This window comes from Anarhichas minor, unplaced genomic scaffold (genome assembly GCF_050575085.1).
Source record: "Anarhichas minor isolate MPS153535 unplaced genomic scaffold, ASM5057508v1 ptg000010l, whole genome shotgun sequence".
In the NCBI taxonomy this organism is placed as follows: domain Eukaryota; kingdom Metazoa; phylum Chordata; class Actinopteri; order Perciformes; family Anarhichadidae; genus Anarhichas; species Anarhichas minor.
Window position 1 is genome coordinate 1,118,177 of NW_027466456.1, and position 241,171 is coordinate 1,359,347.

The window sequence follows — 241,171 nt, forward strand, 5'->3', positions numbered from 1 at the left end:
ACACGTGGTTCTCACAGGACAGCAACGCTACAAACATGACGATCATATGATGCATTGCTTCAGATTAAACTATAGCCAACAGTATATCAATTAGTTAAAGTGCAACATGCACATTAATGCAGCAGTGATGTAAATCCAGAAACATCAGATAAAATAATAAAACACTTATAGTTTAAGTACTGATTTTACTTAAAGTTACAGTGAGGAACTTTTAAATGGCTCTGAACCAGTCTCAGTGTAGTCCTGATCTTCTATCAGACCTCCATCACTAAAGAGACCATCAGAGAGAAGATGGTCTGTTTCTATAGAGTTATTCTTAATGCTCGTCATCGGAGCCACCGCGTCGGATTCTGGTGAACTCAGATGAACTCATGCAGGTTCACCATCCTTCAGCTCAGACTCCAGCAGAGACCGGTCCACCGTGGACAGACCCAGATCCTCCAGCAGAGACCGGTCCACCGTGGACAGACCCAGACCCTCCAGCAGAGACCGGTCCACCGTGGACAGACCCAGATCCTCCAGCAGAGACCGGTAGCAGCGTCTCCTCCTCCTCCTCCTCCAGGAGCAGAGCTTCTCCTCTCTGGGAGCCGACACCACGCTGCTGGAGACCCAGGACGTATTGCTGGACCGGCTAGAGGGAAGAGAGGCACGGGAGAACCAGAACCAGGACTGAGAGGAGCAGACTGTCGGACCCTGCTGCAGTAAAATGAGAGGTTTTCTAAAGGTTTCTTTCGGTGATCAGAAACACTTCCACTTTCGTCAACCGGGGCCACCAAAATAATATAATGAAAGGTCCTTGTAGTGGCTTTAAGTCAAGTTTTGAATGCAGGACTTTTACTCATAGTGAAGTATTTAGTACTTAGTACTCTGTTAGATCAATCTTATAAAAAATAGACTTGCTTACAGAATGCTGTTGACAAAACTCTGCATGACTCTGCTGCAAAAAAACACAAAAAGGAAACTTTGACTGTACTTGTTTTTGTTTTTCTTACTCCCTTTTATACTTGGTCCAAAAATAGACATCCAAAGGTTATGAAAGCATCTTTTTGTCATCTGACTTTGCTTTGACTATGATTACTATCATAATTAGAAGTATGTGTTTGCGGCTCTCAGATGTAAAGCACTAGTGAAACCGGTTCGACTGTAACGTGAGAGTCTCTCTGCCATTTGCTCTGTTGTGTCACTTCTTCAGTCCCGGCTGTGGCAGCGGCTGCAAAATATGCCTGAATTCCTGTTTCCTTAAAATATTTGGTCCTGAGGACAAACACTCGGTCCTCTTCAGTTGATTCTAACTCGGCTTTGAAAAGAGAAGACGAGTAAAAATGGAAAACAACCTCGGTGAGTTCATTTTGAAGATAAATGTGTAGTTGCATAGTTTTACCTGCTTCAACATGCAATAATATACGTACTTTATAAGAGACAAGGAATCGATATGTTGTACAAATAGATTTTTTCTAAAGTTATTCTATTATTTTGATTATGTTTTGATCAGTACAACGTGCAGATCTGTTTTGAGGTCAAACATACTTACTTCACCTCGATCGTGGAAATCGGTTAAGATCAAAACATTTATAACGACATGGGTTTGTGCTCCTTTAGGGATGCATTCAGGGAGCCTGGTTTTTCTTTTATTTACAGCTCAGATCTCAAAGCACATGGTGTCCTGAGGAAACAACCTTTTATTCATCTACTTTATAAACTGTTTACTATAAGGACAAAACAGCATTATGGTTTCCACACTGTATCAATTCCTTCTGGCTGACTCCCTCCTCGAACTGTGAGTCACTTTTACAGAAACAACACCAGCATCAAAGAAAGCAACCTGCACACTGGTGCCAACAAAAACCAGTTGGACCGGACTTGATTGCCAGTAAAGATGGACACCTCTTTTGATTCCCATCAGGATATCAAAACAATCCTCTTCCTTTAGAAGTTTGAAACTCCACCCCAAATAGTTTAATGCAAATACGGAGTCACAAGACAAATAGACACACCTCTAGGTTGTTGTGCAATCCAAGGCACAAAGGCTATTTATTCAAATGTAGCCTTTTTTAATTGTTGATGACGCTGCGTTTCAGCTCTATAATAAGTTACCAGTCTGTACTTTGTGGTGTAGATGAGTTAGTTCTAGTATTTACATATATCTACATAAATGAGGTGGACAAAATATTTTAAATGTATTTGATTATAATGTAGTTGAGATGAATGAGCTGGAACATGTTGCCGGTGAGAGGGAAGTCTGGGTCAGCCTGCTTGGCCTGTTGCCACCGCGACCCGACCCCGGATAAGCGGAGGAAAATGGATGGATGGTAGTTGAGATAACAGCCTCTGAACATGAACAAGTATTTGTGTTGCACTGCGTCCTACAAGTCTTTCGATTTTCTCTCGTCACTCCTTGTATTTTTATTTTTTTTGTGACAAAGGGAGGTGACGAGTCATTCTTTTTTATCCCCTTGTTGCTTCTTTTTCATTTTGCCTCAAAATGATTTGTTTTGGTTCAGGGTCATTCTAAAAATGTTTTTGTCTCAACGTACTGACAATCTTCAGACTGCGTCTCTCAAATGAAAAAGGATTTATAGAGTCAAAAATAACACAAACAATGACACAAAGTCCCAGAGGAGCCAGCAGGAGTTCACCAGAGCGTTCCTCTTCTGTCAGTCAGGCAAAGCAGCAGAGGCATCAGCTAATGCAGCACCTGTGATAACGCCGTCGTCCTAGTTTTGGTGTTTTTTCTTATGCTGCTCAGTATGAGATCTGCTGTAGTCCTTTTATGAAAAGCCAACTGATCACAACAAAATCCATTATCATCAAGCCAAGGAAGCTGTTTCACAAAGTTTTTGAAAAACATGACATTTTGGTGAAACTGTCGGTCACTATTTCTGGTCCCAAAAAAGTTTTTTCTCTTGTTTGGGGGCGACTGTGGCTCAATCAGAGGATCGGCGGTTCGATCCCCGGCTCCACTAGTCGTATATCGATGTGTCCTTGGGCAAGAGACTTCAGCCCAAACCTACTCCTGTAGCTGTGTGTGAATGTGTGTGAATGTTAGTTAGTCCTGATGGGCAGCATAGCAGCCCTTGCCATCATTGATGAATGGGGGTGAATGGAGGAGTGATGACGTGCAGTGTGAAAGCGCTTTGAGTGGTCGGAAAGGCTAAAAAAGCGCTATACAAGTTCATTTACTATTTGTCTTCCAGGAGAGAGAGAGAGCACCACCTTGTCGGAGGTCAGACTCATCCTGATTGGTGGGAGATGGGCTGGCAAGAGCTTCTCCGGCAACACCATACTGAGAAAGGAAAGGTTCGAGTGTGGCCGAACCAGAACGGCTCAGACCGAGGTGAGGCACGGGGCGGTGGAGGACCGCCATCTGACCGTGGTCGACGCTCCGGGATGGAGCAGCTCCCTCTCCCTGACCGAGATCCCAGAGGGGGACAAGCGACGATTTAAACTCAACGTGTCCAAGTGTCCGCCCGGCCCACACGTCTTTCTCCTCGTCGTTCCCATAGACTCGGCTTTCTCCGTGGACAACAGGAGGACCGTGGAGGAGCACATGAAGCTCCTCGGGGAGCGGGTTTGGCGATACACCATGGTGCTCTTCACCTGCGGGGACTTCCTCGGGGGGAAGACAATAGAGCAGCACATCGAGAGCGAGGGAGACTCACTCAAATGGTTGACAGTGAGATGCAGGAACAGGTATATGAAGGCAAATTCTGAAGGCAAATCACTGTGAATATCCAAGAGCGCAAATGAGATCCAAGCGTGCGCGTGTGTAGAGGTCCCGCACGTGCAAATCAAACAGCCGCGCACATAGATTACTTTTGCGAGCGCTTTCACATCGCACCGCGCAGAATATCTCTGCGAGTGCGAGCAAATTTGAAGCCTGCAAGAGAAAAACCATGCTTTGAGCGCGAGGAGCGTCCCCTAGCGCGCGACTTCTTCTAGTGTTCAGTAGTGGATTGAAAAAAACCACCTCTACACCGCCACCAAGAGTTTGTGTCAGAGTGATATCCAGTCAATCTATAGACGAGGATTGTAACCAATTAAATCTAGAGATACAATGGTAACTGGGTCCGCCCACTTAGTGTCAAAAAGAAAATCTACTCGGAGCAGAAAAGCAGTGACAGCAGTCGCACGCTTAGGGGACGCCCCTCGCTCAAAGCATGGTTTTCTCCTCGCAGGCCGCAATTTTGCTGGCGTGAGCAGAGATATTCTGCGCGGAGTGATGTGAAAACGCCCGCAAAAGTAATATACGTGCGCGGCTGTTTGATTAGCACGTGCGGGACCTCTACACACGCGCACGCGTGGATCTCATTTGCACTCTCGGATATTCACAGTGGTTTGCCTTCATGCAGGTACCACGTGTTCAATAACAAGGAGAAGAGAAACTCAGATCAGGTGACGCAGCTGCTGCAGAAGATAGACGAGATGATGCGGCACAACGACGGCAGTTGGTACCAGGTAGACGAGCAGACGTTAAACACCATCAACGAGAAGCAGCGAGAAGTGGTCGAAAGGGCGGAGATGAGAAGAAGGAGGTCCGAAGAGCAAAGACGACAAATGAAGACACTTATTCCAGGTGAATGTCTCAACAGATGCACTCAAACATGTCCTGTATCATACTAAAAGGGCCAGTGCGTAGCATTAGCAGAAATGCATAATCAGCTGACGATGAGAATCACGTTTCCGTTAGAATGAGCCGTTTATATTAAAGGTGTGAATCTTTACTGGCCTCACGATTCGATTACGATTCGAGTGCACCTCAATGTATCGCATCCTCAAATGTCTATGTTACTGCCAGGCGGCAACCTCCGGTTCATGCTAAGTGAAGCCGATGTGGAAGCGTCTTAAAACCTGCATTCTCTCTAGTGTCCACCAGGGGGCGACTCCTCTGGTTGTATAGAAGTCTATGAGAAAATGACTCTACTTCTCTCTTGATTTATTACCTCAGTAAACATTGTAAACATGAGTTTATGGTCTCAATCTCTAGTTTCAAGTCTTCTTCAATACAGCATGATGTTCATTTAGTACATTAGGAATAAGAGTATTTTTGAAAATGCTGTTAATGTATCAATAGATTATTTGTTAACCTGAAAAAGTGGATTTTGTTTTTATTAATTTGACCATGTGATTTTATACAGATGAGTACAGTGATACAGTTTATAGAACTGATGAAGTTGAGAAGGGAACTAATTGACTAATCAAGCTTTGTTTTATCTCACAGAAAAGATGAAACTCATCCCAAAACTCCGCCTGGTTCTCTTGGGAAGCCGGAGCGTTGGGAAAACCTCAGTGGGGAACTCCATCTTGGGATTCAAAGAGCAAGAAGATGGGCAAAGAACGGCCCGCTCGGTGGCCCGGCGGGGTTTTGTGGGTGAAACTGAAATAACTGTTGTTGACACACCGGGTTGGTGGAAAGGCTTCTCTGTGGTTGACACTCCTGAGGCGATGAGGGAGGAAGTGAAGCGCAGCCCGTTTCTGTGCCTCCCTGGGCCTCACGTCTTCCTGCTGGTGATCGACGTAGACGCGTCGTTCAACCTCAAACACTTAGACGCAGTGACGTCACACGTCGCGCTTCTCGGAGAAGAAGTGTGGCGACGCACGATTGTGGTTTTCACCAGAGGAGACTGGCTGGGGTCGCACACCGTGGAGGAGTACATCGAAGGGGAGGGAAAGGCGCTGCAGTCTCTCGTTGAACAATGTGGAAACAGATATCACGTCATTGACAACAAGAATGCAGATGATGGCACTCAAATCATGGAGCTGCTGGAGAAAATCACTGAGACCGTGGCTGGAAATGATTGGGACTACTTTGTCCCGGATCAAAAGATATTGGTGATGATCGAAAAGAGAAGATTGAGCGTGGAAGGCGCGGCGCAACAGAGGCAAAGTCAAGTCGTGGCCAAAAGAAAAGCCCTCAGAGGTATGGATGGGTCAGTCATCTAGCATCATAGAAGTCTATGAGAAAATGACTCTACTTCTCTCTTGATTTATTACCTCAGTAAACATTGTAAACATGAGTTTATGGTCTCAATCTCTAGTTTCAAGTCTTCTTCAATACAGCATGATGTTCATTTAGTACATTATGGTCCATTTAGAGTCAAACAGACCATAAAGCAGGGGATGCTTTAGGGCGGGGCTACACAGTGATTGACAGGTCTCTACCAGAGACGTATACGCCGTCTCTACGTCACTCCTCCTCAGTCCAGATATGGTCACTTCTGTTCAATGATTGCAAAAAACAGGATGGCGACGGCCAAAATGCTGAATTCTAGACTTCAAAACCGCCGTCCACAAACCAATGAGTGGCATAAGACCACTTCTTCTATACAGTCTATAGTCTGATATGAAGAGCTCATTCTAAGCTAATGAAAAACAAAGATTCTCGGTTTCAGAGGATTATACACGAATGAAAACTTAGTTATGAATATTATATTCCATTTCTGCTAATTAATACCCCCAAATGCTACGTACTGGCTCTTTAACTGTGACAAATTCTTATTTACTGTAATTTAGTTTTTCACCCTGCGTTTGTTTTTTCTTCTTCTCAGGTGACAGTAAAGAACTATCGGAGCTCAAGCTCTTGATGCTTGGCCAGAAGACATTTGGGAAGAGCGCAACAGGAAACAACCTCCTGCGTAAAGAAGTGTTCGCCACCTGTGAGAATGAGTCCTGTCAGATGGAGGAAGGGGAAGTTGCCGGCAGGTTGGTCACAGTGATCGACACCCCGGGGTGGCGGAGAGATTCCTCCTGCTGCACTGAAGAGAAGGACAAAGAAATAGTCCGAGGCCTGTCGCTGAGCCGTTCGGGGGTTCACGCCGTTCTGCTGGTCGTCCCCTTGGACCTGACGTTCAGAGAAGCTCAGCAGGCCGCCCTGGAGGAACACGTGAACCTCTTCGGCGCCGACGTCTGGAAACACGCCGTGGTCCTGTTCACGTACGGAGACAATCTGGCGGACAAATCCGTGGAGGAGCATATCGAGGGGGAGCACGGCGCTCTTCGTTGGCTGATAGACAAGTGTGAGAACAAATACCACGTCGTGAACAATATGAAGAAGACGGACACGGGTCAGGTCAACGAGCTGTTCGAGAAGATCGAGGAAATGGTGGCGGGGAACGGCGGCCGGCTCTTCTACCCCGAGATGAACGCCGTCCTCCTGAGGATTGACGAGAAGTTCGGGAGGAGGCAGCTGAAGCTCGTGCTGAAGCAGCGTCTGGAGGAGGAGTACAGGAGGAGAGAGCTGGAGCTGATGACGGGCTTCAAGAAGACGCTCCTCCACCTGCAGGCGGAGGTCAAGGGTCAAAGTGTGACGAGCACTAAGTGCAAGTTGCTGAGTGAGTATCACGCCGCGATGGGGTTTTATGATTGATTCGTGTTCTCCCATCGATGTTCTGTTGTTCTGATCTTTTGTTTTTTTAGTTGGTGATGTGACCAAAATCAAAGCCAAGGGTATTGTCCAGAGGAGGAAAGATGGAAAGGAGAAGGAGGAAAGTATGAACTTGAAAATCAGCCAAGAAATTGAAAAGCTGGAGAAAAATATAGAAACAAAATCCTCGGAGCTTCAGCAAGGCAGCATGGACGTCTTTCTCCCGAACTGTAAGTGAAAATAGGATCCGAATTTCTAGCACAGTCCCGCCCCTTTCCGATGTCCCCCATGAGATGTAGTTTTGTTGCGTAAACCTAATTTAGTAATTCACGATCTTTTCCTAAAATCTAACTAAGTAATTCACGATCTTTTCCGAAACTTTATTTAGTAATTTACGATATTTTCCCAAAATCTAACCCATGAAATTGTCAGATGTTGCTGGACTTTTTAAGAAAAACGCACGAAAAATGAGGAGTAACTTTTCGTTAGATATCATATAATCCGTTGGTGAGAGGATACGTTGAGCTAAGTGTTTTTTGTAAACCTAAACCTAACTTCCTGTGAGGACTGAAGTTTATTTTGAAAAGACGCCATGTATAACGACCATTTGTTGACACGCCGTCGAGAGAAGTTCAAAGAGCGTGTGAGAATTTGTTGCTCTCGGCGTTGACTACCTTCATATTTATTCTGAAATAATTTCCCATGATGCTTCACTTGAAGGGGCGGGACTTCTCTTTACTATCAGCGGGTTGACGTCACAGTGAATTGTTTGTTTGTTTCATTCACAGTTAAAAGAGAGGGACCAGCTCCTTCTACCGCTGGGTCTTTGTCTCAAATGGAAAACCCAACCCGCCACTACGATAAAGTTCTTGGTTGGCTGTCCACGCTTCAGATCGGCAGAAACTACGATAATCAGATGACCCTGAACTTCTCTCAGGCGACGTCTGGATACAGATCCGTGCTGCCACACGGCGACCTGGACTTTGACGAAGACTATGAATGAATGAGTTGTCTCGTTGAGGACAAAAATGCATTTTAGCTTTGCAGAATTTACATTCAGGGGATTTTTGATGGTATAAGAAAAAGGAAGGCCTTCGTTAAAAATCATCATCATTTTTATAGTTTTTCTTATTCGCTTTGGCTCAATTCTTGAACGGGAATTGTTTGTTGCTCACAACGAATCTGAATTTGTCATGAATTCAAGCGAGTTGCTCGTATCTTAGCCGTGTGTGCAAACGAGTTAGTACAACAACGATTTTCATGACTGCTGGTGAAAACCAATTCATTTATCCTGTCACGGTCTTCACTTAACTTCTGAACTTTCTTTCATGGTTATCGTTTCTGCTGTAAAGACCTCGTGCTGATACATTATATATCAGAATATCAGAGCACGGAAATAAATCTAAACAACTTCAGATGTTTTCAAATAAATCTCAAATATAGGTTGATATAAATGTAACTGATTGTGTTAAATGATGTCGTATCATGTGACATCATATAAAACTGTTATAAGTGACAATATCTCAGGTACACCTTCTAATAAAACATTCTGATCATGAAACTGTACCAGACCTCCTGTTCTTTCTTTGGCGATTTAAATAAACAATAATTACACAATATATTGTCTTTATAATGTATCAAACTTGCTATTTGATGCGACTTATGAACGTGATGGAGAACAACCTCTGCTGGGTGGCTTAATATATAATAATAGTTTTAAATAAAAAAAAGAAAATGAATAATCATAATTTATTACTTGATTTATATATTTTTTATCAATAATCTGAAAAGTAACAAGCATTCAAATAGAGAAGAAGTATAAAGAAGCATACAATGGAGATACCATGTTACTTAGGTACAGTACTCGAGTAAATATACTTGGATCCATTTCACCACTACGTTGTAGTATTGCTAACTTTACTACTAAAAGAACTGAATACTTCTTCCACCACTGATAATACTGTATATGTACAGTGTGTTTCACTGCTGTTCGCCATTTTGTCCACTAGAGGGCGACAAAGCACCCTCGTCAGGAAATGACTCTCTCTCTCCGTGACGTAGAATTCACGAGCCGGAAGTGAATAATTGTAGTCGTTAGAAACCCTGATAGTGACATGACAAATCAAACTACACTCTGAAAAATATACAACAAGCCAAGTAAAAAACCAACCAGGTTCGTGTTTAATGATATGAACTGCTCGTCTGTTATGAAAATATACTTCCGGTCGCGCGCGCCTGTTGTTATTGTTATTCAGCTCAGTGTTGTTTACTGGGGACGGGGCTAATTAGCATGCTAACTGCAGACTCAGGGCTGTTTGTGTGCAGTGTTTTAACATTATTGAAGGATAGACATTTAAACACCGATGACCAGCTAGCGGCTGAGCTTTTAATATTAAGTTATTATTAACCTGACCCTGAATATAACTCCTCCTTTTCCATCTTTAACAGATCTTTTGAAGAAGACTCCTGCACAATCAGACAGGATGGTAAGAGATTTATCATTTGCTGAATGACATGTTGATGTATATATTCACTGCTTTGGTGCGGTGTTCATACATGGAGTGATTATTATGATATTATAGTATATGCTTTGTTTTTGTGGTTGCTTTCGACAGCACGGCCGAGTGAAGGTGAAATCTACAGCCCAGCAGGAGGAGGAGAAGAGAAAGGAGAGGGAGAAGAAGCTGAAGATATACGTGGCTGCACGAGACGCCTGTTTCTCTAAGGTTGTCACTTCTCCAAGACACACTTATAGCACACATGCAATATGTTTACATGATGAGGCTCTATATTCTTGCTATCGTTTTAAAAAACAAGATAAAAAACGCTATTATCCATCACATGATAGTAGAATATTGTCTTTGCGTATACTCATGAAAGAAACAATATGACATTAAAACACAAACAATTCCATAATTAAATAAGAGCAGGTGTGCAAAGCTGCATTGAAAAGCAGCGACGGTCTATTCGGCTTCGTTAAAAACGTGATTTTGCAGTGTGAACAAAAGCCTGCTGTAGCTGTCCCTCCCACTGTGAGACGTGGAGGACACGTTCCTTCATTACCAAGGACACACATTAGTTTATTATAGTCAAACACACGACATCCTGCTTTCTGTGAATACCTCATAGAGCACCAAAGATGCATTAAATCCGCAGCTAATAATAGTCCTCCAACAAATGCACAAATTCTCCTGCTGATTTAACTTCTGATAAAAACCACAGCGCCCTGCTGTTTCAGGAAATCACTGAGCCTTTTAATAAATGTAAACTATAAACATCTGACCTGTTTTCAAAGGTTTGTGTCTTTAGTCGGGATAAATGGACTCATGGCTGATGGCCACAGACAGGATAGGGAAGTCAAAACGTATTTAGAGACAAAGAATAAAGAATAACAGTAGCAGCATCCGTTATGTGGCAGTCTACATGTGACAGTTAAAGTAAAGTATTTAAACCAAATGTCATGCTCAGTGCTTATTGAATAGTTTCATTGACTAAACGGGGCCTATTTAGCAGTTTCAGGTTTGTTTTGTTCTTGTGTTCATTTCTCATATATCCTTTCCCTGCATCTGTCTGTCTGTCTGTCTGTCTGTGTGGTCGCCTTCCTCACTCGATCCTGTATGACAGAGAAAAGAGGGCATCTGGGACGAGGGGGCTCTCCAGATTACCCAGCAGCTGCTATCATCCAATCCTGACTTTGGAACCCTGTGGAACTACAGAAGAGAGATCCTCATGCACCTGGAGACTGTGAAGTTAGAGCACTACCAGTTATCTCATCACCTGTAGACAATATCAAAGGTAAATCATCAGAGACGTCGCAGGAGAGTTATGTTTTTCTGTCTTTTTTCCCGCTCTAGGGACGAGGATGAAGTGCAGAAGATTTACGAGGCCGAGCTGTCCTTTCTGGAGTCTTGCCTGAAAGTGAACCCAAAGTCGTACGGCAGCTGGCACCACCGAGATTGGGTCTCCACCCGTCTGCCTCGACCGGACTGGGCCAGAGAGCTGAGCTTGTGCGACCGCTGCTTGAGCCTGGACGACCGCAACTGTGAGTGATGGAGTAGAGAAAACAAGGAAACCGCAGATTTATTTCAGCAGTTTATCTTGACCTGATATCTATTCTCTCTTTCCATCCATCTCACTCCCGGTTGTCCCGCCTCCTCCAGTCCATTGCTGGGATTACCGCCGGATGGTTGTGAAGATGTCCGGCGTGCCCGTGGATCAGGAGCTGGCGTTTACCGATCGTCTCATCGGCTCCAACTTCTCCAACTACTCCAGCTGGCACTACCGCAGCACCCTGCTGCCGCTGCTCCACCCGGAGTCTCCCGAGCTCCCGTCGCCTCCCCGGTCCTCCCTCCCGCCTTCCCCGCAGACCCACTCCCACCGCGTCTGTGAGGAGCAGCTCCTCAAAGGTGAACGCCGACTCAGCAGATGAATGGCAACGGTTGTGTGGTCAGCAATACCTGACAACGACAGACAGGGGGCAGTGTGACGCTTTACAATCTCAATCTCCACACTCACAGACGAGTCCCTGAGGGTTTAGTTCTGTCCCACGGACGAGTGTTTAAGGGTTCCCTATCGGACATTTTGAGCCTTTTATCAACACTTTCTGTTAGTCCGCATTTCTGCAGACTTTGCTCAAGGGAATTACCCACAATTCATAGTAATGTGACACAGGGTTTCCAGGGGAAGTCTGAGACGTCGCAGCTGTTTGCAGCTACGTGATTTGTATTTTATTTCTACCCTCTGGTGAGTCCCTGAGGGTTCAGGGTGTAAGGCCTTAGGTAACAGCAGCTCTCTGCTGTGTAGTTCAACACACATTCATCAGGAATAATTACACCTTTTTATTTATTTCTTCAGAATATGAGCTTGTACAGAATGCTTTCTTCACCGACCCAAACGACCAGAGCGCTTGGTTCTACTATCGCTGGTTGCTAGGCAGAGGTGAGTCCATCTCAAATCTGTACGTGCAAATAAGTACGAGAGGTTGTTTTTTTTGTGTGCAGCTCATGTTTAACAGTTTTCTGTCTTCTTGCCAGCGGAACGTGAGGAGATGATCAGCTGTGTGTTCGTCAGCCGGGAGGAGGAGCGAGTGTCCGTCGCCTTCTCCAGACCCGTCAACGTGAGCGTCGTCACTCGTTCCTTTGTTTCGTGACGTAAATGTTCCTCGTTCTTACTTTGTTTTATTGCTCCATCACTGTTATGAAGGCGCAGTCCGTCGGCCTGCTGCTGGTCCTCGACGGTCTGCCTCAGAGGGTGGAGTGGAGCAGCGTCCACCCGCGCTTCAAACACAGCCCTGTCTGGGTATCCTCTTCCATCAGCTGATTACGCCTCAGATTTCATTATTGTTATTATTGACTGTCAAGATGCCGGTTTAACATTCTGTTCCTGTTGATAAGACGCTGTGTAATGAGGACGAGAAAGACAAAGTGTTCCTTCACAAATCTTTGATCAGTGTCCTGGAGAGGAATGTCCCCTTTACCTCAGACGTAGGACTTCCTGTCATGGCTTATTTCTATCTCTTCAGGTTACAGCTGATCCTCCACAGCTCCAGCAGGGCTGCCATGTGACGGGGATCAGTCTTTTCATGTGTGAAGCTGCGTTTGCCCTACATCTCTAAAAGGAAGCCGGTGACTTGACGCTATAGAACTCTACACTTCTTGTAGCTGAGCTCGTATTCACGTCACCTAATGATATAAATATTTATTTATATCTTAAAAAACGCTGTTAGCCAATTCTCTGTGCTATTTAACGTCATAAGTACACCAACGAGTGTTTGAACAGCACTTCAGCATCGATGAACGAGTCAGTATCGAACCGGTGCATCCATCCCTAAAATAAACGGGAGTTTTATACCAAAAAGATACTTGAAGTCAGTACACACCTGTGTACTAAAGACACCTTAACACCGGCTCAGATCTGTGACCTCCCTCCTGGAACGGTAAGCGACATCACCAACGAACACAACCTGACTGTTCACTGGATGGAGAAACACACCCACAGAGACTGTGCTCTGTACACAGGTGATGCATGTCGGCCATCTTTACACGCCGTCTTCATGTTGAAGCGTCAACGTCTGTTACATTTTAACCTCTAACCTCTAACCTCTAACCTCTACAGGTCGGACCGAGAGTTGGTGTCGGGACTCTGCTACGGATCAGGAGCTGTTCAGGTACGTCTGATGACTTTATGTTTTTATTACTCAGTGTTACTTTTTCCCCTTTTACTAATTATTATAATAGATAAATAGACAGAGGCGCCTCGAATAGGTAGTATGTATATATATATATATATACATATAAATACATAAATATACATAAATACATAAATAAATATATATATAAATAAATATACATATATATATACATAGATATATATATATATATATCTATTTATGTGTATATATACGTATATGTATATTTATATTTTTACTACATTTTGACTAATATTATTCAACAGGGTGTTGTACTATATTATATCACGTGTGCTTGTAGTATACATTTAGTATTTATGGCGTATATTTAGCCAGTACTTAACTACATGTTTATACATACGTATATACTATATTTTTATTTCTTTTTTTAACATTTTATATATAAATCTGTGATATATTATTGGTGTATAATGTACTTTCTTACTATTTGACTGATAGTTTGCGACAGCGGTGGTACTATACTATATCATGAGTATATCATGTGATATATACATTTAGTATTTATATATTTAGCCAGATGCCTTTATGGAGTATATGTTTTATATATACTGGTGTTTTCCTTTGTATACTATAATCTTCTGTAGCTGTGATATATCATTGCTGTATAATGTGTTTACTACTACTGTGTTTGATAGACGAGTTGAAACAGGTGTGATATGTCACATGTGCTCGTGATGCATTGTGGGTATACAAGACGTTCAAGTGCCCATATCGTGTTTTGGTTGTTTTTTTTAGCAGACCAGCGCTGGCACAGCGGCGATACCAGCGCCTCTCTGAGGAGTTCAGGGATTTCTTCTAGTTTAAATTGTTCGTAGCGGCCGCATGAGGACGTGTGAGCGCTTTGATAGAAGACGCTGGGTGCAGAGCTTTCTCTCAGGGTCCACATACGCTCTCACCTCAGTGGGAACAAAGACACGAGCATTTAGAGAGAAACTCAGCCTGGCAGCTCTGTGTCTATCAGAAGAACGGGAGCTACCCGGTGTGCAGATCTGTGTGCAGCACATTTGTTTAGTAGTTTTTAAAGAGCAAGAAGTGTGTTTTCTTCCTCTGTAGGAGCGAACTCTCCGTAGAGAAGACCTCGGTGCTACAGTCAGAGCTGCAGTCGTGCAACCAGCTACAGGAACTGGAGCCGCTCAATAAGTGTACGTGCATTTGAAGGCGTCACATCCTTCAGCTTCCTCGTTCTTAAATTAAACACAACTACACATACGTCTGCTGACGTCTGCTTTCCTTCGGCAGGGTGCTTGCTGACCATCATCCTCCTGATGAGGGCGCTGGACCCTCTGGGGTACGAAAAGGAGACGCTCGCTCATTTCCAAACGCTGAAAGTGAGTCCCGAAAACCCGCACACGGGGTCTAAGACACCGACCAGGAAATAAGATGGCTGACTCACTTCTCTCCCCCAGGAAGTGGATTCCACGCGCTCGGCTTACTACAGCGACCTGTGCAGCAAGTTCATGATCGAAAACACCATCCTGAAGATGGAGTACGCTGAAGTGCGCGTCTTCAGTATTTCTGACAAGGTTGGTTCAGAATTATACAAATTATATTTGATTATCTCATTATGATTTTTACAAGTTCTGAAAAGTCTTTTTTGTTATTTCTGCTAGAACCTGACCACTTTATGCCACCTGGACCAGCTGTTATTGGTCACCCACATCAACCTGTCCTCCAATCAGCTGCGTCGACTGCCTCCTCAGTTCGCCATGCTGCAGTGCCTGGAGGTGATAAGGATCCCATTAAATGTCCTACACGCTGCTTCTGTTCCTCCTTTGTGTCCCACAGCTGGTAGACGATCGTAGGAAAGATGACTTCTGCTTCTGTTTGATTAAAGCTTTTCTTCTTGCAGGTCTTGGAGGCCGATAACAACTCTATAGAAAATCTGGAAGGAGTTTATCACCTTCCCAAACTGGAGGAAGTCCTCTTGAAGAATAACAGTATCCTTACATTTTTGATTGTATTCATTGATTTGAATTCACAAAATAAAATGCAGCCGATGCCGTGTGTGTGTATAAAGGAGGTTTATAGCCGCAGCCACTTCAGACAGGCATTGAAATAACAACCAGGAAACAATCATGGAAATGATTTAAAACAAAACAAAGGAATGAAAGTCTGTACGATATTAACCCACGTATCTCCGACTTGCTCTACCGGCCTCCCGCTCCCGACTCCCTCAGAACTAAATGAAATAATGTTGGATTATTATTTAAGGGGCACGGCGATGAACACAAGTTATATCCACACATTGGAGAAGAAGACAGTTAAAACAACCAAAGAGACAGTATGTTCTGTAGTGTGTGTGTGTGTGTGTGAGGTTATATTCAGAATGTCTTCACCTCTTCACCTTGCTGTCAGACAGACCTTTCTAAGGGGAACTCAAGCTGTTATCTATGATCTCTACAAACACACCAGACTCCATTCACTCAAACACTGATTCTACCTCTCAGGACACAGGAGCTGCTGCTCTCCTGCTGCCTCCATCTGTTACTGTGTTTGTCTTATTGTGAGACTTTGGTGTTTCAAAGGGTTAATTCTGATTCACCAAAGTCACACAATAACACAAAGAAACCAACCGATCGAGGGAGTGGTAGACCAGCAACTCCCGTGTTCTGCGTGGTGAAATAACTGTATTTGTCAGAGAAGTTTGGCGGCTTTTGAAAAGAACATAGAAGGATATAACAGCTTGAGTTCCCCTCAGAAAGGTCTGTCTGACAGCAAGGTAGAGGTGAAGACATTCTGAATATAGCTTCACTTCAACTGAGAGACATTCTGTTAGAGTCTAACATACGTCCTCAGCAGAACATCACTTTGCTCCCGTGCTGGTTCTCCTGCGTGTTTCTATGAACTCATCTACTGTAGTAGAACCCTGACTGTGGAGGAGAACCTCATACACACACTTCTAAACATCACAACTATCCCTTTAAGTAAAAAGGTTTGGAACCACTGGTTTAAGCCATCGTCTGGTCACCTTAGTATTGGAATCTTTAAAATCCGTTCTAATGGCAGTTATCACAAATCTGTGGGCTGAATGTTGTGTCATCATTTGACTGAATAGATGTGAGGCAAGGCCGCTCACACACACACACAATTTAATAAAGAGAGATGACTCACTCGTCTCTTTGTTTGCTGGAGAACGTCCCATTCTGTATCTGTGTTAATGATCCTGAAGCATTGCTGTCATAGAGATCAGTTCATATTGTAACCGTACACTCGTTTACAAAGAAGTGAGTGAAGGCTTGTGAATCAGCCCAAAACAAAGAGCCAGCCCCGCTAAAGAGCGCGAGCAGCTGACGGCAGGCGACGTAAAAGACGCACAAGGACGTTGTTTACAGAGATCAGAAGATGAGCAGACTCTTCAGCTTCATGATTCTTTGTTCTCATCTCAAACTTTTCTTTAGCGACGGAGTGAATACAATCAGCGCTGAGATTTCACAAAGCAAACAGCGTTATTAAAAAGAAGAAGAAGAAGAGATGCTTCACTGCTTCTCTTCACCTTCACGCTTCACTTCCCCCGATACACTCGAGAGGAATTAATGTGCTTCACAGGTTATGACACCGAGGCTACGTTCAAGTTTTTTAAATTTATAATTTCAGCGCTAACCTTCTCATGCAGATCAAGTCCTCTGGGTTTTTATATTCAGAAGAATTCATTCACATCTCGGTGTCATATTTGACATGAGGATGTCACGTTTGCACCGGTGCCCCCTCTCTCCTTCTAAATGGAACGCACACCACACCACAGCACACACGGCTCCTTTTGTTTTTTGTCTCCTTTAACCCCAAAATGCACAGAAATCTCATCGTTGGCCGACCTTCAGCCGCTGGCCTCCTGCCTCAAGCTGAAGCGTCTCGATCTTCGCGGCAACCCCGTCACTCAGGTGACCAACGTGGAGTCGGAGCTGGCGGAGCTGCTGCCCTCGGTGTCAGACCTCCTGCTCTGATCGCCGCCGTCGTCGACGATTCGTCCCTCGAATTTGTTTGCGAAGGAAGCAAGTGGGTGTTTTTTCAGTTGGTTCCACTTGTTTGGGGAGACTGTCAATCACTCCGATCCCCCCCAGAGGGTCTGACGGCCCGACGCCTTCGGGGCACATGTCAGAAAAACCTCTTTGACTCCTTCAACAAAATGTCTAGATTTATGTGAGTGAGTGAGCGCTTGATTCTCAATGTTGCATTTCGTTCTACAGATGTCCTCAATACAACATGCATGCGTGAAACCCTGATAACTGGCTTATTGCTGCTATGAGCTTTAAAACGGTTGGATTTGAGAAATGAAGCTTCTGACTGACCTCCAGAGCATCGCATAGTTCACATGCATGTTTGTTTTTTTCTGTTTTATTTCCTGTTGTGTAAAGCATTTAATATATGACGCACTACTGTTGCACAGTAAGTCACAGATCCAGTAATAAAACCGCACACATTGTGTCACTGCCTTCCAAAACAGCCTCTTGTTTTTTGTGGTCATCTGATGTACAGGTTTTTACTGAATGCACCTTAATTCCTCACCCGTTCAGGTGTTTTAAAAGGTGTGTCAGTCGGCTGAATCAGCCTTCAGTTACTGTCAGTTACTGTGTTTGTTCGAGTTTTTTTAGTAGACTTGTTTTCTTACTCTTGAGTCAAAGCATTTCTCAGGAAGCCTTGAGGCGAGACCTACCTTGTAGGAGTGTCTAACCAAATACAAGTTCAAAAAGAAACATTCAAATCTCTTCATCTTGTGTTAAACACAGACATTATTTCAGGTTTCTATCCAAAAACACATTCAAACAACACACTGAGACGAGTGAACAGGAAGTGCAAAAATACTGACTCATTTCCAGGTTTTTAGGACTCATTCCTGCGGCGCTTTATTAGCACCAAACACAAACCACAGCTGAGGTTGATGGTGAATGTCATTCGTTTTGAAGATATTTAAATCACAAACCAAAGTCTTGGAGAAAAGAAAAACACTAAACTAGCTACAAAGGCCGGGTGAGAACAGCCAGTAGTTGTTGAAAGATTTCACTTAAAACCGCAAATGTTCTCATGTTGGTGCTGGAGGAAAAGTCAGAGGGTTCATCCTCTGGGCACCATGAACCAACCGACAGAAAGATGGGTCACTCGAGTCACTCTAGCGCAGTGGTTCCCAAACTTTTTCTGTCAAGACCCCCTTTGATGATATAGGAACATTGGACGACCCCCCCCCCCCCCCCCCGCAACCCGACCCCAAATTTTTCTTGGTTTTTAATGAATTGCATTATAATGCATGAACTGTATAAAATATTTGTATTTCTTTCTAAAATAAGTACATATCACTTCACAGTTTATTCTTCAGTTTGTTTAACAATTTAGCAAATCCTCCTTTATTTCTTCCGCATCAATATACCTGACATATGCTATTAACAAACTGTCTTTACTGCTGTCCGTTGCCTCATCCATCTGCAGAGCAAAACGACCATCTTTCATCTTTTCAATAAGCTGCTCTTCCATGTCTGCAGAGAGGTCACCGATACGCCTTGAAATAGTGTTGTTTGACAATGGAATAGTTTTCAGTTTATTGGCAGTTGCTTCATCAATAACTGTTGAAACCATGTCAATGGCTGCAGGTAGTATTAACTCCTCCGCTATTGTGTGAGCCTTTTTGCATTGGGCAACTCTGTAGGCTACTTTGTAGGAAGCGAGTTGTGCTTTAACGGGGACAGATGCAGCTTTTTCAAAGTGACTCTGCTGGGCATGACAGTTTTCCAATTGTTTTTGGAAAAACTCAAGGTGCTTGTTAATATGTTCGGGGTGGTGGGTTTTCAGGTGTCTTTTTAATTTAGTGGGCTTCATGCTCTCTGCCGCCAGTATTTTAAGACACAAAACACACTGGGGTCTCTCATCCTGACCGACAATAGTGCTTGTGAAGCCCAGAGACAGATATGCCTCGCTATATTTCCTTGCCTTTACCTTAGTTTGAGGCGTTGTCGAGGTGGTCGCGTCGCCTGTTGCGGCTGTAACAGAAGTTCCATCGGATTTGCGCTTTAGACCAGTCACAAATCTGTCCATCTTTGTACATACTTCCTTCTCTTATCTTTATCTTTCTCTGTCGCTCCGTATCTTTCTCGCTCTGTGTCGCTGTGTGTCTCTCTCTCGTTCGCGCTCCCTCACTCTCTCTCTCCCTCGCTCGTTCGCGCTCTCTCGCTCGGGCGCGCTCGCTCTCGCTCTCGCTGGTTTTGCCACAGTCGGTCTGTGACATGAGCCGCTCTGGTGGCGTGGTTGGAACACAGTGCATGTCACGTCGGTTATTTTATATTGTTTTACCGGTGTATGTGTGCGTCTGTGTGTGTGTGTTGGTGATGAAGCCGCGACCCCCCTGTAGTACCACCGCGCCCCCCCTAGGGGTCGCGACCCCCACTTTGGGAACCACTGCTCTAGCGCGTCTAAAACGTTTACTTTTCCAGTCCAATAATCTCTCTAAACTAATATTTCATAGGCGTGTACGGCGAGCTGTGAAGCCGATGTTGTTCCGCTCCTTCCTTTTGTTTATTTTTCTGTTTCCAATGGCATCACAGAAATATGTGTGTCATACTTGACACTTTGTTCAGTGTTTCTCTAAATGATGCAATGGATGCTTTTGTTCAGAGTTCCTCCATCGCAGTGAAAACCGACCCGACCGGTCGGTGTGGATAACTCACGCCTTATCGAATGGACTTTACGATAAAGTAGAAAGATCTTTCTGTGAACAAGGAGTGGACCCTCCCACACAGTCAGCCATTGAATCAGTCATGGCTGAATTCCATTCAGCTGCTTCAGTCTCCTGGTATTGTGAATGTTGCTGCACTGTCACTGAGATATTTGAATAAAGAGGACAGGAGTCATACTGTTTGTTCATTTTACACCTGTGCTTTTCTCACTGTGACGAGTCAAAATGTCTGCTGGTGGATTTATTTCATCTTGATAGATAGTTGAGGGCTGTTCTTTCTAACTGGGGTCTGATGAAACCTAAAGTTTAATAAATGAGTGAATGAGACTAATATTTAATCTGCTCAAAATAATAAAAATAATGAAGGCAAGACACTACGGCCATAAACTGTCTTCATGCACTTGTCAATTTAGAGATTTTGGTCTATTTATCTTTCAGACTAGAGGAAAGAAAACATTTATTTCACTACTTTGTCTGTTTAGACTAAATTCACTAAAAGTTACCATTACACAATGCCTCATTTGCATATTTAAACATCAGATTACAGAAAACTTGTAATACAATAAATACTCGTCTTAATGTGAGTGATGAAGTGGTTAAGTTTCATGGTGATATCTATGAGTTCATGTGTTCACCTGTAGAGTCTCTAAATGTCTGTAATGTAACTAAACGTCTCTTTAAAGGACGTTTCCTCTGAATGAGTTTGTTCTCAGACTCTGATGATAAATCTCCACTTCAGCAGCTCTTACATTCACCAAACTTCACTCGTTCATTCCTCTCTGTGTGCTGAAGGTTCACACAGAGGGGTTTGTTCACACATCACTCACACACTCATTTATACTACATTTAATAATAAAACATGGAGAACATAGATTTGATTATGACTGTTTTCTGTATTTTCTGATTTATGTCGTGACACCACGATATATCCAAAATGTAAAAACCTTTGACTCTAATATGTCAACAAAATCAAACAAGAATTTGGAACTTGGATTTATCCAATGTTCATATTTATTATCTGGAAATGTCTTAAAAATTACACATTCAATAAAATGCTTCCTTTGCATATTTAAACTTAACATTTCAGAAAACTTGTAATACAAACAATGTGTGTCTCAATCTCAGTCATCAACCGGTTAACTCATTCATTGTTTACAGGCCCTCGTTACTTTTCTATCACCTTACTGCACTAATGAAGGTGGATGTGAATTATTAAAAAATAAGAGTCCTGACTGCTGTCAGTGCAGCGGGAGGGCGTGTCCTCACCTCACCTCACAAGTATTTAAAGGAGGTCTGAACTCGTAGCACGTGAAACACAAAGACGAAGCTCCACAGAAGTTCTTCCTCCAGTCTGCACAGTCTCACTTCTTCTGCCGTTGGAACTGCGTGAGTTTGAACCAGCTGTTTTCACATGTGTCTGTGTCTGTATGCAGCCCGATAGCTCGGCTCTTTGGTTTGTGAGTTTACGTTGTTAAACTTACATCCTGAGCAGAGTGCTCTCAGATGCCCAAATGGTTGATTTATAAGAGAAGGAGAAAGAGTTTGTGTGCTTATGTCAGGATTATGCAAACAATAGTTGTCATTCCATGCATGATTAACAAGACTGTTCTGATCTGTTCCCTGAATGGATTTACATTCTTCTCTCATGTCATGACACATATTATCACTTGTGACTCCCAGCAGCATCTGTAGCAAACCAGGAGGATAAGGTGATATTTGTCAGACGTGAAAGGGACTAAAACATTTGCATTACTTTGCTCAGGGTCAGATTAAAAAAAGTCAGCATTTATGTGTTAAGTTTCCTGAGAAAGCTTTGATTCTGACGCCACGGGTGAAGCGCCCTTTGTTTCCCCCCGTTGTGTTTTCAAAATGAGAGGCCTCCGTGGTCTGGAGGCGACAGGTCATGAGTGTAGCCGAGAGATGCTCACTGCATCATCACCCTCCTCGAGGAAAATATCCAAACTTGGATCAATATCACATCGGAATGTTTTTTTTGTTTTTGTTTTTTTACATCTGCTGCTGACGTCATGGGAGTGAATTCAGGTTCAACTTGACCAGATTTTCTAGATATGTACCAGAGACTAGATACGTTACGTCACACATTGGTTTGTGGACTGACGTTTGGAAGCCTCGAGTTTGGCAATTTGGACGTCGCCATCTTGCCTTTTTGCAACCAAAGAACGGGAGAGACCTGTCAATCACCGTGTAGCCCCGCCCTAAAGCATCCCCTGCTTTATGGTCTGTGTGACTCTAAATGGACCATAATGTACTAAATGAACATCATGCTGTATTGAAGAAGACTTGAAACTAGAGATTGAGACCATAAACTCATGTTTACAATGTTTACTGAGGTAATAAATCAAGAGAGAAGTAGAGTCATTTTCTCATAGACTTCTATACAACCAGAGGAGTCGCCCCCTGATGGAAATTAGAGAGAATGCAGGTTTGCGACACTTCACCCTTGACTTCACTCTTCAGAACTGGAGGTTTACACCTGTTCTGTACATGTAATCAGTCGCACAAACATGGGATGATCCTGGCATGTAAACATGCAGACATGTGCCATCATGGCCCTGAGGGAGCCAGAGAAAAGTCTGCGCTGAGTAGTGAGGATGTCACATGGAGATCTCATAACACAGCAGGATCAGCTGTCAGGCGTCTTCTCATCCACAACTTGTCGCTCTTGGCCCGGTGAGGGTTGCACCTCCTCATCTTACTGCGATAGTTTATACGGCAGTGCAAACGTCTTATAATCTCTGTATTGTGCAGTGATTTTGTTGATCTGTGTGTATCTTTTTTGGGGGGAGGGGGTCTGAGATATCCTGCAAGGCAAGCAGACTGTAATCTCAAACATACGGAGCACAATTCCTCTTCTGCTGCCCTAATATTTTTGGCACTGAGGCAGGTGCTGTGGTGGCTTTTGTTTTCGCATATAAACATTTTTGTGAGGGCCCACCCTGCCGCAAACTTTCACGACATACTGAGGCTTCCCACTTGTAATCATTGTGGGGACGTGCAGATGAAAATGCATTAATGACAAGGTCATTACTTCAACTGCTTTATTGAATGCAACCAGGAGTAAATCTGATGTATTTCATTAACTAGCTGCTGTTACTTTTCCTGTGAGACGAGCTGAAGCTGTCTCCTAATGTGCAGACGGTAGAAGGCAGCATGTTTATCCGGTTGTAGTGGATTTATTTTAGGCTCATAATTTCACTAAGCTGTTATTTAGCCTCCTGTCAGCAATAAATATGACTCACAATCCTGAGCTGCACAAGGCGTTCTCTCACGTACTATTGTCTGTGATTGGTTGTACTCGCTGTCTCAAACTTCATTTGCAATATGAATGTGGAGCGAACTCATGTGAGTCCTGCTGTTGCTTCATCGGATCACATAACATACTAAGTCACTGTTGCCAAGGAATTTAAAGTGCATGTGGGAGATGGTTTTCAGTGGGTTTGTAGCATTTCTTGACAGCTGAAAATCGCAGCCAGAAAGACAATCGGAGTGAGGTGAGCAAAGGAGAGGCCAAATGAAATGTGGGGGGGTAATAGGATGGATTTGTAGCATCCACCCAGCTTAAGTTTTGCACATTACATGTGCTTTTCCTGCTCAGATTCTTCAATGCTCTGAGAAATGGGATTCTAATCTTTGGTGACAAAGCACGGCTTTTTGATCTTTACACAAAATGTGTTTCCCGGCACCGTTGAGAATCAGAGCGCCGTGCTCACCTCCCCAGAAAACCTGCTGGATGCTTTTCACTGACTTAATAAATCAGATTGTAATTCAGCATCAGTGCTCCAGATGAGTCCCGATGGTTTTGCAGAGTGAGAGCAGCCTTCCTGCTTGATGCCATGAGGGACGATTCTCTGAACGTAGAAGATCAACCATTCAAGATAGTTTATGTGATTCATTCTCAATATTAGTGGATGAAATAAATATTTATGAGCTAATATTCATTATTCAGTTCCTCTCTGTTATAAGTTACATCGTCAAAATATCTGCACTGTAGAGTTGGATCTGTGGAGAGGAGGGTTATTAATGTGACACTAAAGATGCCTTGGAGTCACGTGACTTCTGACGGTTATCTGTTGTTGCCGCCGCAATGTTGACTTCAAAATGACACGTGTAATACTAATGCTCTTCATCACCAATGTCACTCATTTCTCAGATAGCAAAGAACAGAAAAGGTATGCAGAGAAAATATCAGCAATCGGTTCTGATCCATCGATATCGTCAGACTGCCTGACTTTTAATTTAATTACATTTAATTTACTCCACTATTTGACCATCCCGTGCCTGTATTGAGGGCCAGTGCCTTTATGATGAGCGCAGTGCCAAGTTTCATCCACAAGATGGAGACAGAGTTCTCACATGGAAGGCTGTTTGCTGCTGGAGGAAAGCTGTGTGCAAATTCTAAGACTGTTGGCATCAGTGTGCTTATTATTTGCTTGATGTTGGAGTTGTGTTTCATTTAGGGAAGAATGTTCATCATGAGCTGTTAGCCGAGCTTCTTCCCGTTATGTGGGTATGCAGGATGACGTATATTGTTTAACACGTCCTTATCTGATGTTTGTTGTGCGAGTGAAGCATTACATGTAATGGGGATTATGTAATCCTATTTCAAAAAACAATTAACTATAATCAGCCTAGATTACATGAATAAAAATGTGCAATCAGATTATAGTTGCCTTGTCAAGGATTACTTACATTTGTCTTACTTACTATAATTATAATATAATAATGATAATTTTAACAATATGTGCTTGTTTTGTGATATTAATTACCAAAAGGATGAAGGACTCAAATCAAAAAATGTCTTCTTGATTCAGCTCAGCTGTACCACGTACGAAAAGCAACGAATTAACGTCAAGATTAGCTCACTGATGTAGTTTTAATCAGTCTTAAAGCGTGAAGACTTGAGTGTTAACTCCTATTTAAGAAGACGACCTTGTGAGCTGTTTTAAAAATGGTGTCCTTCCGGAAAATCAATACATAATCAATGACGAAGCATTTGAATTTCAGCTTTTCTCTCAGGATGCCTGTAGAGACGCGATCAATCAGAGACAGATCTGCAGTGGGTCGGTTTCCATCCGTCACTCTCGAATTAGGGGAAGACAAGGAAGCAGAAAATGAAGAGCCAAAGGAAGGCGATGCTGAGGAAGAAAATGCGTGTCGGCAGTGGCTTCGTAAGGTCTGCCCGTGCTGCTGTCCCAAACCTAACGACGACGACATTACCGACACTTTGGTCACAGGGATCGACGAGCCGGAAAAAGAGGACGGGATAAATGGCGAGGAGCCGGTGACGGACGGGAGCGAGCTTGATGGTAACTGACATCTCGGAGAGCTCACGATTGTGTTATCAAACTAAGTCAATGCCAGCCATGAGATTGGCTTCACCTTCGTATGTATTTGGTTTTGTGTTTTTTTGCCTCAGAAGTCCTCCTGGAAGTCCAATCTATAGACCTGATGAAGAGCAAATCGGGGGAGAATCGCACAGAGCACCACACAAACCTCTACCAAAGTGATGACTTCATTATCCGCAGAGGACAGACTTTCCTGATGTGGATTACCTTGTCTCGCCCCTTCAGCCGCGACACGGACAAACTTCACCTTGAGCTTAAAACAGGTTAGTCGTCCACGGAAACATCGTGGTGCTTGTTGATTGGGAATTTGAACAGTGAAGTTCACCGCTACAGGGCATCCTCATAAGTTTTTAGATTTTGAGCAAGACACTTGACCCCAAAATTGCTCCCATAGAAATGTGATAGAATCTGAATTGTTAGTGGCTTTGGATAAAAGCGTCTGCTAAATGACTAATGACATAGTGTGTGTGTGTGTGTGTGTGTGCGCGCACATGTACCTTGTACATTCTGGATTCCTTCAATTTGTTTTCTATTTTTTCAAACCTATCCCATCAAGATAGGAATGCAGGTGTGGCTCATATTAAGGGAGGGTGAAAAAAGAAACCAGGCGACTAAATTCATGAACTGTGTGGTGAAGAACAGCTTCAAAGTGTTATATTCCTTCACACGTGTGTCCTCTCACCTCCGCAGGGCCGCTGCCAACGGTGTCAAAGAGAACCCATGTGATCATCCCTCTGGTGGAGGAGGTGAAGGACGATCGTTGGGAGGCTGCCGTTGTGAGACAGGATGACAAGAAGATAATGCTGTCGGTGAATTCTCCCCCGACGGCCGTCATCGGCCGATATCAACTCACCGTGGAAACGACTTGTGCAAACGGCCAGGCTGTCTCCACACATGACCCGGCTAATGACATCTACATGTTGTTCAACCCCTGGTGTGAAGGTAAACACTGGATTTAAAAAATAGGACACATATAAGGTTGATATATCTGGTTCATATTCAGGGGGTGGTCAAAATAAAAGAAACACCAGACGATGCAGTCATTTAAGGATGGCCTTCTCATAAAAGCACTACTTCCTGAAGTAGTGCTTTTATGAGAAGGCCATCCTTATCATAATAACACTACTTTAGGAGCAGCGGAAGTCAGACAGTGGCTGGTGGTACCACAGTTTTGCATTCTGCTGCTCTGGTTACCACAGAAACAAGGCGGACTGTGTGAAGACCCGCTCCCTATTTAGATATGAAGGTCTCATTGTAACGAAAACGCAACAATTCTTAGTTTCAGGTGATTATACGCTAATGAAAACATAGTTATGAATATTGTATTCCTTTTCTGCAAATGGATCCCTGAAATGCTACATGCATAAATCATTTAAGAAAAATCCCACAAAAAGAACAATAAATGTTTTGCCATACCCTCTGAAAAACCTAAAAGCATCACTTTTAGGTCTCTTGATAATCTGACTAGCGTTTCATCTCGAAAAGGCCACAACAGTGTTCACCATCATTTCAGAGGAATTGTGAAGGAGGCAGAGGTGCGCTTCAACAAGACTTTTCTCTTTACTTTTGCTTAAACAAAAGTTGCAACAAAATCTTCCCAGAAAAAATGAGGAACAAAATAAAATTTTAACAAATGAGACACTCGATGCAGGAATTGTGTATTGTGAAGTGCAGACATAAAATCTGCACTTCAAAAAAAATTGAAATTTTAAAAGTTATTTCCCATTTTTCAGATGTTATGTTTCTTTCAACAGTGACGATGCACAATTAACCTTTTATATGAAAACAAGAGATGTAATGTACCGAGTTTTTAGCAAATTAATATTTTCCACCCGTAGTCATGGGCAGGTCGGTAAACAAATCATGAGAAAAATAGACATTACAAGAAGATCAGATATTAGAATAGTACAAAACTCAAGCTTTCCACCTCCAATACACACAAGATTAGACATTCAAAGCGTCTCAAATACAGTACTGAGGTTCTCAATAAAAGTATGCAAACACCCACCACAATAGTACAAATGTTTGCTGTGTCAGATGGGAGAAAATGTTCTCACTTGTTCTCCATCAGATGACACAGTGTTCCTGCATTCTGAAGACGAGAGGCGGGAATACGTCCTGAATGACATCGGACGGATCTACTACGGCACGTCCAATCAAATTGGAGTGCGGACGTGGAGCCACGGACAGGTGAGTGGGCTGTTTGATCGCTCAGTGTTTGGTGGACAGACGGAGCAGCAGAAACTGACCGTTTCCTCTGTTCTGGTTTCAGTTTGATGTCGGGATTCTTGCTGCCTGTGTCTTTGTCCTGGAGAAGAGTGGAACTCCTCGGTCTGGGTGGGGAGACCCCATTAATGTGGTGCGAGTCATCTCAGCCATGGTGAGACTATTGTTCCACACCTGATCAGCCGACCTTCGTATTTCTCGAATGTGCTGGTACGCAGTGGAAACTCTGCTCTGTGCCATGTCTAATCAAATCAACACATTCCACACATCGCAGGTGTGGTTCAGCAGGATACCTGTAGCATCCTACATTGAATGATGATTGATTCTTCCTCCTTTTGAGCACCACCGCAAACTGGACATTTAGACAAAAAGGTCTTGGAAATCCTTAAATATGGGCTACTGCCATAATGTCAACACCTATTCGCCATGACGTTTTGTACCGACATTCATTGTCCCCAGAGGAGGAATCCTATAGATCCTGGTGATCCCCTGACTCTTTAACATTTCTTCACGTTTTTTGGTGATTTTTTTTCTCAACAATTTGACTGCCATGATTTGTACCATGAATTTTGTACAAACATTCCCCTAATGATGAATTGTAGTAATCCACCATCATCACATCAACATTTTCTAATTTTTCCAATACATTGATTTGGGACCAAATGCCGGTGAAACTAACAAAATTGTGCACACTAAGATTGTGAACATTACCTGTTCAACATCAGCATGTTAGCATTGTCACTGTGAGCATGCTATAGTATCGTAGTCCAAAGCACACATTTTGTGTACTTATTTCTATATTTTAAACCGTAGCGTAAACCCAATTTCCTCCCCGGGGATCAATTAAGTATTTCTGACTCTGATGTTAGGCAGTTGTCAGCATTTAGCTGTTATTGTGTTCATCATGAGCTGTTAGCTGTTATTAAAGCTGTGCAGCAGGGTTTCTACTTTTCGGGGAACAGAGTTCATAACTCAAAATTTAGAAGTATAATAATCCACATTCTTGATTTATCTAGATCAACTCCCCTGGTGACAGTGGAGTCGTGGAGGGGAACTGGTCAGGAGACTATTCAGGTGGAACCAGCCCAACCGTCTGGAGTGGAAGTGTGGAAATCCTGAAAGAATACATTAAAAACAACGGCAACCCCGTGAAGTACGGCCAGTGCTGGGTCTTTGCTGGTGTATTCACGACAGGTCAGCTGATTGTCTGGCGTTTTGTAACACTATATAATAACCATAATCGATTAAAAGGTCAAATGATGGATCATTTAAGCTAATAGTTTGAAAATCATTCTGTATTTATTAACAAAATATTTAATATAGTATGTGTAATGTGTGAAGCAATAAACTGTTAAAATAACATGAATTCTAAAAATATTAATAATAAACTGCTAATAAATAGTGTACTAATGTTATTGCCTTTAATCTGCTATATTTAATTTATAAAATTATTATTTCATATTACACAAACTAATAATAAAATATAGCATAACTAATAATTCGATTTTAATAATTAAAAACATTATTTAATATCCTTTCATTATTTGTTAACAGTAAAATAACAACCTGTATTGACTAAAATAACATACAATATAGCCTTGTGGTCAAAATGTTAATATTAATTGAATTATTAACTGTAAAATAATATGTATAAGCTATATTGATTAACAGTCAATATACCATTTAACAAAGAGGGTTATAATAAGGTATTTCAGTTTTTCTTTCTTTGACTATTAAATGTCTCACTGACCTCTGACCCCTCATCGCTCTGTTTTCTCTCCAGTTTTACGGTGTTTAGGAGTTCCCTGTCGAACTGTGACCAACTTCAGCTCAGCTCACGACACGGACGTCTCTTTGACAACAGACGTATACCTGGACGAGAACCTGGACCCTATAGACCACCTCAACGCAGACTCCATCTGGTTCGTCCTGACGTCATCATTGTGATGCCGACCTTTTGTTTTTCGCTCTCTGGTTCATTAAGCCTGACCTTGCAGTCTCTCCCTCCCAAAAGGAACTTCCACGTGTGGAACGACTGCTGGATGGCTCGTCCAGACTTGCCTCCAGGCAACGGAGGCTGGCAAGCTGTCGACTCCACTCCTCAGGAGACCAGCCAGGGAAGCTACTGCTGCGGCCCTGCTTCTCTCGCCGCCGTCCGCAGCGGTCAGGTCTTCCTCAAACACGACTGTCCGTTTGTGTTCGCCGAGGTTTGTGGAATATTGAGTTTAACTTTAAATTGGGAGCACCAACACAAAACACACACACACGAACACCTCCCCACGGACATCCAGAGAGGGACACAGCCTCCTTGGTCTGGGGGTGTATCTTCAGCAGCACAATAAAAAATATAATAGGAGCGCTACAGGCAGCAGTTTGTCTCTATGGTCCACTCGCTCCTCCACGACTACACGTTGCTGCTTCTCACTTGGATTTATCAACACACAGCACAGTTAGACACACAGAGATGTCAGTATGTGTCCTTCGCATATCTCAAGAACCGCTGATCCGATCTACTTCACACTTTGGGTGTTTTTCTGGGATGCTTTAGCGAATTGTTGCAAATTGGACATGTGATACATTCAATATTAATTACATTTGCATAAACAACCGATCAGCGCTATGTGTAGCTTCAGGGCTCTGCGGACCTGAGCAGGTCGTTCATATGGATTTACCAACGTTACAACCAAAGTCTCCTTCACTTCCCTGCAGCACATCTGGAACCCCTCTGCTCCTGCACTCTCTCTGCTGAGGAATGGAGAGGGGATGAAGGGGGATCATTTTGATGTCAATGATTTTGGTCATCTGTCTAAAAAGGGGAAAGCCCCGTCCCCCATAAAAGTTGCAAAAAGAGTCCTAACAAGAGAAACTGTTTTTTTCCTCACATATTTTGACCTACGGGAGTGAACAGATGATCTTTCATTGGTTTTGTGTTGACAGATTCGGCGTGTGCTGTGTGCTAATCATGAGCCGTATGGCCTTCATCAAACGATGCGTGGCGTTTCCCATCTGTTCAGGGCTTTGTTTTCTAACTCCCTCTCTCTCTCTCTCTCCCTCTCAGGTAAACAGCGATAAAATCTACTGGCAGAGGAACTTAGATGGGACCTTCAGTCAGATCTACAGTGAGAAAAAATTGATGGGCCGCTTCATCAGCACGAAGGCCGTTGGCACCGATGAACGCAATGATATCACAGACCTTTACAAACACCCTGAAGGTATCGTCACACCAACGGAGATCACATGCACTCAAAAATTAAAAAATGGTGTTCGTACTTTATTGAATTAACTCAACAGTTCTGGTCCTTCTCAGGGTCTGTGCAGGAACGCATTGCAGTGGAGACAGCGTGTAGCTATGGCTCCAAAGCAGAGGCCTACTCCTCTCCCACGGCGGAGGATGTCTCCGTGGAAGTGACCATGGACGGTGAAGGGCCGAAAATGGGGAGAGACGCAGAGCTGACCATCACGTTGCGCAACGACAGCTCAGAGCAACGCAAGCTCCTCCTGCACAGCCAGGTGGATGTCGTATACTACACCGGCGTCCACAAGGCCACCATCAGGAAGGACAAGACGGAACTGGACCTGCAGCCCAACGAAGGTGAGTGGAGCGTCTTCGTCAGGGTGCAGGAAGAAAGTGTTACGCAGGCATCAACAGAGGTTGTTTTTTTTCACGATCACAGATAATTGAAAAAAAAAGAAGTGCAATTTGTGATTCTATTTCCTTTGTGGACACTACTGCAAAACAATAGTGACGAGGAACAATGAGTTTTTCTCACGCTTAAATGAAGAATTCGGAAAAATACGACTCTTTGCTTTCTTGCCAAGATGAGAAGATCGAGTTCACTCTCATTTCTGTCCGTTTAAAGGTAGAACTTGTAACTTTATACAATACTATAAGCTAAAAACAAAAAACCTGCAATGTCATAAAGATGGAAATACTATCTCTGGTCGACAGTAAATTCTTTGAAATGGAGCCTGGAGTACAAAGACTACAAGAACCAGCTGGTCGACCAAGCGGCCCTGATGCTGACGCTCTCAGGCCGGGTCAAAGAAACGCTGCAGGTCCTCGCCACTCAGTTCACTTTCCGCCTCAGGACCCCAGACCTCATCCTGAAGGTGGACCAAACAAATCCTCACAAAAATATTACTGGTAATGAAGATTAAGACATAAATTCTGATCTGATTTGGGTTATTCTTCTTCTTCTTCACAGCCAATCGGGAAGGCAGTGGTAGGAGAAAAAATGGCGGTCGAGATTTCTTTTACTAACCCACTAGCACAGGTGCTGAAAGCGGTGATATTCCACGTGGAAGGACTGGGCCTCCTAACTGCTAAAAAGATTCATTATGGGTGAGTGGCAGGAATATACTTTTCTTTGATATCTCTTTTTTAACTCTATCTGTCTCTTCTGTGATTCACTCTGTCATTTCCTGTCCTGTCCTCAGAGATATTGGAAGTCATGCATCCGTGTCTCTGACTGAGCACCTCGTCCCCTCCCTGCCTGGACCGAGGAAATTACTGGCCTCATTGGACTGCAAGCAGCTCACACAGGTTCACGGGGTGACCGACATCACGGTGGAGGAATAAAGCAACGGCGCTCTGTAGCAATTCATTTGTATGGAAAGTTGGTGCTTAAATAATGACCACAGAGAGAGAGACGGGTAATCATGAAGCATTGAAGAGAAAAGTTGGACAGAAGCTTTTATATGCTCTGAAAACTAGTATTACCTCAAACTCATCACATTTGTCCATCCAGAAGTGTACTTTTGTAAAAACAGGCTCTACATGAAGATCAGGTTTTTTAGGCCTATTTATATGTAGAATATTTATTTTGCTTACTTTGCTATGTGTTGACCATAATAATTGTTATTTAAATATCAAAATACTGCTGCAAATGCTCTTGTATTATTTAAACAGATTTTAAAATGTAGATTGTGACATTAGAGAGCAGTGTGTTTCTGGTGTCACGAATGTTTGGTTTCCGTAGATTCACGGGGGTTAGTTACGGTGTCGCGCCGCCGTCTTGGAGGACTAACGGCAAAACAAATAGAAGATACTCTAAAGATACCAGAAGTCATTTTACAGGATACAGAGCAAATACTGAGCCACCAAAATGTTAAGCTGCGTCTGCTTTGCAGGAAGAACTTGAAGCTGAAATACAAAAATGATCGTCTGTGCTCCGACCATTTCATCGAAGCTGAGTAAGTGTTAAATATCAAAGCTAGTTGGTGAACTCAAGCGTGTAGCTGGCGTTAGGCCTCCTAACTGGTAATGCTGTTGTTCAGCTTGTTTAACTGACAGCGAGTTAACTGAATGAATGTTAGGATACCAACAGAGCTAGCGTTAATATTTAGTCAGGATAACATCACAATATCAATATCAAATTTGAAGATGCTCTCAGTCAAATTCATCTTTTACTTTTCTGTGCGTTTTGTCCATAGAATGTATATAAAAAGTGGACTTGGTCACTTTAAAGTCAATGATGAAATATGTAGTTCGTCATTTTGGCCGTTACTAGCTTGTTTTTTGCACCCAGAAGTGATACAAGAGGGTGGAGCTAAGTGCAACCGAACGCTAAATAAGACATTTTTCAGGCGACCAAAAATGTTACAATGAACTTTGATGAAGTGAAAACGCACTGGGAAAGAGTTAAAGTTCGAAGACAAAAACACGGACAGTCGCCCCCTGATGGACATGAGAGAGAATGCAGGTTTAACATCTGCATTGGCCTCACTTTTAAAAACCTTTGTCTCTTTTTTGCTAGACATAATGCACCCAAAATATGGGGAAGTGGACACAGAGTGTGCCGCCATAACTGTACAGTGTGATTTAAGAAGTGCCCGAGTTTTTACATAATATTATCATGTGTATTAATAACGTATCAATATTTCCTTTTGTGATATCGTTGATACCCGTCTATTTCAACGCCCCTAACTTGAACTGAAGGACGTTCTGATATCGCAGAGACGGGAAGAAAAAAGATCAAAACTGTTGAAACATGAATTGAATGCATGTTTGTTACTTCCACTCCCAATATATCATTTCCTTGAGTCAATGTTTGTATGTTTACTGCGAGGAAGCTCCACTATTTAATATGTATATATTTTATATGAGATATGTAAACTTGTTTGAGAAACGCTTGTTTACTTGTGTTCAGTCTTTCTGCTCGCACAGGTCTTCTGTTTAATCTCTTTTCTTGTTTATCAACAATATGTATGTTTTGATTATGCCTCTTGAGAGGGTACATTTGATTAAAATATTTTGGCAAAGTAAGCTTGACTACTAATTGGCTCCGAATGAGGAGAGATTGATGCCACCTGGGTTAAAGTGGCACTAATTATAGAGATCGTCTGTGATTGGCTGCAGGCAGCAGGTGAGATGCTTGTAAAAGGTCATGGAAGGCATCAATCTGGTTGGTCTATGTTTTGTGTTGGAGGAAGGCCAGTGTGTTTTGTGTACCGGAGGGTTTTCTCTCATTAATAGTCTGCAGAGGACCCAAAGTGATGAACCTGTATGGTTTGTTTCTGCTTTGTGTGTCTGAAGATGTATATTCTTGTAGGAAATCAATGCCTGCATGCTGGTCCATGTTTCCCACTCGCACTACCCACCATGTTAAAGTTCAACATTGTGATAAGGATTAATCAATGAATACGCATGTGTAGTAAATGAGCTCATTTATAATTCAACACAGTTCCATCTTTTGTTTCCATCTCTGCCTCCCTCAAAATTACGCTCCCAAACAACTAAACTGAGTTTTCAATAACGTTTTATATAATGTAATTGTCTTCTGGATTACATTCACGGTTTTAAACGGGTTTAACCTAACTAACCCACTACCGCAGCACGCTGGTGCCGCTGCTCCACCCGGAGTCTCCCGAGCTCCCTCCCCGCAGACCCACTCCCATCGTCTGTGGAGCAGCTCCCCAAAGGTGAACGCCGACTCAGCAGATGAATGGCAAAGGTTTTGTGGTCAGCAATACCTGACACCGACAGACAGGGGGCAGTGTGGCGAAGTGTAACCAGAGGACGGCACACGTGTGTTCAGCCTGGAATAATACATTTATACAAACATTAAGGTGTAAAGATGAAACAAAATCAGAGGAATGCAAGCAGAGATTATATCAGACAGATTTAACCATTCAACTTTAATTTTGTTATAGAAGCTGTTTTGACAAAAACGAGTAAATGCATAATTTGGCAATTACCCCTCATCTCGTCAGGCAAGATCCTGGAAGACGTTCAAGTGAAGGAGTAAAAAATATATGAAAATATAATAATTGTTCACAACATGATATGACGTCACGGTAATGTGTCGCAGCTGTTCGCAGCTACGTGATTTGTATTTCTACCGTTTACCAGCTGACGTCAGGTGAGTCCCTGAGGGTTCAGGGTTGAAGGCCTTAGGTAACAGCCTGGCTGTTAATAGCAGCTCTCTGCTGTGTGCCTTTAAGCAACACTTTAACATTGACTCTTGGCATTATTGCCGGCCAAGCTTTTGTTGCTGTTGTAGCTTTTGTCGATGTAGACGTATAACTTGTTGGCGTAGCATGTGTGAAATACCTCCAAACAGCTGACATGTTTGTTCCCTCATGCGGTCTACCGATGTGCTCCACGTGTAATCAGACGTAAACGCAGAACTGGATTGATACCTGATCCAGATATTTAAATCAGTATCGGCCCGATATCAGTATCTAACCGGTGCATTCATTCCTAACATAAACAGAGTTTTATACCAAAAAGATATTTGAAGTCAGTACACACCATTTGGAAAAACATGAATGCTCAGCTGTCTTGGAAATGGAACTTCAGTCATACGAGCCAAATATAGCAATTATGATTTCATCCGTGTTCATTCATAATCCCATGTTAATGCTATTGTAAGTGCCATTTAGCTATTGTTTTGTTTTGTACAACCTCCCACCACTTGAGGGCGTAGTGACGCTGTCAATTAAGCAACAATATAATCAGGAGGGTCACTTGATGCAGGTGTTGCTAATTAGACAGCACCAAACAGTTTTTGAACGTGCAACATTTAATGAATGTAAATGTTGTGATTTGTTTCGTCTATATAGAGGAAATGGATTATGACAGAGAAAGTGGTGATCCTCTGTTTATGTGAGAAATAAAATGCCTATATTGGAAACTGGATGTCGTTATTTATGGCACGCGTCTAAACAAACAATCAGCAACCGTGGTGACTTTTTTGGCCAACGCCAAGGTATGTGTAGCGCTACGTCCAACAAAAGAATGGCCATTGTTGTAATTGTGTGCACACATGACTTTGCGCATCAAATCCAATGCATTGGTGGTGTCTGTATGAACGAACTGAATGCAACTAAATTTGCATAATTGACAATGGAAGAAGATCACACTGCTGATTAATCGACTGTTAAATTGACAGAAAAAGCACTTATGGAAAATATTGTCAACTTGCAAAAACAAAGAAAATTCTACTCCGAGTTGTGCATGTTATGCTCTAAGACAGCGGTTCCCAAACTTTTTAGGCCACGCACCCCCTTCTACATCCCGACCGGGTTCACGCACCCCCAATCCCCCACACCTTAAAAAAAAAAAGCAACAGAGCCTATTTATAGCCGCATAAAAATCTGACCAATGAGAGAACAGTTTGCTCGCACGTGGCGTTTGTTTACAAGATAAAAAACACAAAAAAACACAAAAAAACTTCCTGCACCGTGCCTTCGAAAAGGTAACGGACGTACACCAGAAGATTGGCCAGATTGGCCACATCTGTAGACTCGTCTACTTGCAGAGAGTAAAACTCACTCTTCTTCACGCGACCGACTAATGTAGCCAGGATGTCTTCGGACAAAGCATCGATGCGGTGACACAGTGTTGTTGGACACCGGGATCATGTCCAACTTGTTTGCTTCTCTCTCCAATCATACATTCCACCATCTCTTTGGCAGCTGGCAAGCACACGTCTTTGGTGATTGTGTGCGGTAGCCCCTTTCTTGCTATTCTGTAACTGACCAGATATGAAGCCCGCAGGACGTTTTTTGTAGACCCAACACATGAATGAGACTGCAGTTGTTTTGGGCTGTTTTGTTACTCCTCCAATTTCGATATAAAAAATGTAAGGGGCTTTTGATTTGCACTGGCATGCTTGGTGTTCAGGTGGCGACGTAAATAAGAGGGCTTCAGACAGCTGTTAGCCAGAACCTCACGACTACTGCACCATTAGACCACCATTACATTTTTCCTCTCGCTCACCCCCTAGAGGCAGCACCACACTTTGGGAATCCCTGCTCTAAGATAAATTGCTGATGACAATCAAAACAGATTTCCAGCAGAAGTAATTGACACGGTCTTTATGTGGATGATCTTTTGAAAAGTTTGCCTTCTAAAGAAGATGCTACTCTAAATGTCAAGAGCCTCACAGCTATCTGCAAGTTAGGAGGTTTCAATCTCACAAAGTGGATCAGCAACAGCCGTGAGGTGAGCCAATTCCAGAAGAACATAGATCCAAGAACTTCAAGGAGTTGGATCTTGACAGAGACAAATTGCCAGTTGAACGGGCTCTTGGACTACAATGGTGCTCACATTTAACATCCGAGAACAACCGCAGACAAGACGTGGGATGTTATCAGTTCTGTCTATGATCCTTTGGGTTTCTTAGCCCCTTTCACAATCCCAGCTCGGTTGTGTCGGTTGAAATGTGGTTGGGATGATCCAATACCTCAATTCTTTCAACAGAAATGGAGAAAATGCTTGGAAGATCTTGAAAGAGTGGAAATATTCAAGGTCAGCAGATGCTTCAAACTGAAAGACTTTGGACACACAGCATCTGCTCAATTGCATCACTTCTCTGATGCCAGTGACAATGCATATGAACTGTTGCATACATCAGGTTGCAAAACAACGAGAACAAAGTACATGTTACAATACAATTTTGTACTTTAAAAAATAAAAAATAAATCAGATATTTTGTTGGTGTATATTGTACTTCCGCACTACTACTGTGTTTGACTGATACTTTGGAAAAGCGGTGGTACAAGCATGTTTTGTGTGTATGTGTGTGTATATATGTATATATATATATATATACACTGGTATTTCCCTTCGTATACCATTATCTTCTGTAGCCGTGGTGTAAATTGTATTTATTTATTTTTTTTACTTCTGCTGTATTCCATACTAGTAGCAATGGGTGTAGTATGTCACATGTGCTTGTGATGCATTATGGGTATTTAAGGCGTTAAAGTGTCCATATAGTGTTTTTTTCCTGGCAGAAAAGCGGCGTCAGGGTTCTGACGCTTCATCCACAGCGACGATACCAGCGCCTCTCTGAGAAGTTCAGAGATGTTTTAACTAAAATTGTTCGTAGTCACGTGTTTGTTAAAATCCGTCTAACGATAGCTACCTGGCGTGCAGATCTGTTTCCACTTTGCACAATGGCAGCACATTTGTTTAGTAGTTTTTAAAGAGTAAGAAGTGTGTTTTCTTCCTCTGTAGGAGCGAACTCTCCGTAGAGAAGACCTCGGTGTTACAGTCAGAGCTGCAGTCGTGCAACCAGCTACAGGAACTGGAGCCGCTCAATAAGTGTACGTGCATTTGAAGGCGTCACATCCTTCAGCTTCCTCGTTCTTAAATTAAACACAACTACACATACGTCTGCTGACGTCTGCTTTCCTTCGGCAGGGTGCTTGCTGACCATCATCCTCCTGATGAGGGCGAAAACATTCTAAATATAGCTTCACTTAAACTGAGAGACATTATTTTCGGAGTCTAAAGTACGTCCACAGCAGAACATTACTTTGCTCCCGTGCTGGTTCTCCTGTCTGTTTCTATCAACCCATCTACTGTAGTAGAACCCTGACTGTGGAGGAGAACCTCATACAAACACTTCTAAACATCACAACTATCCCTTTAAGTAAAAAGGTTGGGAACCACTGGTTTAAGCCATTGTCTGGTCACCTTAGTATTGGAATCTTTAAAATCCGTTCTAATGGCAGTTATCACAAATCTGTGGGCTGAATGTTGTGTCATCATTTGACTGAATAGATGTGAGGCAAGGCCGCTCACACACACACACAATTTAATAAAGAGAGATGACTCACTCGTCTCTTTGTTTGCTGGAGAACGTCCCATTCTGTATCTGTGTTAATGATCCTGAAGCATTGCTGTCATAGAGATCAGTTCATATTGTAACCGTACACTCGTTTACAAAGAAGTGAAGGCTTGTGAATCAGCCCAAAACAAAGAGCCAGCCCCGCTAAAGAGCGCGAGCAGCTGACGGCAGGCGACGTAAAAGACGCACAAGGACGTTGTTTACAGAGATCAGAAGATGTGTCAAGTTTTGTTTTTTAAATAATTTCAGCGCTAACCTTCTCATGCAGATCAAGTCCTCTGGGTTTTTATATTCAGAATAATTCATTCACATCTCGGTGTCATATTTGACATGAGGATGTCACGTTTGCACCGGTGCCCCCTCTCTCCTTCTAAATGGAACGCACACCACACCACAGCACACACGGCTCCGTTGGTTGTTTTTGTCTCCCTTGGATTAGACAGGTTAGATTCCAAAAATGCACAGAAATCTCATCGTTGGCCGACCTTCAGCCGCTGGCCTCCTGCCTCAAGCTGAAGCGTCTCGATCTTCGTGGCACTCAGGTGACCAACGTGGAGTCGGAGCTGGCGGAGCTGCTGCCCTCGGTGTCAGACCTCCTGCTCTGATCGCCGCCGTCGTCGACGATTCGTCCCCCGAATTTGTTTGCGAAGGAAGCAAGTGGGTGTTTTTTCAGTTGGTTCCACTTGTTTGGGGAGACTGTCAATCACTCCGATCCCCCCCAGAGGGTCTGACGGCCCGACGCCTTCGGGGCACATGTCAGAAAAACCTCTTTGACTCCTTCAACAAAATGTCTAGATTTATGTGAGTGAGTGAGCGCTTGATTCTCAATGTTGCATTTCGTTCTACAGATGTCCTCAATACAACATGCATGCGTGAAACCCTGATAACTGGCTTATTGCTGCTATGAGCTTTAAAACGGTTGGATTTGAGAAATGAAGCTTCTGACTGACCTCCAGAGCATCGCATAGTTCACATGCATGTTTTTTTTAATGTTGTGCAAAGCATTTAATATATGACGCACTACTGTTGCACAGTACGTCACAGATCCAGTAATAACATTGCACACAGGAAACCCTTTAGGCGAGACCACCTTGTGGGAGTGTCTAACCATTTACAAGTTCCCTGGAAATTCGTTTGAAAAAATACCACCCCTTTTTGACTCATAGTTCAAAAACAACAAGAAAATTAATCCATCTTCAGCTTCTTCCAAATAATTCGGAAATCTGAAGAGAACCGACTGTCTTAATTATTTTATATTGTTATATTGTCTTTACTGTACAAATAAGGTGGATGTGAATTATATAATGATAAAGAGATATGATATATAATTACTATAATGAAGGAGAAATATCACAGCTCTGTTGCTTCATATTAATGACTAAATGTAACCTGCAGTGCTTGGCTGCCGGCCTAAATGATTTCAGCTGTTTGCTTTTTGGCAAAATAAGAGTCCTGACTGCTGTCAGTGCAGCGGGAGGGCGTGTCCTCACCTCACCTCACAAGTATTTTAAGGAGGTCTGAACTCGTAGCACGTGAAACACAAAGACGAAGCTCCACAGAAGTTCTTCATCCAGTCTGCACAGTCTCACTTCTTCTGCCGTTGGAACTGTGTGAGTATGAACCAGCTGTTTTCACATGTGTCTGTGTCTGTATGCAGCCCGATAGCTCGGCTCTTTGGTTACATGTGCATTTTCTGCTCAGGTTCTTCAATGCTCTGAGAAATGGGATTCTAATCTTTGGTGACAAAGCACGGCTTTTTGATCTTTACACAAAATGTGTTTCCCGGCACAGTTGACTTAATAAATCAGATTGTAATTCAGCATCAGTGCTCCAGATGAGTCCTGATGGTTTTGCAGAGTGAGAGCAGCCTTCCTGCTTGATGCCATGAGGGACGATTCTCTGAACGTAGAAGATCAACCATTCAAGATAGTTTATGTGATTCATTCTCAATATTAGTGGATGAAATAAATATTTATGAGCTAATATTCATTATTCAGTTCCTCTCTGTTATAAGTTACATCGTCAAAATATCTGCACTGTAGAGTTGGATCTGTGGAGAGGAGGGTTATTAATGTGACACTAAAGATGCCTTGGAGTCACGTGACTTCTGACGGTTATCTGTTGTTGCCGCCGCAATGTTGACTTCAAAATGACACGTGTAATACTAATGCTCTTCATCACCAATGTCACTCATTTCTCAGATAGCAAAGAACAGAAAAGGTATGCAGAGAAAATATCAGTAATCAAAGTCCTACATGTGGACTTTGATTAGACGACGATGGCAAAAAGAAAGTAGAGAAAAGAATCAGCATCACATGTTGTAGAACACACACAGTACACTTGTAGTTTCTCTTTTTGCCCGGGTCATTTGGTTTGATCAACTGTACATACAGAATATGCAATTTTTATATAATTCCCATTGAAAATGTTTTGAAATGTTTTAAGAGAAAAACAGTATTTGTGGAACTGCATCCTTTTTTTTGTATAAGGAGAACTATTTTCATTTGTTTGATTTTTAAGTAATCCAAAAGTATTAAGAATGTTAAAAAAAATCTTTCAGAATTGTAAACAGTTTAATAGTTACACAAATGATGAAACAATTGAAGTTAGCTAAAAGCAATGAAATAGTTAGAAATCGGTAAAATAGTTAGCTGAACTAATGTTTAGTCGTTTTTTTGATCTAGTTAGCTAAAAATAGCTAAAGATAAACAACCGAAATAGCTGAAAGTTATCAATAGTTTTAATAAAGCTACAAATAATGACTAAAAGAAATGGATAAATTGTTCCAATGTCAAGCTTCTCTCCTCGGGGTAGTACACAATGTGAACTTGACCAAACTGACAAACACTGATGGTTTCATTGTATTTAAACATTAACAACATCACTTTTACATAATAAATAGAGTTAAATATCATCCGGAATGGAATTAATTCAAATGGACACATTGGATCATGATGGCTGGTGTCAATGAAGGCTCATCACACAAGGCTGGGAACCACTTTAATAAATCAATAACTTTGGAGCATTCACAAGTTAATCATTTCTTATAGGGTGGAGTTTCATTTCAACATCATGTGCTTGTTTTGTGATATTAATTACCAAAAGATGGACTCAAATCAAAAAATGTCTTCTTGATTCAGCTCAGCTGTACCACGTGCGAAAAGCAACGAATTAACGTCAAGATTAGCTCACTGATGTAGTTTTAATCAGTCTTAAAGTGTGAAGACTTGAGTGTTAACTCCTATTTAAGAAGACGACCTTGTGAGCTGTTTTAAAAATGGTGTCCTTCCGGAAAATCAATACATAATCAATGACGAAGCATTTGAATTTCAGCTTTTATCTCAGGATGCCTCTAGAGACGCGATCAATCAGAGACAGATCTGCAGTGGGTCGGTTTCCATCCGTCACTCACAAATTTTGGGAAGACGAGGAGGAAGAAAATGAAGAGCCCGAGGAAGACGATGCTGAGGAAGAAAACGCGTGTCGGCGGTGGCTTCGTAAGGTCTGCCCGTGCTGCTGTCCCAAACCTAACGACGACGACACCGACAGTTTGGTCAAAAAACCCGAAAAAGAGGACGGGATGAATGACGAGAAGCCGGTGTCGGGCGGCAGCGAGCTTGATGGTAACTGACATCTCAGAGAGCTCACGATTGTGTTATCAAACTAAGTAAATGCCAGTCATGAGATTGGCTTCACCTTCGTATGTATTTGGTTTTGTGTTTTTTTGCCTCAGAACTTCTCCTGAAAGTCCAATCTATAGACCTGATGAAGAGCAAATCGGGGGAGAATCGCACAGAGCACCACACAAACCTCTACCAAAGTGATGACTTCATTATCCGCAGAGGACAGACTTTCCTGATGTGGATTACCTTGTCTCGCCCCTTCAGCCGCGACACGGACAAACTTCACCTTGAGCTTAAAACAGGTTAGTCGTCCACGGAAACATCGTGGTGCTTGTTGATTGGGAATTTGAACAGTGAAGTTCACCGCTACAGGGCGTCCTCATACTCTGTAAGATATCTTAAGAAAAGTTTTTAGACGCACTCTCCTACGAATGTCCGGCAGCATGAGCGATCTGTGCTTCTGAGAAAAGCCCCTGCAGTGAAGAACCTGTTTAAGCAAAAAAATACTTGGTTAACTTTAGGAAAAGATCATGTTTTTTAGTTTTAATAAGTTTGTTTGTTATGTTAAATAAATGCGTTTGTTAGGATACTTTCGCAGGTGGTGTTACGCACACAGATAGAATATAAGAAGTAGATGTAGTCATTGTAACGTGACCCATTGATTTGTTGACTGATGGTTTGAAGCCTCGAGTTCGGTGATTTCGCCATCTTGGTTTACGGCCATCACCATGTTTTTTTCGCAACCAGTGAACGGAAGTTACCATATGTGGAATGTGGAGGAGTGACATTGAGACGCTGTATATGGCTCTGGTAGCTGCAGTGACCTGACAATCACCGTGTAGCCCCGCCCTAAAGCATCCCCTGCTTTATGGTCTGTGTGACTCTAAATGGACCATAATGTACTAAATGAACATCATGCTGTATTGAAGAAGACTTGAAACTAGAGATTGAGACCATAAACTCATGTTTACAATGTTTACTGAGGTAATAAATCAAGAGAGAAGTAGAGTCATTTTCTCATAGACTTCTATACAACCAGAGGAGTCGCCCCCTGGTGGTCAGTAGAGAGAATGCAAGTTTAAAAGCCCGATATTCCGCTTCAGCTTCACTCTGCAGAACCGGAGGTTGCCGCCTGGGTGTTAGGCCTTGTTTCCACACAGTTTTGTTTTGTCTCAGTAATTCCGTATATTATACGGAGTACGCCCCCTAGCGTTCACTCGAGGAACTTCATCTGTTTACTGATAGAAATGCAACCGAAGGCATGGGAGAGAGGTTAATTTTGTCTGTCTACAATATGCAAGTATTAACGAAGGTTGAACATCCGGTAAACAATATGATTTGGCTGGCAAAATATATCTTCAAATGTAGATTTTGAAGACCTCCTGGTTCTTAAAAAGACAATGAATGGTCTTTGTGAAATCCCCACACATGTTAACAGGGCTTTTATCAGTAAACTCTTTGTGACAGTCGTGTCTGGAAAGCACAAAGTGGGCGCCCGCTTTACTGCAGCGAGTATAAACCACACTTAACTGTTTACCAGAGAGATTTCAAATTCACTCCGAGCATATTTCTAAAAGGAAACTCGATAAATATCTTGCAGTAGTTTAGGCTCTACAACAGTTTACCTCAGACAAGATGCAAGATGCTGCTATGTGGTCGATAGGATGCTTGGTCCTCTGTCTGCACAAATGTATTCAAACTTTTATTGAAAAAAGTGCTGCAACTATATGAATAGTGTGACTAGTTTTGATGTGAAATATTCGCATGAGAGTATTTAATTTTTTTGTCATTCATTCGTCACGGCCTTAAAGTGACTTTCTCGAAGATTTTCCTCCAAATAAACGTCCGTTAAGTCACTTCTCTATCGCTGAGGCTGAGGTATCACAAGGGTGATGAGTCAATGCTGATGAAAGCGTTGCAATATTTATATATTTGCAGTATTATGAATTGCGTGTCTGTGGCAACCTTCCCAGAAAAAAAGATGCTGAATTTGAGTTTTTCTCCATTGTTTACACACAAATAATGGAACTATGCACACAATTCTAAATCAACCAGGAATTAAACGTGAAGGATTGACACAGTAAATGAGAACAGACTGACCTCTGCTTCCCATAAAATATCATCATGTTTAATGGTTGTGAATAGACGTCAGAATAAATAAAGATGGAGACTTTCACAAATACACAAGAGCCATGTTCTTGAATACTTATTCAATTGGTGTGAGTTTACCACATGACCGACCTCTGATCTGAAGAGGCCAAGTGTGAAACTGGATGGACGAAATCCAGCTCGACCCTCTGTGAAACCCTGAGCAGAGCTGCACATGATACGACTTCTCTCTTCACCAGGCAGTCAGGGGAACAGAGAGGTGATGGGTTGACGGCTGTGGGAGGAAACAAATTCACCAGGAAGAAGTTTTGCACTTGTATGCTCACGCGTGTGCGTAGTATCTAGACGTTGTTGCATTTGTGTGTGAGATACATAGATTTACAGATAGAGAGAGGGGGGGGGGGGGGGGGGGTAGATTTGTGGTTACTATTGCTATGGTAACAGTTCTGGTTGCTATGCTCCAGGGAGAGAGTTTTTACGGATGCCGAGTCTTCAGTCCCGCTCTAACTAAAAATCCAGTCCGCTGACAATTTGCCATCGATGCTGCCTTTTGCTCTCTCTCTCTCTTTCTCTCTCTCTCTCTCTCTCTCTCTCTCTCTCTCTCTCTCTCTCTTTCTCTCTCTCTCTCTGTGTGTGTCGAAGGCAGAGACGAACACAGACCAATATAGATCCTGCAATTATAGCTGTGTGTGATAACCAGTGAAGCTTGAGGATAATAATTACGACGTCTCTTTTACAGAAAGACTTGTGCATTAAAATGTGACCTTATGTTCGCTGCGGAGGAAACGTGTGTGGATAAATGAACGGCTGCTAGTTTTGCAAATAGAGTAGCCAAAATAATGGAAGTCAATTTTCTTTTAGTTTTTTTTTATTTAGAAACAGTATATTGTCCACAATGTGGTGTGATAACAAAAAACAAAAGAGATCATGAATATTCATCCCACAAATTAAAGAATCCATACCAGCAATATAGAGCGCTGCAGGAGAGAGTCCTAAAACCAGGAACTCCGTCAGCTTTCTCGCTCTTCTTGTTCCCTCGTCTTGAAGTCAATGAGTTTATTGAATGTGTTTATGGTTAGATGTCTGTAATAATGTGTTTAACACAAGCTGAAGAGATTTTAACGTTTTGTCCTACGATATAAAATGCATCACTAAATACCCCTCTGGTGAGTTAAGAAGCTTTTTCGTGTCTTAAAAAAAAGGCGGTTGCTAACAAGTGTCTTAAAGAGACGGCAGAAGCTTATTTTGTACTCGCAGTAGTGAAGCGACATGATTTTGTGGGATGTATTTATTCATTACAGCGCGGTATTTTTCGTATGTATAAAACGCTACGAACGCTGTATGAGAACAGCCTCAGATACAATGAAAATGTGGGGCAGATTGCTAATCTTAGAGTCTTTCCTTTTGCAGGGCGGAAAATGTAAATTTGCTCCTGAGGAGTTAAAAGTAGGGGGAAAAAAGGGGTTTATCCCTCCTGGGAGCATGGATGTATTACCTCTTAGATCATGAGATATGATGTGTGCAAAGGTGACATTTTATGTGGGGTTTATGGACTATTTCATGGCCGGGGGCAGTAGCTTCATGGCTGTAGCCGTATATTTAACGGACAGATGTGACGGTGGCATCGAACTTGTCATCTAAAAGCAAAAATAAGTTTTCCCATAATATTGAAGTGTTGCTGTGAGCAGGGGTTCATACTGAGAACAGCCCAATGCTTTAAATCAACACTACATCAACGAGCTCCGGTCAGATAAAGGGTGACCGTGGCTAAGTGGAGAGCAGGGCTGTCCTGCAATCAAAGGATCTCCGGTTCGATCCCCGACTCCGGCTCCACCAGTCGCATCCTTGAGCAAGACACTTTGCAATTGCTCCCGTAGCTGTGCTTAGGGTGTATAGAGAGATACTGAATTGTAAGTCGCTTTGGATAAAAGCGTCTGCTACATCACTGTAATGTAATTATAAAATATTCCAAGTCTAAACGCAGCCTGAGGGTTCATCCTCTGGGGACCGTGAATGTGCTATTAAAGCCAGTGAAATCGGGCCAGTATTTTGATGTTGCTTGTGCACATTATGCTTGATTCTCACGCAACAGGAAAATAAAAGAAAGTCACAAACGAAAGCAGGCTTCGGCTTGTTGGTCGGTGTGATGCAGTGCATGACTTGTCGTTTTCTCAGCAATCGTTTCATCAATTTCTTTGGAGGCAGCTTGAGGATTCTGTCGTCACACACAGCCATTAGTCACTCCATCCAAATAAACATCTCACGGGGAGATTGCAGCATAGTGAGTCAGTTCTGTTAAGACATTTGAAAACGCAGCATAACAAGACAAGGTGAGGGTGAGGATAACAAACAGGGAGGGCTGTAGTCTTCCACACTCACTTTAGGGAGAATCTGTGGCCACCAATCAGCGGTACATCATGCAATGTTGGAAACTATGAGTTTCTTTATCATAGAAAACATTTGGCACATTAAAGATTTTGGTATTTATCTTTGCAGAAGCCCTACAGTTTCCACTGCACGGTACGTCTCCGCTCTGCTCGAGCCGCTATAGATGGAGCGCGAGCTACGCTCAAAGGTGCATTTTTCGTTTCAATATTCTCCAAAATATTCAGTTTAGAAGCGAGAAGTCAACGAGTGATACGAAACGCCGTGAACCAAACTCCTTCATGGAGCGCTGCAGAGGTGATGTATTTTTGTTGGCGATCCCCAGAAGTTATTCTTGTTCGCTCCACAGAAATCGAACGGGATTCTTCCACTGGACAAAGCTGTAAGTGTCATAAACGTTATGATACTTACACGTTTTGTTCATCGAGATAATCTCCAAAAATAAACACCACTTTTATGATTTTTGAAGCATGAAAACAATCTGCAGAAGGCTGTAAAGGAACTCCACTAAGCTGAAGGAGGACTAGTGTTCTAGTGAGGACGTTTAGTCGTCTCAGTTACACTCTTTTTAAGACACGTATAGCGTCTAAATCCACCAGAGGGGTGTTGTTAACTGACATATTTAATATCTTAGAACAAAACATTAAAATCTCTTCAGCTTGTGTTAAACACAGACATTATTTCAGACATCTAAACCAAAACATTAAAAAATAACTTGACTTCGAGAAGGGGGGGGAACAGGAAGTGCTAAAATTTAATTTACAGGGTTTAATAATTGTAATTGTTTTGTAATAAACTGTTAACTCATAACTCATATTGATGGACATACTTTATCGCATTTATACAATCTCTGAGTACAATACGTGATTATATCATCTTTGGCTTGTGCACCCTCACGCTGGGGAAACTACGGAGAGCATGAACCTTGAACCTTAAAAAAACTTCTAAGATATCCAAAAAGCGGCAACCAAACAATACGGAATGTCTGCGACAATTATACAATAGTTTTCCGGGGTGCCAATTTTGTGAAATCCCAGTCGAGTTGTGACGAACCCACCCTTCCACTAGGGGTTAGTGTCCTGTTTGCTGTCGATTGTGTCTTTCATGGTATTGATCGGCAGCTGACGAGTCCCACCTAAGCCTGGTCTGGTCCCAGCTATAAAGGCCGGCCTCTCTGCTTTGGCTGCTCCTCTCCTTGGCTGACACGGCTGCTGCTTTGTTTTGTTAGGTTGTTTAGTTTAGTTTGTGTTCTTTGAATACATGTATATGTACATGTTGAGTCGAGTAGCGGCATGCCGCTCCAGGCAGTGAAAATGTGGCTCTAGATCAGCATTGTTCATTGTTCAAACAGCAAACTGCTGCCAGATTTTCTACTCTGAGATGATGTCATGACATGCTGTGTGTGTGTGTGTGTGTGTGTGTGTGTGTGTGTGTGTGTGTGTGTGTGTGTGTGTGTGTGTGTGTGTGTGTGTGTGTGTGTGTGTGTGTGTGTGTGTGTGTGTGTGTGTGTGTGTGTGTGTGTGTGTGTGTGTGCCTTGTCAGGACATTACATTCTGGATTTGTTTTCTATTTTTTCAAACATATCCCAACAAGATGGGAATGCAAATGTAGGTCATATTAAGGGAGGATGAAAAAAGAAACCAGGCGATTGATTGAATTCATGAACTGTGTGGTGCTTCTTCTCCTGTTTGGGAATGAAGAACAGCTTCCAAGTGTTATATTCCTTCACACGTGTGTCCTCTCACCTCCGCAGGGCCGCTGCCAACGGTGTCAAAGAGAACCCATGTGATCATCCCTCTGGTGGAGGAGGTGAAGGACGATCGTTGGGAGGCTGCCGTTGTGAGACAGGATGACAAGAAGATAATGCTGTCGGTGAATTCTCCCCCGACGGCCGTCATCGGCCGATATCAACTCACCGTGGAAACGACTTGTGCAAACGGCCAGGCTGTCTCCACACATGACCCGGCTAATGACATCTACATGTTGTTCAACCCCTGGTGTGAAGGTAAACACTGGATTTAAAAAATAGGACACATATAAGGTTGATATATCTGGTTCATATTCAGGGGGTGGTCAAAATAAAAGAAACACCAGACGATGCAGTCATTTAAGGATGGCCTTCTCATAAAAGCACTACTTCCTGAAGTAGTGCTTTTATGAGAAGGCCATCCTTATCATAATAACACTACTTTAGGAGCAGCGGAAGTCAGACAGTGGCTGGTGGTACCACAGTTTTGCATTCTGCTGCTCTGGTTACCACAGAAACAAGGCGGACTGTGTGAAGACCCGCTCCCTATTTAGATATGAAGGTCTCATTGTAACGAAAACGCAACAATTCTTAGTTTCAGGTGATTATACGCTAATGAAAACATAGTTATGAATATTGTATTCCTTTTCTGCAAATGGATCCCTGAAATGCTACATGCATAAATCATTTAAGAAAAATCCCACAAAAAGAACAATAAATGTTTTGCCATACCCTCTGAAAAACCTAAAAGCATCACTTTTAGGTCTCTTGATAATCTGACTAGCGTTTCATCTCGAAAAGGCCACAACAGTGTTCACCATCATTTCAGAGGAATTGTGAAGGAGGCAGAGGTGCGCTTCAACAAGACTTTTCTCTTTACTTTTGCTTAAACAAAAGTTGCAACAAAATCTTCCCAGAAAAAATGAGGAACAAAATAAAATTTTAACAAATGAGACACTCGATGCAGGAATTGTGTATTGTGAAGTGCAGACATAAAATCTGCACTTCAAAAAAAATTGAAATTTTAAAAGTTATTTCCCATTTTTCAGATGTTATGTTTCTTTCAACAGTGACGATGCACAATTAACCTTTTATATGAAAACAAGAGATGTAATGTACCGAGTTTTTAGCAAATTAATATTTTCCACCCGTAGTCATGGGCAGGTCGGTAAACAAATCATGAGAAAAATAGACATTACAAGAAGATCAGATATTAGAATAGTACAAAACTCAAGCTTTCCACCTCCAATACACACAAGATTAGACATTCAAAGCGTCTCAAATACAGTACTGAGGTTCTCAATAAAAGTATGCAAACACCCACCACAATAGTACAAATGTTTGCTGTGTCAGATGGGAGAAAATGTTCTCACTTGTTCTCCATCAGATGACACAGTGTTCCTGCATTCTGAAGACGAGAGGCGGGAATACGTCCTGAATGACATCGGACGGATCTACTACGGCACGTCCAATCAAATTGGAGTGCGGACGTGGAGCCACGGACAGGTGAGTGGGCTGTTTGATCGCTCAGTGTTTGGTGGACAGACGGAGCAGCAGAAACTGACCGTTTCCTCTGTTCTGGTTTCAGTTTGATGTCGGGATTCTTGCTGCCTGTGTCTTTGTCCTGGAGAAGAGTGGAACTCCTCGGTCTGGGTGGGGAGACCCCATTAATGTGGTGCGAGTCATCTCAGCCATGGTGAGACTATTGTTCCACACCGTGGTATTTCTCCCTCATAATGATGATTTATTTTTCTCCCTTTTGAGCCGCAAACTAGTACATTTAGACGGAAAGGTCTTGGAAATGCTTAAATATGAGCTACTGTCACTTATTGGCAACTACTGGCTGGATCGCCATGACATTTTGTACAAACATTCATTGTCCCCAGAGGAGGAATCCTATTGATTTTGGTGATCGCCTGACTCTTTGACATTTCTGGTTTTTGATGACTGCCATGATTTGTAGCATGAATGTTGTCCAAACGTTCCCCTCCCTTTCATCTAGCGCCCTCATCAGGTCAAAAATGTGTCCAATACTTCAATTTGGGACCAAATATCTATAAAACTATCGACATTCCCATCAGCCTCAACTGTACTCTGTGTTTAGCAGTAATTAGCAAGTGTTAGCATGCTAACACGAACACTAAGCTGATGGATTTTTCTTCTTTTCGAGCACTATTGCAAACTGGTACATTTAGACAAAAAGCTAATTAGCTAATGTTAGCATTTTAGCATTGTCACTGTGCGCATGCTATAGTATTGTAGTACAAAGCACACCTTTTATATACTTATTTTTATTTTTACTATCAGGTCTCTGTTTATATACACTAAAACAAATGTAGTGTTACACAATTTCCTCCCCGGAGATCAATTAAGTATTTCTGATGTTAGTCAGTTGTCAGCATTTAGCTCAAAGCACCCACGTATCATACAACACATAATCAATTGTTTCATAGGCTTTATTGAATTGAGAGTGAAATATGTATGTTATTAATTAAAGGTAGATTGTTATTAAAGCTGTGCAGCAGGGTTTTTACGTTTTTGGGGAGCGAGTTCATAACTTAAATTTTAGAAGTGTAATAATCCACATTCTTGATTTATCTAGATCAACTCCCCTGGTGACAGTGGAGTCCTGGTGGGGAACTGGTCAGGAGAATATTCAGATGGAACCAGCCCAACCGTCTGGAGTGGAAGTGTGCAAATCCTGAAAGAATACATTAAAAGCAACGGCAACCCCGTGAAGTACGGCCAGTGCTGGGTCTTTGCTGGTGTATTCACGACAGGTCAGCTGATTGATGTATTAACTAAAATAACATGAAATATAGTCTTACTACTTAATAAGTACATTTTAATATTAATTTAATTATTAACAGTAATATAATGATATGTATAAGCTATAGTTTGATTAACAAAGAGGGTTATAATATAGTATTAGTTTTTCTTTGTCCTGTGTATTGATTTTACACTGAAGGTGTTTGACCATTAAATGTCTCACAGACACTGACCTCTGACCCCTCATCGCTCTGTTTTCTCTCCAGTTTTACGGTGTTTAGGAGTTCCCTGTCGAACTGTGACCAACTTCAGCTCAGCTCACGACACGGACGTGTCCTTGACAACAGACGTATACCTGGACGAGAACCTGGACCCTATAGACCACCTCAACGCAGACTCCATCTGGTTCGTCCTGACGCCATCATTGTGATGCCGACCTTTTGTTTTTCGCTCTCTGGTTCATTAAGCCTGACCTTGCAGTCTCTCCCTCCCAAAAGGAACTTCCACGTGTGGAACGACTGCTGGATGGCTCGTCCAGACTTGCCTCCAGGCAACGGAGGCTGGCAAGCTGTCGACGCCACTCCTCAGGAGACCAGCCAGGGAAGCTACTGCTGCGGCCCTGCTTCTCTCGCCGCCGTCCGCAACGGTCAGGTCTTCCTCAAACACGACTGTTCGTTTGTATTCGCCGAGGTTTGTGGAATATTGAGTTTAACTTTAAAGCAGCAGTCTGTGATTTGTTCATTTTTAATAATGGGAGCACCAACACACACACACACACTTGTACACCTCCCAACGGACATCCAGAAACGGACACAACCTCCTTCTCTTTACCAGCGACAGTCGCCTCTCACCTTAAGTCAGTAAGAGAAACAGATCAGTCAGATATACAGCTGTTGTGTCAGAGTAAAGAACAAGGATCTCGTTGAGTCCCAGGAAACTCGTACATTTAAACGATAAGCTGTCAAACTTTCCTCAAACCTGCAGTCATAATTTAATAAATATTGTAGTTTACTTTGCTATTATTGTCGAATGAAAGATGAGGACAAAACCATTGTTTTCCGATGATACGACCCGCCTCCTCTCTTGTGATAGTTTAATGTAGGCTGCTCTCTTTGAGAGAGAGAGACCACATTTTTCCGTTAATCTCTAAGCCCTTAAATTTAGTTTATATTCGCCGTAGTGAAGCCGGCGCGCCAGCAAATGATGTAATCACGGCCGGGGTGTGGGGAGAGTAGACTTCGCCAGTGGTTTCGGAGAATAATGCAGCGCATAGAGTATAAACGGCAAGCGTGAGTAGAAACAAAGCTTTACAGGACACCTTAACCATCGTCACTCCTCTATAGTGTATTATTCCAGAGGTGGCTTGGTCTGGGGGTGTATCTCCAGCAGCACAATAAAATATAATAGGAGCGCTACAGGCAGCAGTTTGTCTCTATGGTCCACTCGCTCCTCCACGACTACACGTTGCTGCTTCTCACTTGGATTTATCAACACACAGCACAGTTAGGCAACTGACATTTCAGAGCCATAATTGGGGACGTCTAACTATAAAGGACGGTAAGAACTGCAGATCCGCCTTCGTCCCCCCCGCCCTCAAAATCGCCTACTGCTTAAAAGAGCCCTCCAGAAACTCTGTACTGCGCCATAAAAGTTGCAGGACTTGCAAATAAGGGTCCCAACAGGAGAAAAACACTCAAAAAGTCAGTTTCTTCCTCACATATTTTGACCTATACGGGAGTGAACAGATGATCTTTCATTGGTTTTGTGTTGACAGATTCGGCGTGTGCTGTGTGCTAATCATGAGCCGTATGGCCTTCATCAAACGATGCGTGGCGTTTCCCATCTGTTCAGGGCTTTGTTTTCTAACTCCCTCTCTCTCTCTCTCTCTCCCTCTCTCTCTCAGGTGAACAGCGATAAAATCTACTGGCAGAGGAACTTAGATGGGACCTTCAGTCAGATCTACAGTGAGAAGAAATTGGTGGGCTGTTTCATCAGCACGAAGGCCGTTGGCACCGATGAACGCAATGATATCACAGACCTTTACAAACACACTGAAGGTATCGTCACACCAACGGAGATCACATGCACTCAAAAATGGTGTTCGTACTTTATTGAATTAACTCAACAGTTCTGGTCCTTCTCAGGGTCTGTGCAGGAACGCATTGCAGTGGAGACAGCGTGTAGCTATGGCTCCAAAGCAGAGGCCTACTCCTCTCCCACGGCAAAGGATGTCTCCTTGGAAGTGACCATGGACGGTGAAGGGCCGAAAATGGGGAGAGACGCAGAGCTGACCATCACGTTGCGCAACGACAGCTCAGAGCAATGTATGCTCATCCTCCACGGCCAGGTGGATGTCATATACTACACCGGCGTCCACAAGGCCACCATCAGGAAGGACAAGACGGAACTGGACCTGCAGCCCAACGAAGGTGAGTGGAAAATGGCAAAAATCTTGATGAACACTGAAGAAATCCTAACGGGAGAAGCTGACTGCAATGAAGACAACAACTCCCATGATCCCACGCTGCTTCACGATGTCACCAAACTCTGAAGTCTTCTGTCATTGTTTCGATTGAGAGCAGCAGAAAATTACACATTTTGCACTTAATATGATATATGATTGTATGTTAGCTTAGCTTTGCACAAAGATTGGAAACAGCCCTTACAGTACCAGCCCTCTAAAGCTAAGTCATTTACACAAGAAATGGTGCGGCAGATACATTTTCTTTGGAACAATTTTTTTTTATATGGATAAAACAAACAAGAAAATTACAATTAGTGAGCGTTGGAGGTGCAGGTTGGCTGATGTTGTTACATTTGGACAGGACCAGGCTAGCTGTTTCCCCCTGTTTTGCAGTTTTTATGCTAAGCTAACTACGTAGCTATTTACCAGGCAGAAATGAGAGTGGAATTGGTATTGTCATGTAACTCTCGGCAAGAAAGCAAAAATAATCGATACAATACTCTTAAGTTTTATTTTAAAAAGCAATGAGGTTAAGATGGGAATACACTTCTAACATCTTCGGTCTACAGTGAAGTATTTGCAGTCTTTCGGCTAAGCTAGGCTAACTGGCTGCTGGTATAGCTTTACATTTAAAAGACAAAAATGAGAGCAGGATTCTCATCTACCTCTCAGCAAGAAAGAAAAATATATAATTAAATCATTTTACTCTATACAATACTATAAATCTAAAAACCTGCAATGTTGTAAAGATGTAAATACTATCTTCGGTCTACAGTACGTTTTTTGAAATGGAGCCTGGAGTACAAAGACTACAAGGACCAGCTGGTCGACCAAGCGGCCCTGATGCTGACGCTCTCAGGCCGGGTCAAAGAAACGCAGCAGGTCCTCGCCACTCAGTTCACTTTCCGCCTCAGGACCCCAGACCTCATCATGAAGGTGGGCCAAACAAATCCTCACAAAAATATTACTGGTAATGAAGATTAAGACATAAATTCTGATCTGATTTGGGTTATTCTTCTTCTTCTTCACAGCCAATCGGGAAGGCAGTGGTAGGAGAAAAAATGGCGGTCGAGATTTCTTTTACTAACCCACTAGCACAGGTGCTGAAAGCGGTGATATTCCACGTGGAAGGACTGGGCCTCCTAACTGCTAAAAAGATTCATTATGGGTGAGTGGCAGGAATATACTTTTCTTTGATATCTCTTTTTTAACTCTATCTGTCTCTTCTGTGATTCACTCTGTCATTTCCTGTCCTGTCCTCAGAGATATTGGCAGTCATGCATCCGTGTCTCTGACTGAGCACCTCGTCCCCTCCCTGCCTGGACCGAGGATATTACTGGCCTCATTGGACTGCAAGCAGCTCACACAGGTTCACGGGGTGACCGACATCACGGTGGAGGAATAAAGCAACGGCGCTCTGTAGCAATTTGTTCATATGGAAAGTTAGATGTTTTATTTATTAGCTGTCTCTTGAACAGAAGCTTTAACATGCTATGAAACCAGTGTTGGCTCCAACTCATCACCTTTACTTTTGTAAATTGTGTATTGAGATCGTTTTTTTAAGGCCCGTTTATTTCAATATCAAAATACTGCTGCAAATGCTCTTGTATTATTCAAACAAAGAGAATTTAAAATGTAGTCTTGAGTCTGGTGATTGTGACATTAGAGAGCAATGTGTTTCTGGTGTCATGAATGTTTGGTTTCCGTAGATTCACGGGGTTAGTTACGGTTTCGCGCCGCCGTGTTGGAGGACTAACGGCAAAACAAAAAGAAGATCCTCTAAAAGTACAAAAATAATCGTATGTGCTCATCGAAGCTGAGTAAGTCTTGAATATCCAAGCTAGTTGGTGAACTCAAGCGTGGCGTTAGGCCTCCCGACTGGCAATGCTTTTGTTCAGCTTGTATAACTACTGACAGCGAGTCAACTGACAGGTAACCGACTTGACTGACTTGACTAAGTGTTAGGGGGGGGGGCGATAAAAAATGCCTTTTGGGACGGTTGTGGGATGGAAGGTAGACTTAACCTTAAAAAATAATAGACATACAACTGCAATCACACCGTAACATTAATCTCTGACAAGTATATTCAAACGCTCTGTTACACACACTGAACTGAATGCATGCTTGTTACCGAGTTTGTTACTTCTACTCCCAATATAACATTTCCTTGAGTCAATGTTTATATGTTTACTGAGAGGAAGCTCCACTGTTTAATATGTATATGTCTTATTTGAGATATGTAAACTTGTTTGAGAAACGCTTGTTGACTTGTGTTCAGTCTTTCTGGTCTTCTGTTTAATCTCTTTTTGGGTAATTGTTCCTGCTGTAATGTTTGTCACTTCCAAAGAAGGGAATGTTTACTTGTTTATCAACAATATGTATGTTTTGATTATGCCTCTTGAGAGGGTACATTTGATTAAAATATTTTGGCAAAGTAAGCTTGACTACTAATTGGCTCCAAATGAGGAGAGATTGATGCCACCTGGGTTAAAGTGGCACTAATTATAGAGATTGTCTGTGATTGGCTGCAGGCAGCAGGTGAGATGCTTATAAACGCTCATGGAAGGCGTCACTCTGGTTGGTCTATGTTTTGTGTTGGAGGAAGGCCAGTGTGTTTCGTCTGCCTATGTAGTTGGGGTTTGGCATGTTTCCTCCTCAATTCTGTCTGATCATGTCTGTGTGATCGTTAATGTGGAAATCATAACCGAGGCTTCACATGTACTTTCATTAGAAACGTATTTGTGAGTCGTCAAAAAGACATATTCAGCGACAAATTACGTTTCCCTTGAAACTTAATTCACGTATAATGTAGTTAAGAAACGGGGCTGTTTATTTATGCCACAGATCATTTTAATTATAGAATAATTTGATATGGCACGCATTTACTTTGGGACGGTATTCATTTTATTTTGGAATGGTTTGGGACGGTAGCCCGGCTTGCTTAGCTGTGCTAAGTAGCTAATATCAGCACATCCACATTACAATTTGATTACGTGACGGACATTTAAAGGTGACACGTCATAAAAAAAACCTGCTTTCTCAGAGTTTGTGCTCATACATTTGTGTGTCTGGAGTGTCTACCACACCACAACATGTGAACTAGGTCAACCCTGTCAGTGTTATTGTGAGCTGCCTTGATCAGAACATGTGATTCACCAAGGCTTGAAAGAGACCCCACGGCTTAAGGCGTCATATCATCGGTGTGCAACACAAATGTAAAATCTGGTCTGCACTTGCCCAAAGGCTCACTTACTGGCGCACGATCACAGAACACGGGGGATGATTGATTCGTTTCACTGAGGCGTCTACTTTATGGGTGAGAATTACAATTCTGTAATTGATGAGAAGATCTTTACTAAAACGCACCTTGAGCGGACACATCCCTTTATTTCTAGCGCCACCTGCTGTAACCCTCAACCATCGCAGCTCCAGCTCAAAACCGTGTCCCAGCCTTCTGTAATAGTTGTGCCACATGCAGACTAATCAGAATATACAGACTCTCACAGCTTGAGAACTACTTTTGCGCCATATTTTCCAAGCAAGCCAATCAGAGCAGACTTGGCTTTTTTGGGGAGGTGGTCTTAAAGAGGCAAGCGCTAAAACGAGGCCTTTCAGCCAGAGGGTGAACACAGATGGCATGAGAAAAATAAAGTGTTTTTTTGAGCTGTAAATGTCACAGCTCTGTCACTTCTATCCACCTTTCACTCACCTAATTAGTTCATTCAGGGCACCTGCCAGTCACACTCACCTCATCAGCTCATTACTCTCACCTGCTCACTCTGCCTCTTCACTATTTAAACCCCTGCCTCAGACACACTCACTGCCAGATCGTTCTTTGCATTCATGCTCAACTTTCCCGCACTCACCCTTGGACTGATTCCCTGTTGCCGACCCTGCCTGTCCTGGACTACCTCGCCTTGCCTCTGCCCTGGTAACTTACTCAGCCCTTCTGTCCTTGACCACGAGAAACCTGTCGGATTCTTCCAGAGAATCTTCTGCCTGTCGTGTGTTGCAAATAAAGAACTCAAATCATACCAGTCCTGGTGTTGTCGTACTGCTCCTGGGTCCTAACTACACCCGTTACAGTAAAGCACGTAAACATGTTCTTGTAGAAACCCAAAATACAAGTACCTTTAACAGTCACAGTTGCTGTATTTTCTGTCAAATTGACAGGTTTCATTTTGGCTCTTTGCTCCCTTGTGATGGTCAGAAAGCTGAGTGCAAAGCTGTAAAGTTGATGCTAATGGCATTTTAGATGAGATGACTTTTACAAATGAAAACACTTTGCAGGCAGTAAACTGCTTCCACACATATTCATGCTGCATTCATGAAGTGGAATCTGAGGAGAGCTCATCTCAGATTTATATTCTGCCCCCAACATCAGAAGTGGTTAAGATGGGAACGAAGTAAGCGCGGCCAAAAAAATTATTGCATTTGTTTTGCCGCTTTTGGTGATTACCTGATAGTGGCAGCGGCTTTCATCACACAGGTGCACACAGTGCCATGTTGTACAATTCCTCACTAACGAGGAGACAAAATACTCGAGACACAAACTGGTGCTCCTGAAAGGTCAACATATCTCCATGAAGCATCAAGCTTTAGTAAATGGTATCTGCCCACTTTCCTTACAAATACAGTGCACAGGCTTTTGCAAATTGGGACTGCAGAAGTGACAAAATATTTTGGAGTGCTGTGTGTTCAATTAGTTTTATTCTACTCTGCATCCTGTTCCTTCTTTCCACAACCACATTATAATGTCAACAGTTTTGTTTCTATGCTGGTGTGTTTATTGTTTACAATGAAATACAGAAGAATTCCAAAACTAAAATGTCAAACTCAATTTCATTTGTACGGCCTAACATCACAATTTCGCCTCAGCGGGCTTTTCAATCTGTACAACATCCACATCATCCTCTGGCCTTGGACCCCCGCATCTGAAAAGGGAAAGATGTTGTCAAATAGAGCTTGCAGTGTTTTCCGTCCACAAAATATTTGTACATAAAAGGTTTCTTTCATCCTTGTTTCTCTACCGTTTGCGGTGCTAAGATAAGTGAGCATCTACACGGGTAAACACGACTTTTGACAGCACACTTGTGTTGAAAAAGAGACGATGCTCACTGTGGAAATTCACCTGCAGACGGCAGGTGTAATCAATATCATTAATGATGACCGTTGCATTTAGGTGCCCCAGTAAACCCTTTCTGTTAGCCAGCGTGCATAGAACGGGAGTGTATTTATGTTCCCAGGGTCCTATGGTCACAGGGTTCTATGTTCTCAGTTCAGTGTTCTGTTAGCACACATTAATTAAATCATCTGTTCAGAAGGTTTATGTTGTTCGGGACTCGTTTTCACAGGACCCTCTGTTCAACTCCATGCTATCATCCCTTTGACGAGTTCCCACAATAGCTCATGTCATTTTAAGCAAATAGAACTGTCGAACATCTTTTTCAGGTTCCCATTATGTGTCATATAGAGCAGGGGAACCAACATGTTCTCATTCCCTGTTTGTCAAAAACATACTTATTTGAACCCAAACCGCAATCTTTTACTAAACCTCACCAAGTAGTTTTGTTGGTGATGTTTGTCCCAGGAATTTGGGATCATAGAACCATTGGATCATAGAACAATGGGTAAACAGAACCCTGGGAATATAGAACCTTTGGAACATAGAACCTTAAAAACATAGGATCTTGGGAACATAGAACCCTGGAAACATAGGACCCTTGAAACATAGGACCTTCGGAATATAGGTCTGTGGGAACATTGGACACTGGGAATAAAGCACCATGGGAACATAGGATCCTGGAAAAATAGGACCCTGGGAACATAGGACTCTGGGAAAATAGGACCTAGGGATATAGGACCTGGGAACATAGAACCAGGGGACTATAGAATCCTGAGAACATAGAACCTTGGGAATATAGAACCTTGGGAACATGGGACACTGGGAACATAGAAACTTGGGAATATAGAACCCTGGGAACATAGGACCTTGGGAATATAGAACCCTGGGAACATAGGACCTTGGGAACATAGGACCCTGGGAACATAGAAACTTGGGAATGTAGAACCCTGGGAAAATAGGACCTTGGGAACATAGGACGCTGGGAAAATAGGATGCTGGAAACATAGAAACTTGGGAATATAGAACCCTAGGAATATAGAACCTTGGGAACATCGGACACGGAACATATAACCTTGGGAACACAGGTTCTTTGTAACACAGGACCTTGGGATAATAGGAATGCAGAACAGAAATATCTGCACAATGTAACTCAATTCTGCAAACTAGCACTTCGGCAAATACTACTTCACATTAAATGTTCTGTTTTTGTCACATCGTGTACATATAGGTATTAGAGGAGCAGATGCACTATGACACCATGTAACGAAACAGAAAAAACAAAAACACCAAAACAATAAAGTAACACAAAACAACTGGAGGCTAAACTACTGTAAAGTCTGTGTGTCCTGCTCCTATAAAGAAGAGGTGGAGGGGCCTTTTGTATCCCAGGGGCCCATTGTCTCATAATCCGCCTTGGACATCATCCATTATTGTTTCTTTGTACACTGAACTAGATGTAGTTGCATTAAGGAATAAGGACGAATGGCTTTATAGACCAAGCCCACATGGATTTGGCAGTTACAGAAAAATCAAATATTATGTTCTAAATTTGAGGAAGTTTCGATAAATGTGTAATGAGTATATTTAAAAGAGGTGGTTTTAGACCAAGGAAGAAAGGTTTTTAGTTTCTACGCCTTGCAGTTAGAATCCAAAATGTGAATTGCTTTAAAACTACCACATGGTGGCGCTATCCACACCAAAAACCATTAAGATCTATTTTTGCTCATAGCCTCCTGATCTCCCAGGAAATGTTATTAAAATCTGTTGAGTAGCTTTCAAGGCAGACACTTCTCCTGAACAGAGGTAATTAAGCTCTCATGTCTGACACGCTAGTGCTGATTAATGTGAGTGGCTTCCCCTGGTTTGAGTTTGGTGTTTTACATAATGGATTTCTGAAACTTAAAGCAGCCTAGTTTTCCATTTTGTTACATCAGTATTTCCTTATTAAACTTTTTATCTGGGGACCCACTTTTTAAAAATGACAAAACCACTGTGACCCATTTCCCAACAGGCCTTATTTATAAGTTATGACAAGTGTGAATTAGTGCGTAAATGAACGCTCCCGACCATTTCTACTGTTGTTTCCACATCACCGTCATTTAGAATTTAACATTGAAGAAATTCAGCGAATTTATTGGGCAACCCTATTAAATCTCCAGCGACCCACCGGTGGGTCCCGACCCAGTGTTTGGGAACGACAAAAGCTGACAATGGTTTCCTTTTTTTATTAGAGTGAACCCAGTGAAGAGTCTGCTGGCCTGTTTGACTCTCTATAGATCAGTTTTATAGGTAAAAAAAGAAAATTTGTAATTTGTTTTTAAGAGCATGGAGTGAACTCAAACCATTTAATCTATCAAACACATATCTGCAGTAATAACTAATTATATTTTTATTTTAGATATTTACTCAGCAGTTATTCTGTGAATTATATTTTGATTAATCATTTTGTATGACATGTTTTGATTAACTATTAGTCTAAAACCCAGCGATACTGAATGTTCAGTATAACTGTTGATAGGCTTTAAATTAAAAATGTTTATACAAAGATAATTAATAAATGATTCATCATAATGAATTACTGAAATAATGAATTGAATAATAAGGCTCTGTCCATCGGCTTATGCATTCATTTACTTTCTACACCACAGATATCACTTTATCTTTCAAATGAAACGTGAACATGACCAGAGCTCAGCTGATGTCAGAACGCCATCATATCATTTCTGTGCAAAGCATCATTTACCAAGATAACATATTGTCATGCTTCCCCTTCATATAAACAAAAAAAATCTGAATAAATAACAAATAAACATATTGAATTCAAACAATAATAATTGTAATTTTGAATTAAATAATGAAAACGAAAGTTATAATAATAATAATAATGACACCAATAATAAAACTAATAATTTTATAACTTCACCTACAGAATGTTCTTGCCTAAGAAAAACACCATTATATCATTTCTATATTTCATAAACTAGAACTGTAAAATAACACTTGATGCTTAATCTGTTGAGACCTAAAGGCAGCACTTCGAAGTTTCACTTCATTAGGAGTATATGTGTGTATCTATATGTGTGTAGACGGCCATGGAAATGGTCAGTGAACCCACGTGGCTTTGTCAGTAAATTTGAACTCATACGGGCAAAAGAAGCGAGCCTTATGTTGTGGTAAATACATTAAAGGCATTTGTGTAAGGTCTGCTTCATAATTGTTCCCCTTATTCAAAGTCAGCCTGCTGGGCGCTCCTACAGGAAGGTGTTTCTCTGCTTTGTACCTTCGGTAATTCCCACAGAAGTCATTTGTTGTATTCGTCTTTTTTTGTCTTGTGTGTTCATGGGTCTTCTGTGACAGGACGACACAGACTGCAGCAGGATATGAAATGGCAGATTTCATACCAGCACTTTGATCAGATTTGATTTATATCATAACCAGCGAGGTAATCTTTATGTCTGATGTTTGTCCTGAGTAAGAAACCCATTTATTCATGACATGGTTATTTGTTCTGTGTGTAACAGTAGCACTTTGTTCAGAAAATTCACTTAAACCTCTATATTCTTGGTGTGCACACATGGACGGTAATGCATAACCTGTTTTATGGTCTATTTGACTGTAAATGCTGGCGACTGTGGCAAAGTGGATAGCAGGGCTGTCCTCCAATCGATCGGCGGTTCGATCCCCGGCTCAGGCTCCACTAGTCGCATGTCAATGTGTCCTTGAGCAAGACACTTAACCCCAAAATTGCTCCTGTAGCTGTGCCTACGGTGTAGAATTGTGATAGAATCTGAATTGTAAGTCTTTTTGGATAAAAGCGTCTGTTAAATGACTGAAATGTAAATGGACTATAATGTAGGTCAATTATGGTCCATTTAGAGTCAAATAGACTATAAAGCAGAGTATGCTTTAGGGGCGTGGCTACCTTGTGATTGACAGGTTGCTGTCGCTACCAGAGCCGTACACGGCGTCTACGTCACTCCTCCACAATTCAAATATGATCACTTCCGTTTACTGGTTGCAAAAAACAACAACATGGCGACGGCCGTAATCCAAGATGGTGACGACCAAAAAGGCGAACTCATTTGAATTCTGTTTTTTTCTTTTCTTTTTTTCCCTTTTTAACGCTCTGCTATCAGATGGGAGAATGTAGTATTTGAACACATCTAGTTTTTATACAACTCGTCTCTGCAGGCATCACACTTCCTCTACAACGGGTGAACAATTTGTCGTAAAGCAAGATGAAGAGAGGTTTGTGTTGGCTAAAGAAGCTGCAATGTCAGAATTGTGCTGAACCTCAGATTCCTGCTTAGACCTTTAAGACAATGATTTTTTAAGATGTATTTTAAGGTGGGTAAAATAAAAAAGTACATCTTTTTTTATTTTACGGTGGGTGAAAGCTAATTATAGAAGGATTTACCTCTGGAAGCTCACTTAACCATTTCACTATATTTTCCCTGGCCTATAATTTGTTCTTGAGCTGCGTATATGTTTTACAGCTCCCAGAGATGGATATCCCCAGTGATACAGTGCTTATCATATAATACTATGGACGCCCCAGGCTCATGGATGGAGGACTGAGATACAGACCTTTGAAATCAGACTGAAAAACCGGCTCCTCTGTGAGATGATGACATCACCACCACAGAGTAATCTGAGAATAGAGAGTTTACGCCAGTTTACCTCGCTTTGATGCACATTCCAGCCAACAAGTTGTTTCAAATCCTTGGCTTGGTGTTTGTGCCAGAATGTGGGGGGGATCAACAGCTATCGATATTGCAATATGCTTTTGACTGATAACAAATGTTTCACGCATAAACAGCAACGTTATTGAGCCACGACTGACTGGCTGTGGAATCAATACAGCCCCTCGAGGGATCCTGCTTCACTTCCTCACGCTATTCTAAATGGCTGCTGTTGTTTCTTTTAAAACACTTGTTCCTGCTTTGAAGACTACCTGCGTTGGGACTCCCACATTTCAGCCTGTGGCAGATGTTATATCAGCGAGCAGCATCCGCTCGCTCAGCTGGCAATCTTCATGTCAATTACAACACACTCTAAAGATGGTCACAGTGTGCGAGGAAAGGCAGGGAAACCAAGGCTGGAGGTGTGTTTGCTTAAGATGTTTTGTGTTTCACTCTCTCAGGCTGTGAGGAAGCACACAGTGTTTTCTTTGGAGGTGGGGGGGGGGGGGAGATGCTGTCAGTGCAGCCGCATGTGATACATCATTAAATTCTATCTGGTCTGAACTCCCAAGAGATAACATTGGAAGATGTGCTCTCTGTGGGCTGACGTAAAGTCTGCTGCAATGTTGCGTATGAACCATCTGACCATGTAGGCCTGTCAGTATTTCACCGAGCACGGAAGAAGGGTTGAAACCATATGTCTGTCAGGTTTGCCTGTTAAAAAAAAATCGTTCTGAATCACTGCGCCATGGATGCTCAGTTCATGTGAGAAAATCCAAATATTGACGATTCCTGACTGGCGTTTCGGTGCTAGACCTTTGATTTACTCGTCCCTCTCCTACTCAACTGTCTCATGAAGGATTTTATTTTATTTATTTATTAGTTCATTTGTCAGGAACAATACAAAAGAAACATTTTAAAAGGTAACAATAACATGATACATGATGTATTGCATATTTTTTTCTGGAGATTTAAAAGATGACAAACCACTTCAAACCAATTCACAATAGCCTTATCTATGAATGATGACTGGAGCAAATGTGTGCGTAACTGAACATTCCTCACCATTTACTGCCATTTCCTTATATTATCTTAAAATGGTGAACAAGCCAATTAGAAAAGAAATGTTTGAATCACAACTTTGTTGTATGCTTGTTATTGAAAACATATAAGACATGTCAAACACTTTATAAATGGAACCAAATAAATGCATTTAGGCGGAGGCTATCGCATTCTTTTCGTTTCCTCTCATCAAATGCTAGCCTGTCATATTGGATTCAATGCTACAACTGACCCTTGGTTAAGCCCCGCCCCCCGCTGCTACTACAATCAATGTCAATCTGTCAGAGACGTTACCATGGAGCCCACACTGTCACTAACTGCACTCCCTGCGTTGATATCATCTAATTGTTGGAAAAAGCTATTTCAGAGAGAAGCAGACAGAAAGATCTACAATATGTGTTGAGAGGATATATCCAGGATGTCAAACTGACTCAGCAGAGAAAACAGGTTCAAAAGATAAAGATGGAAGCTAAAGCTACAGATCACAGCGTTAAAATGAACCACCACATCACCTGCAGATCCAGACAGAAGACAATGAGATTAAGAAACACTGTTCCTGTAAAGCCGGGATGTTCTTTATTCACTGTTACAATCATTAAAAAGCAAAATCAACGTGTGTATACATTCAGTATACCTTCAGTAGCTAGCGTAGCATAGAGGCGCTCACGCTAGTTATTGATGTGCTAACATAGTGTGCTAATGTTAGCTCCACAGGTTTAACCATGACTATCGCCAAATCCGCTAAAACCAGCCTGAAAATGAGGAAAATGTGATCGATCGATGAGTTTATGGAGCAGAGACGGATAGTGGTCGGACCCTGTCAGAGCTGGCCCAAATTCTGCAAATGTATTTGCCGACCCACCTGTTGGTCGTGACCAAGTCTTTGGTATAGGATCTCTAGCCGAGGCTAATTCACGACCCCTGGACCTGGTTAGGCTTTTTAAAACGTATCATCATTTACAAGAGTACATTAGTTAAATTAAGCACAATGACACAATGAATAATGTTTATCCATGTGTGTCTGTGCTTCTATCTGCGTGCACGTGTCCGTGTGGTGTGTGGCTGCACCGAGTGCATGATCAGAGATCAGATGTGCAAAGTGTTCCTCTGGTCTGATGTACAGTAATGAAAAGAGACTGCAGCCTCGTCGTGCCTGAAGCAGTGTCACTGAAAGGGTTTTTGTTTGTTAGTGGCAGAGACTCGCACGGCAGTCAATAAGGTCTGAGCCCGGTGCTCAGGTTGTAATGATTCTGCAGAGCTTCACCTCAGGCTGAGAGCCTCTCAGCCGACTGAAAGACAACGAACATGAAGCGTGCTTTTGTTGTTTAAAGGCACTGTGTAAGGGAAAGTTAACCATGCTCCTAATTACTTAATTTACTAAATAATTACATAAAGTGGCGTTAGCCTCATCAACATTTTTATAGCTTGAAGACAGAAATTAGGATTAAATGAACCTAAAGAGAATTATCAGATGAATCTGCAGCTCCATGGAGCTTTACAGGGAGTTTCAGCTCCGTGTTGAGCCGTCGGGCTGCAGCTTTACTGTTCTGGTTCACTATCACCGCTCTCACGAACCCTTTTTCCACCAAAAGTAGAGCTCATGTGCAGGTTTTTCAAACATGCATGGCAAAAGATTTTGAAAATAGATGATAGACTCGTCTCCCATTGCTAGCAGACAAGAAGGCTTTTCTGTTTCTTTCTATGTCACCTTCGACGGCGCTGGAAGCAATGAAAAGGTTACGGTGGTTATATCTTCTTTTATATCTGTTACTTATTCAGTGTCACTTTTCAAACTCTCAAACCACAGTTGGTGATTGTTGGACCGGTGGAAAGACTTTGAGATTTATTTTGTTTCTGTGAGTTTGAATGAAGTCTTTTCTACAGTGATCAGCGACGTAAAATAAATCGATGAATAAAAGGTTAATTTCAACCAAACCACAGTTGGTGATTGTTGGAACAATGAAAAAACTAACCAGGACGGGTTTGATGAGTTTTATTTTGTGTGTTTTGATGATCAGCGATATTGTCTGACTGGAGTCTGGCGGCTTTGAGGAGAGCATATTAATTGTATGTTTTGTGCGTTTGAATTATAATAATTATCAAAATCCATGTTGATTTTATTTATATATATTCACTTCAACGTGTGTCACAGCATCGTGCCAGAAAAGAGGTGAAAATCAGCATGTCCACCTGGGAGTCATGTTTCCACCACTGCCGATCGAAGCTGGAGAGCTAATACAATATATTATAATATTATAACCTTTCCCTCTGAAGACTAAAGCCAGATGTTAGCAGGTTTGCTGTTAAGTGGGAAAACAGCGATAGGGTCGTTTTTCAACTTAACGGACTGTCAACTATACCTGCTCACAATAAATCAAAGTTATTAAAACAAAAATACACCTTTCAGTTTAAACCATAGCGCGTGTTCAGATGAGTGTGAAACCTGAATGTGAAACCTGACAATCAGAAGACCGCAGTGGTCCTGATGAGTGTGATCTCGTCCTCCACCTCATTGTTTGGCGTCTCAGGACAGATGCCAAATGGTGATGGTGGTGATGGTGGGGAGGGGGGGGGGCATCATCGCCCTAAATTGCATCTGTGTATTCATGCCAGGCAAATTACCTTTCTTCTCTCACTGCTCAATTCTCTGTGTGCTGAATTAACATGCAAAATGAGGTCAAAAGTAATCAGTCAACAAATGGAAAATAGTCTCATGACGGCATCACTGACTGACAAGTGACGGGTGAGTGACACAAGTGACAAGTTAATGTAGGGCATGAAAAGATCAGGGTGGTGTACAGTGCCCTGAATTCCTCTTTTCTGTGCAGGAAAAAAGGTCTTTTTTATGTAGATCCAGTCCCCGGCAGCACACTTTCTGCATCACTTTTCATATGAATTAATTTTAAGTTTGTGATTGATCATTCAAAGCCCTGTCTGACCCTCCTATCATCACTCCTTTAAAATTGATCAACTGACTGATCATAATCTACGGCTGGATCCATGGAAAGATTATGCACAAGAGTTTCACAACATACAGCTCACAGATGCATGGAAACACCGCCTGTGTTGAATGTAACTATGACGCTTGCCTTTTGGTGGCCTTTGACTGTAATATAATCATAATAATTCATAAAGCACTTTGCAAAACATTTACAGTCAAATTGCATCACAGAGTGACTAAAATGGAGGACAAAGGTTAGCAGATGGAAGATGAGCACACAAAATAATTACATAAGTAAGAATGAGAAACAACAATATAAGATAAGAGAAATCATTTTTGTGGCTGGCATTTTATAATCACTGACTTTGCACATGTCCCTGCTGGTCACTCTGAACCTGCCCACAGATCATCTGTCTTACAGAATAACCTCAAAATGGATAAATAAGAAAACCAGCATTGCTTGTGAATAAGCAGTCGGGTGCAGCAGACATATGGCTCAGACAGTAATCAAGTGGAACAAAGGTTCGGTCGATGAAACACTAGATCGGCACCATTACAAAAATAACAGGTTGTCAAATCAAGATGTCAAATGTTGTTGTTTTTGGTTCAATCAAAAAACCCACATACAGAAAATCAATAGCACAGAGAAGCATAGTTTGTTCTAGAGATGCACCGATCAGACACTGATATTGGGCCGATACTCACTGAAAGAGCTGGATCGGGTATCGTGACAATGGAGCATCGCACCAGTAGACCACAGAGCTGAGGGAACTAACAACTAGCGCTGGGTGTCATTTAAAAAAATGACCAGTACATATACCAGTACATTTAAAGTGATCCCAGTACTAGTAGAGCACTTCATTCAATCCCTCTGTGTGTGTGTGTGTGTGTGTGTGTGTGTGTGTGTGTGTGTGTGTGTGTGTGTGTGTGTGTGTGTGTGTGTGTGTGTGTGTGTGTGTGTGTGTGTGTGTGTGTGTGTCCCACTGGCTAGCTAATCGCCACCGCTCTACAAAGCGCTCGTACAGACTACAAAGCGCTGCAGACTTGAGGCTTGACTTGGACTTGGAATGAATGACTGTTTCTCTGGGTTTGAGAGGCTACAGGGATGTGTCACGTTACAGTAGATTATTAGCCATCATAAATTGGAGACTGGTGTAAAAATACACTTATCTCTATAGCTTATGTCTTCGGTCATCACAAATGTAAGGAGGATACATTTCTTTAGGTAACTCTTAACCCCTTTTTAACTATATTTAATCTTGAAGGCATAATTAAGCTCGTGGCCGCGTTGAGTGACAGGTGGCTGCCGTCTCAGGTCGCTAGCTACTAGCTGGTCGCTCTCCTGCGTCACACGGGCCGCCTTCGTCACTGCCAATAAGGCCATGGCCGTAGCCACTTTGAGCTTCACACGTCCGTATTTCACACAGTCTATGATCGATACCCAAAGCCCAGGTATCGTCGTTTGTACTCTCTCTACACCTCGTCGTGTTCAGTCTTGAACGGGTAACCTGGTGGAAAACGCAGCCGACATCTGCAGCGATATTGAGTGTCAGGGTTAGTTTGTCAAATCCACTGCCTGGCAACCTGATCATCCTCATTATTTTATTATTCATGTGTCGGTGGCCCTGGACAGTTCAGTCTAAATTTGGGAATGGGATCTCTGGGAGACAGAGAACAGATATGAATTAGGAGCAGTACATTCGAGGATCGGCTTACTTGAGCTCTCAAATCAAAATTACCCATTGAACCTTGTCCCCTGTTCCAAAGTGATGCAGAAGATAACGGGGGTGGAAAACTCATTTTATACCCACTAGGCTGGGGATGCTATTGTCTTGGTGAATTGAGGTACAGCCTAATAATGTGAAATTTAGTTTCATTGCCCTCCGACCCTTTAGATACCCTATTTGATACACAACGTAGTATGAAGTGGTTTGAATCGCTTGACGCTCTGTTGTGTTTCAGCCACCAAACTTCTGCAGGTGGGAAGATGCTGCTGAAAGGGAACATGACATTTTAGCGCACCAAAAAAAGCAATAGTTATTTCCACTCCACTTGCAATGTCTTTGTTATCCATATTTCGCTGTTCGTTTTCAGTAGCAGTAGCTGGCACAAAAAAACTAACAAATAACACTGATTCATTAGAAAGATTTAGTGCCAGGAACATCTAGTCCTGCTATATTGTGTGGAAAGGTTGTGTGCTGAACTGTCGATGTTTTAAAGCCAAAATCTGACTTTTCTAGTCAGATAGAAAGCTTTTTTTACTCCAGCATAAGCAGCATTTGTCCAGTGTAACAAATTGTATTCGATCAACAGGAAAGGTCATCTAACTGAAAATACATCTTAATAATATCTTAAGGGGCAACAATCAATCGGCATCAACTGCCATAACTGAAGGTCAGAAAATGTTCTGGCTCACAGATATGTTTTTCTATGTTTTTATTCTTTTAGGGATGACAATATAAGACTGAAACATCGCAGCAAATATTGGAGGGAGTGCTGTAGAATAGGTATTTGGACATTCATGGTGCCCAGAGGATGAATCATATACCAACATTCGTGATCCTTTTTTCTCCAGAACCACCCTGTAACAGTCCCTCATCTTGGGTATACTTGCTGTCATTTCCCTTTACCCAATTAATTTTTATTTTAATTCCCCCGAGTTGATTGGAGGGTTATTCTGATCACCTGTTGTACAGGATCTTTGGACCGACTCCCTAATTAAGAATTGAGATCAGCTTGGTGCATTCCCCACTCCGCTAATCAAGGTGTGACGACGCCCTTTCTTTAGGGCTTATGAGAGGTGGATAATTGAGCACTCAGGGAACTCTGATCTTTCCTCGACGTAATGCAGATATCATTTTAGCAGATTCAGCCAGATACTCTAGTCTTTTAACTCTTTGAGAGCTCTTTGCTGTCTTACCTGCATCAGGGCAGACCTTTTTTATTTTTATTGTTATTGAAACCTCTTTATTTCTAATGATCAAAGAGGCATTTCACATTGTAACATTATAATGGCATGTTAGCATACTGACGTTAAGCCTTGCTGGAGGCCTGAAGTAGTGTCTCAAAGATCTGCTAGCCTGGGTGCAAACTCTAAAAGGCTATGAACACCAAGTCCGTATTTTTCAGCCAAACTGGTCCCACGTACAAAAATGAATTCAACCTCCGGTTGTGTCAATCAGGTTCAGACACCACATTTTCCGGAACAGTTTAGATTTTTTTGCATTTTTTTTTGCATCTGACTCATCTGACTCATTTTGCATCTGAGTGGTTTTACCACTCAGAGCCACCGTACATGCTAACGTTAACATCCAAAATTTGATAAACTGATTGACTTTGTCTCCCGGCACAAAGAACTTTACGACAAAACTAAAATATAAGAATACAGAGAAGAGATGTGGAACACAAAGATAGATTGCTGCAGGTGATGGCAGAACAGTTTGGAATTGGGGGTAATGGATACCGATCGCAAAACAAATGATGTACGAAGGATTAGAGAGTAGTGATTGTGATCAAGGCAGCTAAATAATAGCTTCCTGCTCATATCATTCATACATTAGCCCTGCTTATGGCACTGCCCATTGCACCCATTGTTATTAATTTAGTTTTGTCGCGTATTGCACATTTTTGCAATGAATATAATTATAAAATGCTTTGTGTGCAAGGTTTCTGTACGCAATCATTTTTATTGAATAACAGATTTTTAAAAAGGCGTACGAAATGTATTACTTGGTGTGCAAAGTCCTCAAGTCTTCATAAATATTAACAAATGAAAACATGAACAGGCTGCATGAACTTGTCAGCGGTCATAAGAGGACAACTGAGCTTCATGACCTGTGACAAATGTTTTTAAGAAACTGCCCACCGGTGTCATGGGAAAGACAAGGGGCTGTTTCCTGTCTGTGTGTTTTCACTGGCTGTCAGTCACTCCGCTCTAACACCACTTCACGGATAACAGCAGAGAGTCATACACATTTAGCTGTAACGTTGAGATTGAGAGACACCATTCCATTTCCCAAGTCACAAGCAATTCTACTTCAAGTTCAAGGAGTTCTTGGCCCAAATCAGAAAAGTGGTTGGCAGCAATTAACAAGTAAACGCTGAAATTAATGATGTAGAAAGTCGTGGTTGATTGACCTCTTATGGTGGAGTATTCTGTGGTGTGTCGCTGCCGGTGATTAGCATGTTTCGGTCACTAGGGTTGATTTAGAACTCTGGCAGAGAAGTCTGATTTATTTTTTAATGAGGGTGAGCTACCTTTCCCTACATGCACTGTTTTATTTTTGAGGATGAAGTGCTATTCCACACACTGTGTGAATCCAGTTAAAGAGTTGATAACAGCATCTTCAGCAACTGGATGTGTCTTTGTTCATAACTCCCGCAGGCTCTGGTGTGGTAGAGTGTACAATACGAAAAATAAGTGGACAATCAACTCCTTGCATTGGTCATAATATGACTGAAATTATGTATTTCTATTTTTTTATGGACAAACCTTTTACAGGCTCAGCATTAATCTTGCTCTAAGCTGTGATACGCTGCCAGGTTTTTTTTTCTCATTGACTCTGACTGAATATATTGGATCATCAGGTATTGAAAATAAGTGTTGCAAAAGAGTTCTCCCTGAGGGGCTGAGGTTCTACACAGAACCATTGGCTTCCGAAAAACCCTTTTTTGAAGAAAATAATTTACAGGAGTTCTTTGTAAGACCAAAGGTTTCATTAAGAACCCTTTGAGTTCTTCTGGAATATGAAAGGGTTCTCGGTAGAACCCCCGAATGTGTTCTAGATGAAACCCTTGGAATATGCAAGAGTTCTCGGTGAAAACCCCTGGGTGGGTTCTAGATGACATCCTTGGAATATGAAAGGATTCTCAGTAGAACCACCCTGGGTGGGTTCTCGATGAAACCGTTGGAATTGTAAGGGTTCTTGTTAGCACCCTTATAAGATTGAAATGTTCTGGATAGATCCTCTAGAGAGGGTTCAGGATTGAACCATTACACCATAGAAGGGTTCTCTGTAGAACTTATCCTAGGAGGTTCTGGGTGGAACCTTTGATAGATGGTTCTAGGTGTAACCCTTAATTTAAGGCTCTGGGTAGAACGCTCTGAAAGGGTCCCAGGTGAAACCTTTATAAAAAGTTCTACCGGCAACCAAAAAGGGTTTACCTATGGAGACAAGCCGAAGAACCCTAGATGGTTCTAGTTAGCACCTTTTATTTCTAAGAGTGTGTGACGTCATGCTTTCAAAAGTATTTCCCATTGAATTATACTCAAGGGTTTTGTTTCTTTTGTTTTCTCCAAATGACGTGTGTGCATGTCTGCTTATCATCTGTGAAAGACATGCTGTTTAGTCCGGGGAGCAGCAGCTACCTTTTAAATAAAGAATAACAGCTAGAGGTCTGTGTATTCACTCTCCAGTCCTCGAGGAACTCATCTGTGTTTAGTGCCTCAATAACAATTATATTACTGTCACCATATTTGTATCCCATAGCAATTCAAACATGAATCAGGAGGATGTGAACCGCTTCCAATTTTCTTTCTGAAAGGCTGTGAATATTGGTTCTCGGGTCTCCCACTGCGCACAGAAACAATGTCAATACCGAGCAATTTGTTTTCTATTTGCAAGTCCACCTGCGTCTCTTCGGAGGTCGCCTTAAACGCAGTCTATTCGTCTCATCCTTCGCTGACCTTTTAAGAAATGCCTCTAAATTGACTTTGTCACCCGTTTTGAGGGGGAGTGTGTGGGGGAGCCACTTGTACTCCTTGAAGTCTATTTCCATTCTAACGGATTTTGAGAAGCAAGTATATGACAGTCGTGTCTAATGTGTATCAAAGCGTTTTCACAGGCACAGAATGTCTATGCAAGCCCACAGCAGCCGCTGCATTCTCACCACTATTATTAAATGGGGTCAGTAGGAGAACAACACCGCCATTTAAGAGATGAAAATATTTTCATCCTCAAGAGCCCTTTGGGGATAAAGTATTTTTTTTTCTGGATGGTGTTTCAAGAGGAAGGAGTTTCTTCAAACAAAAGCCACTTAATGTGGTGTGTTGTATTAACAGTCTGAAGTCGAGATGGAAAATCTGATTGAACTGAGATGTTGCTAACAAACATGAAAGTAATGTTTTGAAAGATCTTCTGCATCTGTTCCTGTTAAAAATAGCAAAATCCTGAACCTAAACAATTTACACAAACTGAATGCTTCACATTGCAGTTTCTGGAGGAGTATTGTCTTTATACTTTCAAGACATGATAATTCAGATTTTTTGAAAGTGCGTTTGTATGAGGTTCTCCTCCACAGTCAGGGTTCTACTACAGTAGATGAGTTCATAGAAACAGACAGGAGAACCAGCACGGGAGCAAAGTAATGTTCTGCTGTGGACGTATTCTAGACTCCTGAAAGAATGTCTATCAGTTTAATTGAACGCTATATTTAGAATGTTTTCACCTCTTTGCCTTGCTGTCAGACAGACCTTTCTGACTGATTGTGTTATTGTGTGACTTTGGTGTTTTAAAGGGTTTATTTTGGATAATAGAAGTTGAGGTAGTCATTGTGACGTCACCCATTGGTTTGTGGACTTCAGTTTTGAAGCCTCGAGTTCAGCATTTTGGCCGTCGCCATCTTGTTTTTCTGGAAACAGAAGAGACACTAGAGGGTGGAGCTAAGTACAACCGAACGATGAATAAGACATTATCAGACGACTAAAAGGTTACAATTAACTTTTATGAACTGAAAAGACAATTTGAAAGAGTTTGAGTTGTAGGACAAAAACACAGACAACTCACAGACCGTAGTAGAGACCTGTCAATCACAATGAAACCCCGCCCTAAAGCATCCCCTGCTTTATGGTCTGTTTGACTCTAAATGGACCATAATGTACTAAATGAACATCATGCTGTATTGAAGAAGACTTGAAACTAAAGATTGAGACCATAAACTCATGTTTACAATGTTTACTGAGGTAATAAATCAAGAGAGAAGTAGTCATTTTCTCATAGACTTCTATACAACCAGAGGAGTCGCCCCCTGGTGGACATCAGAGAGAATGCAGCTTTAAGCACTGCCTTCCTTTTTCAGAAAGATTGCCGCCTGATTCAGATTCACCAAAGTCACACAATAACACAAACAAACTAACCAATCCAGGCAGCGGTAGACCAGCAACTCCTGTGTTCTTAGATGTAGAATTTCTGTTTTTGTCAATGGAGTCTTGAGACTTTGAAGAGAGCATTACTATGGATAAGTCTCATACGACTTAAAAAAATCAGAATCATCCCTTTTTAAAGTTCGTTGACAGGAAGAAGGCAAAATAAAATAACAGCCATCATCATCCGGTCGGTATAACTTTTCTCTCAACACTGTGACTTGGTATGTGTCTCTTATGGTTCAACTATCTCCAGGGGTCTGTGTCTTCTCTCTCAAGTAAAACGTCCCACATAATTCCCAAAGGGCAGAGCAATACTGTTGTTTCCTGACAGTCTTAAATCCCTAAGGGTGCTTTTTGGACATATTTTGTTTCTCTTCCTCTGTGCAGGAAATATGTGACAAAGGTCAAAGCCCTGCACTTCTGTCACTTATCTCGTGCTTGTTATCAGTTCATTAAAGCTCGACAGCCTTCTTCACAACAACAACTTCTTATTTTCGCTGCAGTGTCATGAGCCTTACCGGGGAACTTTGTTTTATTTTTCCAAGCAACAGTATTTCTTTTCTTTTCTGTGTAGTAATTGAACAGCTGTGTGTCACAGACAAACAACAGCTATCATTTCTCACACAGCACAACAAGATTCCTGTCCACCCACTCATGCCTGGACCAGCCCATCTCCGAGTTATCTTATCTCGTCTTATCACAGGATCATTAAAAAGAATTACAAACCTTTCACCTCTCACAAAACACGTCAAGACAGCAGTTCTACATTTTGGGGAAATAAGCTAATCTCAGTACGCATACAGTGATATCAATACTGGAATGGAACATTTCATTTGATCCACCTTTTTTTCTTATTTATTTGATTCTCATCGTGTGAATGGAAGTTGGGTAAAATGCCACCACCACCGTATTTAATCAGACACCACATGTGCATCTCGGCACACTGAACTGCCAACTCCATCCATTACACTACGCTTGGCTTCCCCACAGAGTGACTGGCAGCAAGGAAAACCCAAGGAAATAGTCATTTATTCTAGATCTTTGGTACAAAAAGGATCAAATGCAGGTATTGTTTGACTGGAGGAATTTTGATACTAATTGGTACTGGGTTATTTGGGTCGATACATTAAAGGTGTTGAGTACCGACACCCAGCCTTACTAATCTGACTGCCGGGCTGTTCATGCAGTCCATATTTTGTTCGTTGTTATACCGACTGTTGACGTAAGCTTACTTTATAGCTAGAAGCGGACACAACTATGAGTTTATGTTCAGCTCAACCTCTGACTGAACTCGGTAAAGAACTCTTGTTCCTGCTGTTATTTCCCTCCAGTCTCTCTGCCTTTTCTTCGTGTCCATATGTTTAAAAACTCATGATGAGCAAGTTTAACCATTTTTATCTCGCACTTAGCATCTTCGCCTCTGTCCGCCATGGATTATGGGGTCCATAAAGCAAGGGCTCTGGCGTTTCCTTTAGTCCCGCCTCCCAGCCCTCGGTCCAGCCTTGTTCTCATTCACATGAAATAACTCTGGATTCGGCTATTAGTGCATTTTACAACTTTTAGGAACTAATGATTTAAATAAGGGAAGTTAACGTACCTCAAACAAAGTGATCCGCTGAGTTAGACATCTCTTTACAAATGTAGGTCTGATGCTGCCTTCACACCATCATCGCACCGCGTATTCGCGTCATTCGCATCATTCGCGTCATTCGCGCCGCCGGTCTCGCCGGGGACTATTTGTGTTCATTCGCGTGCGTGAATCGCGCGAATCGCGCTGGACGTGCCGGAGAGGGGGCGTGGTTTATCGCCCTGAAAGCCGTTCAACTGTCAGCCATTAACCATGGAAAAAATAACCTCTATTTCTGCTTAGTACGTGTTGTGGAAGTCACAGATATCCCGGGAAACTAAATGCCGTCATGTCTGGGTTCATAATATAGTATCGAGCTGTATTCACTGTGTCTAGCAAGCCACACGTCGCTGTTTACTACAGCTGTATGAACACAAAATAAACTGATTTGGCTGTGATTTAAAGGCAATAAACCGAAAAGAAGGGACTCCGAAATAACTACGTAATGATGCTGATTTGATCGTAGAGCTCTGGGTGAACACAGACGGCTACAGTATTTATTTCCTGATTCAACAACGGCAGGACATCAGTGATGACAGGGGGAGCATCTCAACGCTGATAGGCTATCGCGCTGGGGCGTAACGCGAATATTTCGCAGAAGTTGAAAAATTTCAACTCACGCATTTGGGCCGATTTGGCGTTTGACGCGAATTCGCGCCAATCACACCACGAATTTGCATCAATCGCGCCGCGCCATCGCCTCTGTGCATAGACTTTGTATGTAATCTACTCGCGCGAATAATTCGCGCCGCGTTTGGTGTGAACACGGCATAAGAGAAAAAGTACGTTGAGGGCCGATGGCATCATGTGATGCAGCTGGAAATTGTAATTTCACCGTTTTGGGACTACGTCAAATTTTCTTTGAATCTCGGCGCTCTTCCTGTGGATTTGCTGTCTGCACCACACCGGGATCATTTGTATCTAATCTCCTCTTTGCATTAATTTTCCTCGCCTCACCTGATTGAACACAACTTTAGAGCACCTTCTACAGTTGTAGATGATGAGATCGTTGACTTTCGTCTACACGTGGGACACGGACAGCAGTCTCCTGGGTGAGAGTCCTGTTTGTTTGTTTTTAACCACACAGTAGAGCGTCATAGTTTGAAGCTGCCGTATTAGACAACTTGAGAGTCATAGCATGCTGAACAGAGCCAATCTAGCCCTGTTTCTAGCGTTTATGCTAAGCTAAGCTAACCAGCTGCTGGTAGTGGCTACATATTTAAAGTACAGACATTGAATGTGGTATCAATCTTCTCGTCTAACTCGCGGCAACAAAGTGTAAAAGTGTATTGCCCCAAAATGTCAAAAGATTTCCTTCTGCACTACAAGATTTGACCAAGAACACGTAGAGTTAGAAAGCCTACAGGCAGTCTTCGTTTTATTCATTCTTTGGCTACTTACACCAACACATTCATAGCCAAAATACAAAGTAGTCAAGTAGTTTGGGTGGTAAAAACCAGTCAAGTCTTTAAATAAATACTGCACTTAAAGAACACAACCATCTAGCTTGGCATAGATATCAATGTACAAAAGGTTCAATGCCGCTAGTGCTGTATATTTTAAACATCAACAAGAACACCTTTTTTTAAATTAAGTGCAGATTCATTGTTGGCAGATAACAGCTGATTCCCCCCCCCCCCCCCCCCCGCTGCCTTTATAGCCCACTTTTCAGATAAAATGAACATCACTGTGATAAAATAAAAAGTTCACACAGTAAACAAATACAGGTTATTCTCTTCTTTTCAGGTGCTTTGAACTCTGTGGATTCACCATTTGTCATCCTATTGCTGCATGATGAAAAGATTGAACTTGCGAGAGACCCCCCTCTGGTTTACATTAACAGAGACACATTTGATAGTGAAAAGGTTTCATGTGCAGAGAGATTTTGAAACCGTATAAAAACCATGAAAAGAGCCTAAAATCCTCAGTTTGATCTGAATCGGAGTTGAAAGGTTTTCTCTCGTCACAGCGATGTTGGCTGACGCTGCTGTCTCCCTCCGCTGTGCTTTCAAGAAGACAGATCATAATTTAACAGCTTAGTGGTGCAGTAGTTATTACTCGTATAATGTCTTAGACTTCATGATAATCGTCACCTTCCATCTGACTGCACAAGTCATCATTTTGCAGCATTAACGACTCAAAGAAGCTTAAACCACATCCCTCCTTCATGTCCTTCTTACAGAGATTATCAGTGAAATTGCAGTTATTTTTCCCCATAAGTTTCATGACTAAAGCCCCATTCACACGGTACTACTATAACCCGGGGACCTCTAGTCATTTGAAATAATTGCGGAGGTCGTCTGTGATCTCTCGTGCGATTCTAACATGTCCGTAATTTGTCAAGGAAAAGTTCCACCGCAAATTACCTGCCATGTTTCTAAACATCACATGAGGTCTCCTGGTAACATGAGTCATGTGTGAATAGGGCTTATATTAAAATGTATTGCTGTCAGATATGCCGTGAACATCCTCACTTCAACGCAAACGTCTCTCTTATTTTTGAAAACCGGATTTTTCGATGGAAGAACAGAATATATGGATTTTTTGTTTTGAACAGTGTTTGACCGACGACAGTTACTGCATTCCTAGAGCATGGAAGTGCAATTGAGTTCATCTAACAGGACTGAGCCTCGATGTGAGGCTGGACTGATTGTCTTTTCGGACACAGTATTTTTGAGAAAGCCCTTCGGAAGCTGCTGTGGCACAGCGGGTAAAGGAACGGGTTGATGGCGGAGTTCAGCCACAGAAGCCAGAATGTGATCTCGTACCAGTAGTTCGCCACGCATTCGCCGCTACAGGCGGCGCGAATGATCATCAAAAGAGTGTAAGGAGCCCAGCAAATCCCAAAAATGCAAACAATAATGGCCAAAGACTTGGCAATCTTTTTGTCTCGAGAGAGACGAGACACCTGTGTCCTTCGGCCAGGCGCCATGCAGGAGGGCGTGTGCTGACACAGCCTGGGGTTTTCCCTGTTTGGAGAGAACTTCTCCCTCTGCATGAATATCTGACTGTTGTTGGCGCCAACGCAGGAGGACGGGGACAGGACGTCGTCGATGTCCTCGATAACCGCGCAGATAGCGGTGGGCTCGCTGGACGACACCTTACGAGTCTTCACAAAAAACATGGACCAGGCTGCTCCGTCTCTGAGCTTCTTGCGGACCCGCTGCGTCTTGACGTCATTCTCTGCGCAGGCGCCCATGTTCTTGGTCCTGTGGTGGATGTTCAGGTAGATGCTGAGGTTGAGGAATGCCACGGATACAAACGGGGTGAAGAACTCAAAGGTGGACGCGCTGAGCAGGAAGTACCAGGTGAAGTAGAACTCGGCATAGCACTCGTGAGCCGGGACGACGCTGTCGCCGACTATCGCCTCCCAGAAGATGATGGCGGGGCCGTAGAGGAGGAAGGCCAGCGCCCACACCGCCACCATCTTGAACACAGCCTGGCGGGTCATGTTTCGTTGTGCTCTGTATTTAACCTGCATGGAAAGAGAGGCACATGTGTGACTCACAGCCATAACCTCTGCTGCACAACAACACTTTGTGTTACATTTCAGCTGTTATATTAAAGACATTTGCACACATTGGGCATTTCTATTCTTGCGATTAAATTCGACCTAAATATATTTATTTTTTGAATTGTTGCTTTTGTCATGAATACTTTGACACAGAACGTGAACATTACGTGGTAAGAGTATTTTCTTCTTCTTCTTCTTCATAACACCAATAAACCATTACCAATAATGTACATTACATCGTACAACACCACAGACCAGAAAGACTGTATATAAGAAGTGGACGTAGTCGTGGTGATGTCACCCATTGGTTTGTCGACTGCGGTTTTGAAGCCTTGAGTTCGGCATTTTGGCTGCCGCCATCTTGGATTTGCAACCATTTTGCAACCAGTAAGCGAAAGTGACCATATCTGGACTGAGGAGGAGTGACGTAGAGACCTGTCAATCACTGTGTAGCCCCGCCCTAAAGCATACCCTGCTTTATGGTCTGTTTGACTCTAAATTAACCATCATTTACTAAATGAACATCATGCTGTATTGAAGAAGACTTGAAACTAGAGATTGAGACCATAAACTCATGTTTACAATGTTTACTGAGGTAATAAATCAAGAGAGAAGTAGAGTCATTTTCTCATAGACTTCTATACAACCAGAGGAGTCGCCCCCTGGTGGTCAGTAGAGAGAATGCAGCTTTAAGACACTTCAGCATTGACTTCACATACTTTATTAGACCAGATCCACTCCTTCTGTTCTTACCTTTCACAATAAAAGCCCTTGATATATATAAAGGGAACTCAAATTGACTTGGAGCATTTTGCTAAAAGTAAAACGAAGAAAAAATAAATTTCAGAGTAGCTCGAATACAACAGTGTACCTCAAACCTTTTATTTAAAAAAGTGCTCCAGTTGAGGCAAAATCTGCATCACTGCCGGTATGAATAGTTTTGATGCAAAATATTCACAGACGAGTATTTTGCATTTTGATTTTTTTATCGCGGCCTTAACAAACACACAAATGGAGCCCAGTTTGTATAACGAGATGCTGTAAATTAAACCCACTTGTGAGGCTCTTATTCTGCGGTGTGTCACTGAAGCCAAACAGAGAAGGGGGGGGGGGGGGGGGGCTGTGAGCCACATTCACGGATGCGACACAAGCGTGTGAAAGAGACATCTGGTTTCCCTCGCTCCGCTCCTCCCTCGCCCGTCACTCATTCTCTTCACAATCGCCTCATTTTCACTTCACCTCTCAGTCTAAACTCTATCATTAAGCGGGGCTCTTCCATTAACCGTTCTCACTCTTTTTTGTTAATGGTGTTGTTGTTTTTAATCTTCTCTTTGCCTCGAAACATCAGTATCTCTCTGCACCAGCTGTGTATGTCACCGACAATCTCATTTAAAAAAAAAAAAATCCACTTCTCTGAGTCAATGAATAATGAAATAAAGCAACTTCATGACATCATGTCGGTATTGAATGCTCATTATAAAAGCACAAGAGAAAAATCCAGCTTAATAGATGAATAAATCATATTTTCTACTAAGCTGCTGAGATCAAAAGTCTCTAACAGCAGCCACAAGCAAAACTCACTAAACTCTGCTCAGTGAGCAGATAAATACATTAATACGTTCTGACAAACGTCGTCAATCAAAAATAAAACAGGCAGCGAGATAAAAAATGATCCGCATGGAATTATTACAGCTTTATGCCAATAAGACACAAAGGAACATGTTGTCTGGGAGATTAATTCTTGGGAAGAAATTTGAAGATTTTATCAGGTTTTATCAGGTTTTTACGCAGATAAAGCCAACGGGAGCAAGAAATATATGTTAGTGTTTGTTCTGGTTGAAACTCCCTTAAAGGTGCACTCCAGATGTTTCTCAGCTGTAGTTGGTGGACTCACAAGAGACAGATTGTGACAAGCGGGAATTCGCAATAGCTGCGACCGCGTACGCACACGCATCCATACACACACAACCTCGCTCAACACTCGACCTCCATGCCAAGTTTCAGCCTCCTTTGGCGAAAAAGGTGGCGACATTTTTTATGGACCGGACAACCGACCGAAATGAGCTATAGAGCTGCTGGTCGCATTCAAAAAACAAAAAGAATGGACAAAATTGAAGCAGCGTAACTTTTGTTCTCAGCCGATAGTAGAATGCGCCCATTTGTGATCGGATCTCATTTCCTGGCTCGATGTGCAAATAAACACGTGCGTCATTTGAGACAAAATGCGTTTTTGTTTGAGCTTCCTGAGCCTCGTCCGCCAGAAATTTAAAAAAGATGACTTCCTTTGATTCCTTGCCGTGTTCAGGCAAACCGAATCGCCCGACATGTTTGAATATCTTGTATTGGCTTTTCACAATGTTCAGACGTCGTGGAGAAAAGGAGGAACAAAAGGGGGGTCGCAGCTTTGATGATGTATTTCTCTGTTACATCCTTGCCAGGGAACACATCAGGACGCATTAGCGTTTACAATACGAAAGATATCTGGTCCAGCTCGTCCCATTCCGCCTCGACGAGTGCTTTGAGTGATCACAATGTGGCTGTCGTTTAGGGCTGTCCACTTGTGATCCGACCGCCCAATGCTCAAGGTCTTGAGGCCTTTTACACACCAGGGGCCTTTTTATTTTTCTTTGTGCAATTCATTTGCAGGTAAATACATTTTTTTTTCCGGCTGTTGTTTTTTTCATGAGTACTTTAAAACAGCGCGGCAAAAAAGCGAGCTTTAGCACCTCGAATAAAAGCATCAACCAATCACGTTGCGGAACGAGTTGAGTTGCACCAATATTTATGAAACGATACGAAGGATTTATTACTTTTTGCAGCCAGAACTGATCCACTCCTTCCATTATTGCCTTTCACAATACAAATGTACCAGGCGAGTATTTATCTCATGTTCGTGCTGTTTATTCATTGTGCACCCTGGTGTGTGTGTGTGTGTGTAAGGCCTTTAGTCTCAAATGCGAGTCAAGCTCCAAAAACATTGGATCCTACTTTTTCCACAATGCGACTCATTAGCATTTTTCATTTGACCGTCACTGCTGCTTCTTTTCATAAAAAAATCTTTTTATTAAAAAGTCTCAAACCCCAGCCTGAGACGGCCCTGGTGATGATGACACTATGTCATTATTTTTTTCAACCGTTGAAAACTTCCTCCAGATGAACATTCTAAACGTGTTTTCGCTGACGGACTTGAGCAGTGCTTCCTGTGGCGCTTGTGAAATCGAGTGCCCTTTTTTTAACTGCATTAAATTGGGCCTCGAGGACGACTGAGCGGACTCCTAACGTCTGCATCCAAAACAGTCCAATTTAACCAGGCGGCTCCGGCTCTGTGTTCAAAGGTGACACATTCTTTTTTACAATTGACTGTGGTGGTATGTCTACGTGTGTGTGTGTGTGTGTGTGTGTGTGTGTGTGTGTGTGTATGTGTGTGTGTGTGTGTGTGTGTGTGTGTGTTAATGAGCGCCTCTGACACTTGTACTTACTGCTCTTGTGACTGACAGGAAGCGGTCATAACTAATGAGGACGATGTTGAAGACTGAGGCGGTGCAGAGCAGGTAGTCCATAATCAGCCACACCTTGCAGAGCCCTTTACCCAGCATCCAGCGGCCTGTCAGGTTGTACGGGATGTACACCGGGATGCAGAAGGCACCTGGAACAACCACACACAGACACACAAACACTGCATAATGAGTCAACCACCCTCTCCCAGCTAATACTATATTAACGTTTACACCGATCCAGACCACCTTGATGTGACTAGAAATGGACTGGCTGCATACATGTTACCATGGCAAACCCCTGCAGAGAAATTTTAGAAACAAAGGGCATCATTTCTCTTCGGCTGCAGATAAGAGCAGCACAAAAAAGATTGGTGTGACTGTAGAATAATGTAGAAGGATGCTACAAATAAGCAATATTCAAATGGTAATGTAACACATGAATGATGCAAAAAAAGGATGGCAAGGTCACCAATGAATAGTGACTCACTGTAGTAACACTGTGGGGACATAGCAATGTGTTTGTTCATTCATAGAGAGGGACTTGTAAATTGGAGGAGACACAAAGAAGAAGAAGAGGAGGCACCAAACTCACCCACGAGGAAATCAGATATGGCAAGGTTCAGAAAGAAGTAGTTGCTTTGATTCCTCAGGGTTTTATCCACAATAAAAGCCATGATGACCAGTGCGTTTCCGGCCACCACAACGACAACCAGAGTCACCATGAGGACCGATGAGATCACCGCCAGGTAGCCCGGGAGGACGGTCCCAGCCTCGGATACAGCGGGAGTCAAGTTGCCGCTGGAGTTGGACTCCAGGATGTGCGCGCCCATAGTTACCAGAGAGCCAAAACCATTGCAGACCTTTTTTCATTTCACGCACGGAGACGACGAACAAGTCAGATTACGCGCAAAAACGTTCCGCTCCACTCTGCCCTGGAGTCAAGCATGACAGGAGACCTGAGGTTAAATGGAAATACTTTCCCCAAATCTTCCATTCCCCCCCTCAGAAATCTTCTGTTATTTGAAGAGACACAAGTTGAAATGAAAGCTTTTATTTTTATTTTTTATAAATATATAGATATTGTAGGTCCTCTAGGTGCGCTCTCTCTTCTCTCCGGGCAGCCGGGTTATTACTCCATTAATAGTGCTGGTTGGCTCCTGGATGTGTGGGCACAGCGGAGCGCACAGTTGCTTTTGTTACCAATGTCAAGACTGTCAGACTAGAAAATAACTACTATATCCGGTCATATTTACAAAATAAAGGTCTCACAGCGACCTTGTTTTATTTGAAGAGGGAAGGCTTTCTAACTATTTAAGATATGCATTTGGAAGAAATTTGAATGCGTTGAATTCATGTTTTCTCTAAACATTACCTAAAAGAAAATTGTATGGAAATTCAACATGTAGCCGAAATAAAAAAAGACAATTGGAATGACCACAAGTCCTTGCAAGTCCGCCTTAAATCACAATAATGTGTCAGTTGTCCACCAGATGGAAAAAACACCCCAAACCATGTAGGATCATTTGAAATTCCCTGCATAGCTATGGGTGTTGTCAGTAAAGACAAAGAGGTGTGAAATGAGTTCGCTTTTATTTTGTAGGCTAGACCACATCCTGTTTTTGCTCTGGGTGATTTCTGCGCACTTGACGTTGCGCTTCTTTGTCCGCGCAGCAGCTGATCAAAGGCTGAAGAAGTCTGCAATCTGTAGCTGAAGTGGTCCAGACGCCCGAAGCGGACTGAGGAGAACCGATGCGAGCTGCGGCCTGCAGGAGGTCTGCAAGGAGCCACTCCTCATCAGCTGACTGATATTTACACCAGACCATCAAGTTCAGGGACTCAGGAGTCGATGTCCATTTGGCAAAGAATCACCCTCTTCTTCCTTTGTTGTCTCCTCCACGGTTTTACATCACTGTTCATCAACACATATCCGAACACCCCCGCTTCTGTCTGAAACTTTTACAGCTCTTGTATTTTCACAATTTTCACACATCAATGTAGACATTCAGATTCATTTTAGAAAAAGAAGCTACTCTAATAATCACAGTTTAGTCAGATCCTTCAAATGCAGTGTCCTTAATGTTTTAATTAAGACAAAACAAATCAAGAGGGCTTTTGTTTGGAGCCCCAACATGTTCAATGTTTATAAAATAATAAAATACATTATGAAATATAGTAAATAAGTCATTCGAGACTGGCTGACAGGTGAGAGGCACGTTGACACCATCACTGCTATGAAAAATGGCATTATTAGTTATGAAAACAGAATAAACCTTGAATATAATGTATTATTATTATCAATCTATTTTTTCAATGTTATATTTATTATATTATTTGATATTTACACATGTACTTTTTTTAAATAAATAAATTTATACTGAGCATCGGTGATAGTGAGAGCAGCCAGTGAAGAGCTCAACCCACCACAGCCACAACCGGTTCACTCTGCTGCCGTCTGGAAAGAGAAACTAAAGTATCTGCTGCCAAACCACCGACTTCCAAACAGCTTCTTTCCTCTGGCTGTGAGACGCCTAAACCCCCCCCCCTCCCTCCATGTATAATATAGTTAGTAATATAGTATATAGTAATATAGTTTGTTTTCTTTCCTATGTAGCAAATTGGGACTACAATCTAAATGTCTTTGTGCAACTCTGTCGTACAATGACAAAGATGACGGTACAGTAATTATTATCATCAAAAGCACTTTAACTATAATTATATTACTGTATTTACATGCGTAACATTTATGTTCAGAAGCAGAAACAGTTCTTCCATTTTAAAATAAATGTAGTTATAAGTTACAAGACAAATTGGAGTAAGACATATGTAAAAATGTGTGCATTGTAGAAAAATAGAAACACATGTATACTGCAATATAGAACAATAGTGTAAATAATAGGGTCCATGATTAAGCGTTTAAAATGCAACAGTATGAAGTTGGATGTACACTGTCTTCTGCCATATCGGTGTTGATTAAACAAGATGATCAAACCACAAGAGAAACCGCGGGAACGCTACCAACCAAGAAAGTGTGGTTTCACTCGCATGCTTTGACAGAATATTGACGTTCTTGAATTTTCGCTGTTAACAATGGATGTCTTACACCAACGCTCTCCCAGGATCTCCTGTTATGGATTCAATTTTATATTGAAGAAAGGTTAATTATTCTCCTCATGCATTTTCAGAAAAATGAGTTCTTCAAAAGCCTCTAAAAGAACATAATTACGGGCTGAGATTATGGGTTCAGTGTGATGACAGCGTCAGGAAAGAAGCAGCTCTGTTAAGCGAATGAGCCGTAATTATTCTCTCAGTGGTTGAAATGAGCAGGCGGCTTGGTACGCAGATAGTGGAGGACGTTTCTCAGCCTTCTGTGTTTCATTGTTCTCATTCAAATGTAATGTCCTCTTTGGATAAAGGGTTCACTTTTCATTCCCTTGAGATAACCAGATAGGTCTATTTTTATTTATTTCTTACGTCACAATTGCGGTGTTGTGCTGGTGACAATCAAACTACCGAGTGATGCCCTGGATGTTCTTTAGAAAGCAGTCCTCTGCAGCCCTGGAGTGGTTCACATGCAGACCGCGTCTCTCTCTCTGTGCATAGAGTGACAGCAGAACGGAGAGGTGAGGCACAATCCCACTGGAGCCAACGATGGGGGTAAAGGCAACTTGTGAGAAGTTGAATATTTCGGAGGAATTCAAGCGCTTGTCAAATTCATTGGAGAACATGTGAAATATGTGAGTGGGTTTGAGAGCGTTTGTGACCACGACATCCAGTGAAGTTCATTCGGTTGAGCAGTGATGTCTGATCATATTTTCCTGGAAAAACGCTGAATGAATTGTGAATAAATCTCTTCCGCATTCGGGTTCGGCTGAATGGACACTTGCAAGGACGAGTATTCACACGTTAACATTGAGACAGAATGGGGCATTAACATTTCAAATTAAAGGCTGACAAGAGCTGCCTTCTGAACAAAATCCTTCATTCAAGCATAATGGTTATGTGGCTTTCTAACACAATCCTTGTGTGAATATAAAGACGTCATCGTCATATTTTTGGAACAAATCTCATGGTTTGGTTGTTTATTGAAAACATGTTGTACTCTCAACATCTCATTTCAAGGCTTCTCCGTCAAAATGGTGCAATGTAGAGTCTGAGTTAAAGCGATCAGCTGACAGAACAATTGTTCAACATTTGAATAGAGTCCTGCAGGGATGAAGTTAGCATCACACTGGTTCCTTCGATAAAAAGCCATTTGGATTCTTCCACAAGATTTTGGATTAAACCAGAAAATAAGCTCTGTGGCAAACAAACATTTATAAAACGTACAAGTTTTGTTTTGCAGGATCATGTTCGCAAGTGAACACCACTTTTATGATTTTTGAAACGTGAATATAATCAGCAGAAGTAACAAGCTAACGTTAAGCAATAAATTAACTACATCACGGTTTACAGTCATGGATGGATTGAACATGCCTATGAGACACAGGACCAGGGGCCCAAAGTGTCAGGGCCCCCCCCCCCCCCCCCCCCCTGGCCTTCAACTATACAAAATGTCACTCAAATGGACCTGTACCGACCAAGAAGAGAACCCCAAAATAACCCCAAGTTATAATAAAACGACTACAAAACTAACAGATTCCCAACGACTGAAAAAGGGGCAAATCAACCACAAAGAGACTCAAAATAACTACAGAGACTCAAAATAACCACAAAGAGACTCAAAATAACTACAAAGAGACTCAAAATAACTACAAAGAGACTTAAAATAACTACAAAGAGACTCAAAATAACTACAAAGAGACTCAAAATAACCACAAAGAGACTCAAAATAACTACAAAGAGACTCAAAATAACTACAAAGAGACTTAAAATAACTACAAAGAGACTCAAAATAACTACAAAGAGACTCAAAATAACTACAAAGAGACTCAAAATAACTACAAAGAGACTTAAAATAACTACAAAGAGACTCAAATCAACCACAAAGAGACTCAAATCAACCACAAAGAGACTCAAAATAACTATAAAGAGACACAAAACGACTACAAAAAGGGGAAAAACAATTACAAAGCGATACAAAACCACAGAGAGATCTGTAACGGCTACAAAGAGTCAGAAAACAACTACAAAAAGAGGCTAAACAGCTGTCAAGTCTGTGTGTCTTGCTTCTATGTCGGAGAGGTGGTGGGACCTTTTGGACTTGGATCTAATAATTCACCACGGTCACATGACTTCACGTGACCACCACTAAGCTAAAGTGGGACTAGTGTTTGCCGTGATAACGTCTAGTCGTCTCATTTAACTACCGTATTTTCCGCACTATAAGGCGCACTTAAAAGCCTTTAATTTTCTCAAAAAACGACAGTGCGCCTTGTAATCCGGAGCGCCTTATATATGGATCAATTGGTTAATTGGTTGATCCATACTGGTTGTACACGGCGCTCTGTCAAAATGTTTCAGTACAACTGGTAAACTACAAAGCCGCACCGCGGTAAACACCGGTACTGTGCTTACTCCTAGTCCAACACCACTTGTGTGTATAAAGACCCCAAAATGGCACCTTTCAAGAGACACGCTTACGACGCTATTCTATTCTATGCGCCTTATAATCCGGTGCGCCCTATATATAAAAACAGTTCTAAAATAGGCCATTCATTGAAGGTGCGCCTTATAATCCGGTGCGCTTTATAGTGCGGAAAATACGGTACTTGTTAGCAGCTGCCTTTTTTAAGACACGTAAAAGCTTAAATTCACGAGAGAGGTATTCACTGACTAATTTTATGTCGTAGTTAAAATCTCTTAAGCAGGTGTTAACCACAGACCTTATTTCAGGCATGTAACCAAAACCACATTCATAAAACCACATGACTTGAGACGAGGGAACCAGAACTGCAAAAATGCAATGTCGGGGTTTTAGGACTCATTCCTGCAGCACTGAATGCTGTCGTAGTCTTGAATAAATGATTTGCAATTGCAAGAAACCCCTGTTTGTCTCTATTAAGACACATCAGAATCCACTAAAAACAACCTCTGGAGCCAAAAGTCTTTTATTTCCTCTTCTGAAATTCACTTTGTCTTCTTGCTTTTTGGCCTTTTGGTCTTCGCTCCAGATTTGGCGGCTTCATCCTGTGAAACGAGAGCAAAGGGTTAAAGAATGAACAGACTCATAATTATCTTACATTAGCGCTCCACTTAATGGTGCCAAAGCTTTTTACATGTTTAGTATTTAAGAGCTGTTTTAAAGCTCATTGCTCAATGTTCCCCCGAACTCCTGCTGAGTGTCCCTGGCTTACATGTGCAAATTACAATGTACTGATTGGCATTCCCTCAATGTATTCAAACAATTGCATCTATCCAAACATTGCATTCTTAAGTACTCTTATAAATCATCCTCCACTAATTATTGCTCTAACAATCTTGTAGACCGCCCCACATTTTAACAGCCTTGTCTTTACAAAAAGCAAGTCTAATTGATAATTCTGTTTCATACAGCAGAGTGGAAACTTCTCATATGCTCGCTGCTCCTTCATATCTCATATGGTGTCTGCAATGGGGCGGTAAACCAGTCATTCTCCAGCACTTGTCCTCCCAATTACCAGCTAACGGGAAGTAGCGTTGTTACTGTTTTTAATGAGTGACTCACATGCTACAAAAATAACTGGCAGAGACCTTTGAGAAGGTGTGAAACTGGTTCGGTTCTCTATTTTCCTCTTAAATCCAATCAAAGTATTCAGAGATTTGATCTCATTTTGCATTCAACCAAAATAGTTGTCACTCTCTCCTCCCAGGAGTAATTGTCCCGTTTCCAATTTACACTTTACCTCAAAAATACAAATGAGGCACCTGGACAGAATTTCAGGAACTGACTCAAATAGTTTTGCTTCTTTCTCAGACAATAGGAAGTTTCTGATTTCCATCAACAACATATCTTACAGATTAAATCGGTGTACCTAAAGGATCAAAGTCTGGGTCCCATTTAGTTTTCCAATCTATGCTTCTTGTTGCCAAGAGTCTCGGCAACTTCATTCAAAATCAAAGAGGCATTATTGCCATAAAAGTATCAAGAACAATGTTGCCAAAGCAGCAAAATACAATTTGTCCAAATATTTGGACAGTACAAGATAAGAGTGATATGATTAACATTGATATGTATAAATTGTATACATATAGTATTTGTGAGTGTGTGAATGTTTAGGCAGCGAGAGTTCATTAATCTAAGTTCATTCAGCTCCCTCTGTAGATATGAACGGCTTATTTTAAGCTAACGAAAGCAAAACGATCGTTTCAGGGGATTATTATACACGATTGAAAACATACGTATGAATATTATATTCCATTTCTGCAAACAGATCCCTCTTAATTCTACACACTGGTCGTTTAAAGCAGTGTTTCCCAGAGGCCGGGTCGGGACCCACCGGTGAGTCGCAGTAGATTCTATTAAGGTCGGCAAATCATTTAGCTGAATTTCTTCCATTGAAACCGCGCTCTCTCTGTACATAACGAAACTGCCCAGACTGAGCTTTATTCCACAATTATCAAACCTGTAACAACAAAAAAATCCCAGTATAACATTTGACCCCAGCTTAACCTCTTAACGTCATGTCACTACGTTGTTTATTGACGTTTTAAACATCTTAGGAGCATCGTGGAGCAATTTTCAGGGTGTTTAAAATCCCATCTCCTGGAGATTTTTATCAGGACTCAATGATTGCTTTGCTTTTTTGACCTGTCAATCAAAGCTTTAGACAAGCTTCAGGCAACTAACACCAAGCAGTTTGTTCTAAAAATCAATTCTAAACTGTTATTGGTTGTTTTTTAAAACCACTCGATGAACTATAATCAGGCTATTCTGCAGAGAAGTCCTTCCGTTCACGGGCAGAGGCCCGTAATTAGCTGTCCACAGGGGGAACCCAGCCTTTGCTGTCGGGGTGGAAATAAAATCATGTTCTGAGAGCTGATGGGGTTTTGAAGTTGGATATTTTTTAAGAGTGGGTTTTCGGTACCTTTAATCTATCCGAGGCAGCACCTCAAAGGTCAATCACGTTACCAATGGAATAACTTCGAAATACACAAAGACGACTTCAAAGCGGACTAGACCCAACTTCAGGCTGGTGAGAGCGAGGAGAGAGTGTTTGATCTCCAGAACATGTGGCCAGCAGACACTTCAAATGAAGCCGTATCCCTAATGTGACAGCTGCTGAAGAGTTACTGTGGAAACAGACCCTCTGTGGTTTAATAATGCATCTATGTGTCACTATAACCTGTAGCTATATACTGTCTGAGACTGTCTTCTTTTTTGAACTTCAGACTATGGATTGGTTGTCGAAAGGGGAAAAAAGAAAATCTCTAGGGAACACTAGGGTAAAGGCCGATTAAACTTCAAGATACCGGGGCGACTTGATAGCCAAGTGATTAGGGCGCATACCACATGGGCGCATATAAAGACAAAACGCAACCATAGACTGTATATAAAGAAGTGGACGTAGTGACGCCGTATACGTCTCAGGTAGACCTGTCAATCACCGTGTAGCCCCGCCCTAAAGCATCCCCTGCTTTATGGTCTGTTTGACTCTAAATGGACCATAATGTACTAAATGAACATCATGCTGTATTGAAGAAGACTTGAAACTAGAGATTGAGACCATAAACTCATGTTTACAATGTTTACTGAGGTAATAAATCAAGAGAGAAGTAGAGTCATTTTCTCATAGACTTCCATACAACCAGAGGAGTCGCCCCCTGGTGGTCAGTAGAGAGAATGCAAGTTTTACCGGAAGTTGCCGCCTGCACAGAACGCAACGTGTCAAACTGTGAAAACCACACCCACTGGAGAGGAAAAGAATCAGCGCCGCAATATGCAACCAAGCGCTGAAACGCGAACAAAACGTCTGTAGCTAGCTAAAAACATCAGATGTCAGCTTATCAAAGTGTTATTTTACCAACCTATGTCTAACAGGGGTGCAGTTTATAACTAACATGACAATGGTACAAGTTAGCTGTCAGCGAGCTAATGTTAGCAAGCTGCTGTTGTTAGCTAAGGCGCTTGCAAACCTAACTAAGTTAAGTTTGTAAGACATCATACGAACCATTGTATGAGGAAACGTCAATGCCCTGAGCAGCGAGTCCCCGTTTTGATTCCCGGCTGGACCGACTGTCTGCTGCATGTCATTCCCCGACTCTTTTTAACACATTTTTCCTGTCTCACTCCATTATCACTATCAAATAAAAGGTATAAAATGCTACAAAAACTACAAGATACAGACGATTCCCAACATCAGAAAAGTGACAGCAAAGTCAAATTTGACCGATGATGTGTCAGCGTAAGATGATAGCGATGTTTGAGAGGCCCAGAGAGTGTCTCACCGTGGAGGCAGTGTATCCCTCCTCAACCAGGATGTTTCTAGCACAGTTGTTGATGTGTTTGAAGCGGTCCGGACCCAAAAGGATACCTCCGTACCATCGAGACACGACCACCGCGACATTACGCACGTCCAGAATCTGTGGTGAGACACGAAATGAGTGGGAATTTGAGAAAGGCGGTGACAAATACAATAAATATGTGACACAACACCCTTCACTGACAACCATTTTCAAGAGGCCAGATATTTCACACTAGATTTGATCCAGTGGTTGATAAATCTTCGTTAAGTGTATCTGACTCAGGCCATCAGCTGTCACTCTAAAGCTGAATATGCGCGGGTATTCTTCTATTTGGCTATCCTCCACAGAGTTACACGAGAAAATGTAATTTCCCTTTCATCTTTGAGTGTCAGTGTCTAGCTCCAGGAAATGTTTAGCTGAGGTTAGCAGCACAAAGACGGGAAGGTTCAAGGTTTGATGTATCATCCATGAAATCATGGAGATTACACCACTCCCATCGTAATCAACCAACGCTGTTTATGAAAGATATAAATACCCACAAAACAACCATAAATGTCAACTAAAACAACATCAAACTAGAATCCACGAAGCAAAAAAAGACCAGTTAATTAAAGGGGCAGTCATAAAAACACCATCAAAATAATAGTGAAAAAAAACTCTAATTAAAGCTGCTCTATTCAATATTTTCATATTAAAGGGATAGTTCACATGTTCTGTAGTGTGTGTGTATGTATGAGGTTCTCCTCCACAGTCAGGGTTCTACTACAGTAGATGAGTTCATAGAAACAGACAGGAGAACCAGCACGGGAGCAAAGTGATGTTCTGCTGAGGACGTATGTTAGACTCTAACAGAATGTCTCTCAGTTGAAGTGAAGCTATATTCAGAATGTCTTCACCTCTTCACCTTGCTGTCAGACAGACCTTTCTGAGGGGAACTCAAGCTGTTATCTATGTTGTCGTCAGAGCCACCAGACTCCAGTCAGAAAAACAGTATTTTTACCTTGCAGACCACAGGAGTTGCTGGTCCACCGCTGCCTTGATCGGTTAGTTTGTTTGTGTTGTTGTTTGACTTTGGATGAATCCGAACAAACCTTTTAAAACACTAAAGTGACACAGTAACACAAACGCACATTTGTTTGTACTCGCGCTTGGCATCGTAGTGTGATCCTCCCTGGATGGCGTGCAAGCTCTGAGCATGAACGGAGGCGTTTATACTCTCTGCGCTGTTTGTTGCATTATTCTCTGGAACGCCAGAGGGCGTTCAAACAAAATGAAGTGTGAAGAATCAAAAAGACAGCGAGTGTAACTCATAGATATGCTCATAGACTGAAGGTGTAACCAGCAAAAAGCCATAAACCAACCTCCACGATGACGAGGAGGGATCGTGATCATCTGTAAACTCATATCTCATATTCATGGACTACTTTATTGCCATAGTACAAACACTGCCCAGAAACAAGTCGAGTGTGAAATGCATTATAAAGAAACAAAGGTTGAATATCCTGTAAACCATTTGATTTGGCAGCAAATGACTTACTCAGATGAAGATTTTTAAGACCTTAAGAAATTGAAATAGTGCTTTTATCAGTGAACTATTTGTCACGTGACACACACGTGTCCCTGTGTGCGCCAAGTTACAAAAATTCAGAGGTGCACAAACAAGCGCTCTTGCGTCCGTTCTTGCGTCCCTTTTTGCGCGATCACCTCATTTTCTGGCGCTCACGCCGGCTTCGCTGAGGCGAGTATTAACTAAGCTTAACCGACGGAGGCAGCGGTAGACCAGCAACTCGCGTGTTCTGTGAGGTCAAATGTTTTAGTCAATGGATTCTTGTGGCTTCGAAGGGAGCATAGATGACTACAACGGCTTCAGTTACCCGTCCTAAGGGGCTGTCTGACGGCAAGGTACAGCTGTGAAAATATTCTAAATATACCGTACACTTAACCTTTAACCTTTCACTACCTTCCTTGGGCTAAGCTTATAACATGGCCTGCCTCCTTCTACCGAACACGCAGAGGATAAATTGACATGAATACTCTCCTAATAAATATCAAATAAACAAAGTTACGCCCCAAATTGTCACATAAAGACGAGAATTTGACCCGGCACAGCAACACCCACACAGAAAGTGCAATGTCATTGGAGGAGACCACATCTGGCTGCTGACACTATTAATCAGATCCTTTTTTTCTTTTTATTCATTACGACACACTTCCACATTCAGAGGCAGAAATCTAAATGAGGAAACGGGAAGAAAGGCTTGTGGAGAGGAATGAGATTAGAGAAGAATAGATGAAGGAGAAAGCGCTTCATGTAAATTGCTCAGTATGCTGAGAGTGTGACAAGTGGAAGATGAATCAGTGTGTTGCTCTGAAGGATGGAGCAGGAACTCCAGATACAGTAGGTCAGTCAGCTGCAGGAAGTCTTTTCATCTGCTCGAATCTATACTGTACGTCCACATTAGGTTAAGAGAAGCAGATATGTGCTGCAGTCAAAGAGTAATATATATATATATATTAATATATATATATATATATATATATATTACTCTTTGACTGCAGCACATATATATATATATATATATATATTAAATCCCATGTCTTTTCCAAACCACTTTTCCTAGACCTTGATTGAAAACATTATGACGTCAAGGAAATATGTGAAGGAGGTTTGTCAAGGAAAAGAAAATGGCTGTGCTGAGAGAATCCGACTGCATTGGCGGATGTTACTGACGTGGGTCTGTCGAGGTGCAGTCGAAAGGAGTTGTGTGACGGCGTCATCTCCTTTCCTTTGGTAAAGAATGGTCCAGTGACCTTTGCCGAAGGAGACAAGATAGGAAGTATTTAAGCACCTTTCCTTCGCATTTTGGAGAATCCGACCAGCTCCTACCATGGCTGCCACGTAATTTCACTCAGTTATGAATGTTCCAAAGCAAAAAAAAAAAGGAGTATTTGATCACAGACATGGCGTTTTTGGTGACTTGATCGCTCTGGTGCCTCTGGTTCGTTGCTATGGTCTCTCCCATAATTACTCCCTCTGCAAGCCACAACCTCCTGCAGGGGGAGTAATTATGGGAAACAAGCTAATGCTGAAGTGCCTTCATCCATCAGGGGGCAATTCCCCTGTTTGCAAAAAGAAGTCTGATTGTATAGAAGTCTGAGGAAATGACTCTACTTCTCTCTTGATTTATTACCTCAGTAAACATTGTAAACATGAGTTTATGGTCTCAATCTCTAGTTTCACGTCTTCTTCAATACAGCATGATGTTCATTTAGTACATTATGGTCCATTTAGAGTCAAACAGACATAAAGCAGGGTATGATTTAGGGCGGGGCTTACTGTGATTGACAGGTCTCTAACAGAGCCGTATAAGGCATCTCTATGTCATTCCTTCTCATTTCAAATATAGTCACTTCCATTCACTGGTTGCAAAATACCAAGATGGCGCCAGCCAAAATCCAAGATGGCGAAGGCCGAAAAGTGGAACTCGAGGCTCCAAAACGGCAGTCCACAAACCACTTCCTGTTGTCTATGGTGTGAAGACATGCCAAACATGTTGGGGCTGAGGTCTCACCTGGAAGCATGAAAGACATCTTTAAAAGACGCACACTGCTGGACAAGCATCCATCATTTAATAGAGAGTGCGTCCTTCTAAGTAATTAAGGCAAATTCGGGCCAAAGAGTGCAGAGTGATGCGTTTTTTTAAGTGCTGTTTTGGAAGGAAACACTGAATTAGTCAAAGACAGCTTGATTCATCTGAATTCTGTGCAGCGGATCACACATTCACCGAGAATCCAAAGCACTAATTCCCAATAATTTATCCCTCCAACAGGGTCACACTGGCACGGACGACTGCAGTCATCTCACAAATGAGTATGAACTTTGACACGAGTCATGGATCGCATCTGGAGGCGCTGTGATGCGACTCAGCACCTTCTGGTAATGAGAATGACAGAACTACTTCAAGTCAACGCCGAGCTCAACAAACCTTTCACTGGCCTTCATTCAATATTACAGCGAGACAAAAAGCGTGTGGACAATCGCACCTTCCAGTGTGATGTGGGTGTGCGTGTGTGTGTGCGTGTGTGTGTGCGTGTGAATCATCACGCCATCTGACAGCACAAGTGCCTCTTTGAGATGCGGAATGAAAAGATTTAGTGAAATTGCTATCGTTGACTCTGGAGAGACACAGAGGGGAACATTTACACATTATGTAAATACGAGTGGTGTTATACGAGAGCCAATCACTGATGTGGAGATATTTCTTTCTCAAGAAGATAAGTTATTGTTTGGCTCTGCAATTTTCACATCATGGTTTTAACTTCATGAGAGATCATGAAGGTGATGTACGACAATGAAATCAACCCTAACAAGCTAAGAGCAATTCAAGAAATAACCTAAAAATGATGATGTAATCGCTAATTAGTCAACATCAAATGTTACAAACTCCTCATTTCTGGTTGCGTTTTCAAGGGGCTCGATCAATTAGTCAGGTTTGTTTGTCATTTTTCAAACACATTTGCTGAATACAGTTCTCAAATGTGTCAAATCTGCTGCTTTTCTCATTTTTCTAAAAGCATTCCTGTTTTCTTCCAGAAGAGATTTCATTTGCATAACTTGCTTACACACAATATATGCACCTCGTGTTTAGAGAACATGGAGAAAAAACAATCATGAATTTCTCACTTGCATCTCAGGGCTTCCGTAGTTTGAGGTGTTAGTTTACAAGAAATCAATAAACTAATCCATTGTATACTAACAGGAAGTGATGCAATACTTGCACAATCAACCTGTGACTTCTATTAGAGTAGACTTCTTCTATGTTGTGTACCTGTGTCGCTGCAGCTGTTTTCAACACTGTCAGCTGATTGTCATTCACAGATGCTGCGTCTGAAATTTAAAACTGCACGACAAACTCAATATGTGCATCGTTCAGCATACTCTCGTGTGAATAAAAATACAATTTGTTTCAGGTTTCAGACTTTTTTGCATACTAAATAGCACATTAGCGTTGGATGCAACCATTAACTGCAACAGGAAATGAACTGGGACACAGCACCGTCTTTAATAAAAAGGACTCGGTCCAGGCTGCTTTTCCTCAGGAAGCTTTTGATGTTATATCAGGTGACTCCGGCACCTAGTTTTATCAAAGCGTGTTAGCAAGCCTCCCACTTTATTTATTTCTATTTTATATTAAAATGATAAGGAAGGCAGAATCCATTACTGGCTTGGCCCCTGACTCGTTAGAGATGATCATGGAGCACAGATAAGGGAGGGAAGCTCAAGAGTAATATGCTAATTGTTCAGTATTTTTAGCGACAGGCTTGTTAAGCTCAGGTGCTCTTCAGAGAGACTCAGGAAGTCATCTGTGCCTGCTGCGGTGAAGCTTTTTTTAATGAACATTGTCGCCGACTGTCACCGTTCTCTCACATTTGCCATCATCTTACAGATAAAGCAAATTGAACATTAATTTAAAAATCAATACTCATTGCAGCCCTGCAACCAACATGTGTTGTTTTATCCATTTTGGTTTTTTACCCAACATGTTTCCTGGACCACATCTCCCCTCACATCTTATATTTAGGCCACGATAGCACAAAATGTTCCCATGTGAACTGACAAAGAGGCCTCTCAGCCTTACAGGTGGTGAAATAGTAATCATCAACATTGATGGAGAAGTAACCTGCCGTCACATCACCTGGAATGAGTAACAGTAAATATCTTTTTTAAATATCTGTAAAAATATCACTTTTATGGTGTAAAATGTACAATTAGCATGAGCATAGTATACCGTCTGTGTTTTCCGTACACAATATATAGTTTAATATCACATACATATACTGTGTTGGCTTTAAAGCTCACGTCAGACTAGTAGAGAACTACCACAGAACAGAGAAGTGATTTCTCAGAATGTGTGGAACACCTGCTTACTCGTAACAATTTAAGAGCCACAGTAGAGGCCAAATAGTGCTGGTGGTGAAAATGAACAAGGCGGCTGAGAACAGATGCCAACTCAGCCGGCAGAAGGCAAAAGACAGTTGGATGAAGCTGGCAAATTTAACAATGTGTTTGGAACATTAATTTTGGGCAAAAGCTTTATGTGTGCTGCACTGACTCACTCATCAGATCTTTTTCCCTTTTAGACAAATGCAACATGCATTTAAAGTTACTGTGAGGAGCTTTTAACTGGTCCTGAACCAGTGTCAGTGTAGTCCTGATCCTCTATCAGACTTTAATCGCATGCCTTCCCTGATTTCAAATGATTTTAGTTTTTATTCAGTTTCAGAGGTTTTACTATTTCATTACGTATGTTGCTCTTTTATTACTTTTATTTTGATATTGCTGTTTTTTTTTGTATTTGTTTTTATGTGAAGCACTTTGTAACTGTTTTTGAAAGGTGTTATATGAACAAAGATATTATTATTATATCATTTTTACATCTCTTCTCCACAGGGACCGCCAAAGTCAACACTGGAGTTCCTCGCAGTAGCTTTAAGTACGCAGCTGAAAAGAATGATCTGTTGTGTGGCGTCAATATTTAGTTAATGAAATGAGAACCTGCAGTAAGTGGAGCAGCCTCCCCCCCGCCGCTGTCTCTCCGTCGTCCTCACAGTCCTGCAGGAAGCTGTTCTTGTCCTCGCAGTAAATCCTACAAACAGACAGAATCGTAACAGCTTGAGACGTTTTGGTAAGAGAGTGATACCGTGACACACCGGCAGCAACTTTAAATGTCAGCGGTAATGACCGCCCAGTCGGTGCATGAGCGGCTCCACATCGACCTCATTAGATCATACTGACGAAAAAATACAGGCAGACACGGGACATATACACACACGTCTATTCATATAACCCACTATGCCATCAGCCTTCTCTTTTTGTTGAACTTTGAGCAGTGATGTGCCCTTTAGAGAAGACGTACAGGCCTCCACTCGTCACGTGTTCTGTACCGACACACTGGAGCAGTGACCTGAGAGTGTTAGCACGGTGTGCATAGTGAGATAATGACAGACCTCGGGTCGTATACAGTATCAGTGACATTACTGACCTGTATGCATAAATATTATGAGTGGCACTGGCAATCTTCTTGTTCTCATACAGCTTCCCCAGGACCATTTTAACCTGCAACACACGACGGGAGGAACACCGTGACGTCATTCCTCGCTTCACATGCCTTTTACATCCACTTGAGGATTCTTTATTTTTTCATCTCTACCTCAGCACAGTGTTAAATATAAACTGCTTTCATGCTGAACCCCGAGTGGACGTGTGGTGTGAGCAAGGAGTCAATTTAAAAACCAAGTCACTTTGAAAAGTGATGCAGACGACAACTTGTGACGTCAACATGCCGTCTGGCGCTGCTGATTTAGTTGTATTCTGTACAATAACAACAAAACCTTTCTATTCTATTTAATACTGAATGTAACTTTGCGCCGAAGAATGTGGACGTGTGTTTCCAACTTCAGGAAAAGTATAGCGGGCCGTGTGAACCGTTCTGGGACGAGACTTCTTACTTGTATTTACTTTAGCTAGCAGTAGCTACAGAAAAGTAAGACACAACACTGGAAATTTAAAAAAGAAGGAATTAGCGGGCCACACAAGGTCTATTTCCTAGACACCGCCCCCCTCACCTTCCAGCCAATCGTATGGCTCCTTTCTTAAGATCGTGAGATGAGATCCTCTGTAGCTTTAGAGCAACAACAAAACCAGAGTAATCTAATTCAATTAAAGTCAGCATCATCATGACATCACAAAATCAAGTGTAACATAAAAATAGGTGTCATTGATTAAGTTTATTAAAAAATAAAGACTGTATTATTTTATTACCAATAATGTAAATTATTGCAAAAGTTACTGTAAACTGCATAACTAGTTAACTCTTTGCAGTTGTGAGTTTCAATGTCAATTTTTTTGTTTTACTTGTGTATGCACAAAGGTAAAAAAAAATGAATAAATTCTTTCAATAATTTAAATTTTTTGGTATATCTATTTTACACAATTTATGAATGTGTTTATTTATTTTACAATGCCTGATTTAATTATTGAATATTGAACTCTCTGGGCCTCCATACAGTAACAAATAAATAAAGCTGCTCGGGATAAAAAGCCTCAAAAGTGAGCAAGTCTCCACTTTTCTCGGTCTTTTTCTCAGTTATATCTTTGGTTGAACAGAACGCTTCGTGTATGTAAATGCTGTGCAGGTCACAGTCTATTCAGTGCATCTGTTCTCTGGAGGACGGCTGCGTCAGTAAATATTTTTGTCTAAATAGCACTCCAGAGCAGGTGGAAGCTTTCAGGACGAGCCGGTACGTTCCCACAGAGCCACAGAGGGAGATGAGCGTGCAGCAACGATCCAGATGATGTTTGACTTTGTGAAATCGCTGCGTGAATAAGCACATTTATCTCAAAGATCTCCATGAAGTCATTGCTACTGGAACTCGGACGAGCTGCCGTTAGCCATTTGTCTTCATGGTTTGTCATTTATGTATTTTGTACCTGTCTGGGAGTCACCACAGGTGCCAAGTGAGGCTGGAAGGTGCTGCGTCGGTCTGTGATGGTGTTTCCATGTTTTATGGGAGGAGCCTCTTCATCTACGGGACAAGATGTTACAAACCAGAGAGATGCATTTTACAATAAGCTGTGTTTCATGTTTAACGCAACTAAAGTGTGTCAAACTGTAGTGGACGGTACCGTTTGCATGATCCATGAAAAGATGTACATTTTCTGTGTTGAGCTTGAGAGTCCTGAAGTCTGGTACGTCTTCATCGTCTTCATCATCCACTTCCTCTTCAGCCGTCATGTTCACCTTCTCTGAAGGATCCACTGCAGCCGGTCATGTAAGAAACATGAACTCTTGTTGAGGTGAGACACTTTACTTTGTTAGTCTTCTTTCAGACTAGAGGAGAGAAAACATCCTAAATACACATTCAGCTGTTTATTTCACTACGTTGTCTATTGTCTGTTCTGGTGATGTATGTAAATGAGCACATATTTAATTACAAAAACAATGAACCTTGTTTGCATATTTAAAGGAACATTTCTTCACCTGTAGTGTGTGTCCTTTAGAGAAAGGTTTGTTTCCTTCGTCCTAAACCTCAGGCCTGAAGGTCTTCACTGAGTCGTCTACAAACAAGGACGCTTGTCATTAAAATGACACCTACTGAGCAATTTATTACCAAATTAAATTACCATTACGTGACCTTAACATTGACACCAAACTGGCTTCATGACCTATGATACCACGACAAACTATTCATAATGGATGACACCAATTACTAGAAGCAGAAGAAAGGATTAGAGCCCGAGCAAGGATTACGCAAATTTGAACACTGCGCTCCGAGTCCAAAATCCCACGAAATATGTTTGTCCGTCCCTCAATACCTTCCAACTTCCACTGCCTTTCACCCCAAAGCCCAATGGTTCCTACTGAAGATAAGAAGAGAATATATAGTTTCATTGAAAAAGGGGAAAGTGTGATTACTGAATTAGTTTGGGATCATTTTCAGCCATGGCTTGTTTCACATTTGGTGCTCTGCAGTAGAGTCACTTTCATTGTTTTATTTTCTCACTAAAATCTCTCTGAATGTTCCTCAGAGCAGATCTGAGTTGACAAAATGTTGATACAATCACATTTGCTGTCTTAAAAGTATTTTGATGTGGATTTGATGATAAAAAAGTATAGAACATCACCAGACTAATTCCTTAATGTTCTACATTAGAAGGTTGATACATGATCAAAGTTGAACTGGTTTAAAAGCGACAATGTAAAGTTGAGTAACACCTGTAGTGTTTATTCTACGCGTGCATATACACACATAGAAACTATCATAACCATCTATCTACACATAATAATCTATGAAAGGTAAGGCGTGACTTCATATTTAGGTGAACAAACCTTTGGTCTCTCTGATGTTTTTCATCCCTTTCTGGTCTCCTTCAAACCAAACTTCATTATCATCATTATATGTCCTCTGTTATGTTTGCTCCCTTTTCATTTCCTTTTCTATGTAATGTGCATTTCTAGCTTCATCAACCCCCCCACACACTCTCTCTCAACCACGTCCGTCTCAGCTGAATGGCAATAAGGTGTCAGTCTGGCTCCTCTGAGTGCTGTGGCCGGTTATACTTATTACCACATCAATCGCAGAGAGAGGACAATTCAAACCAGCCAATAACAGTGAGGGCAGTTAATACTTTTCAGGCTTGTTGCTCAAAAGAGAGCAGAGTCGGCCTGGATAATGGATACCGCCGGGACTCGGCCGCAGATAACCGAGACGGATCAGACTCCCCGAGAAAACACTGATGCACGGTGACACTTGTAGAGAAATGTAATTTGGGTATCTTTTACTCTTTTTACACTTGAAAGGATTCTGCCGAGGTAAGCCATTACGTAGATATTGATCGTAATTCAATGCAGTCACTCAAAGTCAGACCCAGCAGGTTTTCTTTCTTTAATGCACCCGACCGGCCTTTGTGCTCATCTTATCACATCTTTAGACCACATCAGATAGCGGTGGTACTAATGGAGGAACATCTCAGCAGAGGTAAGATGGAAGACACATTTAGAGACACGGGTAGGGAAGTAGATTATTCCTGATACGACTATTTCTTTATAACAAACGATCTAATAATTTAGCTGCTGATAAACAGTGGGCTTTATCAGAGCCAAGCTGTTAACATGTGTGGATGTTATCATTTACTTCCACTCGGGTCTCAATCCCACGGCGTCAAATACAGACGCTTTGTCCCGCCCCTTTATCGCCTGAGAGACGTAAACAATGTAAACCCATTCCACGTCTTTAGTAGACGCTCAGAGAAAATGCTCCTGGAATGTGATGACGTAGTATATTGACGGGTGAAATTGGGTGGATGGGTCATACAAACACAGGACTTTAAAATAAGTCAACACAAAGGGTCCTGTGTGTCCTGCGGGAATGAGAACAGGTTGATACCAGGCAGCAACCTCCGGTTCTGCTGAGTAAAGCTGATGCGATGAATGTCAGCCAAGTGTGATTTCAAGTCATCACAAACTGCCTGAGTAAGTGTGTCCCTCAAGCGATGAATTTCATTTGTCACACCTCACCTGTTCCTGAGCTCCGGGATTTCTCCACGAGGAATTCTCGAATTCTTTCCACCCACAGGTACAGGATGCTCTCCCCTACATGCTCCCTGTCGAAAAATGAAATGAATGATGTGGGCGGATTATTTCCGAGAGACACAGACCAGACAAATTAATTGTACGGTAGAAACAATCACGTGAAGCGTTTTGTTGTTGTGGTTAATATCACCCCTGCGGTTCCTGGTGGTTAAGTCAGAGAGCACTCACACGTAGAGGTCTTCCAGGCTGCTGGCCAATTTGGCCCTCTCAGGGCCTCGCAACCACGCTGCACTAGAAAAGACGAGAGCAAACAGAGGGTTATCAAGTAGGACGAGTGGGATGTTCTATCAATTCAGCAGATCTGTGCGGAGATTACATTTGAAAGGCAAATACACTCACTTCATCTGGTAGACGGGCGGAGCGGCGCTCGGATAATCAGGTGGGAGAATTATCTGATCAATAAGAGAGAATATTTTTTTAAAAGTAATAAACTGGATTTCAAACAAACACCAATGCCAGAAACTTTTGATTAATAAATATATATGATTATTTTTCTCTCTACCTGCAAACATGCTGTCAGTTTTGACTCCTCCAAGTCATCGGATATTTTGATGCAAAATATTCTGGACGCTTCATCTATGACGCACCACTCGTCTCCATAGATGGAAGACAGAGCCTCGACCTCTTCCATCTAAACCAGAGGAAGCAATAACAAAGCAAAAACATCCATCATAGGCGTCGACGTGAAGTGATCCATGAAGACTTTTTGATTAGTGATGTGCGGAAGGCGAAAATGTATCATTTAAATCCAACTGCAACCTGACACATCAAAAGCACACAATTGTCCGCTGGAGGGAAGGGAGGCACGGGGGAACCAGAACTGAGCGGGGACAGACTGTCAGACCCCGCTGCAGTAAAGTGAGAGGTTTCCTAAAGGGACTCTGATGCTCAGAAACACTACCACTTCCATCCACAGGGACCGCCAGAACCAACACACAATTAAAGTTCCTCTAGTAGCTTTAAACTAGAACTAACCTCAGTTTAGTCACAGACAGAAACATTTGACTTTGCGGAAAGAATAAATATCTGGTGATGTTTGCAAAACCCAGACGGTCATTTAAAGCAATATTTCAACTTTTTGGGGAAATATGCTGAGACGCTATGTTGCTCTCATGTCTGTACAGTACATATGTAGTTGCAGCATTGCTTTAAGTAAGATATTTTTTTAAGTTAAGTGAAAAATGAACATTGAATCTATGCAAGAACACACAAAAAGTTGTATAATCATTTTTACTATATTTAAAGCAAACAATGACCACTTAGAGTAACTTACATCACATTCAAATGCATTATAACAGTGACTATTATGCATTATAAAAATACTATAATGTATTACAACTATGGGAACTATACTACGATCCTTACAGTGAGTGACCGGCACTTATGATACTTGACCTCATAAGTCACAATAAAATGCTTAATAATGTGTTATGGTTATTGTTATAAAGCATTATGAATGTTCATTACTATAATTAAACAGTTATATAAGCAGATTATAACACATTGTAAGTATGTGTATAATGCAGTATAGACACAAAATGTCCCAAGTTGCACCGTCAAACAACCCTCCTTGTTTCTCAAATATCACCAAAACACACACACACACACACACACACACACACACACACACACAACGCACTGTGCTGATGTGTGGAGTCTGTGTGAACCGTGCAGCACCTGCTGGGCTTCAGACGTCACCTGTATATTGTGTTAATGAAGCCAGACACCTTGGGGCCAACCTGCAGACTGTGTGTGTGCGTGCGTGTGTGTGTTGTTTCAGATGTGTAAGCGTGAACGGATTTATTCTCAGTGCTATTTGATCTAATTTAAAACCGCCTGCTGCTGGACCTCTGGTTCACCTGCCACACAGGTACTGTTTGGCGCATGCGCTCTCTGCAGGCTTCTTTCAAGTACTACACACAAAACAAGACTTTGAACGCAACTTGCCAAGTTGTCCTAACTCCAACAGCGAGGCTGTAAAAGCAAACCCATCTTACTTGATCCTGAAGATCTCCTTCATTCTCCTCATTTATGAAGTCGGCCATTAGTTCAGCTAAATGTCAGCTATCAGAAATATGAAACTAAGTCAGTCAATAAACAGTTTACTTTAAATCTAAGGCACATGAAGTACATGTTGACGTCCAGCCTGCATGCATGATGTGTGGAAGGCGAAAGAGCTTCCAGGGCGAAGGGTCCCTCTCAACAAAGTAATAGCATTACGACAAAGACAAAGCAAAGGACAAAGCCTTTCTAACAACGCATTTGGTCTATAGATCCATAACTGTTAATTACTCATAATGTGTAAAAGAACGCGCGACTTGTACGTCGCTGGAAGTTTCGTTCTGCGTTTGAAATAGCGGGCAGAGCTTTTATTTTGAAAGGCGCGAACTACTTTCCCAGGTCAGTTCCGCTTTGCGCAGATCAGCTGATGTCCGTGTAAACAGAGAAACAGACGCGCGTGTGTGCGTGTGTCAGAGACAGACGGCTGTATTTCGCCATCGGTCAACTCAGCGTGATTTTCAAAGACGTTAATCGGGGGGTGATTGAGTGACAGCGTGATGTTTGACGTGACAGCGTGATGCGGAACGTGACAGCGTGATGTGTCTGCGGCTCGTGCTGCAGTAGGGCAGCAGGAAGCGGCTCAAGAGGGGCTTAAAACATCACATGCAGCTCCACAGAGGGGCCTGTGTGAGAGCGTGAACTGCTCTGGATTGTGACTTCTCAGGACTGGAACAGTGGAAGCAGTAAGTGTCCTGTTTGCTGATTAGCTGCTGATGTGTTAGCTTTCTTTCAAACAATATATTTATTGATTTTAAGAATAAAACTAAATTAATAAAACAAACTGTAGTAAGAGAAACCTTACAACTCCAATCAACAAACATGTAGCTTACTGGAGGTAACAGCTGGTGCAAAGTAACTACCTCTAAGTAGCATATATGTACTCCAGTACTCTGGCTGTGGCAATTTATTGACATCAATATTGTGAGATGAGACTAGATATCGTCTTAGATTCAGGATATGTGTGTTGTCTTGGCTTTGGTATCTGATGCCAGTGTTTGATCAATAAGCTGTCTGTGTGTGTGAATGACTGTGATCATTATATTATGTGTGAGGCAACATCAGGCTTGACATTGGTTCATTAACTTTGTAAAACAAAATGCAATAAATATATCCATCGATACAAATTTAGTGAATTTTGATTTATTATTAAAATAATAAATCGTACACCAGCAACTTGGTAAAAGGAATTATAATTAAAGTGTGAACCTTTTTAAATGCTGCAACAAATTGGTCAAAACTTAAACAGGAATGTTCGAGTATATAATGTGTATAGTATACAAACATAGAAGCTGTTAGAGGCCCGATATCCGATCCGGTGCATCCCTATTTCAAAGGCTGCGTTTCAGTGAAGTTTTACAATTTTCTGAACTTACCAGACTGTTCTAGCGGTTCTATTATTTACTTTTACCCACTAAGTGATCATATCCACATTACTGATTATTACTTATCATAAATAAATATGTAAATATTTTTGTAAAAGCACCAAAAGTTAACCCAACAATATCGTCTCAATATCAATATCGAGATAATCTGCAAAGATATTGTGATATTTTCCATATCGCCCAGCCCTATCAAGTACTTTGGTATGATTTTGAGGTACTTGTACTTCACTTGAGTATTTCCATTTCCTGCTGCTTTATGCTTCTACTCCACTAAATCTCAGTTTATGTGATTCCTTTAATTACTGGTTACATCGTAGATTCAGATTCATAATTCTAAATATATTTACCAAACCGACGACTCTACATTATGAAGTATTGTTATGTAACATACATTTGTCTGAAACGGGGCATTCTTCAAAATGATAACTTGGTTTTGGTGCTAATACCTTTGTGCGTAAACTTTAGTGAGGTTTTGAGTGCAGGATCTAACGGAGTATATCTACACTGTGGTATGGCTATATTTACAGATCTGAGTACTTCTTCCACCACTCGGAGTTCACAGGAAACGGTCCATGTTGCAGGTTCAATCACAGATTACATGAGTTCAGGTTGTAAAATAATCAGAATCAGGTCCGATATTCCGAAGGAACCAGTGCAACTATAACTGTACACCAACCCTTAAGAGAAGAAAGGCAGTAGACACATTCCTGTTTGGGAGGCCCAACACCAAAGACATTGGATCTAATTCTTTGTCAGATTTTAGTTTTTTTCAACTTCGTATGGTTGTACAGACCAATCCTTTTATACGTTACCACATGACCAGAGGCAGACCTGTTTCAGAGACACACAGGGGAAAGTGAGGGGTTAAAGTAATGCCTGTTATTAGGGGATAATATATGTGCATGTATAATTCAGAATTGGATCGCTTTTGTTCGACTACAGATGGATACTTTTTTTTGGCATAAGTCCAAATGTCCTCCCATGTCTCCTCGTGTCCTCGTCTCCTCTCGTACGTTTCCTTCCCCCGTGTGTTATTCTAATGACACCATCAGCTCGTTTCATGTCACAGCTGCCATCACTTCAGAATCATTTACATCACAAATTTAGCCCACAAGTGGGCTACAAGTTCATGTTCCCAGTACACAAGTTCATGTTCCCAGTACATTTATTCTCATGCTCACTCTGTGGAATCTGGAAAAGCAAATGTAAAAGTTTAAAGATTATGTAAATGTGAAAATAGTCCATTGCAAGTAGAAGCTAAGAGTTGTTAGTGGTGCTGGTTCTCCAGCATATTAAAAACAACATCCCAGCCAGGGCAACCAGATCTGTAGAGGATTCCCCCCCCCCCCAAGCTCTTTTTAAAGTGACTCTTCAAATCTCCAGCGTTCGGCCTGGAGGAGTCGTCTCGGAAAAGTCACAAGAGTGTGTTTTGTCAGACTGTTGGGGCGGAAAAGCAACTGTCAGAATGATGACAGAAGGTGGCAGTCACCGGACCAGCTTTACAGGAAGGAAACAAGTCATCCCTTTCCCCTTTACACAGTCCAAGTGCACATGACGTTATGTATTTGCAGTAAAACTCTGGTATGCAGAGAGGAGGGAAAGAAACAGAACGTTTGCTTTATGTAACGTTATGGAATGTCACATGGCTATGCCGAAGAATTAATGAAGCACGTCAACAGCAGGTGACAAAATCAAACGAAGAAAGCCCCGACTGGCACTCAAACAGGTTTACCTGGGATTGAAAAGCATGTGACTAACTGTTACTCAGCCCGTCTGTCTGCTTAACACGAAGATCATTGGGAAACACCTGTAAACTGTGATTACACCACATTATGATCAGGATACATTTAGAGCTTTCTTTGGCATTGTCATTCTTAATATTCAAAATCCTGATTTAATTTGTATTTTCACTCATTTATTGTGATTTTTAATATAATCTCTCAATTTACTCTGTCTTTGGAATTAAACAAGTGGGGCCAACTAAGCTAAATAAGTGTTGTAATTTGTCCCAAATTGACCTTCACAAATCTAGAAAGTTTATAGCAATTAATTCAACATCCATTGATGCTAACAATGTAACGACGCTGGCAGCGAAACGTTTTGCGGAGCTTTGACAGCCACAACCAGCTGTGCATTGAGAAAGGAGAGAAGAAGAAAAAGTGGGCGTTCTTGTGTCCCACGAGCCAATCAGAGCAGTGGGCGTTTCCCAGTGCTTGTCACCGCTGCGATCAGTCTTGACTCATTTATTTCTTGAATTTTCTTCACATTTGGCACAAACATCCACTTGGACTCGAGGATGAAGTGATCCTGAAAGCGCCCTGTGACCTCACAAAACATCTTTCGGCCATAACTCAAGAATTCATGGGATAATTATGACAATTTCACACAAATGTATATCTGATAATGATATTAAAATGATGGCATTTGGAACAGACATGCGTGTAAACTGCAACTTGACTGGTTGACTGAGGCGAACAACAGCGAGGTGGTTGTTCTAGTTTTAATCTATCTCTTGTGAGTTCCTTAACTTTATGAAAGTGGCACATTTAAACACTTAAACTAGGATTCAAAGTTTTCTTACCCAGAACTCAAATGTTCCCGAGAAAAACCTTCAGGCTCATAATCTGCTTTCTTGCCATTTAGCTCTAAGTGATTCGTAATAAGCATGAACTTCCTATAGCTTCTAGGTTTTCTTTTCAGGGACTCTGTGCACGTGTCCTTCTGAAAGCCTCTTTTTGATTACAGTCGAGTCACAGAAATGAAAAGCATCTTTTTTTTTTTTTTTTTTTTTTTTCCTCCTTCTCTCTGCGTTTCCTCCGCAGGGGTCCATGGAGGCGCTGGAGCCGGAGGAGCAGTTCCTGCAATTCGCCCGGAACGGAGATCTGCGGGGGATTCAGAGGCTCCTCATGTCTACGATCAGAGAGGAGACGCACATCAACATCAACTGCAGAGGTACACGAGTAACACTTTTCAGTAAACACTATCATAGTGTGTGTGTGTGTGTGGTGTAACACAGTGTGTACTGTTGTCTAAGGTAAGAGGAAGTCTAATCTTGGATGGACGCCTCTTCACTTGGCCTGTTACTTTGGACACAAAGATGTGGTGGAGGAATTACTGAAGGTAGGGTTTCTTTACACACAAACAACAACAAAACATTTGAACTAAAAGGCTAACGTGTGTGTTGTAACCCCGCATACAGGCAGGTGCAGATGTTAACTTGCCCAATAATGTCGGCGATTCTCCGCTGCACAAAGCTGCCTTCACAGGACGAAAGGTACCTCAACGCCACTCAGATTCTAAGTCTCTTTCTACTCTTCTTGTCTCTTTGTTGATAGTGTGGTTGTGTGCATGCATTTATTCATCCAGTCAATCAATCAATCAATCAATGAAACAATCAATCACGTATTGATCAGGAGGTTGTCATGCTGCTGCTGCACTATGATGCATGTGCTACTGTCATCAATGGGACAGCACAGATTCCCAAAGATGTCACTCAAAATGCAGAGATCAGAGGCATGTTGGAAGGTGAGAGAGAGAGACGCCGTCCTCTAAATTCATGGAAACATAAATGTATCAATCTCCACGTTTGATGTTTTGATATTCAGCCATACAAGTTGTTTATATGATGTATGGATTCTAAAATCGTCCCACTCGTTCTCTTCCACATCCCATCATTTTACTGACACAAGCGGCAGAGAGAACGGAGGAGAGGAAACTGGAGGAGGAGCTCCTGGAAGCTGCACGAGAAGGAGACCTTTCGACTTTAACTCAGCTGGTTAGTGCAACTCAGGTTCTGAAAAGTGAATCCGATGCTGAAGTGTGTTAAAGCTGCATTCTCTCTAGTGTCCACCAGGGGGCGGCTCCTCTGGTTGTATAGAAGTCTATGAGAAAATGACTCTACTTCTCTCTTGATTTATTACCTCAGTAAACATTGTAAACATGAGTTTATGGTCTCAATCTCTAGTTTCAAGTCTTCTTCAGTACAGCATGATGTTCATTTAGTACATTATGGTCCATTTAGAGTCAAACAGACCATAAAGCAGGGGATGCTTTAGGGGCGGGGCTACACGGTGATTGACAGGTGTCTACATGGCGTTGTCCATGTTTTCGTCCTAGAATTTTAACCCTTTCATAGTGTGTTTTCACTTCATGGAAGTTAATTGTAACATTTTGGTTGCATAATAATGTCTCATTCATACCGCCCTCTTGTGTCACTTCTGGTTGCAAAAAAACAATATGGCGACGACCAGAAACCAAGATGGCTACAGCCAAAATGACAAACTCTAATCCTTCTTATATACAGTCTATATACAGGTTTTTATTATTATTATTATTATTATTATTATTATGCCACTGTCACTGTGAGCATGTTAGCATGCTCACAGTCTAGTATAAAGACTAGCACACAGTCGACTACGCCCTTTAAATCTCAGTGACTGCAGCACATTGTCCACGAAAACCTCATTAGGAAACTGCTCTAAAGAAAAAATAAATATATGTATTTACAATATTTGCCAAAAGAAATGCACACAAAAATGGATACTGGCAGAAAAGTTTTGAGCAGCCTTAACTCTTTCCAGCTCTTGGAGACGGAGTAAGAAATCCCAGTCGTGCTTCAGCTCTGAGCGGCTCAATAACGACCTGCGGGACATTTGGCATCAGGCGATCCATCTGTTTTTTTTGTCCTGTGTGTTCGCTGCAGCTCAGCAGGAAGAAGACCCCAGATATCAACTGCACAGATCTGCTGGGAAACACTCCGCTGCACTCTGCGGCCTATCGAGGCCAGAAGCAGTGCGCCCTGAAGCTGCTCAAGAGTGGAGCCAGCCCCAACGTCGAGAACAAGAAAGGTACGAGTCATTAGCTGGAGATGATCATGAGTCACTCCTGTGTTTCAAGGAAACGCTGTCTTTATTCTGCCCACGGAAAGACCAAAATCAACAATGGATAGATCCTGCTAACAATGATTCCCTGTGTAGTTTATTCCTCTGTGCCACCGAGCCACAAACGCATCAATTAACCTCACTGTTGGCTGCAATGTGCTGGAGGATCAGAGCAGCAGGGTGCACATTGATGATTTTAATCTTTTAAAGGGTTTTTGGTGATAAGAACATTGTCAATTGTCAGAAAAATATATTTAAAAGAAATTTGCTATTAAGATATCGTCCAAGAAACTTACCTGGATGATCACTTACATTGAGACAATTGTTTGTTTTTTAATACACGTTTTCTGAAATGTTATGTTAAAATATACAAATTAGGCATTTGCTTATTAAATATGTGCTAATTTTCATACATTTCCAAAACAGAAATCTAAACATTCTTGTTTCACTTTGTTGACATATTGGAGTCAAAGGTTTTTACATTCATGATATCTCTTTATATCACTCCATGAAATACTGTCAACAGACATAAAATAATCTATGTTCTCCATGTTTTATTAATAAATGATGTATAAATGAGTGTGTGAGTGATGTGTGAACAAACCCCTCTGTGTGAACCTTCAGCACACAGAGAGGAATGAAAGAGTGAAGTTTGGTGAATGTAAGAGCTGCTGAAGTGGAGATTTATCATCAGAGTCTGAGAACAAACTCATTCAGAGGAAACGTCCTTTAAAGAGACGTTTAGTTCCATTACAGACATTTAGAGACTCTACAGGTGAATTACCTAGATTTGTCTTTAAATAACCCATAAATATCAATGTGTTTGTGTGTTATTTTGTACTAAAGCCCCACTTGTCTTGTTCGTCCACAACTCACAGGCCAGACAGCGTTCGACCTCGCTAGTGATTCAGCAATGAAGCTGGTCCTTGAAGGCAACGCTCATCGGGTGAGTGCTCCGTCGATTGTCGGGCTTTCTGAAGTTGCTTTGATTTGTTGTCTGATTTGTTGTACATCCCTCGTGTTTCTCATCTGTGCTCCTTGCAGGGTATGACCCGGCATGTCAAGAAGTGCGAGGGACTCCTCTGGAAGGTGCGATATGCTGCTGTGCTCTCTCTCTCAGCCGCCATAGAAATCAGTAAAGACTGAACAATGATAGAAAATCACCGATATTCAGACTGCTGATTCTTCTCTTGTGCGTCCCGCAGAGCTCCAGATTTTTTGGCTGGCGCTCCTACTGGGTCGTCCTCCAAGACGGGGTTTTATCCTGGTACTCAAAGCAGTAGGTGGCAACTCTCACCTTGCCTGTGCTCCTTGAATCACATGAAAAGATGTCAGCAACAGATAAATGGAAGTACTGCACACTTTTGATTAGAGAGGCGCTGGAAGTGACAGAATCCTTTCTATTTTTTAACTGGTCTATCTGTCTTCTGTACCACCATTAGAAATGTGTCAGGACCTCACCTCACCTCACCTCTCTCTCTCCTCTCTCCTCTCTCCTCTCTCCTCTCTCCTCTCTCCTCTCTCTCTTTCTCAGGTCGGATGCAGCAGCCAATGTGAGAAGGCAAGGCTGCAAGTCGCTGACACGTGCTCAGTGTTTGGTAAGACAGCATTAAGAGTACAGTACATTGCTGTGTTTCATTTGTGTAAGCGTAACTTTTGCACATGGGGATGTTTCTGATGTTCTCGTTTCCAGCTCCGAGCCAAAGACAGCTGCTTTTTTACCCTCAAGTGCTTCGATGGCAGCATGCATCACTTCAAAGTATCACCTAAAAACGACCCAGAGGCAACGGCAAAAGTATGTTTCATTTCTCCTCAGACATTCTGTCGTGGTCTCCTAAGTCATTCTCTAACTTGGTTCTAGAAGGTTTCACATATAAAGCACCAATCTTTTGTATATTTTTCGCGTGTTTTATTATATATTTTTCACATGTATTACTAATATTTTAAGGACATTTTTCAGATATTTTTTCAACTTTTGTTCACACATTTTTCATTGATTCTTTTCATATCTTTTACGAATAATATTTGAAAATTTTCAGATATTTAACTAACATTTTTTTAACTAATGGTTAACACATTATTAACAATATTTATGCACATTTTTCACAATTTTTTTTCACAACTTTTACAAATATTTTTTGCGTATATTTCTGATACTTTTGGGATATTTACTGTAGTTTTGCCTGATGAAGCTGCCAAACTGTCATGAATAGTTAATAGTGTAACTAGGATGTGTGCTCTATAAACTAATTCACACTTTCAGTTGCAGCTGCTGGCACCAGAATGAAATGTAAAGATCTCTAGATTCAGATGAGGGAAAGTAGCCTTTCAGCATGAACTGAATTCATCTATTCACCAGCAGCTCTCTCTGTCCCCTCTTCATATCCAGCACATCGCCTACTTTCCGCCCAATTTGCCTTTCAGAGCTTTGGATTTTTTTTCCCCAGCATGACACAAGCCTGTGTGCCCGTCCATCTAAACTAATCTCTGTAATGTTAATAACAAATTACCAAAGTTAGAGGCTTATGTTTGACTTGGGTTTGGTCCAAAGAACTTAAAAACAGCTCTGCCTTTTGTTCTGTCTGAGCAGATGGAGCCCTCAGATTCCAAACAGAAGATGAGTTCTCAATAATACATTTGATTTGCAAACACCTGATCTAGAAACTCCCATTTAGAAATGTGGTATGATTTTTGATATTTTATATTTCGAATACTTTTTGTCATTTTGACCAATAAAAGAGGACTTCTGTAAGTTTTGCTGTGTAGGATTTAAGAACGTTGAGCATCAATATCTCAAATCACAGATAGAAGCTTGAGTCTGTTGTTGTCTTCCAGGGCTGGCTGGACGCAGTGGAGGAGCACTCCGCCTACAGCACACACTACTGCTCCCAGGAGCAAGGCAGCGAGGGGGAGGAGGACGAGGAGGAAGTGAAGTCACTCGGGGAGCTGACAGACTCACTACAGGTGGCTGTAAACCAAAGAAAATCCATAATCGGCATGTCAGAATAGTGATCCACAGGGTTCTGGCAGAGCTAGAAAGCCCCCCCCCCCCCCTGGTCCTCCCACCCTGCGCTGCTTTTGTTCATCTGCAGTTTCCTCTCATCTCTCTGAAACCAGGCGGCGGACGCCAACCAGAAGAAACTGGAGAAGGAGGTGGAAGCTTTCCTGTCCATGCTGAGAGATGACGGGCTGGCAGAAAGTAAAACCTGCTGCTTCATTGTCGATTACATTCTTTTATATATTCATGTTATAATAGACGCAACAGAGGAGAAAGGATTGAAGAATGGAAATGAAAATGTCCACTCATTAAGCAGGTTCAAATGCACAGTTTTGATAGAATAACTTCTGAAGTCCTTATAATTAAGAGTCTGTCATTAGAGGATTGTTGTGCTTGTAGCTTTTCTGAGAACATAAAGAAACTTAATGTTTAATGAAGCTTCGAGTCAGTGGCGGTCCCGGGCTTTGTTTATGAACTCAACTGCAGTGAGGTCTTGGTCCTGATGGACCGCAGCCTCCTGCCAGAGGGCTTTTGTTTTTGTTTTGACTTTTTAATTTCACTCATTTACTTTGTGGTCCCTCATTGGTGCGTTTGTCCCCTCAGGGTTTCCGTCCACCATCACCCAGAAATTACAAGAGATCAGCGAGTTGTCCAGCGAGACCAGCTCCGGTCTGGGAGTCTGTCTCGGCCTCCTCTCCAGACAGGAAGGGGTGAGTGTCGGCTTCACCCTCGACAGATTTGTGTCTTTGTTTGAATTCCTCTCAGAAGCTTTGTTTTTGTCAACTGTACCGTCGATTATCAGGATTTAATTCTCCACAACCCATAATAGCAGAACATCGGTTGTTATATGACGTGGATATTTGGAATTATTCAGCTCTGAAACTTTTGCTGTCGCCTCAATAAAACGGAGGTAAAGAAACACAAGTGTTAGATTTTTCAAGTGTAAATGAGGGCTGAGTATATTTATATATTATCTCATATATTCTTTGTGATTTGAGTGACCTGACCTTTTAAAAAAAATGCAGACTACAAATACTGTCATCAAGAGGATCCTTCCAGCCCGTGACCCTCCTGTGTAGTGACAGAACAAGAAAGAAGACGTTTCTTAAGAAAGCGGCGGCACTATTCACACCTCTTTATGAAAGCAGCTCAGTGGAGTGCTGTGATTATAAGCTGTCAGATGGGTTCTTCTTTGTGTGATTCAATGGATTTGATGATAATGGAAGGATTCAGAGGATAGATTACATCCCTCCAGGGAGGAGAAATAGATGGCACCGCTTACAGCTCACAACAAGCACCAGCCCTGTACATCAGCTCTGTAATGATGTAAAAATGTTATTTATATATCACTTCTCTAAACACAGTGGTTACATGGTGATTCACATAATGAGATCCTTTTCTGGCTTCTTGTGCAGGAGGCTCCTGCGGTTCCTGTGTGTAAACCAGCAGCTCACTGTACATCTGTTGGATACTGAACTTGGAATTATTTCAGGCATTAAAGTAGTGAAAGTGCATTAGTGCTACTACTATATATGTAAGCGCAAAAGGCAAACAACGATGAGCCAGCAGGACTTTACAACGCTGGCCGAATGCCCAGTAGCATTCTGGCTCAGCTGCAGTTAACAGCAGCAGCACACAAACAGTGCTCTATAGGGGAGGGCGTTATGCAAAATAGTCCTCTATTGTGGTAGGAGACATCTTACATTGTGATATTGCGTCAATATTTTGTTTATTGTTAAAACATCTGGAAAGGAATGTCTGTTTTTTTACTAATCCAGCAAATTACACATCTAAGAAATGAAGCTATTTCATCAAATGGGTGGAAAAAAAATCACAAGACTGTTGCGACGCGTCTCGGTGTGATCGGCCGCGTCAACAACGCCCCTTTGCAAAGTGAGCGGGGGGTGCGGGGGTGCGTGTGCAACCAGGCGATCAAACGTAAAGAACGGAGGAAATAAATAGGATTCAATGCAGACGTTGAGCTCTTGCTGTTGTAAACGGAGGAGCGGGGAAATGATGTTTGTTTGAAGGGCTGATTCACTCAGACGACGTCTGTGCTGAAGCTAAATATAAAGACATTTTTGCAATATCAAAGAAAGCATGTCTGATCTTTACTACAATCATAATCTTCCATCTCAGTTCTGTGGGCTGTAACACAAAACCTAGTTGTCTGAAAGTGTTCATTCTGCCGATCCCAGTTTTTGGTTCATGTGCGTCTCTCTCTGAACCAGATCTCTCTCTGAACATCACATCAGAATGAGAATGAGTGCCTTTTGATCTGCAGAGGCAGAGCTCACGATAAAAGGCTCACGGGGTCTCAGAGCTCGCACCATGCATAGACCTTGTTCTCTAGAGGAAGAACTCCGACATGCACACTGCATATCTCACACGATGGTATTGCAGCGTGAATGAAGCAGTGGGGTCTGCGGGGGGGAAAGGATCCCGAATCACTTCCAGCTCCTGCGGCGATGGGTTTTGCACTTCGCACCACCTGCGTAGTTGTCAAGCAGCAGGAATCTCCTCTTTAAAGTTCAGTGTATTGTAATGTTGGAGGGTGATCTGCAGTCTGCCATTATACAGCACTTAACCTCGCCTGCTCTCGTCCTGGTTACCATCATGTGCTCGATGATTTACGATCAGACGACCTCCTGCAGGAAACGAAATACTAACGAAATGCCTCTAATTTATGTTTGCATCTACCATTTGTTATTGTTTTCGTTAGAAACCATTGATTTCTGGGATTTACCAATGTTTCCTTATTTTACCAGATGATAAAGATAAAAGATGAGAAAAATACATCTCATTTTCACAGTCACCAAATTGTTTGTCTAACACAAGGAAACATACGTTTTAGATAATTCTATGTTTTAGATTATAATGATTGGATTATTACATTTGTGGACTACTATTGTCCCATTGATCCCAGTTCAGACTATAAAAACACTTGAATTATATTGGGTAACGTAAATGTCTTCACTCACGCATGGCTGGTTTGCCAAGAAGAAGAAGACGAAGAAGATAACAAGGTTGTTGTTTTTTGGAGGAAAAAACTTCCGCAGTAGCAACACAATATTGAGAAAGTCTGAGTTCCTGTTTTCAACACAGACACCATTATTCAACCGTCTTCACTGACGAGATTGACAAACTCAGTCCTCTTGAGAAGACAGTAGAGTGGACGCTTGTTTTGAAGAGCGGTTACGCGAGGACGTCCGCCAACTGGCAAAGTCCTGGCGAACAGCGTCACGGCGCTTTACCGCAACCAACTGGAACGGAGTGGACTGATGCTGACCCTCAATGGTAGTCATTTACATACTAGTCTTTGATGCTTTTTGATTTTCCTATAATGCCAGTAGTGACAAAAAGATGTAAATTATTTAACAGCACCCTCAGCTTCACTGCTGATGAGGTTCTTCTTCTGTTTTTTTTTTTTGTCTTACATCCTTTTAGTTTGTTTTTGGCGGCATCTCTTACATATTGTTGGCATGTGGCAGAGTTTTTGTACACATCAACACCTGCCCTTATATAGTGTTTAGAACCCCATGTTGGGCTTGCTAAGAACGTTTGGTTGCATCTGGAGTTGACTTATTATTATTTTCTCTTTTTATTCTTGTTTTTTCTCCGAACAGAAGATTAAGAGCAGTTGCACGAGGCCCAGACGTTCCCTCTTTTGTTTCTTTGAAAGCGACTCTTTTGTTGGTCTCTGCACTTTGTGTTATTTACACAAGAAGCAATAGCGTCTTGTATAAAAGCGAGGTTTCAGGCTAATGGATTATATCCGAGTCCATTACCCGTCATCTGAGCCCCTCTCCTCAGACGGGAGTCATGTTCTCCGGGCCGGCCATTTAAGACGAGCGGCGTCAAGGCAGCCGTCCTCCATTACAGAGAAACCACGGCCTCGTCCCGCTCGGCTCCGTCTCTGCACTCTCTGTGGGTCTGATAATGATGGGACGGTGCAGAGGGGACGGTCGGTCAGCCAACATGCTGTTTATGTAGCATCACAGCTGGTCTGAGACTCACACACACACACACATGTGTCCTCTGTTTGTAATGAGAGTCAGAATAAAGTGTTTGCCACATCCTTAGTTATCAAATGTGGAAGATGGAAAGTTTCTATGACTGATTAGTCTCTGTCTGCGTGTGCGTGCGTGTGTGTGTGTGTGTGTGTGTGCGCGTGTGGCGAGCTCAGGTGCGCAGTCTGAAATTGGAGCAGGAGGTAGAGAAGAACAAGATCCTCTCCGAGGCGCTGCAGACTCTCGCCACAGAGCACCACGAACTTGAGCAATCCGTCGTCAAGGGATCGTCCCCGCGGAGCGCCCTGAGCGAGGATGAGTTCCACGACGCCGTGTCTGGTGAGTTGACAAGTTATCAAACCCCGCTTCGGGGTCAGGAGATGCGGGAGATTCTCACACTCGCCCTGCTCTGTCATTCCCCTGTAGGACACTGGAATACTTGCCCTTTGGTTTTTTTGGTTGTTGCCGCTCCTGAAGAGTGACGTAAGAGCAAGTGTTGCCTGGTTGTGTTGAAGTAACCTGAAGCCTGATTTAACACGAATGAGGTGTAGTGACAATTTAAAACTACTACATGGCTACTAAACAGGAGTTTGTTCTTGTTTTTATTTCTTTTATATTTAAAGTTCATCTGTAACAAGGACACCTTTTATCTAATGTGATGTTAATGCGTTGACACTTTTATTTAACCAGTTCTATATATGAGAGTAGGTTAACATGGAGGTGTCAAGGCTGATCTGCACGGGAGATATGCAGTCATTGTGAAGTGTGAATAATATGTTAAAGATGTGTTTGCTTATTTATTTTCATAGACGTCCACAATGAATCATATTACAACCATAAAATAACTAAAAATTAGAAAAAAATATCTATACTTAAATAAATAAATATGATTAATTGCATTAAAGCAGAAATGAGAAAAATTACACTTTTTATGTTTTCTTTTTCTCACGTCCTGTTTTTACAGCATCTTTTTGGAGATGCTGGATGTTTAAGGCCGATATCGATATTAGCACAACATGACTCGATTTGGAGGTTTAAAAAACTAATAATACAAATAAGAATATATCGGCCGATAGTGACTTTGTTTTTTAACGTGAGAAACTTGATACGTCTCTCATGGATTTGTTTGTTGTTGTTTTTCAAAGGCGACCGACCGCCGTCTGTCACTGCTCAACGGTGGACAAACCGTGTCATGGCGACACTGTTTTGTTTGGCATCTTTTAACTGTAACGGTTGATTTGTTATTTGCTATCGTGCACATGTGGACATCGGCTTTATTAACAGACTAGACAATATTTCCACAGGTACTGGATGATTCATTTTACTATCTCCATCTTTTAATAAGCACGGTTTGATTGCATGTCCTTTTAAAGGTCCAGTGTGTGGGATTTAGGGAGAAGTGGAATATATTCATAACTTTGTTTTTAAGTGTTTAATCACCGGAAACCAAGAATTGTTGTGTTTTGAATACAGCTTTATTAAAACACACACACAACAAGTTTACACCTTGAGTCTATTTGCCGCTGTTAGCTCGCCAACGCTCCCTCGGATGCTTTTTTTAGATGATAGTTAAGTGATGCGGTGTGTGGTGAAGAAATATAACCCTGAATACATTAAGTTAGGATTAATAAGGACAGGCAGTGACGGGTGAGGCTTCACTGTTCTACCGCCGGTTGGTTACGATGTAAAACCTCACAGCTTAGATGCCACTAAATCCTTCACACTGCTGCTCTAACAGTCCATTTCACCCTTGACTTCCACGACATCCCGTCTGAACAATAAATAAATTGTCCCCCTCACAGAATCAGACTCGGAGATCTCGCTGAGCGACTTTGAGACGGTGGCCAGCCATTCCTGCGAGGAGGAGGAGGAGGAGGACGAGGAGGAGGAGGACGAAGGCTCGGTCATGTTGATGAGCGGCCCCACCGGCATGCTGCGGAAGGATCACCATGGAGACAAGGACGAGACTCAACCCAACGGGATCAGGAAGCACAGGTCAGCGGTGCTTTGTGTCCTAAATGGACCACCGGCCCCCTGAGCTGTTATCCACCTCTCAACAAAGGGCCTGTCTCCTCAGAGCAGACTATTATTGCTGTATCAGCAGTGTCAGGACGTTGTAGATCCGTTTCCTCGAGTCGTCCCTCGGGTCTTTCCACTTCACGGTGTGAATAATTTAGAGTCAGCCCGGTGAAGGGAAAAAAAGAGAGTGGTATTGAAAGAAGTGAGCTCTGTGTTGGAGCTGTTAAATATTGATACGGTCACAGTGTAACGCAATAATCGGGCTGCAGTCCCACGTTGGCTAATCTCTCCCGGCAGCTCTGGAGCGCAGTTCAGACGAGTTGGATGGATTTCAGATTCCATCATTATATTAACTCTTCCTCTTGTTCTTCACAGGGCTTATATTCTTGTGTCAAAGAAACTGTCAAAGAATTATATATTTATACTATTTTCCACTTTTACCGACTTAAACCTTTCAACCAACTTCAGTCCTGATCATAACTACCAAATGTTCATTCACTTTGTTTACATAACGGCAACATTGTATTATTTACAACGTTGTAAACGGTGGAGGGATTTAGTGTTAAGTCTGTGAAATACTAACATGTCGAAGATTGTCAACATTGATTTTGCAGCGTCAGCTTTCTAAGAACTCCTTCTTGTTGCCTTAGAGGACAAAGATGCCGTTCTCCTAATACTGCTATAAAAATACTTTAAGAAGAAACTATTTTTATTGTCATATACACATACACAAAATTTGACCCATCCCTGTATATAGGGAGCAGTGGGCTGCCAATGACAGGCGCCCGGGGAGCCGGGGGTTCAGTGTCTTGCTCAGGGACACTACGACACGTGACACGTCCCAGTCGAGGATCGAACCGTTGACCCTGCGGTTACCAGACAACCCTCTTAACCCAGTGAGCCACGGTTGCCCACTTTATGTTGAGTCTCTATGTGAGAGTTAAACCTTTTAACCAAATATTATTACGCTTTAAATGATTTGATTGAATACCTCTTTGATATTGTTTTTGCATTTAATGAATGTCTTTCCAAAGCATGGGACAGGAGGAGAGCCGTAAATACGATGGATAAATTACCCAGACACTGTTTTTATGATGATCTTATGCTGCAATGGCCTTGACAACAATGTTGTTCATGGTTGTTTTGTCCTTAAGGGTCTGAGTGTCTGTATTTTGGTTACACAGTTTATTATAGACTCATTATAGGAGCTGAGGTTCAACTTTCCAAAGAAAAACTCAGGCCAATGCCAAAATGATCAAAATATTTAAAATCCCAAAATGACCCTAGTGATGCTTAAGCGTTAAGTTTATTATCTCCGACCTATAAAACCTTTAAGATAGTTTGACTTGTTGGTCCGTTGTATCTGTTGATGTTTACCAGCGTTGATGCCGGTGTTGATTGTCTCTCTGGGCTTTGTTCCAGTGTGTCACACAATACACTGCAGGCTGTCGTCGGCCATATTCACTTGAATAAGATATGACGCCTGCAGCTATTATGTGTCTGTTGGTGCATTTCCTCTAACAAAAAGTGTACATTTTTAGAGCACAAAGTCAGTGTGTGTGTGTGTGTGTGTGTGTGTGTGTGTGATTCTAGGACCAGCTTACCTGCACCAATGTTTTCAAGAAACGACTTCAGTATTTGGAGTATCCTGAGGAACTGCATTGGAATGGTGAGAATGATTGTTTTTATTAGTAATGCTAGATGTACGGTGCCGTACCGTATAAACCCACTCTACTCTACTCTATACCTGCACAACACCAAACTGCAGACAGACTCAGTCAGAGACTCGCTGTTGAACTTAGTGGAACATTTAGCGGCTAAAGAGACAGAAACTTCCCTCAGGAGTCGGTGGAGACCAAAAGCGGAGCTAGAAGGAGAGTGAATTTTGCCATTACGTTCATCATGTAGACAGAAACACGACTCCAAAGTAATAATAATTTTCCTCCGTATCTGCTGGATGTTAGAATAAGCAACTGTCAAATATCAACATCAGAGTGATGACGTGTCATCGTTGTGTTCACAGCACGGCTGTAGACTCTTGTTCAACAGCATCGTCTCAGCAGCGTGAGATTATTCATGTATTACTCTGTACCTTTCTGTACTTCTAGATCAGACCATGAAAGAGTCCAGGCACCATAATCCTTCATGTTAAAAACTCTATTTTTCTTACTTATCTCACATTTGAACATTACATTTCTAAATCGTCATTTCTTTCTGCACTGGAGAAGGATAGAGTAAACACGACACTACATTTACATGATTGAATTTGACAGACACTTTTGTCCTATTGTCATATTGTGCAAATGACGTTTTTATCGCATGTTTGAAGACCATTATCCCCTTTGGCCTTTTCAATAGTCCGCATTGATATTACACTTTCAAAGGAGTGCTGTGTGCAGGCGCTTTATTTCCTTTCTGTAATGAAAACTGGTCCTTCAATTGCATTTCTAAAACCACTAAGAAACCTGTTGTTGCTATTATTCATAACCGAGAGGAGCTGCATTCAATTTAATACCAAGGCTGGTCTAAATGTCACAATCATGGGCAGGGGAAATATGGCAAAAGACAAAATAGAAGAAAGAAAATTATATAAAGTATAATTTGCCTAAATGTCAGACATCATTCTGTGCACAGTTAAGAGAAGATATAGAAGATACAGAAGTGTGATTGAAGATAAAATAATCTGTGAATATAATGAGAAATGAAGTGGAGAAGGAAATGAATTTGATTTCATATTGTCCTTTACATTTTAATTTACAATACATTTTTAAAACGTTCATGTTCTTGATTTAGATTTGATAGGTATATTAAGAATGGTCCTTTGATTCAAAACCTTTTTTGTAATTGTTTTTGCATCTTCTGAATATGTTTCTCATGCACGGGACGGGAGGAAGAGCGTCTCAGACCCTGTTAACACCGATCGGTATTGGTTCATAATCTGGTGTAAATATGCAGCGTTGAGCATGAACGGATGCACACATTGTCTTTGGATTTCTCTTCATCCTGGAGAATTGTGTGTGAGAGGCGTATGCTGACTGTGGAATTTGTTTAAATCCAAAATGCTACACAACTAAGAAGAACTCCCTTTTAAACAAACGTGGTCCGTTTTGCATTACACGCCCTCAAAGAGGCGAACCCCTCTGCACCATGGGTTTCTTTTCCTTTTTTTATAATAACTAAATGATGTGCTTATTCTACAAACACTACAAACAACTATGAATAAACTTTAAAAAAAGAAAATTAAATTAAATGAATAGATTCTTATCTTTTGTATTTTTTGTTATAAACAGATGCACTGATGGTAAAATGTGTGTTGATGTCATGTCTCTATTAGATCGTATGGCGAGACTATACAATGGTGGTAATCAGTGTGCACTAGGGCCCATCATTAATATTTGGTAATTATTTATGTATTGTGCCGTTAGATGACGGCAGGTTAACGTGCCGAAGCGCTTGGTTTGTTGTTTGTTCTTGTGTCTGAATGATCCCGTGACTGAGGGCTCATGTGAATGACCAGACATTCATTCATTATTATTATTATGATTCCTCTTCATGTCTGTCTTAGGAACTCTCCAAGATTACAATGCCGGTGATTTTCAACGAGCCGCTGAGCTTCTTGCAGCGTCTGACGGAGTACATGGAGCACACGTACCTCATCCAGCAGGCCAACGCCTGCTCAGACTCTGTCGAGAGGATGAAGGTAGTGACGTCCTTTACATGCGACGTGCAAATTACTAAAGTTGTCTCAAAAACAGCCATATTTGATGTGGATGATACCTTTTTTAGAGTTTAGAGTGTGTGACGCGGAGTGTTCTTCGTGTTGTTGGCAGTGTGTGGCTGCGTTCGCGGTGTCCGCTGTGGCCTCGCAGTGGGAGCGGACCGGTAAACCGTTCAACCCGCTGCTGGGAGAAACCTACGAACTGGTCCGGTAAGTGTGGATTATACAGCACGTGTTCAACACTGATGATATACTAAATGCTTGCCCGTCCTCTTAATGTTTCCAACGGGCTGTCGTTCCCAGAGAGGACCTGGGCTTCAGGCTGCTGTCGGAGCAGGTGAGCCACCATCCGCCGGTCAGCGCCTTCCACGCTGAGGGCCTGAAGCAGGACTTTGTGTTCCATGGATCCATCTACCCCAAACTCAAGTTCTGGGGCAAGAGTGTGGAAGCGGAGCCGAAAGGCATCATCACGCTGGAGCTGCCCAAGTAAGAAGCTCCAGTTGATTCATTGAAAGACGGCATGATTTTGATCATATTTTCTTACTATTTAAATATCATCTCTTCCTATTCTTAAAAAGACTAAAAAAATATATCGATAAGCGCTGTTACACTATTTACACAAAAATAGTTTGTAACTCTTCCAATGTTCTCCTCTATTTATTTATTTATTTATTGGTTTATTTGGTATGGACAGTGCACATCAATAAAACATTCCTGTAAATGCGCCACAGTTAGCCAAGAGGCTGTAGTCCCGGGACAGATGTTACAAAGTCAACCTAGAAACAGAATATACGATGAAATTTACAAAGCTTTGCATTACTCACCCTTTACAAAGCGTGCAGAAGCAATGAAAGAAGAGACAGTAAACACTAAAAACATACATGTCAGAAGCACAAAACATAAAAGCATGCAGAGTATGTAAGATATATACGTCAGTGTGACACAACAATGAAAGACGTGCAGGTAGATGAGGGTCGAGGTGACCGCAGACAGGGAGTTAGGTTCTAGCGCTGACGGAGCTGCGTGCTGACCAACCATTTCTTTAAACGAGCTTTAAATGAGCTGCAAGTGTTTAGCTCTCTAATGGTCACTGGGATGGAGTTCCATCTTAGTGCAGCTTTGACAGATAATGCCGACTGACTGAAAGCACTTTTCCTGAGTGGGTGAGTGGGTGAGTGGGTGAGTGGGTGAGTGGGTGAGTGGGTGAGGATGAGTGTCCTGTAGACTTTTCTCCCACATGCACATTGGGACCTTTTACATTCTCCTTCAAAGTACTCTACTGGTTTATCAAATCAGCACTTCTGGACTCAAACCAGACATTTAAGAAGGAGATACAAATCAAAGCAGCACAACCAGATATATCGTCTTTATTATTCCACACATTCTTCTTCTTTCTTGTGATAATCTTGCACCTGCAATACCTACAATGCAACTCGACCGCAGGCAGTTTGCTTTTAGATGTGGTTGTGTAATGCTAATGTAATGTAGCCTCGTGACTCAAGCAGAGATGAGAAGCAGAGGGCTGGTACGCTCTCTTATTTCTAACTCTACACCTCCAGATTTCTTTTATTTTCAAACTTGTAGTCTTCAGTCAACGCTGACTGAAGTGACATCACCTGAGGACATTTATCAGACTTCATACAGCTTCATCTGGAGATGCAAAAAGGAAAGAAGGAAGAAGCCAATTACTAACGAACAGCAGGGCAAGAATATGAAAAAGTCCCCATATGGAGCAGCACTTCCCAACACCTGTAAAACCGACTTGAATGAGTAAAAGTGGCTCCCCTGTAAGTCTTTCTTTATCTGCAGGTACAATGAAGCCTACACCTGGACAAATCCTACATGTTGTGTTCACAACATCATCGTGGGCCAGCTGTGGATCGAGCAGTATGGAAATGTGGAGTTGGTCAACCACAGGTGAGTGGACAAAAGCAATCTTAAGTCAATACAAACGTTTGCTTGTATGTATTGGCCCACTATACCTTTTTAAAGACTATAGAGCAATGCGATAGAGTAATCTGATAAACTTGATACAAACATGTTGAGGAAGTTTGACTAACAAGGAGGAAACGGAGCAGATGTGGAGGTTTTGTGTGACTCAGCCAGCAGAGAGCGAGAGGATGATGTGGCGTTTCTTCTCCTCTTTCTTTAACCTAGAACCGGTGAAAGGTGCTGCCTGAATTTCAAACCATGTGGTCTTTTTGGCAAAGAGCTGCACAAGGTTGAAGGGTATATTCTGGATAAAAGGTACGGCCTACACCGACACATGCAAGTTCAGACAAGTCATTTAAATAAGGAGTAGTCTTATTCTTCTTGTCTAGAATACTGAGGGAATTATTACTGAATCATCTGTCTCTGTGCATGTACAGCATCAGTACGCAGTTTATCGTGCTGATGCCTTCCAAAACATATCTCTATGCCCCATATTGTAGAAGTATGACTCAATAAGCTGTTTGAATTAGCTTTATTTGTAACTCGGGACCCGCAAAGGTTAGCTGAGGTCACTCCCTTGAGCTCATTTCTAACTTTAAAGGAATCATTTTCCACATTAAAATGTCTTAAAATGACAAGACTTCCAAACCCAGAGAAATCTGCTATTTTAATCAAGGTATGTTTCATTTGGTCGCCTGTCACCGGCGTCCTATCCTCTTTGTGCAGCATCAGCGTTGTGGTTGTCTGCCAGAAGCTGTCATGAATTTACTTTTTTTTCCAGGTTTTAATCTAAATGTATCTTAACATGGTGAAGGTTTTTAGTCATCAGACGTCTTAAGTTATCAGAGAAACAAGCTGAGAAAATGTTCCCCTTTGCTGAGTATCCTGAGGTAGAAGGTTTGCATGAAGTTAGAGTTAGAAACCACATCATGGTTTGGCCTTAAATACGTACTCTACGGGACTTAAGCTACGTGTGTAACGTTACCTGATGAGAAGGTTCAATTAAAGGAGGAGGACAAACCAATGACTCAGCATGTATGAGTGGACACAACGACATGGGTTTGACCACGACAACGACACTAAATATGCATCCATTGAGACGTGCTGAGCTCGTGAGTTTGTGCCTGGTGATATTTACGTGTGTGTTTTTCCACAGCAAAAAGAAGCTGTGCGCTCTCTACGGGAAGTGGACAGAGTGCCTGTACGTTGTTGACCCGGCCGCCTTCGAAGCGCACAAGAAGAGCGACAAGAAAGGAGCCGCGGAGAAAAGAAGCAGCAAAGCGGTATGAGCTGCTTCCCACTGAACAGAAGGGAATCACAAAATCAGCTTGTTATTGTGATTCAGCGTGTGAATAATGCAGTTTGACGACGGATTAGATGGAAAATATCAGTGTTTTTCAAGTCACATAATATGATGATATCTTGAGATCTTTGCCGACACCCGTAATTAACGTTATTCTCCCGATAAACACTATAATGATGCATCTCTCAGAGAGCATGATTAATATGTGCAGCATTACTGTACGTCTGTGTGACACTGTGTGCAGGGCTGCAGTGAGGATCACGAGGAGGTTCCCTCTCCAGCTGCAGACACCGTGGAGATGATTCCTGGCAGCCAGCTGCTGTGGAGAATCGCACCCAGACCGGCCAACTCTACCGAGGTCTGACTGATTAACGGACACGATGAGCTTTCATTAGCATATATTACAAAGCACCCGCTCCACTCTGAGTTTGAAACTTTCAGACAGACATTCAGAGTACTCTGGTTCAAGAGCATTAGGAGTAAAAACGTCTTCGTTCTGTGCATTATCTTCTTAATTTACACAATTTCAGAGATGGTTGTGTGTTCTTGTGTTCTGTACTTTGCATGTACAGGAAACATGTTTGTACCTTTCCTATTGCTTTTGTTGTGTACTTGTGTTTTTTTTTTTAAATCTTGTGCACCTGACTGCGAATTAAGTTTCCCATCCGGTATGTTAATGTGACTGAACAGAACTAGAGTACAGCCCCAAAATCAGCATGTGTTTTTGATGTTTCTGATTTACAAATAATTGCAGATGTACAGCTTCACGTCCTTTGCCATGCAACTAAACGAGCTGCATAAAGAGATGGAGGGAGCCATCCCTCAGACGGACTGCAGGCTGAGGCCAGACATACGAGCCATGGAGAACGGCGACATCGGTAATATTATTTGGCAACGTACTTTGAACTGAAAGTTAAAACAAAACTAAAATTTGCAATCTACAACTCTACGATGTTTGTATTCCAATAGACCTCGCCAGTGAGGAGAAGAAAAGGCTCGAGGAAAAACAGAGAGCTGCTCGCAAGAACCGCTCCAAATCCGATTCCACTGAAGAGTGGAAGACCAGGTGAGGCTGTTGATGAAACTGGAGAACTCAAAGTGTTCTCCTCTCTTAAAGGGATAGTTCAGATACAACCTTACTTTAAAACACCAAAGGCACACAGTAACAGAAACAAACTAACCGATGGAGGCAGCAGGAGAGCAGCAGCTCCCGTGTCCTGAGAGGTAGAATCAGTGTTTGAGTGAATGGAGTCTGGTGTGTTTGTAGAGATCATAGATAACAGCTTGAGTTCCCCTCAGAAAGGTCTGTCTGACAGCAAGGTGAAGAGGTGAAGACATTCTGAATATAGCTTCACTTCTGTTAGAGTCTAACATACGTCCACAGCAGAACATTACTTTGCTCCCGTGCTGGTTCTCCTGTCTGTTTCTATGAACTCATCTACTGTAGTAGAACCCTGACTGTGGAGGAGAACCTCATACAAACACACTGCAGAACATCACAACTGTCCCTTTAGCTCCAAAGGCTTTGATATAATCAGTTCATGTGTGCAGTAAGTTTTCAAAGGACCAACCAATTCAAGGCCACATTAAGACATTGGCCTTTCTTTGTGTGCATTAAATGACAATCGTTGATATTTAATATGAATAAAGTGTGAACATTGTCAACTCTGATTACTCCATGTTCAATGAAGTGGCCTTCATATAGTTTTTCGATAAACTTTATATGATTTCTTTCTTTAAAGGAAATGCACTTATTCGCTTTCTTGCCATAAATTAAATGAGATTCTCGACAAGAAAACAAATAAGTGTTTTCCAAAATGTCAAACTGTATTTTTTTTAATAAAGTGTGAACATTGACCGCTCTGTGTATTTTGCTAAATTGAAGCATTGTAAATATACTTTTACTTCCCATGCAGTTTTCATTGTGGCCGAATATACAGTTTCTGTCTCTAATGCAGCGGTTTTATTGTCTCTTTCATACTGCGTGTCTTTGAAATGCTGAAGCTAAATCTCCATCTTCTCTTCATCTGACTTGTCTTTCTGTTGCATCCTGCCTTTGATGTTTAGGAGTCCTGCCCTGGGCCCAAGGTCAGAGCTGCTCGCTGTTTGATTGATGTGCCTGAAATGTGTGATGTGATCACGTGACCTCGCAGTCTCACAGTGTTTCCGAACACTTTGTATTCTCGAAATTGAAATCTTATCTCCATCCCCGCGGCCTGCTGTCTGTTAACATATGATAGAGAATCAGCGATGATTGAATCACAGTTTGCAGACGATGTCGTTAATCTGCTCTCCCTTCCACCGGCATGGCAGCTTCCTGGATGCTCAAAGACTACAGGAGTCCTCTAACCCGAATCAGTTCCTCCACTCGCTTTCATGCAGCAAAGCTAAAAAAAACAATACATGTTTGAGGAATACTTCACCCTCAGAATGACCATTTGTATACCGATCACTCAATTTGAATTCTAGAAGAAAACTTTTTCTCGATCGCCTCCGGAGCGAACAAAAACATCAAAAAACAGAGCAAGATCTTGATGAATTGAAGTAAATAGGGGCGGCGTTTAGCAACAGCTAAACTATATCGAATCATCTCACACAACTCGACCTCATGGGTGGATTATAAAACAATGGGCCCCTGGACAAAAACGAGCAAAAAGACCCACCTCCTCTGCTAGACACAGACTTTAGAGTTGTTTAGCCTATTTGTTTTGTGTCTCTTTGTAGTTGTTTTGTGTCTCTTTGTAGTTGTTTTGTGTCTCTTTGTAGCTTTACTCCAGAGGCCCGTCATCGTCTGACTGATAGCTGAGGGGTTCTGAGATTAACGACTGGATAAATTAGACTTTGATTATAAATGAGACTTTGATTATAAATGAGACTTTGATTATAAATGAGACTTGGATTATAAATGAGACTTGGATTATACTGCACGAGTTGTAACCAGATGTTTTAAAATGATTATGCTGTTTTAAACGCGACCCCCATTTACGCCAATTCATCAAGACTCTTCTCCGTTTTTGGATTCTTCGTTTGCCGTGGAGGCATGCGAGAGAAAAACAAAGTTTTCTTTCAGAAGTCAAGGTAACACGGGCCGAGGCATTGATGTAAAAACGGTAATTTTTTGTGCAAAGTATTCCTTTCATTTTAGTCCAAAGCAAAGAACCCTAACCCTAGCCCATTCAATGCACATTACCCATAACCTTGTGATGAAGCATGCCTGACCTTCCTTCCCCGCTTTCCCCGATTTTGAGTTGTGATTTTCTGGCTGGTGTCGTGTTCAAACTGAATGCTGATGCGTCTCCGCTGTGTTTTCAGGTGGTTTCAGCAGGGTCAAAACCCCCACACCAGCTCCCAGGACTGGCTCTTCTCTACTCGATACTGGGACAGGAACTACAGCCAGCTACCAAACATTTACTAATGGACCTTTTCTGCAGACAGAAATTAGCACCATTCAGTGTCCTTTCTACGGAGCAGCATTAACTGTGTTTTTTTTTTAATGTAATAGCAACAGTAACTACAAGCAACAATACATAACTGCGTGGCCTTAATCTCCTTTATGATTGTAAAACTGTGCATAAAAAATAATCAATATTTAAAAGTTATGAAATGTGAAGTTCTTTGACAATGCTTTGAAATGTAGCATTTGTCTTTCCATTCAGACCGTTTTGTTTCTGTTCATAAGGGAACTGAGGTGCTGATGCACAGCGGTTCATGCTTTTAGTTTCCTTCTGTCTTCTTTTAAATGTTAATAATAATAACTAAATGTATTCCTGTATATAAACTACACAGATTCAACCAGTGACCTCATCATGCCGTTTAAACATTCCCTCTGGACTCCAAACTCACAAGCAGTCAGTAAACATGAGGTTGATGTGTGGGCGTTATTTCTCCGGATGTAGTTTGTCTTGTTAAAAAGAAAACGATTATGAAACATACGTACAAAAATCCCAGTTTATTTTCTACATCAATATTAACCTTGACTGTTGTTCATTGTTTTTCCTCCCAGAATTGTGTGATTTCATAAAGCACACATTTCGTTATGTGAAGAGGTTTATTATTATGTGTGTCGTTGATTGGGGGTCATGTTTTTGCCTCCATATAGAGCATTGAAAGTATTTTATTGGAAACTGAAATAAAACACTTCAATGTATTCATGTATCTTTTATCATTTATGTGAAGTATGCTTGAGATGCAAGACAACGTACAGAGGAGTCTGAGAATAATGTGTAATCTGGTCTCTGCAACAAAGGTCTGTGTTTAAGTCCCAACCTGGAGGGAGACGAGATGGACCGGACGATCCAATGGAACCCTTTCCTTAGAAGATAATGGACTTGGCAGTTTAGTTGGCACAGCTTCCATAAACTATGTATGAAAAGAAAAGGATGCAACATGGGGCATTTGCGTTCAAAAAAATGTTCTTAAGATCTAGCACGTAAGCAACATGAAGGAGCCTGTGCTGTCTGATCCTTGCTGTGTGTTTTTACTGGCTTCATGATTCATGGTTACCAGACTCGATGTCTGATCTGCTGAAGCCAGTCATTAAGGACTGAGCTGGTGAAGGAGGCAGCCTATTGAGAAGGATTCTGCTGGATGGATATAATTAGTTTATTTACATCAAAAGCCATAGATCCCTTAAAACGACATCAGGAATAGCTGCTCAACCGTGTGACTTAAATGCATATTTCTGGTCTCCTTTGGAAGCTGAGAAGCAGAGGAACATGAATCCATTATAAGTAAACCTATGTCTATTACCATTCTAGAGTAAATGGAGATGCTATGAAGAGAAATAGATTTGTATCCTTGCTTTCAAAGGCAATGTTGATTATATCCAAGATCTCCTGAATGTTTCCTCCACTCTGTGCTACAACTGTGACTGTAATTTGATTGCAAAAAATACACCATTTATGATACGATTTATGAAGATATACTTATAAGATAAACACTATTTCCAAAACTTATTTTGTTGAGCGCTAGCTGTGAAGCCACATAATCCAAATCACACTCCCTCATTGTTGTGACATCACGCAGGTGGGAGGGGCCAACATCAAGCAGGAAGTTAACCCTGCAGAGCATGAGGTGAGGAAAGTGAGAAATGCTTCAGCTAGTTTTCATCACGAGGTCATAACTTGTCATCGCTAACATATTGCACAAACCTTTGATGGAAACAAAATCAACAGAAAGTGTGTTAATGTAATGTTTCTACTCTAGGAATTAGCTTTGTTTTATTGTGTTCCTGTTTGGGTGAACGGGACAGAGAAGCAGAGTGTATGTGTGAATTTGAGGTGTGATTCGCTTGTAAATGAGGGGAACTGAAATGTAATTGTTCACATAACTATAGGAGGGGGAAAGAGAGAAGAAAGGCTGATGTAAAAAGCAAAATAAGGAGGTGAAATAATAATAATAATTCATTTATTTATCGATCTGTTTTTCAGGTCTGAGTGAACCTTCAGACTGTTCTTCACACGTTTGGTGAGTGAAAATCTGATTTATTTTAAGCTGACACGCGATGCTTTTTGGGGAAGTTAATAGAGGTCACCCACGTGTTTCAATCAGGCCCGGTACATTAGGATAAGCGCTCCATCTCCTGATCAAAGGAAGAACAGCAGTTTGAATCGTATGCCAGTTAGAAGAGCTTTGAGTTCGTCACGTTGTAACGCTGCATAGATACCAGTGTGTGTGTGTGTGTGAGCGGTGAAGCGGATCCTCAGCTGTCTCTCTGATCTGGGGTACATCCCAAGTCTCTTAATTCTCATTTCCTCGCTCCTCGATCCTCGCTTGAACCGGAAGTTGTTCTGCGCCGCCATATTGACGGCCATCCCAAAGCTCTTATTTAGCTCTGAGGAGCGAGGATCAAGGAGAGAGGAGGGATCTCTGAGGAGCCATGAGCGAGGACCCACGTGAACAGACTTACAGGAAGTCTTTTAACGGCCGACACGCCCCCTCACTGTTCATCTGTCATGTGATTGGACGCTGCAGCCGATCGGACTGATGAGATTTTTTTCAACATGTAAACAGTGAAGAAGGATCACAGATTAAACTCAAGCTTTATATTTGATTCGTTTTCTGATTCAACATCTGGTTTAAATAAATGTTCATTGTAGTCTGAACAACAAAAGGACCACAAACAACTTTCTACATTTATTAGAAAGATTTGTCTTTTCATGATCTGAACTTTTATTATGGAAACAACTAAAGTCAGAGGGAACTGGAGAGACGAAACACTTATATATATATATATAGATATATATATATATATATATATATATATATATAGATATATATATATATATCTATATAGATATAGATATATATATAGATATATATATAGATATAGATATAGCGAGAGAGAGAGAGCTGGAGAGACGAAACACTTTTTACATCATTTATCATCATTTCATTCAGTCACGTGAGGCTGTTCATTCCTGATTGTCGGGTTTGATGAGTTTTATCATTTAAGAGAAACAATAATCATATTCTGGGTTATTTAATATCGACGTCACAATCTGAATTTTAAAACGTACAGACGCAAATAATTCATAAATAAGACGATCGCATTCCGCCGGTAGAAATGGATCCTGTGCTTATAAACAGAACACAGGACACAGTTTGTTAACAGACTACAGAGAGAAACACCTCTACAGTGGTGATTACTGTGTGTCTTTATTAGTTATTAGTTACTACTATTAAGTACAGTGATCATGTGAACACACACAAACTTATCAAAAGTCTCTCCAGCTGTTAAAGCCGACTGACAGCTGATCCAGCTGTGATCATCAGCACCGTCATCAGAAACAGACGTCGCTTCACGTGACACAGCTGAGGAAAGGACGTCTCATGTCTCTTAAAAGATATTTCCTCGTTCCTCTCTCCTCGCATGGTTTCCTCCATGCATCCCTGGTGGGAGGGACTAAGACGCAAGGAAAGGACCCAAGTGAGGGAAACGGGGATGCAATTAAGAGACTTGGGATGTACCCATGGTGCTTAGAAAACAAAGTGCGTAGGGGTCAAAGGTCACATCATGTTTGAGCTGGTCGAAATACCTTCATGATGTTTTTTAAAACAACCCGGTGAAATAAATATGTTCACATTCTATGTATCATTTTGTCATATGGATTGTCTATATTGTAATTATCTTATGACACAAACACAAAAGGTCAATCAAAAGGCTTTTTTACTCAAAGTTCTTCAGAAGGCTCAGGTACAGTTTGAATCCTTTCAAAGTACATAAGAAATGTTATGACTGTACCATTGCATCGAATAGAAACGTGGACGTCTGGCTCTAATCCGTCTTCACGAGATTGCACAATGTGACTTTGTAATGATGCCAAATGGTCTGTGGGAGTAATACCCATGTATTACTCTGCAGGGCACCTGTCGATGCTGACGGGGTCGACCACCCTGGATGCCGTCTCAAAAGCAACAGGTCCTCCGTTAAGCGTCACATTCCGTAAGCAGCCCACAAACGGCGAGGAGGGCACGGGGACTCGGTTCTGCTTTGTTGTTCCTGAACGGAGAAAAGGAAAAGCAGAAATTTGATGGTGGTGGACAAATTCTACACCATCGGTTTTTTATCTTTACTTTATGTATTTGTTTAAGTATTTTGTCTATTAAGTATATTCTGTTGCCTTTGATTTTCTTCATGCACTTGTACGTACGTGTGTAAACATCAGAGGATTTGAGTCACAAATTGTATGACTTTAGACTCGACTTAACAAAATCAAAAAATACTTTAAAACCAATGACTCATGACTTCAGTTGGACTTGAACCAATCGTGTTGTGTGGAATTCTGCAAACTTTATTACTCCTTTCAACCTTGACAAAGGCAGAAAAAGAGCAGATCCACTCCTTCTGTTCCTACCTTTCAGAATAAAAGCCCTGGACATTTACACTGCGTAACTGCTTACCAGAGGGAACTTCAATTCACTCAGAGCTTTTCACTAAAAGGAAACTTCCCTTTCAGTAGTTTAGGCTGTACAACAGTTTACCTCAGACAGACTGCTCTGAGTCAGTTTTTCCCACACCTCGATTTTAACCTTTTTATTGAAAAAGTTGTTTTGATGCGAGTATTTTGGATTTTTGGTTTTGTTTGTCTTGTTTATTCGCCACGCCCCCGTGTGTGGGCGTTTCCTTTTCACTGGCAAAACAATGACTTAGTGCCACCTCTGATATACATTCACTACTATTTTATTTTTTCTTTCCAGTTCATCATGTTTTGTGTGTTTGACACATAGATTCAAAACAGAATAAATCCGATCGATGGACTTACCTCCGATGTAAAGTGTATCCAGTGTTGTTGAGGTGAAGCGGACGGCTTTCTGCTCAGACACCGAGTCCACCACTAGTTTGATGACGTCTCGTTGTTTGGACACTGGAGGACAAGAGAGTGTAAATATCTACTCACTCAAGAATCAAAGTTTGTCTGAAGTTATCGGCACGAGAAGTCGTACCTGTAACCTGGTGAAACTTTCCATCACAGAGGCTTTTGGGAGGAGTCACTGACACACTGACGGCAACGCTGCCGACTTCCACATCGACGCCCACCTGGTAAAAGATCACAGTCACTAAACAAAGTGTTTTCGATCATTTATAATGCAGGTTTTTCTTTTGAAACTGGCTGCCATAGTTCACTCTAAGAAGGGTTCACCTTGCTTTCCATTAAGAACACATTAAGGCTGGCTTTGTGACCTCGAACGTGGAAGAGAAGACCTCTCAGGTGTTGAGGACGCAGCTCGAAGGCCAACACAAACTGGGAGCCAAAGGTGAAGTAGTTCTCTAGAGCAGAAATATTCTTTGTTAGACTTCAGGTGTTTGTTGTAGCTCACACATTGAATCAGTATGTAACTGGTCAAACCTAATACGATGTGACCGCCGCCAAAGTATGTCCCCATCTCTGTGAGCCCATCGAAGCACGGTAACGTTTTGTAGCTCGCCTCAGGTTCCCCGAGAACTTCCTCGTTCATTTTGAAACTCCGTATGCAACCAGTGACACTGTTCATGGGGATGTTGTGTCCCTGAGGGAGGACAGGAAGAAAAGAGGGTCAATATGTGAACAAGTGAGGGGGAATATGTGCAATAAAGAAACAGTCTGAGTGAGGTGTGAGAGAGACCTTTATGGTTTTGCTTTTGGGATCAGCTCCCAGATAAACAGGGTTGTGCAGGTCTAAAGATGATCCCTCATTGTTGGGCAGATGTCCATCGGCCACACGGATCCCATCAACCAGCATATGAAAAGTGCTCTTCTCCACACTGACCTCAACCTGTGACAGAGGGAAAGTAAAGACACATTTTATGTTCGCCTACTGTCACTCTGCAGCCTGGTGTCCTAACAATTATACTTCAAATACAACAGAACAGCATTGTCAATTATGTTCCAAGGGAAATATATTTCCTCCCGGATAACATTTGTTTTTGACGCATCACAAAAACATTTCTAATTACAGTCTGTGGAAGATGTGAGGCGCAAACAACAGGACTTTCTCCTAGAAGATCACAGATCGCCTCCCGACTTTCTTGCTAGATTTAGCAATTAATAAATATGATCAGCTGCACCTTTGTTTACCCTGCAATTACAGTACATGTCATAATGGCTGCTGTGAAAAGGGTCTGTAAAAAGTGGTATATTTGCCCCCATCATCACTGTAAGCTATATGTGCTGTGTGAGAACAGAGACTTAGACAGTAACTACGAGGGCGGGGGCTTAGCAAATGGTCGATTACTCTGTGCCAGTTCCCGTCGTTGCTCTTCTGCTTGTGCTGGATGATTCTGTTTTGCCCGAGGGACATCTTGATCTTGCCGTTGGCCATGTAGAGGGCCAGCAGGGGGAGGACTCCTCTCCCTGCCACATGGAGGATCAGCCCTTTGGACGACTTGGTCTTGATGTCAAGAGAGAAGTGAGGCCTGAGACACCAGAGGAGTACAAAAGTGAAGTCCCCGATACTGTTAGTATGAATATTAATGAATGAATAGATGGGTGGGTGGGATTCAATAAAATAATCAATACCTCTTAAACCCAAGGCTGGTTTCTGAACAACACTGTCATAATTTCCACATCTTCAGGAATAAACGGGGTTTTTCAGTGTTTACATGGAATTACCTGTAGTTGAGGTCCTGCTGTGGCAGGGTGTAGCTGAGCCAGCTGTTCTCCTCAGAGAGCTGGCGTTCATCGCGCTGGGCTCGCCGGTGTTTACAACGGCTTCCTGCCGGAGCATGAACCTAACACACGGCAGAGAAATGACCTTCATCCCCTTCTAATTATAACAGCAGTGGATGAATTATTACGGTGCTGTAGAAATAATGGCTTGTTGAACTCACAGGTTTGTGTCTGTGGGTCCTTTTCAACACGGGTGCTGGTAGAAGCTCAGTGGCAGGTGCCGGATGGAGAATGCATCGTCCAAGGACAACGTCTCCCGAAAATGAGCTTAGATCAGCAGGTATGAAGCTCTGCTCAGGCCTAAATACACATAAAGTCATGTTATTATAGGAGAAAGAGACACAAATAATCTGCATTAGAACAGTTGTTGCTTCAAAAAAATTGTTTCCAAACCTCCTTATGTAAAGGTTTGCGATGCAGCCTTTGAATTTCCCTCCATGCAAATGTTGATCCACTGGCCTGATATGAGGCGTTTGTCCCTGAATCACTTTTACATTATCGATGCTGAGCTCCAACCTGAAAAGAAAAAATCCAGACGGGTTCAGTAAAGCTTTTTTAGATGAAGATAAAGGTATAAAAATAGGACGGATCTTACCCTGTTGGCCTCTTTACTGCAGACAAGTAGTGCCAGCGTCCATCACTGTACCTTTTATCCGACCTCAAGGTATAATTATCACTATTGAATACTACATAACCATCAACCAGGGACAGCTGGACAGATGTGGAGCCCTGCAGACGATCAGAGAATAGCGTCATCAGGATATTTGGCTTTTGATTCTCTTTTTAAAGGAACAGTGTGTAAGATTTAGTGGCATCTAGTGGTGAGTTGCAGAATGCAACCATCTAAACTCCCCCAGCTCACCCCTCCCTTTCCAAGCGTGTTGGAGAACTACGGTGGCCTTCAGGTACCGATAGGTATCTTGAGGATTGCATTACTATTAGGGGCTACTCTGATCAATACTCTGTTCTTTTTCATGACGAAATGATTGCTTTTTAGAAATATTTAAATATAACTAAATATTGTTTCTTGAGCAGCATCAGTTATGTTTACAACATAACGATGACTACGTCCACTTCTTATATACTGTCCATGGGTGCAACGTGGCAGACTCCGCCTCCCGCTCCCTATGTAGACCTAAATGTCTTTTTCTAAGCTAATGAAAACACAACGAATCTTAGTTTCAGGTGATTATACACTGATTAAAACATATTTATGAACATTAAATTCCCTTTCTGCCAATTAATCCCGCTAAAATGTTACACGTTGTTTCCTTTAAAGCAGGATTGTGCAGGGTTTACCTGAGAGCTGCTCCTGAGCAGAGCACCATGTCGGTCTGTGCTCCTGAAGCCCAGAGAGACTCTGATTGGCTGCTCACTCCAGGAATCAACAGACAGAGCTGAATACAACGTCGCTGAGCGAACACCCTGCAAGAGCCAGAAACACACCAGTATTACATTATATTCTCAATGTTCAGTCCTACGCATGAAGCATGAATCCATCTCTTTTGCTACCTTACCAGTAGTGAGACTGGACATCCGTCGCTGACACCGATCGTCCTGTTGTACTCGACGACCTCAGCGTCTGCTATCAGTCGATCCACACATCCTCTCAGCGGCGGAGCTGTGATGTTGTGTCTGAGATTCAAAGACGTAAATATACAGAAAACTGAAACAGAAGGGCTAATCTGACGAGCTAAAGCTGTGACTGCTGCACGTGTCTGTTTCGTTACCTCTGTCTGAGCGGTGCTGGCAGACCCCCGATGTAGTAACTGGGGTAGTTTGTTGGATTGTGATCTGTGGAGATCCGCTCTCGTCCGTATTGCAAAATGAACCGGTCTTCAATAGCGATCACAAAGTCTTGGCCCTGAGACAGAACACGTCACTTTAGTTTAAAAAATGGAAGAACATGAATTCAGAAAGATTGCACTGCTTGATGTTGATCCGCCAAGTATAAGCTGTGGGTGTTCAGTTGTGTGCGTGAGTGTGTGTTTCTGTCTGTCTGTCCAGGGCTAATCTCCCATACTGGACCCATCAGGCTGGTATTTATTGTGCTCATTTATGACTCTATGCTCAAGGACCTGGTGATTCACCATCTGACATTGTTGAATCAAAACGGATAAATTAGGGCAAAAATATTATAGCCGTCTGTGGTCACCGAGAGCTGTACGATAGTACTTAGAGAGACTGGACGGAAGTATGTATACAAATGCATGTGTATAGACCATAGACTGTGGTATAAACAATAACATCGCTGCCGTATTTATGTCTAGATGATATTATTTTGGGTCTTGATTAAGCAGCTACAATGTTAGCAGAGACGACCACTGATTGATCCAAACTCTACTCAGAAAACAAGCATTTTAAAAGTTGTTTACTTGTCGTCTTGTGGAGAGAACTAACTAAGCATCTGCATCATTGTGTAGTTATTTCGGCATCCTTTTTACCCATTTTTTGCAATTAAATCACATCGCATTTAGTTTTTCAACGTATGTGGGACTTCCACAACATGTACAAAGCAGCAATAATTTCGGCCATGGTTGATGAAACATAGTTGGTATCTACATGTAGGTAAATAAACACAAATCATCTGCCCTCTTCTAGTTCTGTGAAGTATTTTTAGATCATCTTACAAATAGAGACACGCTTTCATTGCTCTGAACTCTGAGCTCTCGACCTGCTTGCTGTCCTTGAAGCACCAGGAAGCCCCTCTCCACAAACACGCAGAAAAACGACTCCTGTAGCAGATAAAACACAAGATCGTGTCTTACGTTTAGCACCACAAAGCTGTTATCAGTAAGTGTTTGAGCACTACAAATCTGTTTAACTCAATAAAAAACATCGTACTTCATTTCCGATGTAGAACAGCAAAGCGCTTGTCTCTCGGCTGTTTGTGTGAAACTTGAACAGTCTTCTCTTCTTCCTGTGCGGCTCTTTTACGAACGCCATGCGGTAACCTGTTCCCTCGTAATAACCAGACACCTCTGACCGGGGAATCCTAAACACATGAAGAAGCATTTAATCCTTTTTTGACCATTTTTAGTCAACAAACCTCTGCAAACGGTTTAACTTTTTTGAAACTTTCTTCATGCTTACTTCACAGTCGGCTGCTTTGCGTCCATATTGACGGCTCGCTTGTAGTTGAACAGGCAAACAGGATTGTCGTTGATGGAGGAGAGTTTCATCGCTCCTCTGTACTTGGGGTAATGCAGCTGCACTGGAGGCTACAGGAATCAAAAGAGACATTCAAATGTAAAAGGGTTATCTCATTGAAGATATTTTCATGAACTATATTTTACACACATTCATTCTGGTTCATTTGTGATCGTCCAGAATCATTTATGGCACAAATCCTCTAATAGAAGCTCAATGCTCCGTGGTATTTCAGCTCAGGGGGCGACTCCTCTGGTTGTATAGAAGTCTATGAGAAAATGACTCTACTTCTCTCTTGACTTATTACCTCAGTAAACATTGTAAACATGAGTTTATGGTCTCAATCTCTAGTTTCAAGAGATATTAAGTCAAAATTATGACTTTGTACCTGACAATTCCCACTGGATGCCAATTCTACAAGTGTGAAAATCAAACACACGCAGTGGACTCATTACCGTAAAGTCCTCCGGATAGCCGCCCACGTAGAAGACGACACTGTCTGGATCCAGTGCGAGGGTGCCGGTCGTCGTGTCCGGAAGGTTACGTTTAGCAGAGAGGCTGATCGGCGCCTGTGAGGTGAAGTTCTGCGTGATGTTAACTTCAGCATCTTGGTAAACTCTGTAGGACATGACACACACAGAAATGATCTGTTCATTGCAACGTGGTGGAGGAGGGAACGTTAAGCACGATACTTTTCACATAAAAGATGAAGTACCTTTGGAAGACAACCCTGTCAAAGTCTGAGGAGTTCACGTTGGCGGTTGTTTTTATGCGGCTGGTTTTCACCTCATGGACAACTCCACCCAACTTGTAGACACAAATCAACACATTGCTTCTGATAGCCATCCCAATGAAGTCTCCCGAAGCCTAAAAATGAAAGAGCGTGACAACTAAAGATATTTAAAAATGACTTGAAGGTAAACGTTATCTATATTGCTCTACTTGAAAGACGCATCTTTCTGTATTTTAGGAGGGAGGCACGCTCACATCCTTGTTGCCCAGGTAGAAAACAAAGAAGCTGGCGTCTCCTCGTTTGTTCTGGCGTCTCCTCCGTCTAAAGTCGGCCCCGGAGGGATCGTTTGGATGGCGATTGAGAAGCAGATCGACGGCCGTAAACGCTTTTACGTCTTCGAGGTTTCTCGGAGGTCGAAGCTCAACGTGCCCTTTTCCATCGAAAGTGGTGGCAACTGAGATCTGTGAGAGAATCAGGCGAGGTCGAAATTATGAGTAAATGGATTCATGAAAAAGATGTTTAGTTGTGTGTTTGTTTTGGGGGGGGGGGGTTTAAACCTGCCGTGATAGTTTTTTGGCCACTTGGGGGCAGTGTAAACAAGCTTTAACCCCAACACTGACATATCAACACTTTTTAAGTTTAACGTGTTGGCGAACAGCTGCTTTTCTTTCTGTCCATCTGATGAAAGTCCAATATTCAATCTCTTTAGCATATTTTTGGTTGCTACCAACTACTGTGGAAAAATCCCCAATTTAATTAATTTGTTCCCATGTTTTGGTTCAGTTAGGCACACAAGACACGTGTGTTTACATTAGGAGAGCCAGCACAACAGACCAGCCTTTCTCCCCAAAGCATGAAGTGTAGTTCAGCTGCCTCAAGTACTTTCATCCACCAGTGACCGTGACGTTTTCCAGGACCTTCCGATTGACCAACTAAAAAATTGATAGCATCCTTTATGTCAGCGTAATGCCGACGTTACAATCCGAAAAGATCGTCGTTAACCGCCTTTTACTAATATTCCTTTGCAAAGCAAGTGTTGTCACCATGTCTTTAGCTCATCCCCAAGCTTAAGTAAAGAGTCCAGAACTATCTGAAACAAAGGACAAGTGTCTTAAGCAGGTGGTGGCTGGAATGAATGATTGGGTGCCCAAACAACAATTTAATTAAATTGAGGCCACGAATTAGTATCTTGTGCGCACAAATTAATCAAAACATTGAAACTATTTAATTAAATTGAGGTAACACATGATGTCCTAACTCAACAACTCACAAAACTGTTTTTTAAGGGAGTCTGGTACTTCCTCCACTTCCTCTCAGATAGAGTGTTCTGCGGTGATTGTACTCTTTAGATTGTGCCCCAAACACATCAAATGCGCTGTACAGTAATATTGAAAGTAATTATAATAATAAATAACATTACAGCAGGTGATTAAAAAAGTAAAGTGGGAAATAAACACTGGTGCCTTCGGTTTGAGAATTTACAGCTGCCCTTCAAGATGTCCACTTTGTCCAGAACAGTCTTAACATTAATTTCAAATGAAATGTGATGTTTGCAGTTGCCATACAATGCAGTAAAATGAGATTAAATTCAGACAGTATTGTAACAGGCAGAGCAGCATTGACCCCGACCTTTAACCCCAGACCTTGTCATTTCATCTATTGTTGGTTTAAAAATATTGATTACGCCAGCTTCAAATCAAAGCTGGCAGGCGATAAACAACAAGTTAAATAGAATACTTCACCCTGTTAACAAAGTTTCTTGTCTCCTCTATCAAGTCCTTGATTCCCCTGATGCTTTCCGTCGTGTTGCCACTAGGAGGCGCCTTCCCACTCAGAGCCTCAACTTGTGTCATTTTGTCTCTCAATGCAGTGAGAGCTGTGCTCAAGTTCTTCACTGAGCAGACACAGGAAACAAACGGAACAAAGTGATTATATTCCAGCTGCAAGATGACATTCAATGGATTTTAAAAGTCTTGTCTGATTGCTGTCGTTAAATACTCACATGCCTGCTCTGCGTCGACCAACACGTCGTCTATATTCCCACTGACGTTGGTCAGAGTCATTCTCTCCACGTCCCGGCTGATATTCCTCAGCCTCTCCGTTATATTACCCACCGTGGAGTTGGAGGCCGAGGCAGCCGTCTTCGCAGACTCCATCAGGACGTCCGTGTCATCTGAAATCAGAAGGTGATCGACTGTGATCGACCGTGACTCAGAACAGTGCAGAGTGTAATCTTATCCTGTCGAGTGATCCACCGACCTCCTGTGATCTCTTTGAGGTTGTCTCTGACGGCTGAGATGTCCGTTCTCAGAGTTTCTCCTTTCCCCCTCTGACCTTTCACACGATCTTTGGAGGCGTTCGCCGCATGGGACAGAACTGTTTTTGAAAGAAATACAAAAGATTTCACCTTTGTGCGTTCTGAATTAATATAAACTATCTGACGTGATAGAAATGCTGCTGTTTCACGCACCTTTAAGGTCACTCTGAGTCTCGTTGGCTTCTGTGCGTAAATGAGTTGAATTATCTTTGAATCCTTCGGCCCTGTTGACCAGACCTCCCTCCTTCACATCCTAGTTCATAGAATAAGTATATATAATATGATATTTTTGATAGATGTTTTTATTATTTTACATCAGGGTTACACTGCTAATAGCGCCTGAGTTACCTTTAAGGCTTCATCAGCATCCTCTCTGGACTGATTTGCTGCCATTGCCGCCTTTTCTACCCTGTTTAAGATTCTGTTATAAGCTCCTTTACCCGGCACGCTGAGCAGGTCAGTACTGCTGGTGGCATTACGAAGCATTCTGCAATAACATAGAGCAAGAAGTATTAATGTCAACACATGTAATCAGTGTTCATCTAAATCAGGGGTAGGCAACCTGTGTGCCAATGGTGGCATGCAGTAGCTTGAGTAGCTTTGGCTCGTTTTCCTTCTTTTTTGCGACTGATAATTAAATAGAGTCGCTGGATAATAAAACACATCAGGTAACATCACATTTGGAACAGAGCTAAGTTAGCTAGTTAGCTAGCTAGCGAGCAAAGCTAGCGGCTGTGTTGGTGTTGGTGACGTACGTCGTGCGAGACGAGAGATGAAGTTCATTGAGCGATTTCATGCAAAACTAAACAATACCACGACAAACCTATAAACTGTGACTTTTAAATGTACAAACATCATGGCACGAGGAAAAATGTTTCTTAAAATACAAAAAGAAAAACATTTTGATGTGGTGTCATGAATAAAACGTAATGCTAACCTTAATGTTGATTTGGCAAAGTGATTAAACAGGATTTATTTTAAAGGCACTTCATATTAAATTGTTGCAGACAGCTGATCTAAATGATCCTCTGCTTCACACTCACTGTTGAAATTCTGCCGCCGCTCTGTTGAGCTCCTCTTTCCGCTCCTCAGCTTTGGTTACGATTTCCATCTTTGCCGTCATTTGGAAAACGTTGTTTAACTTCTTAAAGAGTTCCGTCTTAGCGCCGTCCAGCTGAGCCGCATGATTCTCAGATCCCTGAAATGTACACAATAAATCGAGTTTGTACTAGAGAATGAGTGATGCCAAGCGTTTCAAATTTCTTACGATACCGATACATTTTGTCACAATTTTAACAATACAGAGTTATACATGTGTTTTTTCAAAATAATGGTCAATTTCGGACATATACCGGCCATTAATAACAAATTTAATACAAAAGCAAATATGAGTGGCGAGATGGCGACAACTTTATTCTTAAAAAGAACAGTCAATACTTGTGCATTTCCCTTTTTTCTCTCCAACCGTTCTAGCCTTCACAATAAAAGCCCTGGACACATACATTGGCGCACTTCTTTCTAGAGGACACCTGAAGTAACACAGAGCCTTCACTTAGCAACTCAACAAAATAGCTTACACTTGTGTTGCTGTTTCTTGCACTTTATTGTGACAACTAGTGCATCCTGCTGTATTTTAGTTGAAAAATAGCGCCACACCAAACTGCTATGTTTGACGTGTGCGACTGGTTCTGATGTCTGATTGGTAATGTGACTCAGGGCTGTTTTGGGGGGGGGAAATGATACAAAAGTCGTGTGTAATGGTTTGGAAGTGATTTAGCCACCCACGTTTGTATTTTTATAATTTTACTATCAAACAAATGGCTTGTGTGTATTGACCCGCCCGTCCAGAGTTTGCACACTCCAAAACTCCTGTAATCATGGCGGTAACAGATGCCTGCTCACCTTTTTAATTTCCTCAAGCCTTAAAAAGATGTCGGTGATATTTTTCAGCAGATCTTCAGTCATTTCCGTCAGGGGAAGGAGCGCACTTTGTTCTCTCTCCAGCTGAGTTTGAAGATGCTGGCAAACGATAAAGAAAGAGCGGTGAAAACATCAGAGTGAGAAGTGTGTGTGTGTGTGTGTGTGTGTGTGTGTGTGTGTGTGTGTGTGGTAGGATGAACTCCAGCTGTGTTTCACTTCACCTCCAGGTGTTGTAGAGCAGTCTGACCCTTCAGGTTGAGGCCCTGCGTCCTGTCGACTCTGTCCTCTGCGTCTGATAGCAGCTCAGCCGCCTCCATCAGAGAAGAGGCCGAGGCCATCAGAGAGTCTGCAGTCTGGTTAAACACAGACCGGTTGGTTTCCACACGATCTGCTGTGTTGTTCCTGATTATGTCCAACACTGAGGAGAACACACAGACTTTGGATTTCACATGTTGAAGACACCTAGACTGTTGCATTAATGTTCATTCATTTCGAAAGTCGAAATTATGAGATAGAAAGCCGAAATGATGAGTCATAGAAGCAGCTCTTCATAGGTTACACTACATGTGACATATAAATGGATTGTGAGTACATTGAAGACTTCTTTAAACGTGGCTTTACAACAGATGAAATACTTCAATTGCTTGATGTTTCACATGGATTGTACTGAGCAAACGCTATTATATAAGTATTTCATCTGTTGTAAAGCCACGTTTGGAAGCCCATACATTTAAGCGCTGATTAGGCTGAAGGTTAAAATATTGTGTTGTTTTTTGAATCTAGAGAAGCTTTTGTTATGTTGCAGCTTTAAAAGTTGTGAACTACTTCACATCACTGTGAAGTCAGTGTGGTTCGTGTCAGAGCGACGAGCCGAACACCAGGTGCACCATTTTATTCAAAGGCGGAACATAAACTCTATGCCAGAAAGCAAACAAATGAACAAAAACATTTTCTTTTCAAATCTCACATTTGAGTGCGTCCTCTTGCTCTCTGCCAGCTCCGTGTCTCTGAGCGCTGCAGCCTCTCCCTCTCATTTCCTGCACGATGCGCTGAGCCTCCTCCATCATCCCGGCTTTGTCGTTTCCAGAGGGAGCGACCGACTCTCCGGGTTTCACCTCAGTTTGCTGCTTTATCAAATCTGACAGGCCACAATTACAGAAACACTGCTGTCGATGATCACTTTGACTAATCATTCAGTTTTCCTTTACAGAGTCTTGGTCTCGGCCTGACAGTGATGTAATCTCTCGACAATTTCAACACGTATATTATATTAATATTAACTGATGTACCTTGTATTGGTGTGAGGAGAGCTTCAGCTTCAGAGAGAAGATCCTCTGCCTTTAACGTTGGTCCATTCACATTCTGCAAGAACTTCTCCAGATCTGATTTAGTTTTAAGTGTCTGGAAAGTTGATGACAATGTTAAAAAAATGTGTTTTCAGATCAGATAATGTACACTAAGTGTTAACACTCCGCACTAATCAGTTCATAAATCTCAGCAAGGTTGAGATGTTTTATGGTTCATTACTCTCTGATGTATGTGACGCAGTTTATAAAACAACCTCCTGCAGTATTCAAGCAACAATTCACATTTACAATTTAATTATAAAAACTCTTGATGGAGTTTCCCGGCTGATTAACTGAGGAAAATTGACTCCAGGTACCTTTTCCGTCAGTTGACTAAAGTCATCTCTGATAACATCCACATCTGCTTCCAGCTGTTCAACCTCTGGGTCCAGGTGTCTCCCAACCAGAATCTGAAAAAAGCAGAGGAGGCGAGGAGAACTCTGAAGTGTGAATATGGAGAAACATTATTGTGTGATAAGAATGGAGCAGAAGTTGGGATAATGTTCTTTCGGCAAGCTCTTTATTGGAAATGTTTTAAAGGGCCAGTGTGTAGGATTTGAATGTATCATCAGTTCGTATGATATCTCACAAAAACATATTTCTCATTTTTTGTGCGAGACGTCCATCGACGGATGTCAATTCCTGCTCGTAACATGCATGCGGTCTTTCCAAAATTAACTTCCATCTTAAAATAACTACAGAAGTGTCGTTACTTAAGTACGGAAGTTACGTGACGAATAAATCGTTTTTCACTTGGCACAAACAGCACGGCACAAAAGCTGTCGTGGGATATCTACGAATTGCATTCATTTTTTGTAGGTATAGCTACAAACGCTGTATGAGAAGAGCCTGAGCGTTTCGGGGATCTGTCACTAGAAATGGAGTGTAATATTCATAACTGTTAACATCACATAGGGAGCGGGTCCTCTTCACAGAGTCCACCATGTTGCACCGCCATGTTTCTACGGTAGCCCAGAACGGATAAAACAAACACGTTTTTACGTTACCTGAAGGCCAACTGCAGTAACGTGAGCCGGGGTTTCAAAACCGCAGTGAGGTATTCAGTTGGTTGCAATCTGTAACCACATCACAAGATGACACCAAATCCTACACACTGTCCCTTTAAAGGACGGTGCCTAACTACACGCAGAGATACCTAAAACCTGCATCAACTGCACCTTGGTGTCGGAGACGTTAGCCTCCAGGTTGTTCAGTCTGGAGAGGGAAACAGAACCAATAGTGACATTCTGCAGCTGCTGTTTCAGCCGAGCCAGGACATCATCCATCTTCTCCAAGTCGACCAGTAAGGCGACAGGACAGCTGTCGCATTCTGTCAGTAGATGCAAGCAGAGGATGAAACCTTAAAACTCATTATATCACAGTTTATGTTTATTCATGTCAAAAGATGTTTGTAGGATGAATCTTCAACACAAACTCACCATGGCAGTGAACACTGCTGTTACCAGATGTGCTGCACTCTATTTGAAGGAAAAGGTTATTAAAGTGGATCTAATCACGTGAAGGCCAGTGTATTAGTTATGAGCAGCTCTACTCAGCCTGTGACAACAGATATACAAAAATAGATATACAACAATAGATATACAACAACAGATATACAGCAACAAATATACAGCAACAGATATACAACAATAGATATACAACAACAAATATATAACAACAGATATACAACAACAGATATACAACAACAAATATACAGCAACAGATATACAACAACAAATATACAACAACAGATATACAACAGTATGATGTCATCTGAGGAAACAACTCCTCAGCTTCGGTTTTGAGATTACTAATGTACACCAGAATACCTGCGTTACAAACTGTAGCATGGAATTAACATGAGTGTCAGGCAGAGGGCTTCAGACAAAAAAATAATAGATAAAAAATAATAATGTCTCACGTGTATTTGGAGGTTAACCCATACTGGGGACCAAAGGTTGGGATATCTCGACGTCTAACGTTGAAACGTAACGTTCAGTATACTATGCAGGATTTTTCTTAGAAACAATGTATAGACTATTACAAAAGTGAACCATCTCATTCATCACCTATGACCCACTAGACGTGTGTGGCAGTGTCTGTATCTGCAAAGACCTCTGGCTAGATTTTCCTATTTTATGTTCTTCCATCCGTCTGGTCCATTCTCGTGAGCACAACATATCTGGAATGCCTTGAGAGAATTTCTTCAAATGTCAACTTGGACTCAACGATGAATTGATTAGAATTTGGTGGTCAAAGGTCGAGGTCACGGTGACCTCACAAAACACGTTTTGGCCATAACTGTAGAATTGATATGCTAATTATTTCACTCAAATGTCTATTAGAATAAAATGATGAAGCGATGATATTTTGAACAGACATGGATGCAATCTGCAATTTCACTGGTTGATGACCGCAAGAAGGTAATTCTAGTTTCCTTCTTATTTTGTAATGTTAAGGACGTTTCTGGGCTTCAACCTTTGGGCGTTGGGTTTGTAGCTCCCCCACGCATACGCAAGCACGCACACGAAAATGTATAATTACCTCCAGTCAGAGGATCACAAATGTTCAAGCCCTCCTTGCATTTGCAGGGCTTGCAGCTGCCTCCATGCACCATTGGATTGCCATAGTAACCGAATGAACATCTTAAAGAGAAAGAAAACAAGAGGGAAAGCTGCTTTTGAGCTTTCATCATTTTACTGTCAGTCCTACATGCTACTATAATTCATGTGGATGCATTCAGCTGTGGACAATAGGGATAAGGATGCAACATTGTACTGCACTGAAGACAATCTTCTGATGTAAACGATGCTCGTGTTGTATTGTGTTTGGAAATTGTTACTTCTTATTCCAGTCGTGTGGAAAAATGTTGGCATTGTACGTTTCTGCAAACCACGGAAAGGTTGAATGTGGTCATTTTTGCATTCAGTTACAGCAAGCGACGGAGTCGTTATTGAAAGTTATGTGGTCGGAACGTTACGTGGTATAATAGCGACTATAGCAAACAACTTTCACCCAAGAGGCCATTGTTTGTGACCTGTGTAAAACAAAAAAGTAAATGTTGACTTTATGGTTGTTACGTTGTGTAACGTTGTATAACAAAGTCCGCTACGGGCTGTTATTTATTTACGGTTGTTGCGTTATGTTGTTGTGTTACGTTGTTGTGTTACGTTGTTGTGTTACGTTGTTGTGTTACGTTGTTGCGTGTTACGTTGTTGCGTTAAGTTGTTGTGTTACGGTGTTACGTTGTTGCCGGTTACGTTGTTGCCGGTTACGTTGTTGCGTGTTACGTTGGTGCGTTGTTACGTTACGTTGTTGCGTTACGTTGTTGCGTTATGTTGTTGTGTTATGTTGTTGCGTTAAGTTGTTGTGTTACGTTGTTGCGTGTTACGTTGTTGCGGTGCGTTGTTGCGTTACTTTGTTGGCTTACGTTGTTGGCTTACGTTGTTGGCTTACGTTGTTGCATTGTAATGTTGCCTTGTTACGTTTATAAGATGTGTTGTTGCATTATGTTGTTGTGTTACCTTGTTGCATTACGTTGTTGTGTTACCTTGTTGCGTTACCTTGTTGCGTTACCTTGTTGCGTTACCTTGTTGCGGTACCTTGTTGCGGTACCTTGTTGTTTGTTACAGAAATCACGATCTTTTTCTAACCTCAAACAAGTCATTTTGTTACCTAAACCTAACCAAGTGGCATTGTGTGTTTCTGCACGATACAAAGCTGATATGAAACGTATTCCTGAAATGTGTTCTTCAGAAATGTTGATATTCAACCTATCCCGTGACAAACGTACAACGGCAACATTTTATCTGTCAACTGGGTTGCACTTCTTGAGTCGCAGACACACCTCTGACATCTGGCTCCACTGTAACCACGTTTACACAAGCATTCGACCACTCCCGAGCTGACGTCCACACAGGCCAGGGCAAAACTGCAGAGAGACATAATAATTAATTCATACTGATGCAGAGCAGTTGAGCTTGGTTGAGCTAAAGATAATAAAAAGAGACTGACTTGTTCCGTGTGAAGGGGCACGGACAGACACGGCAGCTCCTGTTGGCTGCGCTTCCATAGTAACCCTCTTTACACCGTTCACAGCGATCCCCGGTGGTGTCAAACTGACAGTTCTGGTCGGCAAACACAATATGAACAACATGTTTTGGCCCACAAATGCCACAAACCTTTTAAGTGTGCTGTAAATTATTATTATTTTTAATTGTCTGTGTGTGTGTGTATGTGTGTGTGTGTGTGTGTGTGAGAGACAGAGAGAGAGAGAGAGAGAGAGAGCACTAACCTCACAGTTCCCTGTTAGCTCATCACACTCATTGGAGAGTCCATTACAGCTGCATGGCACACACTGACCCCTGTTCGGTCCGGCCCACTCTCTGTAGGAGCCAGAGCTGCACTTCTGTATCGACACACAGAGAGCTGAACAGTCAACTGTGAGACAATTAACTCGAGCAAACACTCCGACCTCACTGACCTGCTCAGGAGAAACCTATTATCACGAAGTACTCACGCTGCAAAGTAATTAACTGCAAGTACATGTGAATTGAATTATACTAATTACATTGGGTATCAGATGCATTTGTCACTGAGAAAATACATGATCTGGTATGAGTTTTAAATCAGGGTGCATATAGAAACACACACATGGGTGGATTATGAAACAAAGAGCCCCCGGACAAAGACATGCAAAAGGCCCAACGACCTCTCCTACATAGGAGAAGACACACAAACTTTATAGCTGTCGAGCTTCTTATTGTTTTCGTTTTGTGTCTCTTTGTGGTCATTTTGTGTCATTTTGTAGATGTTTCAGGTCTCTTTAATGTCATTTTGTGTCTCTTTGTGGTTGTTTTGTGTCTCTTTGTAGTTGTTTTGTGTCTCTTTATGGTCATTTTGTGTCTCTTTGAGTGACATTGTGTAGGTATAGGGCAGTGGCCCCCTGACACTTTGGGCCCCTGGGCCATTGCCCGGTAGACCCATTCAGTAATCCATACATGAACACACATGGTGATATACAGTAGTGAAAAAAGTATTTAGATCCTTATAGTACTATAGTCCTGCAATCAATAACATACTTTAGTGAAAGTATGTGAGTATTATAATAAAAGTATTGATAGTGCAGTAAAATGTGTTTTACTAATGTTTCTGGATTAATACTACTGCTGCATTAATGTGTATGTTGCATGTTTTTAACTCCTTTATGTATAATTGAATCTACATCAATGCATCATATTCTATAAGATCATCATCTGTTTGTCTGTCCTGTGAGAACCTCGTATCTCTAAAAAGAACAAACAGCCTGTTTTCAGCTTGGTGACGAAGCATTTTCCAGCTGATCCGAGGTACTTTTTAAAGAGTTTATTCAGCTGAAGAAGTAGGAGGATTTTCTCAACACATAAAGGAAACATTTCATCCTTCAGTTCATCACAAACATTCAACATCAACACATCTGGAGATACGTGCTTTTACCTGGACAGGAAGGGGATGAAAAACTGTCATCTGAAAAGTAACTAAAGCTGTCAGACAAATGTAGTAAAAAGTACAATATCTACCTTTGAGATGTAGTGTAATGGTAATTTTTTACGTATATATTTCTACTCATTATATTGTATTAATGCATAAGTAATTTAGTTCTGAACTTTGTTGAACTTCACCGTGTCTCTGTTGTGCAGAAGAAGAGTTCTCCCTCTCTGTTCACAAAGATAACTAACTGTGTTGTATGAGAATGTTCCAGCGCCAAGGCCTTTGGGCCGCTTGCTTTGGTTGCTGGCTGTTTGTTTTTCATTGTTGTTCCTATCAGTCTGAGACTGAAATGTCTGTAACATTGGCCATCGGCCCCCACCTTTGCTCATTCTGTATAAAGAAAGCGTGTTCACTTTTTTCGAGGTTCTTCCTCACTGAGACTGTACGCATTCTGCTGTGATGATTGAACCTTCTCTGATAAATACTTAAAAGACAACCTGGTTTTGGTATTATGTACGTATTTCAGCATGAAAAGACTCACGCAAAGCGGGTATAGGAATATTTTCCACCACAGTAGTACAGTAAAAAGTACAATATCTACCTCTGAGATGTAGTACAGTAAAAAGTACAATATCTACCTCTGAGATGTAGTACAGTAAAAAGTACAATATCTACCTCTGAGATGTAGTACAGTAAAAAGTGCAATATCTATCTCTCAGATGTAGTGGAGAAGTAGAAAGTAGCATAAAATGGAAATACGCAAGGAAAGTACAAAAATGTAGAAAATGTCCTGAGTTATTTTCCAATAAATAATAAGTGTTGTAAATAAACATACAAGGACATGAATTACCCTATTGAAGGTTTTAGTTATCTGTTAACTTTAGGATGCCATAGAAAGATACATTTTATTGCTGAGATATAATGAAATCAATGTCTAACAGTGCTGGTAGCTTTATACACTCACATACTTCCCTTTTGAAAGAACTATTTCATGTGGAGCATTGAATGATTCCTTGACATTGTTTTGCAAAGTGTCCTTCTTACTCACAAAAAAAGCGGGAAACAAATTCATATAAATCCAACGAAGCGCTGCTTTACCCGAGTGATGGCGCCGGCTGCCCGGTTGCTGGAGGAAGGATCACAGAAGAACCCTTTGGTGCTGTGCGTCTTCTGATGGATCTGACTTTGTCTGTCATGTTTACACTTTGAGCGGTTCTCAGTCGAGCCACAAACCGGAGCAAAGCAAAGCAAAAACAACCACACCGCGCTGCAAATCAAAGATATATTCCACTGCATTACGAGCTGTTCAGTGAGTCATTTGAGTCGAGCAGTGAAAAGCTCCCCCCCCCCCCCCCCCCCCTCAGATAAACACCTGCAGCAGGTGAACCTTGGAGCGCTTTATGTGGGACGGTGGACGGTGAGAAACAGTAAGCGTGGACGAGTGTGGCTCAGAGTTAGGCTCAAGGTTCAGCGAGGTGTGGTTGGACTTGTATGTGAACTGTGTTTGGTTGAACAAGTGACAAATATACGCTTAGAAGAATAATTACTTTATTATACAGTTGAACCAGTAAGTAACTGATAAAATATTGATTATAATAGTAGAAAAAAAAACTGAAACTTTTTTATTTGCATTGAAAATATGAAGCAGCATTTTATTTGTTCTTTTAAAAACAGTCTGGAGAAGTGACAAGAGATTTCAAAATAAACGTTGCTCAGTGAATCATTCAGGATTCACAAGAGTGATCTGTTTAAAATTCACAAAAGGTACTTTATTTTTAACAGTACACAGAATCTACGGCTTGCACAATGATACAGTAATAAAAAAAATTGTTTACTACAGATTTTTTAAAAACATTAACTAAAGCATTAGCTAAAATGTGGTGAGCTGATGCAGTGTGTTTCATATTTCAAGTTTGCTGACATTTGCTTAAATGATCCACCATTAGGTTAAATGTTGTGGAAGTAAAATAACTTGGAAATTCACATTTTCATTTGAAAGTGAAGGAATGTGTTTTTACTTCTGTTCAGTTTGACATATCCTCAGAGAGACACAACAGACACAACATTTAACTAATAGATATCATCATGAAACTTCTTCAGTTGATTATTAACGTTAAGACGATTATTTTTTGCATTTCAAGATTCCTGAAATGTTTAGATATGCAAATATTTTTTCATTTTGTTTTGACGGAGGGAATGTTGGATAACTCTTTCTATTACCCCATAAATCAGAAAATACTGTCAATATTATGTAATAAAATGTAGTATAAATGAGTCTCTGAATGATATGTGAACAAACCCGTCTGTGTTAACCTTCAGACTATAGAGAGGAATGAAACTGGAAAGTTTGGTGTCACGATATGTTTTGTTAAATTACAGACATTTTGAAGACACTACAGGTGCATCGATAGATATCACCATCAGACTTACCCAGTTCATTACTTACATTAGGACAATTCTTTTTTTGTGTTACAAGTTTTAAGACGTTTTCTGTTTCAATAAGCAAATGAGGTATTATCCAAAGGTTACTTTTGGTGAACACGACTGAAGCACCTCATCAGAATCACAGAACAGGGTACAAAGCGTAGCTCGCGATGCCACACGTGTTTCTGCCGTCTCGGACCATTCGCATGAAGCCACCTTCGCCCCAACTGCTTCCCCAACTAAGAAGAAAAAACAAAGAATAATAGAAGATTTAGTGTTGGACAAAATCCACCGATGTTGTTTTATATGTGGAGGTTGTTGTTTTTTCTGACCTGTTTTTGATGATCCAGTAGTCTTGGCCTCCTTCAGAGCCGTAGCCAACCAGCAGCACCGCGTGACTCAGATTGTTCGGGTTACAGTTTGGCTCATCGTATATTCCTGCAAAGGAAATTTCAACCTGCTTTAATTTATTAGTTGGCCACTTGGGGGCAGCGTAAACAAGCTGTAAAGAAAACTTTTTAGCTCTGTTTTGGTCTCCACCAACTCCTAATTATCTGGCTTTTTAGCTTCTAAATGCTCCACTATGTTCACCAGCTAGCTTCTAACTGTCTGCCTGATGTTTAGTGCTGGTGTGGAAGCAAATATGAGACAAGTATTTTTATTGTAACATCCACTATTACATCATCAGTAATCTGGATATAAGGACTAAGTGGGTAAAGGCAACTTATAGAACAACTAGAACAGTCTGGTAAGTTCACTTTCCTGTGATGCAGCCTTTAAAACAAAGAAAAGACATCACTTTCTAAAAATCATAGATCTCATATCACAATGTTGATATAATATCTATGTTTTCCCCCAGCCCTAGTATAGAGGGAGTATTTCACAATCAACCTGAGCTGTAGAACAGGAAGCTTGAGTGATCCGCATCAATAGCTACTGTGATTGGACCGATGGTTGCCACAGCATCAGCCAGGGCCTGCTCGTCTCCTTTGGGTATGAACCTGTAGTCTTTGATGTGGGCCACTGCAAGTCTGCTGTCGTAGAAACAGGGCTGGGCGTCCTGTTGAGGGGCAAATAGAGCTGAACGTTACCGACAGGCCGGACACCGAGTACATAACTGTTTCTAAGTGCTCATTTGGAGGCGGAGCCAGCAGGTTGAGGCTCACCAACGAGGTGTATGGGTAGGCGTTTGTGGACTGCAGCCCGTTGTTGACCACGTAGTCGTAGGCGTTGGCCATCCAGGCACCGTTGCAGCCGTAGGTACCATAAGATCTGGAACAGTCCACCAGGTTTTGTTCACTCAAGGACACGAGTTGACCCGTCTTCTTGTAAATTTGTCCCTCGATGGCTCCCGTAGTGCTGAAGGCCCAGCACGAGCCACAGAATCCCTGAGAAGTTTATTTAAACGAACAGTAGATTAGAAGGTGTTCATGATTCTGTATAAAAAACCTGAAAAAGAATTTAGAAATGTCTTACCTGGTCTTTCACCTCAGTGACATAACCCATGTTCCTGTAGTCGACGACATAAGCATCCAACTTCTTAGCGTTGTTACGCAGCCTTCGGCCCGAGACAATCTTCCCTCTCTTCACGAATTGGGAGTCTATCATGGCGCCTTGCAAAACCTGGTACTCTTGTCTCGTCTAGAGAGCATAAAGAAGATTGTTTCACAATAATTAATGTTATTGAGTTGGCAAGACTGTTCGTAGCTGAGCCTGGGTAAAGTAATGCACTTTAATTTGTATAAAACCCATGTAGTCAATTTGGATGAGGATACATTGAGTAAACATATGAAACTTAGTCTATTAACAAATGATCTGTTTGTTAATGGCATGAAATCTTCACTTAAAGCTACTTGAGGAACTTTCATTTTGTGTTGATTCTGTTGGTCCCTGTGGACAAAAGCCGTAGTGCTTCCGAGCACCAGACTCCCTTTGGAAAACCTCATTTTACTGCAGCAGGGTCTGACAGTCTGCCCTGCTCAGTCCTGGTTCTGGTTCTCCCGTGCCTCCCTCCCCTCCAGCAGGTCCAGCAATACATCCTGGGTCTCCAGCAGCGTGGTGTCGCTGTTGGCTCCCAGAGAAAAGAAGCTCTTCTCCTGACGGAGGAGAAGGAGACGCTGCTGCTGCTGCCGGGAGCTGAGCTCTCCTCCTCCCTCCGGAGCTCCTGATCTGGGTCTGTCCACGGTGGACCGGTCTCTGCTGGAGTCTGAGCTGAAGGAGTTTCTAGTGAACCTGCATGAGTTCATCTGGTTTCACCAGAATCTGACCCGGTGGCTCTGATGACGAGCATTAAGAATAACTCTATAGAAACAGAGCATCTTCTGTCTGATGGTCTCTTTACTGATGGAGGTCATATGGACTCGAGGATCAGGACTGAACTGGGTTTTAGTTCCATGCTCCTCACAATAACCTTTAAATACTTTGATTTGAGGTTTTAGGCAGTGGAGCTTTTAGCATAGAGAGGCAAACACTACTCCTTACCAGGTCTCCATATTTATTCATGGCCATCGTGAACGGCATCGTCCCCATGAAAAAACCTTGATTATTGTCTTCAATCATCTGCTTGTTCTCCCCCCAGATGGCCAACCTTTGCATGTCGTCCTGCATGAAATCACAGGAAGACTCAGAGTGAATCAGAGCACTTACAGTTGGTGCTTGTACTTTAGACGTGGAGTCAGTCTCACCATGTCTTCGTAGTTTATGCCATGGCTGCTCTTCCAGACCTCCCACTCAGTCGGGGCCACCTCGTCTGACTCCGAGGCCACATGCTGTGGGCCGAACAGCAGGACGGAGAGCAGGGCGGCTCGCAGCAGGAAGCTGGCCTGCTGGACTAGAAGGACAAGAGCATCACAGTGGAGTCACAGGTTTTGGTTGGACCTCAACAAATTGTAATAATCACTAAATTATTTTGTCATTTACAGCAAAAAATCAACAGCATAAGCATCGGGACACTGATGTAGAATTGTAGAATTTTTGTAGTACACTGAAATTTGGATTTTTGGTCAGCAGAGGTGAGACTACGTATTGTTTTGCATGTCACAAGTAAGTTTCAAGTCTTTGTATTCTAGTCCCAGTTCCTTAACTTTTGTGTTTTGAGTCCTGAACAAGTCAAAATGGGCTCTTCACCAAATGTAATGCCATCTTTGTAACAGAGTAATAAGAAGAAGAAAGACGACAAAATGTTATTTAAAGTGCGACTGAACTTAATTATTAAAAAGACTAGACTGGTTAAGTCCAAGTCATGTGACTCGAGTCCATACCTCTGCTGGTCATTATATCTTTGGGTTATTGCATGAGATCTTTGTTATTCATTCCGACCATACAACCATACGACCTACAAGTTAAAACATCGTAGAGATGCCAGTTGTAGTAACACGACACTTTTCAGCAGCTCTATAATAGAATGTGCTCTGTACTTATTAGAGTAAAGACATACACAGTAACTACCTGCTGTAAAAACACAGGGTGCTTTTCTTAAAGTGAAAAACATAATATTCATTTCTAAAGTGGTGTTGATACTCGCTCTGTCGTGGAACTCTGGGGGAAAAAAACTCTATTGAAAAGGCTACATTTTAAACGTGACCCTAGACGTTCTTCTTATGACTGAACTCTCAAAAAGACACAATATGTCTAATAAATAATCATAAATGAGGACACAATCTCTACATGTTGCTGCACGTACAAGGCCGCCTGTAAGCTCAAATACTTAAATTAGTTTAATCTAGCAGATGTTATTCTCTCCACAACAAGAGTGTTTATACTGAACAAAAATAAAAGCCAATATATATCCTCAGAAACATCAGCATCTGTAGTCATGCCTCGTGACTTTTGAATTTTAAAATGCAAGGTTGTCTTTATAATAAAGGAACACGTTCAGGTATTTCTCTCTAACTATATGAAATAAACAGCCCTGCTTACCTTCATGGATGTGTTTTGTTCCCATGGTCTGAGAGGGACTCTGGGCAGCGACACAGCTACACACTCACCGTCAACCTTCCTTTTATAGCTTTGCAATAAGTACATGCTTCCACTATACTTTCATGGATCCCTTAATCAACACGTATGCCAGCACCTGAGGAGGACATTAGTCAACAAAAATAAGATGCTTTCGCTGCTCCTCCTCCGTAATACCTCTATTATCGTATAGAGAGAGCTAAAGCTGCAATATTGTAAATCCTTCAATCACCGGGTTATAAATGAGCACAACACCTGACATTAAACTTTCCAAAAAACAAGCTGTGGAGGAAGTACACAGATCATTTACTTCAGTAAAATTACCAGTAATGTATGTGTTTATTTTACTACTTTGTCTGTTTACGTCTGTAGATTTCTCCTAAATTCACCAAAAGTTACCATTACATAATGCATCATTTGCATATTTAAACATAATATTTCAGAAAACTTGTAATACAATAATACTCCTCTTAATGTGAGTGATGAAGTGGTGAAGTTTCATGGTGATATCTGTGAGTTCATGATGTGACTCTATTCACCTGTAGAGTCTCTTAATGTGAGTCATGAATTGGTTAAGTTTCATGGTGATATCTATGAGTTCATGTGTTCACCTGTAGAGTCTCTAAATGTCTGTAATGTAACTAAACGTCTCTTTAAAGGACGTTTCCTCTAAATGAGTTTGTTCTCAGACTCTGATGATGAATCTCCACTTCAGCAGCTCTTACATTCACCAAACTTCACTCTTTCATTCCTCTCTGTGTGCTGAAGGTTCACACAGAGGGGTTTGTTCACACATCACTCACACACTCATTTATGCTACATTTATTAATAAAACATGGAGAAAATAGATTTGTTTTAAATGGCTGTTGTAATTACCGTATTTTCTGATACAAAGATATTTAAAACTCCCTCTCGAAAAACCTTTGACTCTAATATGTCGAAAAAATGAAACATGAATTTTGAAGCTGGCTTCATCCAACATTTATGTTCTGGAAATATATGCAAATTAGCACATATTTAATAAGTTAATGCCTCATTTGCATATTTACATTTCTTAAATCTTTACCCCTTTTCAACTGTAGCGTCTCCACTTAAAAAGTTATTTAATTTAAATATAAATCATTTCAAAGGGCTTTTAATGTTTATTAATTTAATCAGATAAATATTATGAATGCTTGTTTATTAACTGCCCCCTTGTGAGTAGTAGCGCCACCCAGCGGTCTGCTGCGTGCAGCACCGCGTGCAGATGCTCAGCTGACTGTCTGCCTGTTATTATGTCCGCGAGCGGCCGCGCCTCCAACACCCAAACACAGTGCGGCAAAAACCGGCGAGCGGCGCTCAGCAGCCTCCGCGTCGTCTCCACTGAATGAGTGCGCAGGAACAAACATGAGTCACGAATGAGGTCTGCAGGATGTCTTTCAAGGTAAACCAGCTCTTTTATTTTTCCTCCTCCCCATCCATTATCCTCAGCAGCGCGCGTGCTAGAGGGCCCTCGTGAGGAATCACACCTGCGTCCTCTTAACGCGTTCAGGGTTCATCAACAATGTGGGTTTATTTACCTGTAGGGAGCATGTGAGAGCTGGAATTAAATACGCTGTCTACATTCAGTCTGGCTGCGCGCGCGTCTGTGTGTGCATGCGCGTGTGGGTATAAATAGGGCATCATATGGCCTTGTGTGCTCCGATTTAAATGTCATACATAAACGTGTATAGTTTGCATGTGTGCGCGCGCTATTTGATTTATTGAAATCCCCTTTCATTATTCAAAAAAAAGAGATGGAAATATGTGTTTGACACTTTAAACCTGCAGCGGACACTGTTTACTGCCGGTCTGAATCCTATAATACTATAATGGTGGTTTAAGGTCAGTGCTTGTTGTGTGTATTTACCCTCCAGAAGGAAACGCCCCTGGCTAACGCCGTGTTTTGGGCCGCGAGGAAGGGGAACTTGGCTCTTCTTCAGCTGCTGCTCAACAGCGGCCGCGTGGACGCGGACTGCAGAGACAGTGTACGGACGCTGCATGTCCCGGCTGCTCCGCTGCACGCTTTAACCATAACCCGCCTGTGGTAGGGAGACAGAGGGCTTCAAGCCTCACCTCTGTGGTCGCATGTGTGTAACCACTCATTTCATGTTTGGTTTGTTTTATTTTCATCATAATAAAGGGGGAGGGGTTTTAATGTGTTTCATTGGAATAAAATCTGCAGAATTTTGGCGGTTTAGTCACCTGATTTAAAGGAAACACAAAGTAAAAAACAACATTTCTCACTGCTTGTGCACATGCATTTATCTACCAACCTACAAACTGTGGAATATGACAGCTCAGGCAATTTTTTGGGATCAGATTTGTCTCATGGAGGCTCGTTAGAACAGGGGATATCAGAATATCAGAGGACTAAATTCCCAAATAAAAAGAAACAAAAAAACATGATATGGCAGAAAAAGAGAAAGAAAAACTGGTCATGTGTGATGCCTCTGTCAGCTGTCAGCTAACCAAAATAAATATTCTGCTGACCCTCACACATCACTGCCATTATGAATCCAAATGTCATGTATTCAGGCTCATATTTTCTCACCACATGCTTTGGAGATTTAACTGCTGCAGGGTTGTCTCCCGCATCACTTTTTCGTTTCAAAAATCCATTTTGTGTCTGACGGTGGCAAATCACGACTCTGCCTGATGATGAGTCATGATTGATGCGGTGATATCAAACTTCACTGGTCATTGAAGTCGTGCTTTGTTTGAATTACTACATTTTCTTATTTATGTGAATTCTTGAGCACATTTAGATATAAAAATAACTAATAAGTAATTTTTAGGCAACCAAAATTTTACAATCAACTTTCATGAAGTGAAAACACACTTTGAAAGGATTGAAGTTTTAAGACGACAACATGGACAACTCTCAGACCACGGTAGAAACCTGTCAATCACAGTAGCCCCGCCCTAAATCATCCCCTGCTTTATGGTCTGTGTGACTCTAAATGGACCATAATGTACTAAATGAACATCATGCTGTATTGAAGAAGACTTGAAACTAGAGATTGAGACCATAAACTCATGTTTACAATGTTTACTGAGGTAATAAATCAAGAGAGAAGTAGAGTCATTTTCTCATAGACTTCTATACAACCAGAGGAGTCGCCCCCTGGTGGACACTAGAGAGAATGCAGGTTGTAAAGCACTTCCACATCGGCTTCACTTTTCAGAACCGGAGGTTTCAGAGAGACAGTGTGATAAAAAAAAAGAATGTGTTTGTTTGAAGCATGAAAGTAGAAACCCAAAATACAAGTAGGAACCTGAAAATGTCCATGATATGTCTCATTTAAAGTACTATTCTGTCATCTTTTCTGTGTTCAAGTCATCTGCAATAAAACACATAGAAAGTAGTTATAGTTGAAAACAAGCTCCTGACTTTGTCTCATGAAGTAGATTTGTTCTTCTGCTCATTTATTGCTGCCATGTTTCTTTCCAGTATGGAACGACAGCGCTGATGGTGGCGTCCTACAGCGGCTATTATGAGTGTGCCAAAGAACTAATCATGCAGGGAGCCGACATCAACTACCAAAGAGAGGTATGATTGCAAAATAATAGCTAATTTAAACAGTATAAGACTTTTCTGGATTACCAACGGAAAGTCTTGAATCTGTAGAGACGTTACAAAGTAATCAGCAGAGATTCCAGGAAGTTTATACATACTGTTTTTCCTGTCTTTGTGCTATGCTAAGCTAACCGTATTCTGGATGTAGCTACATATTTCAGCGTACAGAAATGAGAGTGGTCATTTGCTCTCGGTGTAATCCACAAAACGGTAAACTACCCAATAATAAAGCTTCTGCAAAATAATTATGAAGATGGGCAGCAAGATTAAAGTAAACTTACAGACTGCTTCTGAAGTCTAATGAGCAATTTAATTGAATATGTTTCCATTAAAATACAATCAACGTTAAAGTCAAATGAAAACAGCCGTATCTCTTTCAATCTTTTCAGACGGGTTCCACCGCCCTGTTCTTCGCCTCCCAGCAGGGACACAATGACGTTGTGAAGCTCCTCTTTGAATTCGGTGCCTCCACTGAATTCCAGACAAAGGTATGCAGCAGCGATGATGAATGTGTATCACAGTCTTTATAGTACTGGGTGTGATGGAGACTGCAGCGATGCTGTCATCTCAGACGTGATTCATACTGCTCTCGTGTCAAGATAAGCATGCGCGGATTATGAGACAATAAGGCCCCACCACCTCTTATGAACAAGACTCTCAGATTGTATAGTTGTTTAGCCTGTTTCTGTTGTTGTTTTGGTCTCTTTGTGGTCATTTTGTGTTTCTTTGGAGGATATTATTTTTTGTGTGTGGTTGTTGTACCCCTTTTGTAGCAGTTTGGCACATCTTTGTAGTTTGTTTTGCTCATTTTGTGTCTCTTTGAAGTTGTTTTGTGTCTGTTTGTGGTCTTTTTGTGTCTGTTTGAAGTTGTTTTGTGTCTGTTTGTGGTGTCTTTGTGTCTCTTTGAAGTTGTTTTGTTTTGTGTCTGTTTGTGGTCTTTTTGTGTCTCTTTGTAGTTGTTTTGTGTTTGTTTGTGGTCTTTTTGTGTCTCTTTGTAGTTGTTTTGTTTTGTGTCTGTTTGTGGTCTTTTTGTGTCTCTTTGATGTTGTTTTGTGTCTGTTTGTGGTCTTTCTGTTTCTCTTTGTTGTTCTTTTGTGTCTGGTCTTTTTGAGTCTCTTTGTATTTGTTTTGTATACGTTTGGGGTCATGTTGTGTCTCTTTGCAGTCGTTTTGCCCCTTTTCATAGTCATTGTGTGTCTCTGTGTCTTTATAATTGTTTTGTTCTTTTTTGTGGGCTAGTTATTTTTTGTCTGTGGTCATTTTACCCCTTTTTGTTGTTGTTTCTCTCTGTAGTTGTTTTGTGTGTCTTTGTAGTTGTCACAACGTCACAACATATGCTGGTCAGGCTGCTTTAGACATGTTCTCTCCACAGCATGCAACACACAGTGGTGACCTTTAACTGTTATTCTCACTGCTAGCTTGTTTTGTTCTTGTGGTTTTTGTGCCAGGACGGTGGCACAGCTCTCACCGTCGCCTCTCAGTACGGACACTCGAAGGTGGTGGAGACCCTGTTGAAGAATGGAGCCAATGTTCACGACCAGCTGAATGTGAGCCACATCTTCAGCCTCTCCTTTAAACCTGTCAGTACCTCCGTCTGTCAGGAACATGATGGTTAGTTGCAACACAATGTCCCCAGCAGCTGGAATCCAGCCTCTCAGGTTTTTGCAGACTGCTGAGTCAGACACGACTGACATTTGGCAGGATTAGTGTCTGTCCTTAGGCAGGTGAAAACAACCTGACTTCACATACATACATTTATGAAATAGTAGCAATATGTTATGAATACACTTTTTAAATAGCTGGAAACCTTTCTGACCGTTTTTAGCAATATAAGTGGAAAAGTGTGTCAGATGAGTCTTTTGTGTTACAGGACGGTGCCACCCCTCTGTTTCTCTCCGCTCAGGAGGGTCATGTGACTGTGATTCGTCAGCTGTTGTCATCTGGTGCAAAGGTTAACCAATCGAGGGAGGTAATGCCCTCGCCTCTTCAGCATTTTTTAGAGATTTAAAAGGCTCACAGCTCCTCTTTCTCAGCCCCTCTCATGCCTGCATCCACTCTTAATATTCCTCTTGTGTTTCACCTCCTCCCTCTTTTGTCCTTTGTCTCTGCATCCATGTGTTCTCCAGGACGGCACCGCCGCCCTGTGGATGGCAGCTCAGATGGGTCACAATGAGGTGGTGAGGGTGCTACTCTTACGTGGTGCAGATCGGGATGCTGACAGACAAGTATGTCGTTCTTTTAGAATCAACAAAGCACATAAAAGTGTAGGGATTGATGATTGGTGTTGTTTCGTCCTCTTGTACCATGTTATCTGCTGATGAGGACCATGTGATATAGTTGAAAGCCTCAGAGCAAGTGAGTAAGAGGACCTTGAGTGGAGCTTGTTTTGTTTGATAATTCTAGGCTTTCTCTGTTGTCTATCAAGGATGGATCAACAGCGTTATTCAAAGCTGCTTATAAGGGACACAACAGCGTCATCGAGGAGCTTCTCAAGTTTTCTCCTTCAGTTGGAATTCTCAAGGTAGATGATGCTGCTGACGTTTTGATAAAGAGACGTACTCGATACTACTCTCATGTCTGTAAGGTAAAACCTCAATGTGCCGCTTTCACACTTCGGTTTGGTTGTTCAGAGTTAGATCAGATGATTGATCTCACGTCTTTCCATTCAAAATTAAGTTCCAGCCGGCAGTCAGTTAGCTTAGCTTAGCATAAAGACTGGAAACAGGGGGAAACAGCTAGCCTGGCTCTGTCTGACTGGCTCCCAACTTATCGTTTTTACACTTGTGTTTGTTTTTCTTTTGTGCAGATTTAAAGACATGAGATATACCATGTTGATTAGTGAGCTGCTGGTGCTTTTGGGGCCCCTGGCCTTCACCTACAAAATGTCCCTCAAAGAGACACATGCCAACCAGGAAGAGACTCAACACGACCACAAAGAAACATAAAACGACTACAAAGAGACAGAAAAATACCACAAAGACACACAAAACAACAGAGAACTGCGTTACGACTAAAAATCTGACACGAAACAAGCACATAAAGAGGCTGAACATCTATAAAGTCTGTGTGTGTTGCTCCTTTGTAGGAGACTTAATGGGGCCTCTTGGGGCCCATTGTGTCATAATCCGCCCCTGAGCCTATATTTCCCAAAATGTCAAACTATTCCTTTAATACTAACCCTGCAACTCTGGATAAATAGCAGGTTTATATTTGTTAATAAGCAGAGAACATAACACCTCTCCATTAGCATTAGAATCATCTTTATTTGTTGTTCCCAGAACGGCTCTACTGCCCTTCATGCTGCTGTTATGGGTGGAAATCTTCAAACTGTCCTGCTGCTGCTTAGGGCCAACGCAGACCCGACAATACCCAACAAGGTGAGGCACTGAGATTAGAAAGATGAGCAGATAACTTCAATCTTGTAAAAATATTTCTCGGGTGTGTTTTTTTTTCGCAGAATAATGAACTCCCTGCAGATCTCACGAAGAGCGATCGCATCCTAAAGGTGTTGCATCCAAAAATGTTAAATGGAGACAGTTGATGACCAACCAGAGTCCGTCCTTCATGCCTGCCTCTTCCTCACTGACTGATGATGATGAAGGGGGGGGGGACTAAATATAACAACGATACAGTGTCAAATCTACATGTACTATATATGGTGCTTGCTTTTGATTGCGACTGAAATGAAGCCATCATATGTTGAATAAACCTGGACTAAATCTGGAGCAACACAATGTGCAACCACAATGCATTTGTCTGCCATCTCCTTTACTCTGTTGTTCTACAGTATATATGCATTTATCTTTCTTTTACCAGCCGTTGTAAGATTTCTAGATATATTTTGCACACCTTTTATTTTGCCCTGTTTAATAGATGTAATAAAGTGTACATTTGTTATTCAATCCATTAGTGGCAGTGTGCATTTTCATTTAATGTGTGAGGATTAGGGATTTTATTTTGAAAAGTCACAGACGTCCTGATCAGTATTTTAATAATGAAATAGATATATTTTGGCTAAAACATGATATGGTTATGACTTATATTCACTAGCGGTCAGTATTTTAATAATAAAATAGATATATTTTGGCTAAAACATGATATGGTTATGACTTATATTCACTAGAGGTCAGTATTTTCAGATGTACATCTGCCCCACTGCTGTAAATCACTTTTATTGTGCTTGAATTTTACAATTTTAAAAATACTCAACTCTAAATATACACGTCTACGTGGTAAACTTTAATGATTATATTTGTTTTCAGAGACTTTTCTGAGCTCACAGCAGCCGTGGAAGACGACAATAACATTGTCACGTGACCAACCAACGCGGAAGTGACAGTCGACATTTTTTTTGTTGATGCGGAAGAAGAGAGGCGAGCCTTTAGTTTTGTGTTGCGTATCAAGTTTGTTTTTATAATGAAACATAAGTAGCAGGCAACAACAACAACAACAGACGGGTCTAGTTTAACCTTAAGCGACAGGCTAAAGTTTGACCGACCTATCAGAAGCTAAATGGCCGGAGGTAACTTACAGGTGAGTCACAAACTTTTGTTAAATTAAGCTAAGCTAAGTTACCTGGTTACATAACACGGACTTAAAGAGACGCTAAACTGTTTAAAGTTAAACTTTTTTATCACCTTAAACGGTTCATTCAGTGTGTTAAAATACGTATATTTAAAGATAAAGATGAACTAACTCGGTACCAGAGTTTAGAAGTAATAAATAATGATTCGTTTAATTTCATTAATCGTTTAATGCTTTATGGATCAGCTACAAGAGAACGATAACAGTTGGGTTGCCAGGTTGGGAAAAACATCCCTTTCCATCCCTTCACAGGTGGTAAACATTAAGCTCATTGTTACAGATGTCTTAACATCTTTAAACTTCGAACGTGGTTTATTTTAAAGACAGTTTGAGGCCCAAAGAGCTCAAATCAAACAACACAATAAAGATTAAATTAAAGTCCAAAAAGTTAATAGAAATGTATTCAGCTGAACTTTTTCTTTCTTCATTCATCTCATTAATCAAACTGGACTAAACTTCCTAACTGTTTATAAAGTTAGTTAAAACCAGTAAAATGCTACTTTAATGCTTCAGTGTTGACTATCTAATATTCTATATTATGTCACTTTTTATACTTTAAATACTTCTGTACCTTCCCTTAAGTAGGATTTTAAATGAATTAATAATATTTACTTGTAATATTCTTATGTTGTGTTGGTCATTTTATTTTAATTAATTATTAGACACTGGCCTTTCACTACATACCCATATTAAAACTTTATAAGTTGCAACTAATGGCTTTATTAATAGTTAATAAATAATTTATTAACAACATTTATAACAGCATTATTACCAAATATAAAGCAAAAAAAAAACTGCCAAAAAGATTTTTCGCAACCTCACAAAGTTTCTATTATTAGCTCCAAATTAAAAGCATGTGTTGAGTAATTATTACCCTTTAATAAACACATTGTCTGTTGTCTGTTCTCAGAAAGCTATCGATCTCGCCAGCAAAGCTGCAACCGAAGACAAAGCCAAAAACTACGAGGAGGCCCTCCGATGTTACCAGAACGCAGTTCAATACTTCCTTCATGTTGTCAAGTGTGAGGAGCCCGATCGGCGTTCGATTTATTACAATATCTGTGTGATTTCTACGTTGTCGACCGCCATTGTCTATTCAACCCCGTGATGTAAGTGGCCTTCCTGTGTTGCAGACGAGGCCCAGGGTGAGCGGGCGATGCAGAGCATCAGAGCCAAGTGTGTGGACTACCTGGACCGAGCCGAGCAGCTGAAGGAATATCTGAAGAAGAAGGAGAAGGCTCCGCCGGCCAAACCCGTCAAAGAGTCTGATGACAAAGGGTGAGTCAGCGTTATCCCGGTGTGTGTTGTTGTGGTGACTTTCTTCAGTTCGTCTTTGAATTCAGGCTCATGTAGGGGATTTTTTTTACAACATAACTATATAATTACAATCAAAATATATTGTTTAGCTGCCAAGAACACAATCACTGCTCTCTAATCTTTTTGTAACGTTGCATTCTTTGTTTTGACCATCTTTAAATTCTGCATCTTCGTATTCTTTACTTTGATTATCGTAAACTGCTTTGGGCTGGGAGACGAATGAATTTAATGAATGTAGTGAATCAGCTTGTCGGACGACATTTTGGATGATGACGGTGGCTCTGAGTGGTCAAACGACTCTGACGGATGCAGAAAAACACGGAAAATCAAATATGTTCTGAAAACTTTAATGACGTAGGAAGGTCTGAGTAAACAGAATCAACACAACGTGAGATCGTATTTTATTTAAGGACTTGGTGTGCAAAGACCTTTATTCACCAAAACACATTGTTTGTGTGTCTTTCAGGATTAAAAAAGACACATTGAATGCATTTCCTTCCTCATAAAACATTTGCAAAACTGATTTTCTGAACATTTTGAAACCTGCATTGTTTACATCCTTGTTTACGTCCTAGCAGTCTTATTTTCTTCAGTCTCTGCTGGCACATTGCTGCACTTCCCGACACATTACCCCCAACTGTAGTAGTTCAGTGGAGTAATGTGAGGCCATTGGCAGAAATGTGTATTGAGTGATGCACGACACACAATAAACGTGAACCCACTCATAAAGACGCAGCTCCACAGCGCTACTAAACTCCACAGGGTCCCTTTAAGAATGTGTTTGATTCCAAAAGACTCCCTTTGAAAGAACTGCTGAACTCTTAATGGAATAACTGATCTTAGAGATCCATTGTTAAAATGTGTTGCCTCCCTGTGGACATACGTGGCATTTCCTGGAATTGTTTAATTTAAAGTGCACCAAATGAACATCTATAAATAAAAACCCAATTACAAGTATTTTTCAGGGACCTTCCGAAGAATTCACAGTTTCATATCAGTTTTTTTCTAAGAAGTTATTATAAAACTACAGGGTCTGTAAAATCAAGTGTTACTGCATAACCCTGAAAAAAATATACAAGTAATTACTTTAATAAGTGTCGTTAAATCCCGATGTTTGCTGTTCTCATGTGATTTCAGGGATGAAAGTGGTGATGGGGACGACGTGGAGAAAAAGAAGTTTGAAAATCAGCTCTCAGGTGAACGACGCCGTCGCTGCTTTAAATGAACACAGAGGCAGACACAGATAGGGACGTCATAACTCAGACAGTTAGTCGTCGATACCAAAACCGGGGAAATTACTTGATGATAATGCGCCTCAGGTCTCTCGTCACAAACTCAGTTTTACAGGATTATATTTAAACACATCATAATATAGTCATAATTTACCTTCGTCCAACAGTCATTTTTACTGAACAGAGCTTGAACGCATCACAACGTAACTCATTGCAATCTTCGTTAACGTTAGCTGTTAGCTCCGTTATTTAGCCGAGCAGGACTGTGCTGCCTTGCGGCGTTAACCAGTTCTCCTCTTGCCGATTATCAGAAGGTCTATCTGCGGTTCAACAGTACTACGTGACTCCACCCTCGAAAGGGTCGCAGTTTGGTTTAGACACCAAAACATTAAGAGAAGGCTGTGAGTCGTCCTCTAATTGGAAGAGCGGCGGTTAAATCCCAGGCTCCTACAGTCCGCATGTGGAAGTGTCCTTCTGGAAACATACTGAACCCCAAATTGTACGTGTACGAATGTGTGTGTGAATGTTGACATGTAGTGTTCAGCTCTTTGAGTGGTCGGAAAGACTAGAAAGATGCCCAAGTCCGTTTGCCATTTGAGGCGCCAAAACCCACTTGGTTAGGTTTCAGAATAAGTTGTGGTTTGGGGTTAAGATAAGTAGGTTGATCCCGGAAGTTCTGGGCGTGTTTTGTAGCCTGTGAGAATGCAGAAAGACAGATTTGTTGTTCACAAGGGAACAAGCAGCGTTACATTTTGGCATCAAGTTGGTACCAAAGTATCAGCTCTCTAGATGCAGCAGTTAAATAAGATGCGTAAAACATCAACATCATTACATGACATTGCAGAAAGAGATGTGCTTCATCAAACCCATCCCTCTCACAGGCGCTATTGTCATGGAAAAGCCGAACATTAAGTGGGACGATGTAGCTGGACTAGAGGGCGCCAAAGAAGCCTTGAAAGAAGCCGTGATCCTGCCCATCAAATTCCCTCATCTGTTCAAAGGTACTGAGAACAACAAGCCAGCTCTAACACCTCCTGAAAATGAGTAGTGTTTAATAATACATCTATTTGTGCAGGGAAGCGGACTCCTTGGCGGGGGATCCTGCTGTTTGGTCCTCCGGGAACAGGGAAGTCCTACCTGGCCAAGGCGGTGGCCACGGAGGCCAACAACTCCACCTTCTTCTCCATCTCCTCCTCCGACCTCGTGTCCAAGTGGCTGGGCGAGAGTGAGAAGTGAGGCCCCGGGGTTCTTTACATGACGATACATCTTTTGAATGAGATAAACTGACACTAAACATCTGGCTGTTCCTCTCTCTCTCACCAGGTTGGTGAAGAGCCTGTTCACTTTAGCCCGAGAGCACAAGCCGTCCATCATCTTCATCGACGAGATCGACTCCCTCTGCGGCTCCAGGAGCGAGAACGAGAGCGAAGCGGCGCGCAGAATCAAGACAGAGTTCCTCGTCCAGATGCAAGGTGAGCGAGGAGAGACGAAGCTGACAATAATCTGAATGGCAAGTTCTTTGTTTACGACAAAATGTCCTTCTCCTCTCAGGCGTTGGAAATGACAACGAGGGAATCCTGGTCCTCGGAGCCACAAACATACCGTGGACGCTGGACTCTGCAATCAGGAGGAGGTTAGTTTCACTTGTGTAGAAATACTGCCGTACGTACGAGAATACTTTTTACATATAATCACAATTTGATTATTATTCTTAATCATAAACAATCCTGACCTGCATCTAAAAGTGATTTACCTCTTTTGTTATGCAAGTAATGTCCTTCGCTTGATGAAGCCTGAAATATCTCAACAACTATTTAATGAATTCAAGGATTTCAAGGATCATTTATTGTCATAATGCAACACAGAGATGCACAACGAAATTCAGTTGAAGGCCATTTATGACACAGTAAACACATGACAAACAAAACAAAAGCAGTAGAACATTCCTGTAGTACTGTTTTTATATTAGCATCATAAGGAATGTAAACAGCAGCAACAAAAACAATTCTCTGATCAGATAATAAGGCCGACATCTTCACACAGTGTCCATCAACACTGACTGATGTTTGAGCACCAAGCATCATGATGTAAACACAGAGTCCTCCTCCTCTGGTCCCACCGTGGTCCTGCTCTCTGTCCTGCTCTCCGCCCATCAAGAGCAGCTTGATCCTGGACCACGATGGATCCAGGTCTCTGTGAAGATGTGGGCTCAACAGTCACCGACCTCCCGCTGCTTTCAAACGTCTTATTTTCCTCTGATCGGGCATCAGACAGCCAGGAGCATGCTGGGTAGTGGAGTCGCCTGAGGTCCTAGCTGGGTTAGCTTAGCTTCCATCTCAGCTCTCCTCTCTGGGCCAGTTTGGTGGCGAAGTTCTAGTCATATTTCTGTCCGCTGCATAATACTCAAAGTATTCTGGTAAAACTGGGAAACTTCTATCAGGACATAAGAGGTTGAATGCTTCGTGGTGGCTGATTGAATCTTTTGTTTCTCTCAGGTTTGAAAAGCGAATCTACATCCCGCTGCCCGAGGCGCACGCCCGCTCCTTCATGTTCAAACTGCATCTGGGCTCCACCCCCAACAGCCTGGCCGAGGCGGACTTCGTCACCCTGGGCCAAAAGACGGAGGGCTACTCTGGGGCGGACATCAGTGTCATCGTTAGAGACGCCCTGATGCAGCCGGTCAGGCTGGTTCAGTCCTCCACTCACTTCAAAAAGGTAAAAACACTCAAACCGTTCAACGATGCTCGTTATCCTAGAAGGACTTTTTGGAATATGACTCCTCTGGTTGTATAGAAGTCTCTGAGAAAATGACTCTACTTCTCTCTTGATTTATTACCTCAGTGAAATAACTTTCTTAACGAGAGAGGTCACTAATAGCGAGACACTAAATAGACATTATTCATTCAAGAAGTAGTGAAGTAGTTCCTCGTTCTCAACCTAAACGTTGCCACTACACCTGTATGAACCTTAGCGTCTCATGTTTCTTTTTGTCCTTACTTCTGTCCGTCCACACACACACACACACACACACACACACACACACTGGTTTAAGGTCCGCGGGTCATCGTGGAACAACCCCGACGTCGTGGTGGACGACCTCCTGACTCCGTGTTCTCCGGGTGATCCCAACGCCATCGCGATGACGTGGATGGACGTTCCTGGGGAGAAACTTCTGGAGCCGGTCGTGTCCATGGTAAGAAAAGACTCAGTGTTCGGCCAGGAGAGGAAAGTATGTTTATTTATACGTGGACGGCATCGATCGTCACTCATTGTGATGTTTTTCACGTGCAGCCCGACATGCTGAGGTCACTCGCAAGCACCAAGCCGACGGTGAACGATCAGGACCTGGACAAGCTGAGGAAGTTTACAGAGGACTTTGGTCAAGAAGGCTAATAATACTCACGCTCTACTTTTTAATAAGACTGCAACCAACAACTATTTTCACTGTCAATTACGTTTGCGATCATTCGATTAATCATCTTGAAAACATCCATCACCAGTTACTGGAGCCTAAAGTTCTTTAGTTTCTGAAGCCGATTAGCGGTCAAAGCAATAGAAATAATATTAAAGGGACAGTTTGGATGTTTAGAAGTGTGTCTGTATGAGGTGTTCTACTACAGCAGATGAGATTATAGAAACAGACAGGAGAACCAGCACGGGAGCAAACTAATGTACTGCTGTGGACGTATTTTAGACTCCTGAAAGAATCTATATCGGTTTAAGTGAACGCTATATTTTGGTTTTTTTCACCTCTTTACCTCGCTGTGAGACAGACCTCTCTGGCGGAGAAGTAAAGCTGTTCTCTTTGCTCTCTTCAAAGCCACCAGACTCCATTGACAAAAGTAATCATTTTTACCTCACAGAGCACAGGAGTTTCTGGTCATACCGCTGCCTCCGTCTGTTAGTTTGTTTGTTGTTGTGTGACTTTGGTGAATCAGAACTAAACCTTTAAAACACCAAAGTCACACAGTAACACAAACTGATGGAGGCAGCAGTAGACCAGCGACTCCTGTCTCCTGAGAGGTAGAATCAGTGTTTTAGTGAACGGAGTCTGGTGTCTTTGTAGAGAGCAAAGATAACGGCTTAAGTTCCCGTCAGAAAGAGCTGTTTAACATCAAGGTAAAGAGGTGAAAACATTCTAAATATAGCGTTCACTTAAACTGATTTTGATTCTTGTAGGAGTCTAACATACCTCCACAGCAGTACATTGCTTTGCTTTGCTGATACTCTTGTCTGTTTTGGTAACACACTGACTATGGATGCGTTCCTCATACGACCCATCTTCAAAAACATCCGACCTCTCCCTTTAAGGTTGTAGTTCAAGATAAGCACCCGTTTCTATGAAGGAGAATTGACCAAAATGATTAATTGATGATCAAAATCTTAATTGATGACTTTTTCTTCAAATAATCAATTAATCATCTGCACCATCAGCACTATTTATCACAAATGAATTGATCTGCTGTTGCTCGTGTTTATATCTTCACGTTTGTACGGTTTGTTCTTTAGCGTATTGGTTTTATTTGGCATGTCTCAAACCAAAGTGATCTTTATTTGTTTTAAAGACACCATCACTGTTCTAGAATATGAACAACAGATGGTCATGATGCAGTGGGTGAATGCAACACTACATGCCTCTTAGTATAGTCTTTGTTTTGCTCTGAACAGAATCAGTTTCAGGGTTGGTTTTTATAAATGGGAATTTATTGCTGTCAAATGTATGAAAACGGACTCTTTTAAACATGTAAATAACCTTTTACTGGTTATTCTTGTTTCTCTATACACAAAGTTATCATCACAAGCTTCAAATGGGCCTTCTGGGCTTCTATTGAGTTATTAAATTATATCAAATATTGTACAACAATGCCTTTTTAAAGCATTTGTAAATGCTGTCTATACGTAAATCATCTGCATTTCTAGTTTCAACTTTCAGAGCGTAGTAGTCGGTTACTGTGATGTGAACTTCTTATACATCCTCTCAGTATGTTGCCTGATCTCAGACACAAGTGTGAATGCTCGGTGTGTTTATTTTGGGGGTTTGAGGTCACTTACTGGTTACATGAATAAAACTTGTTACGGTGGAGATTTGCACTATTGCTGTAACCTACACGACATGTGTGAACGAACGTCTCGGGGTTAAATAAACAACACAGAAACAACAGGACTCTTTAGTAACTTTGTGAACATATATTTAATTGTTGAAAATACATCTGTTAGTTAACGATCATATATATTCTAAATGCAGGGTAGATCATAATTTAATAGGAGAAATATACAAAAGATTACATCATCGTTACGCCGCTTGCACAAGCTGATAGTTTGCTTCAGTTAAATGAAATCTTCAACATCTCGTAGTGTCATTAATATAAAGATGTGCAGAGCAAACATGTTTCCTACTGAGCAGAAGTTGCTTTTTCAAAGTGAATAAACGGTCACACTTCACATGAATGATGGAAAACATCTGACGATATTCAAGTCATTTGGAGTGAAAACTGAACTGTAACTAAACAAGAGACGGAACGACCTGATTGGTGTTTGTGCAGACTGCACCGAACCTACCGAAATAAAACCAAAATATCAAAGCAAACACATTTCAAATGACAAAAAAGAAAAGTAACGTATGGTTCAACAGCTGCCAATGAAAACATGACCATAAATAGAGCATGTATGAACAACATATGAGTAATGAGAGACGTCCCTTATCGCTTCCATCCAGTGGTTCCTCTTATGCAGACTTATTGGTGGTGACATCATCAGACATCCATCACAACCAGATCCCACCTCAAATTTAAAGTGTGTGTGTGTGTGTGCGTGCGTGTGTGCGTGTGTGTGTGTGTGTGCGTGTGTGCGTGTGCGTGCGTGTGTGCGTGCGCTCACCTCCACCACAAGTAACCCGAGGAGCCAAAGAACCACTTCATGTAATCACACCCAAAACAGACGAGTAAAACACAGTAAAGGTAAAGTACACAGAGGTGAACACAAAACTGAAGAAAAATAAATACACTAATTGATGACTATTACAGTCATTTTGTAAACATAAAGAAAACAAACAGTGATGACCTGAAATGTACAGTACATGAATGGAGAAGTGTCTTTCCTGTTGTTTAAATAACTCTTTAAAGAGTAGAGACACACTGAGCGTTCGGCCACCGGTCGAAACCGGTTGTCAGCTGATCGGCCACGACCCGAGACCGGCCGATCAATATATATATATATAGATATCATATATCTATATATAAATAATAAATATCGAAGAATATATATGAACATAAATAACAACAACAAGGGACAATGGATTTGGGATATTAGTGCAGAATGGAGGTGCAGTATGTCTGATTAATTGTTCATGAGAGTGACGGCCAGTGGAAAGAAGCTGTTCCTGTGTGTGGCGGTTTTATATATTTAATTAATATATTTAATTACGTGGACAAGGTGCATTCACTATATAAAGCACTGTACATAACTATAACGTTACATCGATGGCAACACTGAGGTAAAATGATTCGTTTGAGGAAAAGTTCTACTTGACAGACGCAGCAGGAGACCCCGCACACAACCGTTGGAGATGTCCGCTTGCGCATGCGAGTCACAAACTCACAGAACAAAGTTGTATCCTGAACGGCCCCACGGTGCATGTGTGGTAGAGGGAGGGAACTCATTCTGGGCAACCGCAAAGCAGCAGCGAGCGAGCGTCGTTTCACTACCGCCTGGTTCAGACCACCATGAAGACCACCTCTAAGCCGCTGACCGACGGGCGACCCAGGGTTACAAAACAAGCCCGTCACCTCTCCGGCCAACGGTTGTTTTTACGAGAATAACGCAGAAGCTAAACAGCTAACCTGAAATGGCGACGGCTATATACTTGGAGCATTACCTTGACAGTGAGTATCCGGAATATACACTGTATTCATATTACTATTGTGAACATCTTACGTGTGTTTGAGGTTTAGTTTTACTGTATCGAGTACTTTATATTTGCTTTGAGGATAGCGGCACCGCGCGTTAGCAGCTAGCTGTTAGGTCACTAGCTCGATATGCTAACTGGTTAGCATCGCCGTTGGTGGTGGTGAAGTTGGGCGTACGGTGTTAAAAGTCACTCAGCGGGTAACGTGAATGTAACTTATCTGTAATAAATGTACTAATATTTCGAAACAGGGTTAACCGTTTGTAGTTAGCGGTTGTTGTGCATTTTAGGGATCTGTCACAGCAGCTAACTAGGTTAGGTGACCTGGAAACTAGCAACGAGTTTATAAGGTTGTTAAAAAATGTTGTCGTCATACTCAATATTATAAAACTTTTAAATTCTGTTTTCTGGGTCAAAATGTGTGTTTGGGTGGCAGGTACCATGCATTCGCAAGACCAGGTTCCTTTCAAAATAAAACGCAGGAAACGCCACAATAAAAGCCTTAACGAAACAACTTCACACAGTAGTCTCAAAGAAACAGAACAAAGATGGAGTCAGATATTTACATGAATTAATTTATTTACATGTTGACAGAATTGTATTGTACAAACGCATATGACACATGACTTGTTTCATGTTAACTGTTGTTGTTGTGGTTCCTCTCAGTCCTCATTGGTGGTCTCTGTTTAAAAAGGATCCTGTTAATCTGACCTGGACCTCAATCAAACCTCACATTTCACTCTTTAACCTCGTAGTCAAGTGTTGAAGCTGTTTGTGTTTCTGAAGGTCAACTTTCAGTCAGAACAATAAGAATAAAAGATGTAGCTCAGTACATCAGTCACATATTCAGTCAAACGATCACCTGATTCTGGTTCAACATGTCACTGCTTTATATTTCACATCACATTCAGATGAACTGGAATCACATTTCTACAAAGTCAAATGATTTGTACATTTGTCTAAAGTTACATATTTGTGATCTATTTGCATAAATAGATGGAACCTGATTTTATCTGAAACAATAGAATCTACTTGTTTTTACTGAGAAAAGAAAACCTGAAAGTCATGCATTCACAATGAAAGTAAAAGTACTAAAGTATTCATTTCTGAATTTCACAGAGGGATCAATAAAGGTTGATTGTTTTCTCCATAATAATATATAAAAGTGATTTATTTGTTGATTATATTTTGTTCTATTGATCTGAATCTGATCGTCAGCAGTGTGAGTTTTTACAGAGGAGGAGACTCTCCCTCCTACACAGAACACAGAGACACTGAGGAACCAGTCAAGAGCCGAAACAAGAACCCAGGATAAAGAGGTTCAGTGAATGTGGTGTTGAAGGTGTGGAGGTGGATCAGTGTGTCAGAGACTCTGTAGAAGGACAGAGAGCCAGCAGGACAGTCCACATACACTGCTACTCTACCAGAGGAGGGGGAGTAGGAGGGGAGTTGTGTTATTCTGTTATTGTGAAGGACAGAGTAACGATCATCATCACACTCCAGACTCCAGGACTGATCGTTCCTTCCAAACCTACAGTCATAACAGCTTCCTTTCCTTCTGATTCCTCTGTAACTCACTGATATAGAAACTATTCTTCTCCACTCGACCTCCCAGTAACAGCGACCAGTCAGACCAGTTCTACACAGCAGCTGAGGATAGTACTCAAACCTGTCTGGATGATCAGGATATGACTGAACCTCCTCCTCACATGTCACCTTCCTGTTGTTGTCAGATAGTTTGAGCTCTCTGTTCACTGTGTTTGTGTCGATTGTGAGTTCACAGGCATCTGAAGGAGAGAAGGAGACATGAAACAGCATCAGTTCATCATCAAACACAGCTGATGGGTTTATTTGAGACTTCATGAATCAAAGTGAACACTCACACTTCCTCAGACCAGGATTCAGCCTCTGAACTCCAGCATGTTCAACCCTGGAGGAAGAAACAGAGTCAGAATGAAGCTTCATCATCATCACTGATCTTCATCAACCTTCACTCAGATCCTCCATTCAGACAAACAGCTGCAGTTATGAAACACATTTTATACACAAGCTGTAAAAATGGATTAAATATCTTTATCAATATCAAAGTGGAGACCAAAAGCTGTTCAAGTCCGTGTTGAACAGAGAGGTTTGTATCTTGGATTCAGCTTTACAATGAGCAACAGCTTGTGTCCCATAAGATCAGACCCAGCATCAGCTTTAGGGGCTAAAATCAGCTTGAGCAGCGTCATCTTCTCCTCTGTAGTGTGCTGGAGCAGCAGGGTGAAGGCAGCTGATGCTCAGAGACTCAATAAGCTCATCAGGAAAGCTGCTTCTGTGGTGGAGGTTTCAGAGAGGAGGATGCTGAGGAATCTACTCAGTGTTGTGGACGATGCCTCTCAGCCCCCGAACGTCCCACTGAAGTCACTTCAGAGCCCCTTCGGCTGTAGACCGAGACCACCGAGGAGAACCGCAGAACGCCACAGGAAGTCTTTTCTACCTGTGGCCATCAAACTGTAGAACTCCTCCCTATTCTGCATGAAGGACAGCTGGACCATCGCACACTTACAACAATAATAACCTTTTTTAAATTTTAATTTATTGCAAGACAAGAGACAATACATAGACAAAACAACAAGAGGACGACAAGAAAAGTGAGATACAAGCCAGCAAACATCATATAGTTAGTGTATGGGAGAACGGTGTGTGTGTGTGTGTGTGCCTGAGCCTTTTGAGATGAAGGAAAAATCCATAAGAAAGTACAAATTTTAGTTCTTTAGTTATACTTAGTTACTGTGGATTTTGTACTTTTTTACTTAGTTGATATTCTTAAAGTTTATTACTTATTTATATTACTTGTTGCTCTTGTTTTTTTACTCTGTATCTTGTTGCACTGTCCACTTTGCTGCTGTGATCCTGTGAATTTCCCCACTGCGGGACTAATAAAGGATTATCTTATTTTAATCTTGTAAATGAGGAGAAATTACATAAATTACAAAATAATAACGTCCGAAACAATGCTTTTAACGTAAACAAAGTCAGGGGCAGTATCGCCCCATCCACTGGCAGCAAACCACGACCAGGGCACCATCAGGGAGCAACACCGCAGGGGAGGCCGTGGTTAAAACAATGATGTGACAAAATTGTATTATTATTTTTTCTTCTGTTTTTATTTAATTAAGAAAATCAAATAAATAATAACAAACAATAATATCCTTATGTCAAATATTTCTTTCTTCAACATCGTGCCAAGACACATTTCATTTCATACAATATTTATTTCATAATTAAAAATAAGACATTTTATTGATGTTAGTTTTAACAAACAAATGTAAAGAATCCATAGACTGGCTGAATGTAATAGAGAGCTCCAGAACAGATACTAAATGGACCCTGAGCTGACATTATTTTCTGAACTTTGAACCTCTTGAGAAGTTTGTAAAATGTTCTATAAACACTTTGACTCCATATTTGTCAGAAAGAATGATCAATAAATGACCAACACCAGATCCTGGTCTGATGTTAGTGAGGAGGTCCGTCTCAGTGGGGACAGGGACTCTCAGAACATCAGCTACTGTCTTCACTGTTATCAGACTGTGAATCAACAGACTGTGAGCTCTTGTTGTCTCTTCATACCTGAGAGTGTCCAGTCTCCAGTGTGGATCCTCCAGTCCAGCAGACAGCAGCTTCACTCCTGAGACTCCTGGATGATTGTAGCTCAGGTCCAGCTCTCTCAGATGATGGGAGGGGTTGGATCTCAGAGCTGAAGCCAGAGAACAACAGCCTTCCTCTGTGACCAGACAGCCTGACAGGCTGGAGACACACAATGATATTACATTCACTTTCATCTACTCTTTCAGTCACGTTGCACCTTTAAAGGAACAGTGTGTAAGATTTAGTGACATCTAGTAGTGAGCTGCAGGTTGCAACCAACTAAATGCCCTCAGCTCACTCCTCCCTTTCCAAGTGTGTAGAGAACTACGGTGGCCTTCAGGTAGAGATTTTATTACTACTAGGAGCTACTCTGATCAATATTCTGCTCTTTTTCTTCAATATTTTTAATAGAGCAGCAACAGTTATGTTTACAACAACAAAGTCACAATATAAAGTCATAGTGAAGTTTATAAAGAATGAAGAACACAGACATCAGTCAGAATCAGTCATTCTTCCTGTTCTCTGTTCCCATCCTCTGTCCACCTGTCTTCCATCCTTTTGTCCTCCTGGCTTACATGTTCATGCTAGTTGAACAGATTGATAGAGTATCTGCTTTTTACTTGCTAATGTTTCATGAAAGTAAGGAGTGTAGTTGTCTTCAACTCAAGAATATATTAAGACCATATATATATGAAGCAACATTTAAATGGTTATCAGTTAAACAGAAGACAAATCCTGACCTGAGAATCTCTAGTTGACAGTATTGGCTCTCCAGTCCAGCAGAAAGCAGCTTGACTCCTGAATCCTGCAGGTCGTTGTTACTCAGGTCCAGCTCTCTCAGACTACAGGACTGGGAGCTGAGGACTGATGACTGTGTTTCACAGCTTCTCTCTGACAGATTACAGCCACTCAACCTAAAATATGTACATCACATGTGTGAAAACATTTCTATCTACATTTGATATAACTCACATATTTAGGTAGGCAGTACTGTCATGAATTAAAAGTTCTAAACTGACTGAAGACAAATGACAATACACCATATGAAAGTTCTGGTTCACCATTTATAAGTTTGTTAAACTTGACCTGAGGGTTTCCAGTTTCCAGTGTGAACTCTCCAGTCCAGCAGACAGCAGCTTGACTCCTGAATCCTGCAGGTCGTTGTTACTCAGGTCCAGCTCTCTCAGACTAGAGGACTGGGAGCTGAGGACTGACGACAGAGTTTCACAGCTTCTCTCTGACAGATTACAGCCACTCAACCTAAAATATGTACATCACATGTGTGAAAACATTTCTATCTACATTTGATATAACTCACATATTTAGGTAGGCAGTACTGTCATGTATTAAAAGTTCTAAACTGACTGAAGACAAATGACAATACACCATATGAAAGTTCTGGTTCACCATTTATAAGTTTGTTAAACTTGACCTGAGGGTTTCCAGTTTCCAGTGTGAACTCTGCAGTCCAGCACACAGCAGCTTGACTCCTGAATCCTGCAGGTCGTTGATACTCAGGTCCAGCTCTCTCAGACTAGAGGACTGGGAGCTGAGAACTGATGACAGAGCTTCACAGCTTCTCTCTGACAGATTACAGGCACTCAGCCTGAAGGAGAGTTAGTGATGAAGACAAACACAATACTGTTCTTTTTTCTTCTACAGTGTAAAATACAACATTTCTGAGTTCATTAATTGAACAATTCAGGTGCCGAAAGGATTTTTACCTTTTATTCTGTGTATTATTGGTATCTAACCGCAATTATAGAATCGTAATCTCTTATAACTTTTAGTCTTAATTGAACAACAAAGTGTCAATTTTTAAATTTCAAAGCTGCATTAATCTGTGGAGTTGCAATGAAACTGACGAAACAATGTGCATGTTTTTCAATTGATCAACTCATCAATTTGTTGACTAAATCTGCCAACAGAAGACTTTCATGAGTTGAGAACTACTCTGCTCATGTGATAAAGCTGTTAAAGGCAGTTATCTGGGTACTTACAGAGCTTTGTTGGAGGCTTTGATCACTGGCAGCAGCCTCAGAAGAGCCTCCTCTGAAGCAAAGTATTTCTTCAGGTCAAACACGTCCGGATCTTTTTCTGATGTCAGTAAGATGAAGACCAGAGCTGACCACTGAGCAGGAGACAGTTCATCTGTGGAGAGACGTCCTGATCTCAGGGACCATTGGATCTCCTCCACCAGAGAACGATCATTCAGTTCATTCAGACAGTGGAACAGATTGATGCTTTTCTCTGGAGACACATTCTTTTTGAGCTTCTTCTTGATGTACTGGACTGTTTTCTGATTGGCCCGTGAGCTACTTTTCATTTTCAGTAGGTCTTCTAGATGAGTCTGATTGGTCTCCAGTGAAAGACCCAGGAGGAATCGGAGGAACAGGTCCAGGTGTCCGTTTGGACTCTTCAAGGCCTTGTCAATAGCAGACCTGTGGACCGTTGTTGTAGATGTTTTGTTGAAAACCATTCGCACATTATCGCCACAAGTTTGCCCTGGCTCCGACATCACATTCTTGTTTCTGTTAACGACTTCCATTCTTACGTAGAGTGCTGCCAGAAACTCCTGAACACTCAGATGGACAAAGCTAAACATCTTTTTTTTATTCTTCCTCCCACGTTCCATTTTGAAGATCTCTGTGAACACTCCTGAGCACTTTGAGGCTTCAGTGACATCAATGCCACTCTCTTTGAGATCTTTCTCATAGAAGATCAGATTGCCCTCTTCCAGCTGGTGAAAAGACAGTTTTGCTAATGACTTAATGTACTGATTGAACTTGTTTTGGTCATACTTCTCTTCTGTCTGACCTTTCTGAAACACCAAGAATTCTACATACATCTCAGTCAGGGTCTTAGGTAGCTTTCTTCCCTCTCTGGTCTTCATCACATCCTCCAGAACTGTAGCAGTGATCCAGCAGAAGACTGGGATGTGGCACATGATGTGGAGGCTTCGTGAGGTCTTGATGTGGGAGATGATCCTGCTGGCCTGCTCCTCATCACTGCATCTCTTCCTGAAGTACTCCTGCTTCTGTGGGTCAGTGAACCCTCTGACCTCTGTCACCATGCCAATCAAACCATGATGGATCTGATTGGCTGCTGCAGGTCGTGTGGTTATCCAGAGGCGAGCAGAGGGAAGCAGTTTCCCCCTGATGAGGCTCATCAGCAGCACATCTACTGAGGTGGACTCTGTCACATCAAAGTTAACGGCCGGGTTTTTACTGGTGGAGCAGTCCAGATGAAGGCGGCTCTCATCCAGTCCATCCAAAACAAACAGAAGTTTGAATTCACTCTTGTTGTAGTTGGTGTTTCCTGATGACTGCAGAGATGTGAAGATGTGATTAAGAGCTTCTGTCTTGATGTCTTTGGTCTCCTCGATACATTCATGAATGAGCTCTGACAAACACAACTTTCCTTCCTTCATATTCAGCTCACGGAAGGTGAAGGGGAAAATGAGATGCACATCTTGATTGTGTTTTTTTTCAGCCCAGTCCAACACAAACTTGCGCACAAGAAATGTTTTTCCAATTCCTGCGATTCCATTGGTCAGTACTGTTCTTATGAGTCTGTCTCCTCCAGACGGGGGTTTGAATATGTCGCTGGGTTGAATTGGTTTCTCTTCATCTGCTGACTTCGCCCTCTTCACCTCAATCTGTCTGAACTCATGCTGAGTGTTGATGTGTATGTCAGCCCCTACTGTGATGTACAGATCTGTGTAGATCTCATCCAGAGGTTTCTCATCCTTCTTCTCCGACCACGCCTGTTGTACATATTTGAATTTATCCTTAAAGTATGATTGAAGCATTTGTTGGTGAGATGAGATGTGTACTCCCAGAACCATCTCGTCTGTATTGAACACAAACATGAAAAATATAACTATTATTATTATTATTGTTTGTCTACAGTTGGAGGAGCAGAACACAAATGGTCTTTTGCTAAAGGACGAGGTGTGTGTGTGTGTGTGTGTGTGTGTGTGTGTGTGTGTGTGTGTGTGTGTGTGTGTGTGTGTGTGTGTGTGTGTGTGTGTGTGTGTGCGTTTGTCTGAGTATCTGTGTCTACACAGAACACGAGTGACATGTCATCACGGTGTGCTTTGTGCAAATACATGTTGGCACAGTCTTTATAATATTTTCGGCAGACAGTCTTGGCTGACGTGTATTGGGTGAGGATGACCACTGTGTTTCATAATTTATTGACACAAATGTCTCGCTTGGAGGAACAGGTCTATCAGTTTCCTCATCTGATGGTTCATAATCAGCACCATTATAATCTGAATTGACCTCAAGATGGTCTTCATCTTCAGACACATCCTCCTGATCAAGGATGTGCTCCAGAGCCTCCAGGGCTGTCCTCCTTTAGTCTCGGTTGCTCATGTTGTCCTACAGTAAGCTGCTGTGTTGTATGTATCTGCAGAGTGTAATGTTGGACTCCCAAGCAACCATGTTGTATGTTTCGCCCCTCTCCTGCTAAGTGTGGGCGGAGTTTTCCCGCGGGAAAATAAAAGGTTCCCGTCAAAGTCAAAATAGTATCTGTATTTCTCGCACAGGTGGGGTAGTGAGACATGCACATCATGATATGAACCATTTTTTTTTTTACGTTGATTACACTACTTAAGGCAAGCAGAGGAAGTTTCAAACAGAAAAAGTACTTTACATTTTTTTTTCTAGATTTTCAAACTTTGAAATGGGACAATTTGACCACTTCAACCAGTACATGTGTGTCCATGTGTGCGTCAGAAGTTAGGACTGAACTTCCTGCTGTAGCTGCAGAAGTGAAAGTGTTTGCTGCAGGTCTGATGATGTTCACTCAAACTCCACAAAATGAAACTTGTACATTTTAAATAGCTTGTTGGTCATTTTCTTCTAGGGAACTGAATTGAATGCTTCTTTGGAGTCATGATGTCTCTCACAGAGGGTGTTTATGAAAACATTTAGCACACTTTCTTCTCTCAGGGCTTCCATACAAACCAGAGAATACAGCAGCTTTACCTTTGCTCTGGCAGGAGGATGTTCCTCTGTTCTCTGAAGTCTCTCCAACATCAGCATCATCTGTGTGAGAGAAGTTACAGTATGTGTTATTTCATCACTTTGACATATTACCTATTTCTTATCTTCAAGTTAACCCTGTTGGAAAACTGGGAAAACTGTTGGTGTGAACGCACCTAAAGGCTGAAAAATTTAAACTCGCGCCAATGAGGCGAATTAGTGTATTTCTCGTCTGTTGACGTCTCTGCATTGACTTTGGATGTAATCTACACGTTTATTGTGAACACGACACAACACGACTCTGATTCCTCACCTGGGCGTGTGTTCTGTGTATTTATGTTTATATTGATGGAAACATTATCGCAGCCGCCTGCGATGTTGGGGTTCACGATAACACTTCCACCATGGGCACAAACTGTGGCTCCAGCAGCAGCAGGAGTCCAACCAGAGGAGGAGGAGGAAGAGGAGGAGGAGGAGCAGGAGGAGCAGGAGGAGGAGGAGGAGGAAGAGGAGGAAGGTAGAACCTGCATCTCTGATCACTGAGAGGAGATCAGCCTGTAATGGGTTCAATAAAAGCACCGTCACACGTGAAGGAAGTCTTGTTGCAGATAAAGATGTCAAAGATTCATGTTTGTTGAACTGCCAGTGCTTAGAATGAAGAGAGACATGTTGGACCTGAACTATTGTTACAACAGAACATTATTTTAAAAACATACTTTTAAATGTTCCATCTTTCAACATTTGTTTACAATCTGACTCTTATCCTTCAGCAGAGCCATGATATGTTACATTCTCTGTTCTTCCACATTTACTGTCAATAGTTATTACTATTCATAGTCATTCATACCTGAGATATAAAGGATGAAGTCCAGAAACAACATGGCCGTTGTAGTCTTCAGCTTCTAATCACAGAGTTTAATTCATCAGTTCATCAAAACAATAGTAAAGAACAATAGAAGAGCGTTAAAACCCAACAGCCTCGACTTCTACACACTTACAGCTGCAGAGACAAAATGGAGCGTGATAAAATGTTTGAGTGAACATGTAGTTGTGACCGAACTTCCTCTATCACTTCCTCATCTTCTTCCATCTTATTGGTGCATTACTGCCACGCAGGGGCGTTTCTAGGATTCAAAGAAAGGGGGGGCTTAGGCCCAAGGGGAGTGGCATGTTTGCGTGCGTGGCAATTTTTTTTGGGGCCCATTTGGGGCCGTGGATATCCATTGTTTCAGACAGTTCATAGATTGGTTCAATCAGAAAGAGTGTGATTTTGCTCTGTAGTTTTGCTTGTATTCAGTATATGATAACACAAGAGACAGAATTTCAGGGTCATAGTGAAATTTGACAACACAAATATGAACTTTTCTCAAATAAAGAGAGAGAAATAATTTTCCTACTTGTAAAGGAAAGACAGATAAACTAGCTTTCATATCCGCGTCACTCCCAAATCCTAATTCTTAAAGGGACCACACACAATGGATGGAGAATGGACCTGACAGTGTCAACTTTATATCGTTAGGTATGATGATAGGCTGTTGGATTGTAATTTGAAGGGGGAGAAAACATACAAACCAGAACGCACGCACATATGTAGCATGTTAGAGCTATAAATAACTTGTCCATGTGAGAAACAATAGTTTAATTTAATGACATCACCAAAAAAAAAAGCCAATAAAGCCAATATTGCCAAATTATTTGGGGGGGCTGAAGAACATTTTAGGGGGGCTTCAGCCTATTTTAGGGGGGCTTCAGCCATTTTATAAACATAGAGAAAACAAACAGTGATGACCTGAAATGTACAGTACACGAATGGAGAAGTGTCTTTCCTGTTATTTAAATAACTCTTTAAAGAGTAGAGACACACTGAGCGTTCGGCCACCGGTCGAAACCGGTCGTCAGCTGATCGGCCACGACCCGAGACCGGCCGATCGATATATATATATCTATATCATATATCTATATATAAATAATAAATATCGAAGAATATATATGAACATAAATAACAACAACAATGGACAATGGATTTGGGATATTAGTGCAGAATGGAGGTGCAGTATGTCTGATTAATTGTTCATGAGAGTGACGCCCAGTGGAAAGAAGCTGTTCCTGTGTGTGGTGGTTTTATATATTTAATTAATATATTTAATTACGTGGACAAGGTGCATTCACTATATAAAGCACTGTACATAACTATAACGTTACATCGATGGCAACACTGAGGTAAAATGATTCGTTTGAGGAAAAGTTCTACTTGACAGACGCAGCAGGAGACCCCGCACACAACCGTTGGAGATGTCCGCTTGCGCATGCGAGTCACAAACTCACAGAACAAAGTTGTATCCTGAACGGCCCCACGGTGCATGTGTGGTAGAGGGAGGGAACTCATTCTGGGCAACCGCAAAGCAGCAGCGAGCGAGCGTCGTTTCACTACCGCCTGGTTCAGACCACCATGAAGACCACCTCTAAGCCACTGACCGACGGGCGACCCAGGGTTACAAAACAAGCCCGTCACCTCTCCGGCCAACGGTTGTTTTTACGAGAATAACGCAGAAGCTAAACAGCTAACCTGAAATGGCGACGGCTATATACTTGGAGCATTACCTTGACAGTGAGTATCCGGAATATACACTGTATTCATATTACTATTGTGAACATCTTACGTGTGTTTGAGGTTTAGTTTTACTGTATCGAGTACTTTATATTTGCTTTGAGGATAGCGGAACACTAGCTCGATATGCTAACTGGTTAGCATCGCCGTTGGTGGTGGTGAAGTTGGGCGTACGGTGTTAAAAGTCACTCAGCGGGTAACGTGAATGTAACTTATCTGTAATAAATGTACTAATATTTAGAAACAGGGTTAACCGTTTGTAGTTAGCGGTTGCTGTGCATTTTAGGGATCTGTCACAGCAGCTAACTAGGTTAGGTGACCTGGAAACTAGCAACGAGTTTATAAGGTTGTTAAAAAATATTGTCGTCATACTCAATATTATAAAACTTTTAAATTCTGTTTTCTGGGTCAAAATGTGTGTTTGGGTGGCAGGTACCATGCATGCGCAACCTGTTGATTACCGCGTTTCCGGTTAGTAGTGACGTGATTGGGGGCGGGGCTTCTAAAGTGCGTCACTTCCTGTAACGATACCGTGGATGCCATAGATAGGCACCAAAAACTACTTGGTTAGGTGTCGGAAAAAGTTGTGGTTTGGGGTTAAGATAAGTAGGTCGATCCCGGAAGTTCTGGGCGTGTTTTGTAGCCTGTGAGAATGCAGAAAGACAGATTTGTTGTTCACAAGGGAACAAGCAGCGTTACATTTTGGCATCAACTTGGTACCAAAGTATCAGCTCTCTAGATGCAGCAGTTAAATAAGATGCGTAAAACATCAACATCATTACATGACATTGCAGAAAGAGATGTGCTTCATCAAACCCATCCCTCTCACAGGTGCTATTGTCATGGAAAAGCCGAACATTAAGTGGGACGATGTAGCTGGACTAGAGGGCGCCAAAGAAGCCTTGAAAGAAGCCGTGATCCTGCCCATCAAATTCCCTCATCTGTTCAAAGGTACTGAGAACAACAAGCCAGCTCTAACACCTCCTGAAAATGAGTAGTGTTTAATAATACATCTATTTGTGCAGGGCGGGGGATCCTGCTGTTTGGTCCTCCGGGAACAGGGAAAACCTACCTAGCCAAGGCGGTGGCCGCGGTGGCCACGGAGGCCAACAACTCCACCTGCTTCTCCATCTCCTCCTCCGACCTCGTGTCCAAGTGGTTGGGTGAGAGTGAGAAGTGAGGCCTCGGGGTTCTTTACATGACGATACATCTTTTGAATGAGATAAACTGACACTAAACATCTGGCTGTTCCTCTCTCTCTCACCAGGTTGGTGAAGAGCCTGTTCACTTTAGCCCGAGAGCACAAGCCGTCCATCATCTTCATCGACGAGATCGACTGCCTCTGCGGCTCCAGGAACGAGAGCGAAGCGGCGCGCAGAATCAAGACAGAGTTCCTCGTCCAGATGCAAGGTGAGCGAGGAGAGACGAAGCTGACAATAATCTGAATGGCAAGTTCTTTGTTTACGACAAAATGTCCTTCTCCTCTCAGGCGTTGGAAATGACAACGAGGGAATCCTGGTCCTCGGAGCCACAAACATACCGTGGACGCTGGACTCTGCAATCAGGAGGAGGTTAGTTTCACTTGTGTAGAAATACTGCCGTACGTACGAGAATACTTTTTACATATAATTATTATTCTTAATCATAAACAATCCTGACCTGCATCTAAAAGTGATTTACCTCTTTTGTTATGCAAGTAATGTCCTTCGCTTGATGAAGCCTGAAATATCTCAACAACTATTTAATGAATTCAAGGATTTCAAGGATCATTTATTGTCATAATGCAACACAGAGATGCACAACGAAACGTCTTATTTTTCTTCGACCGGGCATCAGACAGCCAGGAGCATGCTGGGTAGTGGAGTCGCCTGAGGTCCTAGCTGGGTTAGCTTAGCTTCCATCTCAGCTCTCCTCTCTGGGCCAGTTTGATGGCGAAGTTCTGGTCATATTTCTGTCTGCTGCATAATACTCAAAGTATTCTGCTAAAACTGGGAAACTTCTATGTTTGTACATAAAGGTGTTTATCACAACCTTCTTATTGATTAGGGGGACAAGAGCAGCAAATGTTTTATTAGACATGATGAACATTGCAGCTAAAGCACGACGAGGCACCACAACGTCTCACACAACCATCTGTTCTGAAGTTTAAACATCAGGTCACTTGTCTCTTGCTGCTGGAAAAGATGATCTAAAGGGAAAGTTTAAGAGATTAAAAACAATCAGGACATAAGAGGTTGAATGCTTCGTGGTGGCTGATTGAATCTTTTGTTTCTCTCAGGTTTGAAAAGCGAATCTACATCCCGCTGCCCGAGGCGCACGCCCGCTCCTTCATGTTCAAACTGCATCTGGGCTCCACCCCCAACAGCCTGGCGGAGGCGGACTTCGTCACCCTGGGCCAAAAGACGGAGGGCTACTCTGGGGCGGACATCAGTGTCATCGTTAGAGACGCCCTGATGCAGCCGGTCAGGCTGGTTCAGTCCTCCACTCACTTCAAAAAGGTAAAAACACTCAAACCGATGTTCGTTATCCTAGAAGGACTTTTTGGAATATGACTCCTCTGGTTGTATAGAAGTCTCTGAGAAAATGACTCTACTTCTCTCTTGATTTATTACCTCAGTGAAATAACTTTCTTAACGAGAGAGGTCACTAATGGCGAGACACTAAATAGACATTATTCATTCAAGAAGTAGTGAAGTAGTTCCTCGTTCTCAACCTAAACGTTGCCACTACACCTGTATGAACCTTAGCGTCTCATGTTTCTTTTTGTCCTTACTTCTGTCCGTCCACACACACACACACACACACACACACACACACACACACTGGTTTAAGGTCCGCGGGTCATCGTGGAACAACCCCGACGTCGTGGTGGACGACCTCCTGACTCCGTGTTCTCCGGGTGATCCCAACGCCATCGCGATGACGTGGATGGACGTTCCTGGGGAGAAACTTCTGGAGCCGGTCGTGTCCATGGTAAGAAAAGACTCAGTGTTCGGCCAGGAGAGGAAAGTATGTTTATTTATACGTGGACGGCATCGATCGTCACTCATTGTGATGTTTTTCACGTGCAGCCCGACATGCTGAGGTCACTCGCAAGCACCAAGCCGACGGTGAACGATCAGGACCTGGACAAGCTGAGGAAGTTTACAGAGGACTTTGGTCAAGAAGGCTAATAATACTCACGCTCTACTTTTTAATAAGACTGCAACCAACAACTATTTTCACTGTCAATTACGTTTGCGATCATTCGATTAATCATCTTGAAAACATCAATCACCAGTTACTGGAGCCTAAAGTTCTTTAGTTTCTGAAGCCGATTAGCGGTCAAAGCAATAGAAATAATATTAAAGGGACAGTTTGGATGTTTAGAAGTGTGTCTGTATGAGGTGTTCTACTACAGCAGATGAGATTATAGAAACAGACAGGAGAACCAGCACGGGAGCAAACTAATGTACTGCTGTGGACGTATTTTAGACTCCTGAAAGAATCTATATCGGTTTAAGTGAACGCTATATTTTGGTTTTTTTCACCTCTTTACCTCGCTGTGAGACAGACCTCTCTGGCGGAGAAGTAAAGCTGTTCTCTTTGCTCTCTTCAAAGCCACCAGACTCCATTGACAAAAGTAATCATTTTTACCTCACAGAGCACAGGAGTTTCTGGTCATACCGCTGCCTCCGTCTGTTAGTTTGTTTGTTGTTGTGTGACTTTGGTGAATCAGAACTAAACCTTTAAAACACCAAAGTCACACAGTAACACAAACTGATGGAGGCAGCAGTAGACCAGCGACTCCTGTCTCCTGAGAGGTAGAATCAGTGTTTTAGTGAACGGAGTCTGGTGTCTTTGTAGAGAGCAAAGATAACGGCTTAAGTTCCCGTCAGAAAGAGCTGTTTAACATCAAGGTAAAGAGGTGAAAACATTCTAAATATAGCGTTCACTTACACTGATTTTGATTCTTGTAGGAGTCTAACATACCTCCACAGCAGTACATTGCTTTGCTTTGCTGATACTCTTGTCTGTTTTGGTAACACACTGACTATGGATGCGTTCCTCATACGACCCATCTTCAAAAACATCCGACCTCTCCCTTTAAGGTTGTAGTTCAAGATAAGCACCCGTTTCTATGAAGGAGAATTGACCAAAATGATTAATTGATGATCAAAATCTTAATTGATGACTTTTTCTTCAACTAATCAATTAATCATCTGCACCATCAGCACTATTTATCACAAATGAATTGATCTGCTGTTGCTCGTGTTTATATCTTCACGTTTGTACGGTTTGTTCTTTAGCGTATTGGTTTTATTTGGCATGTCTCAAACCAAAGTGATCTTTATTTGTTTTAAAGACACCATCACTGTTCTAGAATATGAACAACAGATGGTCATGATGCAGTGGGTGAATGCAACACTACATGCCTCTTAGTATAGTCTTTGTTTTGCACTGAACAGAATCAGTTTCAGGGTTGGTTTTTATAAATGGGAATTTATTGCTGTCAAATGTATGAAAACGGACTCTTTTAAACATGTAAATAACCTTTTACTGGTTATTCTTGTTTCTCTATACACAAAGTTGTCATCACAAGCTTCAAATGGGCCTTCTGGGCTTCTATTGGGTTATTAAATTATATCAAATATTGTACAACAATGCCTTTTTAAAGCATTTGTAAATGCTGTCTATACGTAAATCATCTGCATTTCTAGTTTCAACTTTCAGAGCGTAGTAGTCGGTTACTGTGACGTGAACTTCTTATACATCCTCTCAGTATGTTGCCTGATCTCAGACACAAGTGTGAATGCTCGGTGTGTTTATTTTGGGGGTTTGAGGTCACTTACTGGTTACATGAATAAAACTTGTTACGGTGGAGATTTGCACTATTGCTGTAACCTACACGACATGTGTGAACGAACGTCTCAGGGTTAAATAAACAACACAGAAACAGGACTGTTTAGTAACTTTGTGAACATATATTTAATTGTTGAAAATACATCTGTTAGTTAACGATCATATATATTCTAAATGCAGGGTAGATCATAATTTAATAGGAGAAATATACAAAAGATTACATCATCGTTACGCCGCTTGCACAAGCTGATAGTTTGCTTCAGTTAAATGAAATCTTCAACATCTCGTAGTGTCATTAATATAAAGATGTGCAGAGCAAACATGTTTCCTACTGAGCAGAAGTTGCTTTTTCAAAGTGAATAAACGGTCACACTTCACATGAATGATGGAAAACATCTGACGATATTCAAGTCATTTGGAGTGAAAACTGAACTGTAACTAAACAAGAGACGGAACGACCTGATTGGTGTTTGTGCAGACTGCACCGAACCTACCGAAATAAAACCAAAATATCAAAGCAAACACATTTCAAATGACAAAAAAGAAAAGTAACGTATGGTTCAACAGCTGCCAATGAAAACATGACCATAAATAGAGCATGTATGAACAACATATGAGTAATGAGAGACGTCCCTTATCGCTTCCATCCAGTGGTTCCTCTTATGCAGACTTATTGGTGGTGACATCATCAGACATCCATCACAACCAGATCCCACCTCAAATTTAAAGTGTGTGTGTGTGTGTGTGTGTGTGCGTGCGCTCACCTCCACCACAAGTAACCCGAGGAGCCAAAGAACCACTTCATGTAATCACACCCAAAACAGACGAGTAAAACACAGTAACGGTAAAGTACACAGAGGTGAACACAAAACTAAAGAAAAATAAATACACTAATTGATGACTATTACAGTCATTTTGTAAACATAAAGAAAACAAACAGTGATGACCTGAAATGTACAGTACATGAATGGAGAAGTGTCTTTCCTGTTACTTAAATAACTCTTTAAAGAGTAGAGACACACCGAGCGTTCGGCCACCGGTCGAAACCGGTTGTCAGCTGATCGGCCACGACCCGAGACCGGCCGATCGATATATATATATATCTATATCATATATCCGTTTTTTTGACAGTGAATCATGATTCTTGGAAAGAAAGAAGATCAGAATGAGCAGGTCAGACTTTTCAAAAAGATCGGAATCAGCCGAGAAAATTTCAACCGGTGCCTCTCTATTAAAGATCTAGTGAGTAGGTTTTTACCGGCATCTAGCGGTGACGTTTACAAGTGTGAATCGGTGAATGTCCTCATCTAGAGCCAGTGTTTGGTTTGACCCTCTTGGGCTACTGTAGAAATACGGCAGGCCGACTCCTTATGTAAATATAAACTCATTCTAAGCTCACGGAAACACAGCGATTCTTACTTTAAGGTGGTTGTACAGTAACAAAAACATACTTCATAATATTCCATCTCTGCCAATAGATCACTCTAGATGCTTCACACTGTACCTTTCAAAAATGGAGTAATAGTTTTTTGGTTAAATAACATTCATATTTAGACATCACAGAGAGAGTAGGAAACATTAGAGAAAGTGCTAACAGTATTTACTGTATGTGTGTTTATAGAACACATGGAGCAGATCACTGCCCATCACAATCATCCTTCATAGATGGAAGTAGCCCAAAAAGACGCATTTTACTCCGACTCATGTGATGGCACAGAGAAGAAGCCGAATGCTGCAAACATAAAGGGGGGAGGGGGGGGTGTGCTTACTAGATAAATACATTAATCAAGACACTAGAAGACAGCGAAGAGGGAGCCGATCGCCAGGCCAGTTGCCGCTCCGGCCAGCATGCCCAACGCCACGTCTCCTCCGTCGTCCCACTGCCGTTCCCGGATAACGGCGTGGTTCACTCCAGGAGCGGCGTACCCACCTAGAGCGGAGACACCACCTCTCATTTCACTTTGCAATCGTTTGGGGGGGGATTGAAGCTTGGTTTACTTCTGCACGTACGCTGACAGTTACTTTACCTTGGTACTGATAAGGGTAAGCCACAGCGTAGGGCTGCCCGTCAGGAGAGTACACGATCTGTGTGGCGTGCGGTGGAGGTGCGACATACTCTCCATACGGACCCGGAGCATAGACCTGCTGAAGAAGGACAGAGACTGTTAATTCTCTGTGGGATCTAGCAAGTCCTCCGTGTTACTAGAGAGACAATCGATTCAGTGTTGAGCTTTTAAACATTTCCACGGCTACACCAGAAGATGGTACTAACCTCCAACTATGTATTGTTTGTTTTCTGTTAGCTTGGTTTTCCCTTAAAAAGGATCACGACAAACCAAATGTAAGTGTGTCAAATTGTGAATACAGTGTAATCATATTGTACTTTTATATGCCTGTCTGCTGTTCTTTGGTAACAAATCATTTCACAGATTTTTAGAGCTGAGTCCGATTAGTTTATTGAGGAAAAGAAAACACTGTTGAGGCCTGAAAATCCCGGGCACGTTGCTGTTTTTGTGCTAAACTAAACTTTTAACAAATTCTCGTCATATGCCAGGCCGTTCTCCTACGTTCGTAGCTTTATCTACGTAAAAATGAACGCCCCGTAATTCGTAGATGTCCCACGAAAGCAATTTGTATGTAATCCAGTTAATCGTTAACCAGGTAGCATCAAAGACTGCAAAAAACTAAACCTAACAGAGTTGTTTCCTGTGAAAATGGAAGTTTATTTTGAAAAGACTGGATGCACGTAACGAGCGGATATTGACACGTGTTGCTGGACTTTCGTAGAAAAACGCCTTTAAAATGAGGAGTAACTTAGTAAGATATCATGGGAACAGTTCTTTGAGATTACGTTGCATATATTCATACTGTTTATGCCTTTTACCTGAGGTGGGAGAGCATAATCTGAGTAGGGGGGGGGAGCAGACGGCCTCACTTCCTGTGCAAAGCCGATCTGAGGTGTAGCAACCACCTAAAACAACAAACAAAAAGAAACACATGATCAATGAACACCAACAAAACTGAGCTTTTTGGACATTTAGAAGCAGTAGAGAATTCTGAGAAACCCTCATAAAGGCCGTATGTTTATCAACATAGATGCTTATATGACAGACAATAAGAGAGTTGTTTCACAGTTGTTGCCAGCTTCATGTTGCCTGATCATAAAAATCATTTTTAGTCGCAGCTTGTTCATTAATAAGACAGATAAAGAGAAACCGGTTGGTTTTTACAACAACTTCCTGTTCATACTTTGGTAACAAATCAAACTTATGTAGCAGAAACTCACCGCATTCATTCTGGCATCCTGAAGCACCATGGTCCACGCCCTGCAACACAGAAACTAAGGATTCAATTCAACTCAGCTTTCTAACGTCCTCTGTCCCGGCACGCTCACATCGGAACAGGGAAAACTCCCCCAAAAATAGACAGAAGTGCAATAGATGTCATGTGTACAAAAATGTAAAGTAACCTCTTGTTTTAACTCAAAACATTCAACTTCACCAAAGTGGCCAAAATAACCCATCGAAGTGATAAATGTCTTACAGAGCGTCATCTGCACTCTCTGCACACAGACTGATGACTCGTCCGTCTCTGCACACGATCTGGAACAAAGCCTCACGCATCTTCCCCTCCGCTGGGTTCAGGTCTGAGAACACAGAGAGGAGACATTTAAATATTAAATATGAACATAGGTTGTGCAAATGACATCATTGTGCCACCGATGACGGGCCACCCCTCCTCCCCCTTATATATGTGTGTGTGTGTGTGTGTGTGTGGATGCTAACAGTGACGAGGCTTGTTTTGATTAAAGTTGTGCTAATGACATCATCGTGCAGCTAATGACATCATGTATCCGATGACGTCACCTTGGCACGCAGCAGCGTTGCGTATGTTGATGCAGTCGACCCTCATGTGGATGTCGTCCTCCATGTCGCTCCACTGTTGATCGTTATAGAACACGAGGCGTCCGTCGGCCCACAAGTCAAACCAGTTCTTCTTCCACCGGCGCAGTATGGTGCCTTTTAAATGGAAATATAATAATATACACTCAAACTCAATTATTATTCACATCACACCAAATGTCACAGCATCTTTAAACTGTATTATAATAAGTTTCATATTCATAAACTGGTGAACTGTGTCAGGCTACTCACTTTGTCGATGGAGCCAACCACTCTTTACCATAGCCATCTTAGAGGAGACACCTAAAACAATAATATATATATAAATATATGTATACATACACGTCAGTCAGCATCTGTCAGTAATGGAACTAATTATAGTGTAATTAGTAGCTAATCAAACAACAGCAACTGTAAATACCATCCTGCATCCTGTGACTATGTACACAGTGAACAGCATTTTATAATGTCTGTGATATTCTATTCAATTACAGCCCATTGCTGCATTATACTATATATAATGTTATATCTAACACTAAATACTATGTTACACTATACTTCTATATTACTACACTAATAATACACCTTATACTATGTCTCTTATCCCATACGGTATCATAACTTTATTATGTTGTGTTACATTCACTCTTTTGAATGATATTCTGTTATATTAATATAAACAGAGTAGCATTACTTCATCATATACATTAGCTTGGTGTACATTGTATACATAAACTTGTTGGAGGACGAAGAGGAGGATTCTGGTTGTCATGGCACTTAGCTAGTTAGCCTAACGGTAACAGTTGGTAACGAGCAACAGGCCAGTTGTGAATCATCCTCATTTCTTAATAATACAAGTCGGACTGACGAGATTAAAGCACAGTTAACCCAGGAATACATTTTAAACCAGCTGTAAAGTTTATTTTAGCATGTTTCTGCTCTGATATCAGTCGAAGTTAGCTTAGCTTAACTGACGTTTGTATGTGACGTCTCACGTGAGTGGTGATATGTCGTACTAAGCTAAACTAGTTCACAATGCTAAGAGCTAACTTATAGCTTAAAACACCAACACTGGTCGTTTATAACAGAGGATAACAATCCATTTGTAAAGGCAGAGTGTCATTTAGATACTTACTTGATTATTTGTATGTTTTATGAAGGAAAAAAAAAAGATGAAGGCTTTCGTGAGGAGGTAGCAAAACACGGAAGTGAGATGCATAAAAAATATTAAATAATAAAAAAGACGATGCCCTCCTCCTCGGAGTCAAAAAAAAAGCTTGACCGATAAACCGATTGGACACGACCCGTAGACAGCCGTTATTTTGCTCTTCTCCTTCTTCTTCTGCTTCTTTTTTTAGGTTTATTGGCGGTTGGTAAACAATGAATTGGTGCATTACCGCCATCAACTGGTATGGAGTGTGGATCAGTAGCCTACTTATAGTAATATAAAATATAAAATAAATAAAATGTAAAATGTAAAATATAAAATAAAAACAGCTGTTATTTTGCTCTTCGATAGTTGCCCCTTTAGCCCCGCCCGCGGTGCATCTTAGCATCAGTCTCTTCGGGAGAGGGAGGCGTTTGTTTTGAATGACATAACGCTAACCTGTCAGCGTTGCTTTATTGGCCATGTATACGTACGCATACATGGAATTTTACTCCGGTTTACACATTGCTCTCAACAACGTACATACATGGAATATAACAAATAATCAAGAAAAATATGAAAACGAGGACACTAAAGACAACAAAGGAGAACAGAGAAACTAAGCATACACATTGAACTACCATGTACAATATAAATATAAATAAATATCGAAGAATATATATGAACATAAAGAACAACAATGGACAATGGATTTGGGATATTAGTGCAGAATGGAGGTGCAGTATGTCTGATTAATTGTTCATGAGAGTGACGCCCAGTGGAAAGAAGCTGTTCCTGTGTGTGGTGGTTTTATATATTTAATTAATATATTTAATTAAGTGGACAAGGTGCATTCGCTATATAAAGCACTGTACATAACTATAACGTTACATCGATGGCAACACTGAGGTAAAATGATTCGTTTGAGAAAAAGTTCTACTTGACAGACGCAGCAGGAGACCCCGCACACAACCGTTGGAGATGTCCGCTTGCGCATGCGAGTCACAAACTCACAGAACAAAGTTGTATCCTGAACGGCCCCACGGTGCATGTGTGGTAGAGGGAGGGAACTCATTCTGGGCAACCGCAAAGCAGCAGCGAGCGTCGTTTCACTACCGCCTGGTTCAGACCACCATCAAGTACCTCGAAGCCACTGACCGACGGGCGACCCAGGGTTACAAAACAAGCCCGTCACCTCTCCGGCCAACGGTTGTTTTTACGAGAAAAACGCAGAAGCTAAACAGCTAACCTGAAATGGCGACGGCTATATACTTGGAGCATTACCTTGACAGTGAGTATCCGGAATATACACTGTATTCATATTACTATTGTGAACATCTTACGTGTGTTTGAGGTTTAGTTTTACTGTATCGAGTACTTTATATTTGCTTTGAGGATAGCGGCACCGCGCGTTAGCAGCTAGCTGTTAGGTCACTAGCTCGATATGCTAACTGGTTAGCATCGCCGTTGGTGGTGGTAAAGTTGGGCGTACGGTGTTAAAAGTCACTCAGCGGGTAACGTGAATGTAACTTATCTGTAATAAATGTACTAATATTTAGAAACAGGGTTAACCGTTTGTAGTTAGCGGTTGCTGTGCATTTTAGGGATCTGTCACAGCAGCTAACTAGGTTAGGTGACCTGGAAACTAGCAACGAGTTTATAAGGTTGTTAAAAAATGTTGTCGTCATACTCAATATTATAAAACTTTGAAATTTTCTGTTTTCTGGGTCAAAATGTGTGTTTGGGTGGCAGGTACCATGCATTTGCAACCTGTTGATTACCGCGTTTCCCGTTAGCAGTGACGCGCTGGAGGGCGGGGCTTCTAAAGTGTGTCACTTCCTGTAACGATACCGTGGATGCTTTAACACTATAGTGCTCTCTCTGAAAGCATTAACAGTAATGCATTTAAAAAGTGGGACAAATTAAATGTGTGTTCTCAACTTTACACAATTTGACAACACAATTTTTTTTATTGAGCAAAATTATAAACGCAACACACTGGTTTACTCTGTTATTATAATTGGGCTATAGTTCTGACACTCATGGACAGTTGTTTTTTTTTCCTTGAGTGACACTACATTGATAAGTGGATGAATAAGTGCAGCGTTAGATGGAATGTCTCTCTCACCCTGATGTCGATTTCTTCTCTAGGTATTGAAAACCTTCCATGTGAGCTGCAGAGAAACTTTACTTTGATGCGGGACCTGGACAACAGGACTGAAGGTGATCATTTAACCTCATAAAGATATTATTATCAAAATGTTTTATTGACTTAAAACCCCCTACACACAAATAGTCTACCTGCACAGGTGTTAGAATGTATTTTGCCTTATTAGACCTCTTCTCAGGTCAGTGTGCACAGACTGAGCTTGAATGGTATCATCTTGACCTACACCTTTTATGATTTTTACATTATTTTGTCCATTTATAGTGATTTTGCTCAATAGCACAGGTGTAACTAATAGCATTAACAATGGCTCAGCTCCTTTAACTCTCCCAATAAACCAAGCAAATTTAGGTGAGCCCTGGAACTGGCTTACAATTAATTACACTTGTGCATTTCCTGCTTTGTCATAAAGTCTGCTGTGGAAGAATATTGATCAGCTAAGATAACTGAAAACATCTCAGTAGGTGTGAGGGCCTCTGAGTGTAGCATGCTGCTTGTGTTGCACCATTTAAAACCAACCGTACAAGTTTTAGATGTAGATAACTAAGCTTTCAAGTATTGTGCCGATCAATTGTGGTTAGCCATCCCTGTAATAATCGTGTTGTTGTGCAGAGAAGAAAGGAGAGATCGACAAACTGGCTGAGGAGTACGTTGTGAAGGTGAAGAACCTGGCCTCAGAGCAGAGAGTGGAACACCTGCAGAAGATCCAAAACGCCTACAGCAAGTGCAAAGAGTTCAGCGACGACAAAGTTCAGCTCGCAATGCAGACGTACGAAATGGTCAGTTTCCTGCCCGGAACTTTGGGTGTGCCGACCACCATCTACACTTCAAACTATCCCTTAAGTCGCACTTTATGGTTTTCATAAAGTATATTCTGGATATGCAAATGAAGCCACACACATGGTCTGGTTCTACATGAAATCCTTTTTCCTGCAGGTGGACAAACACATCCGCAGACTGGATGCAGATCTGGCTCGGTTTGAGAACGAGCTGAAGGAGAAACTGGAAATGAGCGGCTACGAAAGTACAGAAGGAAGAGCCGTGAAAAGTAAGTTGCGTGAGACTGAGAGGCTTTTGTCAGAAGACAAAAAGAGTTGATGCACGTTTTATAAATGTGAATATTTCTCACAGAGGCTGAAACCCGGGGGCTGAGAGAGAAGCGTGCATCCAGAGGAAGAGCACGGAAGGGTTCGGATGAGGATTCTCCCAAAAAGAAAAAGATAAAGAACAGGTATGTTTGAGCTGATGGGTCCTTCAGGCCAAGGGTTTTACTAGATACCAGTGTTGAGTCAGATCACCAATGACTCGTTAATTTATTTACTTATGTTTAATTCTAATGTTTTACGTTGGACTTCCAGCCCAGACTTGAGTGACGCTCTCCTGCCGATGCAGCCGTCGGACGTTTTGGACATGCCGGTCGACCCCAACGAGCCGACGTACTGCCTGTGCCATCAGGTGTCGTATGGAGAGATGATCGGATGCGATAACCCAGACGTAAGTGTTCCTTTTCTCGCTGTCGGAACCAGTTCCACTGCCCGTTTCTGCAAGAGATCCTCAATAATGACGTTGTTTGTCGTCCCTCAGTGTCCGATTGAGTGGTTTCACTTTGCTTGTGTGGATCTCGCCTCAAAACCCAAAGGAAAATGGTGAGAACGTTATTCTCTTATTATGATTATTAATGCAGATGCCTCACGTTTATCCTCCTTGCTTTAACATATATTCCCCTCCTCTCTCTAATTTCTCAGGTTTTGTCCGAGGTGCACCCAAGACAAGAAGAAGAAATGAGATCTCTTGCTTGCAGAAATATGTAAAGGGTAACTTTGGATATTTTTCAACTTGGAAACTCCTTCACACTGACTTCTTCACTTGCATTCAGAGGTATTAACCTCTGAATGCAAGTGACTTTTAACTAATAGTGTATGTATTGCTGTTGTACTTAATAGTGTAATGTGTGTGTATATGTATATATATATATATATATATATATATATATATATATATATATATATATATATATATATATATATATATATATATATATATATATATATATATATATATATATATATATATATATTCATTCAGATCCTATAACTCTCCATAGACCTGATGGGTCATACAGCTTGTTTTTAAAGGCCTGATCCGGATTGGGAGTACAGCTACATTCTCACACATCATTATCTCTCCGACCAATCAGAACGTCCTTCCTCTCAAATCGTGCAGTGTAAATATTATCATCGCAAACATGCTCGGAAGTCTTTGGATTGTGGCACTAGCATACTTGAAATTTTATAAAGAACTATTTTCTAAAAGAATCAACAGCCTGCTGAGAATATTACGATTTTTTTAAACCGAATTTTGGTGGTAAAAGGAATTATGTGTCAGATGTTCAGTTACCTACCTCTTTAGGGAATACATCAGCGCTGCATAAATGACTGCAAGTGATACCACTGTAAAAAGAATAGATGTGTGTAGATTATCTTTAAACCAAACTAGCAAAGCAATGTAAGTTTATTCTTTATCAATTTTCAAAGAACCTGTGACATTGTTGAATGTATTTTGGTACTAATGGTCGGTCAGTGTCTCGTGTCAGCTGAAGGAGGGATCGAAGCACTTTGAATGAATTTCCCCCTGAAGAGGTTTGATGCCGCAGGTTTTATGAAATAGTTTATCTCCTTTAAAACCAGATGGAAATGCAGTATATATAACACACACATCTATACATATATATATGTTTTGTATGATATGGAACAATATTTTGTGGACACTGTTTTTTTTCTCCAAAGGTATAAATATATATATGTTGTATTGCTTACTTATTGGTGTACACTCAAATTGTATTTAATAGGATTTTACTATCTTCTTCATATTCAACTGTGAATAACACGTTAGGTGTAAAGCCACAAAATAAACGAGCCAAAGTCTTTGTATTTTGTAAAATTCAGTATTTTATAACAAATAAATATTCCCTATTATTCATGCGTTCATATACTTCATTCATTGCAGTTTTAAGTGAAATGTTTTGTGTGTTTTAAAATGTCCTTTGAGCCTTAAAGCTACCTGAAGTTGGTCCATACTGTCTTTTATTGCTGCTGTTATTTAGCTTAAATGTAACCTTCATGGAGGTTTTAATGTTCACTGTTTGTTGAAACTGTTTTAGTTCAACTTTATGGACATTTTGGGCGCTTCAGTTTGCAGATTTGTTGAATTGTGTTGCCTTTTCTAATATCTAATCTACCCTTATTGATTGTAAATGTGGGTTACATGGAGGTTGAATCTATCGAACGGTTGTTGCATTAGACTGCATCAGTTATAGATACCTGTACCTAATAAACTGGCAGCTTATTATGTACTTTACTGTGTGCAAGAAGAGCCACATGATGCTGTGTGACTTTAGATGGACTGTGTAGTAAACTTGAGCTGTGTCAGATGTTCCTGTTGTCTCATAGAACATCTGTACTTTGGGTGATTTGCAGTCTGAAATATCAGATTTTTAAAATCCATCATCAGACTCTTCGTCCCAGCTGCATTTTTCCTGGGTAGTCTTGCCAAAATCCATTTCCACGTCATAGACAAAGTCGGGATCATCTTTGCGCCGCCGGTTCTTCTCGAACAGTTCGTCCATCTGGCCCTTCTTGCGAGCCAGCTCGTCATCGTCCAGTTTGTTGAGGTCTTCGTCAGGGTCCAGGCGGAACGAGGCCAGGCTGTGCTCCAAGCTGAGGCCTTCCATGTGATCTCGCAGGATGATGTGAAGCTTCTCCAGCTGGCTCTGGGGCACATTCTCCAGGTAGTCCCTGTGCCGAGGGTGGTTCTTCAGCCTTTCTGCTGCCATGCTGTAGTCTGGAGGTAAAGGAGAGAGATCAGGGATTCAACAGGGTCAGATTAACCAGTTAGGGGCCCCTGTTTACCCCCTGTTCCCGGTGGCTTAAAGTATCCAGCAAGTGTTCATTTCATTATCCCCAGGGCCCCAGAACCTTCCTGTCTTCCTGTCCAGTTTGAGGAAATTTGATTAAACATATTAGGGAATATGTATAATGTGATGGTTTTGATACAAATGAAGGACCCTCCTTAAAGCCTTTATCCTTGCAGTTTACATGGTGTTATAGTTGTGCATGTTATTCCCATTAAAATCCAGTTAATGTGCGATAAAGTTGCCACAAGCTTATTGCCAAGTTGCACATCTGGAGTCCTGAGGGTCTGAACACAATATTATGGTGAGATAATGAACAATAACTGTACTGTAAACAAACAAACACAATTGTAGCATCTGAAGAGGGCCTGCTGGGATTCCAGTGTAAAATAAACAAACAAAATTAAATAAATTGTGTGTATGCATGTACATGAGTCGTTATTACAAATAAATGTCATGCCTTACCAGAATATTTCGAGAAGTTTCGCACAGGTATAACTCTCTTTCTCACATGTTTAGTTTCCTTGTCTTCATAGAATAAAACTATGGAGGGAGGACTGAACTGCACTCCACACCGCTTTGCCTCGTAACTCATCTTCTGTTTACGTCCGCAGCGGTTTCACTTTTAACCGGAAGTTCATCAGTAAAACATTTTAACCATAATAATTACTACATTTCATTAAAGCGCTTCACAAGCAAGCTTCAGGGATGATGCGTTGCCTGGGAGTCCGGCGACGAGTCGGTCCGGAACTTTTCTGTCTTGGCCGAAGCCTGTCTACATTTAGAGTAAATATTATAAAGTAATATTGTTTTACTCACAGTGATGGAAATGATAGATATCCGTTTGTCTAACCACCACGTAATTATAGCATCAGAGTTATCCCACAATGCCCATTTATTTTTTCTTTCTAGTCAGGCACTATCGCAGCTTACCCAGAAATACAACGGGGTCCTTCAGTATTCATTTCCGTAAACAGTTTGGAACAGAGCATTGAGGAGCTAAATAAACAGGCAGTCAGAAGCTTATTGTCGTTCACCATCATTATTTTGATGTATTTTGTATTTTTTTCTTTGTTTGCTTGTTTATCGACATGTCATTGTTTTATCGAGAAAGGTAATATCACATTTTATATTGTTAGACCTCTTAAATTAAACGGATACTCTCATTAGTTGTGTGTCACCAACACTTCCAACCTAATTTCGGTAAAGTTTAAGTTTACAGGCTGATGACAGAAAGTAGTAGTTTTTATTAGTAAAATAAAATACTTTTATTAAAATAAAATATTTTTATTTTACTGATACATTTAAAAATTGTATTTGTTATTTTATTTTATTATAAAATACTAAATAAAATAATATTAGTATAATTAGTAGCCTCTTCTCTCATAAAGAAATATGTTTTTAAAAGTGTAATGAAGGATTAAGTTTATAATTAAGTGTCATCAGTCTCTTGGGTCGAAAATAAATTACAACAAAAACTAATTTGTTCGTCCATTGGTCGAGCAGTAATGGCTATATAGTTTGAAATTTAAAATTAATTTCCCTGCCTGAAAACCTAACATCGTTTTATTTGATTTTTAATTAACCTTTTGTGTGATCCTCATCTCTTTTTTTTTTATCAGAACCAACAAAGAATGTCAGCCATAGATATATTAATTCAGTTGTAATATTAAAAAGTCTTGACCAATACAACCTAAATATGTTTGCAGATGTGAAGGAGAACGAGAGCCACTGTGGTCTTCTAACGCGGTGGCTTGAATCCTCACTAGTGTCAGTCGAGATCACCAAGAAGGGTTTTCACAGGTACGTACGGTGTTCAAACATGGAGCCATAACCATCTTCAAGGCTCCTCGTGAGGGATTACTGATGTGTTTCAGGGAGGTGGTGACCACGGTTGAGCTCAGCCCAGATGTGCTCAGTGGGGTCAGAGTTGTGCTGGTTCATCGATGGCCCAGAGGTGTCTTTGTTGATCCGTACCAACTTGCATCCTTGAGTGAGCAAAGTGATTGGCAGGTAAGATTAACACTTGTCAAGAAACTGAGCCCAAACAAAGCACGTGTACGTATGTATTTTCTTTGTATTAATGAATGTGTTCCCCTCTGTAAGATATTACTAGATTCAGCCATCGACCTGGAGGTGCCTGCTCACCAGACTGCGGGATTCGTCACATATGTGTATCCCTTCCTCGATGGACCAACTCCCAGACTAAAAGTAACAATTCCCATTCACGGTCGCTACCACGAGCCTTCTTATGATGGAGGAACGTTTACATCTGTCGACATAGAACATCCAGAGCTGCTGCTGCGGACTGAAAAATGTAAGCAGTTCATTCTTATTATGTAGTCATGAATCTCTCTCTTCTCACAAACTGTATAAATATATGTTTTAATAGTTTTTTATTATATATATTTTTGATTATTAGTTGAGAGTATTCCAATATCTTATCTGGTTAAAACAATAACTTGACTATTAAAGGTTCTTTGTCAGAAACACTGGACGAAAACCTTTAGCGGAGGGAGACAGAAAATGAAGTGATTGTTTGAAGGACTGCAACTAACGATTATTTTCTTTATCGATTAATCTGCTGATTATTTTATTGATGAATCAATTAATCGTTTGGTTCATAAAATGTCATAAAATAGTGAAAAAAGTCCACAAGGAATGTCTTTAAATGTCTTGCTTTGTCCAAAATCCAAAGTTATTCAGTTAAATATGATACAAAACAGAGGAAAGCAGGAAATTACAGCATTTTCTGTCATTTTTGCATATAAAATTTACTGTAACGATTAATCGATTATCAAAATAGCTGGCGGCCATTTTTCGACTCATTCGTTGCCGCTCTAATGTTTGTCCTCCTCTAAACTTCTTTCTAGGTACGCAGCTCCACAACGTAGAGCCTCATGCTGTAGTGGACGCCCCCTGTACTCACGACAACTCAAGCACATGTCTGTGGGTTAAACTCCGGCATCAGGTGGGTCTATATACATTACATTACATTACAGTCATTTAGCAGACGCTTTTATCCAAAGCGACTTACAATAAATGTATTCAACATCTTCTCTTAAGTGGAAAAAAGGTCCAACTTTTTAATGAAACCAAATTGTTTCATTCTATTGTTGCTTTTCTTCATTCACTCTAAAATGATCTTGTATCCTGTAGGAGCGGGGCCTCGTGCGTGTTCAGTTTCCAGTGGGTGACGGGTCTTTGGTGATGCCCATATGCGCTGGAACTCTTCTGGTCACAATGCTCTGCTGTGTGGCTCTCTCCAAACACATGTGGAAACATCACATCATTTAAACTACAAACAACATATCTTATCAAACAGTTCACGATGCTGTAGTTCTGTATAACTACAGCATCGTCTGATACCAGGGTCATCCTGACATCACTATGATCCACGTTTTCTACATAAAACATCAAAAGGCCATAAAAAAATAACACCACACAGACTTTAACACGCACAGATAGAAAAGTTCAGGTGTATATGAATCATTTTAAATGAGAAATACATAGAACATCTTATCATAAGGAGGGACACAAACAGAATCTATTTTACATCAGTCCAGGTTTCTAAATTAAAGCGGTTCCTGGTTTTGCTCCGTGAAGTAATCCATTTCACAAACAGCTTCTTGGGATAGGCCTCAGTTACTGTAAATAAACATCTGTGTTTTGATAAATCCAGCTTAATGTGAAAGAATTCGTCCTGTTGTCATCTTATCATCACAATATGTACATTGATGTAGATAATTGGTGTAAAAGAATGTGTACAAGAAACAAACTTTCTGTCTCTTTATTTCTATCTTTGTGGATGTTTTCTTTTTAAGTTCACTCAAATCAACAAGAAGGTCAGAGGTCATAAATGATGTGGGAGATAAATCACATTATTTTCCTTCTTTAATCTCTTAAGTCTGTCAGTAAAAACATATGTTGTCAACCACACATTGTTCAAACACAATAAACTTTACTTTAAGTTCATGTGGATTCTCGTTCCCACAGACACTAAATGTGTCCGGCTGATTAAATTGGAAATATATATAAGATGAGGTGCAAGACATCTTGAATATTTACATTTGATGGCCATGAAAACACAGAGAGTTTAAATATTACAGTCAGTATAAACGTCTTTTAGCTTCAATGAAGGACATTAACAAGCTGATACATAAAAAAATATATATAAAATGATTTTTGACCCAATTCAACCTCAACTTCCAGTTTGTGATTTTCATAAAATAAAGATAACAAAATAAACATTTATGTTTACATTAAACATCTGATATAAGTCGCTTACAAATGACAAAATAGTACAAAATGTAAACAATACTTTAATTTTTACCTCCTTCCTTTTAGATTCATTGAACTCACTTTTTCCTTTTTACAAATTGACCCAAAAACACTGACAACGAGGAAGATCTTAGGTAGATAATAATAATAATATGTAGAAAATAAAATTTAATTCATGAACATAACTTTTAACTAAAAGGAAAACAGGTATAAATTCAAATCAAACACTATTACTGAGGTTGTTTACAAGATATTTAGTCGATGATGATCTACAACCAGAATCCAGTTTATTGCCAAGTAGATTTTAAGGTAACCTAACGTAAACATAGTAAGAGAAAATCTAATAAAGAATATAAATATCGAAGAAAAATACATTAAAAATATGTACAATATATCTGAATTAAAAAGAAAGCTGTATAGAAGGAAATTACAATGAAATAAATGCTATAAAAATTGTACATTATATCTGAATTTAGAAGAAAATAATAATGAAAACATAAAATACTATTAACATATCTACAATATATCTCAATTATTAAGAAAGCTGTATAGAAGATAATTACAGTAAAACTATTTTTAAAAGCTATAAAAATATGTACAATATATCTGAATTAATATGAAAGCTGTATAAAAGGAAATTACAATGAATATATATATGTTTTAAATGCTATAACAAATGTACAATATAGCTGAATTGTGATAGAGGAACTATAAAGTGCATCTTTCTAAATGGTTTCAAGACTCTTATCTCAGAGTATTAGGAGTATTAGCTGTAACAGAAACCAGGTAAACTCCTCACACGACCATTATTTTGAAACATTCATTGTTTGGCTCAGGGCTGGGTCGTAGTTCCGTTTCCCTTCTCTTCATAACGGAATTATCCAAGGGCCGAAAAAGATAGATGAAAAGTTGTATTGTAAATAGTTGTAGCCACATCGTTTTTACCCACTTTATATTTGTACCCGTCGCACACCACGTGTCACTGAGGAACTACTTTTTTAACGGATTTACAAACGTTTTCCAAACCGTCGAGGAAAGTTTAACTGGTGTGGACTCTCCGGTGAGCTCTGCGCCTCGTTAGCAAAATAAAGCAAATAAAGCACATTTGTTCTGGATAGTGTGGAAGCATATGTGTGATGTTGACTAAACTACATACTTGCAATATTAGGTTGTCGTGGGGAAAACCCAAAACTTTGGTTGTCAGGCTAGTTAGCATTAGCTTTAAAGCTAAGCGTTGTTCTCGTAGGATAGCGAGCAGCAGTGGTATAGCTTGTCATGCTAACGTTAGCTTCCAGCTAGTACACTTGTTGGTCAAGTAGTTAATGCTAACGTTAGCTTCCAGCTAGCCGCCCCTGTTGTTAACACTTGTGAACTGCAATGATTATATCGCTCTGTTAATGTCCCACTATTGTATTTATTATTTCGTTTTTTTAAGTGTCTGGAATAAAGTTGAATTGAAAACATAAATATTAGCATCAAAATATACTTTAAGTACCAAAAAGTAAAAGTACTTATTACGCAGAACATTTCAGAATAACGTATATAATGTCCCTGGATTATAATTACTGATGCATCAATATATAATAAGATAATATCATAATACATGTTGCAGCTGGTTACGGTGGAGGTTAATTGTAACTACTTTATGTATTGCATTGTAGCTTAAATTCATAATAAAACATCTTATTTTATTAGTTATATTTTGTTGTTAATAATCTCAAATCTGCAAAGTAAGTTATATTTTCAAACATATGTAGTGAAGTAAAAAGCACAATATTGTTCTCTGAAATGTTGAGGAAGAGAAGTATAAAATAGCATAACATACTCAAGTACAGTACAAGTACCTTAAAATATGTAGTACGGCTCTTGAGTAACTGTACTTGCATCATTGTAGCCCAAGACGATGGTGGTGTTCCAGTACTCCTGTAAACTCTACGGCTTCAATATAACACATCACTACCTTGTTTTATGGAAGAAGTTGCTTCCTCACATTCTGCTGTATTTGTAAAGTTTGTGATCCAATGAATGTCTGGTTTTCTTCCAGGTACCACTCTGTGCTTCCTTCTCTCTTCTGCCGTCGTTCTCGGCTCATCCTCGCGTGAGTGCATGAGCACGGCCGGGCCTCCTGCTGATGTGAGCGCTGCAACGAACCTATAGCGATGTGTGATAACGGAGACCCCGAGGACAAACCCCCCGCCCCTCCGGTCAGGATGAGCAGCACCATCTTCAGTACCGGCTCCGGCAAAGACTCCCTCTCGGCCAACCACAGCTCTAAACCGCTGCCCTCGGTGCCCGAGGAGAGGAAACCTCGCAACAAGATCATCTCAATCTTCTCTGGGGCGGAAAAAGGTGAGATTGGTAGAAAGATATTTAACTTTTAACTGTGTTATTGTGTTTGTGATTGGTCAAATTGAGTACTTTTTGGTTACTTTCAGGTGGTAGAAAGAAAGATCGAGACAAAGAGCGACCAGAGATCTCACCACCTTCAGATTTTGAACACACCATACATGTTGGGTTTGACGCTGTCACGGGGGAGTTCACTGTGAGTTTTTGGGTTGTTGTCACACACACACATGCTTCTCTTTACACACATCACATCGTATTCTGACAGCACGTCGCCTTTGTCAAACACAGGGCATGCCAGAGCAGTGGGCTCGACTACTCCAGACCTCAAACATCACCAAGTCGGAGCAGAAGAAGAACCCACAGGCCGTGCTCGACGTCCTCAAGTTCTACGACTCCACCGGCAACGGCCGTCAGAAGTACCTCAGCTTCTCATCTTCTGGTGAGTCTCCAGGTTAAAGTCAGATGTTACATTTATATTTAGTCACCTGCAGGGAAATATGCACTTATATCAAGTTGTTAAATTCAAGTTAAATAAGAGACTCGTTTGTAGGTGCAAGTTAATTATTGCCTAAATTATACTTTACCCCTTTGTCTTCAAGAAGATAACATTATTTTCTTTCCTCATAAAGAGGAATTTGATCAATATTATCTTCATGTAAAACAATGAGTGACCAGTTAAACAGTACAGAGGGTTAGCCTCGAAATAAAACCCCTTGAGAACACCGACTTGATTTATTCCAGTCATGTCTGAGAGGACTCCTCTATGTTTTGTTTGGTCTTTTATGCTCTTAGGTTGTAGAAAGTCCCCTTTAGAAAGACCAAAACACAGTGCGATGCAGTTCAACCGCACTGACAATTGAAAGAGACAAACAGTTGAGTTAGACTGTAAGAAATCAGCAGTCATTGGTGAAAGAAACTGGAAGCTGAGCATCAAACTGTGTGCAGATTTAGATGCTAACCGCTTCCTGTTTCAGTGTCAAGTGCACATAAAAATTGCTGTAAAAAGATGTGATTAACAGGCAACCTGTTGCTTTAGCGAAGCTCTTCATCATACGCCTCAATAGAAACAGAGGGCTAGTTTCGGGTTCGCACTATTGGAATATCAGCTGAACAAATCACAGGTTAAACGTGTTCAGTCTAACCTCTGAGTAGACCGCAGACGGTCCAGCTGAATATTTAGAGCCCAGGTGCACCGTGTGGTCCGGTAATGATTGAGGGTCACTGACGCTTCTCTGGACTGGAAAACTAATTAAAATCAGAATACTTCCAACTGTATTTCTTTATCAGGCAACACTGTTGGTGGACGTCGACTAAACTGAAATTTGAATCATTTATTTCTTCTTCTTTTGGGGCCAAAACTATTTCAAATGTAAATAATATATTTGGTGAATTATACAGTTTAATCCGTGTTAAAATAGTTATTATTGAAGGAAATAAGGAAAATATCAATATTACAGGGATGTCTGTTGCGGTTCATTTTGCTTACCATTGACTCACATATCGAAGCTGTATATACACGTTGTAAATGTCTTGTCTTTCTATTTTCCGCTGGCTTTGCTGAAGTTTATTGGCGCACTTTGAATTAACATACTGACCGATATGTATAAGAATGTTGTTAGTGGTTAATTGTTGATATCCTTAATAACCCGCGATTCCAAACTTTTAAACGGCAGCGTATTTTAATCTGTGACTAATCTGAGAATTTATAAAACATCTTTTTATTGTTTTTGTTTATTCACAGAAAAAGACGCATTCACTCCAGGGCCTCAGTCTGTAAGTATTGTTAAAACACAGATTCTGTTGTATTTTTGCTGTGTTTTGTCTCATAGAGACTAGACACCTTTTCTTTCGCTCTGAATCAGCCTGTGAAAAAAGGCGGCGAGCCGTCTTCTCCGAACATCAAAGACATCGACGACGACGACGACGATGAAACTCCTCCTCCGATTGTAGCCCCGAGACCGGAGCACACGAAGAGTGTGAGTCGCCTCGACAGCGTCACGATCCTCTTCTCAAACTGGAAATGTATTTATTTGTTTCTCTTCTGTTTATTGTTTTGTTGTTCAGATGTACACTCGCTCCGTCATCGAGCCCATCCCCGCTCCGAGCTCGTGTCCAGAGGGAGACGCTGCCTCGAAGGCTGCGGACAGGCAGAAGAAGAAGGGCAAGATGACGGATGAGGAGATCATGGACAGACTGAGTAAATGATGAATTCATTACTAATCCCACAAATCTGTTGGTTCAATAATACAGCAGTTTAAAAATACAACCTGTTACATTTATTTTTCTGTGTGAACGTTATATTTCTTACAGGAACGATAGTCAGCATCGGAGATCCCAAGAAGAAATACACCAGATATGAAAAAATCGGTCAGGGGTGAGTGCAGATCCAAAGGAACCTTTAGAACCTTTAATACGACTTAAGTTTGTATGTGAACTACTATCATGAATAATACTTTTATGATAATAATAATAATAATAGCAATAGGGCCTTCTTCCTCAACAAAATCTGTTCCCTTTTGTTCTGTTCCGTTTACATTTCTTAAACTTTCTCCCTCGATGTGCTCACACTTGGATTTCAACTTTGACTGTTGAAACTGTTGACTGCGACTAGATGGCACTCTACATCTGAAAGACTCCACAGCAACGTCTCCTTCCAGACCCGGTTACTTAAGACAGTCCACAGACGTTGTTGTGAGCAGTTCCATGAAGGAACTACTTTCTGTCTACCGAACTACAGCCGCTAACCGTGTCACATGTCCCTCATGTCTTAATCAGAAGATGCTGCATTCAGAAAAAGGCCTAATTCTGTTTACATGACCCGTATCAAACTCTGAGTAATAGTGTAATATTAGTGTGCATGTAAATGTAATCAGTGTCAGGTTTATGAAGCCAGATACCTCCAACGAGAGCAGAACTATGAGACAATGAGACAGATTCCAGCAGTATTATCATTCTAAAGACGTCTGTGAACAAAACATATGCCGACTAGTTTGAGTGGACTGTTTGTTAAAATGTGGACTGAAGTTGAATCGCTCGTCTCATTTGTCTCACAGGGCTTCAGGAACCGTGTTCACAGCCATCGATGTGGCCACGGGACAAGAGGTAAAGAGTGACCTCATGGATGAGGAGAGACTAACCAGGGACACAACAGTAGAGTAGTGGAGCTCATGACGTTTAAAATAAATAAATGACTCATGGAAGATAAGAGTAACAGCTGCCACGGTGGCAGCTAGTGATAATTATGAGATGATGGTAAATAAAGAAGTAAACTGACCCTGTAGTTAAAACAGCAATATCTATTTAAAGTTAGATAACATTGGTCAGCATGCTGTATCGACAAAGTACGTTGAATTGAGCAAGAGTGTGTTTTATGTTTTCATCAGACGAAGAACCTGTTTTATTCTTTCAAAAGTTGCATCTTCTTGTTTTAAATACTTTACTTTAAGAGAGAAAAGACAATCAGAGAAAGCAGGTAAACGTGTATAGATCATATACTTATGGAGTCATAATAAGGACCGAGGGAAGGTTTGAAATGTTGGATATTATAACTTACGAATCACATTTTGTTGATTCTAAATATCTGCTCTCTGACGCGTTCTTGTTACAGGTCGCCATTAAACAGATCAACCTGCAGAAGCAGCCGAAGAAGGAGCTGATCATCAACGAGATTCTAGTGATGAAGGAGTTGAAGAACCCAAACATCGTCAACTTCGTAGACAGGTAGGACTGAAAGTAAACCTAAAGACATCCATCACAATAACATGGCTGGACACCAGTGTGTGACCTGTGTGTGTGTGTGTGTGTCAGTTTCCTGATGGGGGAGGAGCTGTTTGTGGTGATGGAGTATCTGGCTGGAGGCTCGCTGACAGACGTGGTCACAGAGACCTGTATGGACGAGGCTCAGATAGCCGCTGTCTGCAGAGAGGTACGCTGCTCTCGTTACTACCAGGACTGTATGAAAAGAGGTCAAAGTCACACTTCATGAGGCAAAACTAAAACTTTAAGGCACAGTTCAGATGTTATGAAGGTTCTCCTCCACAGTCAGGGTTCTACTACAGTAGATGAGTTCATAGAAACAGACAGGAGAACCAGCACGGGAGCAAAGTAATGTTCTGTTGTGGACGTATTCTAGACTCCTAAAAGAATGTCTATCAGTTTAAGTGAAGCTATATTTAGAATGTTTTAGGAGTTGCTGGTCTACTGCTGCCTCCATCAGTTAGTTAGTTTCATATTGTGTGACTTTGTTGAATCAGAACTAACCCAAAGTCACACAATAACACACACAAACTAACTGATGGAGGCAGAGACTGATGTTCTACTACTATCCCTTTAACTCTCAACAGCGTCTCACTCGCTCTCCTCTTTGTCTCCATACCTGCAGTGTTTACAAGCGTTGGAGTTCCTGCATGCGAACCAGGTCATTCACAGAGACATCAAAAGTGACAATGTGTTACTTGGGATGGACGGCTCCGTCAAGCTGAGTAAGTCGCTGCACTGACGTTAAACTCGTTCTCTGTAACTTGGTATTTATTACTCTTCTTCTTCATGTCCTCGACAGCCGACTTTGGCTTCTGCGCCCAGATCACTCCGGAGCAGAGCAAGCGCAGCACCATGGTGGGAACGCCTTACTGGATGGCTCCGGAGGTGGTGACCAGAAAGGCTTATGGGCCCAAAGTGGACATCTGGTCACTGGGTATCATGGCCATTGAGATGGTTGAAGGAGAGCCTCCCTACCTGAACGAGAACCCACTACGAGTGAGTGAAAGCGTGTTCTATCCTTTAGTTATTTCAAAACATGAATTAAAAACAGATCAGACTTTTTAAATGTCCTCGCTTTGCCCAGTTTGACTTCATTAATTTGCTGTTTCGTGTTATTTCCTGAAACTAGATTTCACATTTGTTCTTTGTTCCTCCTCTGGTCTCGTCCTCCTCCGACAGGCTTTATACCTGATTGCCACAAACGGCACACCTGAGCTCCAGAACCCGGAGAAGCTGTCTCCGGTCTTCAGAGACTTCCTCAACCGTTGTTTGGAAATGGACGTGGAGAAAAGAGGAGGAGGCAAAGAGCTGCTGCAGGTAAAAAACACATAACTCTTCTTTCTGTAAATGTTTCTTGTTTTGATAAAAAAAAGAAGTGCACTTCATTAAAATTGTTTTCTCCTTCTTCTCCCTCCTCCTCCTCTTCCTCTTTCTCCTCCTCTGTGTGCAGCATCCGTTCCTGAAGTTGGCGAAGCCGCTCTCCAGCCTCACGCCTCTCATCCTGGCATCCAAGGAGGCCATGAAGGCTAACCGTTAGCTCGTGAAGGCTAACCGTTAGCTCGTGAAGGCTAACCGTTAGCTCATGACGCTAGCCACCCTGCCCTTCCCCATTGCTGTGCACAGATACGTGCCAACCGTTTTAGAATTATTTTTGTTGTGCCAGACAATAGGCTGAGAGTGACTCTCCACTCATGAAGCACCAGCCTTAAGAAGCCCTGACAAACCTCACTGTGAAGAAGACCAAAAAGAAGAAACGTGGAGCACAACTCCACCGCTGTCCATATGAACTCTGTCCTCACTCAGATGTCAGAAGTCAAACTGAAGTGCTTAGTTTCCGAGTCGGGCGTAGTTATTTTGTACAACAGATCTGGTGACAAGTTAGAGCTCGTGTTTAACTTGGAATGAAGAAGATGCCTAGTTCTATTTTAGTTTGTTTGTTTTTTAATCAACTGCCTTAAACAAATGCAAAACGTTGCCTAATGTATTGTTGATTGTGTCGAAGTTTCTCTTCCTGTGATTTTTACTACCTTTGTAATTTACCTTCTCAGCTTCTTAGTTTATTTTGATACTTGAATTTCATATTTGTCCCTTTTCTTGTGATGTAGTTGGTCTCATTCAACGAACACTCTTTGCTATTTCCACATCGTGTTTTATGGACATTTTCTCCGTTTTTGTTTTTATAGGAAACATTTATGTACATTCGTCATCATGAACACACCTAACAGACCCCCCCCCCCCCCCCATTAGTTTCCTGATACCAGAGCTGCACCTTACAGGCAAACGTTTAACATGTTAGATTGACAGGGTTTATACTCTCTTCTCTATTGTTATTAAAAAATGAGTATTGTATGTTGAACTCTGTCCTTTTGTGCTCTTCTAGACTAAACAAATGTGTTTTTCTTATGTGTATATTTTGTACTTAATGTTTAGTTTAGCCATAGTGGTTAGCTGTCGGAGGCTGATGAAGACAATTAGTTTATTTTTTTCTTCTGGACGACTAACAAACTTGTCTGCACACTCAAATAAACTGTTATTGTAATTGTTGTCGAGGAATATCACCTTATTGTATAAAACAAATATGAGACTATAGCGATGTAAGCGGTGCAATAACCATTTCTATCTGTACTGAATGTTTGAAGTGGAACCAATGAAGAGTTTTATTTATTAATAGTGATAGCTTTATGCCTTTAACTTTATTCTCTACAGGAAGTGCAGATATATGTTTAGGATGTAAGTGACAGAGCGCGAGGTGTCTTTATTTTGAAGTAGGACGTTCACAATCATTTTGAAAGCAGGTTTTGTTTTTGTTGGTTTGAGCTTATTTGGTGCTTTTATTTTGGAGGTATTGTCCGGAAGTGTAGCTGTGGTTGAGGTCCGGCTGCTGTAAGCTAGCTGAAAGCGAAAAGCCGCTGCACGGAAACTTCTACTGAATTTAGTTTTTCCAGACTTTTGTGTGAAATGGCAGCCCAGATGAAAGATAAAGACGCTTACCAAAGACTGAACTATCTTTACCAGGTCGGAAACAAACAAAGAGGGGAAACATTACCGCTGTCACGATGCTAACGGCAGCAGTCTAACATGCTAACATCTCTTTCCAGGCTGCACACTGTGTTTTATCACAAAACCCGGAAAATGTGGAGCTGGCTCGTTTCTACTGCTTCACACAGAAGACCATCGCGAGACGTTTAGTTCTCAGACAGTAAGTTTATCTTTTAATGTCCACTAGTGTTTATTTTGAAGGCAGAGTTAATGTTTTATTTTCTTATTTATTTTTTGCACAAGGGTCAAATGTACATACACTAATAATTATTACATTTTTAGGCTTCATCATTAGACAGATGTGCCTGCTTGTTTACATCAATAAAGCTCATCAAAAAAAAAGAATAATTAAACTAAAACGCAGTATTTACTCAAGCACTGTACTTTTAAAGGTACTTAACGAGTATTTCTATTTTGTGCTACTTACTACTTATTCTACATCTCAGGGGTAAATATTGTACTTTTTACTTTTCATTAATCTGATAACTTTAGTTACTTTGCAGATTCAGATTATTAATATAGAATATAAATCAACTAATAATTTATAATGCATTATTGCAGATTAAAGCCAGCAATATATAGTTCAGAACCAGTTAAAAGTTCCTCAAAGTAACTTTCAGCCAACAAGAGAAACCTTTAAGTCTAACCTAATTTAACCTTTTAAGTCTAATTGTGGATTTTATTGCAGAGACCCGTCAGTAAAGAGAACATTATGCAAGAAGTGCTGCTCGTTGCTTGTCCCGGGTGTCACTGCTTCAACAAGACAACGAAGTAAGTCAGTTCACCATTTATACTGAGGGTCCAGATCTACGGCGTTGTATCTGTGCACCATTCCTGTGTGAGATTTAAAGTACAGAAACATATTTATAAATATATATTTTGCAAGCACAGCAATGACTTTTTGAAAATACAATTTTACACAAGCAACAATTATTTCATTTGAACAAACAAAGATGTATTTTGTGCTCAATAAATTAATTTGCATGTTTGCTAACGTCCATATTAACGTGCCATAATAACTCATTTACTCATATTGGATAATAGCAAACTTGCAAATTAATATACTGAGCACATAGATTAATAGAATGTTTTGCTTGCGCATAATTTCTCCTCAAAATATAATTTCTTGCTCGGGCACAAATAAACGCCATAGAAAGTTAATTTATGGGCTTAATCTCAATTTGTCGGGTAGATTTAAAGACGCATATTCAGACACACTGACCTTCTTTGTGTCGACTTTGTGTTTTTAGGAAAAAACAGGAAGGCCCGCTTCACTGTCGTGAGGTGCCTCAGCTGTGAGCAGAGCAAGACGCTGCTGAATGACCCGGACCATTGTTTGTGGGTCGACCGTCCAGAGGCGCAGCAGAAGCAGCCAGGTGACAAAACCCCGACTCGGCACTCTGCACCGGCCTCACAGAGGAATGTCTCTATGGACACACTGTACTTATCTAAACAGTAGTCTGCTCTGAAGCATCAAGATTATTTTAATGTTTCAACTCCCAGTGAGGCAACAATGAGTTAAAAAGGGGAAACACTTCAGGTTCTGCGTTGTCGGCATTAATAGGCTGACAGATTAACCGTCAATCACTTCTTGGCACTGACCATAGTGTATTCTTTCTTTCAGGTCCAGGCCCTTCTACTAAAAAACAACCAAAAGACAAAAAACCTGCCGAGTCAGCGTCTTCTAAACCCAGAGCTGCTCAGAGCAGCGGCAGCACGTAGCAGCAGTTCTCTGACCGGGAAATATGAAGAACTGGTATTTCTTTTCTTTTCTTTTTGTAAAGAAATGTGTAACTGTGTTATGTTATCCACAATCTCTAATGCATTCTTGGCCTCTGAGATCATCTTCAGTATCTTTGTGCAGTGTTTACTCGAGTTGTTCAGTATCAGTAATAACGTCTAGAATGCTGAATATGGTCTTGAGTCTATGCACCGACGTGATGATATGTTATTATATAGTTTATAAGCTCCTTCACGCTACATGGGAACAAGAAAAAACACGCGTCACTCTCTACCTGATCCAAACATCCTGCCTGATCACTACTGCACATGTGCAAACTAGTCCCACACACCTGTAATTAAACACTCGTGCACTGGACTTTCTCCCTGATAAAGTTTCATTTTGAACAACAAATCTGTTGAAATCAGCAGGAGAGCTAGTTAACGTTAGCGGTTAGCACAGTCCTCCTCTGCTAAATACAGGAGCTAATGTGAGCAGAGGTTCCATTGAGTTACATTACGATGCATTCAAGATCCATTCAGTAAAAATGAGTATTGGGCGAAGGTAAATTATAGTTACCAAGATGTTTTCAAATGTAAAGGTTTTTGGCGTGAAACGTAAATGAAAACAGTTTGATGGAGATGTTTTCACAGCAATATAAAATGGTTATTAGAGAGGGAAATATGATCTTGTAAACTTTTATTTTTTAATTTTTTTAACACACTGGTATCAGAATGGTGCTCGACAAGTTCATGTAAAGGAATGGAGACGGATGAAATAGTTTCAGAACTTCTCTGTTTGTCACAGTGTGATGCTGCCAGCAGATGGCCACCATGTGGTGTGCTACACATTTAAAGTGCTGTTTTTGTTCCTAAAAGTAGAACTTCATCGATGGTAATGATTTTATTGAAAATGATTGACAAGGATATTTAACATTTTCTGTACAGTAAAAATCTCTTGACCATTTGTTGTCAGCTACTTTTCCTTAAAGGTTGATTTGAAAAGTAATAAAAAAAGGTTGCAGTTTCTTTCACAGTTTCTTCTTCTCTGCTTTGTCGGCCTTCTTCACTCGGAAACGTGTCTTCTGAAAGTACAGAAGGTTCTTGGCAAAGATCCTCGGGATGTGGCGCGTGTACATGAGGAGAGCCAGAATCATGCCTAGAAAACAGACGTTCACTGTAAACGGTGCGTTCGCTTCTTAAAGAGCTGACGTGTGTATATATTTCACTGTAATGTAATTCACCTGTGAGAGAGCCCAGCCAGTAGACCACCGCGTACTGTGAGAAGGTGAATCCAGAACACTGGAAGGTGAGGCCGTAAGATAAGGAGGGACTCATGTAAGCTGAGGTGTAGCCTTTGGCTGCAAAAAGAAAAATAATTGACAAATACAGTTAATGTTAGCCACTGTTTACTATACAGATTAAAGATGCTTTTAAAGAAGGAGGATTCCACTGAGTCTTACCTATATGGGACAGGAAGGTGAGGAAAACCGCGATCAGAGGCACGCGGATCAGAGCAGACCTGCGTCTCAGGTTCAGAAGGACTAGATGTAAGACGAGCGTGCAAACGCACTCGGTGAAAAAACCCTGAAGCAGAGAGACCAGCAGAGACGTGCTGCACTCTCTCGCCATCAGGTTTTTGATCATGTGCATGTCCGTCAGCTCCAGACTCCAGTAGTATGCGGCCACGTGGAGGGCCAGGTGGGCCCCGAGAAACTGGGCTGCAACGGCCAGGAGAGTGGCCAAGGTGGTGGCCTCCAGCTGCAGGAACTTCAGCACGACCAGGGTGGGGTTCCCCGACGCGTCGCCGCAGATCCCGCCGTGCGTCAGCAGCACCAGGAACAGTACGGTCAGAGTCACATCAGGACCCAGGCCCCCGGCCCACTCGCCCACCTCTACGATGGTCTGCACCTCCAGCCGACACGCCACCAGCATGAAAGAGGACGCAAACTCCAAGACGAAGGCGAACCGAGGCCATCTTTTAAAGAGCGTTTGGACCAGGGCTGCAAAAATGACAACAGCCAGGAAGTATCCCAGAGACGCGTTGAGCCCAGACATGGCTCTTTTTCACCCCAAAAGAAATGAATGAGGGTTTGACCCAACAACTCCGCTGTCTGTTTGGCAACGTGGCACATGCAGAGACACATTTCTTATCAGAGACACGTCAGGTTTTTTTATCCCACAGCCACCTGCCAAAATACACATGGACCGCGACACAAGGTCAGGTCAAGAAGTTGGCCTTCAGTCGGTGGCGTTCATGTATAATTAGATATCTCTCTCTCTCTCTACAGGATGGCACTTACTTCTAAAGGATACTTTTCCTATTAGACTCGATGACTAAAGTGGTATTAAAACACAAATGAGAACATATCACCCACTGGGTTCATAAGTCTGGGGAATGTGCTTGTATATGTTACAACCCGGCTCAAAGGCTAAATGGGAGACCAGACGAGTGTCAAATTAATAAATAACCACATTTATTTAACGGATAATATTAATTTAACAAAACAGTGGAAAGTCAGTAATCAGTGATGTCGGCATGGGTGAATGTGTGGAAATGCATCCGTGGAAGTGCATGTTCAGGTCGCGAGTCTTTGTAGCTTGAACCAAACCAGGCTCAGGTTTTTCTTTTTTAAAGGGGGGTGTAGAAGATCAGAGACCAAGAGCTGGAGGACTCTTCTCAAGAGAGATCTTTTATCTGGATCTCCTCCACCTGAAGCTCTAGATCCATACATTTCTCCATCAAGCCTCTGTTTTTTTGTACCCACCTACTCCTGCTTCTTCTCCTCGAGCGTCTTCTCTTTGTTCTTTATAGATCAGACAAGACTAGTCCTCCTCCCAGTGGAGTCTCTCAGGCTACATACACACTAATACGTTTCTGTTTAAAACGAAAACTATCTACGTCCACTCAGTTTTACTTTATACTTCTACTCCAACTTAGAAGTACTACATTTATCTGACAGCTTTTAGTTACTTTCTGCATTAAAAAAATCACATGATCTGATGCAGTACTACTAATCCACCCAGTAGTATACAAAGTATCTATAATTAGCTCCACATTTATGAACATTAAAATACTCTGACATGTTTTCATTAGTGATAAAAACAGAATAATATAATATTGTTTAGCCCTGTTAAAGGAGCCATTCTGCATAATTAGTTATTTTACTTTTGATACTTTTAGCTGATTATACTTCTGTACTTAAATACCATTTTGAATCCAGAAATTTAACTTGTAATAGAGTATTTTTACTTACTTCAGAAAAGGATCTGAGTACTTCTTCCACCACTGTGTATTCCTGCTCCTCCGTCTTATTTGTCCTCAGAAATACAGAATCTTTACAATCACATTTGGTTTTGTTATAACTCAAAGCTCAGCGTCCTAATTTTGTCCTCGTTTCTAAACTCTCATAAATTAGACAAATACATTTTATTCAGAGGTTTGCTGAAATGTTCAGTGGAGTCGTGTTCATATGACCCTGGCAAATTTAATAAAGATAATAAAGATGGTTAACTGTACAGTTTTTTGAGAAATGTAAAGGGAAACTAGACCAAACTACTTGATAACATTAATAGTTTCCTCATATTTCATATTAAAAACATCCTCAATAGGTTTGCTAAAATGTTCAAGTTCTCTTCAGAATGACTCTGACTACAACTAGAAAAATCACCTCAAAATACAACGTTACAAAAAAAAAATGTGATTTCAAAACTCTCATGAAATCGTTTTCTTCAGAGTTTTGTTGACATTTTGAATGCAACAGTTCAGGGTGACCCTGGCTATATGACCCGGTAAACTGCTTTATGAAATGATTCAACAGATACGTCAAATACTCAAATACGTGGGAATTCATACCATTTGGTGTCAGTAAATGTTTTAAAACATGCTTTTTTCAGACCTATGTTGAGTTCAATTAAATCCGTTTTCATAACATTGATGCATGGTGTCCAAACTGTCTCTTCTTCAAAATAAAATACTGGAAAAAAAGTTACTGGATTCATTTTTCACTTGTTTAAAAGTTAAAACAAACTTAGGAAATACAACATTTTATGTAAAACTGAAATGGGAACAAGAACTTGGTGTGAATATTACAGAGGAGGATGAACGTTGAATATTTGGAGGACACAACACTCTTCATCATCCTCGTGTACTTGGAGAGAACATTGTTGGAAGAATGTAATCAGATTCTTTATTACTCCCCAAATTACAAACAAATGTCTGTCTGTTGTTCAACCATGTTGGAGGAAATGTGGGCAGTAAATGTAGACCACTCCCATTTAGTTTGGCTATGTCCGGAAATTGGGGAAATGTCCATATTGTTATTGTCAAAATTCTGGGCTATGATATACCTACGTCATGTATGTTTCTCTACTTTGGTAATATGACAGCAGATATTGGGTTAAGAGAAGACGGGTATCTGCTGAAAATGTTGCTAGCAGCTTGTAAGAAGGCTATTACGAAGAGAAGGCACAAGGCAGAACCACCATCACAAGAGGGTTGGCTGAAAATTGTGAATGAAATGTATGATATGGAACTGTGAACTCAGAGAATAAGAACTCAAGAGGAGCGATGTCGTGAGACGTGGGAGAAATGGACAATGTTTACACGTCAACGATAAGACAAGATAAGAATCCCTGCATATTTCTCAGGATTTATCATGCTTTTGAGGGGACAGAGCAATCCAGATCTTTTTTTTATTTTATTATTTTTTATTTATTTTTTATTATTATTTATTTCATTTTATTTTATTTCATTTTATTTCATTTTATTTCATTTTATTTCATTTTATTTCATTTTATTTCATTTCATTTCATTTCATTTCATTTTTTATTTATTTATTTATTTTCTCTTTCTCTATGTATGTGTTCTGTCTTTAATGAAAAGGCAAAAAATAAAGTGTGTGGAAAAAAAAATACACATTTTATTTTATTTAGCATGAAAGAAGGTTAAATTCTCTTAAAGCTCTGTGATAATCAGATTTGAGGCGGAAGTTGTGGAACGTCGACGATCCCCCCACCGTGTACTGGCTACACGCACACACACACACACACACAACGCGCATGCGCACATATATATATATACAACGCGCATGCGCGTTGTATGTATGTATGTGTGTGTGTGTGTGTGTGTGTGTGTGTGTGTGTGTGTGTGTGTGTGTGTGTGTGTGTGTGTATATGTAGCCAGAAGAGTGATGATGGCAGAGGAAGAAGAGCCGACGCTCACAGAGGAATGAGCACTCGTCGGGGATGGCGGACAAACCTCTGTTTGTGAAGCTGGTCGCCGCTGGATTCTACGGTGTGAGCTCGTTCCTCATCGTCGTGGTGAACAAGACCGTCCTCACCAACTACAGGTGACGTTATGGCTAACTCCTCACGGTTCTAACGGTTAGCGAGATGTGTTTTAAACCAGTGTTGCGTGTGTGTGTGTGTGTGTGTGTGTGTGTGTGTTAGCGGTTAGCTACAGAGTGCTATGTTCACGTGAACTAACAGAGTCCCAACTCTTTTACAGGTTCCCTTCTTCAATATGCGTCGGAATTGGACAAGTAAGAAAAATGCAACTTATATATATTGTATATATTTTATTTATATATATATATATATATATATATATATATATATATATATATATATATATATATATATCACAAGAAAGAAAACACTGTTTTCTTAATTCTTTTTTACAAACAAACATCACTACCTGAAAGCAGGTAAATATTTTATTTATTGTGGATTTTTTACTTTTTTACTAATTTAATATTCTTTACTGTTTTATTACTTATTTATAATACTTGTTTTGATCTTGTTTTTTACTATGTCTCTTGTTTGCACTATCCACTATGCAGCTGTAATCCTGTAAATGTCCCTAGTAAAGGATTATCTTACTTAACTTATCTTTATCTATCTCTTTTCCTCTTTGAATGTGTGTGCAGATGTTGGCCACAGTGGTCGTGCTGTGGGTGGGCAAGGCTTCGAGGGTGATCACCTTCCCAGACTGCGATGAGACCATACCTCGCAAGGTGAGCGAGTCCACCTATTCATCCATCAATCAATAAAGAAATGACTTCCCCTTCACCATTTACTCGTGTATGTTTCCTTTGTTCTTACAGACGTTCCCTCTGCCTCTCCTCTATGTGGGAAATCAAATCACAGGTCTGTTTGGAACCAAAAGGCTGAAGTGAGTCCTCCTCTCTAAACCTTTTCTTATGACGGTTAAAGGGAAGTTATTTAAATGTCGTTACGAGCTCGTTGGGTTCTTTATTTTCCGTCCTGGTGGAAGCTCGGCTTGCAGCAGAGCGCAGATAAACACAGAGTGCTTTTTAAATGCACATGAATAACCCGTCTATGATCAGAACATAAGGCTCCATAAAAGGGTTATTCATGTCCACGTAAACACACTCATCGACTGTACAACCGTACGAGGCTCAACACTAACTTTTAAAAATGGTTTGCCAGGCTGGCAACATATGGTTGCCATTTATAGTCGACTTATATTTTGAGTGTTTAAGATACTTTGCAGTTATGCGTCAGCTTGATAATGGAAAACCGTAGTCAGTGGGTGTGCCGGCTCCTGCAGCCTTCACTGTGTTCTGTCCTTGAGGTCGTGCTTCGTGCCCCTCTAGCCTCGTGGTTCTGTAGGTTGTGCTACGTTGAGCTAGTGAATTGGATGTGTCACGTTTTGAGGTGTCGTGCTCTGCAGTATCATTATCAAAGATGCCGGGATGGGTACTTCATACATTTCCCTTCAGTTTTTCCTCCTGGTTCTTTGTCAGTTAAATCCATTTGCTCGTTTGATCGTGAAGTTGACGGGTTAGTCGAACTTCTTCACAGTCAAACAACTTAGTTTGTTTCGCCATTTTCCCTAAAACAGATGCCTGTGCACGAGTTAACGCACCAACTGGTTATGACTGTTAACAGCATTTGTTTTATTAGAAATGTATGTATTTTGGGTTGCGCTGTTTGCTGTCCCTATTTGCTTTATGTTAAAATGTGGTTGCCACTGATGACAACCAAAGGCCAAGAGTTGGTTACCAATTACTCAAAATGTTTGCCAATGGCAACCTGGAAACCCTTACTGTCGATCCCTGCTGTACAACAATAAAGTCTAGAAAAAGATGTAAAACATTGTGAATACTAAAAGGTACTATTGGATAAGTTAAAGTGCAAAGTGTGAGCAAAATGTGCAAGGTAACAATTACCTTTTGTGCAAATAAAGCATGTTTATTGCACTAGGGACAAAGGAGAATTTAAATCTATCGCGTTTTACTCTGGGAAACCTGTACCTCCTGACTGAAAGGAGAAGATCTAATGCCTCACGCGGAGGATAATCTCGGCTTCCTGAAATCGATCCTGTCTTCCTTAACAATGTCACCCAGTCTTTTTCTTGTGATGGATGTTAAGGATCCAAGTTAAAGGGTTAAAACTGACTCAATGAGACATCACTGTGGCTGTTGATGTTTGGCCGACTTAAAGCAGTTTGTGTCCTCTTCCACCAGCCTGCCGATGTTTACCGTCCTCCGGAGGTTCTCCATCTTGTTCACGATGCTGGCTGAGGGAATTCTGCTCAAGTAAGAAGGCAAACACTCATGACCGATGACCCATTTCCATTCACTGGTTCCTTTTCTTACTCAGCGGGACACCGAGCCCCTCCTCTTTGCACTGTACAGGAGGCTTTTTATTGGCTGCCGGATAGAATTTCATTGCTCTGCTGTCTTTGACCTTTTGGCAGGAAGACATTCTCCAGGCCCGTCCAGCTGACAGTATTTACAATGATCCTCGGGGCGTTCATAGCCGCAAGGTGAGCCCTGCTGCATCCAGGTGTCTCTGCTGTTAACCACACCAGACTTCCCTTCACTACAAAGGGTCGTGCTGCCCTGATTTACGTACTCACCTAAGTGACGTTGACTTAAGGGTCATTACACACATATTGTATATCTGTAGTTAAAGGAGCCCCGCGGACACTAAACATGCCACGGGCCGAGTCCTTACTGACAGAACTCTTATTTACTCCCCTACACTTTCTGATCCTCTCATCTCTTGTCCGTAGTGCGGACTTGTCGTTCGACCTGCAAGGCTACGTGTTCATCCTCCTGAACGACGTGCTGACTGCAGCCAACGGAGCCTACGTGAAACAAAAATTAGACGCCAAGGTATGTGGCAGCGCCGTCTGATGAATGGTGACCATTGTCGGGGCCCGGTGCTGTTTTTGGCATTGAGCTTGAGCGTTGGTGAATGTAGAGAACCTCAACTGTCCTTAAATGTCTGGCCTAAAGGTGCCCTGTGTTCGCAAACACCCACGAGCCGCTTCTTCTCATCCCCCACTAAGTTGATTTGATTATCACTGTTTTATATCTTGTTTTTGTTTTAACTGTAAGCTTAATGGCAGTTTGCCCGTTGAATCAGAAACGTCTTGTAACTCGTTTTACTCGTTTTCTACGTCACATGAGCGGCTCTGCTCTCACGTTACAGCAGACGCGGAACTGGATCCAATTTTAGTCTGTGATGTCTGCAGAGCACCATCTGCTAACGTGGCACAAGACGTGTGTGTGTGTGTGTGTGTGTGTGTGTGTGTGTGTGTGTGTGTGTGTGTGTGTGTGTGTGTGTGTGTGTGTGTGTGTGTGTGTGTGTGTGTGTGTGTGTGTGTGTGTGTGTGTGTGTGTGTGTGTGTGTGTGTGTGTGAGTGATATTATTGTGAGGCAGTGAAAGACGGAGCCACGTGAAACAGAGAACCGGTCGGTTCTAGGTGGTGCAGCGGGCCGGCCGTGCTGCATGACATCTGCATGCTAGTTAGTGAGGAATGCTCTGGAGGATTTGTGAATAACCCTCTCTGTTCTGTTCTGGCTCCGTGTATTATTTTTACGTCCCTGCCCATCTGTTTCTCTATGCTCTCTCTCTCTCACTCACAGGAGTTGGGGAAATATGGATTGCTGTATTATAATGCATTATTTATGATCGTTCCCACTGTGCTGTTGGCTCACGTGACGGGAGATATGCAGAAGGTGAGTAGTTTGACGTCTCTTTAAGCTCTATTTCTCATTTAATTCCATGAAACCTCCAAACATCCTAAATTCATGGAAGATTTGTGTTGAAACCATGAACCTTCTTTGTGCTGATCAGTTATTTACTAGTTGAAGTGAGTGCACATGTGTGTCTATTAACATGGGCGGCCTGTTAGTTGGTCATAGTTGGCAGAGACCTTCTGGTTTGCCCAGCTGGGGCCCAGCAGCCAGAGAGGCACAAAGCTGCTATTATGCTCCTAGTGGAGTTATTACAGCAGCGCCCACAGCCCAAAAACCTCACACTGCTACCCTTTTAAAGCTTTTACACACTCTGTGTGGAATTTGTAAGTATGTTAATGTTAGTTCCATAAGGAATTACTTTACTTTTTTTTACTAAATAACTGAATATTTTGAACTGAAATGATTGTAAATGCATAATTGCCCACATATCTACTCTTATTATATGCTTTGTGTGTTTGTGCTTCTCTTCTCAGGCGGTGGAATATGACGGATGGTCAGATAAGTTTTTCCTCACCCTGTTCATCCTCTCTTGCATCATGGGGTAAGAATACGAGCCGAAGCTTATTTGTGACGTGTTTGCATGCACACAGATCGTGTTTAGTGCCAGCGTTGAACATCTGGATAGTAACAGATATTTGTCATTATTCTATCAGGGAAGTCTGGATTCTGGGCCTTGACTTGAGCAGTGTGAAGCTCACAATGAGCCTTTGTCTGCCACGCTGCGTTAACATTGTGAAACCTTGGCTTGGTGCTTGAACATGAGTCGTGCTTATTAATATGATGACGTGGTTGTTTTGCAGGTTTGTTCTGATGTATTCCACTGTGCTCTGTACACAATACAACTCTGCATTAACGACTACGATCGTGGGCTGCATCAAGGTAAGCTGTGGATTAATAACTGAATGCACTAAAAGAAGAAGAAGAAGAAGAAAGAACTTAGTTTAATTCATACGTTGTTCATTTTCAGAATGTTCTGGTGACGTACATTGGGATGGTGTTCAGTGGAGACTACATCTTCTCTTGGACTAACTTCATCGGTTTGAATATCAGGTATTCTATTTTGGGTATATTAGCTAAATAAGTGATGACAAAACACCAGTCGTGATTGCACAGACAGAAAACCCTCATTAGACGGGCTCCTTAGGAGAAGATCGGTGGTAACAGCCTGATGATGGTGCAGTAAGCATTAGAAAGTTCACTGAAAGCTCTGCATTTAGAATATACGCCACACAGACGCTTACGGGCTTCATGAAGGAATGAATTATCTTCATTTATTTACAATTATTTATTTGGGCTTTTTCGGCTAAAATCTCTCCCTCTCTGGCTGGCTACTTTCTCTCTCTCTCTCCCTCTCTGGCTGGCTACTTTCTCTCTCTCTCTCTCTCTCCCTCTCTCCCTGCTCCCTGGCTACTTTCTCTCTCTCTCTCTCTCCCTCTCTCCCTGCTCCCTGGCTACTTTCTCTCCCTCTCTCCCTGCTCCCTGGCTACTTTTTCTCTCTCTCCCTCTCTGGCTGGCAACTTTCTCTCTCTCTCTCTCTCTCCCTCACTGGCTGGCTACTTTCTCTCTCTCTCCCTGCTCCCTGGCTACTTTCTCTCTCTCTCTCCCTCTCTGGCTGGCTACTTTCTCTCTCTCTCTCTCCCTCTCTCCCTGCTACTTTCTCTCTCTCTCTCTCTCTCTCCCTGCTACTTTCTCTCTCTCTCTCCCTCTCTCCCTGCTCCCTGGCTACTTTTTCTCTCTCTCCCTCTCTGGCTGGCTACTTTCTCTCTCTCTCTCCCTCTCTGGCTGGCTACTTTCTCTCTCTCTCTCCCTCTCTGGCTGGCTACTTTCTCTCTCTCTCTCTCTCTCTCTCTCTCTCTCTCTCGCTCTCTCTCTCCCTCTCTCCCTGCTCCCTGGCTACTTTCTCTCTCTCTCTCCCTCTCTGGCTGGCTACTTTCTCTCTCTCTCTCCCTCTCTGGCTGGCTACTTTCTCTCTCTCTCTCTCTCTCTCTCTCTCTCTCTCTCTCGCTCTCTCTCTCCCTCTCTCCCTGCTCCCTGGCTACTTTCTCTCTCTCTCTCTCTCTCTCCCTCTCTCCCTGCTCCCTGGCTACTTTCTCTCTCTCTCTCTCTCTCTGTCTCTCTCTCTCTCTCTCTCTCTCTGGCTGGCTACTTTCTCTCGCTCTCTCTCTCTCTCTCTCTCTCTCTCTCTCCCTCTCTCCCTGCTCCCTGGCTACTTTCTCTCTCTCTCTCCCTCTCTGGCTGGCTACTTTCTCTCTCTCTCTCTCTCTCTCTCTCTCTCTCTCTCTCTCGCTCTCTCTCTCCCTCTCTCCCTGCTCCCTGGCTACTTTCTCTCTCTCTCTCTCTCTCTCTCTCTCTCTCTCTCTCTCTCTCTCTCTCTCTCTCTCTCTGGCTGGCTACTCTCTCTCTCTCTCTCTCTGGCTGGCTACTTTCTCTCTCTCTCTCCCTCTCTGGCTGGGAGAATACTCCATATCCTTGTGGAAAGCTCTGCTCAAATATCTCAACAGTGATTGGTTGATTTTGTCACACAGCTCGTGGTGCATGTAGCGCATTAGCGTGGTGATTGAGCTCATGTCTGGTTGTAAACCGCTGAGAGAGTAACAGAGTCTATGACTGTTGAGTCAGGCCGGTTCTCTCTGAGCTGAGGACTCCTAAAGGACGAGTCTTTGAGTCTCCTTTGATCAAAGAGAAACGCTGACACGGATATCACAGATATCACAGATTCTAATACGATCAGCTCCAGGAGTTCATATGTGCATGATGGATCTTGTTTAGAAATGTGATGACTTTGATGTGCTGCAACATGTTCCCCTTCACTCTGAAAGAACACATGACGACTTCATTTTTCAAGTCTTCTTCTGCCTTCATCTATCAGATGAAGAGCTTTCTGTTAATGTGATGAAAACGTCATCAGAGTGAGAAACTACTTAGTGAGAAATAATGACTTGGTGTCTCAAAATCATGAGAAGATTTCTCAAATTTCAAAAACCATTATCATGTAACTCAAAGTCGTTGTTTTAGGAAAACGTTTCCTGTTATTTTGAGATACTAACCCGATATTTTGAGAAAGTTTCTCATTGTTTTTAGACCGTAAGTCTTATTATATCGAGATACTAAGTCATTTTGAGGTACAGAGAGTTCTTGTTTTTACCGTTTCTAGTTATTTTGACATACTTAGTCATTATTTTGAGATACCAATATTTTCATTATTTGGAGAAAGTTATGTCATTATGATTTACAGGCTCTTCTTTTTATTCATAACAGGACAAAGGTAACATCTTGTATTTTTCTTCTACTGGTTGAAATGGGCTCCCATATTGTTGTACCCTCTCTCACATTAACCCAAAAACCTGATGCTGAAAGACAGTTTATTGGTAGTGTGTCGTTCAGAAAGTTTGATTAAATGCCGACATCAACATGTTTTTGTCTTCTCCCTCATGGTTTCTTCTCTGTGTTGTTGCAGCATTGCCGGCAGCCTGGTTTACTCCTACATCACCCTCACAGAGGAGCAGTCCATCAAAGCCAGTGAGAACACCAAGCTGGACATCAAGGGCAAGGTGGTCGTATGAGAGACACTGGATTCTATTTTTACGCTGTTGAACGACAAAACTCTATTTTTAGTAAGACTTGTATTTATACAGTATTTTAGCAACAAAAGGCGTGTGATGGGGGGGGAGCATCACCATCACTCTCCTCCAGAGGGATTGTGGGTAGGTTTTTAGATTGTTTTCTTTTTAAAATATATATTTGTATTTTGATACTGCACGTGTGAGCATCGAGAAGAAGGGAAACATGGAACCAATAGTATTTATGTTACAAGAGTTACTGACATCACTGAACGTTTACAAGTAAACGTTGGGATGATGTCATGTTTCCTGCAGACAGGAGTAAACAGCTGGAAATATCGGTTATTTAAAGGGATAGTTCGGACTGTTGGAAGTGATTTTGGTGTTTTAGTTTGGATTCACTAAAGTCACACTATATCACAAACACAGTAACAGATGGAGGCAGCAGGAGAGCAGCAGCTCCTGTGTCCTGAGAGGTAGAATCAGTGTTTGAGTGAATGGAGTCTGGTGTGTTTGTAGAGATCATAGATAACAGCTTGAGTTCCCCTCAGAAAGGTCTGTCTGACAGCAAGGTGAAGAGGTGAAGACATTCTGAATATAGCTTTACTTCAACGGAGAGACATTCTGTTAGAGTCTAACATACGTCCACAGCAGAACATCACTTTGCTCCCGTGCTGGTTCTCCTGTCTGTTTCTAGGAACTCATCTACTGTAGTAGAACCCTGACTGTGGAGGAGAACCTCATACACACACACTGCAGAACATCTGAACTATCCCTTTAAGAATCGGCGTGTACCCACGAATCATGGGACTATTAAATATTGGTTATTTTAAAGGCACAATCTTTATTTTATTTGTATTGCCTTTTCTGTTTTGCTGTTTACGAGGAATGTAACGTTAGATGCCTTCTAAGCACAGTGAGATGCACTGACACTGTCGTTGTCTGTTGTTTCAGTCTTTTAATACAGTTTCTCTTTTCTGCGCATACACTGTAATAAGCTTGTTACAGACGATCGGTGATCTATCCTCATCCTAAAACACAACCAAAGAGGATGGCTGTCGGTTCCCATCGAGGATTGTGGCTTTAAATAAATGTCGCCGCCTCCTTTTTTTTTCGGGAGATAATTTCAAGATCACAGTTTACGTTTTGCTCCCTCAGTATTACAGAATGTTTGTTGGGCTGTAGCTGGTTCTCTGTGTGCAGAATTAACGAACACTTCTGGTTTGTTATTCGTAAAAGGAGATCCATTCGTCCTTTTTTATTTTATTTTCTTGACACAATGTTATCGCACTTTTAACTGAGGTGCTCCTCAGAAGCGTGGAACTGAATACTCACCTCCTGTTACATTCATTGTTGAGATTATTGTACGTTTCAGGTTTTTTTTAAAGTATTACAAGAGACACGTGTTTTTCTAAAACTTTAATAGTCCGGTACAAGAGAGATCTTTTTTTTTAAACATTTTTATCGACATCATTTTATATTTATTATAGACTAATGTTCATGTTGTAGGTGGAGTGGTTTGTGAATCGTTAATGCTAATCGCATCTTAAACACAGTGAACATGGATTTGTAGCTGAAACACAATGATGTATTTTTACATTAAAAAAAACTTCTATTTACACGACTCATTCATTTTGGTTTTGTTCAGGTTACACACCGGAGTACTTTACAAGTGACCGAATACGGTACAAATATGCAATAAACAAGCAGAAGAAGACTAAACATTGTGCAACACTTCAATCTAAAAGTGATCAGTTCTGTTTAGTCTTCAGCTGTTTGAGATGACTCTTTAAAAGTGGAATATGTCAGGCGATCTCTTCTTGCACGTGGTGGAACATTCCAATGTTTACTTCCCTTTACTGGCTGCAGTTTGTCTAAAAGTGTTGTGTGGAAGCTCACAGCGCCCTCTAGTGGTGGACTGGCGTCACTGTCAGCCCTCTGTGTAATTATTATATTCATTTAAAAGGTGCAAGACTCGTACATAAAACAAGCATATTTGATAAAATTCAAACATTCTAAAAATGAATAAACATATTTTATTTCAATTTAAATATACAAACAATTATAAAAGTGCTATTAAATAAACCTCCACATAGACACACTGAGTATGCTATAAATGTCTTCAAATTCTATACTGTCTGTCTCCCAAAATATGTAAAAGACTTGAAGCTAAATTCCAACCTTAAAGATATTAAATCTAAATGTGTCGCTGCTCCACCAATCAGCAGCTCGACTGCAGATACAATCAGTTTATTTGGTTTTGCCTGAGCAAATATTACTAATTAATCTACATAGAAATGGGGAGAAGCTGAAGCACAATACTTGGAACAAGTTTTAATACAAAAACAAAAACCAGCATGTTAAAACATTGACACAAACCCACAACCAACCACTGACCTCAACTTACATTCAGTATTACACGACTATAACCCATTAAGACACAAGCTTTAATACCCTAAAATCCATGTACAATCCTCTAAAATGACACAGCAATGCTTTGGTGTTCAGGCAGAAAACTGTCAAATCATGCATTCAATATTTTTAATTTAGACTGGCCGAGCCAACACAATTAAAAGGACGTGCACAGTTTAAAAACAGGTAATATTGCATCGTGTTTGGCACATAAAGACCTTCGTCACTCCAGAGTTTCTGGATAAATACTCAGCTGCCTGTGCTCTCATAAGTGCTCTTAATGTACTTTTTAACTTTGGTTTATGGACATACAGCCGACAAAAACTAGAAGAACAGAGAGAACATCGATGAGAGCACAGAGAGGAACAGATATTCAAACAACAACCTGAGAGCAGAACTGCACAGAACAAAACTCCAGCAAAAGAACTCAACAAAGTATTTGGCTTCTATTCCAGTCATGGCTGCGTATTTTGAGAACTAAGCAAAAATATACTCGAGGAATTCAAGCTACAGACCAGACAGCTTAGTAAATATTTAACGCTGTGATGTGTGATGGAAGTCATAATGGGACGATCAGTGAAAGGGTCGATTGCAGAGATTTCATTCAGGTCTTCAAACAGACAACACGGAGCCCCTTAAGGGTTTCTTTCAGACCTACATCTGCAAAATAACGCCAAAGTTATGAAGCGTAAAGATGTACTCCTATCCTCCTCATTACAGACGTTTAGTCGAAACGGACCCACAGCATCTCAGCAAGTCTTCACAATTCTTTCTTTGTTGTACAGTTAAAAGTGTTTGAAGCGTTCTGTTTCACACCAGCAGCCAGGAGGACTAAAGATAGACGATAATGAACAAGCGTTCCCTTCACAGGTGCTCCTCAGGTGAGCCGGACAAACCTGTGACTGAAAAAAGTATTCAAACTGCACCCAAACAGGAAGAGCCGGACTGAGCAGCGCCCTCAATAAAACATGCTTTCCTTTTGAGCTTACGTTTAAAAAAATATGAAGCACATTTCTGCTATTTATTGCTGTGGTGACTCCCGTACTGCATGTAGTTATTATTAATAAACATCCCTCATGTTTAGGTTCTTGAAAGGCACCCTGTCGTACAGGCAGTGGGTGAAATGTCAAACCGCCGCCTCAGCCACACTAGGTGAAAGGTGAGCCGTTAGTCATCGCATGTACTGATTTGCCTCCCGACAACCTTTAAGAGAAATGCAGCTTTAATGACACCGATTGTCTCAAAACCGCCAACAAAACATGGCGGCTGAATCCTTTCATTAACCCCCAAGGCACCACAAGGCTTACTTGACTTTTTATCTTAAAACTAAGAGTGAGAAAGTATTAAATATATAACTTACTGCTTTGGTTTTAAAGAAGAGTGATGTGCAAGTGACTATTTTGTTTTCAGTCCAGCAGCTATGTGTCGGTTTAAAGCGTGCCGAGGTTCTCCGCGATGTAGCAGAGGCTGTAGAAGTTGCAGCCTATGCAGCAGAGGTTGCAGAGGGAGGACAGCAGCCTGTACAGCCACAGGCGGCTGCTCAGGTGTCGGTATTTGACGTCCGTCTCGCACAGCTTGGCGTAAGCCTCGCGGTTCGACGACAGCCCGATGTCCTGACCCAGACTGCACGCCTGCTCGATCAGGTGCATGTCCGCCATGATCTCCGACGTCATCTGGCCGAACCACTGGGCGTTGATGGCTGCGACTGTCACCGACACGAAGAAGATGAAGATCTGGTGGAGGAGAAAGGAGAGTCGTGAGATTAACAGGAATAATATATGTTGTTTTACACAAATAAGGGACAGAAGGACTCACCTGAAAGGCTTCTCTGTCGTCCAGCATGTCGCTGGGGTGATACACAGCGTAGATGGTGAGGTTGAAGAAGGCACAGGCTGAACCCAGGTGGAGATAAAACGGGACAAGGCGACTCTGGATGAACCCAAAGGTGTGTCTGTTCAGGTGGTTGTCCATCACAAAGCCTGAGCAGAAAAACACAACTCATTGGTGCTAACGAACACAGGGGGGCTACTATTAAGGGCCTGCAATATCCTGATCCAAAAGCTTTATACAGACTGTCTACCTTGTGTTTCTAGCTTTGTTTGTGTGTGTGTGTGTGTGTGTGTGTGTACCCACTTGAAATGAAGGTGACCCAAATCTGCATGCCCCAGTAGGTGGAGAGCAGCAGCAGCTGCAGCAGCTTCACTGTGACCGTGGGCTCCCCGTCAGTGGGCATGTTGTCTCCTCAGCTTCTCTCTCTCTCTCTCTTCTCCAGTCTGGACTCCACTGGAGTCTCCAAAAACCAGCACCGTCCTGGGCCAGTAATGGAGGACACCTGATGCTCCACTCCAGAAGCTCTCTGCAAAACATAAATCAATATGGTAAAGTAGGGAAGTGACAACATGCAACTTTAAAGTAAACAAACTGGGTATAAATGTGACTGCTAGAGTGTTTTAACCCCAGTCACGTGCTGGTATGCAGACTGAAACTGAGTGTACTCATCCACACATTTAGATAAGAACTACAGGAACACCTCTTGTTGTCTAACTTCCCCAAATAAGTACAATGCACAGGTAAAATCAGTACAATGCACAGGTACAATAAATACAATGCACGGGTACAATAAGTACAATGCACGGGTACAATAAGTACAATAAGTACAATGCAGGACACAGCGTACCCTGCACGAACTTGCGCATAATTACGCAGACGTGCGCATCTCATCTCTTTAATACTCACTGGTAACACGGCTAATTAAAAGTAGCTAAATCTCAAAGTTTGCAGGTTTAAAATAAGATAAACAAACATTGCTGAATTATTAAACACCTTGAGAAACTGAGCAGCTAATGACAGACGAGGAGTCTTCAAAGTCACCTTCGCGAAGTGTTTCCTAAGCGAACGCCAGCAGTTGATACCCGTTAACGTTAGTTAGCAGAAGCTATAAAACTACACTGACTAGCTAGCTAGCTGCTAGCGTTAGCTAAAGTGAATTTAGCGTCAGTTAACTTCACTTAGAGAACTCTTACTGTAGTTTCAGGTCACGGTCCTTAAAGTCAGCAACCGTTAAAATGTATATTTTAAACACAATAACTTTAATAGTTCAGAGTTTACCTGTGCTAATAACTCCAGACAGCTCGCTGCAGATGTCTTCTGACAGTAATCTCACCGGCTTGATAGTAAATTAGTTGCTCTGCTAACTCACTTTGCGAGTAGTGAGTGTTGAGTCGCGAACGAATCGTTGCTTTTGAACGACTCGTTGCTTTTGAACGACTCTGAGAGAGAGCGACAGAGACAGACAGACAGAGAACAACTATATTCAAAAACGGGAGAGAATAAAAAAAATAAAAATCTAACATCTGGATCGTGCTCAGCTGTGCGATAAAGAACCGAGAGCCGCTAACCCAGAACTCTGGTTCAGCGCGCCCACTGAGCCGTTAACAAAAAGAAGCGGTTCACTCGTCACTATTCGGAAGTCAGAGAGAAGCAGAGGAAGACGTTCAATGGGAGGAGGAGGAGCTATTGTTCACTTAACAGACTTATACCAAACAATACCAGGACTGGTCCATGACTTACCACACCTGGACTTTTTGTGAGATACTTTACTGTTGCTTTTTCATGCCATACTGAATTGTGACTTTTTATGACTCATTATACAAACAATGTGTTATGACTTACAATGCTATGATGTTTTAATGTATTGATTTGTTTAGACTTTTTTCGACATGCTATACTATGACTTTTTTATGACTTTTTTCGACATGCTATACTATGACTTTTTTATGACTTTTTTGACATGCTATACTATGACTTTTTTATGACTTTTTTGACATGCTATACTATGACTTTTTTCGACATGCTATACTATGACTTTTTAATGACTTTTTTCGACATGCTATTCTTTGACTTTTTATCATTTTGTTCGACATACTATACTATGGATATTCTACCAACACACTTTTTCAAAAATATTTCAAACTGCATGACCACTGATCTTTTACAAATTGTAAACACATCCCTTCTCTCAGGTGTCTTCCCACAAGCCCTAAAAACTGCAGTTATTAAACCGCTCCTAAAGAAGGCTAGTTTAAACTCCGCAACAATGAAAAATTATAGGCCAATATCAAACCTCCCATTTTTAAGTAAAATAATTGAAAAAGCGGTTTTCCAACAGCTGAACAAATTCTTGGCCGTAAATAACTGCTTTGATGTCTTCCAGTCAGGCTTTCGACAGCACCACAGTACTGAAACTGCTCTTGTTAAGGTTTTCAACGACATCCACTTAAACACAGACAATGGCAGAAGTTCAGTCTTAGTATTACTGGATCTCAGTGCTGCATTCGACACGGTCGACCATGCCATACTCCTAGAAAGACTAAAAATCTGGGTGGGACTTTCTGGCACAGCACTTAACTGGTTTGAATCCTACTTGAAGGACCGAGAATACTTTGTGTCTGTAGCTAATTACACATCAGAGCTGACTAAAATGACATGTGGTGTTCCCCAAGGTTCAATACTGGGGCCTCTTCTTTTCAACATCTACATGCTTCCTCTAGCTCAGATTATGGAAAACAACAAAGTGTGTTATCATAATTATGCAGACGACACACGAATCTACATAACTATGTCACCAGGGGACTATAATCCCATACAAGGGCTGGGTAACTGCATTGAGCAAATCAACAACTGGATGTGCCAGACTTTTCTTCAATTAAACAAAGATAAAACAGAAGTAATTGTTTTTGGTACCAAGGACGAACGATTGAAAATCACCGCTCAGCTTCAATCACTGATGTTAAAACCCACAAACCAAGCCAGAAATCTAGGTGTAGTTATGGATTCAGACCTCAACCTGAACAGCCATATCAAGACAATTACAAAATCAGCCTCCTATCACCTGAAGAATATATCAAGGACTAGAGGACTTATGTCTCAACAGGATTTGGAAAAACTTGTCCATGCATTTATCTTCAGCAGACTGGACTACTGTAACGGTGTGTTTACAGGTCTCTGTAAAAAGTCTGTCAGAAAGCTGCAGCTGATTCAGAACGCTGCAGCTCGAGTCCTCACCAAGACCAGGAGGGTGGATCACATCACTCCAGTTCTGAGGTCTTTGCACTGGCTTCCTGTCCAACAAAGAATTGACTTTAAAATCCTGCTGTTGGTTTACAAAGCACTGAATGGTTTAGGGCCAAAATACATCTCTGATCTGCTGCTACCTTATGAACCATCCCGACCCCTTAGGTCATCTGGGACTGGTCTACTTTCTGTTCCCAGAGTCAGAACTAAACATGAGAAGCAGCGTTCAGTGTTTCTGCTCCACATATCTGGAACAAAGTCCCAGAAAGCTGCAGGTCTGCTGAGACCCTCAGCTCCTTTAAATCAAGATTGAAGACTTTTCTGTTTGCTGCTGCCTTTAATTGAACCAGATTCAATTAATATATTAATCAATTTCCTGCATTTCTGCATTTTACTACTGTATTTTATTTCTTACACTGTTTTTATTGTTTCAATGAATGTTCTTAATTGTTTTTAAATCTCCTTTTCTTTTGCCTTATGTTTTGATGCTTTTAATGGTTTTATGTGAAGCACTTTGAATTACCTTGTTGTTGAAATGTGCTATACAAATAAACTTGCCTTGCCTATGACTTTTTAATGTTTTTTTTTCCGACATGCTATACTATGACCTTTTTATGACTTTTTTCGACATGCTATACTATGACTTTTTTATGATTTTTTTTCGACATGCTATACTATGACATTTTTATGATTTATTTCGACATGCTATACTATGACTTTCTTATGATTTTTTTTCGACATGCTATACTATGACTTTTTTATGATTTTTTTTTCGACATACTATACTGACTTTATGATTTATTTTCGACATGCTATACTATGACTTTTTTATGATTTTTTTGACATGCTATACTATGACTTTTTATGACTTTTTTCGACATGCTATACCATGACTTTTTATGATTTTTTTGACATGCTATACTATGACTTTTTTATGACTTTTTTCGACATGCTATACTATGACTTTTTTATGACTTTTTTCGACATGCTATACTATGACTTTTTTATGATTTTTTTTTCGACATACTATACTATGATTTTTTTTCGACATGCTATACTGACTTTTTTATGATTTTTTCGACATGCTATACTATGACTTTTTTATGATTTATTTCGACATGCTATACTATGACTTTTTTATGATTTATTTCGACATGCTATACTATGACTTTTTTATGACTTTTTTCGACATGCTATACTATGACTTTTTTATGATTTATTTCGACATGCTATACTATGACTTT

General features: G+C 41.5%; 21 protein-coding genes and 1 pseudogene across 38 annotated transcripts; 13 read left to right on the top strand and 9 right to left on the bottom strand.

Moving 5' to 3' along the window:
* The first annotated feature begins 1,322 nt into the window (after nucleotides 1–1,322).
* Nucleotides 1,323–8,909, top strand: LOC142946906 (GTPase IMAP family member 8). The gene is made up of 7 exons (XM_076088529.1): nucleotides 1,323–1,338; nucleotides 3,195–3,690; nucleotides 4,350–4,573; nucleotides 5,219–5,917; nucleotides 6,546–7,328; nucleotides 7,438–7,590; nucleotides 8,149–8,909. The coding sequence occupies exons 1-7, from the start codon at nucleotides 1,323–1,325 to the stop codon at nucleotides 8,361–8,363; spliced, it is 2,586 nt and encodes an 861-aa protein (XP_075944644.1). The 3' UTR covers nucleotides 8,364–8,909.
* Nucleotides 8,910–9,427: 518 nt separating this feature from the next.
* On the top strand, nucleotides 9,428–18,006 carry rabggta (Rab geranylgeranyltransferase subunit alpha). The gene is made up of 17 exons (XM_076087378.1): nucleotides 9,428–9,533; nucleotides 9,809–9,846; nucleotides 9,976–10,086; nucleotides 10,985–11,109; nucleotides 11,215–11,402; nucleotides 11,521–11,766; nucleotides 12,215–12,298; nucleotides 12,394–12,476; nucleotides 12,563–12,658; nucleotides 13,272–13,377; nucleotides 13,475–13,526; nucleotides 14,622–14,710; nucleotides 14,808–14,896; nucleotides 14,975–15,091; nucleotides 15,179–15,292; nucleotides 15,418–15,505; nucleotides 17,361–18,006. The coding sequence occupies exons 2-17, from the start codon at nucleotides 9,844–9,846 to the stop codon at nucleotides 17,507–17,509; spliced, it is 1,740 nt and encodes a 579-aa protein (XP_075943493.1). The 5' UTR covers nucleotides 9,428–9,533; nucleotides 9,809–9,843; the 3' UTR covers nucleotides 17,510–18,006.
* Nucleotides 18,007–25,264: 7,258 nt separating this feature from the next.
* On the top strand, nucleotides 25,265–32,397 carry LOC142946907 (protein-glutamine gamma-glutamyltransferase K-like). Its single transcript, XM_076088531.1, has 13 exons — nucleotides 25,265–25,553; nucleotides 25,664–25,855; nucleotides 26,283–26,534; nucleotides 27,664–27,782; nucleotides 27,865–27,972; nucleotides 28,835–29,012; nucleotides 29,602–29,740; nucleotides 29,833–30,025; nucleotides 30,877–31,030; nucleotides 31,126–31,410; nucleotides 31,768–31,928; nucleotides 32,024–32,160; nucleotides 32,256–32,397. The coding sequence occupies exons 1-13, from the start codon at nucleotides 25,265–25,267 to the stop codon at nucleotides 32,395–32,397; spliced, it is 2,349 nt and encodes a 782-aa protein (XP_075944646.1).
* An 8,052-nt stretch (nucleotides 32,398–40,449) lies between these two features.
* On the top strand, nucleotides 40,450–55,419 carry LOC142946219 (protein-glutamine gamma-glutamyltransferase K-like; annotated as a pseudogene).
* Nucleotides 55,420–78,231: 22,812 nt separating this feature from the next.
* On the bottom strand, nucleotides 78,232–85,411 carry LOC142946220 (histamine H3 receptor). Its single transcript, XM_076087282.1, has 4 exons — nucleotides 85,232–85,411; nucleotides 84,181–84,448; nucleotides 83,571–83,737; nucleotides 78,232–80,052 (listed from the first exon to the last, which is right to left on the bottom strand). Exons 1-4 carry the CDS (start codon nucleotides 85,409–85,411, stop codon nucleotides 79,192–79,194), a joined length of 1,476 nt encoding a protein of 491 aa, XP_075943397.1. The 3' UTR covers nucleotides 78,232–79,191.
* Nucleotides 85,412–85,645: 234 nt separating this feature from the next.
* On the bottom strand, nucleotides 85,646–106,282 carry impact (impact RWD domain protein). 9 transcript variants are annotated; one of them, XR_012953054.1, is made up of 13 exons: nucleotides 106,120–106,282; nucleotides 104,625–104,753; nucleotides 104,462–104,514; nucleotides 104,291–104,353; nucleotides 104,048–104,133; nucleotides 101,656–101,787; nucleotides 101,461–101,555; nucleotides 100,013–100,086; nucleotides 99,526–99,616; nucleotides 97,799–97,870; nucleotides 96,405–96,541; nucleotides 95,701–95,780; nucleotides 93,027–93,086 (listed from the first exon to the last, which is right to left on the bottom strand). XR_012953054.1 is itself a non-coding variant. In XM_076087382.1 (12 exons), exons 1-12 carry the CDS (start codon nucleotides 106,165–106,167, stop codon nucleotides 89,636–89,638), a joined length of 1,065 nt encoding a protein of 354 aa, XP_075943497.1. In that variant the 5' UTR covers nucleotides 106,168–106,282; the 3' UTR covers nucleotides 85,646–89,635. The 9 variants fall into 9 exon arrangements, 3 of the variants coding, with proteins under 3 accessions (XP_075943497.1, XP_075943498.1, XP_075943499.1); XM_076087382.1 differs by lacking the exons at nucleotides 96,405–96,541; nucleotides 97,799–97,870 and adding an exon at nucleotides 85,646–89,714 and having other exon boundaries at nucleotides 92,952–93,086; XR_012953051.1 differs by lacking the exon at nucleotides 97,799–97,870.
* Nucleotides 106,283–106,553: 271 nt separating this feature from the next.
* Nucleotides 106,554–132,572, top strand: osbpl1a (oxysterol binding protein-like 1A). 9 transcript variants are annotated; one of them, XR_012953057.1, is made up of 29 exons: nucleotides 106,554–106,866; nucleotides 110,388–110,517; nucleotides 110,600–110,685; nucleotides 110,765–110,839; nucleotides 110,979–111,090; nucleotides 111,255–111,340; nucleotides 112,268–112,412; nucleotides 113,324–113,391; nucleotides 113,490–113,534; nucleotides 113,651–113,724; nucleotides 113,980–114,043; nucleotides 114,139–114,240; nucleotides 115,281–115,409; nucleotides 115,563–115,644; nucleotides 116,047–116,153; nucleotides 119,630–119,792; nucleotides 121,256–121,448; nucleotides 123,066–123,141; nucleotides 125,038–125,172; nucleotides 125,303–125,400; nucleotides 125,494–125,676; nucleotides 127,000–127,107; nucleotides 127,348–127,437; nucleotides 128,279–128,405; nucleotides 128,670–128,783; nucleotides 129,180–129,303; nucleotides 129,395–129,491; nucleotides 130,430–130,513; nucleotides 131,738–132,572. XR_012953057.1 is itself a non-coding variant. In XM_076087386.1 (29 exons), exons 2-29 carry the CDS (start codon nucleotides 110,394–110,396, stop codon nucleotides 131,838–131,840), a joined length of 2,931 nt encoding a protein of 976 aa, XP_075943501.1. In that variant the 5' UTR covers nucleotides 106,554–106,866; nucleotides 110,388–110,393; the 3' UTR covers nucleotides 131,841–132,572. The 9 variants fall into 9 exon arrangements, 8 of the variants coding, with proteins under 8 accessions (XP_075943501.1, XP_075943502.1, XP_075943504.1 ...); XM_076087386.1 differs by having other exon boundaries at nucleotides 130,493–130,513; XM_076087387.1 differs by having other exon boundaries at nucleotides 111,261–111,340; nucleotides 130,493–130,513.
* Nucleotides 132,573–135,777: 3,205 nt separating this feature from the next.
* lama3 (laminin, alpha 3) lies at nucleotides 135,778–149,325 on the bottom strand. The gene is made up of 30 exons (XM_076087284.1): nucleotides 149,218–149,325; nucleotides 148,357–148,449; nucleotides 147,983–148,094; nucleotides 147,661–147,831; nucleotides 146,915–147,111; nucleotides 146,676–146,792; nucleotides 145,817–145,971; nucleotides 145,122–145,260; nucleotides 144,927–145,026; nucleotides 144,716–144,832; nucleotides 144,459–144,629; nucleotides 144,199–144,350; nucleotides 142,711–142,917; nucleotides 142,439–142,590; nucleotides 142,179–142,341; nucleotides 141,667–141,794; nucleotides 141,418–141,568; nucleotides 141,204–141,308; nucleotides 140,304–140,437; nucleotides 140,086–140,208; nucleotides 139,873–139,998; nucleotides 138,735–138,873; nucleotides 138,517–138,635; nucleotides 138,140–138,320; nucleotides 137,531–137,680; nucleotides 137,275–137,434; nucleotides 137,068–137,195; nucleotides 136,871–136,964; nucleotides 136,690–136,791; nucleotides 135,778–135,926 (listed from the first exon to the last, which is right to left on the bottom strand). The coding sequence occupies exons 1-30, from the start codon at nucleotides 149,323–149,325 to the stop codon at nucleotides 135,778–135,780; spliced, it is 4,143 nt and encodes a 1,380-aa protein (XP_075943399.1).
* A 6,746-nt stretch (nucleotides 149,326–156,071) lies between these two features.
* Nucleotides 156,072–159,875, bottom strand: cts12 (cathepsin 12). The gene is made up of 8 exons (XM_076088532.1): nucleotides 159,851–159,875; nucleotides 158,617–158,762; nucleotides 158,414–158,533; nucleotides 157,409–157,573; nucleotides 157,099–157,320; nucleotides 156,824–156,992; nucleotides 156,265–156,370; nucleotides 156,072–156,171 (listed from the first exon to the last, which is right to left on the bottom strand). Exons 1-8 carry the CDS (start codon nucleotides 159,873–159,875, stop codon nucleotides 156,072–156,074), a joined length of 1,053 nt encoding a protein of 350 aa, XP_075944647.1.
* A 1,419-nt stretch (nucleotides 159,876–161,294) lies between these two features.
* ankrd29 (ankyrin repeat domain 29) lies at nucleotides 161,295–167,025 on the top strand. Its single transcript, XM_076088533.1, has 10 exons — nucleotides 161,295–161,309; nucleotides 161,782–161,892; nucleotides 163,359–163,457; nucleotides 163,874–163,972; nucleotides 164,933–165,031; nucleotides 165,355–165,453; nucleotides 165,611–165,709; nucleotides 165,910–166,005; nucleotides 166,763–166,861; nucleotides 166,942–167,025. The coding sequence occupies exons 1-10, from the start codon at nucleotides 161,298–161,300 to the stop codon at nucleotides 167,023–167,025; spliced, it is 897 nt and encodes a 298-aa protein (XP_075944648.1). The 5' UTR covers nucleotides 161,295–161,297.
* A 795-nt stretch (nucleotides 167,026–167,820) lies between these two features.
* On the top strand, nucleotides 167,821–180,464 carry LOC142946283 (vacuolar protein sorting-associated protein 4B-like). Its single transcript, XM_076087397.1, has 11 exons — nucleotides 167,821–168,017; nucleotides 168,979–169,090; nucleotides 169,202–169,346; nucleotides 170,523–170,581; nucleotides 171,499–171,618; nucleotides 171,693–171,849; nucleotides 171,941–172,089; nucleotides 172,169–172,250; nucleotides 173,113–173,332; nucleotides 173,670–173,810; nucleotides 173,909–180,464. Exons 1-11 carry the CDS (start codon nucleotides 167,997–167,999, stop codon nucleotides 174,008–174,010), a joined length of 1,308 nt encoding a protein of 435 aa, XP_075943512.1. The 5' UTR covers nucleotides 167,821–167,996; the 3' UTR covers nucleotides 174,011–180,464.
* LOC142946282 (NACHT, LRR and PYD domains-containing protein 3-like) lies at nucleotides 175,785–188,132 on the bottom strand. Its single transcript, XM_076087396.1, has 10 exons — nucleotides 186,993–188,132; nucleotides 186,459–186,700; nucleotides 186,149–186,208; nucleotides 183,155–185,036; nucleotides 182,587–182,760; nucleotides 182,241–182,414; nucleotides 181,895–182,068; nucleotides 181,137–181,313; nucleotides 179,405–179,451; nucleotides 175,785–179,308 (listed from the first exon to the last, which is right to left on the bottom strand). The coding sequence occupies exons 2-10, from the start codon at nucleotides 186,673–186,675 to the stop codon at nucleotides 178,776–178,778; spliced, it is 3,438 nt and encodes a 1,145-aa protein (XP_075943511.1). The 5' UTR covers nucleotides 186,676–186,700; nucleotides 186,993–188,132; the 3' UTR covers nucleotides 175,785–178,775.
* A 281-nt stretch (nucleotides 188,133–188,413) lies between these two features.
* Nucleotides 188,414–193,694, top strand: LOC142946284 (vacuolar protein sorting-associated protein 4B-like). Its single transcript, XM_076087398.1, has 8 exons — nucleotides 188,414–188,753; nucleotides 189,585–189,704; nucleotides 189,779–189,929; nucleotides 190,021–190,163; nucleotides 190,243–190,324; nucleotides 191,032–191,251; nucleotides 191,586–191,726; nucleotides 191,825–193,694. The coding sequence occupies exons 1-8, from the start codon at nucleotides 188,717–188,719 to the stop codon at nucleotides 191,924–191,926; spliced, it is 996 nt and encodes a 331-aa protein (XP_075943513.1). The 5' UTR covers nucleotides 188,414–188,716; the 3' UTR covers nucleotides 191,927–193,694.
* Nucleotide 193,695: 1 nt separating this feature from the next.
* Nucleotides 193,696–199,045, bottom strand: plekhb2 (pleckstrin homology domain containing, family B (evectins) member 2). 2 transcript variants are annotated; one of them, XM_076087401.1, is made up of 8 exons: nucleotides 198,633–199,045; nucleotides 197,750–197,800; nucleotides 197,462–197,614; nucleotides 197,139–197,241; nucleotides 196,882–196,921; nucleotides 196,480–196,566; nucleotides 195,623–195,737; nucleotides 193,696–195,525 (listed from the first exon to the last, which is right to left on the bottom strand). In XM_076087401.1, the coding sequence occupies exons 2-8, from the start codon at nucleotides 197,784–197,786 to the stop codon at nucleotides 195,389–195,391; spliced, it is 672 nt and encodes a 223-aa protein (XP_075943516.1). In that variant the 5' UTR covers nucleotides 197,787–197,800; nucleotides 198,633–199,045; the 3' UTR covers nucleotides 193,696–195,388. The 2 variants fall into 2 exon arrangements, with proteins under 2 accessions (XP_075943516.1, XP_075943515.1); XM_076087400.1 differs by having other exon boundaries at nucleotides 195,623–195,740; nucleotides 198,633–199,042.
* Nucleotides 199,046–199,467: 422 nt separating this feature from the next.
* ing5a (inhibitor of growth family, member 5a) lies at nucleotides 199,468–202,784 on the top strand. Its single transcript, XM_076087399.1, has 8 exons — nucleotides 199,468–199,935; nucleotides 200,796–200,867; nucleotides 201,424–201,590; nucleotides 201,748–201,859; nucleotides 201,943–202,042; nucleotides 202,170–202,305; nucleotides 202,396–202,457; nucleotides 202,557–202,784. Exons 1-8 carry the CDS (start codon nucleotides 199,899–199,901, stop codon nucleotides 202,594–202,596), a joined length of 726 nt encoding a protein of 241 aa, XP_075943514.1. The 5' UTR covers nucleotides 199,468–199,898; the 3' UTR covers nucleotides 202,597–202,784.
* A 951-nt stretch (nucleotides 202,785–203,735) lies between these two features.
* Nucleotides 203,736–205,454, bottom strand: cep19 (centrosomal protein 19). The gene is made up of 2 exons (XM_076087402.1): nucleotides 205,187–205,454; nucleotides 203,736–204,651 (listed from the first exon to the last, which is right to left on the bottom strand). The coding sequence occupies exons 1-2, from the start codon at nucleotides 205,314–205,316 to the stop codon at nucleotides 204,305–204,307; spliced, it is 477 nt and encodes a 158-aa protein (XP_075943517.1). The 5' UTR covers nucleotides 205,317–205,454; the 3' UTR covers nucleotides 203,736–204,304.
* Nucleotides 205,455–205,678: 224 nt separating this feature from the next.
* pigx (phosphatidylinositol glycan anchor biosynthesis, class X) lies at nucleotides 205,679–208,704 on the top strand. The gene is made up of 6 exons (XM_076087405.1): nucleotides 205,679–205,835; nucleotides 206,431–206,524; nucleotides 206,599–206,734; nucleotides 206,828–207,038; nucleotides 207,595–207,692; nucleotides 207,881–208,704. The coding sequence occupies exons 1-6, from the start codon at nucleotides 205,772–205,774 to the stop codon at nucleotides 208,016–208,018; spliced, it is 741 nt and encodes a 246-aa protein (XP_075943520.1). The 5' UTR covers nucleotides 205,679–205,771; the 3' UTR covers nucleotides 208,019–208,704.
* A 1,128-nt stretch (nucleotides 208,705–209,832) lies between these two features.
* pak2b (p21 protein (Cdc42/Rac)-activated kinase 2b) lies at nucleotides 209,833–217,456 on the top strand. The gene is made up of 15 exons (XM_076087403.1): nucleotides 209,833–210,062; nucleotides 211,047–211,351; nucleotides 211,438–211,544; nucleotides 211,637–211,787; nucleotides 213,090–213,121; nucleotides 213,211–213,324; nucleotides 213,413–213,545; nucleotides 213,659–213,722; nucleotides 214,402–214,450; nucleotides 214,956–215,068; nucleotides 215,156–215,273; nucleotides 215,730–215,829; nucleotides 215,907–216,103; nucleotides 216,287–216,424; nucleotides 216,558–217,456. The coding sequence occupies exons 2-15, from the start codon at nucleotides 211,162–211,164 to the stop codon at nucleotides 216,642–216,644; spliced, it is 1,593 nt and encodes a 530-aa protein (XP_075943518.1). The 5' UTR covers nucleotides 209,833–210,062; nucleotides 211,047–211,161; the 3' UTR covers nucleotides 216,645–217,456.
* A 378-nt stretch (nucleotides 217,457–217,834) lies between these two features.
* On the top strand, nucleotides 217,835–220,894 carry rpp21 (ribonuclease P subunit p21). The gene is made up of 5 exons (XM_076087406.1): nucleotides 217,835–218,122; nucleotides 218,206–218,306; nucleotides 218,835–218,917; nucleotides 219,397–219,522; nucleotides 219,771–220,894. Exons 1-5 carry the CDS (start codon nucleotides 218,066–218,068, stop codon nucleotides 219,866–219,868), a joined length of 465 nt encoding a protein of 154 aa, XP_075943521.1. The 5' UTR covers nucleotides 217,835–218,065; the 3' UTR covers nucleotides 219,869–220,894.
* Nucleotides 220,425–221,923, bottom strand: aqp12 (aquaporin 12). The gene is made up of 3 exons (XM_076087404.1): nucleotides 221,329–221,923; nucleotides 221,110–221,226; nucleotides 220,425–221,024 (listed from the first exon to the last, which is right to left on the bottom strand). Exons 1-3 carry the CDS (start codon nucleotides 221,921–221,923, stop codon nucleotides 220,897–220,899), a joined length of 840 nt encoding a protein of 279 aa, XP_075943519.1. The 3' UTR covers nucleotides 220,425–220,896.
* A 3,062-nt stretch (nucleotides 221,924–224,985) lies between these two features.
* Nucleotides 224,986–234,061, top strand: LOC142946293 (nucleotide sugar transporter SLC35D2-like). Its single transcript, XM_076087408.1, has 12 exons — nucleotides 224,986–225,216; nucleotides 225,375–225,408; nucleotides 225,796–225,882; nucleotides 225,973–226,040; nucleotides 227,359–227,430; nucleotides 227,592–227,660; nucleotides 227,910–228,012; nucleotides 228,769–228,861; nucleotides 229,356–229,423; nucleotides 229,683–229,761; nucleotides 229,850–229,932; nucleotides 232,340–234,061. Exons 1-12 carry the CDS (start codon nucleotides 225,113–225,115, stop codon nucleotides 232,443–232,445), a joined length of 966 nt encoding a protein of 321 aa, XP_075943523.1. The 5' UTR covers nucleotides 224,986–225,112; the 3' UTR covers nucleotides 232,446–234,061.
* Nucleotides 234,062–234,455: 394 nt separating this feature from the next.
* LOC142946294 (transmembrane protein 205) lies at nucleotides 234,456–238,395 on the bottom strand. Its single transcript, XM_076087409.1, has 4 exons — nucleotides 237,963–238,395; nucleotides 236,988–237,210; nucleotides 236,670–236,833; nucleotides 234,456–236,587 (listed from the first exon to the last, which is right to left on the bottom strand). Exons 2-4 carry the CDS (start codon nucleotides 237,085–237,087, stop codon nucleotides 236,285–236,287), a joined length of 567 nt encoding a protein of 188 aa, XP_075943524.1. The 5' UTR covers nucleotides 237,088–237,210; nucleotides 237,963–238,395; the 3' UTR covers nucleotides 234,456–236,284.
* Between the last annotated feature and the right edge of the window lie 2,776 nt (nucleotides 238,396–241,171).

Bases quoted from the DNA above. Each gene is read 5' to 3' on its own strand.
- LOC142946906 (XM_076088529.1), top strand. The intron at 3,691-4,349 runs GTATATGAAGGC...GCCTTCATGCAG, and splicing joins ACAGTGAGATGCAGGAACAG to GTACCACGTGTTCAATAACA. The intron at 7,329-7,437 runs GTGAGTATCACG...CCAAAATCAAAG, and splicing joins CACTAAGTGCAAGTTGCTGA to CCAAGGGTATTGTCCAGAGG.
- rabggta (XM_076087378.1), top strand. The intron at 14,897-14,974 runs GTGAGTCCCGAA...TCTCTCCCCCAG, and splicing joins CTCATTTCCAAACGCTGAAA to GAAGTGGATTCCACGCGCTC. The intron at 15,293-15,417 runs GTGATAAGGATC...TTCTTCTTGCAG, and splicing joins CCATGCTGCAGTGCCTGGAG to GTCTTGGAGGCCGATAACAA.
- LOC142946907 (XM_076088531.1), top strand. From the start codon at position 25,265: ATGCCTGTAGAGACGCGATCAATCAGAGACAGATCTGCAGTGGGTCGG. The intron at 25,554-25,663 runs GTAACTGACATC...TTTTTGCCTCAG, and splicing joins GGACGGGAGCGAGCTTGATG to AAGTCCTCCTGGAAGTCCAA. The intron at 31,929-32,023 runs GTGGACCAAACA...TCTTCTTCACAG, and splicing joins CCCCAGACCTCATCCTGAAG to CCAATCGGGAAGGCAGTGGT.
- LOC142946220 (XM_076087282.1), bottom strand. From the start codon at position 85,411: ATGGTCTGGTGTAAATATCAGTCAGCTGATGAGGAGTGGCTCCTTGCA. The intron at 83,738-84,180 runs GTGAGTTTGGTG...TGGTTGTTCCAG, and splicing joins CATATCTGATTTCCTCGTGG to GTGCCTTCTGCATCCCGGTG. The intron at 80,053-83,570 runs GTAAGTACAAGT...CTTTCCATGCAG, and splicing joins TCCTGTCAGTCACAAGAGCA to GTTAAATACAGAGCACAACG.
- impact (XM_076087382.1), bottom strand. From the start codon at position 106,167: ATGGCCGACTTCATAAATGAGGAGAATGAAGGAGATCTTCAGGATCAA. The intron at 104,134-104,290 runs GTGAGTGCTCTC...ATTTTTCGACAG, and splicing joins AGCCTGGAAGACCTCTACGT to GGAGCATGTAGGGGAGAGCA. The intron at 99,617-100,012 runs GTCAGTAATGTC...GTCTGTTTGTAG, and splicing joins CATAATATTTATGCATACAG to GATTTACTGCGAGGACAAGA.
- osbpl1a (XM_076087386.1), top strand. From the start codon at position 110,394: ATGGAGGCGCTGGAGCCGGAGGAGCAGTTCCTGCAATTCGCCCGGAAC. The intron at 110,686-110,764 runs GTAGGGTTTCTT...CCCCGCATACAG, and splicing joins TGGTGGAGGAATTACTGAAG to GCAGGTGCAGATGTTAACTT. The intron at 130,514-131,737 runs GTCAGAGCTGCT...CTGTGTTTTCAG, and splicing joins AGTCCTGCCCTGGGCCCAAG to GTGGTTTCAGCAGGGTCAAA.
- lama3 (XM_076087284.1), bottom strand. From the start codon at position 149,325: ATGGATGATGTCCTGGCTCGGCTGAAACAGCAGCTGCAGAATGTCACT. The intron at 141,569-141,666 runs GTAAGCATGAAG...TCATGTGTTTAG, and splicing joins GCAAAGCAGCCGACTGTGAA to GATTCCCCGGTCAGAGGTGT. The intron at 139,999-140,085 runs GTAGCAAAAGAG...TGGCTCTTGCAG, and splicing joins CCAGTCTCACTACTGGTAAG to GGTGTTCGCTCAGCGACGTT.
- cts12 (XM_076088532.1), bottom strand. From the start codon at position 159,875: ATGGGAACAAAACACATCCATGAAG. The intron at 158,763-159,850 runs GTAAGCAGGGCT...TTGTCCTTCTAG, and splicing joins AACAAAACACATCCATGAAG to TCCAGCAGGCCAGCTTCCTG. The intron at 156,993-157,098 runs GTGAGCCTCAAC...GCCCCTCAACAG, and splicing joins CCTACCCATACACCTCGTTG to GACGCCCAGCCCTGTTTCTA.
- ankrd29 (XM_076088533.1), top strand. The intron at 163,973-164,932 runs GTATGCAGCAGC...TTTTTGTGCCAG, and splicing joins CCACTGAATTCCAGACAAAG to GACGGTGGCACAGCTCTCAC. The intron at 165,454-165,610 runs GTAATGCCCTCG...TGTGTTCTCCAG, and splicing joins AGGTTAACCAATCGAGGGAG to GACGGCACCGCCGCCCTGTG.
- LOC142946283 (XM_076087397.1), top strand. From the start codon at position 167,997: ATGGCCGGAGGTAACTTACAG. The intron at 172,251-173,112 runs GTTAGTTTCACT...TGTTTCTCTCAG, and splicing joins GACTCTGCAATCAGGAGGAG to GTTTGAAAAGCGAATCTACA. The intron at 173,811-173,908 runs GTAAGAAAAGAC...TTTCACGTGCAG, and splicing joins TGGAGCCGGTCGTGTCCATG to CCCGACATGCTGAGGTCACT.
- LOC142946282 (XM_076087396.1), bottom strand. From the start codon at position 186,675: ATGCAGGTTCTACCTTCCTCCTCTTCCTCCTCCTCCTCCTCCTGCTCC. The intron at 185,037-186,148 runs GTAAAGCTGCTG...TAATAATAATAG, and splicing joins ATCCTCCTGCCAGAGCAAAG to TTATATTTTTCATGTTTGTG. The intron at 179,452-181,136 runs GTATGAAGAGAC...TTCTTCCTCCAG, and splicing joins TGGAGACTGGACACTCTCAG to GGTTGAACATGCTGGAGTTC.
- LOC142946284 (XM_076087398.1), top strand. From the start codon at position 188,717: ATGGCGACGGCTATATACTTGGAGCATTACCTTGACA. The intron at 189,705-189,778 runs GTACTGAGAACA...CTATTTGTGCAG, and splicing joins ATTCCCTCATCTGTTCAAAG to GGCGGGGGATCCTGCTGTTT. The intron at 191,727-191,824 runs GTAAGAAAAGAC...TTTCACGTGCAG, and splicing joins TGGAGCCGGTCGTGTCCATG to CCCGACATGCTGAGGTCACT.
- plekhb2 (XM_076087400.1), bottom strand. From the start codon at position 197,786: ATGGCTATGGTAAAGAGTGGTTGGCTCCATCGACAAA. The intron at 197,615-197,749 runs GTGAGTAGCCTG...TCCATTTAAAAG, and splicing joins TGGTTGGCTCCATCGACAAA to GCACCATACTGCGCCGGTGG. The intron at 196,922-197,138 runs GTAAGACATTTA...TCTGTGTTGCAG, and splicing joins GAGAGTGCAGATGACGCTCT to GGCGTGGACCATGGTGCTTC.
- ing5a (XM_076087399.1), top strand. From the start codon at position 199,899: ATGGCGACGGCTATATACTTGGAGCATTACCTTGACA. The intron at 199,936-200,795 runs GTGAGTATCCGG...TTTCTTCTCTAG, and splicing joins CTTGGAGCATTACCTTGACA to GTATTGAAAACCTTCCATGT. The intron at 202,458-202,556 runs GTGAGAACGTTA...CTAATTTCTCAG, and splicing joins TCAAAACCCAAAGGAAAATG to GTTTTGTCCGAGGTGCACCC.
- cep19 (XM_076087402.1), bottom strand. From the start codon at position 205,316: ATGAGTTACGAGGCAAAGCGGTGTGGAGTGCAGTTCAGTCCTCCCTCC. The intron at 204,652-205,186 runs GTAAGGCATGAC...CTTTACCTCCAG, and splicing joins AAACTTCTCGAAATATTCTG to ACTACAGCATGGCAGCAGAA.
- pigx (XM_076087405.1), top strand. From the start codon at position 205,772: ATGTATTTTGTATTTTTTTCTTTGTTTGCTTGTTTATCGACATGTCAT. The intron at 206,735-206,827 runs GTAAGATTAACA...CCCCTCTGTAAG, and splicing joins GTGAGCAAAGTGATTGGCAG to ATATTACTAGATTCAGCCAT. The intron at 207,693-207,880 runs GTGGGTCTATAT...TGTATCCTGTAG, and splicing joins GGGTTAAACTCCGGCATCAG to GAGCGGGGCCTCGTGCGTGT.
- pak2b (XM_076087403.1), top strand. From the start codon at position 211,162: ATGTGTGATAACGGAGACCCCGAGGACAAACCCCCCGCCCCTCCGGTC. The intron at 211,788-213,089 runs GTGAGTCTCCAG...GTTTATTCACAG, and splicing joins CCTCAGCTTCTCATCTTCTG to AAAAAGACGCATTCACTCCA. The intron at 215,830-215,906 runs GTAAGTCGCTGC...TGTCCTCGACAG, and splicing joins GGACGGCTCCGTCAAGCTGA to CCGACTTTGGCTTCTGCGCC.
- rpp21 (XM_076087406.1), top strand. From the start codon at position 218,066: ATGGCAGCCCAGATGAAAGATAAAGACGCTTACCAAAGACTGAACTAT. The intron at 218,123-218,205 runs GTCGGAAACAAA...ATCTCTTTCCAG, and splicing joins GACTGAACTATCTTTACCAG to GCTGCACACTGTGTTTTATC. The intron at 218,307-218,834 runs GTAAGTTTATCT...ATTTTATTGCAG, and splicing joins AGACGTTTAGTTCTCAGACA to AGACCCGTCAGTAAAGAGAA.
- aqp12 (XM_076087404.1), bottom strand. From the start codon at position 221,923: ATGTCTGGGCTCAACGCGTCTCTGGGATACTTCCTGGCTGTTGTCATT. The intron at 221,227-221,328 runs GTAAGACTCAGT...TTCTTTTTGCAG, and splicing joins CACCTTCCTGTCCCATATAG to CCAAAGGCTACACCTCAGCT. The intron at 221,025-221,109 runs GTGAATTACATT...TCTGTTTTCTAG, and splicing joins CTGGCTGGGCTCTCTCACAG to GCATGATTCTGGCTCTCCTC.
- LOC142946293 (XM_076087408.1), top strand. From the start codon at position 225,113: ATGGCGGACAAACCTCTGTTTGTGAAGCTGGTCGCCGCTGGATTCTAC. The intron at 226,041-227,358 runs GTGAGTCCTCCT...CTCTTCCACCAG, and splicing joins TTTGGAACCAAAAGGCTGAA to CCTGCCGATGTTTACCGTCC. The intron at 229,424-229,682 runs GTAAGAATACGA...GTTGTTTTGCAG, and splicing joins ATCCTCTCTTGCATCATGGG to GTTTGTTCTGATGTATTCCA.
- LOC142946294 (XM_076087409.1), bottom strand. From the start codon at position 237,087: ATGCCCACTGACGGGGAGCCCACGGTCACAGTGAAGCTGCTGCAGCTG. The intron at 236,834-236,987 runs GTGGGTACACAC...TTTTCTGCTCAG, and splicing joins TTGGGTCACCTTCATTTCAA to GCTTTGTGATGGACAACCAC. The intron at 236,588-236,669 runs GTGAGTCCTTCT...CTCCTCCACCAG, and splicing joins ACGACAGAGAAGCCTTTCAG to ATCTTCATCTTCTTCGTGTC.